Below are 288,358 nucleotides of genomic sequence, written 5' to 3'. Positions count from 1 at the left end.
CATCCACAATAACAGATGGTTCATTTATCCATATTCCAATTGTGGGAATTATGAGGTATCGTAGTTGGAATGTGGGTTCCCATTTGGATTAGGAAGTGGTAAATAGCTTTTGTAGTTTTTTTGGACTACTAACAATATTACATACTATATATTGAAGGATTTTGGCTCATAGTTTGTTTTAGAAGTCTCCATACGAGCTAGATCTGGCGACTTTGTCGCAGGGTGCCTAAAGATCATCAATAGAATAAAACCTCATTAGTCTAAAAGCAAATCTTCACTACTCTCAAACAACTTCAATAGCAGGTCTAAGTAATATTTATGACTAAGCACGGCATTTGAAGCCACAACATACGCCCACTCGAGTAAAGCGGATACGACTACTCCATCCAATCTTGTTAGACACTTGCTTGAAATTGTAAATAATGAATCTTCAAAATAAGAACGATCAATTCAGCGTTGCATTTAATGAGAGTGTGCTTGAGACAATAAAGGCTGCATTTGAAACTGAAAGGAAGAGTAAACTAACTGGTAAATAGTGCGGAGTTGAGATTTCTAAGCACAAGGAAATAAGAAAACAAAAACAAAACAACAAAAAATTATTTAAACTTCTGTAGGGGTTCACGCATCGCGAAAGAAATCGAACACCAGCAACAAAACAACGAGGAAACGCGTAAATTGCTTGATGGAGGCATCAAAATGCTAGTAGCTGGTAAATAGCTCGTAATGACGCAGATAAGCAGATACCCGCTTGATGGAGTAATAAATAGTTAGGTAGCAGTAGCAGCCGCGAAACTGCCGGCCATGATAGATCGCGCGAGTCGCAACGCCGGCGAGCAAGAACGGAAATCGGTTGTTTAAGCGAATGCAATAAAATTGTATTGCTACGCGTTGCGCACAGTAGCCCAGTGCAGGCGTACACTAATAGAAGGTATGCCAACAACACAAACAACAATAACAAATATAGCACAATCCAACAATTGGTCGCTGGTACCAGCTAGTTCCTCGCGTTCTTAATGCGTTAAAGCAAGATTAATGGCCGTTTGATATGCAAGTGTGTGTGGCAGTGTTTGTTTATGTTGTTGTTTATGCGCGCTGTCGGCATCTTTGGCAACGCTGAAGTGAGTTACGAGTTCACACCACACAAACTGACCGCTGGAGTAAGTAGCTTTAGGTATTGATATTGTTGCAGATTTGTGTTTTTTGATCTTGTTCGTCTTAGCACTACATGCATAATATATATATGCACATATATATACATCTATATATACATATGTAGGTTTACGTGTTTATGGGTTGAGCTCGCGGGTGTTGCGCTTAATTAACATGTCAAGTTTGGGGTTAGTGGGATTTGCTGCTGATGGGAATGGATATCATGGAACACACACACATACATATATTCGTACATATGTATCAGTATACAAAATAAGAAAATTAAAGACAAAATAATTTATTGCTGACATGATTTTACGTATAGAAATATTATATTATAAGTACACTTGTAAATATGTTTATGTGCATACCATCTGATCATATTTGATCCGGATTGACAATAAACAACATTTCCACCTACATATTTTTTTAAACATTTTTGTTATCGCCTTCAAAACAGGCTCTTGAGTCCACAAAAGCTTAATCCAATTTTCTCTACTCGACCTCGGTTAGAAATCCTTCAAAGCCTTCAGCATTTTTAGTTTGACTCATTTTTAGAAGGTCATTTCTAGATTCATACCCAAAACGTTAACCAAAACATTAATCAAAACATTACTCGACTTCGTTTGTAAAAGATTCAGCATTTTTAGTATGAGTCTAACACTGACACGCTTCATAGCCAAAACGTTAACCAAAACATTAACCAAAATATTACCAAAAATTAACCATTAACCAAAAAACATAAACATTAACCAAAATATTACCAAAACATTAACCAAAACACTAACATTAACATAAACCAAAGTGTGTTGAGTCGATTCATAAGAAATGTTTAAAGTTTTTGCTACCTCTCTGACGCCAAGACCACGATTTTTAATCACTGTTTCTTCAACTCTTTCGATGTTATTGTCATTAACAGAGGTAAATGCTTTGTGACATTGAAATACTTGGGATATTGATAAAGTGGACCACCCGAAACACTTGGGATCATTATAAGGTAAACCATCCAAAACATTTCTGCAACAGTTTTAACGATTCCATAGTCTTGATTTCATTGGAAACACAAAATTCAAGCAAACTCGTTGTTGATTTCGTGGTAAAAATCGCAAACAAACTGTTTGCGTCATAAACAAACACCGGCCAAATCACACTAAGTGATATATGGAGAACAAACCTGAGACGAACATAAAGAAGATTGTACAAACCCAAGAAACAAATTTTAATTGGTGGGGTTTATATGGACCAGTCCAAGTCATCAGATTGATCAGATGGAATTTCAAAAGTTGAAAACATCGAGGTGTCAATTGAATGTGTCTCTAACATACAGTCCGGAACAAATTTCATCAGTAGATCAGGTAGCTGAAAGCATGGAGGTCGCAAACGAATGTGTATTTTACATCATGTTTGATTGTGGTTTTAGGAGACAGTTATATTTACAGTGCTGTCGTGCTTGTCCAGAAAAACTATATAAGACTAATCAATCAAGCGAACCATTCTAACCCCACTTTTAACCAAAATCCGAGCAAATATTTGGTTAGTTTCATAATACAGATATAATATCGAATATGCGTTGGAACAAAGAAACCCAATAAATGCTTAGATGTATCTACTCTATAACAAGATCATTGAAACAATTCAAGGCGAGCGGTCAGAATATGGCCTCTGAGTAGATTTGTAAAGTTTTAAGGGGTTGTATCCACTTCTCATACCGCCTTTTTGTAAAAAATCTAAATTTTGATTAGTTCTTCGATTATTGCTTCTATTACAGAGGAAATAATGAGCAGAAAAATCTTCCTCTCGGCCAGACGCCTTTTTACGGTGGTCCTTCACGACATCACCGACATAATTTTCAAAATGAATCGTAGATTATTAATATAAAGTGAATTCTGCGAATGGACGTTACTTTTATTCACATATTTAAAAAAGAATGTCTCTTCAAAAAAAATAATAAATCCATTAAAAATCATGTTTTTTGGCTTGTAAGTGAAAGTAACCGCTTAAGAGTTGTTATCAAGAGTAATCAATGGGAGATGTACGATAATTATATCATTATATACATATATGTATATGTACTCCTGTTCGCGAAAATCTAACTGAAGTTGGTCTGTATCGCTGCTTCGTTTCATAGTTATATCCGCTCAAGGACTGCTCGAGACCAATATATTCCTAAACTATTTCAGGATTGTTTAATGCTGCTACTCTGCTCCATACGTTTAAGACATCTACAATAGAACTTCAATGAGAAACAAATCGATAAAACAAGACTAAAATTAAGATTGTTCGTAGGCCTGCGAAAAACATTGACACTCATGGGATTGATAGAACAGAATAGGACGGGATTTTATCAAGGCTAACAAAAGTACGCTTATTCGAAAACATTTTAACTAACGCTGACTTACATATGCAACAAGAGCTTCAGGGTCGATTAAACCAGCTCAATTGGGTGTCATATATAATCAAGTTTGAACATTTCCAGATATTTCGATATCGACATCGCATTCACGTCTGAAAAAAGAGAAACCCTTCTCAACATTTTGAGACCGTAAACATTTTGTCAGAACTCTACTTGTTATTAAAACCAAGTTCATCAGTGTCTACTCTTAGGATAACTTGAAAAGAATCAGTATATAGTTATTATAATCGCCAATCTATTGTTGAAATAATTAAACAATAATCTCTTCGATGGAGAACATTGGATCTTCCAGCATACAAGGCAGAAATTACTTAAAAACAATATGCCTGTTTTCATAGCTGTCATCTGGGGGGTTAAGATTTGTGGTCAGAAATAGGGAACATCAAGCAATCGTTGATTCGAGCAGCATTGCCATTAACTAGAGAAACTGTAACATGCAACAGAACTTATGGCTGGGAAATATCTAGAGCTCATCCTGGATAGGAAGTTTTCATGGAAGCCGAATATCGAAGAGAAAGCAAAAAATGCATCAATTGCCTTGTACTGCTGTAGAGGAGTCATTGGCAAAAGAAGGGGTCTCTCTCCGAAAGCGCTCCTCTGGCTCTACGACACCATAGTCAAACTCATTATGTTCTATGTGGTGGAGGGGTCTAGAAAAGACCATACTTGCAAAGAAACTCGAGAGCGTTCAATGGGCGACGTTCATTAGCATGTGTGGTGTACTCACTAAGGTATACTTCAACTATGACGGAAGATGTATAGCTGCGAAAGTTTCCACCATACACAGAAAGTCTGGGTTCCTAAAAGAACAAGTGTTTGAACTAACTTTGGCTTCATATCCATTTGGATCATACAACCGCCAAACCGAACTCTGGCGGCTGCTAACATACCACCGAGGGAGTTGTGGGTGGGAAGAAGCCATTGAAGGAGAGGGGCAGTGAGCTTCTTTAAGGATGGGTCAAAGCTTGGGGGCAAGGTTGGTGGAGGGCTTTCCTCTCAGAAGATCTCTATCAATTCCTGCTTGGCAGAAATCGGAGGAAATTGTAAAGCTGATAAGCTATCAAGGGAAGGCACCCTAGAACCGCGCACAGTAGAATGAGAGCAGGTCGGTGCTCCCGTATCCTCTTATGTTCTACTACTAACGGGCTAGTGATCTTTTTGCCCTAAATAAGGATAGCTTCTCCCTAGTTGTGGGGCTTTTAACAGCCGCTATTGGAGTCCATTCTGTAAGGCTGCGAATCCCTCTAGACGTTATCTGCAAAAGCTGTATGGAAACAACTCCACACTTCCTTCTTGACTGTCCCGCGTTTGGAAGGTCGAGGGTTAAAGACCTTTGAGCGCAGACCTTCAGACATCCCACTGAGCTGGCGGGAAAGGAAATTAAATGCCTTTGCAAATTTGTGGCTACTAAACGTTTTGCTAATTTATAAGTTCGAACACAGGAGTTCCTCTTTTCTGTGGTCTCACAAAGGACTACATAAGTAAAGCAGTCCACGTGCGATCTTCATCAAACGTAACTTAATCTAACCTAACCTTCGAATAATAAGAGGTATTAAATAGTAGGGAGTAAACAGCTGAGCGAAGAGTACTGAAGAGCTTTATTTGTAAAACTGATATTATAAGCCTCAAATCCTCTCCCAAGTACACTTCTCTGACTTCAAAAAGTCAAATGTCGTTAACAAATGAATAAATTATATTTTTAACGAAAAGTTACCACTCAGCCGCAATTCCATCTATCGGACCATACACCAATAGGTCGATATGTCACCAATTATTTTCCATTTTCACCTGTCAACCAAATCCGGTGCAGATGACCCCAAAAACTCTGCCGACAACAAATCATTGATTTAAAAATAAATTTTTAATTGACTAAAAGAGAGAAAAATTTTCAAATAACCGAATATATGACACATACACACATGCACATACACGTACGAAGACAGCAACTAAGCGCGACTAACTAACTAAACAACCTGCCGCAACTTCCTGTCAGACTCGGGGGGACTAAAAATTACCGCATGCACGGCGCATGACAACTTTTACCACTCAAGCATGCAGACCGCAACAACAACAAATACAACATTAACGGTGCACATTAGAATTAGTGTGACATGAAATGAAAAGTGGGGGAAAATGCGGCTTGCGAGCGAGTGCAGGCAGCATAAAAGCGAGTGGAGGCAAAAACAAAGGCAGCCGGAAGTTTATTATCAACTGGAGTTGGGGTAAACACACACACGCACACAACATGCATAGATATGTAACATAGTAGCTGCAGCATCATTAATGTGCTGCCGTGCACGGAGCCGAACAAAGGCAAATCAAACGTGAGTGCTGGCGCATCAATTGAATGGCAGCTGCGCATGCGCACGCACAAGCACACCCGCTGCCAGCGAGACATGGCCGCGACGGCAAAAGCAGCATAATTTTTAATGAGTTGAGTTGTTGGTGGCAACAAAAAGGGCTGCACCAGTGAAGCCCTTGCTGACGGTGTGCGACATGCATGTCGTTGATTCTTTTACAACAACCAATAGGTGTTGTTGTTGTTGTTATTATGCAGCTGTGTATGTGTGTGTGTAAATCCGGAAGCGGGTCATTTGGAAATCTGGTACAAATTAAAGTTAATATTCTGCAGTGCTGCCAGTGCGCGCTGACAGCCGAGAGCCGCTAGCTGGCATGTGGCACCGAAAGCTGTACAAAATGCAGCGGCAGTCACACACAGATTTACATTTTTATGCAAATCAACAACAAAATCATACAAATTATATATATATACATAATGTAGCACCTACGGAAGTGGCAACTCTGCACAGTGCCTTTTGGCGACTGCGTCGCTTGGTCAGCGCCTAACTATCGCTGGAGTGTGAAATTAAATATTCAAACATGTCGAAATATTTAGTTGCATATTTATTTATGAATAGCTAATAACTACAAAAACAAATGTAATATTTATTTGTCCGCACACACACACACTCAGGCACCCATACAGCATTGCATTTGTAATTGAAACCGAAATTCCCGCAGCGCGCTTTCATTGTTCTCACACAAAGTTTATTTATTTATTCGCTCATTTTCCGTTAGTTTTATTTTTTTGTGGTTACCCGCGCACAGCTTTGGGTTTCACATGCAATTTTAAGTCATTTTCACACAGCAAATCAACAAAAACAAAATATTTTTTCATTCAAATTCAGTTTGCGCGCTGGAAATAATAAAAACCATGCAATTATAAAAATAATTATGGGATGCTTTTTTTGAGAATTGTTAGTTGAGCAAAGGTGTGTGGAGCGACACGTGGAGACCGTTTGCATGCAGAGAATTAGAAAATTATTTTTAACAAGTCGGAAAAAATAACAATTTTCAATAAGGAAATGTTAAAATGAGGTTAGAAAAGAGAATTAAAATAATAAAACACTGAGTTCTCTCAAGAAAAATTATAAATTAGAGTGTTTTGGATAAAGCTTCTTTTACTTTAGAGGTTGCGTCCACTTTTGTTGCGTTATTAATAGTAGTAGTAGGACCTTGTAATTTAAATTCCTTCCGAATTCCTTCTGAGCACACAAGTATATTGGGGCCAGGGGAGATTACTTTGAGGTGGACGACGTAGATTTTGAATAATAAATTAAATATTTTAAAATTATGAACCTAGTCTTACTATTTTATTTTATTCGAAAATATTCTTCTGAAGTTAGGGGTTATGAACATATTTGTAAGAATATTTTTACTTAGTGAAATCTGCACCCAAAGCCTCAAACGCGTTTTCCTCGAAACGCTGTTACAAGAGTTGGCGACAGGCAAGTACTGGGGTCTAAATATTCGGTACCGAAGATCTTGAACAGTTTGACATATTTCGTGCAAAGTTGTATGCCGTTATATTAATTGCTTCTTGATTTGTGCCCTGGAAAGTGAAAGATTCAAATGAATTCAAGAAATTTAAAATTGTGTTTCCCATATAATACAGTCGTGGTTGTAGTCCGAAATAAAAATGCCACGCATTTCGGATTTGGTCGAGCGGGTAACGAGATATGTGATTTCACCTAAAAATGGCCGTTGTCACTCCTACTCTCCAACTTTGACCCCGACTTCTGCACAGCTGTCTCAAACTATCTCGGAGGTAAAAACTGATGACTTTACCGTATTTCGTTTTTGACATATCGCACTTTAGTAGTCTTTCACAGTACCATTATGGGGAGTGCGCGGGGTTATTATCCGTTTTCATTCATTTTCACGCTGCCAGTAAGGTTCTAAAAATTTATCTTGAGAGAACAGCGGGCGCGGCCTAGCCCACTTTTTTTAAATTTTTAGCCCATAGGTGCCCCTTGATTAGTTATAGCATTTTATAAGTTTTCGTTCAATGGCTCTCTTTGGGTTTGGCAGTGATCCGATTATGCCCATCTAAGAATGCGTCCTTACTTTTTTGCCAGGGAACCCGTATATCAAGTTTCGTTACGATGTCTCAATTTTTACTCAAGCTATCGCTTGCACAGGCGGAGAGGTGATCAAAGTAGAGATACTTTTCTCAATAGCCTTTTTTGTCAGATCACGCGAGAGTCGTGTTAAACTGTCATGTTATTTTTGTTCAGTTTTACCTGGCATTTCATCGTGGAAATATTTACGCCTACTGAGCGTACTATTATAACACAATCACCCATCTTGAGACCCAACATTCATTATTCAATAATATTCGACCGAATAGACCACGTCCAGCAGCAGTGATAGAAAGTATAGCAACCGTAACTGAGAGTGTACGCGAAAACCGTCCAGAGTCGGTTCAGCGCCGTTCGTAGCAAGCCGCTCGATCTTCCCAAACGACATTCCTCTATGGGTTCTTGAGAAGTTCAAAGAAGACCCGACGTTTTTTCAGCGATGAGGCCCATTTCTGGCTCAATGGGTATGTAAACAACCAAAATTGCCCTATTTAGGACGAAGAGCAACCTGAAGAGATTCAAGAGCTCCATTTCATCCAGAAAAAATGACAGTTTAATGTGATAACTACATCGGCCCACATTTCCTTAAAAATTATGTCGGTGAGAACGTAATCGTCAGTGGCGACCGTTATCGCGCTATGATAACTAACTATTTGATGTCTAAAATTGAAGCTCGTGATCTCGGCGGCATTTGGGTTCAACAAGAAGCCACTTCGGTGAGCAAATAATTTTACATTTTGGGTCGGTTGGTTGGTCCCCAAGATCGTTTGACTTTTTCCTATGGGATATGCAAAATCTAAAGCAAAACATCATGCTTGTCATTCGCCAGTTACTTGTCGAAATGCTTGAATGAGTCATCGAAAATTAGACTTAACGGATGGACCATCTGCGACGTAGCCGAGTCCAACATTTAAAAGAGATAGTCCGCAAAAAGTAAATGCCAGAGAATGTCGAATTTCGAATGACAATTTTTACCATGAAAGAAAATAACACGAATTTTGTGTTTCCAGAAGAAACCACGGTTCGAAGTCTTTTAAAATATGGTAAAAGTGTTTTAGGGAGTTTACTTTATCACTAAGACAAGTATTTGAGTGGTACAAAGCATGGAGGTCGAGAAGTCATCGAAAGCTTGTCTCATGCGAGTCCATCCACATCTGTTAATGATAATGTGTGGACATCAGAGAACCTCAAAAACTCTTATGAATCGACTCAATGCATTTTGGTTAATGTTTTGGGTATGAAGCATGTTAATGCCGAATTCGTACCAATCAACGCCGAGTAGAGGTCGCAAAGAGATGCTTGACAACGTATGTATATAGCTGAGGGCGCTACATTAATCAGAGGTATCATTACTTGTAGCCAGAGGTAGGTTTATGAATAAGACGTCGGAACTGTTTAAGAACCTAGCTGCTGGTATTCTAAAAATCAGCCGAAAACAAAAAAACTCAAAATGTGCTTGAAGACCGTCCCAGCGGAGGCTAATACTGGTAAGAAGTAAGTATAAGGAAAATTAGATTAAGTGTTGGCATGATTTTATGGGCCCAGAAGCTTACTTTGAATGCGATAATAAAGATTTATATTAAAATACGTGAAGAGTTGTTTTTTTTTTGTAAGTCCAGGCCAAACTTTGTCAGATGGTAGAAAATATTTACTCAACTTCAATGAAGGTACCTTCTGTCTTCTGTAAGAACCTCTATCTAAATTACTCAAACATTACATCATACTGAATGAAAAAATTTGACATCCGTTTATAAAAATCCAATTTGCATGCCTTCTACTTAGAAAATATGCGAATAATGAAATTTCCGCTTCAAATTAAGTCTTTAAAAAATGAACCGTGGAAAATTGCACTAAATCGTGTCACGGTTGCATATGCAATGCCAGCAACAACAATGGTAAAATCAGTCTTTTTACTACCCACCAACAAATAATCAACAATTCAAATAAGGCAGTGGCAACAATCGGAGACACATATAGGAGTCGGTCAATATCAATTGGTCACGAGCGGCTACCAAAAAACTGGCGACGGTGTGGGTGAATAAAATTCAGAAAAAAAATCAATAAAATTGCAGTGATAAAATGCTCAAAATTAATAAGCAATTTCTGACCACGCATGAAATATTTAAATTTTAAAATGAAAAACAAAACAAAAATAAAATTTCAATCAAAAAATCACTCGCTGGCTACAAACAGCCTCAGCAGAATGAGCTCAGAATTATTTTATCAGCGCCTGCGCGTGCGCGAACGCTAAAAAGGCGTTTTCGCAGGTGGACAGACAATGCGCCCGCCTCTTCACTTGGCTGCCAGTCGCACGCGTTCGCCTCAGTGACGGATTGTGTGGTCTGCGTGTCATTAGCGCGAAGGCGTTTCTTCGGCATACGCTTTAATTTCGAAAGACAACAGCAATAAAGGGGTAAATTATGCGCGGAATAAAACAATAATTATTATACTACCGTGTTGCATGCGCCACAGCGTGATGTAAGAATCGTATGAGAAGCGGGGGAAAAGATTTTGAATACCAGCGCTCAGCGTGTCTGCGTTTGCGCAAAGTTTCTTAAAAATCACGCATATGTGCGTGTGCAACGCTCAGCAGCTCAATTGAAACGACCTTCTTGTGGCGCGTCAAAGTTTATAGTTCTCACCTTTATGGCATTTTCTTTATTAAAGAGACCCTGTTGGAACAGAAAAGCCGGGTGCTAAAGTTTCTTAAGATATTAATACAAAAATTTCGGATTTAGATTTCAAAAAAATAGAAAGAACACATTTTTGTTTTTGTAATCATAAAAAAGCGCAGCTATACTAAACTAACTAACTCAAAAGTAACTAGTTGTGGTCTAGTTGTGGACTAGTTATGGCCTAGTTGGGAACTAGTTGTAGACTAGTTGAAAAGTAGTTGCGAACTTCTTGTGGGCTTGTTGGATAGTAGTTGTGGACTAGGTGGAGAGTAGTTAGGAACTGGTAGTGAACTAGTTGTGGACTAGTTGGGGACTAGTTGTGGTCTAGTTGTTAATAAGTAATTAGGAACTAGTAGTGAACTAGTTGGAAACTAGTAGTGAACTAGTTGAAAAGTGGTTATGAACTTGATGTTGGCTTATTGGAATGTAGTTGTGGACTACGTGGAAGTAGTTAGGCCTAGTAGTGAACTAGTTGGGGTCTAGTTGTTAAAAAGTAGTTAGGAACTAGTGAACTAGTTGGGAACAAGTTATGGATTAGTTTGGAACTAGTTGTTGACTAGTTGGGAACTAGTTGTGCGCCTAGTTGGGAACTAGTTGTGGCTTAGTTGGAAAATAATTGTGCGCTTGTTGGAAAGCAGGTACGAACTAGTTGTTAATTAGTAATGAACCAGTTGTAAACTAGTTAGGAACTAGTAGTGAACCAGTTGGGGACAAGTTGAGAACTCGTTGAGAAATATTAGGAAAGTAGTAGAAAAGTAGTAGGAGAGTAGTTAAAAAGTAGTAGGAAAGTAGTTGGACAGTAGTTGTTAAGTAGTTGGCAACTAGTTGGTAACTAGTTTCAAACCCGCTGTGGGTTAATGAATGAAGACAATACTAAATTAATAAATATTCAATTATTTAAAGAATTCGTTCAAAAATCCTCCACAAAATCCTTCAAGAATCGATCTATGCAAATTTCCTACAGGGGCATCTATCAAGATATCGCAATTCATACACATAACTACGCTTGTTGTTCTTGTACCGCGTTCAATTAAAGCTGCGATTTTACGTGTGATTTTGTTGTTGTTGTAACCTTTATTTCCACCTTACGCTCTTGCGAGACGCTTCTTTCAGCACGCTATCAACAATTACAATGGCATTTTTCATTAATTTCTTCAATAGGCGTGCATAATTTTGTTGAATTAAGAATTAATGTGTTTATTATTGTTATTATGAATTACCGTGTCGTTGTGTGTATACAAAAACTGAGATTGTGTACTCATTAAAGCGGCGAATAGCTGATATAAATGCGAAATGACCAAATTGTTTCGCATAATTGTTCGAAGCGGAATTTTTCTGTAGTAATAAAAAAGGTTTAATTGGTTTCTTCTAAAAATAGTTCGACCTTCGGGGGGTAGCGTCAAAACTAGACGCTTTAATTCAGTAGTCAAAAGGCAAGGAGAATCAAATTAGTCGGAATTGATTTGCCAAAAATCAACGGAGGCGATTTCGAAGCGATTTTATATAAGGCTTAGTTTGTCTTCATTAACTGCCTTGAAATATACTGGGCATGTTGGTGCTACCGCGGATGTTGATCCCGTATATGTTAGCTGAGTTTTATGATTTCAATTTTAGACACAGGACTAATTTGCATTTAAATCTTTGAACTAAAAGACATATTTATTGTTTATTGACCACTCTCTGCTCCATATATTTGTGGAAATGACAGAAAAGCGGTCTATCTTATCATAGACTGCCATAGGACTGGGAAGATATGGATATTATGGATAATCTACCGATGACACTTTTTCTTTTGAAAAACAGGTTCACAAATTCTCTGGGCAGCAAAAGCGAATGGGAGTCTTTCACACTCGAGGAATACCAAGGCAGGGGCACCATGCAATAGTAAACATCCGGTTCGAAACAGCACATGGAATTGAGGCTGTGATAGTGTGGACCACGAATAAAACTGTCAGTGACTATGGGCAAGATTTCAAACATTTTTCAAGCAGAGACCTACGCGAATAGTAGAGAACAACTATGACGTCGAACGTGCTATCCTTCTGAGGGAAGCAGCATTTCAGGCAATGCCGTCATCAAATGAACAATGATACTGGAATGTATTAAAATACTTAAAGGGATGCCACAAATAATATTATTTCATAAACATAGATCCAAAGGCAATGAGCTTGCCAATGTTCTGGCGAAAGAAATTGCGACAACCAAGCAAAAGACTAAGAGAAAGCGTTACTGGTAAGAAATACCCGGACTTCGTAAGACATAGCTGTTTCTCAGAGAGTTCACTGCAAAACGATTAATCTCTCCAGAGACGAATTAAGATAAGACCACGCTTGCAAGGAAGTTCGACATCTTTCAACGAGCTGTTCATCATGTGTCCTACACTTCATTCGACTCCAATCATAGCATTTAAAGCAATATTGTATATATCGCCTGAAGGTGTATGCTGCGAAAGTTGCAATAAGACTCATAGAATCTGTGTTTCTAAATGAACACATGTCCTAACATTCGGAAATCCTCATACGCTTTAAATTTATTCCTTATCTTTTCAATCATGGAGTCGTCAAAAACGTGTTCCCTGTCCACATACCTGCGATTGAGTAGTGGGTGGGTAGAAGCCGTTGAATGAGCTTCTTTGCGTATGGATCAAAGCTTGGGAGGAAGGTTGGTGGAGGGGCATATTGTCAGGAACTCTCTATCAGCGTTTCTCAATCCGAAGTTGCTGCCTTTAAGGTAGCGGTACATTTACTTGTCCGGAGTGAAGCCCACTTCAGAGAAATTACTATTTACTTTGATAGCAGTGTAGCTATATTAACCCTGAGCTGACTAACCGTGCGTTCAGTGCTGGTTAAGGAATGCTTAACACCGTTAATAATGGGAATGAGTCACTTTGTGATAAGACTAGTACGGATGCCATGCCACAGTGGAAGCGCAGGCAACTGTATAGCTGATGAGCTGGCAAGGAAGAGTACCCTAGCTATCATTAGAATGGGAACCGATCGGTGTTCTACTACAGGAGAGCTGGGGCTTTGTAGGAACTTGGCAGGTACTGCGCTATCATCGCCTCATGCGCTATCATGAGATTCTACAAAAGATCCTAGGTTAGGTTTTCCTAGTTTTGGCGTTTCTAACAGACCTAACAGTCCATTTCCTTATCTGCGTCCAGGCATCAAGGTTGAGAATCTTACCGGACGCCTGCTGCAGAAGCTGTATGTAAGAGGTGGAAACATCTCAGCATTTCCTTCCTGATTATACCGCGTTTGCGTGATTAAGGTTTTAATATTTACTACTTTTCATCACACCGAAACTGATGGTTATAGAAGTCAAAGGCTTAACCAAATTTTTATGGGCGCCAAGACGCTTTCCTGCCATATAAGTTCGAATGCAGGTGTTATATTTTTTATGGCTTCACAAAGGACTTCATATAGTAGTCCAAGTGCGATCTCTGGACCAGCCATCTAACCTAACCTAACATATTTAAAAAGAGTTTTATGTTTATAAGAAAGTTATAATGATTGCAACTTCTGCGCGTGACTAGGCAGTAACGGTAATGCAATCTCAACTGATTTATTTTGTGAATTTCTATTTCCAAATCACATCAAAAGTGGGTTAGTCTTGATTTATGCCGCAAGGCGTTCATTCACTCATTTGCTTTTTTATTGCCTTGGTTTATTTTCTTAATATTTTCTAAGTTATGCGCTTGTGAATTCCTCATTCCCATTTGATTTTCACATAATTATAAAATCCATATTTTCACTTTTCATTAAGCCGCTGCGCACTCACACACTCACCTCGGCGCGCGATTACTTCATTGTTCGCCGCACTTTCAATTTGCGTCGTGTGATTTTTCACAAATTTATCGCCAACTTTTGCTTGCCGCTGAAAAGTATCTAATTTTGCACACAAAGTAAATTGCAAAAGCGAACAGCAACAACAAAAAGGAAAGCGAAAATCATAATAAATCTTCTGACTTTAGTGCGCATGCCGTAATTGCGGCGAGATTTTCATATGATTACGAATCACATTTGTGTTTTATTTATCAGCTTTGTTGCAACAACGTTGACAATATCTTTTAATGAGTTTTCATAACTTCAACTTTATTGTTTTGATTGTTTTTGGTTGTTGCAAAATAAAAGTATTATTCGTAAGCGTCTTAAAACATAATAAACTATGCGAATTTAGTGCCAGAAAGCGCTGCATCTTCACGCAAATATTCACGCCTGACGAAAATTTCGTAAACTCCTGTGAGTGTGTGTGCATCTGTGTGTGTTTGAATTGATCAAAAGCTCAGTAGTTCCGTGAGATATTTTTGTCAGCGCGCATTATTTAGATTTATGTCGCTTTAATATGAATGAAATGTGTAAGAAATACAACAACAAGTTTGCATGTGTGTGTGTTCATGTTTACCAAATTTGTACTAAACACAAGCATATGCATTTAAAATGCCATAATATACCGCTATGCTATGTTATGTAAGCTAAAAGCATTATGCCTCACGTTGCTTATGAGAAAATACTTGAATTAGTGTTTAATTATTTCCTTTGTCTCAGCCGATTAAAAGTCGAAATTCTGTTCAACTCAACTTTGTTATTGCGCGACTGTTAAAGCATATCTATCTCAACCAAATTTATTGTGGGAACCTATTAGTTTCGTGCTCAGCCGGAAATACTGCATATATTTTTCTTGATTGTGTCACCTTTGCAGTTTATTTATGAATATATCTTTATATATAAAAAGTACGTGTCACGTTGTTTGTCCGCGATGGACTCCTAAACTACTGAACCGATTTTAGTAAAATTTAGCACACTGTGTCCAATTCGAACCAACTTAGAAGATAGGATAGTAAAAACAATTCATAATTAAAAAATACAGTGAACGCTCTATTAAATGGACACTCCACTTAGTAGTAGTCCGCTTAGTAACATCTCCATTAATTGAAAGGCTGCTAGCCAGACATTGAGAAAGCAGCCTTAAATTCGTTGATTTTTCCACTGAAATTTATTTCTATGAACATATGCAAAATTAAACCTCAAGTACAATCCCTTGGATTCTTATAATAAAATAATATAAAATTTTCACAATTCAGTATTGAATAGTTTTTTACATGAATAATAGTATAAAATGTATACCACAACAACGCGTGGTCGAGTACCCCTAGTTTATTATATATACTAAATACTAAATATATACCTAATAATGTAAATAATATTTATCAGTGAAAATAGTTTTTTTTTTTATTTTTTTGTCCTGTTTGTTTCTCGGGCTATCGATGATCCATGATTTGTCACCTGTGACGATCTTATAAACGTCTTTTGAACACCCGCGATCGTTAGTTCTGCTTTTGTCAAATTGTGCTGGACAAGAGAACAAACCTTTTTTAAATGGGTTCTACAATATCGAATGTAACGATGGGAAAATGCATAGGCATGCCTCTATCTGAAGGTATGTTCATCATGACAATTATCAGTTCACTAGCATCGATTTTTCTCACAACGGCTGTTTTTGGACGACCTTCACTTTCGTCTTTGAGCGAGCGTCTGGTCACGATTATTCGTTGCACCAGTTTTTCACCACCTATACAATGGTGTCATAGCCATGCAAAGATTTTAGTTCATCGATGCACTCTTGTCGTGATAATCCACGTCGAAAGTTGTGTATATAAAAATGATCGCAAAAAATGTTCAAATTATTTTCTCGCAAACAAAAACCAAATTTTAATTCACTCATAAACAATTCACGATTAAATGGGTGAAAAGTTCTGGAGATGTTATGCTAAAAAATGTCAAACTTTGTACAATCGACGTTGCAGTGAGAGTTTTCAAAAATTTTATTTCTAAGAGAAAAACAAATTATTTTTTTCTACTGCAAAAATTGAAAAGATTTATGGTCCTTTGCGAATGATCCCTGTATATACCTTACAAAAATTTTCGCAGTGAATATTTATGGAACGATATTTCTTATTCTCAATTGGATATACACCCTGTCAGAAAGTATCAGAAATTCTTCATTTAAATACGAAAGGTGCACCAAAGCCGCAAAAACCACGCCAAAGCCGATCGAAAGTGAAGGTTATGCTCACTGTTTTCTTCGATATTCGTGGTCTCGTCCAGTATGAATACATTCCAACTGGTCAAACCGGCAACAAAGAGTATTATCTTGGTGTTATGAGGCGCTTACGAGACACTATCCGTCGTAAACGTCCGAATTTGTGGGCCAACAATTCGTGGATTCTTCATCATGATAACGTGCCATCGCACAAAGCCATCTTTGGAAATAAATTCAACAAATATCTTTGAGCAAGCACTTTGTATTCATTCGTATTTTCTTATTCCTTATACTGAAATATCCACTTCGGGGAACACGCTTCGACTCAATTGAAGACATCAAAACAAAATCGACGCGAGAGCTGAAGGCCATACCGGAAAGTGCCTATAAAAAATATTTTGACGAGTGGAAGAAGTGTTGGCACATGTATGTACATCACTTCAAATGGATGTTACTTTGAAGGCGATAAAATAAATTTGGATGATGATTGAAAAATTTTCGTTTTTTTATAAATTTCCGATACTTTCTTGTCAAGGTGTATGTAAGAGTATGCATATAAGGCCTAGTAAAAAAATCAACAAACGAATTATATAATATTTTTTCATAAAATTTAAACTTTTATGTTTAGTGATGATTTTATTCGAATATGCTCCGTTTTGTAGCCATTTTGAAGTTAGTTTCATAATGCCGCTTTCACAGAAACCTTTCTCCCTACTAGCACAAAACTTTAAAATTTAAAGCAAATTTTTCCCAGTAAAATCATTTGACATAGAAAAGATGAGATAGTAATCACGTGGTGCCACGTCCGAACTACGATGTGGATGCATGAAAGCTTCTCAATCAATCAGAGCTTCTGGCAAGTCATTATCGATGTATGCGATCTGGCATTGTCCTGATGGAAGATATTATTTCTTCTATTTTCCGAAGCTGAGACATTGATTCTTTCATACGGTCCAATTGTTGACCGGACAGGTCCGATCCCACGAAACGCTTACCAAAGCCTTCCTAATCGTCTCTCCTGTCTTGGCTACCGTTTGCTAAGTCTTACCGCGATTATATTTCCGCTTGTCGTTGTCATAAATGACCCACATTTCATCACAAGTAACCATCCGCTTAAGAAATGGATCGATTTTGTTGCGATTCAGCAGCGATTCGCAGATGAAAATTCGGCCCATGAGTTAACGCAAATAACTCATTTGGCGCCCATACTTCTAGTTTCTTTTGGTATCCAGACTTATTCAAAGGATTCCAAATTTTTCTGTGCAATTTCTAGCACCTGGGCAGTCGAAACCGTCATGTCATGTGAGACAGTCGAGTTTGACGATTTCTATTATTTCATCGATATTTTCTAGAATTGGCCTTCTGGAGCGTGGAGCATCCTAATATGAAAAATATCAGAATGTGATCGACGAAACCAAAATTGCGCTTGAAATTGCGAGGGTCTTAAACAGGGTTCCTTAAATGCGCTATCGCCATTGGCGAAGAAAATCTGTAAAATATGGCGTATTTTATCTTTGCTAGTGTTCATCTTTGTCGCGTGCTCAAGCTAGACTGAGTCAAGCAATCCAAAAATGAGTGAAATTATTTATTAGTACGAAATCTTATCTTCCAAGCGCCATTTAGCATAACCCGAAGGCGAAGCACTTATAAAAGGTGAGGTAGAGATTACTAAAGTTATCTATTGAAAAAATTATCGATTTAGCATATGTACTTGACTTTAGCAAAGTTCATCTTGCAGAAATTCTTAGTGGTCATAGCCCAATAGTCTCGCATTTGGTAAAGTTATTAACCTTCTTGAATACAAATTGTCCAAATTGTTTGAGGGAAGGTGAGGATGAAACCCCCAGACACTTTCTCCTGCATTGTCCAGCTTTTGGGATGTTGTGTGCAGTGGCACCCAGGCGCTAAAGAGAAGTTCTCTCAACTGAACTTGTACGGCCAATTATTGGTGACGTGCTTGGAACGTACTTAAAGATCTGGCTCTTAACGGCACGGAGGCGATTTGGGTATTGGCTGCCAACAATTTCAACAGGGTTTCGCCCTCGCTTACTAAAGTAGGATAATACCGTACGCCCCAGCTCGAAAGCAAAATTCTTCACACAGTTTTTTTCCAATACACCTTAATCAGGTTCTTACCGGTCTAGACCCCGAGCTCGAGCAGAGCATAGTTTTTTCCATACACTTGTAAAAAGTTAGGATATTTGTATCCCGGTTTCTGCATCCACCGTTGCACTGTTTTCTCCTTCTCATGGGTAAGTATTCCCTCAAGGCAGCCCCTTGCGGACTGTGGATGCATATTCCGAGGCGGCAACTATTCACCTCAGAGAGGCGATAATATAATAAATAAATAAATTATTTAACTGATCATATGAGTATCAGTTCCCGAGAATCATTCTTAAACAGAGAAAGAATAGACAATTCATTAATGTATTCATATATTTTTAAGTATTGATAATAAAATAATTTACTTAATAAAATTTTACTCCCAATAAAAAGCGATCTATTTTCAAAAAAAAGAGCTTTCACTTGAAAATTTATGAATTGAGTTCATGTCTCTTAACGCCCGCAGCTAATTTTGCATTAATAAGGCTCTTTAATGTTGTCTGCTCTCGCTTATCAATGAATTTATTGATTAATAAAAGTGTGACTTTTAAGCAGAAAAGAGCAGGTGGCATTGAAACTAACTAGGCTTCGGCGTAAGCGCGTTCAACTCAAATGCACGACACCAACGCAGAGCACCCACGTGAAGCCCGGAGGCTGCCACGGCTCACATTTAAGCAATGCAAAGGAAGAGCGAGTCGAATTTAAAGTAAGACAAATGGAAAACTGAAATGAAACACCACGCAAATTATGCAAATCGATTTAGCGCGTGCCTACAGTATTTATATAAATATATATATATTTATATATATATATCTATAAGCTGTATATTATGGAAGGAAGATGCTAATAAAAGTATGGCGGTGTAGGTGTGTTTATCAGCGAGCGTGTGATGTGAGGCAGCTGCGACTTGTGGGTGTTGTGGGCGTTTTATTATTGTTTTTGCTTTTTGAAATTAATAAATTGACCACGGAAGCGTGGGCGTTGTCGGACAATAAATGCAATTTGCTGTATTTTAATCGAAAGTAAAAAACAAATTTTCTCATTTTTTCTTTGAGGTCGTCTCAATATGTTCTGATAAGATAATTTACATGAAGCTTAGCATACATTTTTATACCCTGAACAGGGTATATTAAGTTTGTCACGAAGTTTGTAACACCCAGAAGGAATCGTCGGAGACCCTATAAAGTATATATATAAATGATCAGTATGTCGAGCTGAGTCGATTTAGCCATGTCCGTCTGTCTGTCCGTCCGTCTGTCTGTATATATACGAACTAGTCCCTCAGTTTTTAAGATATCGTTTTAAAATTTTGCAAACGTCATTTTCTCTTCAAGAAGCTGCTCATATGTCGGAACTGCCGATATCGGACCACTATAACATATAGCTGCCATATAAACAGAACGATCGGAATCAAGGGCTTGTATGGAAAACTTTCACATTTGACGTGGTATCTTCACGAAATTTGACATGGATTACTGCTTAAGGTAATAATATTATCTCCGAAAAAATTGCTCAGATCGGATTACTATAGGATATAGCTTCCATATAAACTGAACACATAGTTACTAAAAGAAATGCACCTGTGAAGGGTATATTAGCTTCGGTGCAGCTGAAGTTAACGTTTTTTCTTGTTTTTTTTTTAATTTTGTGGTTATGTAGAATAACTTACCTCAGTGTATTACATGGGTGATCCATTTCGAAGTGCCCTACTTTAAAACAATAAAAAGACACATAAGCTTCAAATTTAAAGGGGAATGTTGATTATCATTCGAAAGAACATTCTCAGACATTTATTTTTTCGATTCGATTGTCTCTTTCAAATGTTGGCCGCGGCTGCGTCTCAGATGATCCAACCGTTGAGTCCAATTCTCGATGACTTTTTGATCATTTCGACTGATAACTGGCGACTGATACGCTTGATGCTTTGCTTCAAGGCCTGAATCGAAGCGGCATTGTCCGCATAAACTTAAGACTTTACATATCCTCACATGAAAATGTCTAACGATGTGATATCATATGATCGTGGAGGCCAATCAACCGACCCAAAACGTGAAAAAATCTGCTCCCCAAAGTGTTCTGCCAATAAATACATTGATTGATGAGATGTGTGGGAAGCGCTGTCTTGTTGAAACCAAATGTTGCCGAGATCACGAGCTTCAATTTCAGGCATGACCGATGATTCCACCGGCCCACAAGCAACACAAAATCGTTGTTGTTGCGATGTCGTTTGCGAAGGTCGAGCGGCTTCAGTTCTTTCACTGAACATAAGTAACATGAACGACTCACGCGTTATCTGTCAAAAAAAGGCTATTGAAAAAGTACCTGTACTTGGATCACCCGTTATTAGGTATAGATAAGCCTCTGGAGTTCTACTAAATAACTCTGGTGTTCTACTAAATATCTACTATGTATACAAATAGACAGACAGGCGGCATTGCTAGCGCAAAGATGAATTCCAGCGTAGTCAACTAAGCAAAGCTTTAAACTGAGATCAGGTGTTGGTCAAGTCAAGAGCCTCTCTAGACGAATCCTATTCAGAGATAATGCCGTGTCTATTAGGAACGATCAAAAGGCAGCTTAATACACAATTTGAATATATAGTTCGGAACGGATGGTAATCTATAAAAGATTGCAAGACAGCACAGCAGATATGGCCAAAATGAGACAACACAAAAGCGCAGCTGTAAACTCAAAGGAAGTAACAAAACGATACTAATGCTAATCCGACATCGAACCCTTCGAAGGGACCACACCTTAAATGTTTATCTACAAAAAGCGGAGGTAAGTAGTTTCATTGAGAGCACCAAAAGGTTTGAACACAACAATGGAAGTTAATATCAAAACTTAAAGGTCTTACTATAGCGTAAAAACTCGTGTTTATTACGCTTGAACATCTCCAAACACTACTCCGAATCATCAACTCATCGTTGTTTATTGTCAAAAGTGAGCTCGCGTGGCACTCACTTTGCACAGAGCTCTCTCACACCCAAATATTTATGACTGATACGATGTAAAAAGTCGAGCAACTTCAATTTAATTTTATTTTGTGAACTTGTTTGATGTTTTTTCGTCGGTAACAACATCTTGAGGGCGTCCGCTGCCTTCAACGTCTTCGGTGCTCATTTCACCACTTCTAAACTCAGCATAACAATCCTTGATGGTTAATTTTCGTGGGACCTTGCCCGGAAACTCGTCATCAAGCCAAGTTTTTTCATGAACTGTATTTTTCTGTTCCCCTCAAAAAGAAATAGTTTATCATGACGCAGAATTCTTTTTATCTTTTTTTTTTCACAATAACAAAAGTTGCTTCACTCAAAATGATATAATCCAAAAATTAATAAATGTCAGCTGTCAAATTTATAAACGCGCCTTTTGAAAGTTTGAGTTAAGTAAAAATCATGTGGATTTTAGTAGCGACATCTAGTGTCAGGCCGGGGACTTTTCAATTGACCTGTTACGTACATATTTATACATATGTATGCGCACATAAGTAGGCGTGATCTGTGATGGCGCTTACAAACCCAGATCCTCCACTACTGCAGTGATTTCGACCTCTTTCACGGATAAAATGAAGAAAAATGCCCTACTAGAATTTGGTATATTATCTCTTCCTTCGACCTTCGGTCGAAAAAAAAATCAAAGATTGACAAAATGGCGCTGGCCGAAACTATAGCGGTAACGATTTTGGTTACTGCTACCTTCAAATATCGAAATTTCGACTTCATTCTCAAAGTTTAGAGAACTGTTGCTTAAATTAGCTTACCACATTTTACTACCACCCAAATATACAAGTAAGTAGCACGTGCCACAAACAAGCCGCTCCCGATATTAGTCCATAAAAAATGTTGTACAACTGTAATAATTAGCATGGTGGCACTAAATGGTATGACACAACAAATACTGGAGCGAAGCAATGGTCAAAAGTACTTACAAGATGCAGAAAAGCAGCAAGAGACAATACAAAAAGAAACAGTGCTTGTTAGCGCATATTTGGGAAACGCTGCACAAATATTTACACAGCCATCGAAGTGCACGGGTCAACATACGGCACCCAAAAGCATATGACAAGTGCAACAATTATGAAAATAACAACAACAATAGATTGTAACAATAATGCAAGAAGCCTTTATGCGCAGCTGCGCCAACGCACGCGCCAAAAGACATTTAAGCAGATAAAATGAAATATATATAAGAGAAAAAAATGAATAAAAATAAAAATATGGTGCGTGGTTGGCAGCCAAGCTGTAATACCCTTCACAGGTGCATTTCTATTCGTTTAAAGGGGTATAAAAAATTCATTATTTAGTTTTTTAGCGGACAATTTATATGGCAGCTATATGCTATTGTGGTCCGATCCGAACAATTTCTTCGGAGATTGTACCGTTACTTTAAGTAATACTACGTGCCAAGTTTCGTGAATATCTCTCATCAAATAAAAAAATTTTCCATACAAGAACTTGTTTTCGATCGATCAGTTTGTATGGCAACTATATGTTATAGTAGTCCGATCTAAACAATTCTTTCGGTGATAGTAGAGATGTCTTGGATAGCAAGTTGTGTCTCATTTCGTGAAGATACCTTGATAACTAAAAAAGTTTTCCATACAACGACTTGACTTGGAGTGCTCAGTTTGTACGACAGCTATATGCTAAAGCGGTCCGATATCGGCAGTTTCGACAAATGAACACCTGCTTGAGGAGAACAAAACATGTGCAAAATTTCAGAACGATATCTCAAAAACTGACAGAATAGATCGTTTATACAGACAAAGAGACGAGCAGGGCTCTATCGATTCAGTTCATTTTTATAGGGCCTTCGAGCCTCGATTTCTTTTGAATTTAAAAAAACTTCTTCGCAAACTTAATCTACTCTGTTCAGGGTATAAAAACGAATAATAAATAAAAATATGGTGCGTGGTTGGCTGCCGAGCGAGTGCCAAGTGTATTAATAACAAAAGTTATGATGTCATAGGCACACACTAATAGTTGGCAGCAACGCCAACGTCTGCCGGCAACAATTTATTATCTATACTCAGACCATATGGCCGCTTTCGTGTTGTTGCAGCACCGTGATGCATGTGCTTTTGTATTAACATAATTTTTATGATTGCAACAGCGAAGCGTGCCAGCTTTCAGCGGCGACACAATGTATATCGGCTCATGAATGAATACGTATTAATAAAAGAGATATGTGGGCGCTTCCGACTTTTCGTCAGAAACGCAGCAAGAATTGGCTTTTCACCTCAAATTTGGATTCAAAATTTTATTTTCTGCAGCTTTTGTTTACCTTTTGCTTGGCACCACTGGGTGAGCCGCCGATTAAATCGAGTTATCGTAAATTCACAAATTTATGCCATCAATGTGCTAATCAAATGGGCCTACGCGGATGGCAATAATAATAAAACGCACCTTGTAAGTGTTGTCTTCTACAGCAGCCTGCACTTCAAATGTGACATTTATCTCAACATACATACAAACATGCATACATATATATAGTACATACTAATTTATTAATATATTTTGATAAAAAATGTTCGCGCTGCTTCAATATCCGCAGGATGTGCGCAATTAGCCAATAAAAGCAGGAAGCGTTGACATTTTAAAATTAATTCTAAGCGCGTGTGTATGTGATGCTCTCTGTTAACAATTATAATCATGTGTCTATTCGACGAGTGATGAGAACTGTTTGCTTTTATCGATGAGTATTTCTAGGTATTCACCAGAAGTGATGTAACAATACATCGGAAGCTGTTATGCATTTGGAAAAAAATTAAAATATTGCAAAAGATATATGTATATAAGTATGTATATAAACCAGAAAACAACAGTGACTTCGGTTACACTAAAACCATAACACCCTTTACAGATACAAAAAACTTACAAGAACTTGATTTTGATAGCTGAGTTTCTATAACAGCTATATGCTATAGTCGTCCAATATGAACAATTTCATCGGAGATTGCACCGTGTCATTAGATAATAACCCATGAAAAATTTTGTGAAGATACCTGGAAAAAAAACTTCCATACAAATACTTGAAAAGAAAAACTTTCCATACAAATACTTGATGCCGTTCATTGGTATGACAGAAAATTTGGCTTGATGACGAGTTTCCAGATCCTGCCCCAGGAGAAGCAACCATCAAGGATTGGTGTGATAAAAATATCAACTGAACGTGTACATCACATCATTCTCTAATATTGCGGTACATGGCAGCTCTATAAAAAGTAGCTGCCGTGGGGGCTCATTTTCGTCTAAACACAATGACAAGTTGATGATACCGAGTAGTGTTTGGAGTTCTTCAAGCGCAATAAACCCGAAATATAAGCGTCAGTATGCGACAATGGATGAAACATGGAACCATAATTCCACCCGATATCCAATTGACAGTCATCCGAGTTGACTGCACATGAAGAACCCGCGCCAAAGCGTGTCGGCAGGCAAGGTTATGGCGTCGTATTTTGGGATTGAACAACGACTATTACGAGTATGTAGCCTTATTAGACTAGACTGTTTGAAGTACGAAAACGCCGAAAAACTGCCGCATTTGAAGAAATACAAGTAGAAAGTGCGGCTTCAACACGTCAGTGCACCGTGTCAGACGAAAAGAGAAAACGCCATTAATTGAGTTTAGAATTGTTGGCACATCCTCCATATTCTTCAGAACTGGCCCCCAGCGACTATTTCTTGTTCTCAGACCTCAAAAAATATTCGCTGGGAAAAAATTTTTGCCGAATGAAGAGGTGATCCGCGAAACTAAGGCCTATATTGAAGCAAAGCATAAATCGTACTACAAAAATGGTATCGAAAATTTGGAGTTTCGCTATAATCACCTTTAAGGGGACTTTGTTGAATAAAAAAAAAGAATTTAGCCAAAAAATGTGTTTTACAAAGTATGGTTGGCCGGCGACTTTTCTAAACCTGTCTCGTTCCCTATCATCCCTTCTGTACTACCACAAAGTATTTCATAAGAAGGTGGCTTAATTAGATAGTAATAAGTTGACTCAGCAACACGTTATGTGAGTTTTCTCTCCTCCAGCTCGAGGTTAGGCTTCAACGGTGAATGTCGATTGATCGAATGGTCGATGTCATGTTCTTTGATAACAAAGTTTCGATTTCGTACTCAAAAAACATATAAGACAGTTTTCTAACGACTTGACTTGGTATTATTTGATCGCTCGTCAAAGATGGCAAGCAATAATGGCAAAATACGACTTACAGTTGAAACTCCCTAACTCGAATCACCATAATCCACAAAATCCCTTCGAGGTAAAGAGACTTCGAGTTAAAGAGACTTCGAGTTTAAGAGAGATTTTGAATAAAATGTGTCTCATATTGCCAATTCAAAAGTTCTAGTTATGGAGAACTTTGAGTTATGAAAGTTCAACCGTATTTTAGAATCACCGCAATGTTGGTTACGCTAATACCGTTTCGGCACTTTTCATATCAAGGAAGCACCACACTCTAGAAGGCAAATGTTTGAAAATATTGATAAAATTATTAAAATTGTAGAGCCAGATTGTCACTGATTGTAACCACTGTTTTGATTGTCAAGGGCTAAACATTACTTAAACCCACTTCGAACCATTTCGAATGTCGTTTACAAAAGAAAGCGCGATATTTGGGATTCAAGTTAACGCAACGAAACCTCATGAACCGGATTTTCATCGGCGGATCGCTGCATATTGCAAAAAATCGTACACTTGATGAAGAGGTGATGAAAAGTGAATCACTTGTGATAACATCGAGCAAAAACTGTAGTTGAACGAGTCGAAGTGAGCCGGTGCAAACGGTGGTTAAGCCAAGATTGATGGTCAGGAAGGTTTTTCTCTGGGTTTGGTGGGATTGACAGGGAATCATCTATTATGAACTGCTTTCAGACGGCTAAGATCTTATTTTGGACCAGTACTGTCAACAATTGCATCGTCTGAGGGAAGCAATTTTGCAGTAGCCGTCGGTTTTGGCCAAAAGGAGAAAAATTGTTTTCCATCAGGACAACTTCAGGACTCACATAGTAGATAGTTGCGAGCCAGAGGCTCCGAGAGCTCAGTTGGGAGGTTTCTAAGCATTCACTTATAGTCCGGACTTACCACTTACAAGAAAAGCTTGGGAAATTCGACTACCGCCAAAGGTTTTGTCAAGGAGCTTTCTATGAGGGTGGCATAATGAAATTACCCACAACATGGCAACAACTACGCTTGGTAAATTGAAGGCAACATAAATGGACACTGGGAACGGCCAATATGCAAGGTTAATGGAGATGTCCGCTTAATAGAGCGTCCGTTCAATAGAGCTTTCACTCTATATACTAACATATTAATAAGTAGTATTAATTTGAACTTCCGCTAGGTTATATATTTAGCTCAAAGCTCACCATGAAAAGAGATACGAATTTATTTCCATAACTGCTCATATTTCCCTAACAGCAACAACAAAAAATGATTGTGAAAGGTGTCAATTACGGTCGCAATAAAATTCACAATTCTCAAGTATGCCTAATGAGCGTGTATAAACAACTCAATAAAAAAGCAACAACAACAATAAAAACCAACAACAACAACAATAAAAAAGCAAAAACAACAATAAAGAAAGCGCTATAAATAACAATAAAGCTTAGTGATTGCAATAAAAGAGACATTCTAACAAACGCCTAAATGCAAATGAGGCATGCAACATGTAATAAAGCCGGACTAGCAGCTTATGAAAGCGCATATGAAATATGAATGAGCAAATGAAGCGTTGCATGAAAGATGTCATGCAAAATTATTTCAACACATACAAGCGGCAATCGCTGAGAATTAGTGTGAAAAGATGACACATTAAATAGCGGTAAATTTGCATACAATGAAGAGCTGCCTCTTCGTTTCATGCTTAAGCTTGCACGTACGTATGTATGTTAGACTGTGGCAACAATTGCTGTGTTGCATGTAATACTTTAATGACAATTTGTGTGTTGCTGTTGTTGTTGTAGCAGTTGATAAGTCACATCGAGTAGATAGTGAGACACTTTTCAATTGTCAACGAGTGATGGAGAAAATTCAAACGACAGCAATAGACAACAATAAGCACATGAATAAATGAAGACACACGCACACACACAAACACGCACACAATTGCAAAAATGCTTAAGCTTTACAGCAGCATTGTCTCACATGCAGACATACGAGTAGACAATGCTCAACAGATAGCATCGCATCTTATTGCCACACCATCAATTGCAGCTGCAGTGGGTGCTTATAGCTTGTTGCAACAACATTACAATAGCAAAGCGCGCGCACAGTGGCACGCAGTTGTCATGTGGTAGCAAAAAATAACAAAAACAAGAAAAAAGTTAACTTCGTCAAAACTATAATACCCTGCACAGGTGCTTTTCTTATAGCCTAAAAGGGTATAAAACCATTTCAACCTTGATTTTGAACGGTCAGTTTGTATGGCAGCTATTTGCTATAGCGGTCCGATCCGAACAATATGGTCAGTGTGTATAGCATTGCCTCAGTATATAATCTGTGCCAAATTTCGTGAAAATATCTCGGCAAATAAAAAAGTTTTCCATACAAGCATTTGGTTTTGAACAATCAGTTTGTATGGCAGCTATATGCTATAGTGGTCCGATCTGAACAATTTTGTGCGGAAAAGATTATACCGCTGAAAAATTATTCAGGAAAATATATAAAAGAAAAAAAGTTTTTGAATGTAATTTTGATTGCTCAGTTTGTATGGCAGTTATATGCTATAGTGGTCCGATCTAAACAAATTTCTTGAGGGAGATTATATCATTGTCCTAAAAAATATAGCATGCCAAATTTCATGAAAATATCTTGATAAATAAAAAAGTTTTCCATATAAGGCCTTGATTTGGATCGGCCATTTTGAATGACAGCTATACTATATAATAATCCGATAGCAGCGATTCCGACAAATGAGAAAAATTCCTGTAACGTGTGCGAAATTGCATACTGATATCTCCAAATCCAAGCTACTAGTTCAAGTGCCATATACATGTATACAGACAGACAAACGGACCTGCCTCTGGTAGACCGACTCAGCTCTTGACGCTTATCATTTGCCATATATCGTCTCCGAAATTTCCATGCAAATGTTCTAATTTTCGCGACAAACTTAACACCCTCCATGCAGGGTATATGTAACAACATTAGTGACATTGTTAAAGTAGCTCACAATTGCAACTCGCGCGCCTGTCAAGCAAATGATTGCGTGCAACAGCGCAGTGACTTGACTGGCGACATGATTTGACAATGTTGCTGCATGCCGAATGATGTGAACGCGTTGTTGGCTGCATTGTAAACAGAGGATGCACACGACTGTATCAGTTGTAATGTTGACTTAATAGCAACTACAACAAGACACTCAACGAAACTAGACATAGATATGTATATAGAAATATATAAAGTACATACTATATGTATATATGGTTTGCTACATGCTATATACTTGTATGTATGTATAGTACGTCGCCTTGTGCGTCCGCTTGTCGTAAGTTGCACGCACGAAATCTCATTCACCTCCAGCGGCAACATTAACTTCCATAGCACTAAAATGTTAAGCACGTGCAGCAGCTTGAATTCCAGCTGACATGTGAGTCGCTTAGCTTTGTGGATGTTGCAGCGTGTGTTTGTGTGTAGACATGAGATTGTGGGTGTTGCAAATTCACTTATAAATAAACACACTAGTAGCTTGTATTGGAAACTTTCGACAAACTTGATTCACTAGTCCATCTTAAAGGCGACTAAAGTTCGGCTTTCGAAGCTACCTAGTATAAGAATCTGTATTAAAGAAGCAAAGAAATTGCAGTAAGAGAAAGTAAATTAAATTAAAACTTTAGAAAATATATCTACAAAATAATACGAAGTTCAGTCGACACATTTTTAGAACACCAAAGTAAATATGTGCGAATTCGAAAAAAATTAAATAAAATAAATAACATTTTAACAAAAAATACTTTTAAGGTGGAACGTAACTCTCTCTAAATTTTTGCACTTTACTTTGCATTAACGCGCTTCGAACCCAAAACATTAACCTAAATATGTTGAGTCTATTCATACGAGATGTTGAGTTCCTTTTACAACTGATCTGTTCTGATGCCAGCAAGCCGATTAATAAGCCTTGTGTCTTGAACTTTATCGTTGTTATCGTCATTGACAAAGTCGTATCGACAACTTACATGAGGCAAGCTTTCGCTGAATCTTAGATTTTAACAAAATGCCTCAAGTCGCTCAAATATTTGTCAAAAACATCTCTGGCACGTTTCCGTCTTCATTTTTGAAACAGTTATTCACTTTTTTCTTGCTAAAAATCGCCAGACAAACTTCTCGCGCCGTAAACGAACCGCTGCCAAACGCATACTAATACGATCGATTTGGAAGTAAACACAATAGTGAAAAAAGCACGTTTTTGACTCGCCCTTAATGTGTGGGTATACGATAATTTTTAACGTAAAATGTATATACTTGAAGCTAAAATGCTCGGAGTAGAAGAGTTGACTCCAAATGAATACAGTAAAATTCCTCATAACCGAACATTCACCGTTGCAGTGTTTTTTTCGACTAAAGGAGCTGTATGGGGGCGTGGAAAAAACGAGTATTTAAAATGTATTTTTAGAGTCAGAAGCTGCAACTCAGAACTATATTTCCATTGAAAGACCAAACCCTGCAAGTCCCTATCTTTCCCGATCTGCTATATGGTGCGAAGACATGGACAATGACATTATATGAGGAGTCGCCCTTAGGATTGTTCGAGAGCAAGAATTTGGGGAAGATTTATGGTTCTTTGCGCTTTGCAACGGCGAGTACCGTAGTCGATAGAATAAGCAGCTGGACGAGTTATACGGCGACACAACAGTTCAGCGAATCAAGAGACAGCAGCTGCTCTGGTTAGGTAACGTTGTCCGGATGGAAGAGAACACTCCAGCTTTGAGGGTTTTTGATTCAGTACCCGCCGGTGGCAGCCGAGAAAGAGGAAGACCTCCACTCCTTCGGAAAGACTAGGTGGAGAAGGACCTGGCTACACTTGGAATCACCAATTGACGCCAAACAGCGAAAAGGAAGAACGACTGGCACGCTGTTGTAAACCCGGATATAACCTCATAAGCGATGTCTACACCAATAAAGAAGAAGAGTCAAAAGAGCAACTCAGAACAATATTCCTATTGAACTAATTAAGGCGAGACAATGCCAGCCAGAATTGTATGAATGACAATTATCGTGATCATTTTACGTATTGTTCTTTAAAATATTTTCGCACAACTCCACAATTTAAAAACTAAAAAGAACTACAAATTTTACACAATTTTCTTGGCAAGTTTTATGAAATCTTGTCCGCTTATCAGAGATAATTTCAGAGTCTACTTATGTACATAATCTACGACATCAACTTATTTGAAGTATTGTTTGTCAGAGCAAGTAAATATTTCTAACCCTATATAAATCTATTCTGCCATATAGTGGGCCACCGTTCTTTTAATACGCCTAACCTTACCATAAAGATCCTTATAAACACTGTCATAAAGCTTCGATGCAACCGTGGAAATGACTGCAGGATCGGAGTCTAGAATACACACCATTTTCAAGTATACATATATATATATATATATATAATGGTTTATGAATCCAAAAATATTCAAAGACTCGAAGTTAACTTCAGTATAATGCGAAACTCAGAATAAAAAATCATATTTATTAATTTAGTTGCCGCTTGGATTTGGATTAGTTAGTCTGGAAGAGTTTTTACGAAAGTGTACTTACTGAGATACACCGAAGCTCAGAGTCAAAAAAAAATGTATACTCTTTAACCTAATTGCAGCTCGGATTAACATGAAAAAGTTCATTGTAAAGTCTTCCCCATTTGTACGGAAACGATAAAAGAAAATGGTTTTAAAGCCACACACATATTTTCATATATTGTAGAATTTCCTAAAGGAAAGCTGCGAAAATTTTTGAGGCTAAACGAAAATTTTGAAAAGGTTGTATTGCCTCTTGCATCCAGGAACATATACTACTTTCAGTATGGGTTGGTATACCTCGGTTCAGTGGTCTATGCTACGATGTATGGCTACGACAGTTTGAAAAGCCAACGGTTGGTACTTATCACAAGATAACGAAAAAGTCATGCAAAATTGGATTAGCAAGACGATTCCCATAAGACAAAATCGCACCGAACGAAACCCAAAATTTAAAACTTCTCTTTAAATTGCATTATTAAAAGTAAGAAAGGGCTAGGTTCGGGTGTAATCGAACATTTCATACTTTGCTCTGTGTTTCATAAATTTCTTCACATACAATCACCAATAAAGTCAGCCAGATGTTCGAAAATTCTGATATTAGTTATATACGGGCTTGATCAAGTTTCCGCCTAATTTTATCTATTTTAGGCACAAAGATACTCTGTTATGAGTAAACCACTCCCACTCACTTTTAACTAACATATTGACCGATATATGTATGTAGTATAAAGTCACCTGGAAGTTCGAAAATTTTTGTATTAGGTATATGGGAGTTACCATTCTCAGGAAAAGATTATCCTTGAATATCAATTATATATCTCACACATTGTCCGATATTTTCTGTCAAAAGTCAGCTATGGACGCTGGAGTCCACATTTTCGGTATTTAAGGACTTGAACACTTTTGATTGGACTTGAACAATTTTTGTACATAAGATGACATACTTTAAAGGAATTATTAGTGCAGAGTTATATCCCGTTGTTAATTAATTGCTTCTTGATTTGTGTACTAGAAAGTGAAATAATCAAGTTGAATTAAGAATTGCGCTATATGAGAAGTAGGCGTGTTGCAAAAGCATTTCTTTGTCCTTTCCCATGTGCTTCCGGCTAGTGACTTGAGGATTGTGTTGCGACTCTGTACTTTGGCAATAATCGCGGTCGTGTGGGGAGTGAAGGAGCACAGACTGTCGAATGTCACACCTAAAAATCTTAGGGTTATTGACATTCGGAATTTTAACGTTATTGACTGTAATATTAAGGTCAAGTCTGTACTTCTTGTTCAGTTAGTGAAGATGGTCGCTGTGGATGTAGTGGGGGAGAGTGTTAAGTTCCCTGAAGCCAGAAAGCGAGAAAGGTCGGTAAGATTTTACCTAAAATTGGGCGGTGATACGCCCATCGCCCAATATTTCACACGGCTTCGATAAACCCTTCTTCTACCAGTCTAACTAGTACATGTGGATTTGTTTTATTATTATTATTACGGTCAGTTTAAATTATTAGCTGATTACTGCTACTAACTACTTATCAGTCTCAAGTGAAATTCAATCAGTTTTCGCAATATCTAATATATGTATATGTGTGTATGTGAGCCTCAAAAAATATAGACCATAACTCATTCTTATGACATGATGACCGCAATTACATATGGTATAAGCGTGTGATATCTAGCGTGTTGCATTACGCCAACACCGTCAAATCAAGGCGAATTAGAAATGTCATTCTCACCTTTTATTTATAGCGACAGTTTCACCGTGAAACCTCAATGAAGTGAAACTTGCAACACGCAACATAAAAATGAACTAACGAATATACAAGCGAAATACAAATAAAATATAACGAGATTGTGAAGCGTAATGCGACATGCATATATACATACATATAAATATATATACAAACACACATATATGTACATACATGCGCCTACATTTAATCCAAAAAAACGTGATGCTGTCACCGTCTTGCCTTGCTACTGACCCAGTTACATGCGCTTAGAACGCTTAGCCAGCCAAAAGAAAAATAAAGAATAACAAAATAAGAAGAAAAAACAAACAAAACAGCAAGCGCCTCTACGACAGCTCAAGTCGACTTTGTAGGCTGCCTCAAGCGCACTACAAAAACAAAAGGCAATCAGACTACCAGAGAACCAGACAAAATAATCAAGGCAATGCGAGTCTGCAGTTCAAGAACACAAGAAGCTTTGCAGCAAAAGCAACAAAAAATCGCAACTCCCAAACTGCTGTGGAAAAACGAGTTAGCAGCGCGCCGACGCGCATCCGTTGCGGATGCAGAAATGTGGGCGCGCGCATGCGCAAAACACAAATGCGCGAAAAATCACAAAAAAAGCGACTTTTAGTAAGAAAAAAAGTATATTTTAGTAAAAAAAAAAGTAAATTTTTGTAAGAAGACAAAGTAGTTGTGGCGCAAGCAAGTATTTACGTGCAACATTTGTGGAGTAGAATTATGATTATGTGGCATTAAATGACGCTAAATGCGCGTGGCGCGTCTGGCTGCCTGTTTATATTGCGAGTAAATGCGAGTTTGTTGTTGTGCGTCTGCGCGCAAGCGCGTCGTTTTATTTCTCTGGCTGGCACTTAATTAACTTTTAGATAACTCATATCTTTTCTGCTTACATATTTTCCGAGGAAAGCGAAAGAGTGTGGCAAGCAAGTTAATTTCGCTGACATAGTTCGGTTTATGCGCCAATTTTTTTTATTATTCTCATGAATTATTATGCTTCGCAATTTAGTTGACGTTCAAAAGAATTCTAAAATTAACGCATATTATTTTTCTCTACTTTTAATATTTTTAATGAACCCTTCCATACACGCATACAAACATTGAACGTGCCACACAGGCTGCCTAGCGCTTAAAGAAACTCATTTGTGGCTTCTCAGAATCGCGGATATGTCATTCAGTCGCAAACACGAATTCATTAAGATTTTCCATATGCCACCGTATGTGTTTGGCTGGCGCTTGAAGCGCTCATTTCAAGCTTCCCCTTGATTTATACATGTGTATTTGTCGATAGGAAGCACCTTTGTGGTGTTAACGCGCGGTAGAAATCAGCAAAAAACTATGCCGCCAACTGCTACGCAGCTTTCCGATTTGAAAAACACACAGCCACTCACAAATCCATATATCTAGGTGAGCATAAAACTTCACTGAAGTATTTTTGTATATGTGCGCACCCAAGCCAGCCTACGCTCCCTGCGTCGGTGCATAGAGTTCAGTTGTTTGAGCCAGTGAAGCGTTCAGTTCTTGCAACACTTCCATGTTTTACTCGTATCTGCTGTTGCATATATTTCAATGCAAAACAATCCCTTCCATTGAGTGCCTGACATCGAGTCGTAATAGCATATCGCACTTCCTACAACCCAGCGGACAACGCTCGAGCTCTATTTTGAACCCATATACTTGTATTCATCAAACATTACTCTTTATGCAGAGAGAAAGGAGGGTTTTTTGAAGCTTGTAACAATAAAAATTGAACTGTTCGACTATTAATAATCAAGAATTTCAAGACGGATGTTTCAACAATTTAACTTGGATGTCAGAGTTCATGATTACATTAGAATTAGCAGAGTTGCAAGACAAAGCTGATGAACTTGCTACTTCAGGTACTTCTCTCTCACTAATGGCAAGCTGAGAACGGGTGAAAAATTAAGAAGCTTGCTAGATTAGGTACTATTGTTTCAGGATGGGAATGGGTACCTGAAAGATTGATGAGCTAGCTAGATCAGGTACTTTTGTCTCATTAGTTCCAGAATACGAACGAGTAGAGCTCATCCAGTTCATACGGATCACTACTGAATAATTGAGCATCAGTTGAACTCGGCGAGTGCTGGCCAGATATTAGCAACTAAGAGACCGCAAGATCCTTCTTACCCAAATTAAATCAGCTGAGGGCTCCTCGTTCTCAACAAAGTTCACCTTTCAACAGTTATAAGAGTTCTAACTGGTCACTAGCGATCGGTACTCATACAGTAAGATTGAAAACTCTAACGCGAGCTTATGCAACCGGTGCATAGCAGAGGATGAGATAGCATCATCTTAAGACTTCCTTCTCCAATGTCCTGCCTCTTCCAGATCAAGACTAAAATACCTCAGATCTAAGGAATAAGGTACCTAAGCAGATTTGTAAAAGGTTCAAGGTTGCGAACTAATGTCCAAATACAAGTTCTTCTATTTGCCTTCTCTCAGAACTATATTTTGCAATGTAATCCCCCCGCCAACTTGAGGGATCATCCACCTAATCTGACTTAACCTAGATTCCATGATGAGACCCCTTAGATCAGCGAAATGTCAAGTTTGCTGGACTTGAATACCGGTTTGGAAAACCTTTTTATTATTTATTTATTATTTATTATAATTGAAATTACAATAAATGTGAAAAAACTCTAGCAACTAGGGCTATCGGTTACTTTTGGTTAAATAATATATACCTTATATTAATTTATGAATATTTAAAAGTTTTAAATAATTGAAAATATTTTTGACATTATCTTCGTTTGGGGTGTTTAGTATGGATATGGGATCTTGATGAAATACGGTGGATCGGTGGAGGTTCAAGGATTGGCATTCCTTAAGTATATGGGTGATTGTTAAAGGAGATGAGTTGCAGAAATGGCACGTTGGCTGTGACTCCTTCTTCATCAAGTGAAGATGTGTAAGACGGGTGTGACTAAGGCGTAGTCTTATAAAACATTTGTTCATTACAGTTGTGGTATTGGTTGAAAGTCTTATTGCGTATTTGTCTGGATTTAAGTTTTTGTAGTGACCAATTTCTTTGCTCCATTCATATTGAAATTTTTGGTGAAGGTCTTGTAATATCTCACTTTTGATTCGTTTTTTTTTGGAAATGGTATAAATAGCTGAAGGGGAGATGTTGAAGCCGCTTTGGCTGATTTATCTGCTAGCTCGTTTCCTGTAATATCGACATGACCTGGGATCCACATGAGCTTGATTCTTTTTTTTAAGTTTATTAAGGAAGTCCTAATAGTAGATATTTCTTCTGAGTGGTTGTTGAGGTTATGAACTCCATGCAGTATTGCTTTGCTGTCTGTGCAGATAACAAACTTATTGCTTTTTTTTGTGGCAAATTGCAACGCGCTTAGGACAGCTTGAATTTCAGCCTCGTAGGGTGACGCTTGATCTTGTAAAACTCCGTTTGCTATGAGATCACCATTTTCATGGACTACTGCAAAAGATGTTCCGTTATTTTTTTTTTTGACCCATCCGTAAACAGAAATTTCCAGTGGTTGTTTTTTAATAAAGCGGCTGCCTCTTGAAATGCTTGTTTATAGATAAGAGGGCTAGTTGAGTCTCTAGGATATACAGAAAGCGTGTTGATAAATGATTCGGAGCATAGCAACCAAAGGGGAGTTATATATTTCCCTGAGTTTTTGAGTAACCATTTCTGTGTTTGCTTTATCATATAGAACATCTCCACAAGACCTGATCTTATAGATATGGTATTTTTTCGGGTTTTAAGTAGCTTTATTTCCATATCCAAAATTGAGTTATTGTAAGAACATATAATGTTAACAGAACGTGCTCTCATATAAGCGATACGATCTACTAATGAAAGAAAACCACCTTCGGCTAGCAGATATTTGACAGGAGTTGTCCGAAAGGCCCTAAGGCTAAATTGGACAGCAGCGTGATATGCGCCCATTATTTTCGTAAGAGATGATTTCGAGGTCTTGCCATAAATTTGCAATCCATAGTCAATTTTTGCGAGGATGGTAAGTTTTGTAAAATTTATGAGTGTGTTAGTGTGGATATGGCTTTTGTTTGAGGAAAGGTATTTTATTATATTGAGTCTGGAGGCGAGATCTTGCTTAATGTATGTACAATGTTGGTTAAATGTGTTCCTTCTATCAAAATACAACCCTAAAATCTTAATATTATCGGTATTTTCTATTGTAATATTATTGAATTCAATACTTATTCTCCTGCAGTTATGTTTTCTGCAGGAGGAAAACTTACATTTTTGTAAAGAAAGTTTGGCGCCAGATCTTCTTGACCAGATGTGGATGCTATTTAATGTATGTTGGAAGATGGATTGGATATCATTTGGATCTTTTTTGTTGCACATAATGTAGAGGTCATCCGCGTACAGACAGAATTCTATGTTTTTTTGTTCTTTTAGGATTGTGACGATATCTTCAAAAGCAATCAAAAAGAGGACTACTGACAATGGGGAGCCTTGAGGGATTCCATTTGACAGAGGGAATAATGGAGAAAAGACGAAGTTTCCTGTTTGTTAAAAAGTTTTTTATATAGTTGTACATTTTTTCGCCCGTTTTCCATTCCACTAGTTTTTTTAGTACCACGTGATCTCCTATATTATCGAATGCGCTTAGGAAATCTATTGCCAATATAGACACATGGTTCCTTACTGATACATTTTTACTTATTAAGTGGCCAATATATAGCAGAGCATCTATTGTGCTGCATCCTTTTTAAAGCCAACTTGTTGTTGGGAAATTAATTTAGAGGAATTGAGGTACCACATTAGTCTATTTGCTATCATTTTTTCTTGTAATTTCCCTAAGCATGGCAATTCGCCAAATTTTTACTGAAATTTTCCTTTTTTTTTTGTAAAAATATCTACCAAAAATCCAATTTTCAGTTTTTTCCTTCGTACAAATTCTAAATAAAGGTTTCAACTAAAGCACGTATTTTTTTCACTTTAGACAAACTTATCCTGCCAACGCGAGAGCATCTTTTTTCCCAGAGGTCACCGGAAATGGCGTCGCAATGGCCGAGTTTAAAAAAATTTTGTCCAAAAATTTCAGAATTTCTTTGCTAATAGTATATGTTTGCAAAAATGAAAAATTCTAATAAAATATTTCATTTTTTGTATGAAGAAAACTTGTTGAAAAAATGCAGTTTTTTACGCGAGGAAACCCATGTAACCCCTTAAGAAGTGTGTGTCATTGTTGAATAATAAATAACGAATTACATTCCTGTGTTCTAATTACATTAAAAAAGAAATCCGGAAATTGTTCTATGAATGGATCAAGCAAATCTCCCTAATATATGCCTTAAAATTTTGTTCCATTGAACAAATCTTGATATGCACTATTAAAGCTGGGTGATTAATTTACTTTCCGCATTGAAAATTCTCGATAGAATTTAGTGTTTAATACACTAGGGTACCAAAATTATACATATAAGTACATACATATGTAGATTTCTTTCTGAATGTTCCTGTATGCCATTGTACGAATGTTGTGCTATACAAATTGTTCCGATCGATAAACCGCTCAAAGTTAATGATGCCGAACTCAATTAATGGCCACAAAAAGTCGAAGAAACTAAGAAGAGTTAAAAATAATAAAAATTGAAACAAAAACGGAAAACAACACGTCTCATTACACACTTATCTAGCGCATTTAAGCAAAATACACGTAAAATTTTCTTCGAGCTCCAAAAGTTCGGAGCGAAGTTGTGCAAAAACACGCCCAAAAATTTGCATTTCATGCAATAAACAACAACAATTTTGCAGCTTTTCCTGTTTCGAATGGCAAATGTGTATATTTATATAACGGTACATGTGTAAAACACTCCTAAAATGCATTCGGAAAATGCAGAAATCAGAAACAGACTCATTTTCAAATCAACTTAAAGTGAGAGTACCCCCACCCGCACCGCCGCCGCTGTGAAAGGAAAGCAATCACAAACGTTCAGCGCCGACCGGCGAAAGAAAGACGCTTTGAGACGACGACAAACGACCGACCAGTGAACGTCTAAATGATGGAGTAAATGACTGGAGTGACTGACTGGACGTGGTACATGGTGAATGACAGGCTTAGCGAGGCGTTACAACCAATAAACATGAATCAACGGCAACAAACGAATGCCAAATAGCGCCAACAACAACATTAACAACGTTATAACAACAACACATTAATGGACTTAAACTAGTCAGACACAACACAGGAAGACTCTTCGACTCCAACGCAGCAAACTGCGGAGTCCATGTAGGTAGACACCGCGTGCCACACCAACGCCAACACCCCGCACCCCAATGGTATGCTTATTTGGTGTACGCTTGAGTTTTCCGACAACCAACAATGGAAAATTGCACGTCTCACTGCACAACAACAATACAGACTACACGCTGGTGCAACAAAAACACAAAAAATTGGCAGCGTCGGTAAACAACATTAGCCGAAGCAGCTGCTTGACTGGCCGATTCATTTAAATTTAGTGCAGTTTCGTTGAGGTTATGGTGGGTGTGATTGTGTGTGCGTATGGTTGAATGCACCGACATCGCTTTGCCAAAGCCCCAGAGGTGAAATACGATGCTTGAGTGACGCTGGAGTTCATTTTCGATGGGTAATAGCTGGAGCAGCACTCTTTGCTGTGCCCTGACTGTTGCGCTGCTTGAATGCGTCTGCTTTAAAAGCGGACTCTGTGGTTGGTTAAGTTAAGTTGGTTGACTGGCTGGCTGATGGCACTTTCGTCAATTGTTGAGGTCATGCTTATTAATTTGGCAAATTTGCGACGTTTTGTGGGGTTCTGGAGATCGATTGGCGTGGTTTGACGATTTTTTTGAACAGTTAATTGTTTGTCGCTTGCTTGGCTATAAGTTGAATGCAGTTCATAAGTTGTTAGAGGTTTTGTTTGAAAAAAAAAAGACTTAATGCATTTTTACCATTGAGGTTATGTTTTCAAACATTTTTTAGTTGGAGACTCATATTTTCATGCGATAGGATCCATATCCACGCTTTGGAAGAGACAATTCTTGCGATATGCATTGAATTTTAACGAGCGCGGTCCCACCATATGTAGAAAACCGAAATGCGTGAGCAAGAAGAGCTTGAGAAGCTGGAGGATAATCGTTAAAATTCTATGAAAATACGCCGCGTCTAACGGAAGGTTTGAAGACCGGAGCATACGTTTGTAGGACGCAAAGAGATGATATAGTGGCTGAAGCACATAGCATACTGAATTTATGGACGGAACACTTATCCAGCCTGCTGAATGGCAATGAAAGTGTAACATCAGGATGTAGGTCCTCTAGGTTCCCCAATCAATGACAATAGAATAAATGTTCCATCGCCTGACTTTGAAGAAGTTCAAATAGCAATTACCCGTCTGAAGAACAACAACGCTTCAGAGGATGGATGGATTGCAAGTCGCACTTTACAAATGCGGTGGCGAAGAACTGATAAGGAACATGCTTCATTTTCTTTGTAGAATATGGTCGGACGAAAGCATGCCCAACGATTGGAATTTAAGTGTGCTTTGCCCAATCCACAAAAAGGTAATCCCCACAATCTGCGCCAACTACCGTGGGATAAGTCTCCTAAACATCGCGTATTGTTTTGTGTGAAAGACTAAAGCCCACAGTCAACAAACTTATTGGACCGTATCAGTGTGGCCTTATACCTGGAAAATCAACAACTGAGCAGATATTCACCATGCGCCAATTTTTGGAAAAGATCCGTGAAAAGAGAGTCGACACACACCACCTCATCTTCGATTTCAAAGCTACTTTTGACAGTATGAAAAGGAGATTCCCTTATGCCGCGATGTCTGAATTTGGTATCCCCGCAAAACTAATATGGCCGTGTAAACTGTCGTTGAGCAAAACCAAAAGCTCCGTTAGGATCTCAGGATCTGGATGTGCTGTATGAGAGATTCAGCAAATTAAACGACAGCGGCTACACTGGCTAGGACTTGTCGACGAATGGACGAGAGCACTCCAGCGGTGAAGCAGAGGAAGAGGAAGACCTCCTCCTGGAATCTCCAATTGGCTCCAAACAGCGAAAACGAGGAACGACTGGCGCACTGTTGTAAACTCGGCTATAACCGCGTAAGCGGTGCCAATAAAGAAGAAGAAGACAAAGTGGATGTAAACACTTACGACTTAAGTTGATTGCTTTTTCCTAGTATACTGTCATCAAAAAGGGTACTAAATGAATTTATAAAATGTAAATTCTTTATTTATTCTTTGAAACAAATTATATCCCCTTTAAAGTAATCGCCGTCCAATAAAACTTACTTTCGCCAACGGTTCTCGAAACAGTCGGAATAGTTTGTTTCTGATATAGGCTTCACCGCATTGGCCTTTTTGTTTTGCTGAATAGTCAGAAATCGCACGAAGCCAAATCAACCAAATACGGTGGCTGTGGAACAATATGATACTTATATCATGGCAAAAAGACCAGAAGTACCAATGACAGTATGATTCAGTACAGTAATGACGGAACCAAGAGTTGTTCACTTATAATTTCGGCCGTTTCAGACGAAAACCTTGACGCAAACGACGCATACTATATACATATGTACATAACGCTCAAATTATTCGTTGACAGTTTGGCCGGTCGGAAGGAATTCATAGTGAACCATACCACGTTAAGGGGTTATATACAGTTAAAAGGCCATAAAAAGCGAATTTTCCCGATATTTTTCTAAGAAAACTTTTAAATCTGTTGATCGAAATTTTTTTACACATATTGTGATATTTTTTAACTGTATCTTACTGTAACTTGAAACTTAGGATTAGTAAAAATATCTATTTGGAAATGAACTACAGCTGATCTCAGGGAGCTCCTCTAAAAAAAACGTTTTGCGGAGATCTCTACATCACTGAACTGGATCCTTTGAAATTAAAAAACCAAGCAGATTTCGTTAATGCAATGATTATTCTAGTAATTAATCGAGAGAATAAGCACACATTTCAGAAGAACGCGTTCAAAGTTTGAAATACACTTCCAAGCACTCTGAAAAGCTTTTCCAAATTTGCGTGTAACTTCGAAAATATTCACCTCAACGATTTGAAAGTTTCAGTGTGTATTTCTAAATTTACGTACATATGTGTATTAAGAAAATAAAATTAAAGAATCGATTTTTTGAATATTCTAACTGTATACAACCCTTTAAATCATCCCACCTTACTTTTTGTCCACAGTAGTATATGCGATGGCTCAAAAGAGAGAACCTTAAACAAATGTCAGACTTAACAAAAAATTATAAAAACCCACCAGCCGTTTTTTAAGAAATACGCCCACTTCAATGGCGCCTAAAGAGTTATATAAATTTAATTGAATTCGATTAGATATCATGTTTCCTAAAGTAGCTTTAAAACATTTAAAATGATTTTGTTGAAACTACTGATTTCAATTTTCATTTTATTTTCTGATTTCACAATCAAAACCAAACATATTTAGCAGATAATGTAACATACATACTTACATACATATATATTTATTCATATGCCTTCAGATCAAATTTGCATATAAATAAACTATTTATTACTAGTTTGCTTAATAAGTACCTAACTCAAACCTTATAGGGATTCAAGGGCATTCGAAAATGAATTATATTATGTGTGAAGTTCACACTTAATAGCGACAACCGACGTTGAAAGCCATCAGTCATGGCAGACGAGGAAAATTTCCGTAGAAAACTGCTTATTTGGGCATAAACTTATACAGTCTGTATAAATATTCAAATCAAAATTGTTTTTAGAAGTCAAAAATTCTTGAGCATCTTGCTTATTTAGGTATACATACATACGTATAAACATACATCATCTTTGTTGAGTAAATGTAAATAATGAACAATTTTTTTACATTAGGGTAGGCCGTTTTTTTATTAATATTGGGTAGTCGAAAAAGTTTTTTCGTATTCTGTCAATAAATCTCGTTGTAGTCGTGTAGTGCTACTAGTCACATTGTGTCATACTATATAGTGCTGGAAAGGTGAAATTTTAAGCTTAATTTAAACCAAAAATTAAAAATAAATTCGGGGAAGTTGAAAACAAGTTACAGCTGTTCAAAGATGAGTGAAAATAATGAGGAAATTCGCTATATTTTGAAATTTTGTATAAAAAGGGAAGAATGACACGCTAGCCATCAATGAAATTTGTGAAGTTTACGGAGACGATGCTGTATCAGTTCATGTAGCACAACAATGGTTCGCTCGCTTCCGTTCTGGAAGTTTCGATGTGAAAGATGCACCTTGCTCTGGTCGACCTATCGCTGAAAAAGTCGATGAAATTATGGAAAAGATTTACCAATACCGTCACATAAGCAGCCATGACATCGCTAAGTAACTTTACATTCATCATCAAACGGTTTTGAATCATTTAAAAAAGTCTGACTACAAAAAGAAGTTCGATGTTTGGGTACCACATGGATTGTCTGTGAAAAATTTAATGGACCGAATTAACATTTGCGATTCTTTGCTGAAACGAAATGAAATCGAACCATTTCTGAAGCGAATGGTAACAGGAGACGAAAAGTGGATCAAATACGACAATAATGTGCAAAAAAGATCATGGTTCAAGCGTGGTGAAGCTCAACAAATGGTCGCAAAGCCAGGATTGACGCCTCGAAAGGTTATGCTGGGTGTTTGGTGGGATTGGAAAGGAATCATCCACTATGAGCTGCTCCAACCTGGTCGAACGATTGATTCTACATTTTACTGTCAATAACTGATGAGATTGTTGCAAGTATCGAAAAAACGGCCAGAACTAATCAACAGATACGGCTTCGTCTTCCAGCAATACAACGCTAGACCACACACATCTTTGATGAATCGGCAAAAATTGGAAGTGTTTGGCTGGGTAGTTTTGATGCATCCACCATATAGCCCTGTTCTTGCGCCATCGAACTACCATTTGTTTCGGTGAATGCAGAACCCCTTTAATGGAGTAAAGTTGGCTTCGAGAGAAGTTTGTGAAAATTACTTGTCGCAGTTTTTCACCGAGAAACCAGAAAAGTTTTACACTGATAGAATAAAGTCTCTAGCGGAAAAATGGAAAAAAGTGGTTGAGCAAAATGATACATATTTAGTTCATTAAAGTTCATTATAAATATAAAAAAATAAGTTGAAGTTTGATTCGAAATACGAAAAGACTTTTTCGACGCAATATTATCCCTGAAACTGTAGAAAACTCGTAGGTTTAAAAAACATTTCCAAGAGTTGTTTATACTTATAAGGTGCTTAACTTAATTCCCGCTGTTTGTCAACAGATGACTTCATCAATTTGTGGGTACCGATTGGGATATATCGAAAACATGAAAGACATTTGAAAAAGGAAAAAACTAAAGCCGAAAATCTACGAAGACGGTGAATTGGAGGCGTTGCTCGATGAGGATCCGTGTCAAACTCAAGAAGAACTTACTTCAACATTGGGAGTCATTTGCCAAACCATTTCAAAGCGACTTCATACGCTGGGAATGATTCGGACCCCGGGTTTCCTATGACAACGCTCGGCCCCACCTTGCCAAACCCGCAAAAACCTATCTGGAAATGCTTAAATGGAAAGTCCAACCAACCATATTCCCCAGACATTGCGCCGACCGATTGTTAATTCTTCCGATCAGTGGCGCATGGTCTGGCTCAGAAGCAGTTCCACACACAGGACGACAAGAAGAATATTTTTACCGTAATGGTATTGGAATTTTGCCAGAAGGATGAGAAAAAGTTGTGACTAGCGATAGGAAATACTTCGAATAATTCATAACTGTTTTCTTACAATAGAATAGCATTTTCATGATTAAAGCAGCGAGAATTATTAATTTACTTTATTCAACTCAACTCACTTTTCTATCCAAAAATTGAAACATCGAACCACCCTAATACATTAAATACACCTTGAAACATACAAAAAGAACTCTGCTTCTAAAATAATATACAAATAAATAAACTTATGCATACATAAATCACGCATAAAAATACTTACCTGTACTGCGTCTCAATATGGACCTCTAAATTCACAGCTGTCTAGAAAAAACAACTTAAATGGAAATCAAATCAAAGTTCAGCAATTGAGTGCTGCCACTCAAGTTACCAACTGTGTAAGATAAACAAACAACACAAAATTACATTTTAATTATTTCCAAAACTACTGTAAATAAATACATAAAATTACTGTACTTGGAATTTTAGACTTAGACCAGACCAAATAGCGACTTCCACCTACAACAAAGTACAAGAGTGTGAGCCTGTTTACAGACAACTGCCGGCCTACTCAACTCAATTTACATGAAACTTCGCACAACCTTGAATTCGAAAACAAGCACTGCTCTTGAAGAAGTGTGTGTTGTTATTAACTACAACAAAGCGAGATTAATTAAATAAAATGTCAGAAATTTTACTGTCTGTTCTAAATTGTTATGAAACCGCCACGTGAGTGACTGTGATGAGCGCATCAAGCTGAGTTGTGGTAAGCAAATGGAATGAAGCGAAAACAACTGACGGTCAAGAGACCATGAGTACGCGAAGCAAATGACAAACTGGCTTCTGATGGACTTAGCTGCGTACTTGAGAAACCATATGACAATCTCGTGTAATTTTCTCAAGCGACACTGCGGCGCCAACATTACAAGGGCTGATGGCGAATTGTTTAAATTTTCAACACAATTATTTTCCTTAATCTAAGTATGGCATGTATGGAGGCAAAGTGGTGACAAAATAACCACCGTAGAACCGCAAATTGTGTCGCATAGAAAAATTATTACATTTACAAAAGAATTGGTGGAAGAAATAAAATAATTATTATCTTTTTGTTACAAAAATACAGGTAATTGCTGTTTCTTTTAATACCATTCAAAGTGAATTTATTTCAGATTGAGTTCAATTAGATGAGATTAACATAGGTTAGGTCTAGTTAATCGAATCAGTAAAGACTAAATGGGTTCATTAAGAAAGTTACGTTATGTGAATATATTTTATATTTCAGACCGCCGAATTTTCGTTCTATGTATGTGTATAAACATATATAAAGCTGCATCGAAATACTAAATTATTTATGCGAAGTCCAAGTACCACTGAGGAAGATGGAGTCAGGTATAGAAGTTCACGCAAGTGAGGAAAGTTCTCTGATTACCATTCACTTGAGAGAGGCCTGAATCGATTCTTTTACATGTGGCTCCAGCAGGTCACGACTTCTGGTCTTAGACCAAGTATCCTCCAATTTACCCCACATTGCGAAAAGAAGAAACGACTCGCGCGCTGTTGTTAACTCGCCAATAACCGCGTAGGCCGTGTTTAGGCCAGTTAAGAAGAAGAAGAAGACAACTACTATTCTTCGTAGTGGCAGTGAAGCTAATGTTAGGGCCGATTCTTGCACAAAAATGAATTTAGAGTGACCACCAGACCTTTATAGATTAACGTAGCGCTGTCAGCAAAGGTAACGCAGGACTCTACTTTTATAGCTGTGAACGTTGGTGTTTTTTGGTTCCCAAAAAATAGATCCACAGACTCTTATATAATAGATCGACGAAGCGCTTTGAACCTGCCGTAAATTTGCTAAAGCGATTAATATTAATCCCAGCAGCTTAGCCAAGTTCGCCGAAAGTATTTCTTCCAAGATGTTTCACACTAAATCTGGCAAAAGCTCGATAGTTGCGAAGAAAGTGTCTACATGATTTCATCTTCCCTTCTTCCATAGAACTTTGGCAATTTGCGTTCGACGAAATATGTAACCTCATTGCATGTGTGGCTATTGAACAGAGTTCAGTCAGAATACCTGCAATAACGGCGAGCAAGTAGTAAGGGTAAGGTACCCTCATTAGCAAATTCGTCGACTTTTTAGTTACCAACGATGTCGCTTCCTCTCGGCATCCCAAAAGTCGGATTTCAATGTAACTTTATGCTACGCCTTGACAAGTCTTGGGCACACTGTTAGCTAGCGCAAAGCCAGTATTGCAGCTCTGTTATCAGAATGAAAGCTTCTACCATTATTATGACAGCCACCTTCGCTTGAAAAGCACTGCAGTAGTCTGGAAGTCTGAAGCTAAAGGTAGAGCTAGAGTGTGCTCTCCACCTTTTCTTTAAGCTTCGATCCATCCGTGAAAAACCTCACTGAACCTCTTCTCCATCGTATCCCTTTCAGGTATGTGCACAAAGAATAAACCGCCCACAACGTCATGTTTTAAGTTGACGGAGAGATACTGACAAAAGACTTCCCTTCCCACCCTTCCAATAAGCTTTGATCGATCCGTGAAAGAACTCACTGTACGAGTACCTCTTCTCCAGTGACTTCGTCCCGTCCATATGTCCTTCACAGGTGACTGCGTCGAGAAGAAACTGAGTGACGAAGGTTCCGGCAGGCAGTAGATGCAAGTTATCAGAGAGCAATCGAAGTAGCGGAGGATTCCAGACTATCCTTTCTTGAAAATCCTTATATACCCAGCTTCCCTGAGCCTTATATGAAATTTCATGTAGGTCATATAAACCGTTCCCGCGACAGTCAGGTATTCGTAACCGGAACGAACCCGGATTTTTATCCGGCAACATTCCCCCAAATTACTTCAAAAATGTTTTCTACCACTAACACAACAACAACAGCTGTTATGTCAACAGAACTCTGAGTTCTGAAAAATCATAGGAATTTTAATCTCACCTAATCTGACCTTACCTAACCTAACTGAACCTAATCTCGATCTCAAGTTCAAATTGGACTACAATTGGATATGCTCAGAAAAGATCCTGGATGAGTTCCGAAGAACGTCATCAATTAGAGTGTAAAACGAGGATTTCTCAGGTGAGATATGCATTTTAGAAATATGTACATACATACATACATACTTATGTATATAGGTATGTACATACATACATATGTACATATGCATATTCGACTTATGAACACTAAGATTATAGACGTATAGGCCTTAGGGTTTAAAATGGTAAAAAACTATAAAAGTTCTACCTACTTATGTATGTACATATGTACATACTAATTTTACTCTTTTTTTATTAAAAGAATTTAGTCTCTCCCCACATGTGCAAAACTGTGCGTTGCAATTAATAATAATTTCCGCTTCGGCTTTGCACGCTCCAGCAGCCGAACAAACAAGCCAAACACACAGCCAGATGCCCTGAAGCCCAGAAGTCCAGAAGTCAGCGGTGTTCGCGTTATTGCAACAACAACAGCAGCAAATATGTGTGGCATGCTGTAGCGGATGTCGGAGTACTCATGTACCGTACTCGTGACCAGATGTGGAAGTGCTAGATGCAAATAAATAAATACAGTTATATGGTACGTAAACAGTTGTTCTCAGCGCCGAACCTCAGTCGCTTGGTTTACTGACCAGCCGCACATTTCACAAATCTACGTGTGTAGATGAGTAAACTAGTATATAACGGTGCACATGTTGTATAAAGTTATGTGAGAAAGATCAGTTCAGCGGATGTTGTTGCTTGTTGTTCTTTCAGCTAAAATATGCAATATTTTAATGAATTGGAACAGAAACGGTGTTGCTTAATAATGAAAGCGAGAACTACATACATACATAAGAGTGTATGTATGTATGCAAGTATATGTATGTATGTACACATGTTTGTATGTATTTTTTATGAATTTGGAGAGCACTGAGGAATAATACATATACATATGTACATAGTTATCCCCACAGAAAAAAGTCTAACGGTGTGATATCACTCGGTTTTGGTGGCCAACCGACTGGCCCAAAACCTGAAATTATCTGCTCACCGAAATGTTCTCTCAATAAATCCATTGACCGATGCGATGTGCGGAAAGTGGCTCCGTCTTGTTGAAACCAAATATCGCCGAGATCACGAGCTTCAATTTCAGGCATCAAATAGTCAGGAGCGATAATGGTCGCCATTGACGGTTATGTTATCATCATTTTTGAAGAAATAAGGTCCGATGATTCCACCGGACCACAAACACACCAAACCGTTGTTTTTTTGGATGAAATGGCAGCTCTTTAATTTCTTCAGTTTGCTCTTCGTCCCAAATGCGGCAATTTTTCTTGTTTACAAACCCATTGAGCCAGAAATGGGCCTAATCGCTGAACAAAAATGGCTCGAAAACGTCGAAGAAAATTGAACCCATTAGAACTCTAAACGCAAAAGATCATGTGAAACCTGATTGGTTAAATATATTACAAAGATGTACGAAATTTACTGAAATCAGACGGATGTGTCGTATAATGAACTTCTACAACCAGATGAAACCATTAATGAAGTACTCATCAAATTTAAACGAGCGATTGCCAAAAAACGTCCAGAACTTAGACTAGACACCAGTTAATAGTTTTCCATCGTGACAATGCTTGAGCTAAGTTTTTTTACATATCTCAGGAAACTACTATAGCTATGTCAACCAAACTCTACAGTTTTCTTCAGGTTCAGGCATTTCCATATACAGTTTCAAAAATGGAAAACACCGGCAAAGTTTTTGAAAATCACCATAAAAAACGTCAGAAACACTTATGCACCCTTTTTTTAAAAAGACGCCCCTGGACCAAGAACCATTTGACTCCCATTGGTTCCGATCGATGCAGAACGCTCTCACTGGAATACAGTTCACATCAGAAGAGGTATAAAAAATTGGCTTCATTCAGTTTATATTATATTAATTCAAGGTGTTGGTGTCACCCAAAATATCTACGAAAATAAATCGAAGATTGGATGTTTACTCGTCTCAAATTTTTGAGTTAACCAATAATAATCAGATCCTGTAAATTGTCGTTTCTGTTTATTGGCTGAATTAAACATTTGCCAAATATTTTTGTAAAACTCTCCTTTGGAGACATCCTTTAACTGGATCGGCCTTTTATCCATTTGCTCCGTTAACGTAGACTCGGATATTAGGAACTTGAAAATAATTTCTTATTGTAATTTGTAAGAGCTTCACACCTAACCACTGGACTTTTTCCTCGCTGAGGTCTAAGAAAAGGTACCAAATCTTATCGAACGATAAACTTTCAAACGTACTTAAGACTAATCAAAAGTTGATGAAATCGGTTCAATGGAATCTCTGCTACAGAATTGTTGAAAATTAAGACCGCGAAAAGCATTGTAAACTTGACTCATGTGAGTCGACATCCAACTTTTTTAACGGCGAACGAATAAGTTAAAGAAACAATGCTTGACAATCATCTCAGCACCTCGTATGGATCGTCTCAACGCATTTTGGCTAATGTTTTGGGTATGTCGCATGTCAATGAGAGACTGTTACTAAAATCTTTTGCAAAGCCATTGAGAAGAGGTCGCAAAATAAGTAGATGCTTGAAAAGGTAATTTTGGACCCTACATTCATCAAACGCATCATTACTAGCGACGAGATTAATGAATATGACGACGAAATTGTTCAACAATGTAGTGAATGTCGCTTCAAAAAAAGTCGAAACCGAAAAAACAATCGGTGTAGGCATTGAAGGCTAAAATTAATCGAAAACGGCTGAACTGATTAGTCTCAAATTTTAACACGAGCTTCACATATTTTTTAGATGAGATTTTTTCTCACTCATTGATAAATATTTTTTGTAAACAATTTAAGGCCGAAATTTTGGTAAAAATTCGAATTTCTTTGAAAATCCGCCATTATGTCAAAAACTTTAATTTTGCTTATTCGTTCGAATCAATACTGCATTAAACATTACTTTAACGAAATCGGTTTGGTTTTTTTAATTTCAGAGGAGCCAGTTCAGAGATATAGTAGTGACCGCAAAACGTCTTTTGAGGAGCCTCTGAGAGGAGCTCGCAGAGATCAGTTGTAGCTCCTTTCCCAATAAATATTTTTACTAATATTAAGTTTTAAAGTACAGTTAAAAGATACCATAAGACGTGAACAAGTTTTTGGATGAATAAATTTTAAAGTTTTCTAAAAAATATTCTGGAAAATTCGTTTTTTTTTCAGTCTTCTAACAGTACATACATATGTATGTACCCCTGAAGGCCATCGCAGCCGAAGCTTATAAAAAGTGGATTGGATTAAGCTTTGGCATGCTTAAGCGTGTTTTGAAGCCAGTAATAAAGATTTGTATAAAAATTCATGAAAATGTACTTAGGCTTTTGTCATTCCGGGTAATTTTTTGACCATATACCTAAACTAAAAAAGTCTGTAATTTCACTTATTTACAAAATTTACTTAGCGACGGTACAAGTTTTAGCCCTCAGAAACAATTTCTCATGTTTGAAAATTAATTTATGCCAAAATTCAAAGTTTCATAGACTAAAGTTACTTAACGCCCTCCAACTATTATTTTCACAACTCCTCCAGCACTTCGAGTGTTAATTAACCTCATTGCTTGCACAACAACCACCATGGATGAAAAAAGCATCTACTTTATTATGTAAATTTCAACGCACTTGAATTTCGGTTAGCAAAGAAAACACTCGAGTCATTAATCATCCATGATTTATTATGCCAAAGTAGACATCAAATAATATTTAACACATGCTGTGCATAAAAAATTATTTACGAATATACAGTTATTGCAACAAAAGCGCAAAGAAAATGTCAACGAATGCGGTGGCAAACAAAATGAACAAAGTGAAATGAAACGAACAGCAAAGGGCAAGCAAAAGTCGCATGTGCGCAGGCGCACAACACAAGCGCGTGTAAAAGTGTGCATTACAAGTGAGCCAAGTTGGCTGCATGTGGGATTGTTACAACAAATAATGAAAAATAACAATCAAATATAATAGCAATACATAACAGCATTATAAAGTGTGCTTTTTGACAATAAGCCATACTTAACCCACTGCCGCCAAGCGCTTTGCCGGCCCCAAACTCACTCACTTGGAAGTTGTTGAGAGCTGCCGCTGACTTTCAGCGAACTCAATTGGGTTCAATTGAACTGAATTGAATTGAAAATTGTTGAAATTTTGCTGGGACTGCCAGCTGTTAGGCGCTTATGGGATTATTTATTTTATTTGCTGGAAATAAATAAATGTTTGTGTGACACTTTTTGTTTGTTTTCATTTTATTGTTTTTCTTTTTTGAAGCCGGCCGGTTATTTCAAAGACACAAATGCCTACAATTATACACACATGGCGGTGGGAATGCAATTTATTGAAGTAAATAATTATTTGCCGCTAACATATCCGACATACTTACATACTTACATACATAAATTTTTATAATACTTTAATCATATAAATAATAAATATAAGTATGTATGTACACACATACATATGTATTTAACAATATTGCCTCAAATCATACCCTGAAGATCAAGTATAAGTATATGCGAACTAGTCCCCCAGGTTTTGGAGTTATTAATCTGAAATTTTGCTCACATTCTTTTCTTACCAAGGAACCGCTTATTTGTCGGAATCGCTGATATTGGATCACTACAGCATATACATACATAAGTATGTATGTACATAAGTAAGTATGTAGCTGTCATACAAACTGATCGATCAAAATCAAGTTCTTGTATGGAAAACTTTTTTATTCGACGAGATATATTCACGAAATTTGGCACGGACTATTTTCTAGTATAATACTATAATCTTCAAAGGTATTGTTCTGATCGGATCACTATAGCATATAGCTGCCATACAAACTGATAGATCAAAATCGGGTTCTTGTAGGGAAAACTTTTTTATTACACCAGATATCTTAACGAAATTCGGCCAAGATTATTACTCAAATAAAAGTTATAATTTCCGAAAATATTGTTCAGATCGGACCACTATAGCATATAGCTGCCATACAAACTGACCGATCACAAACATGAAAAAATATCTGTTTATACCCTTTTATGCTATAAGAAATATGGTTGTGAGGGGTATAGCTCTTTTTGCTTGTTTTCATTTTCGATTAAGCCGTACTTCATGCCTAGCTGGCCAAGCTCGTTTTAGAATTGTCGCGCATGCCTAGCGGCCTGTTACTGGTACTTATTTGGCACGTTTTGTGCGCCGATAATCCATGAATGATAAAATTTACTTAACATGCTTTTAAAGATTGTATATGTATGTAAGTATTATATGTATGTAGTGAAACTGGAATGTTTCTCGAGCCTATTTGAAATCTTTTTTTCAAGTGTCTAATAATTTTTTTTACTAGAAATATGAGAAGTCATCGAAATTAATCGGGAACTGTAGAAAACAAACTTTTGGATAAGTATGCCGGTATATTGCGTATGCTATATATATGTACATATACATACTTATATATATATGTATATATATACTATATAACGGGTGATTCAAGTAGACAGAAGAAAGAACTGGAGCCGCTAGACCTTCGCGAGCGATAAACGCTTCGTTCTATGGACTCTCGAAAAGTTCCATAAAGATCCGACATTTTTGAGCCAAATTTTTTTCAGCGATGCGGCCCATTTCTTGCTCAATGGGTATGTAAACAAACAAAGTTTCCTCGTTTAGAATGAAGAACAACTTAAAGAGATTCAAGAGCTGTCACTTCATCAAGAAAAACTAACAGTTTGATGTGGTTTCTGGACCGAACCATATTTCTTCAAAAATGATACCGGTGAGAACGTAAACGTCAATGGCGACCGTTATCACGTCATGATAACCGACTGTTTCATGCAATTTCAGGCATGCTCGTGATCTTGGCGACATTTGGTTACAAAAAGACGGCAAAACTTCCCACACATCGCATCAATCAATAGATTTATTGTGCTCTCAATCGAAGAGCAGAAAATTTCACGTTTTGGGCCGATCGGTTGGCCACCAAGATTGTGTGATATCACACGATTCGACTTTTTCCTGTGGGTGTATGTAAAGTCTAAAGTCTAATCGGACAATTCCGCTTAGATTCAGGTCTTGGAGCAAAACCTAGCACGTTCCATTCACCAATTAACAGTCGAAATGCTCGAACGAGCCATCAAAAAATGGACTCAACGGATGGACCATCTAAGATGTAGCCGCGGCCAACATTTGAAAGAGATAATCGTCAAAAAATAAATACCAAAGAATATTCTTTCGGATGATAATAAATATTCCCCATTTAATCTGAAGTTTCTGTGTTCTTTCTGTAAATAGGTAGGAAACCTCGAAATGGATCACTCTTTATATATGTATTTTAAAGTGACCAAAGTTAACCACAACTTGTATTCACAAATACATATAAGTACATACATACATATGTATGTGTGTTAAGCTCTTTTATCTGACTGATTTGGTCTATCTTGATTTATACTACTTCTCTTTTGGTTCTCTCTTGTTGTTTATCTCGGCGTTCTTTTATGGACAGGCATTATTCTTATTTAAATAGGAATCTGTACCAATTCTTGTGTCTACATTGCTTACTTTCAAGTTCGTGTAGCTATTTTTTCTTAAATCTACATGTGTGTGGTTATTTTCTACTTAAATTTTGGGTAAACAATTTCTTATCTTTATTTTGTGTGTAATGAAGGCATTTCCTCGGGTATTTACTTTCTGGGTTAATTAAATTTAATTATGTTTTTGCATTGCAAATATTTACATACGCAATTGTCTATATAAACCTGTATATGTATACATACATACATACATTATAATCCGAGAATATTCATTTTTTACCTGTCAAAGCGTGTAATTGAATTTTTTCGGTTGAAAGCAAACAATTATGGCGACAGTAATTGAATCAATTAGTGTATTTAAATTTGAGGTGAATACCCTTTATCAGGAGATGTAGAGCGTTAAATTAAACATATGTATAAACATAACCTATAAAGGTAAATACATATATAAAAATATGTATGTACTAAGAATTTCCAAATGATGTTCTTTAGCAAATTCTTTCTATAGTCTAAACTTTTCGCGACACCGGAACTAATTAACGTAATCCTTTCAAGATTTTATGTTCAAAAATAACTCTGTAAGCCCGAAAGACTCAGACACACACTGAAGCAATCTCTTAAGTAGCTTGTTAGGCCCAAAGAGTAAATAATTCTGGCATTTATCATGTTTTGGATATACAATAATTGATGAAAATCTAAGTATAATTCGGAAGTGCTGAATTTATGCATTATTACGATTACGAAATACTATCAGTTACCTGAATGGGTTACCAATTTTTATGATCTCTAAACCAAAACAGTATAAGCGTATCAGCAGCAGGGAAGTTATAGTGACTTCAAGTACAAAAACACGATTGACCTTCGAAAGTTAGGAAGTTAGGATCCAAAAAGGAAATTTCAAAATAGTTAAACGATTTATGAGGTCTTGTTATAAGCCTCGGCTGAGATGGCCTTCAGTGGATTTTTTTTTTTATGTGCGCATTTTTGGAGATCCATTTCCTAGATTGTTTGTCGACGTCTTATTCAAAAATTCACAGATCTTTACTATGAGTGATGGTGTTGAAAAATAGGGGGTCCTCAGCTAAGTTGTCAAGCATCTCTTGTACGACCTTTGTTCCACGTCTTTTCGCAAAAGTTTCAGGCCTTTTGGTACGAGTCTAGCATATAACACATTTTATACCCAAAACATTAACCAAAATATACTGAGTCAATCAATAACATAAGTATGTAGAGCTTCTTTGCTATTTCCCTGAAGCTAACTCGACGATTTTCAAATAAGTTTCTTTAAACTTTTTCAACGTTAAGTTGTTGTTTTTGTAGCGAGTACCTAGCCCTGTTTGTGGGAGAACGCAAAACTCAGCTGTCATCGATATTAGGTAGCAGTAGGTTCAGGAAACGAGCTGTTTCAACGAGTCGAATCAAAGAAAGAGGAGTGTTAGGCAAGTGGGTCTAGTTGGGCATGCAAAAAGGTGGTTAGCACCATACGAGGACTCTTTGCGCGCAAAGCATATATTTTGTATGTCGAGGTCTATAGTATGAGTTTAACTTGCCACAGTATCCACAAAGAAGTTGCGTTAGGGCCACTTTGAATTCACGCAGCAACTCGAGCTCACAGTCTGCGATGCCTGGCAGTTTGACTCCAATGATGCCATTCGCTCGGACAGAGTGGATTGAACTGTTAATAACTCCAATGTGAATGGCAGTACACGTCTGAAGTTGGTCGCGTCCAAAATTATGTCGTTATATTGTTGAAGCATATCGATGTATTGTAGGAATGTTTTTTTATGCTTCTACATTTACATCAATTATAATGGCGGTCGTAAGCAAAGTGAAGCAGACTATCAAATGTCCCAAATTTATTGGAGTGATTCACTGTCGGGAATGTCATGTTATTGACTGACGTATAGAAATAAAATATGTATGTATTCCTTCTCCAGTTGGCGAATATTGCCGTTGTGAATTTGACAGGGATAAGTTTTAGGCTGCTTGCACTGAAGAAGCGAGTAAGGTCTAGGTGTGATGTTGTCGTCATTAGCGGAGCTAGATGGACGGTTCGCATGAGGCGGACTTTCGATGATTCCACAATCTTCAATGCTTGCTTCACTCCACTTAAATACTCACGTTCATGATAATGTCGACTCCTGAAAAGACTTCTGCAACATTTTCAATTATTCTTAGCTGTGATTCCATTGGAAACACAAAATTTCAAGCAAAAATGTCTTTCTTATTCATCGCAAAAATCGAGAGACAAACTGTTCGCGTCCTAAAAAAAACGCTGCCAAACCATTAGGAATTTACATATAGAGTTCAAACTTCACATGAACAAAGAAAAAGGTTTTACTATGTTATTCTACAAAAAATTTTTATCAAGACCAGTCCGTTTCTTGATGTAACCTTGAGGTACATAAGTACATATATACTTACTTTGTGACATAAAAGCGCTAGGAAATTGTAACTAAATTGTATTAAAAACACAAGCCTACGAGTGGAATAAAACCTTCAAAGAAGATCGAGTGATCGTTGAAGACATGACTCATTGTGAACGATCTGCCACCCTTTCAACTAATGAAAACATTAAAAAAGTGAAGGATATGGTGTTTGAAAATCGGATGGCAAAAGAGCTCGACATCACATCATCGTGAGTCTGTTCGAACGATTTTGGTGGATATTTTGTACATATTTTTCGGTAAGAAACGCTTTCTTGCTTGTCCCCATATAGCTGAATTTTTGTCCAAAAGAGTACTGTCAACAGGTTTGGTTGGACATGCTCCGGAGGTCAATAATGAGTTCTATTTGACAATATTGCGGCGTTTGCGTGATAACATCCATCGAAAACGATCGGAATTATAGAAAAACAATTCATGGATTTTACTCGATGATAATACCCCTTGGCATCGAGCCACGATTGTAACCGAATTTAAAGCCAAAAACGCAATGAATACCAACGATCAACCACCGTATTCACTAGATTTGGTTTCATGTGACTTTTTCGTGGAACCCGTTTTCAGTCGATCGAAGAGATAAAACAAAATTCGCTGAAGGAGCGGAATCCCAAAAAGTGCTTTTGAAAAGTGTTTCTAGGACTGGAAAAATCGTTGGTATAAGTGCTTTACAACTGTTGGGGATTACTTTGAAGGCAACGCAATAAATATTTATGAATAATTAAATATGTGTATGTATGTACATATTATTTTTTTGTCACAATTTATATCGAACAGCCTATCTGTTTTGTTAAAAGTCGTCAATCAAAGGTCTTTAGATAATGGTTACCAATGTAAGCTTAGCAAAGATCCATATTGGACTACTTTCTTATTCAGACTTGGAACCCGAATATATTTATGAGCTCTCGAAACTGAAATATTGGATATAGAGAGTGTGATATGTGTCGATTGAAGTCATCAAAAGGGAGCAAGCTGAAAAAATAAAACCCGAACTCTTCTAATCTCGAATGAAAATGAGATTATTCCCAGAAACTTTGACATTATAAGTATATAGTATAATGTTATTTTTAGCACATATTTGTTGAAAATATATGTATATATGTATGTATTTTTGTTACAACTTCAACCGTAAAATAAAATATCTTTCCATTACACCACAACAACATGTACATATGTATGTATCGCAATATCAAGCCACATTAAATACAGTTATTGCACGACATAAAATGCACACAAACATCTATACACATATTTACATATGTATGTATGCATATGTATGTATATTCGAGGCACATACTTAGGCAAATGTCTAATTATATACGCAGCTACATATATGTATTTACTAAATTACAGCAAAAATAAACATTAATGTGAATCACGGTGTTATGTTTATAGGCAAATGTGAATAGAAGAATGTGTTCAGGGTCAAAATCATCAACTCGAGAAATGAGTGCACGGACGGGCGGCAGCTATTTTTGGAAGCTGCGCATGCAGGAAGATCTAAATATGAACATGAGTGGCATGTAAATGCGTGTGAACATATGTACATAGGTATCTGTTTGGATGCATGTACTAATGTATGTATGTAAGTGTGAGTAATAATGCAAGCATGGATATCTGTAAGTTACGACTGACAGACGGCGGCAAGTTGCAGACAAGTTACCACACACAAGTTGCAAAGGCACATACATACATATACTCACACATCTATACACACATGTAGCCATATACATATATATACATACATAACATATTACATACTCACAGTCACATTTCAATGGAAAAATGTCTGAATTTGCATGTCGAAGCAGCATTTTCGGGCAACGCATTTGAAAGAGATAAACAAAATGTATTAAAATACAACAATAAAAACAAAAACTAACTAAAAATATAAACTTCGTTTGGCAGCGAAGATAAAATACCCTTTACATGTGCATTTTTTATAGCATAAACATATATAAAGGATATTTAGCTTAATTTTGATCATTCAGTTTGTATGGCAGCTATATGCTATGGTGCTCCGATCTGAACAATTTCCTTGGAGATTGTAGCCTTGCTTTAGATAATAATTTGTGTCAAATTTCTTGAGGATATCTCGTCAAATAAAACAGCTCTCCATGCAATAACTTAATACCGATCGGTCAGTTTGTATGGCAGCTTTATGCTACAGCAGTCCGATCTCAAAAATTTGTTTGGAGATCGTAGCGCTGTATTGTACGATAAGCTCTCCCAAATTTTGTGAAAATATCTTGTAAACTGAAATAGTTTTCCATACAAGGACCTGTTTTTGATCGATCAGTTTATATGCCAGCTTTATGCTATAGTGATCCGATCCGAAAAAAATCTTCGGAGATTATAACCTTATCTTGAGCAATAATCCTTGCGAAATTTCGTGAAAATGTCTCGTCAACTAAAAAGTTTTTCATACAAAGACCTGGTTTTGATCGCACACTTTGTATGACAGCTATAATTTATAGTGAACCGATCTGAACAATATTTTCGGAGTTTATAATTTTGCCTCTAACAATAATCTATGCGAAATTTCGTGAGGATATCTCGTCAACTAAATAAATTTTCATACAAATACCTGATTCCGATCGGCCAGTCTGCATGGCAGCTATATGCTATAGTGATACGATATCAATAGTTCCTTCAAATCAGCTGCTGCTTGGAGAAAAAACGGCGTGTTCAAGATTTCAGATCGATATCTTGAAAACCGAGGGAACTACTTCACATGCATATGGGTTTCAGAAGTCTCATTTTGGCTGTAACAAACTTCATGCAAAACTCAATATACCCCATTTAGGGTATAACAATAATAACAACAAAAACAAAAATTACATAAAACTCTGCATCTCTTTTAACACCGCACTGCAATAATGCATCAACACACACATACACACTTGTATGCAATTTGTGCAACACAATTCTTTACGTCACTCGCATTTAACAACAGCCAGTGGCAACATTCAACAACAACAATGATGGTCACAAAAACAGCGTCAGTAGCGAGTGCTGCAAGCTGCTGGGTGTTCCACAACATTTAGCGGTTTCAAGTGGCTGCTGTTCGCGGTCGCCGGTAGCTCTTCTTTCTCCCACTGTGCAGTGCGGTAATGCTTGGGTGATTGAGTAAGTGGCATTTCCAGCCGTAGTGCCAAAAATAAACACTGACGCAGATTTCAATATAAACATGCATTTATGGTCAGCAGAGAAACGAACTTTGAAGAAAAATTTTGAAACTAGTTCCAAACTGGTTAGATTTGGTGTAGTACTACAACGTGGAGTAGCTTAATTAATCATTGATAAAACACAAAATATACCGTTTTAACTGGATTGCATTTTTAAAATTCAACTACTTTTATTGTAACTAGTTACGGACTAGTATTTAAAAATACTTGAAAATTTTGTAAACTTTTTTTAAGACTTTAACATATCTGCTGGATTTTATTTTTGTAAAATTCAACTAGTTTTATTGTAACTAGTTATGAACCAGCTATTAAAATACTTGACAATTTCGTCATTTTTTTTAAGACTTTCTTTTTTAAGTTTGATTTCTGCTGGATTGTATTTTTATAAAATCCAACTAGTTTGAATGTAACTAGTTACGGACTAGTTGTTAAAAATACTTGAAAATTTTGTAAAAAAAAGCTATGACCATATTCATTGTTATTTTTTGATTAGGAATTTGAAACTAGTTAGAGACTAGTTATTTTAGACGTAGTACCGATGAAACAAGATCAGCTAATCATCGCAGAACAACTTGTCATCAAATCGTTAGCTGAGAGTTGACACTTTACAAGCCTAAGAAGAAGATGAATTAAAAATGGTCTAAAAATCAATCGGCTTAAACGAAACTAGTTATGAACCAGTTAATAAAAATTTTGGTTAGTTTATAAACTTTATTCATGCTTTCACTTTCATTTAAGGTTAATAAAATTCGGCGTTCATGTCCAAATATGAATCGGTTAAAATGTAATTAGTTATAGACCAATACTTCCAAGTTCACCAGTAACTAGTATCGGACCAGTTAATATAATAATATATAACTATTTGAAAAGCAAATAATCGAAGTATAAAAAATTTTTGTTGGACTAGTCCAAAGTAACCAGTTGTAAACTAGTTCATAGAAATTAATTTAATGTTTCTCATTACACCTCAAAAATGATTTCAGCCAAGTGACTGCCCCGGCTGGATACATTCGAATACATTCCAGCCGAGATGATCAATTTTTTCCGTATATTCGCTTCAAGACGTTCATCGTCTCGGAGATATCACCGTAGACAAGCGACTTCACATAACCCCGCAAAAACTAGTCTAGTGGTGTTAAATCGCACGAAAATAGAGACTACACCAAAGGCCCACGACCCAAGATAATGCACTTACCAAAAGTTTCTCTCAATAAATTGATTGTTTCGTTGGCTGTATGGCATAGAGTGCCGTCTTGTAGGAACCAAAGTTCATCCACATCAACATCAGCCAATAATTAAAAGTGTTCCTAATTGACTATAACAATAACGCCGGCTTCATTTTTAAAGAAATATGGACCACGATTCACACTGCCCATGGAGCACACCAAACAGCGACTTTTTGAAGATGAAACGGCTTACCCTTTCAACCAAAAATTGGCTTCTTCGCTGAACAAAATTTTCTGGTGAACATCGGCAGAGGGGGGCATATCATTTTGAGTCCATTCACAGAACATGCGAAGCTCTTGATAGTTTTGCGGCTTCAGTTATTGCACGAATTCAATTTTATACGTCAGAAAAGCAAGATTCTACCGCAAAATCTTCCACAAGGTGGATGGACATAGCTTCAATTGTTAGAATATTCATTCGCGACTTCTTCGTTACTCAACTTCAGCAATAATTCTTCGGTGCGCACTGAAAGGCCTTTCTGAGGACAGACATTATCCTGTGGTTGTTCGATTTACCGACTCTATTGGGCTATTATGTCGATCGAATATTGGACGGAGCGCGGGATGTATCGCGCGAACCATTATTTTGATAATAGAATTGTAAGATTCGCAAACGTTGTTCCAAAGTAAATTTGTTGCTTAGGATTTGGCAAAACAACTCAGCTGTTGAAAAGACCAACTCCGAAAAGATATTGCCGCATTTAAATCTATACGTCAAAAAAAAATACATATGTACGTTATTAATTAATTTAAGTAGTAAACAGGTTGCGGAAAATAGGCCTTCTAACTAAATTCGATTGTCAGTAGTACAAATCCAACTAATCTAACATCTAACATCAAATTGAGCTGGTCCAATGCCGGCCTCTAAGTAAGTAAAGACAAAGTAATATTCTTATAAGACTTAAATTCTGCGTTTTACATTGAAAAATAGTCACAAGTGTTGAACTGGTCGGGAACTAGACCTTTAATAACTAGTCATCAAATAAATAGTTCTGATAATAGTCCCAACGGCTCTAACCTCAAGGCTATAACAATGCAAATTGCACTGGTCCAATACGAGGCACTCAGTAACTAATGACGTAGTAATTCTTATAAGGCGTTGTGATCTGCGTTTCGTATTGAGTTATAGTCTGAAGTGTTGAACTGGGTCGGCACTAGTCCTTAAATAACAAGCAAAATTATGTTTTTCGTACAATACTCTTATGTTTCTAATGTATTTCTACATTTAACAGATCAAACTATGCTGATAACACCAACGGCTCTAACATCAAAGCTATAACAAAACAAATTGAACTGGTCTAATACCGATCCCTAAGTAACTAATGACGAAGTAATCCGCATATAAGACTTTTTCTTTTTCGTTTCACATTGGAAAAAAGCCATAAATGTTGAACTGGTCCAAAACTAGTCCTTAAATAACTAGTCATGAAAATGTCCCAACGACATGAAGACCAAAGCTTTAAAAATACAAATTGAACTGTTCCCATACCAGGTGAACTGGACCGGCACCAGTCCGTAAATAACTAGTAGCACAGTATTTTTCGTACAATAACTTTATGTTTCGGCTATACGCTTCGAGAAATACCCACAAATGTGTTTCTATTTGTTTTCTCTGCATTTTATATTATTTTCTTCAATTTACTTGCATTTAAAATAATTTTCTTGGAGCCCATGCAAGCCGTGTCAAAGTAAATAAAAACATTCAACAATGAATGCGAATGTTGTTGAGAAATTGACAAAAACAAGAGCAAAAAGAAAGATGTGGAAGAAACAATAACAATTGAAAAGGATTGTGCGACAGGAAAGGCGAAAGTTACACGCAGCTGTACATACTTATATACATACATATGTATGTGTACATAAAATATATATATATGTATAAATAAAAATATTTAAAGGTAGAGGAGTATTTTTTTCATATCCGTATGCATATAAGTATGTACAAATATTCAATCTGTAATGTAGGTGGTAGAACAGCCTGCAATAGCTGTGACGACAGCGCACCAAGCTCTTGGGTATTGCTTGTTGCACGAATGTGTAAACAACAGCTGGGCGCGTTCCCCATATAAATTTACAAAACAAATGGTTGTGTATCCACACACCTACATATTTACATACATATACATATATACACATACATAGATCCATACACACATTTGGGCGTAAAAAAACATCGAGGCATGATTAGAAGCCTGCTAGTCAATAATACAATGAAGTTGATTTATTTTATTTTCAGCTTTTTGTGCCGCTGTTTAGTCTTCCAATTTGTGTGGTGCGTGCCTTTTTCGTGTTAATGTGAGATTGGGTGGCACAAAAGGGGGACACCGGCAGCGCACACATGCAAACACACATACATATGTATGTATGTTGCATATAGTTCATGCTACCGTGCCGCTTCTGGTGTTGCACGGCATGAGATTTCGAGAATTCATCAGCCCCAAAAGCATGTTTCATTTCATTTAAATGCGTTTATTAAGTCATTAGTTTGCTGTGCAGAAGCGGAAAAAATATTTGAAGTGGTTTATGAAGGGATTTAATCAAAATCCATTACACATGTATAGACAAGGAATGCGCATAACTCGAAAAAACTGATTAAAATGCATACATACATACATACATATAATAAATTGGGCTAAGTTGTAAGGTTATAGAGCGAATAAAAAACGAAAAGCAGAAAGAAAATAAAAAAAGAAAAAAGATTTACATATCGTCATAAAATGTAAAACAGGCTAAGTGTATGATAACCTATATATATATAACCGTCACATGAGTTTTTGAATGCAAATATAGTGTACTCAAATAGTGTTTCAATATGAGTGTGTGATAACCTATATATAAACATTTTATAACCAAAACATGAGTTTATGATAACCAATATATAACCATTTTATAACCAAAACTCAAATAGTGTTTCAATAAGAGTGTGTGATAACCCATATATAACCATTTTATAACCAAAACATGAGTTTTTGATAACCAATATATAACCATTTTATAACCAAAACATGAGTATATGATAACCAACATTTATAAGCATTTTATAAGCAATACTCAAATTTTGTTTCAGTATTAGTGGTTTCTATTATATCGTTTTTCAATCGAGTATAAACTTATGAATAGTGATGTTACGTTATTTTGCATTTTAGGTAACGATATACAAGTATACATATGTATGTACATAAGTATGTACATATGTAGATATATAGAGATATAGGGTCTTTATTAAAATAGCTTAGCACTCTCTACCATAAACTACTTTAGTTTTCAACACCGAAAAGGCTTTAGAATATAAGGATTACGCTCTCGGAGTGTTCGTCAAAAATTCTGAAGGATTCGATAACGTGTTTTTGCAATCTGTTCTGAATAGTATCATCTGAGTCAATACGTATTGATCCTGCTATACAACGCAGGATTAGAAGACTCTTGATCTCTAGAAGTATAAGAACAGAATAAAACGACGCTAAAATGACCAAGTAACTCTGCAGAGGCATTCCACAAGATAGAGTGCTATCTCCGCTCTTAGGAATAGTAGGGCTGAATAAACTGTAAACGATCTCAGAAGCCCCCACGATAGACGGCAGACGGCATTTCCATCGTAATAACAGAAGGGTGCCTACACAACATTAGTTGTGCTATGAGTACCACTTTGAAAACAGTCCAGAATCGCAAACAGTTTTGTAGTTGAATCCAGAAAAAACGGAAGACACACAAGAAAATACAAAATCCCTCCTTTGAGGCAACCTTCGATAAGTGGAACACAACTCCTTCCCAAGAACAATAGAAAATATCTTGGGGGGAGCCTTGGATACTAAACTGCTAGGGAGGCACAACCTGAATGAAAGCGTTAGAAAAGCCAGCAATATGGGGCGACTACTGGCTGCAGGAGAATTCACATACACATAGAACTTTCAGACATACTTAGCTCAGTGGCTAATGGCGGTTTGGTATGAAAGGAAAGGAAAGGAAAGGAAAGGAAAGGAAAGGAAAGGAAAGGAAAGGAAAGGAAAGGAAAGGAAAGGAAAGGAAAGGAAAGGAAAGGAAAGGAAAGGAAAGGAAAGGAAAGGAAAGGAAAGGAAAGGAAAGGAAAGGAAAGGAAAGGAAAGGAGAGTCAAAAGGCGATGTAACGATCTACCTGGGTGCAAAACTACAAAAGTCATGTGTAAAGTGATAGATTGGAAATATGCAAAGTTTCTACAGGCTGTCGATAGAAGGGACTGTAGGAACATGATCGGATTTCACACTGGTCACATATTGGTGGCGGCACACGCTTGCAGAATGGGGCTGACAGATCGAGAACGCTGCAGAAAATATCAAGGCACCAGAGAAACTGAAGCAGCTTTCATTTGTCCCGCAAAGGCAAGTCATTTACCGCTTTAACCATTTGAGGGCCTAGTGGTTTCAGTCATTGGAAGAGGTATCGCTTGTGAGGCCATAGAATCTATTGAAATTCATGCCAAGCGCAAACTTCATAAAGGATGATGTCCATGAGATGTAGGACTACGAAACTGAACGCCTTTTGCTCCAGCAGAGGACCAAAACTGGTCTATATGTGATTCATTAGCTTACCAGACTCACCTAACCCTAATATTTAAAAGAATATAACCGAAACTTCTATTTTCCTTGTCGAAATTTTTTATATTCTTAAAAAAAAATAAATATCGCTCGATATCGACTCAGTTTGAAATCAATTCTATAGACCAATAGGGTGCCAAAACGACATACCCGTAAAAATTTGCCCGATAGTGGGATCTACAAGTCATAAGTTAGTACAAAGCGAGGTATTTCCAATAATGTTCGAATTAAAATTTGTTTGTTCAGAGAAACTTCCATGGCCTAACTTCACAATAAAGAAAATCAAAACGACATATGAATACTTATGACTATAAAGGCCTTGAAGGATCAGTAAACAGTCGAAGCAGAATGATTTAGTATCGAAAATTAAAAGTAATGAACTATTTATTTAAAAGTCTTCTAAAATGAATGGTAACCGATTACATGGCATAAAACTATAAGTATAATATCTTAAGTTATCTCCTTGCACCAAAACTTAATAAAAAGTACATATGTATGTATTTATTTATAATTGTGTTGTAAAAATATAGAAACACAAGCTAACTACTGAGAAGTACCCTTCCACTTTCCCTCATATATCTATGAAGAGATCATCAGCGGCATTCAGTGCGCCCTCACGCCAACCCAACGCAACGAAGACCAACTTCTTCACTTCCTCCACTGGCAGTCCCACGTCAGCATGGGCTTTACGCAGATATACATAATCCGGATTCTTCTGCAAGATCTTGAAAACGGCTTCAAATTCATAGCTTTGCGCGCGTTGAACCGCACGCAGCAGATACCAATCGCGCAACATTAAAAGTTCGAATAAATCTCGCAATCGTTGACGCGGCAGAGCATCGCGTATATCCTCCAGAACACCACGTATACCCGGGCGGCCTTTCACAACCTTAGTGATAGTATCGTTCTTTTTTGACTCCGTCAACACAGTCAGCTGTAGCAAATTCTTTACGAAATCGGCGTATAACCTTATATCACAATTCATTTTGTAGCAGGTATAATCACGATAGCCTTTCCACTGGCGCGAACGTCTTAAGCTGGCCGTACGATTACGAAAATCCGGCGACTGAATCAATTTTATTAGCGCCACCATTTCGGGATCTTCGGCAGCGCCGCGTATAATGGCGCGTATGCGTTCGCGCGGTAGCAGCGCTTTGGCTTGTACCAAGAGATTTCGCATGCCCATGCCGTTGGGCGCATCGCAGGGTCCAAGGTGCACTGAGATGTTGGAGTTTTTTCAATAGAAAATTGATTTATAAATTCGCAAAAACTACTTACGCTGTGGTCTTATGGGAAAGAATGGTAGTAATGGGTTGAAAATCGGATTGCGTTCAAACTGTCGCGGATCGCCTGGTATTTGATCGCTATCCCAAACGGGCAGCCAATTGATACGATCCGGCTTCTGTGACGGAATTTCATTTGGTTTCGGAAATTCGAAGTCTTGCGCTAAGCTGCCACTGAATACCAGTAGCAATGCGCTATATACTAAAAGCTTCATATCGACACCTTTTGCTTTGCTGACTTCCCAAGCTTTGGCGGAGCTTTAGATCTCTCTGTGCTTAACTATATTTTTGCATTGCGTACTGCAAGTGCACTGACTTAATTCCATTTTAGGCCGCTTTTATATAACTTTTTTTGTAGGTCACCGTGGCCTTAACGGTATTTATTAAATTTAATGCAATATTTCTCTGATTGTGCAATATTTAAGCGAAACTTTCTGTGGTATCTTTGTTTCGTAGATAATGTTGAGTTCATTAATCGACATAATAAATAAATAAAGAAGAATTCAGTTGTCTTCTTTTGTTTATGGTGCTCTAGCAAAAACTTACAGTTCTGCTTCGAAACTTTTTATCTCAATGAGATAATCTCATATACATATGTATGTATGTATGATTTTGTGTGTATGTAATACATACTAAGAGAGTGAATCAGGAGTGTAATAAGTTTATATAATCTGATTTTATTAAATAAGATACGATGTTTAATTAAAAAATTGCAACAAACTTAAAAAGTTGAAAGGGAAGTTCAAAAACATTAAAAGCTCTAAAGCTCTCAAACCTTAAGAAATGTCATACAGAACCACAATTTGGTTTCGAATTCTGAAAATCCTAAAAATCTAAATAAGCTTCAAAATTCAAAATAAGAGCATTAAAAGCTTTAAAAACATAAAAAGCTAAAAAATAAAAAAAATCTCGAAAATATCGAAAAAGTTTGAGAAACTTATATCAAGTTTTGTAATTCCTGATATCTATTTTTTTGAATCTTATAGCAATACAATCCCCAAAGGTTGAAATGTTAAAAAAATTATTTTGATAACTTAAAAAGCTCAAATGCTGTAAATAGTGCACAGAACCAAAATCTGGATTTACTTAAGAATCAAATGATTATACAATCACCACAAAGCTTAAAAATGCCAAAAAACTTAAAAAGCTCCAAAGCTTGAAAGCTCGAAAGCATGAAAAACCCAAACACTCTTTCTCTAAATTGCAAAATTCAACAGAGAACGAAAGTCAAAAGTACATTTCTCTCTCAAGAACACCAAAGCTTTCTGATTTTAACCTGATGCATTCAATAGATGGGATTATCCCACAAAATAATAAAAAGCTGGATTTTACAATGCACTAAAACTATTTTTACTACACTCGATCCTCAGCTGTTTAGAGTGGTGGTGAACTTGTCAAGGCCCTTTAAAAAAAATGTATTAAAAAGTCAGAATGACTCAAGAAGTATACGATTGGTGCAAGCCCTTCATAAGAACCGTTTAAAAAAGTCAGAATGACTCAAGAACCAAATTTTAAAGGTCTCTCAAATGTGTTCTGTTGTCCAAGAGTGACTATACGATTGGTGGTGGTGTCTATTATTGGGAATCATCCGTCAATACTAACTTCAGATTTTCAGTCTATTGTGGCGTTTTTCAAACCAAGGTTGCTACCATCAAAATAGCAGTTAATTTAAGCCTGCCAGCTTCCTTTGAGGAAGTGTCTAACCACTCCGACAGTGGAGGGGCAATACTAGCCTTGAACTCCTTGACCGCGCACTCGAGGTTGGTTTAAGAAAATCTAATCTCACTATCAACGGCGAAGGGGTACTGCTTGATAAAACTTTTTTAGGTACATGGCCATAAAGGAATCACTGGCAACTGCAAAGTTTTGAATTGACAAAAAAGGGTATTTCAAGCTTGATGTCATTAGAGTTGCAACGAGTCAAAACTCCGCTGTCGTCTTACGGGTTACTTTTGAAATGCTGCGCCTGACGGGAGTTTGGTGGGCGCTGGGAAACTATCGGTACGGTCGCAAGATCCTTCACAAGCCCAAAGATCAATTGTAAAAGAACCAGCCAGCTCTTCGTCCTCAGCAAGGTTAAGCATTCCCTAATTTTCGAGGTCCTAACTGAGCACTGTCTTATTGTTGGTCACGCGGTAATGCTAAAAATCGAACCGGATGCCAGTTACAGAAGTGAGTTGGAGGAAGACGAGACTAAAACATCTCAACTTTTTTGTCCTGATTGCTACGCTTTTGCGAGATCAAGGCTAAAACATCTTGGATTTCACACCTCTAGACATTCAGCTGAGCTGGTGGAACTAGAAAATAAATGCCTTAGCAGATTTGTAATGGGTAGAAGTCGCTTTATCGACACTTAAAACAACTAGAGTTATTTGTCTTGATTCATAAAGGACTGATCATAATCAATCCAAGTCCAGTTAATTAAGAAATTTTGGTATCAGACATGAGATGTATAAGTACATACATATGTACATAAGTACATATTTCTATGTAGATTCAAATACGACTATCTGAAACCTAAGGCTTTAGACAGAGCGGTAGACTGGGTTTTCCTTGAAAAAGTTCATTTTTTCTTTAACATTTACAAATAATTCTTATGTTTCAACATTCATCACATTCTCTCGTTTCATTAGCGTCACATTGTGTCATGTGATGTAAATGGTCGCAATTTCTTTTTTATTGCACATTATATCTCCGAATAGAAAACATTTTATCTACGTTTGAGGCTGGTACAAAAAAAATAATAATACATAAGAAATGAAAACACATGAAGCCACTCAAACGTGTCGCCCTCTCTCCCTCTTTTACATCTTCCCGCATTTGTCTGACAACCTCTCGCTAGACGCTAATGCCGTTGACATTAAACTGAAGTCCTATCGATATTTTTTTTCTTTTTTATTGCTGGACAAAACAATTCTTGATAAACCTTAAGACATTAGTATGTACATATGTATGTATGTATATTTGTGCTATATTTTGCGATTGGTGAGTGTTCAGCGTTTGGTTACGCGTGGCGCCGACACAGCTGTGGCGCTATCAACGCCATAACGAATGATATCAAAACTGTCGTCGGCTGCTCCTTGATGGCGACAACAGCCGCTTGACTTTCGCTCATGGAAATTAATGTCACGTGCGCAATTTCGATAGGCACACTTTGTTCATACCGCCATTAGCGTGGTTACAAATGTTGCAACCTCGTGTGCGTACTCGAGTGTGTTCTTATATAATATTGAATTTCATCAACCATGTGTGGTTCGGTGAGCACATTAAATTTGTGGTCAACACGCGCAAAACTAGATTCAGATATACTTATTTGTACTTAGATGATGTTTCATAAGTATATAACATCTGATCACATTTGACCCGGAATATTCAGTTTAAACTTTTGCAGAAGGGTTTTGGGTAGTCTACTTAATCGCGAGCACAAGTATTTGAGTGGAAAAAAATACATGATTGTATGTAAGTCTCGAACTCATCGAAAACTTGCTTTATTGGAGTCCTCCTCTATCTGTTAATAACGCTACCTTGACCTAAACCTAAAAAGCCTAGACCTCTACATTCATATTCACCTACTGGATTAGGGAATAAGGACTAGGACTCTGCCAGTATTCCTTCAGTATAGACCCGAACATAAAAAATATGTACATATATGTCCTGTTTGCAAGGAGTCCCGCATGACAGTAAACACCTCTTTACATACTTTTCTAAACCCACTTAATTAGCACATCTCTCCCTTTGGTTCCATCCGTCGAAACAGCTCATTTCTTGGACCTGCCTCAAAGTAACTTTGTTAAAAGTTGAAGCTTAGAAGAAATAACAAACACTTATCATCGAAAAAGTCAAAGGAATATAAATTTAAAATCCTTGTTCTTGCATCAGAGAGAAGACAACATTTCTTATGGATCGACTCTACACATTTCGGTTAACGTTTTGGGTATGCAGCGTGTTAATAATAGACTCGTAGACCGTAGAAGATCTGAGCCTTTTGCAAAACAACGTCCAGTAGAGACTGCAAAAGAGATGCTTGACGACATAGCTGAGGACTCCACAATCGAACGGATCATTCCTGGTGACGGGGCGCTGAAACTTTTCTCAGTCGAAACCATAGATTTTTCAAATGCGCTGAAGGCCTTCCAGGCTCCGAGACTATAAAAATGGTAAGAAAGTTGAATCAAGCTTGTATTGACTCAGGAGCTTATTTTGAAGGCGATAATACAGAAAAGAAGAATAAAAACTTTTTCAGTCCGAGTCAAATTTGATCAGATGGTACCTACCTAAATTTTCGCAGAAGAATTTAATGACTATCTCTCAGCAGAAAAATGTTGAGTTCAAAAAAATATTTTGACTCTTATAGAAAAAATAGCTTCGGACTTGTACATTCTGAATTCCGTTTCAAGGATTTATTCAATAAAGAATTCGTAAATTTTCAGATTGTGGCCTCAGAAACTTGCCTTAACTTGTTCGCTCCAATTCATTGATTTCTATATTGTGGCCTCAGAAACTTGCCCTAGCTTGGAGAGAATAAGTTAAGACAAGTATCTGAGTTCAGAATTCAGAAATCAACGAAGCTCGAAGAAATATGGAAAGTATGGTTGGTAGCAAGAGCACCCATTGAGCAGTATTCATGCACCTAATCTCCTAAGCTTAGTAAAACCTAACATGTAGATATGTAGACCAAAACCTGTCTATCCACTCAACAATTCCCACTAAAACTTAATTAAGTGTGCAAATTCTCACAAAAATGGCAAACGGACTAGCTTCGACCTCCTCAGAAATATATATAAACTCACCCAATCTTTTTTAGCGATTCCAAAACAATTTTCTAATTTATGGCTTGTCCTTCCCAGTCCACCAAATTGAATATTTGTCAAAACAACAATTCTCCACGATAAGGCTGAAATATAGCCACCTTGTGTCAGTCAAAAGCAACCCTGATCCTTTGACTGCGCATTATCACAGCTGTTTGTTACTGCTGTTCAGTCAATAAATGCTTACCATATGAAAATTGACATCCCGTCTGGGCGACATTTAACTTCACGTTTGTCAATCAGTCATATTGAATTTCAATGCGCAGCCTTATATAGTTTAACGCCTATCAAGCGTACCACGGACGCCCATCATTCATGCAGCCATTCATCAATATTCAATGGCAATTTCCCTTAAAGCTTTTGTGACAAGAGAAAAAGTGACGAAAAAATCCTTAATAAATTGTAATAAACATATACAGGGTGGTGGGAGAAAAGAATTTTGGAAAACTGATATGACTTTATATAGGTTTAGGGTGGTTCTTAAGGCAGATATAATTTTTTTCAGTGTTAATCGGTGATGCTAAAAACAAAATCATCTTACAAAAACTTATTTTTGTTGTTTACAGTAACCTAAAGTATTCATCTCGGCCAAAAAGTTGAATTAGGTTAGGTTAGGTTAATCTGGTAGACCAGTAAGCCACGCATAGAGCAGTTTGGTCCTTTGCGTTATCAGATGTAGTTCAGTTCCTAGGTCCAAGAGAAGTAATCGTCCTTTAGGATACTTGCGCTTGACGCGAAATTTAACAGACTCTGCGGCCTCACTATCGATACCTCATCCAGTGTATTATACCGTGGTACCCAGTTTTGCCAATGCCGGACAAGTGTACAAGAGATGCTGCATTCTTTCCTTTGTGCCCTGCTCTAGACATTTGTTGCAGTCTCCTCGATCTGTCAGCCCCATGCTGCAGGCGTGTGTCGCCACCACTCAGTGACCAGTTAGTATACCCATCATGTTCCTACAGTCAATGGAATTAAAACACGAAGATTTTCGCGTGATTATTTTTTAAAACTACATCGAAGAACTTAATTCAGACATATGCCATTTGTATACCAATAATTTCCACCGAACCGAAAGATTATCTAAGTGATAGTTATTTTTGACTCAAACAAAAGGCATTACAACCAAACGTATGTCTTCGAAGAACAGATCCACCATACATACATAGATCCGGACTGTCTCTGTAGCAGTGGATTTGTATAACTGAAAGCAAAATTCCCCAAACTCAACGAGGCAATATTTCATACCGAATAATTGTAAGATCACAAAACTTCAACTTATAAAGAATAAGAGCTTTGAAGAAATACTGAATAATCAAGAAAAACTCGCTTAGAAATGTTTTGTGAACGTTGTCCAAATTTGAAGGTAACAATAAATCGGAAACTTACACAGACTTAGTTATGAACTTATAACGTCATGTAAGCCTTTGGAGTGTAAATAGTATGTCCTTAAAAATACCTATGCTGAACTTTCATCTGGATTTCTTTCCATCAAATTTGAGTGCTGTGACTGACGAACAAGGGAAGAAATATTATATTATGTTTTTGAGTGTGACGCAAACTCCAATGATGCTAAAAAAAAGATCCTCTTCTCTCTGCTCTCTATTGACGAAAAAATGTTAATTTTACCCAAAAAATTGGTCTCTCTGCTTTCTGTTGGTGAAGAATGGTGAATTTTACACAACATTTCGGTCGTTTTAGGCCTGCGATCTCTCATTAGATCAAAGAACTAGTGGGTCTATAATAGACTTCCGGAAAAATTTTAATAGTTATCGGATCAGAGTTTTGAGAAAAACTCGTTTGGAAAAACAAACTAATTACTAAGCGCTTACATTTTGTAAGCCTGTAACTCAGAAGCTATTTGAGATATTGATTTCATATTTATGCAATTTGAAAGGTAAAAGAAGAAAAAAGCAAATCGTTATTTAAAAAAATTCTTCCCAGGTGGACTTCCTAACATAGTACTCTTCAAAGCTTTTGTTGAAATTTAGTACTCTTACGTTTACGTCTTAATTTAGTACGCTTAAGCCAGCATTTCATCCAATCTCAAGCTAATTCTAATAAGCACTTTTGGGGATTGGCCTAGAGCTCTTGCAAAGATGAGATACTTATCTTCTCAGTTATAAATTGTATTCCTTTCTAGCAATCTTCTATTCACTCCTGCAATAAAAAAGGGAAGTCTCTTCGTTTGGTCAAACTTTGTTAAATGGCGAATCGAACTAGCAACTGGTATAAATATGTACTTAAACTGGTACAAATATGGTATTGAGTAAATGGTAATGGTAAGTAAAATATTCGTGTTTCTTATTTTACTGATTTCAATTGGAAAACTTTGTTGTGCATTTCAGCTGAAACTTTCCAGATCAAAAAGCAGAGCTTAAATAGCCGTAAGCAGAACAAATAAAAACATTAACTGGTTTCGACAAATTAGCAGCTTCTTGGGGAGAAAAGATCTGTAAAATGTTCAGCACAATATCTCAAACACAACACTCAAACAAGTCTCTAAGTTCGGTTATATACAGACGGACATGAAAAAATTTAAATGTCCGAAGCACAGCAAATATGAAAAGAATCATGCTAATGAGTTTCTACCGCAAAAAAATTATAAAAATTCTTTCAAAATTCGATTTTAAATACTACTTCTAGCACATGTAACTTTTCCTTAAGGTTCACCCTATATTAGCAACCCACTTTTAGGTGCTGCCAGCGAAATTGCCACAGCAAAAAATCTGCTGAATCGTATGCATTTATTTATGATTACAACAAGGCATACATAGGTAAGCATATACGAGCGTATACCTCAAATAACTGCTTCAACGGCGAAGAGACTTCTCGTTAAATGCAGCCACTTGTGGGCGAAAAATCTCGTCAAAAGGGAGTTTCGCGTATTGTCGTAACGCTTCAGCGCTTCGCTGACGTCAACATCAACATCAGCGAGAATTTTTCTACGAAATTTAAATTAAAAGGATCTGCATTTAACACGCCTTCGAGGCACACGCATAACCGCAGCGCTCGTCATTTATGATTTACGCCTATGGGTGTCCACAGCAAGGTGAGTGAAAGCTGAAGAATTGCACAATATTTGTGTGGGTAAATGTGTGCCCGTGCGTGCATGTGTGCGCCTCCCGCCTAGGCGTGGCAAGCGGCTGAGGTGAAAATGCGCGTAACGTCATGTATTTTTGACATGTGGCATGAGAAGGAGAGGCAAAATACGAGGCGACACACAAATTTCACATGGGTTTATATACCCATTGGCTTATCAGTTTCTTAACTCAGTGATTTCGGAAGTTACGAGAAGCGTCTTATTGTTTCGTATTTTAATACATTTCATTTCGCGTTGCTATTTATTGAGTGTAGTTTATTGTAAAATTATGAAAATACTGTTTACTCAAGCGCGAATGTGGATGAACATAATGGCCTATCTGCTTCATCGCCCAATAATAATTATATCTAGGAGGGTGTGTTATGTAAATGTTGGAGATAATAGCTAAAACCAACAAAAATACATTTTATGTTTGTCACTAAAGTTTTCTTTAGGAAGAGAGAGATATAAGGATAAGAACTATGAGACAAACTGATTTCCAAATGCCTGACAGAACTTCACTTTGATCCGTCAGTTTGTATAGTAGTTATATGCTATAGTAGTCCGATCTAAACAATTTCTTCTGAGATTACACGATTGCTTTAGGCAATAATCCATTCAAAATTTCTTGAAGATATCTTGTCAAATGGAAAAGTTTTCATACAAAGGCCTAATTCCGATCGTTCAATTTATATGGCAGCTATATGCTATAGTAATCCAATCCGAACAATTTCCTCACAGATTACACCACTGCTTTCAGCAACAGCTCACACCAAATGTCCGGAAGATATCTCGTCAAATGAAAAAGTTTTCCATACTAGCTCTTGATACCGATCGTGCAGTTTGTATGGCAGCTTATGAAGTAGTGGTCCGATATCGGCGGTTCCGACAAATGAGTAGCTTCTTTGGGAAAAAAGTACGTGCGCAAAATTTCATTTCGATATCTCAAAAACTGTTGGAATGAAGGACGAGTGCTAAGTCTCAAAACACCTAATATGAGAATCCTTGCGTCCGTGGCTAAATTTATACCAAAAAAATTGGTGAATTTGCAAAAAATCTGAGTCAAATTAGAAGAGCGACTTTTCCTGAGAACTATGTGGTATGGGCTAAAAATTTTTAAAATCTGTTGAGCCCTTCCTTTAGCCTACAATATTGAAATTAATGATGTTCGACCTTGCGGTTGTCTTTAAAGTCAATCGGTGGATAAATGAGCTTCAGCCTACAGTTGATACCCCAAATGTACGAACCAAGCCTCTGGTGCAGATTCAACATACTTACATATGTAAACTGATGTCGGTAAGAGATCGAGCTATCTAAAGTAATTGAAAAGGTTTAATGTTCAACGCTAGTCCAAACGCTAATACACTTGGAATACGGCTTCAAACTCGATATTATTAAAGTATTAGATCTGAAGTGGGTAAATGACTATAAAAATAGCTTTGTTGGACAACGGAAGGAGAGAAAATAATGTTAAAGTCTCCAGAATTTTTTGGCGATAATCAAGCTTTGGAAATTTTATTTTCATTTAAGCAGACGATGAGTATTACATATATACCCACATTTATGTAAACTTTATCGGGAAATAAGGAGCAAAGTTTTTCAATAGAAACGAAAGCGCTTTCCACCAAAATGCTTCACTTAGAAAAATAAAACAATTAGGGGATTGAAGGCTGCTTATGGTGATGATCAACTGAACATATAAATTCGTTTGTGTAGAGACATTAGGAAAATATGTTGCACGCCGTAATGCCTTGGTCAACAAATAAAATAAAAACAATGGGGGGAAACATACATAAACATATACGCATAAGGAAAGTTCGAGTCATTAACTTATGCTGCCGCGACTGGCCATAAAATTAAGGGAGTGGCAAGGAGAATTTAATCAACATTAATGTTGACGAAGAGGATGAAGTTGCAGAGACTCCCTTCATGGAAGTCCTGCAATTAAGGAAAGAAAGCCTTGGTTTAATAGTGTCGGGCAAATTAAAATATGTATTATGTACATAGATATACATAAGTATATACATACATATATATTATCCATGTGTACACATAAAAATATTTCCGCTTGTAAAAAGAGCGTTGCGTTGAAATGAGGCGTGCTCCCGTTTTATGAGACACTCACGCCTTCGTTATTTAATAAAGTGATAGAAATGGAGCCATAATTATATTTGCATTTTCTAGCAATAGGAAAACGCAGCAGGACCATACAATTACATAAAAATGTCATAAAAAGTTGATAGCTGGGTTATTCAGTTAGTTCTCAAGTTTCGCGTTTTTATGATTTAGGAGGACACTGCTTAAAATATCTTATAACATACTTGTATACCAGCTGGGGGTGATATGAAGGCGTGCACACTTTAATTAATAGAAAGCGTCTTAAGTAATTGAATAACTAAGTAATTATTTCTTTATATTTTTCATGAAATTTCTACCAAATTTAATACACGCTTATAACGGGTTTTTCAATAGTGACGCTACAAAAGTAGACCGATAGGGACAGCAAACGACGCCATATTTTTCAGAGCGCCACGTCCAATTTATGGTCGTCATAATCGTTCTCTCAGATCAACAATTGAGCGTCTAGTAGAAAAATTTGAATCCACAGGCGCAGTACAAAATGTTCCCGTGCCAGTGAGACAAAGAAGTGTCCATCGTTTCGAGAATATTGCTGCCGTTAGCGCATCAATTGAGGAACACCCAAATCAGTCTCTCACATGTCGTTGGGCATCTCTGTGACGTCGTTGTGGCGAATTTTGCAAAAAAAAATCTTGGCCCACATCCTTACAAGATCACATTGACGCAAGAACTGAAGCCGCTTGACCACCAAAATCGTCGTATGCACGTGAATTGAGGTGAGCAACAACTTGAAAATGATCCGGTTTTTCATCGAAAAATTATCTTCAGCGATGACGCTCAATTCTGGCTGAGTGGCTTCGTCAATAAGCAAAATATGCGTTATTGGTCAGACAGCAATCCACCAGCACTCCATGAGTTACCATTGCATAACGAAAAAATTACGGTTTGGCGCGATTTAAGTCCCGGCGTCGTCCTTGTGTCGTACTTCTTAAGTGATGATCAAGACCGACACGTTACTGTGAATGGAAATCGCTATCGTTCAATAATAACCGAATATTTTTGGCCCGAATTGAACGACAAGGACTTGGACAATATGTGGTTCCAACAGAACGGCGCCACAAGCCACACAGCGAATGTCACAATCGATTTATTGAAATGCAAGTTTAGTGATGGCCCAGTTACTTGGCCGCCTTGGTCGTGCGATTTGACGCCGTTAGACTATTTCCTGTGGGGTCTTTGGTCTATGCCAACCATCCAGCGACGATTGATGAACTTCTCAGGAAATTGTACCGTTAAATTGCAGCAGTTTCGGTCGACTTAACCTTTAAAACCGGCGCAGATTGGGTTCACCGTCTGGACCTCTGCAAGCGTGCCCGTGGTGGCCATGCGAAAGAAATCGAGTTCCATACATAATGGCATCGAATGCAATTTCAACTTTTGAAGAAAACCAGTTAGAATGCGTGTTTAAAGGGATATTCCCCTAAAAATTTAGAATAACTTTCGGGAACTATCGTATACATTTGAGGTTCGAGTTTAGTAAAGTTTGGACTTTCAATGAACGGGCCTTTTTTAACGCTTATCGCGCCCTTGCTTTACCAATTGCATAACCTCGCTTGACGCCACGTGACTCAAAACTTATTTGAACTTCCTCGATCCACAATCAGCCAGCCAGAAACAGAGATCTTCATATCAGTATCTGGGTGTCCTTCCGATTTTTTTATTTGATGTTCGATTTCTATAAGAGAGAATCGGGTTTAGTTGAAAATGATGCCATATATGAAGTACAAATATAAGGATAGTTAAGTTATATAACAAGTCATTTTAGTCACTTTAGTCAGTCCTAATCTTCCAAGGCGCGTGTCGAATTATTAGTTAAGTGAAAAAATTGGTATAAAAAGGTATTTCGTGTTTTAATAAAGCACTGCTTTTTGGGGGGAAAAATACTGTTAACGCCAAGGTTTGCTTATATCAATATTATTTGGACTCTGCACCATGGGAATCAACCATCAAGGATGGGAATGCTAAGTTTAGATGTGGTGAAATAAGCACCGAAAGAGGCGAAAGCAGTGGACACCCAAAAGAGATTGTTACCGACGCAAACATCAAAAAAAGTTCTGAAAGTAGTTTCGAATGCCAGTAAAGTGAACTTGTTCGAGAGAGCTGAGACTCTAAAGATATCAAAGAAACATACTGATTATATTTTGACTAAATATTTGGGTATGAGAAAGCTATGTGCAAGGTGGGTGCCACGCGAGTTCACTTTTGATCAAAAATAACGACAAGTGGATGATTCGGAGCCGTGTTTAGAGATGTTCAAACGTAATAAGCCCAAATTTATGCATCGATATGTGATAATGGATGAACCATAACTGCATCATTTCACTCCGTAATCCAATCGACAGCCATATGAGTGGATGAACCCGCTCCAAAACGTGGAAAAACACAAGAGTCGGTTGGCAAGGTTATGGCGTCTGTATTTTGGGATGCGTATGAAATAATTGTTAATCGACTACCTTAAAAAAGGAAGAATCATAAATAGTGATTATAAGATGGCGTTATTGGATCGTTTGAAGGACCAAATCGTGGAAAAACGGCCGCATTTGAAGAAAAAGAAAGCGCTGTTTCAACGAGACAATGCACTGAGTAACAAATCAGTGAAAACAATGGTAACATTACATATGCGAATACCGCAGTCGATGGACCGATGGGATGTATAAGATTTAAGGCGACTTTAACTATGTAATTCAGCGAATCAAGAGACAGTGGCTGCTCATGTTGTCTAGCTTTCAAGGTTTTCTATTCAGTAAGCGCCGGTGGAAGCAGAGGAAAAGAAAGACATCCACTACGTTGGAGAGATCAGGTGGAGAAAGAACACTCAAATAGTATTCCATGTTGACAGTTTGGACGGTCGGAAGGAATCGAAGAAAACTGTCAATAAACTTTGATTTTTGACCCGCTCTTACGTGTTTTTTTCGGCTTCGGCTTACCTTAGCCACGATATTCGGCCGATTGATCGTCTATATCCTGGTTGTAAGCATAGATCAAAGACTCATTGGCAATAATAATGTGTTTCATGATATCCTAGTAGCCGGAAAGCATTGTGTCATAGACGTTTCGCGATGTTGTTTTTCGAAAAAATTTAGTGATTTTGAAACCAATTGTGCATTCACTTTTCTTAGGACCACATGATCTTTCAAATTGGTTTCCACTGATCATCCTTCCGATATTCCAACGATGCCGGTAAGATCTCTGACTATAAATGGTCGATTCTCAAACACCAATAAAAAACACTTGCTTGCGACAAACATCAAGTTATCAAAGAAGCCATTTTCCAAAATTTACTTCCGGAAAAAATTTTTCGACGAATAGGTTTTTGCGCGATAATTTTTGCTAACAATCGATTTTAAATCAGGTTCAAGATGCCGCTATAGATCATAAAAGATAAATTTTTAATAGTAATGATTTATTGTATAGAAGCTTCTTGAACCTGACTTGTAAGACAAGTTAAAAAAGTTTTTAAAAAAATCTTAATAAATAAAAACAAAAAATAATTTTCCAATTAGCTTACATACAAACTTCTACTGACCGTTCTAAAATGAATTCTCAAGAAATAAAAAATTTAAATTTTTTTACTAAATAACAACTCCCAGAAAAAATCATCACTCTCCATGAACTTAATTAATTCGATATCCTCTGTCGTTCGGCAACACAACTTCCGCTTATGAATGAAAATCAAATGTCGATAGACACAAGAAAGCTTAATTAAATTGTAAAGCTAACGCAGCGCTGATAACTGTACGATAAGCGCGCAGTCTACCTGCGCTAATGGATATGTAAATGACGAGGTGTTAAGCAAAGAAACTATGCCTATCGGTTTTCAAACGCCACAGAAACTGAAATGTGAGAGAAGAAGAGGAATTGAATAATTATGAAAGTAAGCATACATAAAAAGAAGCTACACACTTCATTGAGCGAACAGTTATGTGGGTACATAACCTCACAACACTCCCTAAAAAACACTACATACACACATACATATGTAAAGTCAACGATAGACGCGCTTGCTCACTAATAACTTCCGTTCTAAAATGAAAAATTTCGTCGCTACTTCTAGACAGCTGCGCCTCCCGAGCCGACGCACCTCATGGCATTGCATGCTAAGCTTTAAATTATGCAAATTATGTTATGGAGCGGAGAGAAGACAATGATTTACTAACCGTCTGCTTGCATTTGCTATCAAATGGTGAACGGAAAGTCTCATTTATTATGCTCAAAATTTTATATTATTTATTTTTTGTGGCAAATCGGTGAGACCGACCTTCACCATGAACGCCAGACTTTCTCGCCAAGGTTCCCGCCACATTTGGTTAGTCTATACGTTAGCGTTAGTTAGGCTTCAAGCACTGCTTTTTTCTTCTTTTTTTTTTGGATGCATTTCCCATTGATTGCTTATTGATTGGCATTCACGACATATCAACAGGTTTTTCTTTGGGCAACAAGCACCGTAACAAAATGCCGCTGTTTAGGCGAACGCCCATTGCAACAAAAATACTAGAATAACGCAATTTATAGACAAGTGAGTAGGCAAATGAGCGGTGACTAGGCGTTAGAATGTCAACATAGCAGTCACTTAAGCAAATATTAGGTGTGCATTAAATATATACAGGGTGTAGCAAAACGTAATTTAATTTAGAAATTACCTTACGGCTGACAGGCGAGACAGCTGAGACAACAGGCATCTTAAAAGATCGGATAAGTCAGATACTGCCTCAAATATTAGACATGAGAACGCTGGAGTAGACCTCACTCGGCGAAGACGATCCTGAGAAAGTGAAAAAAGTTCTATCAGACGAAAAGGTAAAGTCCATCATTTGTTAGGTCCTACAATAATGTGTGACCTATACCGATTACCTGTAGAAATACAACTCCTTAAACCCGAAATATTAGATAAATTCGACGCCGTTGTAGCCATAGTGGGCCCGTTTGGTATAGATTATTATGTCAAAGTCCCATCGGTCAACTATTGCATATGGCCGTCATACAAATTGGCCGATCAAAATCGCGAAAAAGGTCTTTATAATCTCTTATGCTATAAAAAGTAGGTCTATGAAGCGTCTTAGGGCTTCGGTGCAGCTGGAGTTAACGATCTGTTTTTATACTCTTGCAACATTTTGTTACAGAGTATAAGAGTTTTGTCCACTTAACTGTTGTCCATATCACCTAAAACTAATCGAGATAGATATAGGTTAAGTTAGGTTTGTCTGCTAGGCCAATGAGCCACATAGAGCAATTATGATCCTTCGCAATACCAGATGGAGTTCAGTTACGTAGTGCATGAGGAATAGTCAGACTTTAGATTGCCTGCGCTTGACACGAATTTCAATAGATTCTAATGCCTCACTATCGATATCTCTTCCAGTGACTCATACTGTGGGGCCACCAAATGTTTAAAGCGAGACAAGTGCACAAGAGATGCTCCATTGTTTATCTGGTGCCCTGCTCTTGACATTTTCTTCAGTCTGCTCGATCTGTCAGCCCCATTCTTCGGGCGTGTGTCACCACCAGACAGTGACCAGTTAGTATTCGGATCACGTTCCTACAGTCTCTTTTATCGAACGCCAATATTAATTAACTGGTTGGAGTTTTGCAACCAAATAGCTCGTACCATCGGGTTTTGTTTTCCTTTACCATGCTTCTGTCCAGATCGTCATATAAACATGGATTTTCCAACGTGTTACTTGTTTCTGGCATCACTTTCCTCGCTCCTCTGCTTCCCAAGACACTTCTGGTGGATATGCGAAACGATGATGTTGACACTGAAATAGCCTGCAGAAGCATTAGAGGCCAGTTCCATGGTTTTCTCAATAGCAGAGACTTCAACTTGAAATATACTGCAGTGATCCGGAAACTTAAAAGACTGTCTTATGCCTTACTCTAGGCAGTATATCTCCGCACCAACTCCATCATCCATTTGCGAGCCAGCCGTTTAATGTTCAGAATGTTTCGCCAACCATATTTTTCTATGTTTATTTTGAACCTTCTTTCCTAGTTGAAAAGTGGGATCATGTAGTTGGTGTTTGCCAAACCGCCACTACCCACCGAGCTATGCCCGAAGGTTCTATATATAAGTCATGAAGCCAATTGTCCTCCCACTGGTTTTGCTGCGCAGTTTTCAACGAATAGGTCTATAGGTAGCAGGTTTAGTACCAGTTTAAGACACGGCGTTGGAGTTGTTCATAACGGGAGCGTTATGCACAGCACAGCGAGCCTCTCAACCTTTTATAATAGATATAGGGTTATACATATACATACATATATAAATATAAATGATCCGGATGACGAGACGAGTTGAAATCCGGATGACTGTCTGTCTCGCCTGTCCGTTCGTCAGCTGTAAATTGAGTAAAAATTGTGATATCTTGGTGAGACTTGGTGAAACTTGGTACCCACGTTCCCCTGCAAAGAAAATACTGAGTTCGTAGATGGACGTAATCGGACCACTGCCACGCCCACAAAACGCCTTTAACCGAAAACCTCTAAAGTGCCATAACATACATCGAATTATTTATACTTTCTGCTCCATCTCTAAAAAGCCACCCTGTATATGAGTGCATATAGTATGCAACAATATTAGTATAACTGTGCATAAGGGCATGTAACTGTAATGTTCTAAGTACATTTGTACACATGGAGGTGCGAAGAACTGCAGTAGCGTGCCACATAACCTCAATCGGTTGCCGCTAACAAAGTGACGCAGTCATAAAGTGATGGGAGGAGCAAAGCGGCAGCAGGTCATTACTCATACAAAATTTTGGGCAGTGAAACAGTGTCATAGCAGAATTTTTACAGTTTTCTTTATAACAACACATAATTATTTTTAATATTTTATTACACTTTATAATAAAGTTTATTAAAATGTCAACACATAAAACACAAATATATATTTGTTAACATTTGTATGCGTGATTTTCAAATATTGCCACTGTTCTCTCCAATTTGCATAAAATATACATTTGACTTTTGTTTGACTCTTTTTGACATAAAAAGCGCATTTGTTTTTTTTTTTTTTGTATTTGTTTATAAATATATAAACAAGTAGTTTATATAAACATGTATATACATATGTATGTACATAATCACTTGTGTATATTTACACACATTTAAGTCGTCGCATTTGTATTTGGCTAAATGCACCGCAAACGAGTCAATAAAAAGCCATAATTTTTTTCAATTTTTAGTTTTTGTGCGCTTTCATTGAAATTCGAATTCATTACAAATGTTTGCCGTTTGCTTATTTGCCGCGAATTCGAGCATTTCCTATTGAAATCAATGCTAGTCAAATATATTGTATTACTTATGCATTTATTTACGTATTTATTTATTTATTATGCAATTTGTTGCCGTTAAGGCATTGTTGTCCATAAATGAGTGTATTTGCTATTTTTGGTTAAACTGACTGTTGACAGTTTAATTTTACAAATTTCGGTTGTTGTTAAATAAAATAAAACAAATACAATTTTTTTGAATTTAAATGAAGAAATAAATAGATTTTAATTATCAGTTTGCTGGTGAAATTTGATTTCAATGACTCAATGACAGCAATGACGGACACTGAATGTTCTCATTTCGTAATTCATACGAAGTAAACTTTTTTAAGTTTGAAAATTCGTTATGTGATCTGATCAAATTTAAACCGGACTAACATAAAAAATACAATCGACCATAACACTTGCGGGAGAGGGGAGATACAGAGAGCTGAAGAGAGAAGTGAGACACATTTGCAGACAGAAACTAGAGAGAGGCCGTATTGTGTGAGTACGAAGAGCTTGACAAGCTGGCCGACAGAGGTACTGCTCGAAAATTCTATGATAAGAGGCGGCAACTAACAAAAGTTTTCAAGAGTGGTTCTTGTAGAACCCTCTGAGGCGATCTAGGGCATACTAAAATAATGGAGGGAACACTTCTCCAGCCTGCTGAATGGCAATGAAAGCATAACGCCAGGAGATGGCGGACCCGATTCCCCAATCGATGACGAGGGAGTAGAGGAGTTCATTATCTCCCAGCCGTTCGATACTAAGCGAGGTTTCAGACAAGGCGACTCCCTATCGTGCGACTTCTTCAATCTACTCCTGGAGAAAATAATTCAAGCTGCAGATCTGAATAGGGAAGGTACAATCTTCTACAAAAGCGTACAGCAGGCTAGCATTGGCCTCAACAACCGCGCTGTGAGTTCGGCTTTCTTTAGACTAGATAAGGAAGCGAAGCAAATGGGTCTGGTAGTGAACGAGGTAAGGCAAAACTATCTCCTGTCTTGACTTGGCCTCACGTCACTGTTGACAGTCATAACTTCGAAGTCGTAGATAATTTCGCCTATCTTGGAACCAGTATTAACAACAATGTCAACCTTGAACGTCCACTCTCGACGAACAAAAACCAAACTCTACAAGTCACTCATCATTCCCGTCCTTCTATGTATATGGTGCAGAGGCTTGAGAATGACAACATCTGATGAGTCAGCAGGTCGAGTTTTCGAGAGAAAGGTTCTGCGGAAGTTTTATAGTCTTTTGCACATTGGCAACGGCGAATACAGCAGTCAATGGAACGATGAGCTGTACGAGATATACTACGACACTGAAACAAGTAGTTCAGTGAATTAAGAGACAGCGGCTACACTGGCTAGGTCATGTCATCCGAATGGATAAAAACACCCCGGTTTTGTTGGTAAGACCTTTATTCCGTTGGAAAGACCAGGTATAGAAGGACCTGGCTACACTTGGAATCTCAAATTGGCGACAAAAAGGAAGAGCGGCTGACGCGCTGTTGAAAACTCGGCTATAACCGCGTAAGCAGTGCCTACTCCAATAAAGAAGAAGAAGAAATACTTCTCTTTGGTGTATCTGAAAACTATATAGAGCTAGCGGCTCAGATGTCCAATCCAAGCAAAGTCTCTTAGAAATGAAACTGTTACGTTGTCACCTGACAAACCGTCATCGTTTTGGTGCCTTCAAAAATGGTATTCTTGCTTCGGTTTTTATAATGACGAAGCTCACCCAAGATATAAATTGCTTTAGGCTCTCCAAAGCTCTATCCAAAATGATCAGTACATTAGTGATTAAATCCATATTTATTCAATTGAATAATAATCCGTGAACCGTATTGTATATTTTATAAAAGTCTTCAAAAGTGGTGGATGAAATTTAAGACTTCGAAATATAACTCAGTTTTCTTTTTGCAACAATTTTGATATACTATGGCCAGGTGTCATGCCGTGTGCCTTCACTTGAGGGCTCGACAACCCAAATTAAAGTAAACAATCCACACAATTTAGCACCATTGTAAGCAGCCTTCCGCACTCCGTCACTTTGAATGGGCTGTTGAAAGTTCTTTATGGCGACGCAACCACATTAAGTACTTGAATTATTAATACTCACACCACATTTCAATAATTTGTTTCTTGCTACGCTTTGTGGCGTTTCGCTGACACCGAAAATTAACCTCGGTAAATCGACTACACCTCGCCGTGGTCGACATTTAGACACAGGTGCGCGTCTTTTTTTCATTTTTGTGTACTTTTTTGCACCTTATCCTCAGCTTTCGGTAGCTTAGGCGCACGTTAATGATTTTGCACATTTTGTACCAGTGCTCGGCAGCCAGGATAACAGGTTGCCGGGTCAGGTAAAGAAAAATTGAAGCAAAAAACATTAAACATCCTTGTCGGCGCGTTTAACATATGCCACATCAAAGGCTGAAGCATAAAGCGAGCGTAAACACATTTGTGGCAGCCGGCTGCTTGTGTCGAAAGGATATTAATCGCACTGGAGCGTTGCAAGACCGGATGTGGAGCAGCGCGTGTTGTCTGCCGGCGATTTAACCCCTACATATTTACACACCTACAAGCTTTTTAGGCTTATTTGCTTTGCCGGCGCAAAAAAGCTGTTCGAACAGGTGGATAACAGACTCAGCTGTGGCTCTAAAACAGCTGACCAATATGTTTTATGTGTGTGGTTGCCACAAATCGCGTCACTTCCTTGAAGCTGTTGATCAGCAACATACAAAAGTGGCTTCATTGCCTGTGTAAACAACAAGATAATAAAATTGTATGATATCGAAAGCAGATAAAATTAAATGATTTTTAAATTGCCGGTAGCAGCTGAGTGGCCGACAAGAGCATGTGCGTTTACGTCAATTGGTGATTTGAATGGTTGCTGCATCAGGTTTTAAGTTGCCTCTAAACAGGTGATAAACTTATATTGAAGACTTTTGTGTGTGAAATTTGCCTCGTGGGACTTGAAATTGTTACGTTTTTATTGGAGAAAAAAAATATTTAAATATTTTCGATTTTTCGATCTAAAATTTTACACATTTTCTCTTTTCTTCAAGAAGCTTTTTGTCAGAACCGCCGATATCGCATCATTTTAGCATATAACTGCCACTCAAACTGATCGATCAGAATTAAGTTTTTGTATGGGAAATTTTTATTTGTAAAGGTTATTATAGTTTTGGTCCAAACGAAGTTAGTGCCTTTTTTTGATATTTTTTTTATAGTTTCATAACATTTCATACAATCGTTTTCATTTCATTGGTCTCAAGATAACCTCTTTACTGGCGTAGACATCGCTTACGCGGTTATAGCCGAGCGCGCCAGATGTTGTCATCGTCCATGTCTCTGCACCATATAGCAGGACGGGGATGATGAGTGGCTTGTAAAGTTTGGTTTTTGTTCATCGAGAGTTTCCTACTTAATCCGAAAGTAGCACCTGTTGGCAAGAGTTATTCTGCGTTGGATTCCACGGCTGACATTGTTGTTGCTGTTAATACTGGTTCCAAAATAGGATTATCTACGACTTCGAAGTTATGACTGTCAACAGTGACGTGAGGCCAAGTCATTAATGCGACGACTGTTTGTTTGATGGCAGGAGATATTTCGTCTTGTCCTTGTTCACTACTAGACCCATTTGCTTCGTTTCTTTGTCAAACTTGTACCTTTTCTATTCAGATCTGTAGCTCGAATTATTGTTCTCTAGAAATAAGGAGTCGCCTTGTCTGAAACCTCGTTGGTATCGAACGGCTTAAAGTTGTCCTTCGCGATCCTGACGAAATTTTTGGTATTGCTCAACGTCAATTTACAAAGCCTTATTAGTTTTGTAGTGATACCAAATTCAGACATAGCGGCATAGCGGAGCTGTTAAAAGCAGCTTTGAAACCGACAAAAAGGTGGTGTGTGTCGATCCAAGATTTGGCGCATGGTAAATATCTGGCCAGTTGTTGATTTCCTTTGTCTAAAGCCACACCAATCAATTTGTTGACGATGAGCTTTAATCTTTCACACCGTAAGGTCGAAAGAATATTATATGCGATGTTGAGGAGGCATATTCCTGTTTGTGGATTGGGCAGAGCCCACTTAAATTCCATTCGATGGACAGGCTTTCGTCGGACCATATTTTTCACAGAAGCTGATGCATGCTCCTTATCAGTTTTTTGCCGCCGTATTTGGAAGGCTCGGCCTGCAATCTTTCGCCCCCGCCGCTCTGTTGTTCTTAAGATGGGTAATTACTATTTGAACTTCTTCATGGTCGGCAATGTAACGTCTGCTCTGTGGTCATCGATTGGGGAATCGAGTTCACCATCTCCTGGCGCATGCTTTCACTGCTATTCAGCAGACCCCAGATGCTGATGAGTGCTCTCAAAAAGTACGAGTGCAAGTCAGCCAAAAATCTTTCGGCTCTCTGTTGTAATTGCAGTTTCTCGACGTCGAACTTTCCTTGTTTTATTTGACGTTGGTTTTTTGCTGCACAGAGGCCGGTGCATACATATATTCGCTGTAACAAGATAGTTACGAGTCAATGCTACGACCTCTAGGAGCGTAAGCGCGTCTAAAACACTGGAGACGTGTCTACCGTCTATCACAACATGATCGATCTGGTTAATAGCTTTTCGATCCAGAAACAGCCAGGTAGCTTTATGAATTTTCTTATGCTCGAAAATAGTACTACAGATAACTATATTTCGGCCCCCGGCAAAATCGATCAGTCTCAACCCATTTAGGGACTCAGGCTTTGATCATTATAAACTGCGATAGTTTATGAAAGGTTCCTGAACTTTCTTCCTTACTTGTTTTCAATTGATTTCCTTCGAAAATATGCATAAAAAATATTATTTTTGGAATAAATTCTTAATATAATAAGCACAAAAATGTATTTTCAGGGTTTATAATGCATCTGCCTAGTTCCTAAATCACCGATTCCTTATATCAAATCCGCTTACTAAATATGACTAAGCTGTTTCAAACGCTAATCTAAGCATGTTTGCAAATTTATCTTCATTACTCCGACAGTTATATATGTACATACAAAACATATACACATACATATGTATTTAACGACGACAAGTTTGTCCATATGTGTATAATTAGAATAATTGGTACACCAGCGAGTAAGGACTACCAATTGTTACATATCGTGCATACCTCTTTCCCCCTCCGACAGAAAAAAAAACCTCTTTGAGAATTTAGTGTATGTATATATAGAATTCGTATGTATGTACGTATGTAATTATCTTAATATAGAAATACGCACATGCAAACATTGGCTCGTATAATTTCATGCATATTTACATATATGTGTGAATACAAACATACATACGTATATACTATATAATAAGTCTAATTTTCATATTAGGTTGCAGTAGTTTCATCTTTCGTACTAATGAACTCATACCCGCATACATGCATACATGTGTAAATATACTTATATTCGTGTGTTCGTATATTAATTAATTCATGCTTGTTAGTCGCTCAATTATGCATGAGCTTCTTTCGGCCACATTACCGACCGCAAAATATTCATTCGAATTGTCACGCATTATCTCAACATTTGCAAGCCTACACAATTACACTGTTATTATTCACTTGGTGCAACAGCAACAACACAAGAACGCTTGGAAATATACTTAATTAAAGACCGGACCAAAACTGGCCGGATTCACAGAGCACAAATTGAAGGTGAGAAATTTAATTCGCGGCCAATGTGAATTGCAATATTTGCCATAATAATAATGAATTTATTGAGACATAATTAGAATGACAGAGGGAAAAATACATATATGTACATATATTTGTTTGTTTAGACGCATAGGGAATTCTAATGAAACTATTATAACTTGTAAGTAAGTCGAAACTCGAGCAGTGGGTAAGCACATAATAAGCTCACTGAATCGAACGTGAATAAAACATTCCCCGTCCCCTGTTCATACTTCTTCCGCCGAAGAGACATGTCTATTTGATTTCAGAGGGGCAAGAATTCTAACCGGAACGTTATCCTTCTCTACATATAACGGTTTTGTTTAAAGTTATTAAAAGGTAATAAGGAGGATGGAGCCATGTGTAGAAGTTCACGCAAGTGAGAAAGGTTCTATGAGCGGCATTCTCTTGGGAATGGCCAGAAACGATTCTTTTATATATGACTCACGCAGCTCATGACTTCCGGTCTTAGACCAAGTATCCTCTCTGGGTAGCCGAAAAACATCCGTTAGAGACCAGTCATTCTATGACGACCATTGCAAACATATTAGGCATTACGATTTAAGTGCATGCTCATACATGCACGGTCCATTAATTGGAAAGGTGCCGCTGCTTAGCTGGTTGATGTCCTCGTAGGTGTGAAGGCTGACATCACCGCCGTCCGAGAAATGCGATGGACGGGACAAGGACAGAGACGATTAAGTCTTTGTACCGCTTACTACAGTGGTCATATAAAGCGGCTCAAATACGGTGTGGGATTCGTGGTGGGAGAGAGACACCTTCGCCGAGTCCTGCTATTCACTCCAGTGGATGAACGTCCAGCTACAAACCGCGCTTAGAGCGCACCTAGGAGAGCTGCCCCGTCACTATATCAAAATCGGGCTTGGCGACTTTAATGCCAGGGTGGGCAAAGAAGGTATATTTGACTAGGGTCAACCTCCATGATGATACATTCCCAAATGGATTGAGGCTGATCAACTTCGCCAGGGCACGAAATATGGTTATCAGTAGTACTAGATTTCAGCATAGGAAAATTCATCTGCCTACCTGGCTATGCAGCCGATGTCTTTTGATTCGCTAACCCATGTTAAAGTCGTCGTGAGCTAAATGCTCATAGTCCCATCGACTGGGATATTCGCCATTGCCAATGCAATCACATACTAATCAAAGTGTTGTCAGTGCACATGCCTCTGCACCACATAGCGGGAATAATGAAGGACTTATAGAGTTTGGTCTTTGTTCGTCGAGCGATGAGTTTATTTTTGCAATTGTCAGTAGGACCAGTTGGCAATAGTGATTCCGTGTTTGATTTCAATGCTGATATTGTCGTTGGTGTTAATAGTTATGACTGTCAACAGTGAAGTATGAGCCTAGTCGCGAATGCGGTGAGTGTTTCTTTGATTACAAAAGGTATTTCGTCGTGCCCTCAAACACAACCAAACCCATACGCTTCACTTTCTTATCCGGTCTGGAGAAAGCAGAACTAACCGCGCGGTTGTTCAGGTCAATGATATCAATATCATCGCCGTACGCCAGCAGCTGTAGACGTGGCGTAATCATGATTCAGGCAGGCAGTTATAGTCATAGGACCATTCCTATTCTTGCTTTCTCGTCGCCCTGGAAACGTGAACAACCCTTTTGTAAGATGCGGTAGCCAACCCGTGTGGAGCCTGGGTTCACGGCTAAAAGAAAGGAAGCCTCAGTAAACCACTCCGACATATTCGGTTTAAGGGATCGCTGCAGTGTAATTGCAGCGTCCACACATTATCCCAACCGATATCCTACTATGTTTAATGATTGTTAGCCGACTTAATGCTGAATGTTTCGGTTAGTGTATGAGTTATATTCTTAAAACAGCGTGGAAACACGTTTTCGAGTACTGCCAAAAGCTTATGCAATGAGGCCAAACCTCGTTTACTCGGCGACCTATTTTATTTTTATTTTTTAAAAGTATCAGATTTCCAGGTAGCATAAGGAAAAGAAATATCGCTAAAAATGAAGCACAGTAATGTGCTTACAACTATACTCTTATTTATGTACATATGTATGTGTATCACACATGTAGTTTTTGCATTAAGCAAACTTATAACTATCCTTCATAAAACTATCTATTTATAATACATATACCCAATATACATATGTACATACCTATACCGATGTACTCCACTTGACACTAGTGCGCGATTACTTACCGCACACACACTATCACATGACTTTGATATCAAGGACACGGCCACAGACTCATAATATCACTTCTTAAGCACAATACGCCACATTGGAACTCATATTTTATTGTTGTTGTATTCACACTACCAACCAACTTGTATGAAAGCACGTTTATGCGTTGTCATTTGTCGCAGCAGGTTAATAGCTTCACATGGCGCTTCGAAGGCAAAAGTTACACACACATATACAAACATAGTTGGAAATATATATATATTTTTCTCACTGATTAACTGTAAATGTCAGCGCAAAATCATTTTTCTTGCTTTGAAATTGAACTTTTGCCCAGTCGTGTTGGTGCGGGTGCAGCCTCCCATGGTGATGACTTGCATTTTGGCTAAATTATCACATATTACTCACAACACTTTCACATAAACGCAAATTGATAATTTCCACTAATACTTTTCACTATTTACATTAGCACTTTTCACATATTTTCAATTTAACACTAAATTTAATGATAATTTACACATTTTTCATCAAGAACGCAAATTTTTTTCACTTTACAGCTACTTTGTGCACGAACCGGTACTGACAGTTTGTGTGGCACTGTAAACAAACGAGTGTAGTGGCGCTGTTGTAGCCACCTTCCTGCGTATAGCATAGACACAAACCTTTTGGTTTCAAATAAGTAGAAGATTTTCTGAGCTGTTTAAAATTTTGCGCTGATTATTAGGGCTGAAACATTAAAAATGAAACGAGTAATATTTATAAATAATATGTAATAAGTAATGTATGTATAACATTATTTTTTCATAGAATTTTTTTGTAATTAAGTCTGTAATCGCAATCATTTCAAATATTAGGTCAGTTTAGAGCTCTCAGAAAGGCCTAACTTTTGAAATTGTATATATTTGTATTTGTATAGCTCTTGATCTGATCTTCGGAGTCATTCTACTTGAGAGGGTCTCGACGAGCGGCAGAGATTCTAGGAACTCATATTTTCACCAATTACGATTCGACTGGCATTTCGAGTTTTAGTATAGCTTCGTACCAGATGTTCCACAAGTCTGGACCTAGAATGGATCTTTGTGCTGCTCCTGACGTGACCGCTATCTGTCGTGATTCCTCTCTAATTTTACAAAGCAATTTGCTGTTACTAAGGTAGCTCCGCACCACAGCTCTGTGGTAGTCGGAGATTTTAAAGCTTTTTTTGAGAGCATCCTCATATCCTCCCATCTAGCGCTGTTCGGACATCTAAAGTCACCAGCAACACTATTATTTTGTATTTATGTCATCTACGCTGTGCAGCTTTTACACTTTCAATGACGCATTTTATAGCTCCTACAGTTGAACTCTCGGGTCTAAAGCCTTGTTGTCTAGGGGAAAGTCCGCCAGCTTCGTTGATAGCCGTTTCTAGTTTGGATTTAAGTAGTCTTTCATAGAGCTTTCCCGATGTGTTAAGCATGCATAGTGGACGGAATGCTGACGGCAAGTTAGGATATTTTTTCCCTTACTGATTAGCACCAGCCGTTACTTTTTCAGCGAAACAAGGAATGTTCCGGCTTCAAAGCAGACGTAGTATATATTTAGTAGTAATGCCGGTCGTTTTGCAGCGATTTTTTCTGGATTTCTGCTCGGATCCCGTCTGGGACAGGTGACTTGTTGGTATTGAGCTTGCCAGTGGCTAGTTGCAGCTCTTCGAGGGTAAACTAGGGATTTGCAGAATAAAATTAAAATACACATACACATTCATAAGCATATAATAAATTTTTATTTTTGCTTATACCAACTACGATAAGTAATAATTCATAAAAATGGAAGCAGAGTGTAATATATATATATATATATATATATATATATTTTATTTTATTATTTATTAATTTGCTTCTTTTTTTCCTTTATTTTTTCGAAGTATTAATTTGGAGAAGTTTTGGAATACTATTTTGGCGCGCTTTAATCGCGTAAGCTTTGCCAATTATATAGCTCAATAATTATTCCATTCACAAAAAAACACATCAATAATTTCTAAAATCCAAAAATTTTTCACATCAGGCAGCACCAATTTCCTCCGACATTGCTATTATTTTGCTCGTAAATCGTAAACAAAGAAGAAAACAATGAAACGGATTTACACGCTAAAGCAGTGCCACAAAGGCTGAGCAAAGATAACAAAACAAAACAGCTGACAAACGTCATCAGCGCACTGACAGCGCCACCAACGAACGTCAAACGAAATGGAAGCGAGAAGAATTCATTATTCGCTTTTTCGTTGACGCATTCGGACGTTTGGTCTGCGTCGTCGCGCTAGTTTACACAAAAGGTGAAGAAAAAATGTGAAAAAAATTTGCAAAGAAGAAAAAATTCACAAAATGTTTTCAGAAAATATAATAAAAGTCTTTAAGCAAATATAATTTCCAGCTGCGCATTGCTACAGTGGTTACATTTGCAGTTGAAAGTGAGTAAAATTGCAGTGCGAAAAGGGGGCGTGTGTATGTGATATGTGGCGTTGTGCTGTGAAAATTTTCACCTCCTTTGTTTGGTTGACCGGATGGCAGCAAGCAAATTTTGTGTATTTCTTACAATATTGAGTGGCGATTTGCAGCGACCCGTGAAAATTAAGGTCTCAATTGCTGCTTAGAAGTGTGGCTTTAAGCTAGAGGCTTGAATTTTCGTTTAGTGGAAGTCAGTGTTTTACAGTTACGCGGATGGTGTCAAACGGAAGCAGTCGTGCTCACACCAATTTTGCTGGTGTCGCAAGAAAAATCGATAAGCGGCTCAGAAGTAAAGAAAAACAACAACAACAACACCAACAACTAAAAAACAAAACAAAGCAAAAACGCTCGTGAGAAATACGTATGCAAAAGAAAATACGATGATAATCGTGCGAACGTGCGTGCAATGACAAAACAACGCAGACGGGAAGGTGTTGAGTGCCTGTGTATGTGTGTATGTATTGAAAATACAAAGGAAATGAAAGCATGTACCTGCTGAAAAAGTTGTAAATCAAAATAAAAATGTGAATGAGTGCACAGAAAAGTATGCAAATATGCTGGAGGGTTGAGTGCTATCGTCGATTTGCTGATTTTATAGACGCTATATTATTATAGAGTATGTATATACACGTGTATGTGTGTATTAAAGCAATAAGAGCCATTTGGTTTGAATTTTGTTTTTTTTTTCTACCACAAAACCAACAAAGCGCGCCAGCAACGCTTGAGTTTCCTGCGTCAGGATATTAGAAATGTTGCAAATAAAGTGTTACAAGTGCAATATTGTCATTGTAAAAATAACAAAAACAACAAAAGTATTTGAAAATGTGTAACAAGTATGAAATGAAGTGAAAACGTCACAACACATATTGTCTGGTGGGTGGTAATGGTGGCACAGGGCCAATGATAAAGAAGCTGTGTATCTGTCTATATTATAGGCACACATACAAGAAGTGATAAGCTGCTTTTATATACACATATCTACATATGTATATGTATATTCCCATACATATGCATCTACATATATGTATATTTACGAATAAGTGCGACTTCTTGCCATAACTTCGCTTAGCTGGTTGTGCATACGTTAACACTTAAACCCCTTTTGCGTCGTAATTTCACACTTTATGATTTATTGTTTTCATTTGAGCTGCTGCTGAGTGCTGCTGCCGATAACAAGCTGCAAGTATATCAATTTCAGTGATTTTAGCTTAGATAAATGGCAACATTTTTCATGATAAGTCAGTGGGAGGAGATTAAATTATAGAAATAAATTTTAGTAAAAATAAGTGAAATATATTAATATTATACATACATATGTATGTATGTATGTACATATGTACATATGTATGTAAAAAAATATCAAAAACTAAAAAGGTATACATTAGTTAGATCTAGATCACGATAAGTGTCGTTGAAACCGTGTTCGCGTTTATAATAAGTGTGAAAAATATTGAATAATTATGCACTGACGTAAATATTGCAACAGATGGGGCTTGATTAAACATTCTCCAAAAGTATACGGCAAGCCTACCAACACATCCATGAATATACGTCATTTTATTAATACTTCAGATATACATATTTAAATTGTGACAAAACAGTATCCGGAAACTGTAAACACAAAATTTTTAATTTATCAACAATCTTTATTTTGTTGCCTTTTTAGTAATTCCCATCAGATGTAATACGCCTTTGCTAACGATTCTTTCAGTCCTCAAAACAGTTTTCATAAGCACTTTTTGGGTTGGCCTTCAGCTTCTTCAGCGAATTTTGTTTTATCTCTTCGATCGACTGAAAACGGGTTCCACGGAGCGGCAATTTCAGTTTGGGGAACAAGAAAAAATCACACGGAGCCAAATCTGGTGAATACGGTGGTTGATCTCGATGGCATTCATTGCGCTTTTGGCTTTAAATTCGGTCACAATTGTGGCTCGATGCAAAAAAAAATCAGCTTTATCGGGATAAGTCGAGCAAGAACGTGTTTTATTCCCAAATATCCACCAAAATAGTTCGAACGGACTCGCGAGAGATGTCGAGATCATTTGTCATCTCTCTAACAATTTCCTGACGATCTTCCAACCCCATATTCTTCACTTTTTTATACTCTCGCAACAAATTTGCTAAGGAGAGTATTATAATTTTGTTCACATAACGGTTGTTTGTAAGTCCTAAAACTAAAAGAGTCAGATATAGGGTTATATATACCAAAGTGATCAGGGTGACAAGCAAAGTTGAAATCCGGATGTCTGTCTGTCCGTCCGTCCGTCCGTGCAAGCTGCAACTTGAGTAAAAATTGAGATATCATGATGAAACTTGGTACACGTATTTCTTGGCTGCATAAGAAGGTTAAGTTCGAAGATGGGCAAAATCGACCCACTGCCACGCCCACAAAATGGCGAAAACCGAAAACCTATAAAGTGTCATAACTAAGCCATAAATAAAGATATTAAAGTGAAATTTGACACAAAGGATCGCATTACGGAGGGGCATATTTAGACGTAATTTTTTTTTGGAAAAGTGGGCGTGGCCCCGCCCCCTACTAAGTTTTTTGTACATATCTCGGAAACTACTATAGCTATGTCAACCAAACTCTACAGAGTCGTTTCCTTCAGGCATTTCCATATACAGTTCACAAATGGAAGAAATCGGATAATATGGATATTACAAAATATGGGTGAAATCAGTTCACAACCACGCCTTCTTCCAATATAACGCTATTTTGAATTCCATCTGATGCCTTCTCTGTATAATACGAGTATATACATTAGGAACCAATGATGATAGCGGAATAAAACTTTACAAAAATACGGTATTTGAAAAATATGTAAATGACGTATTATGAAATCTCGATTATCACTTTATCATGCGAGAGTATAAAATGTTCGGTGACACCCGAACTTAGCCCTTCCTTACTTGTTAATACTTTCATTAGTTGAAAAAGTCGAAGGTCGTCAATATCGAGACATGTCTTCAGCGATCTCTCGACCGTCTTTGAAGGCTTTGTACCACTCGTAGACTTGTGTTTTTGATGAAACTGAATCACAGTAGTCCGTTTTTCGATATTTGTATCCATTGTAAAAATTCGCAACCCACTATTAAGATGTACCGACTTAAGCAGCTGGTTTAATACCATTTTTCTACTCTCAAATATCCTGCTCTCCGTTTCCTCTGCTTTTACCGCCGTCCGAATTAATTTTCTTAATCAAATCATTGCCTACTAATCACTTATAAAGCCCAAAACACAATTAAGCCATTAAAAGTAATTTGTTGCCGACACTAATGGCCACAACTAATAACATTTGACCTTGGATTTGATTCGCTTTCAGTTTTGCATTGAGGAAATATGCAAAGGGGCTGAAGTGAATGTGTGAATATGCTATATACTATATCGGATTATGTATTTATGTGAGTACTATATATGTATGTATGTATGTATGTATATAGGAAGAGACATATTAATTTCAACTGCTATGTATATATACGTATGTAAGTAAATGACTATATGCATATAAAATACATATACATACACTTGTACGTACAATATATACATATGTACACACCTATACTTTACCTCATTGACATAGTACTTCATGTGAAAACCGAACAAAATGTATTTCATACTAAGAGACTAGCATGCTTATTAACTTTCGACAAATAAAAAAAAATTAAAGTGACTAAACCGTTAGCAGATTAGTTTCAGCTGGCACTACAAGAAACATGCATATCTATTGTACATATACATAAGTATGTACATATAGTAAACTAAGTCTTTCGGTAGGCATGTTCCCATTACACCTTTCATTCTTCACTTAAGAACCGCACGCAGACACACACACACACATCTAGACTCAGCCTTACTTCGTCTTCTACTTGCCGGTCATTAGTTTGACCCAAATTTGCTTAGCAGCCAGCCGAAAGCAAGCAAAAATGCGGCGTTGTTGGAAGTTATCAGCTTGATGGCATTGGAACAAGCTCGCCGCTGTTCAGCAATTCATTGAAGCGATGCTGCATGAAATGTTATACATGTGAATAAGCTTAACGGCACAAGTGTATAGTATATGCTAGTGATATACTTTATACCGTGAACAGGGTATATTAAGTTTACCACGAAGTTTAAACCCGGAAGTAAATATGGGAGACTAGTCACTCGGTGCTTGAGATATCGATCTGATATTTGGTTCCGATAATTTTCTCTCCAAGAAGATACTCACCTGTTGGAATCGCTCTTTTCGGACCGCTAACGCATATGGCTGTCATACAAGCTTACGGATCTAAATTATGCCTTGTATGGAAAACTTTTTTATTTGTCGAGGTATCTTCACAAAATTTGGGATGGATTATTAGTAAAAGCAAACTTACAATATCCGAGCAAATTGTTTTGATCGGACCATTATTGAATATAGCCATCATACAAACTGAACGATCAGAATCAAGTGCTTGTATGGAAAACTGTTTTATTTGATGAGGTATCTTTACGAAATTTGGCATAGATTTTTATCCAAAGCAGATATATAATTTCCGAGCAAATTGTTCAGATCGGGCCACTAATGCTTATAGCCGTCATACAAACTGGACTTTGGCAGTCAAGTGCTTGTATGGAAAACTCTTTTATTTACCGAAATATCTTCATGAAATTTAGCAAAGCATATTGGCCAAGGTAACGGTACAATATCCAAAGGTGTTGTTTACATCCGACCGCTGTATAATATAGTTGTCATACAAACTGAGCTATCGAAATCTTAACCTTGTATGGAAAATTTTTTTATTTCACAAGTTATCTTCACGAAATTTGGCATAAAATATTGTCCAAAGTTACAGTACAATCTCCGAAAAAATTGTTCAGATCGGACCACTATAGCATATAGCTGCCATACAAATTGACCGATAAAAATCAAGTTCTTGTTGGAAAAAATTTTCATTTGTAAAGGGTATTATTGTTTTTCTTGCTTTTTTAATTTTTATTTATATTTTGTTGTTGTAAACTACTTTTTTTCTAGCGCACTGGTGGCTGGTACAGCACACTTCAGACGACTGTTGTAAGTGGATTAATTTTTATTTCAACTAATCCACTTCTGTCGGTAGCAAATCAAGTCGGCAATTTGTGTCATCATTCAAGCGGACAGCTGGTGCCTTTATTCATTCATGAAATGCTGATTTGAAGAAGGAAACTCATTTTGTTTCATGCGATTTTTTTTTGTTATTTAAGTGACTTAGTGGCACACAGCGATACATTTATTATGTAGTATGTACATACATACATATGTATGTATGTATACACATAATTGTATTCCTGTGCTTAACCGCCTATTTTCCCCATCACATTTCAACAGCTGTATTTTTTCATTGTTGCTCGCTGTTTCGCCGCACAGCACAGTGACCTTTTTTGTTTAAAATTTTATTTTTTAGCTGTCTCGTTTGTTCGCGCTTGACGCGTTGCGGTGTCATTGCCGCCACATGGCTTTTTATCACTTGGGTTATGTTCGTTTTTTGCCCAATTTTCGCAATTTTTTGTTGTTGTGCTTGCAAAAAATACTTGTGAAACTTTCTGCGGGCATAAAAAGCGGAAATTGTGGTAAACAAAAATATATTATGTATGTATGTATGTATGTGTTAGGTGTGCAAGTCGAAATCATTGGAAAATTTTATGCAAGAATTCGCATTCGAAATGTATATGTACACGTTTTGCGTATATTTATGTATGTATGTGTGCATATGTGTTAATACTATATATTATTTGCATATTATGTTTATTTACTTTATTAAAGGCGGTGTTAGTGTAGCACCTTGAATGAAATTGAATTAAGTCTGATTAAAAAAAGTCAATGCTTTTGACGTAGAAAAATACTTGTCATATGTGAAAGAAACAAACAAAAAATTAAATTAAAATAAATGTATGTATTATGCTTCACTAATATAAAGTTTCTCCATACAAAGACTGAATTTCGATCGATCAATTTGTCTGACAGCTATATGCTATAGTAGGCCGATCTGAAAGTTTTTTTACCTAAATTGTACCGTTACCTTAGAAAATTATTTATGCCAAATTTCGTGAAAATATATCCTCAAATAAAAAAGTTTTCGTACAAATATTTCATTTTGATCGATCAATTGGTATATATATGCTATAGTAGGCCGATATGAACAATTTACTAGGAGATTGTATCTTTATCTTAGTAAATGATTTACGCAAAATTTCGTGAAAATATCTCCCCAAACAAAAATGTTTTCCATACAAGAGCTTAATTTTGATCGTTCAATTTGTATGATAGCTGTATGCCATAGTAGTCTGATCTGAACAATTTGCTCGGAGATTGCACAGTTGTCTTAGAAAATGATCTGTGCCAAATTTCGTGAAAATATCTCCTCAAATAAAAATTTCTCCATACAATGACTGCATTTTTGTCGATCAGTTTGTTTGACAGCTATATGCTATAGTAGGCCGATCTGAACAATTTGCTCGGAGATTGCACAGTTGCCTTAGGAAATAATCTGTGCCGAATTTGGTGAAATTATCTCCTCACATAGAAAAGTTGCCCATATAAGGACTTGATTTTACTCATTCAATTTGTATGGCACCTATGGTATTTCTATACCTTGAGATTGTTGCCTTGTCTTGGACAATATGTTAGCATAATTTCAGAGCAATGTTTCACCCATTACTTTATGGATGATTCCGGAGAATTTTGTGTATCTCAGTACTGAAAAAAATGTATTTATAAATTATCGAACGATAAATAAGAGTCAAAAAGTTCTTTATACAATTCCCAATAATATAAACTGTTACTCGATTATCCACTTTTATATTGGGAATCACTTTATACTTTCAAAAAATAGCATTTCACAAGAAAAATGCAAACAACGGTAAAAGATTGCTGTGGCTACGCTAATGACTAATAATAAAACAAAATGTAAACCGCAATGTGAAAATAAATGTTAATTGAAAGTAAAAACCAAACCACAACAACAATAAAGTTGAAAACAACAATGCAGACTATAAAGTTTTGTTTGAACACAAAGGAACAATAATAAAAGCCATATCGGAAATTGCTAACACACATCTCGATGTTAGGTACATACATATGTACATATATATATGTATACAAGTACTTACACACACATGTTGAGGCTATAAAACAACAATTGAACGATAGATAAATAATATTGTAAATAGCAAAGCGATGTGCTGTAGCTACAAATTTATTTTTGGCTTTCAGGTGCGGCGACAAAGTCGGGAATGTAGGTGCCTAGGTGCATGAATATGTATGTATGTATGTATGTATATGGGTGGGAGGTAGAACAAAGTAATTGTGCTAAATAAGGAGCTGAGTTGATGAATGCAAGTGAGTGAAATTTATGAAATAAATTATAAAATTAAACAAAATATTAATATAAAATAAAAATACGGATTAAAAGTATGGTTTAAAAAAATAATTAAAATATAAAAATAAATATAAAAAAATTATTAATGAAAAAAACTTAAAAAAATATTAATAAATAAAATAATAAAATAAAAATACTGAAAATATTACTAATAAAAATTATAAAGGAATTTATTTTAATAAAAAAAAATATTAAAAATTCAAAACTAATAAATAAAAAAATATTAAAAAATATAAACTTAAAATGCTAAAGAAAATAATTTTTTTTTTTAAATACTGATAAATAAACATATTTTTTAAATTTTATAGAAAAGATTTTTAAAAAATATTAATATAAATATATAAATAAAATATTTAAAAGTATGATGTAAAACATTTTAACAAAAATAAAAAAAATTGTTCTAACAAATAATTTTTTTTTTTAATTTTCAAATAATTGTTTAATTTATTAATTTTTATTTAAAAAGTAAAAGTAAGTAAGTAAAAAATTTTTTTAAATATTTTAATGAAAATGAAATTCTAAAAAAATATAATAGTAATAAATGAAAAAAAATATTAATGAATTCAAAATTTAAAAACATATTAATAAATAAAACATTAAAGTTTTAAATAATTGTTTTTTAATAATTTTAATTTTTATTTAAAAATAATAATTCCAATAAGTAAAAAAAAATTTTAAGTTTTTAAAAAAATATTAATAAAACATTAAATATAATAAAAGAAATTATTTTATAAATAAATAAAAATATTAAAAAGCAGTTACGGAAACGATTTTATTGAAAAAACTTTATTCTAAAAAATATAATACTAATAAATAAAAACAAAATTTAAAAATATAAAATAAAAATGTTTAAAGAAAATTAAAAAGTATTCTAAAAAAAATAATACCAATAATTTGCAAAAATTTATAAATCATAAAAGGAAAGTTTTTTAAAATATAAATATTTTGAAACAAATTTATAAATAAGTACAGAATTTTTGAAAATTTTAAAAGATTATGTTTCTAGAACTAATACTAAAACATATTTAAAGATAAATAAAATAAGAAAAACTATAAAAATATAAAAAGTATTGGTATAACTTTAATATAAATGAAAGTAGTTTAATAAAAATATAATTAAAAAGAATATAATACTAATAAATAAAAACAAAATTTAAAAATACAAAGTAAAAATGTTTGACGAAAATAAAAAATGTTCTAAAAGGAAGTTTACCAGTAAATAAGAAAAATTAAAAAAAATTATAAAAGAAAAGTGTTTTTAAAAAATATAAATCTTAAAAAAAAATGTATAATAATAATGAATTTTTTTTTAATTTTAAAATATTCTATAAAATATTTAAAAATATATATTATTTTATATTATATTATAATACTATATTATATATTATTAATTAATATATTAACTGTCTAAAAATATTAAGTCAAAAATTTGCAATTTTGGCTTTCTTTGACCTTAACTTGTCTTTTGACCTCAAGCTTGCCTTTATAAAAAAGGAGTTACCACAAGTCTTTTATTCAAAACTGATAACTCACATTAAAACCTTATTTCATTATCCAGTATGGGTATCCATAGAAAACTTTTTATAACATTTTGCCAAAAAAATATGTTTCTAGAGTTGCCACCCTAACAAATTTCCAAATAGATAAATGTCTGAAAATTGTACATACAATACTCTCTCATATATGTATATTAAATATAATTTTGTAGACCTTGTTACTAATAATAATAATAGGTTGTCAAAAAAGTCTTGCGGTATTTTCGCTAGTTGGCGCTGAAAGTGCGTGGTTCTAATTTTATTCGTCACATATACCGTTTTGGACAGCTCATTTCACGCGCTATTTTTTTTTTGTTTTTGAGTTTTGCCACCCTATCAAAATTCGTGATACATGATTTTTGAAAATTAAAGAAAATTTCAATATTTAATAAAAATCGTTCAATGTCTAATTACAACTATTATGAGTTTATGAGGTTATCTCCTTATTGCTTAGAAATTGAAGCAATAAATGATAATTTAAAATTTTGGAAAAAAATCTTGTTAAAAAACTATTTTAAGTGACTATCTAGGCCATAAAAGCTACAAAAAGATGTTCATGGGAAGCCCATATCCGACCACTTTTGGAATAATAATTGTCATTTATGGACCTATCAAAATCAACAGTTGGAAGAAATCCAAATAATCGTTAAAGTAATTTTGAGGAATGGTTGACAGTCCTTGGTCAGATAAAAATCCAAAAATCCGGATCCGTTCTGGTTACTTAGACCACACCGTCGTGTTAACGGAAATAATCGCATGATTCTAAGAGTTTGGTGAGGGATTTGATAGGCATTGAACAACTCTGCTTGACCCTTTGGATATGTATTGAGAAATGTAAGAATATAGAAGTGAACTAATAGTACACATGTTATTGACGAAATCAAGCCTTAGAAATTCTTGAGCTCAATTATAACACGCGTTTAGTCTCAAAAATCCTTTTAATTGCTAAATTTGAGACTTCCAAGAGCAATCTAGAGAGTTTGTCTTTAAAAGTACCTAGCAAAACTTTACTTTAAAGTGTTTCTTATTGTGAATTTGATGTCATATTATAATCGACTCGGTGAGGTAATGTTCTCTGATTATTTGAAAATCCCTTAATGCCGCTAGAAACAATCATAAGAAGACCCAGCGACCCCAAAATAAATAATTATCACTTTAAAGTATTATTAAATAAGAAACGTTGCCACCCGTCTATATTTCCAAGAACTTCATGCTTTCTTCTTATAAGTATTTTTTGCCATAGTATGATTATGGCATTATGGCTTGTGAAGATTGTGGGTCATAAGTTCAATGAATATACATATGTACATATAAAATAATATAATGAATAATTATAAAATACATATGTATATATTTTCAAGGCCATTAAGTGTTAGGTTGAGCCATCATTTTCGTTTGGAATGAATAATTAAATGAAGGTGGAAAGCAAAATACCGAAAAAGTTAATCTGGAGAACTCGCGTGACATCATTGATAGCAATTTATTGCTTCTCGTCTTTTTTGTTGTGTGTGTATAAGTCTGATTTACTCATAAACAAATAGATTTATATACATAATTATCATTTTTATTGCTTGAGCTGCAATCCAACACGTTTGTATTACGCAAACTAGATGAGTTCAGAAAGTGGGAATAGTTTACTCGAAAAATATTTTATTGCAATTTTGATATATACAAATAAAACCATACATACTTGTGTACATATGTCAACCCTACGCATTTTATCTCACTTCCCTAAAAAATAAAATAAACAAATTAACTTAATTCGCAGACATTATGCTGCCACTTTCAATCAAAATGATTGAGCACTACTTAATTGGGTCTGTGACCCAAAGCTGTAAAGATTCTATTTCAGCGCACACATTGCGATTATCAATATTATATACTTATGTATATAGTATAAATGTATTTGTATATATGTACCTATGAATATTCTTACTTGCATGCTGATTATTTAAACAAATAAATATGCGAATTTATTTTCATATTGTGAAATTAGTAAGATCACTCCAAATAGCTAGACTTGCCGTAGTAAGCTATTCTAGTTAGCTAAGCGCTATAAAGCGCATATCAAATGAGCGCTTGAGTTTTTAAGAGCGAACACATGAGCGTGAATTATCCGAATGTTTATGAAAGCACCGTCTAGGAAAAACGAATTTAATCCATATAAGAACTTGATTTTGATGGGTTAGTTTGTTTGGCAGTACTATGTTTTACTGGTCCGATCTAAACAATTTATTTGGAAATCTTAGTGTTGCTTTGAACAATAGACCAAGCCAAGTTTCGTGAAAATATCGTATCAAACAAAAACGTTTTCCATACAAGAACTTGGTTGTGCTCGTTCAGTTTGCATGGTAACAATAACCTACGGTGGTCCTATCTGAAAAAATTGTTCGCAAATTGTATCGTTGCCTTAGACAACAAACCAATTCAAAAATAAGTTCAATAAAAAAGTTTTCCATACATGAATTTGATATTGATAGTTCATTTTGTATGGTAGTCATATACTAAAGTGATCTGATAGCGTCGGTACCGACAATTAAGCAGCTTCTTTTCTTCTTTTTTTCTACTGAGGGACTTTCGAGTAAATATAGAGCAACAAACGAACATGGCTAAATCGACACAGCTCGTAATGGTAATCCTTAATAAAGTGTGATACATTTCGAGGTGCTGTACTTTTTTAAAGAAAAAACACATAAACTTTAAATTTAATGGGGAATGTTTATTGTTATCCGAAAGAACATACCTTGGCATTTATTTTTTGAAGATTATCTCATTCAAATGTTGGCCGCAGCTACGTCTCAGATGGTCCATCCGTTGAGTCCAATTTTCGATGACTCGTTAGGAAATTTCGACTGGTAACTGGCGTATGGCACGTGTGATGTTTTCCTCCAAGACTTGAAACAAGATCGTTCACATAGACTTTAGACTTTACATATCGCCACAGGAAAAAGTCTAACGATGTGATATCACACGAACTTGGTGGCCAATCGATTGGTCAAAAACGTGTAATTATCTGCTAACCGAAGTGTTCTCCCAATACTTGTAAATCCATTGATTGATGCAATGTCGCCGAGATCACGAGCTTCAATTTCAGGCTTCAAATAGTACTTTATCATGAGCGACAACGGTCGCCATTGACGGTTATATTCTCATTTTTGATGAAATGTAGACCGATGATTCCATCGGGCCACAAACCATACCGAAGCGCTGTTTTTTCGTGATAAAATGGCAGGTCTTGAACCTCTTCAGATAACTCTTCCTCCCAAATGCGTCAAATTTGCCTTGTTTACATACCTATTGAGGAAAAAATGGGCCCCATCGCTGAAAAAATTTGGCGGATATTCTTGGAACTTTTCAACAGCCCATAGAGCGAAGCAATGTCGCTTGGGAAAGGCAAGCGCCTTCAGTTTTTGCACAAGCTGTAATATACATGTAATATACATGCGCTGTTCAAAGTATAAAAATTTGACATAAGGGGAAATTTTAGATTATTTATGTCCTTTTTACGATAGTCCAGTTAAGTTTTTTTTGCTTTGAGATGATCTACATAACCGAAAGCATAGAACTTTCATAACTTCCATAGAAGTCGACCTTTTTTAGAGATTCCCGAGTTATTCAGCACGGTTTTCTATATACACCTTCACTGAAGTATCTCTTTACAACTTCCCGAAACGAAAATACTTAAATCACTTCGGCTTTTTTAATCGATGACAGAGGTCAACTCACGTAGAAATCATTCGAGCAGGATTTAACACTATATAAGATTAAAAAAAAGAAAAAAAATGTTGCGGAAGGCCTTTGGTGAGTAAATTATGTGACAAAAAATGTTTAGATCGAGAACGCTTTAAAGACGAATCGCGCTCTGGATGGTCATCTACCCTTTGAAGTCTAAAGCCAACGTATAAAAAATCAAAGATTTGATGCTTGAAAATAATCGATTGACAATTACAGAACTCACTGAGAGTGTTGGAATATCACTTGGCTCAGCGCAAACGCGTCAAGTCTCGATGCCAAAATTGTTCAAATTTAGGTATGCATTGGTTCTTCACGACTTTTTTTTTGTCAAAGGCTTCACTCATATCGTGCCGCATCCACCGTATTCGCCTTAAGGGACGCCGTTTGGTCACGATTGAGGAGATGAAAACTGAATCGAAAAAAAGTCTATTCCGTCTGTTTCGAGAACTGGAATGAGTATTGGTTGATTTGGAAGAATAAATAATGAATTTAGGTTTTATAAAAAAAGTTCACATTACTTTTTGATCATAGTAGTACATCATAGAATTATTGTAGGAACCGAGTATTATATATATTGACACTAGGTCTCCGGTGTGCTCGAAATTATTCGCCTCAACAGGAGTATAGAACGTTTTTGATGTCAAAAATATCCAAACTACAACTGCCTAAGTGCGATAGAGATCACGCAGATCAGTCCCAATTCCTAATCTAACTCAACCTCACTGTATTTATTGACAACGCAGCTTCGCTATGAGGTGCTAAAAGATATGAAGTGTTATACAATTTCAATGAAGATTTTTCAGGTGTGTATAGAATGCACTTTCAGAATCGACTGACCAAGAAATAATGGGGTTTACAATAAGAGTACAACAAAAGTTAAGTTAAGAAAACGGTTTGGGATATCAATGAAATTCTTCATGCCTTTGAAAGTATGTACATTCGATGCCATTATATTATAAATGGAACTCGATTTCTTTTGCATGACCCCCACGAGCACGCTTGCAAAAGTCCACACGCTGTACCCAATTCTCGACGGTTTTCAAGCATGAATCGGCCGATACTGCTGCAATTTCACGTTCGATATTCGTACCAAGTTCATCGCTCGTCGCTGGCTTGTTGGCATAGACCATAGACTTGACGTAGCCCCACAGGAAGTAGTCAAATGGCGTCAAATCGAACGACCGAGGCGGGCAATTGACTGAGTCATTTCGTGAGATAACACGTTCACCAAACTTGGTTGTCAATAAATCAATTGTGATATTCGCTGTGTGGCTTGTGGCGCCGTCCTGTTGCAACCACATATTGTCCAAGTCCATATTATCCAATTCGGACCACAAATATACGGCCATCATTGAGCAGTAGCCATGGACTCATGGAGTACATGTGGATTGCTGCCTGACAAATAACGCATATTTTGCTTATTGTCGAAGCCATTCAGCCAGAAATGAGCCTCATCGTTTAAGATGATTGTTGCTTGTTGCTGCGCCAACTCACGAACATATGACGATTCTGGTGATCAAGCGGCTTTAGTTCTTGCGTCAATTTGATCTTATAAGAATGTAGGCCAAAATCTTTTCGCAAAATTCGCCACAACGACGTCGGAGAGACCATAAATTGGACGTAGCGCTCATAAAGTTGGGGCCAGTGACTCCGAATTTCGGTGTTCGGCCCCTGTCGGCCTACTTTTGTAGCGTCCCTACTCGTGTCCGCCTAAACTTAGTTGGAATCTCACATGTAGCAGCTACTTTCCATTTCCTAGCGGGTATGCTCGTGATTCATACATACATTTTTTACGCGCTTTATTATTATTCTAGTCAGGCTGGTTTCCACCACGCCAACAACGATAAATAAGTGAGCGATACTTTTTCATGAACAAACACCGATTGTTTATTTCAATTATACTGCTTAGATTCGATTCAACAAGTGCGAGTAAAAATCGCTGTTATTGCTGTGGGTGTTTTGACGCATCCAATTGCGTAGGCGCTACAATTGATTACATACAGTTACGTAACATAGTATATACATATGTACTTATTTATTGGTATAGGTGTGAATACATAGAAGCTTCCTGATAAGCACTTGCGTATGTATGTAAATATGTCATGAACCCACGTTTTCAATTTATTTTAAATTGTTTTTTTTTTCTTAGTGTTTGTAAGCCTGTGCATATATTTACCGTAAATCACAATAGCAACACCTAAAGCTGACTCATCCGAATTTGTTAGCTTCGTTAGCTGTAAATTGGCTTGTGTTAATTTAAATGCTTGGGTACTCCTATTGTACTAAACCGGTTGGTTTTACCGGCAAAATTTAGTTGCATTTGCGTGACTTCGTGTTTTATGAAAAATAAATAAATTAGCTCAATTTTAGTTTTGAGTTCATGTCCGAGTCATAACAAAACCGCGGTGTTTATAAGTATAAGCAGTATTGGCTTTGCCCAGGTTAGATATAACTTTTTTTCACAATAAAAAGCTTCTATAAGTCCTTTGGAGGCGGATTAACACTATAAGACTCGTCCAAACTCCTTGGAAGCATACAAGATTTGGTTAAGGACCGTTTTCTCACTGTTTGGTTAGCAGCCATCTATCAGTTAAGACACTGAGAAAACGGCCATAAGACTCTTATTAAAAAGTGTTTAAACTTGAAAAGGAATCTGTTGTGTTGTTATAAAAGGTGATCCATTTCGACCTTTTTAACGAAAAAACACGGAAAAATTTAGTTTGGAATGTTCATTATCATTCGAATGAGCATTTTTTGAGTGACGCCCGTGATGTTTTGCTCCAAGGTCTGAATTGAAGTGGGATTGTCCGCATAGACTTTAGACTTTACATATCCCCAGCGAAAAAAGTCTAACGGTGTGATATCACACGATGGGCTATTCGACCGGCCCAAAACGTGAAATTATCTACTCACCGAAGTGTTCTCTCAATAAATCCATCGATTGATGAGATGTGTGGAAAGTGACGAGCTTCAAATTCAAGTATCAAATAGTCGGATATTATGTCGAGATAACGGTCACCATTGACGGTAACGTTCTCACCTTCATAATTTTTGAAGAAATATGGACCTATGATTCCACCGGCCCACAAACTGCACCAAACCGTTTTTTTTTCTGGATGGAATGGCAGCTCTTGAATCTTCTTTAAGTAGCTCTTCGTGCCAAATGTGGCATAAATACATACCCATAGAGCCAGAAATAAGCCTCAAAGCTGGACAAAATTTGGCTCGAAAACATCGAATCTTCTTGAAACTTTTCAAGAGCCCATAAAGCAAAGCGATATCGCTTGGGAAGGTCGAGAGGCTTCAGTTCTTGCCCAAGCTTTTGTATACTTTCAATTTAAGATCTCGACGTAAAATGCACCAAGTCGTTCCATGCGTCAGTCCGAGTTGCTACAGACGGCGTCGAATCGACTCTCCACGGTCTTCGTGTACACTTTCTGCTATGGCTACTATAATTTCTTCACTGCGTACTGGACGTGGTAACAAAACTTCCAACGCGTGTTTTAGCAACTCCCCTTTCCCTATGCTCTCTTCTTTCAATAATTGTTTGAATGATTTTCCAGTTAAAAATGTATTTGAAGCGCCCCTTTGAGACTTTCTACAAAGAATTCGAAGAAAAATGTATGTCCACAGTCCTAGAAAGATTTTCTACAATACCAAAAACAGAAATCAAGTTCCAGTTCTCATAGAAGGTCACTACTAATGAGGAATTGAAGCAAAAAAAAGGCACTATTATGTATTCGAAAAATTAGGTTAGTATAAGTCTACTAAAACTAAATCCATAATTTTTCTAATAGAAATCTTCAGGAATCTACTTATACCTCGAATTGCATACGTGCGATCAAATACACTATATGACGTTTGTACTGAAAAAACTACTCAGACGGTTTTGTGATTACTTGACTCGGTATTGTTTGAGCGTCAAAAGTAGACACTAGCAAGAAAACAGTCCATATTTTACAGTTTTCTTCGATAAAGTGGAAAACGATGAATAGTTCTTGATCCTGGTTCTGTAACAGCCAAGCATGTCCAATCTCGGTTTCATTGATTCCGTTCCGCTAATTTTTATGTCAAAAATCTGTTCTGGAAAGCCAAATGTCGAAAATATCGATAAAACAATGGAACTCTGAGATCCCTATCGTCATGTAAGCACTGTTTCGATCACCAACGACCTATGTAGATATGACACAAAAACCGTTTGAAATCATCTAAATGAGGCTGAATACAAAAAGTAGTTCAATATATGGGAACTATGTACATTCAAAAATACCTCATGTACTAAATTTCCATCTACGAGTAGCTATTGAATAGCAATAAAATTTATACATTTGGGTTGAGAATAGTTAATTTTGACGAAATGTGGCTCACTTATGATAAAGTCAAGTGAAAACGGTCGCGGTCTAGCGGTGAGGTGGCGCAAACAATGGACAAGCAAGGATTGATGGTCAGGAAGAAACAAACAACGTCAGATCTCACATTTCGATAGTGATTTGCTGAAAGCAACGGGAGCTTGGGTGGATATCAAAATCTGAAACCATTTCACGGCACCACAACGATTGTAACTCGCTCGACTAGCTGTCGAAACTTGGTTAGAAGGTCTTTAACCACCTATTTTACATTATAGGCTAAAAATTCGCCTCAAGCGAAACTTGTGAAAATCAACTATCTCAGTTTTTTGCCATTAGGCACGAGGGTTTCTATGAGAGTGCCATTATGAAATTACCTTTTAAATGGCAAAAAGTTATCGACAAAACAGTATACTTATATTCGACCCGAATAGTATAATTTTAACTATGCTAAGGCCTTATACCTTAAATTTAATGCACATTTTATATTTTTACCAGACCTTATAATAAAGTTGCTGTGAACCAAATTATATCGATCTACCATATATACTTTTGAAAGTGCAGTTATGAACACCGGAGTGCGAAAGTCCGACATAACTCTATCTATAACGCTCTCAACATAATGGATCCGCATTCGTGTAGAAAATGTCAAACAATAGAATTCACAAACTCATTTTCTTTGCTCTACCGTTAGATAAAAGTGCTTTCGTTTGCTATCATACAAAAATATCTGTGTACATAATCGTGAACACAAACACACAAACAGAGTTTCCCACTCCGCTTGGTTGCGCCACTTCCGCTGGCGAAGTAGGTACCTTATGTAACAGTAACTACTATGTCACCAACAATAACAAATATAGTCAGTGTTTGTGGATACACATAATATGTAAATATAATGAAGCACGTGAATTTTATAAATTCAATTTTCTTGACAGCAGAAAGAAGGCAACAAAAAAGAGTATTAAGGCGCTTGTTGGAGTGTCGGTTCTAATAATAACTAAATGCAATTTCTTGTCGTTGGGAATAATTTTAATCAGGCCATTATTTTATGACAATTTCAGTTATGACATGCACATGCAGTGACTTATGTATATGTACATATATGTATGTACTTAGGTACGGGTACTCGTGTGAACTTTGGGCGGCTTGAATTGCATAAAATGATTTTCAATGCGGAAATGCCATGAGAAAAGCCTTTATGGGTGGCTGAAGAAGATATGCTCGTGCATATCTGTCTGGCGGGTATTATCAGGCAAAACTTATGTAGTTCCCTTCACTTTTAAAGTATACAAAGAGAAAGAGTGTGATAGAGAGGGGGATATGGAAAGGCAGAAAGAAAGATTGGAGTGGAAAAGCGAGAGAAAGAGATAGTGAGAAAGGGGGAAAGAAAGAGAAAATATCGAAAAAATGGAGCTAGAGGGAGACAAAACGAGAATGAGACAGAACAGATGAGAAAATTGTATAGTAAATTTTCTCACCTGTTCTGACTTCAAACTAAATTTTCCTATAAATTGCAGTACAATGTTAAATGCTTTACTCGAATTTAGAATAATCCCTTAAGTAATAATTGTCTGATTTCTGATATGATCTGATCATTTTTATTACGCACGACAAAAGACCACAACAAAAACTTCGTTTGCACCAACACTGTACTACTCTTCCCAAATACGAAAGCTTCCATATAAGAATTTGATTTTAATCGGTTCCTTTGTATGACAGTTACATATATGCTATAGTGATCCAAACTGAACCATTCCTTCAGAGATTGTATCTTTGCCTCAGATAATAATTCATGCCGGATTTCTTGAAGATATCTCGTCAAATAAAAAAGTTTTCCATACAAGCACTTGATTTAGATCGATCAGTTTGTATGGGAACTATATGCTATAATAGTTCAATTTGCAAGATTTCTTCAAATAATGTACAATTGCCTTGTATAATCACTCATACCAATTTTCGTGAAGATATATCATAAAATAAAAAAGTTTTCCATACAAGCACTTGAGTCCGATTGGTCAGTTTCTATTGCAGCTATATGCTATAGTGAACCGATATCGATGATTCCAACAAATAAACAGCTTCTTTGGGAAGAAACGGACGTGTGCAAAATTTCAGTTCCATATCTCTAAAACTAAGGGGTTAGTTCGCGTATATACTGACGCACTGGCTAAATGGACTCAGGTCGTCACGCTGATCACTGATGTATATGAGTACGTATATACATTTGTAAGGTCTCCTACATTTCCTTCTAGGTACTTCAAACTTCGTGTCAAACTTCATAAGCCCTGTTGAGGGTATAAAAAAATCAAATCCCCTTAACTCCTCCATCGCAATTACAATCTTTTGTTTTCTCATCCAAAGTTGGCAGCGCATTATGAAGACTGACTCAGCGCCTATGCAATCCCGTCTTTGTGGCATAATTAACAAACAATTGTTTTCTTCGCACACAATCGTTTGCAATAGTCATACTGTTTCGTATACGCCAACGACACCCACTAAGCTCGTGTGCGCGTGCAGTGCAACAACAAGCGCTGTGGCTTGAGCAACAGCTGTCGATCAGTGGGGCAGTAGTAAAGTTAATTGCAGAAAAATAAAGAAGAAGAGGAAGCTTAAGCTGGCAGGTATGCCGTTATATTGAGTAATCGAAGCGGTGCGGAAAGGCAATTATTTCCCAGTTTGTGGAACGTATATGTGGAATTGGAGTTTTGGTTGGCTACAATTAAGAAGTGCTAGAATTTGCACTCTGTGGGCCAACTTTATGCTCTACTGCGTTTCTTCACGGTGGATTTAGCTTGGTAGTTACTTGTGAGTTTCAAAAAGTTGTTCTTTTTTTTGCTTTTTCATAGAATGTACATAAATATGTATAATATATTTCAAAGTATTCTATAAAAATTTGAAGTTGAACCGACGAGTAGTTTCGGGGAAATCTTATTTGTAAAATAGTTTTAATTTTATCTACAAGTAGCCCGAGGCATACATATTCCGTCTTCATCGGACTGGTCTAACTCTAGGGTAGTGTCTGTTCAGGCAGATGAATTACTTCTCATTTGCCAGGAATATCACTGGTCCTTGAAGCCTTTCCAAGTTTATCGTGGAGTTTGATGTTGGATACACTGAAAGATCAAAACATTATTTCTCTATATTCAATGAAACCTTACGACCCGGTATTGATTTCAAAGCCGCTGTATATAAAAGGTTTTTTCATAGGGATGCTACAAAAATAGACCGATAGGAACAGCAAACGACGCCATATTTTTCCCGCTCTTTTGATATTTCTCTTCAGTAAGACTTGCCATTGCATCATCGAAATATTTACTATTCAAAAACGAGTTGAAATTAATAAAAATTTGTACCGAAACTCGGAGTCAGTGGCCTCAACTTTAAGAGCGCTATTGAGTCTCCATTGCATCCCGAAAAAAATTATGATTTGGTGCGGCTAATGGGCCGGCGGCGTCATTAGATCGTACTTATTTCGTGATGATCAAGACCGGCACGTTACTGTGAATGAAAAGCGCTATCGCGCAATGTTAACGGAATATTTTTGGATGATATGGACTTAGACAATATTTGGTTCGAAGAAGACGTCGCCACAAGTCGCACAGCGAATGTCACAATCGATTTACTGAAAACCAAGTTTGGTAAACGTGTTATTTCACGTGTTAACGTCGATGGCCCAGTCAATTGGCCGCCTTGGTCGTGCGATTTGACTACGTCGAGTCTATGGTCTATGCCAACAAGCCAGCGACGATTGATGAACTTCGTACGAGTATCGAACAGCAGTGTCGGCAGATTTATGCTTGAAAACCGTCGAAAATTTGGTTTAACGTCTGGATTTCTGCAAGCGTTCCTGTGGCGCCCTTGCAAAAGAAATCGAGTTCTATCCATGATAGCATCGAATGTAGCGCTCTTATTGAAAACCCCGTTGTAAACACATTTTTTTGTTGTATGCACACTCTTTGTCCGAACAAGAAGGCTTTGTTTAATTGCAGAGATCTCCGTTTGAAAGACACTGCAGGGGTCTGGTAAAGCGACTTTTTGTATCTAAATTTGCTGAAAAAACATCACCTCACACTCGGTTAGCAAGTTTGATCCCATCCGTAAAGACAATACGTGGGTCCCTGTCAGTGATATTGTGTTGAAAGGTAGCTTGCTAAGTATTTTATATAGTCTCTTGTTTATAGGGATGATTTCCTCATTTGGTCGTAACTTCGCTGTCATTTCCTTACAGATAAAGTTTGATCTGTAGGCAATAAATTTTGGCATCTTTCTAAGGCTATTAGTCTATAGCAATAATTAATGTCTATGTTTTTGGATTTGATATCATTTTATGCAGAAAAACCTTCCTCAGCCGCAGAGAACTTTTTTCGAATGTTCTCCTGGAGATCGGATACAGGATCAAAGGAATTTTTTAACAGTTAAGTCTTGCTCATCGCCACGCACCTTTCTCGAAGGTCTTTCTGGAGGTCAGCTACAGTATCAAAGGAATTTTCAAAAAGAAAAGTCTTCCTTATAGCCATCGAAGATCTTCCTAGAGATCGGTTACAGGATGAAATGAATCCAAAATTTTTCAAATTAATCACACATTATTAAGAAATATAAAATTCTGTAAAATGTTTTTAGTACTTGTCTAAGTTTTTCTTCTTAAGTACTACATTGAGGCCAACAGTTATTCAAGTCTCAAACTTTTTTCTAACTTCAAGTAGATCTAACTTCTTTTTGTCCAAAAAGGTCAAGCTTATTTTTAAAACATATTCATATGGTGATCTTTGTACTTTGGTTATGAGAAATGTAACTCAATTTATTACGCAGCTTTTCTGCCAAGTCCAACAGCTTGCCATAACCACAATTACTGTGTAGAAAAACATACAATTTATTGGAACTTTGTGCAGCGAATGCAGTGCACACATTGAGAGTAATTAATTTAGACTTAATCAAGTTACACATGAGACCACTTTTCATACACACAGACACATATACATACATATTTATTTGAAATATGTTTAACTAGAGCTTATGTACACACATAAGTACTCAGTTGTGGGTATGAGAGCCGCCTTGGCTTAAATCAATTTACTCGCTCACGTCACAGGCACGCAAACAACGCAGACGTCATGTCACAGCGTAATTTAGTCGCCGTTTCAGGGGTAACGCATATGTTTGTCGTCTGGAAAATTAACATATTAAAGTCATTACATGCAGTCAGGCTTGTGATAAGATTACTCAGCACGACTGTAACTAGTAGTTGGTGGCTTTAGAGCCTGCGGGCTTGAAGTTGATTATGCTATTATATAAGCAAAGCGCTAGACTATCAAGCCAGTGGTATTATATAACGATATTCAAGAGTTCTGTTGACATGACACTTAGGTAGTACTAAGGACCGTTCCTGATACCTAGAAAACCTTCCGATTCCTCAAAGGGACTTAGATGGTCTTTGCTGTCTGATTTAGTATGCCAGAATTTGGAAATTGGCTGCAGTTAGCCTTCTATGCCGGACTAGAGACTTTAACTGCCATTGTTACGACTTCCAAGTTATGACTGTCAACAGTGACGTTGGAGCTAAGTCAACTATTTGTTTGATGATAGGAGATATTTTGTCTTGCCCTCGTTCACTACCAGACCCATTTGCTTCCCTGCCTTATCCAGTTTGGAGAAAGCAGAGCTAAAGTCCAGTTGTTGAGGTCAACAATATCAATCCAGCACTCTTATAAAAATAGTTTACCTCTCGATTCAGCGTTGCAGCTCGAATTATTTTCACCAGCGGTAGATTCAAGAAGTCGCTCGTTAGGTAGTCGCCTTGTCTGAAACCTCGTTTAGTATCGAACGGCTAGAAAAGGTCATTCCCAATCCTGACGGAGCTTTTGGTATTGCTCAACATCGGTTTACACAGCTGTATTAGTTTTGCGGGGATACCAAATGCAGACACAGCGGCATAAAGGCAGCTCCTTTTCGTGCTGTCAAAGGATGGAGTCATGTCTAGAAGTTCACGCAAGTGATTAAAATTCTTTGAACGCCCTTCACTTGGGAATGGCCAGCAACAATTCTTTTACATATAGCTGAAGCAGCTCACAACTTCCGGTCTTAGACCAAGTATCCTCCAGGCAGCCAAAAACATCCGTTTGAAGGCGAGCTAAAGTGAGAAGTTTGGGACCCGGTACCTAAAATACACTACGAAAGGAAGAAAAAAGTCTCGGATGAGAGCCCGCTTTTGATGACACTCCTTTAGTCGGTTATAAAGTCAGACTGTTTCTGAAATAACCTCGAAGCTGAAGTTTTACACTCAGATTACTCGGCTTTTTGGAATGTCTATAGAAGGCATAGTCACTTTAAACAGTTCCAGTAATGAAAATTTCCGGTATCCCGGTATTTTTAAGAAAATAAGAACTTAGACAGAGGAAGAAAATAATTTTGTAATCTGAAAACTTCGGTTTCAATTGAAGAGGCTAACGAAGCTGTGTATTCATCCGACATATAACGTTCAATACCTGTAAAACAGACACTTTGGACCAGATCGATTGAGCACGAGATTGCTGCTGGTGATAGCGGCGAAAAGTCTCAGTTATGAAGAAACGCACACAAGCATGCAAACTTGCAAATTGCCTTCAAACAAATAAGTATTTGTATTTTACAAAACATAACGAGTTATGCGCAGAGCTGGTTGCTGCAAGTTGCAAATTGTTATGGCAGCTGGCAATATTAGTAGATTTTTAGCCACAAAATGATGATGTTGATACGACAAATTTCAAATTTTTGTACTTTTAATAGAATTTTGTTAAAAACATTTGGAAAAAACACATGTGGAACTCTTGTGAATAAGTTCCACTTGATACAGTTATTAACATATTGTAAAATTTTTCAAAATTTTGTACAATGCTTATCAATGATATCGTACTATAACAAAAAAATAATATGTGGATCGGATTTGACTAAGTTCCACATTATACAGTTAATAATATTATGTAAAATTCCTTATGATTTCATACAACGGATGGGACTGATATCGTATTGAATTAAACAACTCACATGTGGAACGATTCTGAATAAGTTCCACATTATACAGTTATTTACGTAATGCAAACTTTTTCAAAACGTCCTATATTGACTATAACTGATATCGTATTAAAGTAGAAAAAAACATTTGGAACTATTTTGATTGAGTTCCACAATAAACAGTTACTAACATGATGAAAAATTCCTCATGATTTCATATAATGGATGTGACTGATATCGTATTGTAATAAAAAAACATTCCATACATGCTCTTAAATTATATTTTTTTGTGGGACAAAAATGCTTTCAGACCATTCTTATTTATCTCTTTTGTTTTCGCTTTCAGCATATTGCTTTATGAAAAAGACCAAATCTCATTTCATTATATTGAAATCAATATCATTCTCCATGAACTCGCTTGGCTTCTCGTGTTGGTGACTTTGCCACGAACGCGGTTCGCCACAAGAGTATTAACTTGGTATTTCGCCTGCTTTTTGATTTTATTCGCGATAGTAAATATTGACAGCGCTATGAGGGTAAAATACCATATGTACACAAGAGATGGTAGTATATAATTTACTTTTATTTTTATTGCTTTATTTTTGTATTTTCACACACATTTAACTTTAATCCGCTGGGAGTGAGTCCTGCAGTTTGTATGAAAAGCGCGAATGTAGAGTTTGTGGAGTGGAAACTTGTGCTTGCAGCTAAGTCCATGCAATTATTATTTGCTTAGGGGAAAATATGGGTGACTAAGTGCTTGAAAACTCCACGAAATATATTTTAAACTCGTAAACGCGCCTGTGATATATCCTTTTTACAACAACACATATGCCATTTCTTCTCTTTCTCAGATTACATTTGGTGTCCGCAAGCAAACTAAAACCAAACAATCAATAACCATTAATATCAACGAAAGGTTTCATTCCACAGCCGAAGGTGCTCCCGCATACACACGAATCCAGAAACTTCCACGCGCGGGAGCAAAATCGACCGCAAAGACGTTGTGGTGTGAGCGGTGGCTGCGGTTGCTCCGCATACGGAGTTGAAGCCACAGAAAAACACCACAAAAACCACACACACGCACACACGTGTCCGACGATCCGACCGTTAAGCGTCAACCATGAACGTGATGCGTAAATTACGTGGCAATAACAGTGCCGCGGGTGGCTTACCCACAGCCGGTGCGGCAGGTGCCACCGCTAATGGCAATATAACGGGCAGCAGCAACGCAGGCGGTGCACGTGTCGGCGATGAGATAACCGCCGCCACAGATGCACGCATACAAATCAGTTTACACACACTAAAGCAGCTCTTCAACGAGTACACACATCCGAAGGAGGCGCTCAGCGAGCACGAACGGGACATGAAGCTGTATCAGATGCTGCCGTTATTTTGCAAGGTATCGAGACGCGTGTCGAAAAGTTATTTTTAGCCAAACTAACTGAATACAATTTTCTTCTTTCATTTCTTTTCTTTTGTGCCATGCTGCGCCCACACACAGGTCTTCAGCACATGCCCGGCCGCGGATATGAGCGAAAAGTTCTGGGATGTGGTGGCCTTTTGTCAGCAAGTTTCACGTCTGATGGTCAGCGAGATACGGAAACGTGCCTCCAATCAGAGCACTGAGGCGGCGTCAATAGCGATTGTTAAGTTTTTGGAAATCGAAACGACGGAGGAGACGAGCAGCGGCTGGATGTTGCTGTCCACATTGAATTTGTTGGCCAACGGCGATGTGTCGTTGATACAGGTAATGCCCGCTGGTAGCGCGATTTTTTTTTTTTTAATCTATATCAATTCGGAATTCTGAGGACTTCTGCGGACGTGAAGATCTATTATATGCCTCTAAGATGGTTTATGACCCTGATAGCCTGGGGTTGATAGTTGTAAGTAAACCGGTATACTTTGTTCAAAAAAGATCGTTTATGTCTATGTGACCAGTTTGAAATTAATAGTATATCCGATCCAGTGCCGCACTGTTTCAGAGACCAGAGAGGATCAATACCGAGAAAAATTTAATTCCCAACAGAAAATAACCAAAAAAAGAAATATTTCTAAACTCATCATCAAAGATAGTATAAATGAAAATACTAAAGACACTCCGTCTGTCAATGTCAAAAGGAGTATTTTGGGGATTTTAAGCCTAACCCTCCAGAGACCAAACTTTCATGAACTATCGTCCTTTGAGTAAAGTCACTTTTCCTTCTTAGAAGACCGTTTCGAAGCGTTCCAGTTCATATAGAGCTATGATGAAGGGAAGTCTATATTCTTTCGAATATCTCTTTCCAAAAGTGTTACTATGAAGTAATCGCGGTAAAAACCCTCGCTATATTTATGACAAGCGCGTTCTTTTAGTAAATTAGGGAATGAAGTCGAGCCGATCTTGTAGCAAATTAATGGTAGAATTTACTAAGTGATTGGATCCTTTCCGGAAGAGGACTAAAGACTTGTCTCTTTGGAATCCTCTACGAAGCCACGTCAGTTTTACAGACAGTAGACAGATTGTTATGCACTTGGCTCTTTCACTGTCTTGCTTACATATTTCTCCTTTGGTACTACAACCGTAGATCAGTCTAAGGCCAGAACTCCAAACTTCGGCAGTTGCCTCTTTCCTAGAAGAGAACTAAGGACTAGTCCTTGTTACATACTACTTTGCACTACAACCGTGGGTCGGTTCGAGCCGAAAAGACAAAGTCTCCAGTTACCTCTATCTTCTACGAGCTCATACCAATTGTACATCCCAAGTGGAGACAGATTCTTATACACATGGTTCTTTCAATGAATGCCCTTTATGCCCACAAGTCTTCTTTTTGCTGGAGCATCATCTTTCATACATGGCTTAACCGGGGCATTCGTTGAGTTTTTATACGCTTAACTGTATCCATGTCGCCGCAGAGCTCATACAGTCCAGGGTTCCATTTTCTTCGATATTCATCACGCGGTAGGCTCCAAAGACCTGACGGAAAACAGTTCTCACGAATGCGTCAAGTGATTTCTCGTCTCAGTTGGGCATCGTGCATGATCTACGCCATAAAATAGAACGACATTTGCCTACCGATCCCAAAATAGCAGCTGTTTCGCATGAGTTATTCTGTGCTTGAACTCTAGGCTTAGATTGTTGGTGGAATTAAAGCTGGTTCCGAGAACGTCCTTTATTTTTTCAAATTTATAGCTCCCAAGAGTGATGTAGTTCCTAAGGCCCGAGGATTCTTATTGTGTGGCCTCCAGATACTTTGTCTTGTTCTCGATCTCCACAAGACCAACCACTTTCGCTTATTTTTCTAGGCTGGAAAAGGCTGCTCTCTTATATATAAGTTCACTTAAAAAACATAATTCTCACATTCGGCATTTATTGGTCTGTTGTGCGATTATACAAAAACAATAATATTGTTCTGAGATTAAAAGCTTTGAATTTTCCGACACTTTTTAAAGCTTTTCAAGTTCAAAAACTTCAATCATGGCTTCATGGCTAGTTTTTGGAACCACTTGAAGCGCAACAATTTCTTATGAACCCTCTTGCCAAACACAAACATCTCAATATGCGTTCGAAAACGTTGCACCGATTCCTCATCTTCGGTTTCCTGATCACTGGAGACCCCGCTACGCAACTCACGCTTCAAGCGTATGAAACTAGCATCGTAAGCGTATGTCGCATGCAACATATACATGCCGCCCGTGGCGAGCGCGGCAATACTTTGCGCCTTACAATAGAAAAAGTAGTGATGTCTCGGCTCCTCCGTATCGGTGAGAAACATTAAATGAAAGTCTTGCTCCGCATGATACATGGAAAGCAAAGAGGCAGCGAAATGCATTACAGCGCCCACTGTTGTGGTTATGGCTTCGATGGCGGCAGTGCGACCATGCCCACACAAGTTGTTGAGTATGCCGAAGGCAGCGTACACCGTGAAACTGGCAAATGTGCCGCAGTAGAAGAGATTGTGCGGTAGCGGTTCGGTGTGCAGAAAGCCGAGCACGTGAAATGTCAGGCACGCAATGCCCAGCAGCACTTCGAGCAGCTTGAAGAAACACCAGATCTCTTGCATTGCTTGTTATTGACTTCCAGCGACTTTTTTTTACTTTTTATGACAATAATTAAACTATTTTTTTGTTGTCTAATACACAGGTGATGACAGCAGCCGCCGTGCCGTCTACGCTCGTCAAATGTCTGTATTTGTTCTTCGATCTGCCCGTTGTGGAGGACGATCCGCCGCCGGGCATTGGCGAGTCGGCGAGCGACTTTAATGCCTTCGAGCGTCGCACGCTGCTGCAAAAGGTCTTTGTACAGCTGCTGGTTAAGCTCTGCTCGTATCCGTATCCGGCCGAGGAGTTGGCGCGCATGGACGATCTGACGCTGCTCTTCTCGGCCATCACGTCGCCGTGTCCGACGCATAATATTGTTTGGCGTAAAAACGCAGCGGAAATATTGACGACCATCTCGCGACATGGCCTAACCGATGCCGTTGTTAGTTATATACATTGTAAGTCCTCTTAGTTGCTGTTGTTGTATTTCATTATTTTATTTATTTTTTTCTTCCTTTTAGCCAAAGGCTGCATGGCGCTGTGTGTGGATAATATGCAACGTTTGAGCTTCGGCAATCCGCTGGAGATTGTCGAAATGTTTGTTACCGTTTTTTGCTTCCTAAAGGATTCTAGTCAAGTATCACAAATATTATTGGACGATTTCAAAGCATCACAGGGATATCTTTTTCTCAGCGATTTTTTGCTCAAGTGAGTTTAAAGCTATTTTTCTTTTAAGTTGACCCAGAAAGTATTCCTCCCTTAAAACCGTGATCCTAAGTCCATCGTTCGATGAGTTCTATTATCGATCCCTTCTTCCCTTCATCGTTACTGCTCTACCGGAATATATGCAGGCTTATAAATGTGATTCAAGAAGGCTTTCTCCCTTCAAACTATGATTTCCTAGGCCCATAGTTCGATGAGTTCTGTTGTCGATTCGTTCTTAAGACAGTTGTTTCTACGTAACCGAATTTTAAGTAGATCCAAGTTTATAAAGGAGTTTCAAGAAGCTTTTCTCCCTATAACCCCTGATTTCCTTGGTCGAAAGATACTAATATCGATCCATCTTCAAGACAGTCGCGTCTGCGTCACAGAAATTAAAGTAAGTCCAAGTTTGTAAAGAAGTTCCAAGAAGTTTTTCTCCCTACAAACCCTGATTTTCTTGGTCCATCATTCGATAGGCTTTATTATCGATTCATCTTCCCGACAGTCGTGTCTGTGTTACAGAAATTTAAGTAAGTTTAAACTTATAAATATGATCCAAGAAGCGTTTCTCTCTCAAAATCCTTGTTTTCTGTGTCTAACCAAGATTATAAAGGTGACCCAAGAAGCTTTTCTCCCTAAAAACCCCTACTTCCTATTATTTATCTGTCCTTAAGCTAGTCGTTTTTACGTATCCGTGGTACACGAAGTTTTCCTTCTTAGGTACACTGATTTCCTTTGTCCATCGCTCGATGTGATCTCATATCGGTCCGTCCTCTGGCAGTCATGTCTGCCGAAACAGATCCAGTCCCCAGATCCCGTTGTTTTTAGTTTTTATGTTCAGTTCCAGCGGCTAGTTATCACAACCCTCTAGAAATCTCTATATAGTACTATATATAAAATCCATAGCAAACGGACTTGAGATCTTACTTTAATCATTAATGTAATATTTTCTAACCACTCCTCCCTCTCATTTAGATTCGACACAACGCGTACCCATTCCATTGAAGTGCAGGCGGCCATACGCAATCTCGTTCTCATGATCTCCTCGCTTTGCATGTGCGGCTTCAATGAGTTACGTCCGCCACAGGTACAGAATACGCTCTTCAAAATGCAGAACTTTCAAATGCCACAGGCGAGCTCACGTGAGACTTGCGTACGCAACATCTACGCATTCCAAGTGCTGCAAACGGTCTTCCTGAAGTCCACCTCGCCAGCGCTTTGCTGCACCATACTCGACGCCATATCGCGTGTCTATCACTCGGAGAACGCCAATTATTTCATACTCGATTCGGAGAATACGCTCAGTCAGTTCACGGAGCGCATACACCTCAAGGGTCCACAGATACAGGAGAAATTCTTTGATTTACTCGAGTTCATTGTGTTCCAATTGAATTTTGTACCATGCAAGGAGTTGATAAGTCTCTCATTGCTGCTAAAGAACAATCATTCGACTAGCTGTAGCATACTGTGCTTGAAGACGCTACTGAATATACTGCGACACAATGCGGTCTTCAAGGAGGTCTATCTTGAGGTCGGCATACTTGAGGTGTTTGTCACGTGCTTGAATCGTTATGCCGATCACGTGCGTAAGATAACAAAATGCGATGAGAGCGTTGTTGTTGTACCGACGGCGGATGATCTAGAGGATCTCACCGATACGCTGGGCAAACATGTGCTCGAAGCGCTCACCATACTGCTGAGCGGTAATAATAATAACGCGAATGTGTTTCGTGAATGTGGCGGCGCTAAATGTACACACGATTTGGTGAAATTCAAACATTGTCGTCCGCAAGCGTTGGGCATCATACGAGAGCTGATACTGTCGGCGGGCGGTGATGATGACATGCTCTTCATACTCTCCGTCATGCATGCGGTGCCACCATATCAGGTGGAGTTCAAAATACAAATACTCAACATGCTGCTCGGTTGCTTGAAGGACTCGCACCGCACGCGTACTGTGTTCCGCAAGGTGGGCGGATTCGTATATCTTACCAGCGTTTTCGTCTCGCTTGACGGCAAATTGTGCGATGAGCCGTTGGCAAATGTAGAGCCAGACGCGCAGTTGATTACACAGGATGATTTGATATTATTGCTGCAAATCGTTTGTCAGACGCTGGCGACGGCGATGCGTTTCGAGCCGGCGAACGCGAAATTCTTTCATCAAGAGATTTGCACCGCCTCGCTGTGTGACACGCTGCGGCTTTTGGGCTGTTTCGGCAGCGCCACTGAGCTACATGACTTCAAGGGCGAGTTCAAGAATGACAACGCCATGCAGAAGTACTTTCACGAGGTCTTCGCGGGTGATATATTGAACTTTAGGTGAGTGCTTTCAAAACTAAGCTGCTTTGCTCGAAGTAAACCATACTTAACCTGTTTCTCTCTCTTTGTCTTACACACAGCTTCAACTCGGACCTACCGCGCTCCTTGTCCTACGTCTGCGTAGTTTACCGCCTACTATACAGCATCGCGCTGGACAATTTTGAAACACCAAATTTGGCCGGCGTCATAACGCTCTTCAGCGACACACATACGCGTTCGCCCAGCAAAGAGTTGCCGCCAGCTCATCCAAATCAATTGAATCTGACACAGCCCACACCAGAGCCGCGCATTGTGCATCCCGGCGTTGTGCTCTGCATGCTGCAGCTACTACCGAGCATCGAGCATGAGACAAGCGGCATATTAGCGCTGAATCTACAGGTTTACCTCAGCGAGATCATAAAGTCTTTGGTGCGCAATGAACGCAATCAACAAATCATGTGCGACTATGGGCTCGCCGAGCAGCTGTTGAAGATTGCGCGCAATGCTCTCTCCGAGGAAGCTAATCCGCTGCACGTGTCCATGCAGTATGTGTTGGAGCGCTTGGCTGCACAGGCTTTACAGCCCACAGAGCTGCGTGAGTTTCTGCGGCTTGGCGAACCGCTATCTTGCGCCGACATTGACTTACGCACACCCTATCGCATGGGCGGGCCCGTACCGTTGACACGTATTAAGACGCTGGTTTCAATGACAACACCGCGTGATTTTCGCGCGCACGGCTCGAGCACGCTGCCGCCCTTTGTGGAAATGGATATGTCTGCGGAGGGTTTCGGCTGTTTGTATTTGCCTTCGTTGGCGCCACAGGCTACCGCCACCACCGGTGGTACTATCGACGCCAACACCATTGGCGGTATTGGCGCTGGAGATCGCATATTTCCACCACAAACGGGACTCTCATACTCCACTTGGTTTTGTGTGGAGAAGTTTTCCGATCCCAAAACAGATCCACATTGCGTGCGTCTGCTGACGCTGGTGCGCACCATACACAATCCGCGCGAAGAGAACTTGGTCTGTCTGTCCATATTGCTGTCGGCGCGTGATAAAGCGATTGTGGTGTCCACGCAAGAAACGCTTGTGACGCCAAGCAAAAGTAAGTGTTGTCGAAGTGTGGTTAGGCATGTAGTTCTTTCCCACAAGGAAATTAAAAAGTAGCTTATTAGTTTTATATACTTATGCGCCAAAATTCATTAACTTCGAACCGCTTTCAGGTCTTGGCGACTGGGAACCCGAAGGTTCAGACGACGGCAGCGCACGCATTTGGTGTCCCGATTTGCTGCACGAGGGCCAATGGCATAATCTGGTGGTAGTACTCAATCGCGCTGTTTTGAAAAACTCTAGTCTCTCACTTTACTTGGACGGCACAGTGAGTGGTCCTTCACATATCTTCTAATACCCAAAAAAATTAAATTTGCTGTTTTCGTCTCTTTCCTCAGCCCATGCACACACAGAAGCTACATTACATTTCACAAAACCCCGGCGCTGGCTCCGTCAATCTCGCCGTGGCCAGTCAAGTCTACGGCTACATTGGCACACCACCGATTTGGCGCCGCTATTCACGTCTCTGCTGGAAGCAGGGCGTCTGCCACTTGCTGGAAGACGTGCTCACACAACAGACTGTGCACACCATCTACAATCTGGGACCACATTATATGGGTTCACTGCAAGCGCCACAACTGGGTAAGCAAAGCGAACCGCTGCAGCCCTTAGTACCGGAAGATCGTGTGCTCTTGGGTCTGAATGCGAAGGCGGTGTCACAACTCACTCTAGTAAAGATACGCAAGGTTTACAGTCGCGTGGATAACAAGTCCATCGCCAAAGTATTGGGCATGAATTCGCACGAGAATGCCACGCCGATCAGGTAAAGCGCTTAAGGTTTTACTTTTTAAGTTGGTATTTACATTTTTCTTACTATTCTCCTCTATAGAATTCTACACAATTCCGCCGGTCACTTGGCAGGCGCTGGACGCTCACTCGGCGGCGTAGTTGTCGGCTATTTGGGCGTGCGCGTCTTCAGTCCACACCCCGTCTCCGCCATGATCGACACTGTCGGCGGCTGCAATGTTTTGCTGGGCATCATCGCCATGGCGCAGGATGTGGAATCGCTCTACGCCGGCGTGAAGGCGCTCACCTGTGTGGTGCGTAGTAACCGCGCGGCGCAAAGCGAAATGGATCGCAAACGTTGCTATCAAACGTTGGGCATGTTCTTCAAAAAGAAGAAGAATCTACTCAACTCACACATACTACATTTGACATTTGGGCTCGTCGGCACTGTGAGTAGCGGTCAAGACATGTCGGCCATACCGAATGTTACCGCATTCCAGGATCTACTCTGCGACCTGGAAATTTGGCATAATGCGCCAAATGGTTTGCTGCGCTCCCTGCTGGAACATCTGCTCGAACTCGCTATTGAATCGAACGAGAAGAAACAGAATGTGAAGATTATGGGTAACTTGCAGCTGCTTAATAAGCTGCTGCACATCATTATCGACATACAGGATCACTCGACGCGCGAAATACTCTTCAATCTAATTGAGACTTTGCTCGGCGGTCAGCCGCGTCACAGCGATCTCTTGCTCTTCGGCCAGTACATCGCTGCCAAGCTACCGAAAGCGGAACAAGTCGAGAAAGCGCTCATATTGCCGAGCATGCGCGTCACAGCGGGCATTAACGGTAATGCTGCTGGTGGTGTGAGCGAGCACGAACTCATGGCGCAGAACATTTATCTGCGCAACCGCTGCCTCTCGCTGCTGCATGGTTTGCTCTTCACGCCACGCAACACGGTGAACTATATCATCTGCGATGACATCTCCAAGACGCTGGGCATGGATTGGCTGCTGCTCTTCATGCAGCCGCATGTACACTTCACTACCGTTATAATTGCGGTGCGCATACTGGTCGTCGTCTGTGCCAACGAGAATTTCATGGTACGTTTCCGCGACTCCACACACAATGGCGGCTACTTGCGCTTCACGGAAATGGTGTCGCAGAAGAAAATGTTGGCGCTGGGCGCGCCGCAGCTGAATACGGGCACGCAGAGCAGCGCTGGCTCGGTGATTGTGACCACCGCCAATGTTATACAGCATCTGCCGACGCAGATTGCCGGCGAAGTGCGTACTACGGCGCTGAGCATACCAGGTGGGTGACTTACATAATAATTTATCCAACTAGATTATAAAAAGTCTTTATTTTAAACTCTCTCTAGGCTATCAAATGCTCGAATGGCTGCTCACGCATCATCTCGACGTGCCCGAGCTATATTTCCTCATTACCGCTTTGATTATGGGTCAACCGGTGAAAATGATGGCCAGTGAGCATACAAAATTCGACTTGGATCGTGTACGTCACTTTCTGTGGGGCACACCGCCTTCCTCGAATGCGCCGCTACCAAAAATGAACGTTTGCCCCGAAGCGGTGTGCGTGCTGCTCGGCATGGTGCGCGCTATTGTGCACGCTACAGACTGCGCCAAATGGCTCAATAGCCATCCTGAGACAATAATTCAGCTGCTCTTCAACTTGTATCAGAATGTCACCGATTTTATGCCGGTCATGATGTCTGGCGACGTGATCACCTCATTGGTTGCGGTGCTATTCCCCAACTCGAAGGACGCTGGCAATGATTCCGAACCGAATAGCGGTAATTCAACACCCACCGACAACGGCACGGGCGCTTACTTGCTGCACGCGCATAGCATAACCAGCGCACCGGCGCATAAGCTGACGCAGCATCCGGTGCGTAAATGTATCATCGATTTTCTACGCGTAATTGTGGTCGATTCGCTGAGCTTGAATATGCATGGCAAGACAACGCCCGTCATCGACCTGGTGTTCGACGCTTCACCTGAGCCCGCGGAGATGACGTTGCAAGTTGAGTATCAGACAGAAATTATTACCGCTTTGATGGAGCATCTGCTAGCCGCGGATGTTTTGGTGGGCGAACAGGCCGCACTGTCCATTGTGCCGTTGCTGCAGAGTCATACCCAGCATATAGCGCCCAATGTATTCTACTTCACAGCGCGCGTGGTGGATAAAATGTGGCAGGGTTGCCTAACACGCAATCCACATGACATTTTCGACTTTGTGATCAAGTTGATAGCGCAAGCGAAACGTCGCTCTTCCTCCTTGACAATCGAGCAGCTGCATCACTCACTCAATCGCACCATACTTTACTTGCTGTCGCGTCCCACAGAATCCATAACGGAGCAGATGAGTGTGTTGGAGGCTTTACATAACATTATCACGCATCGCTTGCTCATTTTTGGCGCCGGCAATCACGAGTTGGAGTTCATCGGTTGTCTCACTTATTGCCTGCTGCAATTAACTTCGGATATGAAGATTATTTTGGAACCGGCAACCAGCCGTAATACCACGTGGCATGTAAATCCACAAACCGACACCGTCGAACCGAAAGATGAGGATCTCAATCAGCTGCAGGTAAGCTTACCATTCAAATTTTAAAAATATCTCTACATCTAAAACCTGCCATTCATTCGCACACAGGGTCGCAATTTGATTGTGGGCGCCGCTTTTCGCGTCTGGGAGGAACTGTATGTTTGCAAAAAGCCCGCCATTGAGGAGGTCTTCAAAGTTACGCTTACCCCACCGCCACCCAGTTCCAAAGCGCCTGATTTGCAGAGCACACGCGAGCAGGTTATGGAGCTAGCCTCTAAACTCTGGTTCAATTATGTCGATGCTGAGCGTAAAGCCACGTACCGCATACCCTGGGAGATACACAATCAGATACAGTCGAAAATACAGAAAGTTACAGGTGGCTTGACGCGCCTGGCGAGCCGTACGAAAGTCAAAAAGGACGAACTCGTGCGCACTAAATCGACAATGAGCAAAGAGAACGCCTTCGATTGCACAGGCATACATGTGCAATTGATAAAGTAAGTCCTTGGTATGGAGATGGTTGTAGCATACTAAAAAATATTTTCTTTCCTCTGGGTACCAGGGACCTTTGGGAGTTGCGCTGCAAGCAGTACATACAAATGCAACAGCATACACAACGTTACGTCTACCAAGACTGGACACAATCGGAGACGGAGTTGACACGCGAACGCGGTCTGTGGGGTCCGGAGGGTAGTTCCTCGCTGGATAAATGGATATTGGATACGACAGAAGGACCGCATCGCATGCGCAAGAAGACAATGCGCAACGAGCTCTTTTATTTGCATTATCCCTACAGACCAGAAATCGACTTGCCAGATAATGTAAGTGTAACGGAATTGACTGATCGCGCAATTCAATAATTAATTACATTTTTTTATTTATCTCTCCCGATCTCTCTCTCGCTCTCAACAGCGTCAATTAAAATACAAAGTTGCCACCAGTTTGGATAGTAAAATCTACTACACACATTGTCAGCAACCGCCTCGCATACTCTGTGAAACCGAATCACTACAACAACAACACTCAATACAACAACAATACTCAGTGGACGCAAACAATGCGAAGCATGCACATGCCGCGCAGCATCAAAATTCCGAAACGCAGGCGAGCGGTGGCACACCACCACCACCACACTCACCCACAGAGGTCGCCGCGAAAAGTTTACAAAATCCACAAGAATCCATAGACACGGGCGTACCCGAAGAAGATGAGGAAGAGGAGGACACCTCCATGATGTCCGACAATGAAACATTCCTGCGGCTGCTGGAGGAGCAGGAGAAAATCTCATTCATGTTTCGTTGTGCGCGCATACAGGGTTTGGACACCTTCGAGGGTTTGTTGTTGTTCGGCAAGGAGCACTGCTATATAGTCGATGGTTTCACATTGTTAAAGAATCGCGAAATACGTGACATTGATACATTGCCACCCGGCGCTTACGAGCCCATCATACCGAACTCTGGTGGCCCGACGCGCACGCAGAAGGCGCGTCAGTGTTCGAAATTTGCTTATGAGGAGATTCGAGAAGTGCATAAACGTCGCTATTTGTTGCAGCCAATTGCTTTGGAGGTCTTCTCGGAAGATGGGCGCAATTATTTGTTGAGCTTTCCACGTAAAGTGCGGAATAAGGTGCGTGGAAGGGGGTGTAGCGGCGGTTTTTGTAAATAGAATTAATTTTATTTTTCGGAACAGGTCTATCAACGCTTCATGGCGCAGGCCACAGCGATTAACGATAATGCACAGCTGTCGGTGGCGGGTCAAAAGCGCACCGCAAGCGTAGAGCAGACATCGGGCATTTTCAGTAGTCTCATTGGCGAGACGTCGGTCACGCAACGTTGGGTGGTAAGTGTAATGATGGCTTAGTCAAAAACAGTTCAGAAGTGAATTTAGAACTAAGAATTTAGTGCTAGGTGATATCGATATCGATAAGATAATCAAAATAATAAATAAGTTATCGATGTTAAGCGATAATATATACATACAGGGTGTGCTATAGTGATTTTTTGTATTGAATACGAAATAGTAATAAAGTTATCGATATTTTAATCGATAATATTCTCATAGAGAAGCTTAACCATTGAGATTTTCACTATCCTGGGTGTGATATTGTGAAATCGTTATCGATAATATTATATTTAATAAGTTATCGATATTTTAAGCGATAATATACATATAGAGGGTGTGCTATAGTGAATTTGTTATCGATTATATAAATAAAATATCGATTAAGTTATCGGTATTTTAATCGATAATATATGAATGTATATAAATATAATAATAAAATATCACCAATTATTAGCTACTCAAAATCTGTTACTTTTATAACTAGTTATCGATAAATTTTTATCGAATTAGATATACTAAAAGCAGAAATTAGTATCGTAATTTATTCACCAAAATATGGAGTATTACGATAAGTTGTCGATTTTTCTAAATGATTTTGAGAATTAGTTACTCTTTCTATAAACTGTTCATCGATTTTATAAATAGTCGATACATTTATCTGGAAAAAAGTGCTATTATTTTTATAAAAAATCGATAATTAATAATAACACTCTTTAGAAGTTTAAAAAAAAAATTATTGAAAAATACATTTTTTTATTATTAAAATAATCGATTATATTAATTTCAGAGTGATTTTGGTTTAAAAGTGAAATACTTTCCAGACATTTTTTGATAGCAGAAAAAAGTACTGTAGTTGTTCGCCCTTACGAAAAATCATCAGTTGCTACCGTTATTTATTCTAAAAATTGTTGATATTTTCGATAAATAATCAATTGTACCAATGGTCGATGCATTTAATTGAGAAAATTGGCACCTTTTGCGTTATTTGTTTATCGATAATTAATAAATTATTTCGACTAATTTTAATATAATTATTTCAATAATTTTTAATATCGATTAATTCAGAGGCACAAAAATTTATCGATAAACTATATTTTATCAATATGTGTGATGCTATTTGCTTACCGATAATTAATAATTTATTTCGATAATTAATCGATACATTTCAATATAATTCTTTCGATAATTTTTAATGTCGATTAATTCAGAGGCACAAAAAATTATCGATAAAATAGGTTTTAGCAACATGTGTGGTGTTATTTATTTATCGATAATTAATAAATTATTTCGATAATTAATCGATAAATTTCAATATACTTCTTGCTATAATTCTTATTATTTTTTAATTCAGAGGCACCAAAAATTATCGATGAAATATGTTATTTGCTGACCGATAATTAATAAATTATTTCGATAACTAATCGATAAATTTTTTTGTCATCAGAAAATTGTCGGTCTGAACTATACTTAGTAATCATTACGAAATTCAATAATATTTTTATCCTGGCAAATTATGTATAATCCCATATTGCGTGTAAATTTATGAGGACTTCAAGTTTATTAAAACCATTTAGGAAACTTAAATTTTTTTTTGTAATAAAATATACTTGTTTATTAATAAACTTCTAACCTCTTTTTAAACTTCTACTCTTTAGCGCGGCGAAATTTCCAACTTCCAATACTTAATGCATTTGAATACGCTGGCTGGCCGCTCCTACAATGATCTCATGCAATATCCAGTCTTCCCTTGGATAGTCGCTGACTATGAATCGGAAGAGTTGGATTTCTCCAATCCGAAGACATTCCGTGACTTCTCTAAGCCGATGGGTGCGCAGTCGGAAGAGCGCTTAGAGCAGTTCCAGAAGCGTTTTAAGGTATAGAGTGAATTATTTAATAAAATTTTTCTGCTCACTACTTTTTCTCATTTTCTTGCCGCCATAAGGAGTGGGACGATCCGCACGGTGAGACGCCACCCTATCATTATGGCACCCACTACAGTTCCGCTATGATTGTTTGCTCATATTTGGTGCGTTTGGAACCATTTACACAGCACTTTTTACGCTTGCAAGGCGGTCACTTCGATTTGGCCGATCGCATGTTTCATAGTATACGCGAGGCATGGCTCTCCGCTTCCAAATTCAATATGGCCGATGTGAAAGAGTTAATACCGGAATTTTTCTACCTACCGGAGTTTTTGAGTAATGGCAATAACTTTGATTTGGGTAAGTAGTGGACTCAGAAAATATGGTGGACAAATGTTTTGGGCTGCTCTAATTTGTTTTCTTTAAAAAAATAGGCACAAAGCAAAACGGTGAGACGTTGAATCATGTCATACTACCACCTTGGGCCAAACAGGATCCACGCGAGTTTATACGCGTGCATCGCAGAGCCTTAGAGTGCGATTATGTTAGTCAGAATCTGCATTTGGTGAGTGTCACGTGACGCAAATATGCTTAAAAGAGCGATATTTCTAATTTTTTCTCACCTCTTCCAGTGGATCGACCTGATATTTGGTTGTAAGCAACAGGGACCCGCCGCCGTGGAGGCAGTGAACGTTTTCCATCATCTATTCTACGAGGGCAATGTGGATATTTACAAGTACGTCCAATTTTTTGCCGAAAATATTTTCTTTTTCTACTGAAAACATCAAAAATTTTTGTTTTCTACCAAAAATATTTTTGTATCAAAAAATTTCTTACCTACCTAAAAGATTTTTTTCGGTAGATTTTTTTCTACCGAAAAAAATTTTTTGTACCGAAAACTTTTTTGTACTTAAGATATTTCTGCCGAAAAAAATTTTTTTGTACCGAAAACTTTTTTTGCAACAAAAAAAATATTTTTTTTACCAAAAATTATTTTCTTGCCGATAATATTTTTTCTACCAAAAACAATTTTTTTACCGAAAACTTTTTTGTATCGAAAATATTTTTTTCATGCAAAAATATTTTTATGTTAAAAAGTTTTTGTTTTCTACCTTTTTTCTCTCGAATTTTTTTTACCGAAACATTTTTTTCTACCGATAACATTTTTTTGTACCGAAATGATTTTTTTACCGAAACTTTTTTTTCTGCCGATAATATTTTTTTTCTACCGAATACATTTTTTTTACCGAAAACTTTTCTTTGTACCGAAAACATTTCTTTTCTACCAAAAATATGTCTTCTAGCAATTATGTTTTTCTACCATAAATATTTTTTTTACCAAAAAAAATCTTTTTCTATAAAAAAAAATTGTATAACCTCTACAGCATCGACGATCCGCTGAAGAAAAATGCCACAATCGGCTTTATCAATAATTTTGGTCAAATACCCAAGCAGCTATTCAAAAAGGCGCATCCAGCGAAGAAAATGTCCAACTCACGGCATTCCACACTAATCGATCCGGGCGCTTTAATACAGGGCAATACCACCGTTTTACAATCGGAACGTCTATTCTTCCATAATTTAAATAATCTCAAACCGAGCCTGCAGCCAATTAAGGAACTGAAAGGACCCGTTGGTCAGATATTACAACCAGATAAGACTGTGTTTGCCGTCGAACAGAACAAGGTGAGTGAAAGTTAAAGGAAAAAAATTCTACCCCAAATATAACCGATTTTTTATTGTACCGTAGGTAATGATGCCACCCTCTTACACGAAGTACATCGCCTGGGGCTTCGCTGATCACTCACTGCGCATTGGTCTATACGATTCCGATCGCGCTTCATTCGTCTCCGAGGCGGCCGCACAAAATTCGGGTGAAATACTTTGTTGCGCCTGTCCCAATGGCAAGATGATTGTCACCGCCGGCACCAGTTCGGTCGTAACGATTTGGAAATTCGATGCGAATCGCAAGAGTCTCACTGTGCGGAATTCGCTGCATGGCCACACCGATGCCGTGACTTGTTTGGCGGCAAGCGCCGCTTATAATGTCATCATTTCTGGCTCACGTGATGGCACTGCGATCGTTTGGGACATGACGCGCTTTACATTCGTGCGTCAGCTGCGCGGTCATGCGGGTGTTGTAGCTGCGGTCGCGATCAATGATCTCACCGGTGATATAGCGACCTGTTCGGCCACTTGGCTGCATGTTTGGTCCATCAACGGCGATCCGTTGGCGATGGTGAACACTTGTGTTGGCAGTGCGGATCGCATGCAGCAGATCTTGTGTGTTGCCTTTTCACAGATACGTGAGTGGGATCAAGAGAATGTGGTAATCACGGGTTCCACCGATGGCGTAGTGCGGGTGTGTAGTAATATTTTGATTGCGTTAAATTCTCTTGTTTATTAAATGATACTCTCTTTAACGCAGATGTGGTCCTTGGAGTACACACAAGTGCCCATCGAACGTAAGTTGAAGCGCGCCACCGAAGTGAGTTCGCAAGATCGTCCGGCCAGCACGGAGCGTGAGAATTCCTGCGATGGCAAGGATGATGGTAAACTGAACATACTCAAGCAAATGAAGAGCCTCTCGTTGCAGGACGAAAATGGTGAGTGTTCTTTAATTTTTAAGCACTAGTATGTCATCCATTAAATTTTATAATCCTTGACAAAACAAAGTTATCGCCAAATCTGGTTCGGAGAGTAGCATATCAGAAGCTTCGGCGCATTCACAACACTCCACACATTCCGACAAGGCTGAGGAGGAGCAGCCAGAGTCAGAGCACAAAGATAATAAGGATGCCGCTGGCCGACGGAAAAGCTCTTTGTCTGGCGCTAAGTCCTTGCACGAAATGAAAGCATCGACGGTGGAGGGTGAAAGCATAGCCAGCAAATGTGTTGAGGGTAGGAATTACATAATTTTGTTTATTAAAGCTGGATCACAGTATAATAATATGTAATTTATTTGCAGAGGAGGAGCGTACGATACGTCCTAGTAAATCAGACACAAGTCTGACGGATGGCTTCGTTATGGTGGACAATGACAAAGTCAAGAGTGAACAGTCGCTGAGAAAAGGTAAGAATTGAAGAGCATCATCAATAAACCGATCAAATACCATATATTGTGTTTTAGGTAATTTCGTCAATTGATAATTAATTTATACATCACATCACATCAAGATGATCATAAGCTATTAAATCACATGATCTGTATCCGAACCAATTGTTTCCCCGTTTTTAGCTACATTCTTCAATTTAATCAAATCCATCAAATATACTGTATTCTGTTGGTAAAGTTACACATCACATCATCAGGGTCATACGATATCAAAACACATGATCTATATCCAAAGCAAATATGACCCGCGTTTTTCTTATATTCCTCCAGTTAATATAATCCCATCAAACATAATGTATTCTTTTATTAAAAAGTACATCACTTCATAAGAATCATGATATCACATCACATGATATATGTATATCCAAACCAATTTTTGTCCCTTATTTTCTTATCTTCCTCAAATTAATAAATCACATCGTTCTTTTCAAATTCACGCATTACAGCACACTAGTGACATCACGTGATACCACATCACATGATAAAAATTTTATTTTCAGAAATGATAAAATTCGTTCAAAATATTAAACATTCGTAACATAATATTAGATCACTAGATATGAGATCACGTGATTTGTATCTAAACATAGCGATCTGACTTTGAGCAGCCGATTTGTTTATCGTGTATATTCCTCAAAATAACAAAATTATTTCACATCACATCATCAAATATCACGTGATTTCACATCACATGATTAAAATTTTATTTTCAGAAATTTAATCAAAATTCGTCCAATCAAATATTTAACATTTTTATGTAAATTTGCATCAATGAAATCACAAGATATGGGATCACGTGATTTGAATCTAAACCTTTGAGCATACGTTAAATTTGTTCATTGTATAATTAATCTCTATTTAATCTAATTATATTATATCATTGCTATCAAAACGCATCACATAACACCAGTGATATCACATGATATCGCATCATTAATCAATTGAAATTTTTAACATTCTTAAGTCCATCGCATCAAGAAAATCTCAAAATTTGAGATCACATGATTTGTATATAAACCTGGCAATCGAGCCAAATCAAACTTTTTACACAAAATATCATTTTACATCAGACCTCATCAGGAAATCACGTCCGATGACTCATCACATGTACATCACAATAGAAATTTTAAATTTCCATCACAATAAATAAATTCACATAATGTGATATCAGTAGACTAAAATAACAACTTACAAAAGCTCAAAGTGCTTTCTTCAATACTATTAACTACGCCCTTGATTTGATATCACATCACAACTTTGAGCCTCTTTTCTTTTAATTCTTTATCATATAATGTAAAAATATGAAATGATTTCCACTTCTCTCTTTCCCACACAGGCTTCAAATGGCAACGTCAATTAATGTTCCGTTCAAAACTCACCATGCACACAGCATACGATCGCAAAGACAATGCCGAACCGGCGAGCATAACAGCGCTCACCGTTTCGAAAGATCACAAGATCTTGTATGTGGGTAAGTACAAAACGAAAATTTATTTTAAATGGCATAAGTTTATTCAAAATAAATAAATTCACCACAGGTGATGCGCGCGGCCGCATATTCTCGTGGAGCGTAACCGAACAGCCGGGCCGAGGTGTAGCCGATCATTGGCTGAAGGACGAAGTCACCGATCAGTGTGTGAAATGTCACGTGAAGTAAGTGTGATTTGAAAATTTTTATATTAATATGGAAAATAATATTAAAAACAAAAAATTATTGTATTTTTTTTAGAAAAAAAATGTATTATATATTTTTGAGAAATGTGATATTTTCTGAAAAATCAGTAAATTAGTTAAAATTATTTATGTTAAAAAAGTATATTATTAGAATTGATTTCGTTTAATTTCATATTCTTAAAAAATTATTTTCGACAAATTAAAATTTTATAATTTTTTATTTAAAAAAATATATAGATAATTCTAACACATTTTATAACTTTTCTAAAACATTTTTTTTCTTTATCAAAAATAACAGTTTTAAAAATATATAATATAATAGATACAGTTTTTTTGTGGAAAAAATTTAGCATTTTTTATATTACAGTATTGAAAAAAAATGAATTTTAAAACATATAATATTTTGATAAATGATAATTTTTTGAAAAATTTTTCATTTTGAAAAATTATTATATTTTTGAACAATTTGTATAATGGGGGAAATTTTGACGTTTGTAGTTTTAAAATTTTTTATTTTAATATTCATTATGATATTTTTAAAATTTGTTTATTTATTGAAAAAAATAATATTCTATGTGTTTTGGAAAAAAAATGTATATTCATTAAAAATTATGCACGATATTTTGAAAGAACTTTAAAATTTTTTTTTTCTTTATACAACATTTACAATTCATCTTGGAAAATTTTGAAATTTATGGAAATCCAATATTTTTGAACAATTTATATAACATTGGGAAAATTTTATTTAAAATAAATGTTTTTTTTAGTTTATATATTTAAAAAAAAAAAAATAATTTTATAATATACGTATTTTTGAAAATTTTTTATATTAGAAAAAAATTTATTAAAAACAAGTTTTTAATTTTTGAAAAACGTTTCCATTTTAGAAAAATTTAGTCGTTTTTATTATTGGAATATATTATTATATTTATTTTATTTTAATGTTTTTGTTTAGTTTTTTTTTTTGATAATTTTTAACACAAAATAATAATTTTTGAAAAAGTAGAAATTTATAATTTTGGGAAAAAATGGTATTTCGGTAAAACATACACAATTTAATTAGCGAAATATTTACATATTTAGAAAATGTTAAATATTTTGAGAAACAATTTATACTTTTTGTAGTGTTTCAGTAAATGATTTAAATTTGTCATTTTAATTTATAGACAAGGTTACATATTTTTTAAAAATCTTTATATTCATGGAAACATTTTATATCTATATTTGCAAAAAAAAATTTTATTTTTCAAAAACAAAGTTATTTTCTAGAATTTTACATTTTTAGAAAAAAAAAATAATTTTTTTTAGAAATTTTTACTAGATTTAAAAATTTTTTTTTATCTTTTGAAATATTTTATATTTTCGGAATCATTCAGTAATTTGATAAATTGTATATATTTTTCTTTTGAAACATTTTATTGTTTGTATGTTTAAAAAAAAACTTTTCTGTATATTTTATTATGATTTTCAGAATTTTCTTTATATTTTTGAAAAATTCACATATTTGAAAAACTATAATTTTTGGAAACATTTCATATATTTGAAACATTGAAAAAGTTGATTTTTTGTGTTTTTGAGAAAAAAATTAAATTTTTAGAAATATTTTGTAGATATTAAGAATTTTTTAATATTTTGAAATTTTTTATATTTCCGGAATAATTCAGTATTTGTTAAATTGTATATATTTTTTGTAATTTTTTGTTATTTTTGAAACTATTTATTGTTTGTATTTTTTGAAAAAGAAATTATTCTGTAGAAATTATCGGTACATTTTAAAATATTTTTTATAATTTTCAGAATTTTATTATATATTTTTGATCATAGTTTTTTTCAATAATTGATTTTTAGAATTTTATTTATATTTTTAAAAATTTTGTATTCATATATTTCTCATATCTTCCAACAGATTCAATCTCTACGAGCGCAAGCACCACTGTCGCAACTGCGGTCAGGTCTTCTGCAACAAGTGCAGCCGCTTCGAGTCGGAAATCTCGCGCTTGCGCATACTCAAGCCAGTGCGTGTGTGTCAGGCCTGCTTTAGTCAATTACGCGCCAACTCAGTGGATAATTAAAAATTGTAAAACCAAATTGTTGTAAATTTAAGACAAACTGGCAAAAAATTAGCAGTAATTGTAACAACAATGGCTTTATAATTTATTTGGATTAATATTGTAATGGTATTATTGACAATATAATATTATTATTATTAACAATATAATAATATTATTATTAATATTAAAATTATGTAATATTATTATATATTATTATGCAATATTATACTCTTAGGCATATATTTCCAATTTTGCTCGATTTTTTTGTTAAAGATTTTTAAACTTAAATTTAAATTTGTATATATCTACTACTATATATAATTTTTGTAATTTTTATGCATGTATTTTTTAAGCTGTTTTCTATTTTGTATTTGTATTTGTATTTTAAAATCTCATACGACGATATTATTGTGTGTCACCATCAAACAACAAGGCTGTTTTATAATGCTATTTACAATAACATTTTATTTAGTTTAATTTCGCTAGCAAAGCAAACGCCAATGTCTAACACTTTAAGAGAAAAAACCAAAAAAAAAAATAATAATATTAAAAAAAAATCTCGAAAAAGTAGTAAAGAAACCTTTTACACACAACTCGTCCCGAAACTCTGCTATTTCTAATATTAAAGAAACTTTTTATACTTTTTATTTATTTATTACAACAACTACTGCTGAAATAGCATATTTTAAAAATGACTATAATTTATTATTTAAAGACAAAATGGCAAAATTGGTCAAACAACAAAAGATAAAATGAGAAAAAAATATTTAATAAAAACTTAATAAAAAAATTACTGAAAAAATAATTTCCAAGAAAAAAATTATAAGAAATTTTAATAAAAAAATAAATTTCCAAAAAAGAAATAATAAAAAGAAATTCTAAAAAAATTATTAAAAACAAATTACAAGAAAATTTTTTTCCAAAAAAAGAAATTATAAAAAATATTGTAAAAGCTTTATTGCCGCTTAAGCAAATAGCATACCAAATGTGTCTAGCAATAATAATAAAAACAGTAATAATATTTATAAGACAACAATGCGCTTGCTTGAAACCAAACAAAGAAACATATGCCACATGCCACTTAGCGAGAAGCATATTGAGTTGCAGCTAAAAAAGGGTAGAAAAAAATTAAAAATTAAAAATAAAAAATAAAATAAAATAAAAAAAATATAAATAAAATAAAAAATAAAAATAATTATAAATAAATTAAAAAAAAAAATAAAACTAAAATAAGAATAAAAAATTAATTCAAATAAAAACTAAAAACAAAAAAAATTAAAATAAATTAAAAAATAAATAAAAATAAAAACTTATATTGAAAAAAAATTAGATATGTATGTATATAAAAATATATATACATACATCAAAAAAGTATGAAAATATATATTGAAAAAATATATATATAGAAATATATTGAAAAAAAATTATATAAAATATGTATATTAAAAAAATATTAATATAAAATATATAAAAAATAAAAAATATCTAAAAAATAAAAATATCCAAAAATGTTAAAAAAAATACTGTAATTTATTGCATTGTACTTGTAAACTAATTGTAGTAGCAAATATTACGCGATCGCCTATCATTTCAGCCGCGCACTCTCACGTTCTCTATAAATATTTCCATAAATATATATACACACACACACTCACAAAAAAGGATAAATATGCGCCACTTCGCAATCAGAGCAAACACGCTAGCCACAAAGAGCGCATGTTATTGTTATTATTGTATTTATGCATATTACAAAGCAAACGCTAAATATTGTAATTGGAAATACTGTCAAAGCGCAAGCAAAAGACATAACCTCAAATTATTAAAAAAAGCAGCTAAAAATTTGTGTTAATGAATTGTCAACGCAAAGGACATAACCTCAATAAAATATTAAAAAAAAATTGTGTTGAAGCATTTTCAAAAAGAAAAAAATATGTACTGAAATAAATTGTGAAAATTATGCATGTATGTAATATTAATTGATGCGAGCACAATAATAAAAGCATAAAGTTATTAAAATAAAAATAAGAAAAAATAAAAAAAAATTTAAATAAAATGTAAATTTAAAAAAAATAAGAAATTAAATAAAATATTTAATAAATAAAAAAATTATTAAATAAAAAAAATTAAAAAAATAAAAAAGAGTTAAAAAAAATAAAAAAAATAAAAAATTAAATTAAAAAAAGAACATAAAAATAAAATTTAAAAAATAAAATAAAAAGCAAAAATAAAAAAATAATTGAAAAACCAAAATTACAAAACAAAATTATTAAGAACCACATATTGGCATGTATTCGTGCTTTAAAAAAAAATAATAACAAAAGTATTACGCAAAGAAAAGGCAACAAATTAAGACAAATTGTATTAGAAAATTTAGCGATAAAGGCAAAGACATGTTTATGCTTATAAAATTGCAAAATATATTAGAGAAATTAGTTGAAAAAAAACAAAAAAAATTTTAATTTTGTTGTTTTGCATTTGTGAGGAAAATTGCTATAAAAATTGTTGTTGGAATTTTCAGAAACCAAAAATATGAAATATGTATATTATGTCCGAGGGGGATTGCTTCGACGGAGGACATAGATTGAAGAATAAATTAAGAATTTTAAAATTATGAACAAAATATAACAATTTTTTTTTTTGCTCATGGTAGTATAGGACCGACTTTGGATAAATTTGTTTATGTTTATGAAACTAACAGTGGTTTTGTAACATTTGCTCTCGTTCCTTTTAAAATGTTTGTTGTCATTTTGCTTTACAAAAATCAGAAAACATGAGAAAAAAATGAAATAATTGTTTGTCAGTTTTGTTCTGAAAAAAAGAAGGATACACTGAAGTGAACAGACATACAAATATCGAAAACATACGTTATATTTGAATAAAACGCCTTAATGAGCTTTTCTTTTATAATTTTCCAGGCGAAAATCTTTTATTAAAGAATTAGCAGTAATCTGATCATTAGCAGTAGAGACGATCTCAACAACTTGATACCTTTTTTCCATCACTTTTAGATTATAGTTGAACCGCTGTCTCTGTTCCTATTTATAATTTCCAAAAATTTCAGAAAATGTTTCCAGATGCATACGGAGATTGTCTAAATTTATTCTACAAATTTGGTCTAAATTTTATTCTACAAATTTGGCTTCACTTTCCAGAACAGTCATAACCTTGATAAAATCTGTATCTATCATTAATTGCCGTATTTGAGGACCAACACTTCTCCACCTTTTAACTTTCTATACAAAGTTCGATTTTTTTTAGAACTGTATTCAATCACTGAGTTAATTTGGAGGAAGTAACTCAAATCAATCACTTCCATTGATAGATGGTACCAATTTCTGGGTATTGAGCGCCATCATTGCCAAAAATATTGATAAAATAATGGAAATCGTCAAGTTTGAGCGTCATATGAGCACTGCTTCGAGCTCAATATAGCAAAACAACCGTCTGAAACCATTTAAATAAGGTCGGATATAAAAAAGTTCAATGTAAGTCATACGAAATAACGTAAAAAAAAAACACATGAACCGAATTTCCATTCCATCTTGAAATCGGTGCTGAATCGAAATAAAATCGATTAATTTCTGAGGCGGATAGTTAGTTAAAAGTGGGTGTTTTACTACAACGGCAAGCGAAAAAAACGATGGTGGCCGAATCGTCGTGAGCCGGCGCAAACAGTGCCCGAGCTAGAATTAACAGTCAGGCAGGTTTTCCTATGTTTTTGGTGGGATTGATAGGTAATCATTTAGTGTAAGCTGCCATTATTGCCCATTTGTTATTTCGGAACTGTACTGTCAACAATTGAACCGCCTAAAGCTAGCAATCGCCGAGCAGTGGATAGCTTTGTCCAAAAGGGGAGGAATTGTCTTTCACTTACACAACGCCAGGTCACATACAACAATAGAGACTTACCCGTAGCTCCGGGAGTTTAGTTGAGAACTACTTATGTAACCAGTTTATAGTTCGGACCTTGAATCAAGTGATTACTATCTGCTTCTGACTGTGTTGAAGGATTTTCTTGCAAAAATATTCGCCACAAGAGAAGTTTGGAAAAATTAGTAACTGTTCTAGATTTTTGCCAATAAGAACGAGGGTTTTGAAGAGAATGACATTATGACATTATATTTCCACAGTTGTGAAATAAAATGTTGTATATTTGGCCTAAATCAAATCATACTAACTATGCTAAGTAAGCGCTTCAATTTATAGCAAAAATAATGGATTTCTTATTTATTAACCTTAACCTCACGTATTGTGACAAAAAAGTACGGGGAAATTGTAAATAAAATGCAACATATTTAATTATTCATCAACATTTATATTGTCACCTTCAAAGTAATCCCCACCATAAGCAATACATTTATGCCAACGAGTTTTCCAGTCCTCGAAACACTTTTCATAAGCTCTTTTTGGGTTGGCCTTCAGCTCCTTCAGCGAATTTTGTTTTATCTCTTCGATCGAACGAAAACGGGTGACATGGATCGTTAATTTCAGTTTGGGGAACAAGAAAAAATCACCGGGAGCCAAATCTGGTGAATACGTTGGTTGATCGATGGCATTCATTGCGTTTTTGGCTTTAAATTCGGTGTGGCTTTTGTGCCACAAATCCGCCCGCTTTCGACAGATGTTCTCACGCAAGCGACTCAATATGACCAAATAGAACTTCTTATTGACCGTCTGTCCCTACGGAACAAATTCATGATGCACCAAACCAGGAATTTTGAAAAAAGAAAAAATCAATGAGACGCATATTGATTTTAGAGCGGCTTTGGCGTGATTTTTTTGGTTTCATATTTTCCTATCCATTCCGATGATTGTTGACTTGCTTCCATGTAAAATTCATAAACCTATGTTCCTTCGGCAGTTGTGTTGCTCTCCATGAATGCTGGATCGGAATTCGCAAGATAAAGTATGCCCAAAGAGACCTGTTTACTGCACTCTTTTTGGAAAAAGTCAGTTTTATCGGGACGAATCGAGCAATATACCCAAAAAAAAACCTTTCGAACAAACTCACGAAAGATGTAAAGCTCTCTTGCCATCACTCTATCACTTTTCTGACGATTTTCAACTACTATATCTTTCACTTTTTTAATATTTTAATCAGTTGAAGAGGTCGAAGGTCGTCCAGTCTTATGAGATATGTCTTCAACGATCTCTCGACCGTCTTTGAAAACCTTCTACCACTTGTAGTCTTATGTTTTTGTTAAAACTGAATCACCGTAAGTCTTTTCCAACATTCGCTACGATTCCACACAGGAAATTTGGTTAGAAAAACAAATTTTTAGACAAATTCTTTGTTCGATATTTTTATCCATTGTAAAAATCGCAACGCACTATAGAGGTGGACCGACTTTGCTGTAAACAAATTGGTTGGCAGATCGCGCTCATATTTGGCATAATAGTTACGGGCAGTCTTACCAACTTAGCAAAATACATTTTATTAGCAAAATACATACAATTTAAAAAACATAATTTCAGAAACGTCCTAATATGAACTAAACTCAATACGTATATCTTTTCATTCCAAAGGAACGTTCCAATGAATTAAGTTTCTCACATGCTTATTCAGTTAGCAAGATTTTCTTAAAAAAAAAAAAACTTATATGCAAAAATATTATCAATGTAAGGAGCAGTAAATAAATTATTATCGAAAATTTGGAAGAAAAAAATAACTGTAGTACATTATATTGAAAATGTTGCGCCTGAAACGACAAATTATTTCAAAAACATAAGCAACTTTAGTTATTTCAGCAAAGGTAAACATTTGAGTTACGAGTGAGCCTCAGCTATTGCGGCCGAAATTTAGCAGCAAAATTACAAATGCGAAAAATGAAATAAAAAACTATAAAATGGCGTCTATTACAAAGCGGTTGGGTGCATAAACAAATATTATGGCAAATGCGAGGAAATTGTATGTAAATTTTGTGCAAGTTGACAAATAATAGTAAAAAATAATTAGAAATACCAAATATGCATTAGAAATATGGTTGGCAAAACAAAGTTAGAACAATAAGAAAAAAATTGAAAAATATATAAATTGTAAGAGCAAATATAAAAAATTTAAAAGAAATTAAAAGGAAAAATTTAAAAGAATTGAAAAAATATACATACATATATATAATAAAACAGAATATTAAATAAATAAGTGCAGTATGTTGATGAAATTTATTGAAAATTACAAAAGATGCAGCGTTCAAAGCTCAAGCACACGCTTACACACCGAACACGCAATGCACAAAGCTCACACATACAGGCAAATATTTGCATATGAGAAAACACATACACACATGCACTTATTTAAAATAAATTGTAGCAAAATTTATAAAATTCGCTAGTGGAACATTTTTGAAAATATATTTGGCTGATTGGGAAGTTGAGCAGTTAAAATAAAAATAAAAAATAATAAAACAAAAATAAAAATATTTAAACTTAAAAACTATTATAGTATGAACACTTGAGTTAAATAATAATTTAAAAAAAAATAAAACTCAGCATTTTTATGATATTTTTGAGAAAAATTGCATAAAAACAATTTTCAAACTTGGAACCAATGCAAAAATTTAAAACTAATTTCTGTTCAAAATCAGTGTTTTGAGCGAAACTGTACTTTCGACCACAACACTCACCTAATAGAATTACAAACTGAAGAACAAAAATAACAATCATTTTATTTGTTGCCTTTATTATTGCTGCAGTGCTGCAAACCAAACAAACGCATATAGAAGACCATTATCTTCTTCTTAAGGGATTACATGGGTTTACGGGTTTAAAAAAAAATCGATTTTTATTGTCTTATTAAATTCTAAAACACCTCTAGAATATTGTCACATATTTTCGAGTTGATCCGTGTAATAGTTTCGGAGATACAGCCTTGAGAACTTGTGCGCTCGAGGCTTAGCTAGGCTAAGTGCGCAGTCTTAAAACGCATTTTTCCAGAAACAGTGTTTTAGAAGTCGGTTGGATTCTCAAGAACTATTCAATCGATCTTTATGAAATTTTACAAAGGTCTTTGAGATAAAATTCTTATAGACTTAAACGAAGGATTTTTTCATTCGATTACAACTATTCGAAAAAAAATTCGCGGTATTTTCACTGAAATTTTCATATTTTTGTAAAAATATCTGTGAAAAAACAATTTTCAGTTTTTTTCACTTCGTCCAAGTTCTAAGGTTTCAACTGAAACACGTATTTTTTAATTTTAGATGATCCTGTAAGCTATCCTGCCAACGCGGGCGCATCTTTTTTGGGAAGGGGCATCGGAAATGGCGTCCCAAAGACGAGTTTAAAATATTTTTCCAAAATTTCAGAGCTTCATTGCTAATAATGTATATTTGTAACAATAAAAAATTCGAATAAAATATTTAATTTTTTATATGAAAAAAAAATTGCTGAAAAAGGCTGGTTTTTACTAGAGGAAACCCTATAACGCTTAACCCCACTTTTTCCAAGTAATCTTTAGTTGCAATGATATATTCAAAGCATTAAACAAGCAAGCTAGTTTAAAAAATATTTGCCAAGACATTCTGAAATCTGTTACAACTAAAAAAAACTAAAATAGTAGATAATAAAAACAGAAAAACTAAAAATAATAATAATAAAAATTAATAAAATATAACTCCTAACAATTATGACCATAAAGAGCACAGCCATTTGCCAGAATATATATCTAACTGTAAGCAAATAATAAAAAATATATGTAAAATAAAAATGAATTAATAAAATTAGTGCGTAAAGGAATATTGCAAATATACATACATATTATATGTTTATGTAACATAAGTCAATAAATAAAGAAACAATTGTTAAAACACTCATATTTTTCTTTATTTTCATAGACAAAGCTTACACAATTATAGTTTATAACACCGCGACAGTCGTTATTCCTTTCGCTGTTTGGCGCCAATTAGATATTCCAAGTACAGCCAGGTCCTTCTCCATTCTCCACCTCTCCCCAACGGAGTGGGAAAGTCTTCCTCTTCTTCTGCTTCCAACGGCGGGTACTGCGTCGAATATCCTCAGAGCTGGAGTGCTTTCATCCATTCGGATGACATGACCTAGACAGCTCATTTAATTTGCTGAACTATGTCAATGTCGTCGTATATCTCCTACAGCTCATCGTTCCATCGATCATAAGTCTTCCGCAGAACCTTTCTCTCTATAACTCGTAACGCCGACTCATCAGTTATAGTCATCGTCCATGCCTCTGCACCATTTAACAAGACGGGAATGATGAGTGACTTGTAGAATTCGGCCTTTGTTCGTCGAGAGAGGACTTTTTTGCTCAATTGCCTACACAGTCTGAATTATCATCTGTTGGCAAGAGTTATTCTGGTTTGGATTTCGAGGCTGACATTGTGTTTGGTGGAAGCGTTATTGACGTGGAAGCGACGACTTTTGCACAATGATGTCAATTTCATCAGCGTATGCCGGAAGTCGTGAACTGCTTGATCCATATGTAAAAGAATCGTTTCTATTCACTCCGAAGTGAATGACGCCCAGAGAACTGTCCTCATTTCGTGAACTTGCCCTCGTTCCATCCTCTGTTAAACCCATTTGTTTAAAATGCGAAAAAATATTTTGGCACAGCATGATAAGTGTGTGCCAAAATTTAATTTGTCTAGATTTTGTCAAATGTTTAATTCTCGTTCCCTCAACAGTCGGATTTAAGTATTTTAACAAAAACAACAACAACACAAAGCCTTCTCAGTGAACAAACTCTGATCAGCTTCCATTTGGTTCAAACTGTTAATAAGTAGTGAAGTCCCCTTGTTTAGATTGACTAACGTAATCCGGTAGATATCCTGGAGAGACTCATGTTATGTTGTGCAGTTTCCAACATTTCCACTGAGACCAGGCACCTAAACAGGTCTAATATAGATGTAACTTAAGGCTGATCCTACAAAGATCATACATTTCTACACTAACATTGCACGCATTGCCAGAAAGCTCATGGTCTGTATTGTGGCTTAACTATCATATGTAGTGAATGCGTACTTCCCTGAAAGCAGCTACACCTCGGAGCAGTACAACTGCTAATGACTTGGTGGATCGCTCTTCTGCTTGAAAAATACTCCATTGGTCTGACAGTCTAATGAAATATTTGATTGAGCGCTGTCTACAAAAGAATCCACCTCCTTTCTTCCACTTAAGCTTCGATCTATCCGTGAAAAAGCTAACTGCGCCTGTCTCTCCTACCCACATATCTCTTAGAGTATCTGCGGACAGAGAAAAAGTCACGTAGTAGGTTTCGCGGCGCAGTGGTTCAAGTTGTCAGGAATGGTGGGATCTTTAATGTGTCCAGTTTCTCGGAGTCTGATAGCAGCCTTCGCAGCAATGTATCTGCCGGCTATATCCACGGGTGCTATATGTAGAATAGCATTAAGTGCCATCGTTGGTGCTGTACGTAGTGCATCATTGATGCCAACGAGAACTGACCGTTGAATACGTATTAGCTGTTTAATGATTGCGGCTTTACCGACCGCCCTCCATACGAAAAATACACCATCGAACGGTATTGGCTTAACTACGGTTTTGCAAAGTCAAAACAACTTTTGGTGAGATAACCCACCGCTCTCCTCAGCATTCGCCTTCCATGATAGCTTTCTAATGGGTGATCTAAGTAAAGGTACCTTTTTCAATAGCCTTTTTTTGACCGATCACGCGTGAGTTCTGTCAAGCTGTCATGTTATTTTTGTTCAGTATTGTTTGCCATTTCATCATGGAAAGACTTTTCGAGCCAAATTTTATCCAGCCATGAGACCCATTTCTGGCTCAATGGGTATGTAAACAAGCAAAATTGCCGCATTTGGGACGAAGAGCAACCTGAAGAGATTCAAGAGCTGCCATTTCATTCAGAAAAAACAAAGGTTTGGTGTGGTTTGTGGGCCAACTATTTGATGCCTGAAATTGAAGCTGGTGATCTCGGCGAAATTTGGTTTGAAAAGACAGCGCTACTTGCAATATATCGCATCAATCAATGGATTTTTTGAGAGAACACTTCGGTGAGGAGATAATTTCACGTTTTGGGCCGGTCGATTGGCCATCAAGATCGTATGGGATATATAAAGTCTAAAGTCTATGCGGGCAATCCCGCTTTGAGGCTTTGGAACTAAACATTAGGCGTATCATTTGCCAGTTATTAGTCGAAATGCTCGAACGAGTTATCGAAAATTGGTATCAACGGATGAACCATCTGAAACGTAGCCCTGGCCAACATTTGACAGATATAATCTTTAAAAAATAAATGCCAAAGAATGTTCTTTCGAATGATAATAAACATTCCCCATTAAATTTGAAGTGTCTTGTTGTTCTAAATATTTTCTGTCCTATATTTATTGGCACATTCCTTCACATGTCTCTGGAAAAAAAACTATTTCAATGGCGATAAGAAAAAATAAAGCAAAAATATTAACAGTAAATTTAACAATGCGATAATCGGATAAAGTATGCCGTTCCGACACTCGCCCTCGCTATTTCCATTCTCTTAAATATGCTCGACTTAACACTTTTACTATTCATAAAGGCATAATATAGAAAAATAAAAGGATAATAAAGAAAAATAAAGAGATAATAAAGCAAAGAAATGTAACAATGAAAAATATACCCAACAATTTCGCTTCCAGTTTTTGTTTCTACTTTTTTCTGGACTTAAAGAGAATGGTTAGAAAAATATAAATCTAAAATATAAAAGAAAACAAGAAAAAACGTTATCTTCGGTTTCACCGCAGCTATAATATACCTTTCACAAATACAAAAAGTTCCATAGAAAAAGTTAGTTTTGATTGACCAGTTTGTGCGGTAGCTATATACCATAGTGATCCGATTTCGGCCGTTCCAACAAGGGACTAGTTCGCGTATGAACATGAATGAATCACTTATACTATAGGTTCGGTTAGGTTAGGTTAGATGGCTGATCGATGATCGCACGTGGTCTGGTATATGTAGTCCTTTATAAAGCCATGGAAAATAAGAATCTTGTGTACGGACTTGTAGTTTAGCAAAACGCTTAGTTGCTAATACAAATTTGCATTGGCGCTCAATTTCAACTCCCGCCAATTCGGTGGGATCTGATGGTATGTGCTCCCAAGTGTTTAACTCATGAGCTCCCAAATACGGCAAAGTCAAGAAGGAAGTGTTGAATTGTTTCCACCTCATTTTCTTCCAATCAACTTCTGCAAACGGCGTCTGGTAAGATACCCAACTTAATAGCATTACTGAGGGAAAAGAGATCACTAGATCTCCTGCGATTGCGTTTTGCGACAGCTCATGTACCAGTGGTGGCCCAGCGCTGACAAGCTTTCGCGAGGCACAGCTGTTCAGTAGTAGAACGCAAGAGGAAATGGGAGCACCGAACTGGTCTCATTCTACCGGTAGCGGTTCTAGGTTGCCATTTCTTGCTAGCTCAGCAGCTTTACAGTTGCCTGCGATTCCACTGTGGCCCGGCACTCATACCAGTCTTATCCCAAAGACACTCGATGCTATTGATGGCGAGGTTAGGCACTCCTCGACCAACCCTGTCCGCACTGTAAGTGAGTTCAAGGCCAGTATCGCCGCTCTCCTATTTGAGTGAATGGTCACTTCTCTAAAGGAGGCTGCACTCCGGAGCAGCGGATCTACTGCTACCTTACTGCTACCTTATACTCGTACTATATATACGTTTTCTTCTGGGTCTTATAAACTTCGTGACAAATCTAATATATCCTATTCAGGGTATAAATATATAGATATTTGTACGTGTAGGTCCATACTTGAATTACTTTGAGTGCGAATGACGAATAGCCAAAGGGTTTGGCAGCGCAAATCAGCTATAGAAAACGACATAAGATGTTGCATTACTCTTCTATGAATGTGTATATGTGTGCCTCCTCTGTGTATATGTTTGTATGTGCCTAACCCGTGTTTGTCTGCTTGTGTTCGTGTGGTTAAAGGATTAGCAAAGACAAGTATCCTTGGGCGCAATTGTACAGCTCGCTGACCGCACTCCGACCACCTTACTGCTGCTTTTGTTGCTATTGTTACTGCAGCATACATAGACATAAAGAAATTGTAGAATATGACATTGTGATGCCTGCGGAAGCCTTACGCCATGTCTGCCAAGACATTTTGATGTCGCAATGATGTGTGGGCTTATGTCTTCAACGAGATGTCTTGGACATTTAAATAAAATATTATTAATATATGACACATGTTATGTGATATCACACACATATACATACATACATACCCATCCATGAAAACTCGCTTGTGCTGCGGTCACATTGGCTGGCAGCCTTCGATTTTGCATGCCAGCGAGCTTTTGTTAAGGTCTTCAACATTATTTTTATAGACAATCGTTGATGTATGTATGTATGTGTGTGTATTTCCGTTGTCATGTGCGCAAAGCACCTTACGTTACATACATTATTGCTCTAAGTAGACATAAATATTTTTAGTATTACTTATCGCTCATGTTTGATGTGCAGCAATATCGTTTTCGTATTATTTATTTATACTTTTGCGAATTTTACTCCTTTTTTGCATTGGAAAAAGGACATGGCTAAGACGTTTGTGGTATTTACCGTTAGCCGTTGCGAAGGTTTTCTTACATTGCATAAGTTGTTCTTCAGCTGCTAATTTATGCAACACACATATTAAATATACATAAATACATATGTATAAGATGTTGCAAGGGAATTTTATTATTAGACGGACGACAACTGCTTGTCCCTAAGCGGTTCTCACACTTGAACTATTCTTGAGATGAAAGTAATAAAATATTTAAATTGTATCCATATAAAGGCATATACTCGTTTAATTGTGGGTATATACCACCTGATCAAATTTGATCCGGATTGACAAAAAATATATTTTCATGTAATTAAAAAGAAATCTTTATTCTTCTTCGTCTTAATTGTCGCAGACACCGTTTACGCAGTTATACAACAACGCGCCAGTCGTTCTTCTTTTCGTTGTTTGGCGACAATTAAAGATTCCAAGTCTAGCCAGGTCCTTCTCCACTTGTTCTCCCGTACAGCTCATCCTTTCATGACTGCGGGTATTCGCTGTTGCCAATGCGTAAAGAACCATAAATCTTTCGCAGAATCTTTTTCTCGAAAACTCACCCATGCCTCTGCACTATATAGCAAAACGACGGTGGTTAGTTACTTGAAGAATTTCCTCGAGAGAGTACTTTACTTCTCAATTGCCTACTTAATCCGAAGCAACACCTTGGATTTTGAGACTGACATTGTTGTTGGTGTTAACACTGGTTCGAAGACAGGCGAAATTATCCACGATTTCGAAGTTATGACTGTCAACAGTGACGTGGCTGCCAAGTCGCGAATGCGACGACTGTTTGTTTGATGAGCAAGTTTCTTTTTTTTTTACAAATCTACTATATATTTGTAACGCCATATACTTGGATTTAGCCAAGTTCAACTTGTTGCAATCGTAGGAATTCTTACTGGACATTGTGCAATAGTAAAAACCAAATATCAATTTGCTTTGCTTTCTTATCTATTAGCAGAACTAACAGCGCTATTGTTCAGGCCAATTATATCGATGTCATCGGCGTCCGCCAGCAGTTGTACACTCTTATAGAAGATTTTGGTACTTTCTCTATTTAGTTCTGCAGCTCGAATTATTTTCTCCAAAAGTAGGTTGAAGAAATCACACGAAAAGGGGTCGCCTTATATAAAACCTCATTTGGTATCGAACGGCTTAGACTGGTCCTTCTCGATCCTGATGGAGCTTTTGGTATTGCTCAATAGCCGTACACAGTCGCATTAGTTTTGCGAGGATATCAAATTCAGACATAGGGACATAAAGGCAGCTTCTTTCCGCGCTGTCAAAAGCAGCTTTAAAATCGACGAAGAGGTGATGTATGTCGATCCTCTTTTCACGGGTCTTTTGCAAGGTTTGGCGAATATTGAATATCTAGTCAGTTTGTTGATTTTCCTGGCCTGTAGCCACACTGATAAGGTCCAAACAGTTTGTTGACGATGGGTTTCAGTAGGTCATACTGTTTTTTCGATGGAACCTTATATGCGATGTTTAGGACACATATCTCACATTGGCGCAGATTGTGCAGTCTCCTTTTTTGTGGATTCGACAGAGCACACTTAAATTCCAATCGTCGGACATGCTTTCGTCCGACCATATTCTACAAAGAAGCTAATGAAAGCTGCTTATCAGTTCTTCGCCGCCATGTTTGAATAGCTCGGCCGGCAATCCATTGGCCTCTGAAGCGTTGTTGTTCTTCAGACGGGTAATTACTAGTCGAACATATTCATGGTCGGGTAATGGAACGCCCGCTTCATCGTCATCAATTGGGAAATCGGGCTCACCACCTCATGGTGTTCAGCGGCAGGGCATAAATTATGTTCCCTTCATAATTTACTCTGGGCATAAGTCGCTAGATCACCTCTGGAGCTCTACAAGAGTATGCTACCGTCTTGAAACCTTCTGGGATATATATTTAATGACTATTTAAATTTTCCCTATATGTTTGACCGAACTTCTCCTCTTATTTTTTATGTTATTTTGTTGTTGCCGACAAATGGAAGGCACTGAAAGTTTTAAGACTACTCCAAACGGCTAATAGATTTCAACAACATGTTCATATAATTTTTTTTTCTAGGAAAGGTTATGCCTAAAATAGCCCATTATCCGGTTATTATGTCTTTTTCAGTATATCCTTGAATAATTAAGTTTGTAACTACGTATTTCTTGTCAGTCCCGGTATGCACCCGGTGTCTAGTTGGTTTCTACTTTTAGCGATTTGAATCTAGTTTATATGATCGGCACGCCTACTGATAGTATTCGAATGACTACTTTGGAAACAGTATTTCTGCTCAGAGTTACTGGTTTCACCAAAATATTCGAATAGCTCGGAACATTGCTTGGTCTAAATGCTACAATTTTATAAACTAGATGTAATAAACTCTTCAATAGGGTGCCTATTCAGACGAGAATCTTCGTCCAATACTATATTTTTCGACGGCGGAGATGGGTATTTCTATATGTATTGTATTTTGTTTAGGAAAAAGACAATTACTAAGCTGATAGAAGGAGCATAGAATTAATTGAAACTACTGCATTGAGTTGGCTTTGAATTAACAGATATCCCGACACGTTTTTGCTGCTGCTCGGTTACAACGAACCATGAGAACAGATTGATAAAGTCATCGAAGTCTTGTTTCATCGCCCATCCGCCTTTGCTAACAATAATAACACAGAAGAAATTAAAGAAACAGTGGTTGAAAATGATCCAGTTGGCATCAGCGAAATACCAGAGTATCTCAACACATCTTATGAATCAACTGAACGCATTTTGCATAATGTTTTGGTTAATTTTTTGGGTATGAAGGATGTCGTACCAAAAGAGCTTAACCTTCTGCAAAAACGACTTCGAGTAGAGGCCGCAAAAGAGCTGTTTCACAACGTTGTTGAGGACTTCATATTCATTAAATGCATTATTACTGGTGAAGAAGAGTGGTTTTATGAATATGAAGTCGGAACTGACCAACAAAATAGTGAATGGTATGCACCCCTAAAATAAGCTACAACCGAAGGAAAGAGAGTTCGCTTAAAGCCTTGTAAGCCATCCTGGTCAAGGTTTATAACAAGTGAATGGAAAATTGGAGATTTTGAAGGCGTTAACAAAGATTGTATTAGATTCGTGAAATTGTAAGTTTTTGTCAGTCCGGTTCAAATTTGATAACTAGACGAATCCCGAAATTATATTTTAATTGGAGATTTTGAAGGCGTTAATAAAGATTGTATTAATTGAAATTTTAAGTTTTTGTATTTGATTTCCCGAAATTAATTGGAGATTTTGAAGGCGTTAATAAAGATTTGTATTAAATTCGTGAAATTGTAAGTTATTTTTCAGTCCGGTTCATATTTGATCACTAGACGAATCCCGAAATTATATTTTAATTTGAGATTATGAAGGCGTTAATTAAGATTTGTATTAAATTTGTGAAATTGTAAGTTTTTGTCAGTCCGGTTCAAATTTGATCACATGACAATTTCCGAAATCACACATTAACTGTAACTACACTACTCATAAACAGTATTACACACATAATATTAGTATATATATATATTTACACACATACACATACATTGAAGGTGTAGTACATGCAACGCACGATTAAGTGTGGCATCGCGACAGGACACGCCATGTCAATAAATCCTATTTTCAATTTACACCAAATGAAAGTATACCCCCATATACCAACTTAAACACCTTTACATGGATACACGCGCACTATACACACACACACATGGATATAAACGAATATGCCAAGAGCTTGCAACAGACAGACAGACAAACTCATCAAGCAACTGTGCAAATGCGCCGGCATAACGGTGAAAGCCGTGCACGGAGCGGCGATAAACTGAGACCATTTCAACAACCGACATGGTAGCAACAACAACAATAAGAGCAATAGCGAAGACAGAGGAAAAAAAAGTTACGTGCAACTTTCCAGCTTCCGTTGGCAATCAATTTTACGGGTCTAGTACGCTTTGGCGAGCAAACAAAGCGGTAAGCACATATTTACAACTACACACACACACACCGACTTAGAGACATATACAGGCCAGCGCTGAGTGGCGCTAAAGTAAACCACTTCCTTCGACGCGCGCTGAATTTGTTGCACTTTCCATGTTGCAAGTATGATATGTGTATATATGTATATGTGCAAGTAGTGTATGAGTGTTTGTGTGTAGCAGCAAGTACTTACTATATACAGGTCCGCGCGTCCGCCACTCAAGCAGCGAAGCACGAAGGTCTGGCGACGCTGAGGGTGGTTAAGTGTGATTGCATTGGCGGCGTCGTGGCGTTGCCGAAACACGTGGTCCAGCTCACATGAAGGTATTAACGCGTAACATCATCAATGCATGATTAACCTGACATGAAAAAAACAAACGAGCGCACAAGCCAAGCGGGCAACAGGGGCAAAGATGAGCATGTAGACATGCAAAGAGGCGGTTAACTGGAGGAAGACACAAAAAACCCCAAAAAAAAATCGAGTGGATGAATACGGCTTAGAAGGTTGGACATGAGCATAAATGCACGGGTTAGCTGTAAGGACTCTATATACTTATGCCTATATATACATGTGTGTGTGTCCAGCTTTCATGCCACACCGCCAACTCTTCAATGGCATCCTTCAGGTCATTTCGCGCACCTTTACAACACTTTCATTTATGCTCCCACATCTACACTTTTGCTGCTTGCCACACTAATTTCTTGCTCTTCGCACTCACGCTTTCCTCTTACCGCCGCTTCTGCGGTTCCTGCGTTCGCTTAGGTCAATCGTCTCACTTGACGCCACTTCGGTGTAAGTAGATTCTTACATGTGTGGCTTCGCGTTTTTCGGCCATCAAGCCAAATGTTATCCAAGCTTCTCCAGCAACTTTTTGCCCTTTGCATGCATACCGTCAACACCCACACACACACAAGTTCTTCTTTACCTTCGCTTTCGTCTCTAACAGTAACAATACTTCCACCGACTTCTTGCCCACGCTCAGCGCTGCGGCTTTTCGTTGGCCTCGAATTGCCTTGTACTTGACTAATCCATGCATATTCACCGTTACAGTATTACTCGAACTTTCGTTGGCGACAGCGTGGAGTTGCAGCTTCGATTTTCATGCCGCTCGTAGGTAGTTCGTCTTTAGTACATGGTCGTGTGGTAGTGAAAATGACCGTCTGTCGTCAGATACCTTGTGTGCGTGTGTCCATGGTATTGTCTTTGGTTTTGTAATTTCCTGACCGTAACGGATTTTTATTGCCTTTTGCCCAAGCTGTGTCTGCGGCATTCGACGAACTTTACAACGGAAAGTCACGAAATTTCAGTACATTTTTGTATACCAAGTGTAGAGAGGAGGCGACGGAGCATCTAAAGAAGTTGGCGCGAATAGTACACTAACAAGATGGTCTTAGAAGCGGCGTAAAACTAAGAGAGATGACGGTTTTTTTGTTGAGTTACGTTGGTCCTAATATCATTTAGATATGCTGACAAGGTCGGCCATTTTGAATGTTTAATTAATTTTTGACAGCTTTTTTGCTTGGACGTATTTTGGTTTTCGAGCCAAAATTGCTCACTTTTGACAAAAACGGCGTCGCATTGACATTGCTCAGGAGATGTTGGACTCAGTCCGCGACGATCTGGATCTGCTCTAATTGGTGATGAATCGTGGGTATATGATTATGATGTGGAAACCAAAGCTCAAGCATTCCAATGGAAGCATGCAAAGCATGAGCAAAGACCGACAATAGCGCGCCAAGTTAGGTCGAATGTGAAGGTTTTGCTAATCCTATCAATTAAAAATATTACCTGCTCAATTTGCACGAAGCGATCCGCCAGAAACGTCCGTATTGTGGAAGAACAAAACTCTATTAGTGCGGCAGCCACCGTAATTTAAGGACCAGGCTGCTTATGACTTCTTTTGTTCGCAAAATTGAAGAAGAACTGACCCTAAACAACCAAACGTAATATTGGACACTTCCTATTTTTTATTGGCGATACCGCTTACGTGATTATACCTGAGCTTACAACAACGCGCCAGTCGTTTTTCCTTTTTACTTTTTGGCGCAAATTGGAGATTTCAAGTGTAGCCAGGTCCTTCTCCAACTGGTCTTTCTATCAGAGTGGAGGTCTCAGCGCCAGAAAGTTTTCATCCATTCAGACGACATGACCTACTCAGCGTATCCGCTGTCCCTTAATTCGCTGAGATATGCCAATGTCATCGTATACCTCGTACAGCTCATCGTTCCATCGAATGCGATATTTGCCGTTGTCAGTACGCAAAGGACCATAAATCTTCTGCAGAACGATTCGACTCATCAGATGTTGTCATCGTTCATGCCTCTGCACCATATAGCAGGAGGGAGATGTTGAGTGACTTGTAGAGTTTGGTCTTTGTTTGTCGATAGAGGATTTTACTTCTCAATTTCCTACTCAATCCAAAGTAGCACTTGTTGGCAAGAGTTATTCTGCGTTGCATTGCGAGACTGACGTTGTTGTTGCTGTTAATGTTGGTTCCAAGATAGACGAAATTATCTACGACTTCAAAGTTTCGACTGTCAAGTTATGACGTGGAAGCCATGCCGCGACCCTGATTTGATGACAGTAAATATTTCGTCTTGCCCTCGCTTCTTTGTCCAAGCTGAAGGAAGCAGAACTAACGGCGCGGTTAATGAGGCCGATTACTTGTATATCTATATCATCGACGTACGCCAGCAGCTGTACACTCGTTTAGAAGATTATACCTTCATCATATCATACTTATTAGAAAATTATTATTATTAAATCTCCTCCTACTACAACCTAGGTACCAAAAAATTCACTTCTATATACCGATTTCCTAAGAATTGAAGTCATAGTATTTCAATATACGAAAAATGAAGCCTTAAACAACGAATTAATTGGAGTTATGAAATGTAATATCGGATATAGGCATGTCTGGGTTTTATAAATACATCAACGAATATTATGTTGATATTGGTAAACAGTATATGGTCAAAATTGGTACAAGTGTACCACTGTAACTAGTGAACAACAAAATATAGGGGACTTTTCGGAGTTGCTAAGACATAAATACAAGTAATGTGCGTATAAGTTGGTTGTAAAATAAGTTCTTGATGCTTGAAATTATTTTTAAATTTTTGGAAGAAAATACCTTGCAATTATATTTTCTGATTTCTCTTTTGTTGTACTTAGAATCGCTACGCGCATTGAGGGCTATACCGAAAATTGACTTTTAGAACTGTTTCGAGGATTGGAAAAAACGTTGGCATAAGTGTATTGGGGTCAAGAAGATTACTGTGACGAGAACGACATAGAATTTTGAAGAATAGATTAAGAATTTTCAAATTATAATCAAAGTCTTACTGTCTTTTGCTCATATATGAGATATGATTTATAGAGTCTTCTACGTTTCCTTCTAGTATACTTTGTATATGGTTCAGGGTTAGAAAACATAGTTGAAGGCGAAACTGGTTTAACTATGAGTTAATAGAAATAATTAGTCTGTACTTACCCCTTTTTCTCATGAATCTTTGTTTATTTCCTTTGAAAAATTTATAACTCTGCTGTTATTGGCAGAATTCGACCTCTAAACTGTATTCCATTAAAGCCAAATTAAAAACTAAAATGAAAAAAGGAAAGCAAAATATAATTTAACATATATAAAAACATAATAATAAAAAAAAAAATAATAATAATTTTATACCATGAAAAAATAGGTTAATAGATCAGAAAAATATTATTAAAAGAATTTAAGCCTTGAAAAGAATGAATGAATGAAAAATAAAATAAAAAAGTGTAACTGTGTTATAAAAATATATAAAATATAATAAAAGTGTAAAAATATATAATATATTTTTATAGAAGAGGTTGAGAGACAAAAATATAGTTGTAAATGTACATTGTAAAAAATTTAAATATTCATATAAAAGTAGGCCAAATAATTAATAACAGTATAAACAGAAACTTTTATAATATTAACAAAAAAATTATTTTTGTTAAATTTGATAATAACAATTTTTATATAATAATTATTTTATTTTAAATGATAATAAATAGGTTACATATCACGTCAAATTCTTTGTAAATAAAATTGTCTCACTTCATTTTGTTTAAGCATATCTTTTATTTTTATTTGAATTAAATTGACTGACGATTAAACAACTTTATTTTTTATATCGATTAAATGTGTATTATATAATTAGTTTCTAATAATTAATAATATTATGTCTAAATTTAGCTTAAAAATAATTGAGTTGCCCTAGCAAGTAGCTTCGGTAAATAATATATTTTTCGGAAATACATTTACTATGAGATAACTTTTTGATTATATATTTTTCTAAGGATACTTTCATTTTCACATTAACTTTTATTTTAATTATTGAATTTACAGCACAAAGTTTTTTTATATTATATATATATTTATTATTGCTAATATTATATTTAATATAATATTATTATATTATAATATATTATATACTCTACATATATACTATTTTCAAGCGATTGGGAAGTCGTCCCAAATTATTTATTTTATTTTACAATCTTAACCTGTAGTTCTGTTACTCATATCATAATGGATATGTTGTTGATCATAATCTTTTAACATTACTTTGCTTAGTTCAGACAAGGGATAATGGGACGCCCAACTTATTCCAAATTTCCGTTCAGTCATTCCAATTGCAAAACGTCAAAACCTACCCAATACAGTCAACTGTCAAAGTTCGGTAGGTGAGCGGCTCTCACATTTCCAGTGACAGGAGAGTTGGGGATCTCTTTATCTCTGATTCAGACCAATTGAATAAAGGTTAGACTATGAACACTGATGCTCGGAGCGAATTAAAGATTGAAAGAGAGGAGGAGAGACTAGCCTAAAGGTACATAGAGAAGAAGACCAAGAGGGAGAGAGAAAAAAAATAAATTGGTAGAGTTTTTATCCACTTTCCATAAATTTGAAGTACTGACTCTGAATTTCATATATTCTACTCGTACTAATAGTTTTTCAGAAATAAATTTGGCATAGTAAATATATTAGGGTGGGTTCAAAAATGCATATTTGTTTGCTTTGTATTCAGAAAAGTAGTAAAATTAATTATAATTTGTTTATTGAGACCCTATGTTCCACCTGTTGGAAGGACCAACTGGAGAAGGACCTGGCTTCGCTTGGAATATCCAACTGGCGCCACGTAGCGAAAAGAAGAAACGACTGGCGCGCGGTTGTTAACTCGGCTATAATCGCGTAAGCGGTGTCTACGCCAATTAAGAAAAAGAAGAGACCCTATGTTCCACCTAGGAACTACGGGCAAATATATATACATACATATATACTAATATTTGGTATTTATTTGGTAATGTCCAGCCTTAAGCTCACCCTCACCTTTTTTGAGAGGTCTTCCAGGAGATCGACTACAAAATCAAGGTAATTAAAAAGTTTTCAAAAAAAAAAAAAAAAAATATTTTGACCTTCAAGTGGATATAACCCCTTAAATCTGTTTATGAAAAAATTGGAAAATCCTCCACGTCTCAAACTAAAAAGTTGATTTAGTAAGAAATTGTTATGATGAAGAAAAATGCTTGCTGCTGGTAGTCTTTGCTTGTCGGCATTTCTTCAACCACAATTATGTGTCCTATAAGCTTCTTAAACTATAATCGTGTAAGCAGTGCCTACGCCAATAAAGAAGAAATCTTGTAAAATATTTTGATTGCTTCTAAACGTTCCTAACCTCAAATTCTTATCATAACATAACTACTCTTCGGTATTAACGCAGCTTTAAATTTGTAATTTTAATAGTAATAATACATATGTACAATGCTATAATAATATTGGATAAATGAGTATTTTATAATTAATATATTACAAGCATAGTTTGAATGCCACTGGGCGATTTCTTTTTTTGCTTAAGACTACGGTATTTAAGGTTTTTTTTTATTATCATATATTTTTGATTTTGCGTTTATTTTCACCTTTCGCGAATTCGTCATATTTTTGCACATTAAAATAACAACGCTGGTGTTAACATTAAATTTTATATTATATTGAAATATTTTTGAAAATTTTTATTTTCCTTTTTTTGGTGGCAAAATGCATTTTCAGGTGTTTGAAAAAATATGCGAATTTTTTGGTGGCTCAAAAATATATAAAAATCCCAAATAAAATACGAAATTAAATGAAATCAACTATTGTATAAATCGACAAGTTAATAAAATCGCACAGCTGTGCGAGGTGCAAGCGCGATTTTTCGCCATTTATCGACGATTTTCGGTAATTTATTTTCTCGTGCTACATTTGCTGACTAACTGTTTTGATATGCGCGCAACAACAGTGTGTGCGGAGTGTCCACACAATTGAATTGAATTTAGAAAGACCGGCGGCAAAGTTATTTTTTCATTATTTCTAAACTTGCAATGCAATGCGAAGCGCGAAACGGCACGGCGACGAAGTGAAAAGCAGGATTTGTTGGAGGGAGGCGGGCCAATAGGTAAGCAAAGGTAAAAGGGAGGCAGCAGGCGGAAGATGGAAAAAATCATAAATTTAAAATATCAAATGTAAAGTCCGTACATTTTTCCAAAGCGAGATTGAGCATAAATAGCCGACGGATATGGGCACGAATGCACACGAAGGGAAAAGGAATAAGAAAAAACGTCAAGCAAGCAATTGAGTGAGGGAGAATGGCAGGATAGTTGAGCTTGGCAGCGTTGGGTGGCGGTACAGGTGAGCTGTGAGACGCTGTGATGATAACAAAATAAGAGCGCAAAAAGAAATACAAAAAATAAATAAAAATATGAAAAGGAAAAAATTGTATATGATAAGCGCAAAGGGAACAGAAAAAAGATCAAAAGTAACAGCTAACGGTAAAAAACGCGGCGCTCGCGGTATAGGTCGCGGGCAAAATGTCGAATGGAAAGCAAATAAAGCAATTGCCAGCGGAATAAATCATTTGCTAGCACTCGAGCGCACACACACACACACACATAAACACCTATATACAAAGCTTATATTTTTATTTAACCGTTACTTCCTTATTTACACACACGCGCACACATGCGTACGGTGAGCGCTTGGCAATGCGACGTTGCAACATTAGAAAAATACAGTTACAGCATTCGTAGTTAGTATGGCAACAGCAACAACAACTAGTGTGTCATATCAACATAAAATATCAGCGTGGTTACAGCTGGAAGCGGAAGAAGAAGCAGAGCGCGGAAGCGATGTGAAATTCGACAGCTGGGCGCGGCCACTCGCATGCATACACATGTAAGGCCAATGGAAGCTGAATGCAACAATAATAATAAAAAGAGCTCAGTACCAGCAGTAACAACATCAGTGGGAAGAACAGCAGGAGCTCGAGTTACCTGCGATATCGAAGAAGAGCACCAGGAGTCATGACCGGCTTCAATGTCCACTTCGTGTCAAATCTTATTGGTTTTAGTGCTCACATTAGCACTACAGTTATGCTCGAGAAACCAACTTCAACACCTCTCTAATGCCTACCCACTTTATTTGTTGTCCACCTGCGCCGGCTCCATGGAATACATGTCCCTTAAGAGTCGCGCTATCGGCACATTGCCAATGGTCTCCTTGAAGAAGAGCGCCTCGATTGTGGCGGCACGTATGGTACGCAAGGATGGCAGCAGCAGCAGTAGACGTCCAAAACGTGTCGCTTGTCGTGGATAACGCAGGCGCACATGATCGGAGAGTATGCATTGCGCTTGATCTTGCAACATTTCGACGGGTTGCACATCGCAGAGTCCAGCTGTTTCCGGCGCAAAGAGTGCGATCGCTTTCATGCAGCCGACCTCACTACCGTCTGGCCCGATCTGACGAAAGCGACAGAGTATCTCTTGTATGGTCTTCATTTCCACTTGTGTGGCTTCGTCTTGGAGTACGCGTTCTTTGATGAGTGGTGATTCGAGTATGGGTGTGAGATCAAGTGGAATCGTCCATTGTGCAAGGTTGAGTAGGAATAACTCTTTCCACGATTCCTGTGGCAGCATGGTTGGGGAAGAGAAATATATTGACATATTTGTAAAATTACGATTTAAAGAAAGACTTAAATTTAGTAAATTTTTATATAAATTTTAAATAGATCCGACTAAATTCACTAAAATCTACTGAAGGAGTAATACATTATTTTCGTCTAAACATTTTCCACCGACAATCCTTCGTTTTAAACTGTACGTCTTGGAATTACCACAAACTGTCTTGTAGTAGAAACTTTTACAAGTCGATTTTCCTGTCATTAAAGTAGTGCAAGATTTACTGCTGGGGTGCGTAGCCTCCTTTAGAGAAGGACCATCCAATTTGACGACGATACTAGCCTTGAGCTCACTGACCGTGCGTTTAAGGCTGGTTAAGGAATGCGTAACCTAGATATCAATGGTATTAAGTTCCTTTGAGATAAAATTAGTATGGATCACAGCAGAATCACAGACAGGTGTAAAGATGTTGAGCTGACAAGAAAAGTTACTCTAGCCCCGCTATCAGAAGAATGGGAACGGGTCGGTGCTCCCCTCTCCTCGTGTGTTCTACTAATGGATAACTCGGCTAACGCTGGGCTACCATCGTTTCATGCGCTGTCGCAAGATCCTTTTGGTTCAAGATCGATCGTAAGCGATCCAGTGAGTTCTTTGCCCCCAGTTCAGTTTGCCTGCTTATAGTTATAGGGGTTCTAACAGGCTATTGTCCTATCGGCGTCCAGCTGTAAGGTTGAGAATTTTATCCGACACCAGCTTCAAAAGCTGTACGGAAGAAGACGAGGTGCAAGCATATCAGCACTTACTTTTTGAGTATCACGCATTTGCGTGGACAAGGGTTAAAAGCTTGGGGGCTCACGCTTTCTGTTGTTCCACCGAGTTGGTGGGAATAGAAGTTAAGCGCCTATGCAAATTTTTATTGGATTTATGACGCTTTATAGTGCTTTGCTGACTTATAAGTTTGAAGCACCGAGTGTTATCTTTATGCTATCACAAGGGACTACTTTTAACAGTCCAAATGCGATCCTTCGATCAGTCATTATTATTTACAAAGTCTTTAGAATTTTCAGAACGAAGTCTAGAGAAAGATTACTAAATCGTTCTTCCAGCGGAGTGATCACTCTCAAGAGTCTTAACGCCGTTCTTTAATTAAGCCCTCAAGTCCCACTTTTTATCCAACCCCGAAACTGAAAAATTTAAACTGGAATAAGGACGAAAGATTTCTAACATCTAGTACACAAATCTATCTATCTTAAAAGTTCCCATCTGACCTGAGTCAACCTGAGCTTTTGTTAACATCGGAGTTTCAAATTATTCCTTCATGTAGCTTTCTCCATTATCTATAGGGTTAAAGTACAATAAAACCTACTAGCAAATAGACTCACCTGCAGCAATAATTGTTGATCATTCTTAGTAAGCGTTTGGAAAGGCATCAAGCACTTAACCCAACGCACAGCCATGAAGAGTAGACGTGCAGTAGTTTCCTGCAGCATTTCCCACGACAACAGACGCGAGTCCACGCCAATCAATTGTTGTGGCAGCGCCGGAAATAGTATTGAATTGTGCACTTGATATTGTATGATCTCTTGACACTTATCGGGGCTGAGTAAGAGTTCGAGGAAACCATTTTGACGCGCTGCATAGAGCGCCGCAGCCTGACTCGCCGCAGCAGCGGCTGACGAGCTGGAGCTATTAGAAATGCCAGCAACGCTGTGATGAGCTGGTGGCGAATGGCTGGAGAGCGGCGTCGAACGTGATGGCGTGCCACTGCTGGCAGTCAAACTGCCGCTGCCACCGCTACTCGGCTTACAATTCTGATTGTTTATGCTGTTATCATTGTTGTTGTCCAGGGACTCACTATTATTGTTGTTATTACTATTGCAGTTGATATTGATAATCGGCGAGGCCGGTCCACCAGTGACATTAGTGTTCGTCAGCGAGGGCGCCGGTGAGGCGCTAGTCGACAAAGGCGGTGTTGCTGATGGTGTTTCGGTCTCCACATTCACACGCGGACTCTCGCTGCCCAACGAGCTGCGACCGCCAATACTCGATATGGACTGTATGGAAGGCGTTGGCGACGGCGACGAATAGTTGTGTGTCGTGACGGTTGACTTTGCATAGAACTCCAAGCTCGTGGTGCTGGCAGCGCCACCGCTAGCCGCACCGGAGGAACCGCCACTATTTGTCAGGTCATAAGTGGGCATGCCGGTGGTAAGTGACAGCGGCAAATGCTTCGTTGCTTGTGGCTGTCCGGCTGCCGCCGCAGCATTCACCGCACCCACAAGCGTGGCGGCTGTTGTGGCTGTCGCAGCGGCCGAAATGTTGGGCAATTTGCTGGTGGCCTCCGCAATGAGATTGTGATGCATATGCGGCAAAAGATGCGGTGGAAATGGCAATGGGGGATGTGGTGGCACGGCAACGGCGCCATTTTGTAAAGCGCTATGCTGCGCCAGCGCATGTCCGGGATGATGGAAGGCGGTCGGATGTGCTGGTGGTTGGAAACCCTGCACAGGGTGGGTGGAAATGTGTGAAGTGTAATTGAAGGAAGCCGACACATTGGTGACCAGTGAGACGGGCAGATGATGGCCGGGATGATGATGCGGCATGCCGTTGTGATGGTGATGATGATGATGATGGTGCGGATGATGGGGGTGATGGTGGTGCAGTTGTGGATGCAGTTTGGGCTTACGCGGTCCGCGCTCATGCTGTACGGCTGTAAGCAGTAAGCGTAAAAAGAAGTGAGTTAGAGATTAGTTAAATAAATAGCGAAAGTACGAACAAGAAGTGTACAAAATATTAAAAGAGTGGGTTATAATTATATGTGCAATTCAAAATATGATAGTACTGTTATAAAGCTCTAAATATAATTCTTAAAGAATTCGTATAAGAAAGTTACTTATGTTTAGGGTTTCTTGAAGCTTTTTGGCTTCATGGAGAACCATTCAAACTTTTCAGCGTTCTATTTGTGTTACGATTGTCCAGAAAGTTTATAGTATCCAGAAGAAAACGTCGAAGACCCTATAAAATATATATATGTATATATGTATAGGTAGATAATCATCTTTACATTCTATGTCGATTTAGACATATTAGTCTGTCTATCCATCCGTCTGTATATACACGAAGTCGCCGTACATCTCATACAGGTCATCGTTCCATCGACTGCGGTACTCGCCGTTGCCAATGCCCAAAGGACCCTAAATCTTTCGCAAAAAAACTCCTAAGGCCAACTCTTCAGATAATGTCGTTGCCTTCGCACCATGTAACAGGACGAAAATGATGAGGGATTTGTTGAGTTTGTTCTTTGTTCGTTGAGAGAGGACTTCACTTTTTTCGACTTTCAAGTCTAAAGCCACATTGATAACGTCCAATCAGTTTGTTGACGAGCTTCAGTCTTTCACACACTACGCTCTATAAGACCTTATATATTAGATATTAAGGAGGCTTACCACACGGTAATTGCAGATTGTGGGGTCTTCTTTTTGTGGATTGGGAAAATCACACAACCATATATTGCAAAAAAGCTTTCTTGTCCTTCAGACGGATAATTGGAACGTCTATGCCTTGGTCATCGATCGGGGAATCAGTTTCGCCATCTTCAGGTGTTTACTTTCACTGCCGTTCAGCAGGTGACTCTTCAAATCTCGGTATCTATCCCTCCCCGTTCGTGTGTAAAAATTAATAGAAGAATTGTGGTCGATCACACAATTGTGAGAGAGGCTGTCTGTTTTCTCTCCACCGCGACACGACAGTCCTCATCATACCAGCCGTTCTTTCGAACTTTACGAAAACCATTGATTTTGATTGTGGCTTTGAAATTTGAAATTCCGTCCCACAGTTCACTTATACCGCGGTGGTGATGAGTACTCTCAGAGAGCAGGAGTGCAATTCAAGCCAAATCGTATTATTGTTAGAAAGCTTGAATCTACGCATCTGGCAACTTCTTCTACCCATCCCTTAATTCCACTCTCACTAGCGTTCTCCAACCTATCTAGACATAAATGCGTGGCATAAGTTCAACTGAAATCATCTTCTTCAAATTAACTTTATTTATTTAACTACTTAAAAGCAGATTATCGCAATTATACCCTTGAATTGATTTTGTGCGAGTATTTTTGCGGCATTTGCATCTCTTTGCGCCTCTAGCCGGCGCGCGCCCTCATGCCAGCAGCTTGATTGACTTGATAAGTTTGCCGCTGCTCTGTGCGCTTGTGTGTCTCAGCGCTTGCCGAATCAGCAAAAAGGCAACAAATCCCAAATACTCATACAAAAACAAAAAAACACTCGCTCTATGGTAGACTCATAAGAGGCATGCAAATCAAAAGTTGGTAAAAAGTTGCGTAAAACTCAAACAAACCCGCTTGTGAGCGCGTGACTGAAGCGCCTGAGCTGATGGGATAATGTGCCACACATTGGTGTGCCGGGAGAGGGCGTCAAATGTTGTTAGTGTTGTTTTTGATTTTCGATTAGCTAAAGCTGCTGGAATTCTTGGTTCGATTCTATGCTAATGTATGCGTATAAATATGTGTGTTTGTAGTAGTGTATGTGTGCCGTTTTTCCTTTGATGTTTGCAGCCTTTAATATGCTTGCTTGCACTCGGTGGAGTTATTTCAAACAGAAAGTTGTATTGAGAACATAAAGATATTGTTCTTTGATATCTATGATTTATTGCTATTAATTGTAAATATTCATTGAATACTTTTCCTGAGCTTTGCGGGCATTTTTTCACAACTAGAACATTCTGAGCTAGTGCAGAACACAGGCGATCTACTAAACTACTTGCTGTCAGTCAGGTACATCTCGCCGCAATCGTAGGTCTTCTTACTGAGCACTGTACAATAGGCACTCATGCGGCAAGACTGAAAATATTGACAAACGCTAACTGTGAACGTTGAATGGAGAAAGGTGGTACAGAAACATTCAGGCGCTTACTCCTCCATTGCCCAGCAAGACTGAGTTTAATCATATCAACAGTCATATTTTCGGCGAACTTGGCGAAATATCCGGAATAGTTATCAGCCTCGTCAACAAATTTGTGGCAGGCTCAAAGTGCTTTGACGACTTTTGAGAGTATTTTTGATTAATACATGCGAGTATTTTGGTATCACAAAGGACCAGCAATCTGAGCTCTCCAGGTGGGATCCATATTCCTTTTTTGATCGACCTTCTGACCCAACCTAAGCAGATTTCATTGACAAACCGGTGCTCTTTTAGCACTAACAGAATTTCTATATATGAGAGAAAGCATACCATTTCACCAAACTCTTATCAACTCATCATTAAAATAACCTACGCTTCAAGTTCGGTGTTAGCACTAGGAGGCTGCTATATATATTTCTGGCCTAAGCAACACTAAGTGTTGCCAGGTGCAATCTGACATTTCCATTGGAAAGTTTGACATTTTTTAGCATAACATCACTCAGAACGTTTTGTCATTTAATCGTGAATTGTTTTATTTACAGGGAATTAAAAAATTCATCTCGGCCAAAAAATGGAATTAACTCGTGAACATTTTCGTGCGATCATTTTTCACAACTTTCGACGTGGATTATCACGACAAGAGTGCATCGATGAACTAAAATCTTTGTATGGCTATGAAGCACCATCCTATAGCACTGTGAAAAACTGGTACAACGAATTCAATCGTGGCCGACGCTCGCTCAAAGACGAATTCCATGAAGGTCGTCCAAAAACAGGCGTTGTGCCAGAAAACATCGATGCCGTACGTGAACTGATAATGCAAGACCGTCATGTAACATATCTTCAGATAGAGGCATGCCTATGCATTTCTCCCATCAGCATACATTCGATATTGCATGAACACCTGGCCGTAAAAAAGGTTTGTTCTCGTTGGATCCCGCACAATTTGACAATCGCTCAAAAAAAGGCTCGTGTAGATTGGTGTAAAGAAATGCTGAAAAAATACGATCGCGGTGCTTCAAAAGACGTTTATAAGATCGTCACAGGTGACGAATCATGGATCTATGCGTATGAGCCCGAAACAAAACAGTAATCGACCGTGTGGGTCTTCCAAGACGAGCCAAATCCAACGAAAGTTGTTCGTGGAAGAAGCACTTCGAAGCAAAATCGCCTGTTTCTTCGGCAAAACTGGTCATGTGGCGACTGTTCCGCTTGAGCAAAGTAGGACGGTCAATTCTGAGTGGTACACCACCATTTGTTTGCCTGAAGTCTTCGGAGAAATTCGAAAAACGAACAAGAGAAGACGAATCATTGTGCACCATGACAATGCGAGCTCTCACACATCGGCTCAAACCAGCGCCTTTTTGACTGGCCAAAACGTCGAATTGATGGGTCATCCGCCATACAGCCGTGACTTGGCACCCAATGACTTCTTTTTATTCCCACGCATCAAGAAAATAATGCGTGGTCAACGATTTTCGTCGCCAGAAGATGCTGTTGAAGCATTCAAAAACCATGTTTTGGAGGTGTCTCAATCGGAGTGGAAAAAGTGCTTCGAAAATTGGTTTGAGCGCATACAAAAGTGTATAAATCTTGATGGAGAATATTTTGAAAAACAATAAAACCATTTTCGTTGATAAATATTCCTATTTTCATTATTAGGCCAGAAATATATATATCAGCCTTAAATTATAATTATGGCTTATGTGACATTCAAAACCCTAATCCCTCAGTTACAGTAAATAAAACGTTTAATCTCCTTTATCGATTCGCCATAATGAACATTAGAAAAGCAACTAGTTTTTTGGTTAACTTTGTATACCGAGAAGTCGTCTTTCATTTATATAGATTTCTAATGGCATCAGTATGTTATTATATAAAAATATATGGCTCTCAGAGATTACTGAATGTTATAAAATACAATAAACGCAATATCCTTCGCCACCTTTTCTTTCCAAAGGAGTAGAAATCTTCCTCTTCCTCTGTTTCCCCCGGCAGTTACTGCGCCGAATACTTTCAGAGCTGGAATGTTTTCATCCATTCGGACGACATGACCTAGCCAGCGTAGCTGCTGTCTCTTAATTCACTGAACTATGTTAATGACGTCAAATTTTTCTTACAGCTCATCGTTCCATCGATTGCGCTATTCGCAGAACCTTTCTTTCGAAAAGTCATAACGTCGACTCATCAGATGTTTTCATCGTCCATGCCTCTGCACCATATAGCAGGACAAGAATAATAAGTGACTTGTAGAAAATTGGTCTTTGTTCATCGAGAGAGGACTTTACTTCTCAATTGCCTACTCGGTCCGAAGTAGCACCAAGTAGTTTGCGGTTATTCTGCGTTGAATTTCGAGGCTGACATTCGGGTCAAGTCGCAAAAGCGACGACTGTTTTTTTTAATGACAGGAGATATTTTTTCATTGCCTCGTTCACTACCAGACCCATTTGCTTCGCTTCTTTGCTCAACCTGGAGAAAGCAGAACTAATGGCGCGATGGTTAAGGCCAATGATATCAATATCATCGGCGTACGTACCAGCAGTTGTACACTCTTATAGAAGATTGTACCTCTTCTATTCAGATCTGAAGGTCGAGTTATTTTCTCAAGCAGCAGATTGAAGAAGTCGCACGATAGGGAGTTGCCTTGTCTAGAACCTCATTTGGTATCGATCGGCTTGAAGAGGTCCTTCCCGATTCTGATGGAGCTTTTGGTGTTACTCAACGTCAGCTTACACAGCCGTATTAGCTTTGCGGGAATGTCAAGTTCAGACTTTGTGGCATAGAGACAGTTCCTTTTCGTGCTCACGATACAACATTCGCGGATATTAAAATTAAATTAAATAAATCGCAAATTCTCAAAAATGGAAACTAAAAAAGAGAAATTATTTGTGGCAACTTTTTCTTCCAACTCTCATCTGCCTCCCCCTCAATCTTCCTAACAATTAGGACACTGGCACACAAACGTTTCCCAACAAGGCAACAAAAGCTATGCCAATAACTTTTCGAAAAGCCTCAAAGCCTTTTGGAAGATCAAATTTTTCAATTACGCTTAAGTGGCGAACTCATAAAATTTTCATGCGGTTCTCATCAGCGCTGATGATACGCCTATGCAACATATGCCGCGTTGGTTGGAAAGAGAGCGAGACAGGAGAAGGCGCGCAGCGCGGCGCTGATTGTTGCGAAAGACTTTAGGCAATTTGATGACAAACCGAAGAAAACTGATGAAGGCGAAAAGAAAAAAAAAAACGAAAATGAAATAATATGCCGGATATTATTAAAAAAAAAAACGAAAATTAAAAGGAAAAGAAAAAGTGTAAAAAATTACGAAAAGAAAATTAAAGACAAGGCGCTTGCTTGAAAAGAGTTTCCCCAATGGCTGAGTTTATCTTAATTCTTTTACGTTAATTTTTGTGTGGCAATGCAACTTTTAAACCCTTTCGAGCGGCGTGCTGTGGCATTTGCCACTTGGAAGTGTTTCCAACTTAATTTTGAAGTCTTTACGTTGCCTTTTTCTTCGGTTTTCGATGTGGTTTATGACGGTGGGAGGGAAGGAAACTTAAGTTACTTCTTTGGCAGCTGGGCGGCAAGAAAATTTGCTTGATTGCGCAGTTTGTTGTTGCTTTATAGTATGTGTATACTTTTTTTGTTTCCGTCAGCAAAGCGACGGCATCTTTTGACGTTGGTGCACATTACGTAAAGTTGGCTGTGTGCTGAAGGCCGCAAAGAGCTTCGAGACTTTGTTGGTGTTGGCGAATAATTCTTGATTTTATAATTTCTTCACGAAACAAAATATATTCCTACTCACTTATGTATTTGTATATGTGGGTAAGCAGAAGTTGGGCAATGCAAAAGTCGTGTTGCGGCAAATTTCAAACTTGAAGCGTTTCTTTTTCTGGTTGAGGGAAAAGTGAGAGGTAAGTATGTACTGTACATAAGATTTGTTTGAAAAAATTAATGAAAGAGAATTTAAATATATACTTTCTGAATATATGTGTAGTAAATATATATGTACAAGTACATAATCTCAGTTCTTCTTCAATTATAGTCGAAATCCCGAAAACTCAAAATCGATTTTAATTATTTTAAAATTTCGGGATTTCAAAATTTAGAAACTAAAATAAGAGTACATCGAAATTTGAAAGCAGAACATAATTTTCTTTTACGAAACGTGGAAATGTTTTCGGGATTAAAAATTTCTTAACGGAATACTGAATTATTTTTCGGGATTTTGTTTTAACCAGTATATTTTTCAAACAGATAACAAATGGGTTGGTGCAATTTTGTGATAATATGATTTCTTAACTGGATCCCGAAACTTTTTGTCGGGATTTTTTTGTACGAATATGATTTCAAGTACAATTTTCTGGTAAAATGATTTCGGCAATTAAAATTACTCGACGGGATCCCGAAAATTTTTGCGGTTTTTTTTGTACGCATACATAATGTGATTTTTTGACGGGATCCCGAAATTTTTACGAATATGATCTGCAATCGGATAACAAATTTTCTAGTACAACTTTCTGATAAAATGATTTCGGGAATTTAAATTACTTACCGTGATCCCGAACTTTTTTTCGGGATTTCTAACGAATATGTTTTTCCAACAGTAATAAACGGGTTGGTGCAATTTTGTGATCTCGAACTTTATCTCGGGATTTTTAAAGAATATGTTTTCCAAACAGATAACAAATGGATTAGTGGAATTTTGTGATAAGATGATGTCTTGACGGAATCCCGGGATTTTTTTGTACGAACAAAGATTAAGAATTTTTTTTATAAAGTTTTCATATAATTTTAAGCCATATACTATATTAAAAATATTTTATGAATATTTGTGAGGTAAGGAATGAATGAACTGACTGAATCCCGAATGGTAAGTGCCGATAATTTTCGGGATCCCGAACACAGTTAAAAGTTGATTGTATGATTTTTGTTGACAAACGAGTGAACTGACTGCATCTCGAATGATAAGTCCCGATAATTTTCGGGATACCGAACACAATTAAAAGTTGATTGTCTGGTTATTGACAAATATTCCTGTCACTAAGTTGCAATTGTGCCGACTGAGGGTAAATAGACCAAGACATGTGACCATATCCAGTTCTCTAATACTTTGTTAAAAGAAGCATCCCTGATTTTGTGTTTTTTTTTTTTGGTTTTCATAAAAGTTAAGTTAAGTTAGGATATCAAATCAAACATATTTTTGATACAAAATTAGAAATTCTGGGGAAATTTCTGTTACCATATTTTCTTGGAACTGAACTTCAAGACCTTGGGCTCAAAAGTCACCTTAATTGCTCACGCTCATTACTTTAACAACATTAATATTATGGATATTTATATCTTCCATTAGATTAGTTGAATTAACAAATGACTAACGGGAGTCAACTGACAATTATCTTTTAAAACACTTCTTAGAAGCCACCAAATCTATCAATAGAATTTCTATTGTAAAACCTACCAGTTATATACCGGTTATATTACACCAGGTGAGCAAAAAATATCAGTTAGGAGCCTAAAAGGCGACAATGCTTGATAGCAGCTGCAAAAAAGTACTGCTTTCGATTTTCAAAACATCTCATAACAAGAAATCTTGCACAAGTAGCCACAAAAGCCGTCGTGAAGCCACAAAACATGTCAGCAACAAAGTAAACAACAACACCACAGCGAACTCGCCACTTACTAATTTCAATACACAGAAGAGAACTCTCTAACACACGCCAAGACAAATTGTTGTTGGCAGCAAAGTAAGGAGCATGTCATGGCGACAAGATACAGCTTGTACTAGCTGTGCGCTGTCCTGTAGCGCGTCCAAAGGCTTAAGCGCCTACAAGTATGCACTGTGTAATAGCATTTTGGCAATTATTTACATTTTCTATAGTAGGCTTTGAGGCGCAGTTGGGTAGAAAATTACATGTATACACACACACATACACTCAAGGTGAGCTTTGACGGTACAAGCGAAGAGTTGTGTAAACAAGCAAAACTTAACGTTAAGCAAAGGACATTATGGCATTTTAACATTTGAGACAAAAACAAAGCAAGCAAATAAGCAGCCAGCTTAACCATACAAACAACAATAACTACATGTTCAACACAACCGAACGTCTTGTAGTCTCGCGCCTAGCAAGCACAATATGATTCTTGTTAATAATATCTTCTTCTTCTTCTTTTCTTCTTGCCAACAAATCATCGTCTTTTCGTTGTCGCTTTCTCTCTCGCCCGTAGCTTCTGCAAATTCACGCTTAACTGCATTTCTAGGCAAAGTCCGTCAGCTACTTAGACAGAGTCAGTCATTTGCCATATTTGCTTGGGCAATTTGCCTTCTTTTTAGTTCATTTAGTTAACTGATTTGTTGTTGGCGTCTTGTTTACTTAATAGCTTTTAAGCAGAGCATATTTACATATCAGTTTGAGCTTTTATTTTTGTTATTGTCACTTTCATTTAACAAATGTGCGTATATCATATATAATAAGTGAATGTGTATGTAGATCAATTCTTAGAAAATCAATTCCAAATAGTTTGAGTTTTCGATATTGTCTGCATAGAAACTTTTTTAAGGAAGATTCAGTGGAAATTTTCTTTTGTGTTTCCTTCACTGCTTCGTTTTGTTTCCCTCTTGTTGTTTTTCTTTCTTTCTCAGTGTTTTAAGCTCACTCTCTCTCAATCTCTTTCTTCCTGTATGCATCTGGTTGTTGTATTTAGTAGAAGAAAGCATCCCGGAAATAACTGGAAAGAATGTTACAGAGTTGACAATCCAGTGAGCGATGAAACCTGTGTCCCTTCCGGTTACGCAGACCCGACTGTCGTGAGGGTCAGCTCTTTCTCTCTCTTTACAGTAAGTGGTTTGCGTCTCAACTAAAAGTCACAATGACAGTTCTACGACTTTAAGTTATGGTTCCAGACAGGGATATCCTTATTTGTACCATCTAATGAATCTCATGGGTTTTCTTTATTAATAGAAACGCTAGCCTCTCTAGTACCATAATCCATGTTCAGAAGGTAGCTTCAAACTAAATGATTATTCAGACTTTCAGTCCGAAATTTTTTGCATAACAAAAAAGATGTCAAGTGGAATTCTGCTCTAATCAGCCAGTTCATTAATCTTCTAGTGGACAGCCAAGCAGAAACTAAGATTAACGGTAACGCCTGTACTAAGTCTTACTGCGTTAGGTTATTAGAGGAGGCAATAACTAGACTCTCAGTCGGAAACTCGATAAAAATTATCCGCCAACCCAAGAATAGAAGGAAATAAAATGGCGGACGAGTTAGCTTGCCCGGGGGCAGCCAGGAACACAATTTCTTTAAACTTCTCTATACTATTCAGCTCCCTCAAGTGTTGCTTGAATTCAAAGCATTAACCCTAGAGGAACAGCTCAGGTGCAGGAACACTAGCAAGACGGGACATACCACTCTAGTATTTTGAGGAAGTGTTGATGAGGACAACACCAAAAATTTTTAATTTTTGACAAGTGGAAACTTAGTAACATTCTATGTACATAAGTAGGGGTCATCACAGGGCACATACAAAACAAAGGTAAAGTAGTTGCGGCAGTATGTAGAGCATCGCCAGAGAATGATGCGACTCTGAAACATTACTTAGCAAATGCTCAGCTTTCAGTCGGTTGAGACGGGATATCTTCCACGGCTTCCAATGTTGCAACTTCAGAAACATTGCTCTGCTAGGATGGAAAAAAGGTATTTTATAAGATCCTTTGAGTTTCTGGATAAGGCTTAATTTGGTTAACGGGAGCACAATGGGGCTAATGATGGCCTGAATGCGGTCGCAAGCGGTCTGGCGCTCTTGCGCCTCCCTCTTCAACCACTTAACCAACCGAGTACATATTTTGATAAAGTTGATAGAGCATATAAAGACAAGAGCAGAATTACTTTCAGGATTCACAATGAGAACAGTGATAAGGGTAAGGATTAGGATAAGGATAAAGATAAGGATAAGGATGGGGATAAAGATAAGGATATAAATAAGGATAAGGATAAAGATAAGGGTAAAGATAAGGATAAAGATAAGGATAAGGATAAGGATAACGATACGAATAAGGACAAAGATAAAGATAAGGATAACGATAACGATAACGATACGGATAAGGATAGCGATACAGATAAAGATAAGGATAAGGGTAAGGAGAAGAATAAAGAAAAGGAGAAGGAAAATGATAAGGATAAGGAGAAGAAGAAGGAGATGGAAAAGGAGAAGGAGAAGAATAAAGAAAAGGAGAAGGAAAAGGATAAGGATAAGGAGAAGAAGAAGGAGATGGAAAAGGAGAAGGAGATGGAAAAGGAGAAGGAGAAGGAGAAGGAGAAGGAGAAGGAGAAGGAGAAGGAGAAGGAGAAGGAGAAGGAGAAGGAGAAGGAGAAGGAGAAGGAGAAGGAGAAGGAGAAGGAGAAGGAGAAAGAGAAGGAGAAGGAAAAGAATAAGAATAACGATAAGAATAAGGATAAAGATAAGCATAAAGATAAAGATAAAGATAAAGATAAAGATAAAAATAAAGATAAAGAAAAAGATAAAGATAAAGATAAGGATAAGGATAAGGATAAGGATTTGCATAAGAGCAAGGATAAGCATACACGTATTAAGAATGGTGGGAAATAAACTTGCGTAATAGATAGACTTGGAGACCTAGAGTGAAAGAATAACAACTAACAACGGTACTGAAAGTGATATACCATTGAAAAATAATTCAGATATAAAAAATGATGAGAGACTTGTCACGAAGGATATTTTTGTGTAGACCTTGCAAGGTATTTGCTCTATTTAAGCATCCCATCTCCTTCATTATTTATATTCACTATCTTTGCACAAATTATTCTCTTTACTTCACAGCTTCGCAGGTAATGCTGTCTTCTTCCAAGTCCAGCACTTTCCATATCAGCTTAAGAAGACAAATTGTCGTGTTGCTGATTATTTTCCTTTTCGTTGAATTTCGTTTTCATCAGCGCTACATGTGTTGTTGCTGTATCCCCTCCACAACTAGCTGCAGAGCCAACCATTAACAATCGCATCAGCGTCGACAAACGCAGCTCATCAATTCACGAATGCGCACATGATAAATGTAGCAAGACCATCAAGAGTGAAGTGCTGTCTTAGCTGCGTTGGCTACTTCCACTGTTGGCTGGCTAAATCTCAAGATTGCTTTCTATAGTATATTGCCATGCTTTCCGCTCCGCACAAACAACAGCAGCTTGCGAATAAATAAACGATTAATGTCACAAAGGTGAGAATAATGTCAAGTGTTTGCCATTCATGTGTATTATTTACTTCTTTATACTCACACACACATGTGCACATATTTGTATGGATAAATGTCACATATCCTCCCGAAGTGCTGCGCAGCCAAGTAACCCTTTATTTAACTCGCATGTGTTTTATATCGCACTTTGTCATGTGAGTCATGTGAGTCCTTCACTTGTGCATATATGCGATTAGTATTGGATTAAAATGTCATCCCTCATATTTTGCCAACTCATGTTTGTGTTAGTGTGTGTGTGAGTTGCCGTGTAGTTACACGCATACACACTTAATTAGCGCCAACAAATAAAAGTCACCAGGGCGACCGTGTACATTGTCAACACCCACTACAGTGTGCACTGTTTGAATTCACAAGCGTGATATTTTCGAAAACATATTACAGTTATGCAATAGTGAAATTCCTATGAATTTGTAAACACTTGTTTGCAAGAGAGTTTAACAAGGGACCACGGCGGAATTTTTAAAACGTTTTTGTAGGCTGTTGTGAGACAGTAAATAAAATTTTATATAAAACATAAAAAATATAAATAAAATCGAAATTAAAAAACAAAAAATATTTATTTCAAAACGTATCTTTCATTTCGGCTGTTAAAAGTTTCATTCATTATAATTCGCAAACTGGAATTCTCAGCAGGCTAAGCAAATGATTTCATTTAATTTGTGTGGCAGCTATACGCTATAGTTATTCGATCTCAACAATATTTTCGGAGATTAAAACCGTGCCTTGAACAATAATTTGTGCGAAATTTCGTAAGATATCTCGGCATATCAAAAAGTTTTCCATACAAGACTTTGATTCCCATCGTTCTGTTTGTAAGGCAGCTATATGCTATAGTGATTCGATCTGAACAATATATTCAGAATACGACTTTCTCTTCTAAACTATAATATCTACCAAATTTCGTGAACATATCTTGTCAACTAAAAAAGTTTTCTTTATATGGAGCTGTTCTTGATCAATAAGTTTGTATAACAGCCATATGCTATAGTGATTCGATCTGAACAATATTTTCGGTGATCGTAACTTTGCCTTAAGCAATAATCTGCGCGAAATTTCGTGACGATATCTCGTCAAATGAAAAAGTTTTTCATACAAGCGGTTGATTCCCAACGATCAGTTTGTACGGCGGCTATATGCTATAGCTATCCGATCTGCACAATTTCTTCGGAGATTGAACCATTTTCTTTGGCAACAATCCTTGCTAAATTTTGTGAAGATAGCTCGTCAAATAGAAAATTGTACATATGTACATGAACTTGGTTTTGATAATTTGGTTTAAAACCGCTATGTCCGCGCGTTGCAACAGTTGCCCTATATGAACCCCGTGGTTATCTGTTCAAGCAGGGAGCCCACGCGAGTGTTGACATAAGTCCTTAAGGAACCTTATGTTTAGAGAAAATATGGCTTCCAGAGTTTTATCGAGACGAAGATGAGAATAGCATTATCCTGCCAGCCATTCCGGTGAGATGTCACTCTTACCTACTGAGGTGATTCAAAGCTGCTCTCACCAGCCCTTTGTCATGACTGATCCGTTCACGGTTTCCAGTACATCATAATCAGAATCTCACTGACCGCGCTGCTGATGGGCCCTTGCCCTGTGTATTCGTCGACATCTGTGCACGTTAGGTGCCGGTCACTGCGTGATCCCACGTCGTTTTGGAGCCTCCCTCTCATGGGTAGGTTCTGCCTCGCTGCAAGCTCGGTTGGGGTTGTGGACGCTTATTTAAAGGCGGCATAAGTTCGTGAGACATTTTGAGTCAAGTCCTTCTCTCTCGCAGCTCTTGGTCAGGGGCTGCGTAGTACTATTCGCAGCCTGAGTTCAGCCTTACTTCTAACTCAGTCTTACCATGAGAAGATTCTTGCGGAGAAAAAAGCTTTTTCAAAATTTCAAATCAGCATCTAAAAAACTGAGGAATATTTCCCGTATATACAGATGGACGGATGAACAAAGGGCGCGACGGTCACGTTGATAATTTAGATATATATTTTGTGGGGTCTCTGCCGCTTCCTTCTAGGTTTTACAAACTTCAAGGCAAACTTAATATACACAGTTTAGAGTATGAAAATAGACGTATATAGTTTTTACCACACGAATAAAACTTTCTGTTAACAATTTTAGATTTCCAATGGAACGATTGTATTCTACATAAATGATGCCAAATCTCATGAGGAGTCCACCAAGGGAACCAATTTTTCGAAAGATAATGCTTGAATGCTTTAAGGAGAGCAGATACCTTTAACGTTACGAATTGCCATATCAGAATCATTTTAGGCTGTTAATTTAGACTTAAAGGATGTGATCTTCGGACTCTTACCTGAGTACTACACTTTGGTTTTGCAAAAAATAAAGTCAATAATGCATTCGCCTTAATCTACCCGATTCACTTGTTCCCACAACAGCCGGCTCTACGTAACTGGAACGCACAGGAATTTTTATCCGGTCAAGGACTGTCAACTCGGCTCAGAAGATAAGCCGTTATAGGAAGCTTGAGTCGATATAAGGAATGCCAACGGGAGGAACTAAAGGATATTCTACCAAGCTTAGTCTTTAACATAGGAAGGGTAAATGAAACAGTCAATGGAGTGTTTGTTTTGTTTCCATAGAGCTTACATTGCAGTCTGTCTTAGGTCTATATCTAAAATATGGATCATGGACCCTTCACAGCTATATTGCTGTTTATCTTAGGTCGATAAACCAAATCATTGAACTGGTTTCGACTTTGCAACATACCCAAATTTTTCCTACAAGGTCAGTTTCCGTATCATATATGTATATATGTGAGCACATATGTACATATATGAGCTAATTTCTTGTCGTGCGTTACGCAAATTGAAAAAGTTATGTTTTGCATGAACTATACAATATATGTACATATGTATGTATGTATTTAATAAACTGACACACATATGGATAGGCGTAAAGCCAACAAATGTGCATATTCTCACGCTTTTAACCTTTTTGTCTTTTAAGTTAGTCAATAAAATCGGCTTAATTTATGTTCTTAAGAAGGCAAGTTTACTAAAAGCAATTTGCCGAAAACTCATTTATGAGTTGACGATTTGACGAATAAACAAAGGTAGTTGCGAAAACATTGAAATTATGTGTTGATAGTATATGTGAAATATTATAAGCATACAACTACACATGAAGTAAGCGTAGTGTAGAAGTAGGAGGAAGATAAATGGTGAATAGAACGAAGAGTTCGATTTAAATTAAGCTCCATTCTTACAACTGTTTAAGTTTCATTTGACTACTTCCAAAGGTTTATTATGAAACAAAAAAAACGTGGTTATACTCCTCAGGGCCTACGACCTGCGACCTTTGAATGAAAAAAATTTTTTTTGAATTATTAGAATGGTCAAAGATTCCGCGTTTTGTCACATATTTTCAGTTTTTTTTTTTTGAAAAATTGAATACGGTTCGACAAAAGATTTGTTAAATATTATTCTTTAAAAAAAGATCAAGAAAAGATATCTATAATGTTGTACAAACATTTTTCTTTGACTTAACAAAATTTCATCGATTTATCTCCAGGAGTTTATGCGAAAATAATTTTACAATTTTATCGTGCTCTAAATTTCAATATGATTAATAATTTAGTCAAAAAAAAAGAGATGAAATTTTATATCACGGGACATGTGTATCCTAATAAACGTTCCTTTTTTCAAAATCGGAATTTTTCGAAATTTTCAGGGACCACTTGACATGGTTTGACCCTGCTGTCATTTGGAGCGGTGTGTGTTTTTCGACTTGACCGATGACTAGAGGAAGCGGTGTGAGTTCATGCAAGACTTAAAGAGCCGCCGTCGGACATATGCGCATGGCACCCGACATGTAGATGGAGGCGAGTCGTTGCAGCATCGATAGATGAAGTCCTATCAAAGTCTACGATGTTTTCGAAGCCCAAGCCACCGCTCCATTTGTGATAATCGGTCACACAATCATGGTGTACAACCACTTCACAATCCTGATCGAGACTTATTAAGCAATTATGAAACTCCTTAATTTTAATGAGCTCATATTTTTAGGTTCTTATGAAGACCCTGGATCTGCTGATATGATCAATCTAACCATATAGAATCGATTTAATCGGTTCACAGCAATCAAAGCATCTATAAATTCACCGGCTTTATTATACCGCTAGAATCTGAATGGAATATTTAGTGGTCATGAAATCTTTCAGCTCGGCATGGTATGTTGATCCTCATTAATATATATCTAGATCCGGAATCTAGTTTATTCTTTTTTCTAATAATATATTAATACAAGAGCGTTTAAACAGAAAAAAAGTTGCGATATTTAGTTTACGTTAGGTTAGGTAAATAAGAATAGAATAATCCCAATTAGACAGCTCGAGAAGTTTGTTCACTGTGATGCCCAGAACTCCTAGGTATGGATCAAAAAGACCGTCGCATATCGTCGACAAAGATATATCAAGCGCTGCTACAAATTCAACGCCGGGTTCTAAAACGTTCCGAGATGGCGAAAGCTGCGACAGGAGGAGAAAGAATATGAAACTTTAACAAGTTGCGTCCTCCCAAATCTTTGGCCTCATCGCGTGACTACCAGGGATGTTCAGCTAGGACACCTATCGTTGCGGCGGTGTGAGCCTTGCTATGAGCTAACAGTTCAGTGAACCCTTTACGTTCCATTACGAGCCAGAGGGCTTCGCGCAAGCGTTGGTCAGGTCAAAATAAATGAAGACGAATGCACGCTTGTTCCCAAGAAATTTAGGTATCGGCGGTCTTTTTTTCCATCTCAACAGCTTTACAATTTCCCACGGTTCCGCAATGATCAGACACTCACCCAGACAAGTTTAATATGGACGTAGCTTTTTGTTACTGTTAGTGAGGTGATGTGTTCCTTGAATAACTTTGAGTTCACTATTAGCCAGCTCAAGCCCTGCAAAGCAGCTCTGCTATCAGCGTGAATGTCCACCTTTCTAAAAGAACCCGCACTTCGAAGAAACACATCTGTTATTACCTCGATTGCAGCTACCGCTACTTGAAATATCAGAATCCTTCTTCAGAAAGTAAGAAGTGTAGTAAAATTCAAACTGTTGCACTACATTATGATACCTAAGCTTTGTCATATCGAACCTGACTGATCTTAAGCTCGGATTTAAAGCTGAACATAACTGATCTTGAGCTCAGATTTAAAGCTATGCCTGAAAGAGAGTTATCTACGGGTTATAATTACGTTGCCACGGTCGCTACTCGACACCTACACTTAAATAACCGCATTGTTTATGCAACAACCAAAACAAGGACACGTGCCACATTTCGCAGACGAGTGCCTAGCACCAGATGATAAACATTGGATGAAAAAGCAACATTTCGTAAATCTAATTAGTTGCTCATTACTAAGCAACAAACCGCAACAAACATATTGTAGTAAAGGTGAAAATAGAAATGGAAAAGCCACTGCTATACATGGAGAAAAAGAAGAAAAAGAAGCAGGAAAGCGTGTTGAAAAAGCAAAGACAAGCCAGACCATAAAACATATTGACCGATTTAGCGAAGCTAATCAATTAATTAGTCATGGACAGTGGAGAGAAATGCGATGGTGATGAAGTAGGCGGCTGGGTTGTAACCCACGCACAGGCTACTACCAGGGCAGGGGGAGGAACCACCGGAAAACGCACAAGAAACGTCAAAACACAGCCCGGCTGAAAGAGGGTGAGCTGTGACTGCTTTGTCGGCGATACGAAAACAAAAACGCAAATTGTCAGTTTGCCACAAAGTGTGGCTGTCAAACCCTTGATGGCCGAGGATGCGTATAACCGCACACACCAAAAAAAAAGGGCAAAGGCACAAGAACAAAAACGCAAAAATTAATGATAAGAGCAGAAAGATGGAGAGTGAGACAAAAAGAATTTGTGGCAGGCGAAATGAAGTGAAGTACATTAAGAGCCCGACAATGTTGAGCTGCGCCGAGCTGAACAGCTGTTCGGTTCACAGGCAAGCCAAGCCAAGCCAAGTGGTGTCTGCTTGAAGAAGAAGCGAACACGACAAGAAGCTGAGATGAAGGTACGTAGGAAGCGTGTTAAAAGAGGGGTGAACCGAACGCACTGAAGGGTGTGAAGGCCGTTGAGCGCTACTGAAGTAGTTAATACGCGGAGGGTGATGAGTGTGCTGCTAATTACTAAGCATTACAATGAACCAAAAAATCAATTTAAGCAAAATAATCCCCTTCAAATGAGTATAAATAAATAAAATTGCAATAAATAAATAAATACGAAGCGCACACACGCAAAAGATGAAGGAACATGCGGAAGAGCCGAGGGCACGAGCCACTCGCATTGTTATGATTGCTGCATTACAATGCAAAATAGAAAGAAGAAATCATTTTAACACCAGGTTGGTTTGAGCTGCAGTGTCCAGCAATGACCTAATTACTCCGTTCTTATTTAATTAAATTTTTACTTTCTTTTTTGTAATGCAGAGTTAGAAATTAAGGCATTCTTTAGAAATACAACCCACATTTCATAATACAAGGAGAAGCGTGAAATTACAAAAACATTTGAAGCGTTTCGCTGCGGTCTGGGCAAGTATAAATTGTGGCTCGCGCCCATTGCATTGAAGATTACGTGGATTTTACGAGATTTTGTTGGACATACATATGTGGTTGTAGGCATTGAAAGTTAGCGAAGATGATCATTATGCTGTCACTTTGATTTGTACCAGGTGGTTTTGAGTACAAAAATGTGAAGTGGTGTTGAAATAGTAAGGTCAGTGAAATTATAGGAATCCATTGAGTTCTATATCAGGGTTTTGAGATATAAGTTGCGAATGATCTTACACCAAGACGCAGTTGAGGTTTGATAGAAAATAACTAGAGCCTTTCACTGGGGTGAAATAATATGCCTTCTTCTTCTTTATTGGCGTATACACCGCTTGCGATGTTATAGTCGAGTTCGAGTTCGAGTCATCCCCCACCTGGTCTTTCCAAAGGAATGGAGGTCTTCCTCTTCCTCTGCTTCCACCGGCGGGAAGTGCGTCGTATATTCTTAGAGCTAGAATTTTACATCCATTTGGACGACGTGACCTAGTCAGCATTGCCAAAGTCTCTTAATTCGTTGAACTATATCGATGTAGTCGTATGTCTCATACAGCACATGATTTCATCCACTGCGGTATTCGCCATTGTCCATGGGCAAAGGACCATAAATCTTCTGCACAACTTTTCTCTCGAAAACTCGTATCGCCGACTTATCAGATAGTGTCATCGTCCATGTCTCTGCGCAGTATAGCAGGACGGGAATAATGAGAGTTTTTGTTCGTTCAAAGAGGACTTTACTTCTCAATTGCCTCAATACTAATTCAGGTCTGAAGTAGCACCTGTTGGCAAGAGTTTTTCTTCGTCTGATTTCGAGACTGATCTTGTTATCGGCGTTAATGCTGCATCCAATGTAGACAAAATTATCTACGACTTCGAAGTTATGACTATCAATAGTGACGTGGAAGACAAGTCGCAAGCCCGAAGACTGTTTTTTTGATGACAGGAGATATTTCGTCTTGCCCTCGTTCACTACCAGACCCATTTGCTTCGCTTCTTTGTCCAACTTGGAGAAAGCAGAACTAAGGAGCGATTACTATGGCGAATAATATCGATGTCATCGGCGTACGCCAGAAGTTGTACACTCTTGTATAGATTGTACCATCGCTATTCAGCTCTGCAGCTCCAATTATTTTCTCCAGTAGTAGTTTAAAGAAGTCGCATGATAGGAATGTACTATACATCTTCGATTAGATAGTTTTTGTCTTTGTACGAGTATTCGGAGTTTAGGCACGCACTTGCAGTTGCGATCGCGATTGAAATTGATAAGAAATATGGTGGCTACTTCCAAAAATATGAATGAGCCAAACCGGCCAAGATATCAAAAGAAGAAAAAATGTATAGATATTCAAGTTATTTTCTTGGAGAAAGAATAGGTCAGGCTCGACAAACAGATTGACGGAGAGAGCCAACTACTCAATAACTGTTGGCTAAATGAATAATAGGTTGGCACTAGAACCGAGAGTCGGCATTGGTCGATAAGTCTTCGCTAGTCTTTTCAAATCTTTCGAATGGCTTCGGGGTTAGCAAAGATGAAATAAGTCGAAAGGCGTTTATAGGCAAAGTGATACTTGGGCAGATCGGTTTATTAGAAAAAAAATGGTCAGCCTAAAATGAACATGAAAGAGCTTCTACTTGTATAGTCGCAACAAACTTCAAAGTATTACAGAGACTTTTTAACTCAAGTTGGTTCATGTCTCCGGTAATATCAGCAGTGTCTGAGCTGAAGACTTTTAACGTGAAGAAAACTGACTTCAACTACCTGTAATGCCGGGTTTTGCCTTGAAAAGCGTGGTGTGCTTAAGACAGTTACTAAACATCGATATATTCTTTAAGAGAAATAGGAACTGTAGGACTATGATAGTGTGGTATGCCAGTAAATGACATTGACCAAAATTTTTCTTGGTCAAAGACTCCTTCAAACCTTTCGTTTAAACATTTCACGCTATTAAAACAACAACAGCTATATTAAAAAATAATAAATTTAGCATAGATATGACAAACATCAACTCAAAAAACTCAAAGATTGGTCCTTTCAGACAAGTCGAGATCCAGGTCACGAAATATCGAAAATTCATAGCAACTTTTTAAATTCGTTTGCGTTATTGTTATACCCTTAACAAGATATACCGACAATTAAGTTTGCAACAACACTCAGTAGGAATCGTAAAAACCCTACAAAGTGCGAGTTGAAACAATTTAGCCATGTCAGTCTGTTTTATACACACGAACTAGTCCTTCAGTTATTTAGATATCGGTCTAGAATTTTGACCATGTCCATTTCTCTTGAAAAACCTGCTTATTTGTCGGAACCGCTGATATCGGACTTCCAAAGAATATAGTTTCCATACAAACTGATTGATTAAAAGCAAGTACTTTTATGAGAACCTTTTTTATTTGATAAATTATTTTCACCAAATTTGGTATAGATTATTACCCAAAGAAAAATATTTTAGATCCAACCATATACATACATATATCCGTCCAAACTGATCGCTCAAACTCAATAACTTTCCTTATTAAGTTACTTAATCGCATTATTAGATTGACTTGAATGCCTGACTATAGCCGAGTTCCAAGTTTAATGAGCTTACTATTTCAGGTACTGCTTTCTTTCAAGATGCATAATGAGAGCGAGGTAGGAGCTCAACTGGGTTCTTGCGATTCACTACTGCACCCACGACTTCTGGCTTATCTGATACTTGCAACTGTGCGATCGCAAGGTCTTTCTGTACCAAGTTCAATCGTAAGAAATCAAGTGAGCGCACTCGCCCGGAAAAAAATTCATTTTCCAAAAGTTATAGGAGTTCTAACTGAACACTGCCCGATCGGGATCATATGTTAAGATGAAAAATTTCAACGGATGGCAGTTGTATAAGCTGCTTGGAAGAGGATGAAATAGGAGTATCTCAACACTACCATTTTAAATTTCGCGAATTTTCCAGATCAGGTGTAAAAGAAAGTGGAGTGCATACTTTTAGACAAACAGAAGTATAAATGAAGTACATAAGCAAATTTGTGATAGATTCCGTAACTTTTAATAACTAAATACAATTTATCGGGATTCCAAAAGAATTGCACGTACTGCTCTAAGTGAAGAAATTATACATCTTGTGCAAAAACTAAAGCCGCTCATCCTTCCCAAGGGATATCGTTTCGCTCTATGGTCTTTTGAAAAGTTCAAAGAAGATCCGACATTTTCGAGCCAAATTGTGTTCAGCGACGAGGCCCATTTCTGGCTCAATGGTTATGTAAACAAGCAAAATTGACGAATTTGGGACAAAGAACAAGCTGAAGAGATTCAAATGCTGTCATTTCATTCCGAAAAAACTGCGGTTTGGTGTGGCTTGTAAGCCTTTGAAATTATCCGTCCATATTTCTGCATATATGATGCCGGTGAGAACGTAACCGTCAATGGTGACCGTTATTGCGCTATGGTAACCGACTATTTGATACCTGAAATTGAAGCTCGTGATCTCGGCGACATTTGGTTTCAACAAAACGACGCCACTTCCCACAGAAAACAATTAATTTATTGAGAGAACACTTCGGTGAGCAAATAATTTCACATTTTGGGCCGGTCGATTGGTCACCAGAGGAGAGAATCTTCAATAAATAAATGCCGAAGAATATTCTTTTGAATGATAATTAACATTCCCCATTAAATTAGAAGTTGCTGTGTTTTTTCTTTAAAAAAGTAGGGAACCTCGAAATGGATCACCCCTTATTACTCAAAACTTATACAAAAACCGTTCTTTCGGTTGAATTTTTTTTTTAATATTTTTTCTTTACAACAAAAACTATGTTTCACTTATCTTAATATCTCACTCAGTCTGCTAATCCGCTCATCGAGTGAATGCGCTGTCCTCAACTTCACCTTCTTAAATGACCCTAATCCCTGTGCGCTTCACAAAGCTCATTCACGCTAATGTTGTTGATAATTTGACGCATCATTTGACATCACTTTTCAACTCAATTCCAACAACAAAGCAAAAAAACGAAACATGCAACGGCAAATGAAGAGCTCAGTGGCATACACACTCATATACACTCACAGACAAATGGTGCAAGGACCTTTGTAGAGCATGAGAAATGGAATGTGTTTATTTGAACACACAACAAATCGCTCAAATAAAAATTTTGTAAAATACCAAATCCGCTTAAAATGCCGCGTGAGCACAACAAAAAGTTGCTGAATGTCTTTTTCTTCCACCAAACGTACACACACACATACAAACAGACACACACGCATGCAGTTTTATGTCAAAAGAAGCATCTTTCAGTGAGCTTTTGAGCAAATAACATTAATAGCAGCAACATAATTTGTATGCAAACATGAAATCGACAATCAGAAAGGAAATGTGACGAAGGAAAGTAGCGGGGAAGTAGAGAGATAAAGTGGGCACACAACGAAGAGCAATCATTACAGCCACTTTGTATGACTCTGTACGCCTTGACGATATTTTTTTCTAGTATTTTTATACCCTCAACAGTGTATATTAAGTTTGCCACAAAGTTTAGTAACACCAAGAAGGAAACTTGAGGGTCCCCAACGTGACGAGCTGAGTTGACGTCCGTGTCCCTCTGTATATATGTCAACTACTCCCTCAGTTTTAGAGATATGGACCTGAAATTACTTACACGTCCTGTTTTCTCGAAGGTGCTACTTATTTGTCGAATTTGTTGATATCGGATCACTATAGGTTATAGCTACCATACAAACTGAACGATCAGAATACAGTGTTTGTATGGAAAACTTTTTCAATTTACAAGATATCTTCAAGAAATTTGGGATTGATAATTATCTAAGATAATGGCGTAACTTCTGAAGAAATTGTTCAGATCGGCTCACTATAGCATGCAGCTGCCATACAAACTGACCGATCGGAATCAAGTGCTTGTATGGAAAACTTTTTCATTTTACGAGATATCTTCAAATTTACAAACTGAACGTTCAAAATCAAATGCTTATATGGAAAACTTTCACATTTGACGTGGTATCTTCACGAAATTCGACATGAATTACTGTTTAAGGTAATAACATAATTTCCGAAGAAATTGTTCAGATCGGTTAACTATATCATATAGCTACCATACAAACTGAGCGATCGGAATCTTCTGCTTGTATGGAAAACTTTTTTATTTTACAAGATATCTTCAAGAAATTTGGGATGGATAATTACCCAAGATAATGGTGTAACTTCGGAAGGAATTGTTCAGATCGGCTCACTATAGCATGCAGCTGCCATACAAACTGACCGATCGGAATCAAGTGCTTGTATGGAAAACTTTTTCATTTTACGAGATATCTTCAAGAAATTCAGGACAGATAATTACCTAAGATAATGGTGTAACCTCTGAAGAAACTGTTCAAATCGGATCACTTTTGCGTATAGCTACCATACAAACTGAACGTTCAAAATCAAATGCTTATATGGAAAACTTTCACATTTGACGTGGTATCTTCACGAAATTCGACATGAATTACTGTTTAAGGTAATAACATAATTTCCGAAGAAATTGTTCAGATCGGTTAACTATAACATGTAGCTGCCATACAAACTGAGCGATCGGAATCATCTGCTTGTATGGAAAACTTTTTTATTTTACAAGATATCTTCAAGAAATTTGGGATGGATAATTACCCAAGATAATGGCGTAACTTCTGAAGAAATTGTTCAGATCGGCTCACTATAGCATATAGCTGCCATACTAACCGAATGATCGGAATCTAGAGCATGTATAGAAAACTTTTGAATTTGACGTGGTATCTTCAAGAAATTTGGCATAAATTATTGTCTAAAGCAGCGGTGTAATATCCGATGAAATTGTTCAGATCAGATCACTTTTGCATATAGCTGCCATACAAACTGAACTATCAAAATGAAATGATTGTTGGCAAACGACTTTTTTTGTGAAGGGTATTAAAGCTGCGGTGTAGCCGGAGGTATCATTTATTTTATTTTTAATGTCTTCCAACGGCTTGTGGAGGCCATTAGCATAAACCACTTGAATACCAGCGTTTAACATTTATTATGCGCATAAAGGGCAAACGCGCAAGTCGGGCGGCGGCGACGGCAGGCTGTTGAAGATGGGCGCCGCATTGGTAAGCCGCATTGCGGAAAAAAAACCGTTGTGTGCATGCCTTGTCATATTTTCATATAATAACTTATTTGCTTTCATGTCAAGAGCTGACGACGGCGCTGCTGCTGATGATGATGATGACAGAGATGAGGGACTACACAGTGCAAAGCGCCATCTTTATCGCACACACACACACACACACATACATAAAGAAAAAAGGAAAATGCCTGCGCGACCTATCGACCTTAGCGCAATGAGCGCGCCGACAAGTGTGACGCTGAAGCTCCTCCTGCCTGCTGCTCACTTGCATTCGCTGTCATTATTCACTTGAGTGCCCGCCTCTACTTGCTTTTCGGCTGCTTACCCTCAGCGCTTGAAGCAAAGCCATCAACCGTCGACAAACATATAATTTTTTATCTTTCCCCTTACGAACCCCCCAACCTACACTGTTGGCTCTACAACGTTTTAGCTATTGTAAGCGCCATTTTTCTGCGGCACAATTCGGCCTATCGGCTTATTGTTCGGGATTTAATTTTATTCCTTTCTTCGCTTTGTATTTATGCCGCACAATTCCCTTTTCTTCATTTATACTATTCTGATCCCTTATGCTCTTTATCACGCTTATGCTTTTTGCTGTTATTATCCATCTTTTTTTGGCGTACTTTTGTATGGACTCATTTGTTACTTTGTTTGCCTTTTGTTGGCGCATCAATTTTGGTTATTGACCGACCGATTTGTCGAGGTAATTTATATAACCTTACTTTTATGAAGTGTATTAAACTGCTTTGGTTGTGTTTACTACTTAGTTGCGTATGTATATAACGCTACAGTGAAGCTAAAGATTTGGTGAGAGTAGTGGGTGTAGTTAAAAATACGCGGGACTCCTAAAAGAACGATTGAATTATGAGAAAAGTAAAATTTGCACTTACAATGGAATTTCGTTTAATTTACACCTCAAATGATATAGCATTACAAAAACTGTAATTATAATGAAATTGACCAAAAAAGTACCCGGAAATTGAAATTAAATGACCCGGTTAAATGATTTAAAAAAAATGTATTTTGCTAAATTGGTAGGGCTGTCCTTAATTACTATGCCAAATATGAACGTGATCTGTCAGCGAGTTTGTTTTCATCATCTGCTTAAGTCGGTAACCCTCAGTAGTGCATTGCGATTTTTACAATGGATAAAAATATCGAAGAAAGAATTTGTCACAAATTTGTATTTTCAACCAAATTTCGTGTGTGGAATCATTGCGAATTTTGGAAAAGGCTTACGTTGACTGAGTTTTATTAAAAACACAAGCCAACGAATGGCACAAAGCCTTCAAAGACGGTGGAAAGATCGTTGAAGATATGCCTTGTTCCGGACGACCTTCGGTCTTTTGAACTGATGCTAAGATTATAAAAGTTAAGGATATGGTGCTTGAAAATCATCAGGCTTTGTAAATGTCAGTATTTGTAAATGTAAGAAAGATGGTAAGAGACCTCAACATCTCTTGCAAATCCCTTCGAATGATTTTGGTGGATATTTTTGGTATGAAACGCATTCTTTCGACATTCTTGGTTTGGTGCATCAGGAATTTCTTCCAGAGGGAAAGACGGTCTATAAGAAGTTCCATGTGTCCATATTCAGACATTTAAGTGAGAACATCCGTCGAAAACGGCCGGAATTGTGGAAGAACATTTCATTAATTTCACGAGCCACGGTTGTGACCGAATTTAGAGCCGAAGGAGCTGAGAGCTATCCCAAAAAGTGCTTATTAAAAATGTTTTGAGAACTGGAAAAATCGCTGGCATAAGTGTATTATATCTGGTGGGGATTACTTTGGAGGCAATAAAATAAGATAACTGAAGTATTGATGAATGTTTAAATATTTTGCGTTTTATTTACATTTTCCGTGTATTTTTTTGTCACAATGTATGATTACAATTACTATAGGAGAATTTTTTTGATTACAACTTCTGTCATCTTAACTGGTATAAGTATCATAATGATATCAGTCACAGTAATCAGATATTACACCGATAGTTAAACAATTTAAGATTTCTGAAATCCTAACCGTTCTTTTAAGTATTACAATCACCATAATCATAATTGTTTAAAAATAATCTTAATAATTTCACGGCTATGACTATTTTAATGGTTAACATATTTCTGTTTATTGAAATTACTGTAATTGTTAAGAAAAAATAATAAATTACAAATACTGCAAACTTAATCACAATAGCTATTTTTACAATAACTGTAAATGTAATGCAATGTATTGGTAATTGAATTTTTTAAAGATTACAATTACTTTACAATACCAATAATTCAACGAGTACCGTCAGTGGTTATTGCAACACTTAGAGCTAAATTTTATTTAATTACAATGACTGTAATCTTAATCAAAATATGTAGTAATTTTAACAATTAATAAAATAAAGTTATTTATTGGTAATTTTAAATTTGTAGAGATAACAATTACAGAAATTGTAATCGTAAGGTAGTCCTAATCATAACATTAGCGATTACATTATTATAAATGAAGTAGACTTCTATGTATAGTATTTGTGCATAAGAATTACAGTAATTTCTGTAAATTAAATGATATTATTTTATTGGTAATTAAAAAATTTAAAAGCAAAAATTACTGAAATTCATGATTACATGATAACAATCAAAGTAATGCCACAATTACCATCACTGTAAATATAATGATATTGTATTGGTATTTAAAAAACTTACAGTTAACAATTACTGAAAACATAATAATATCGTAATAAATAATTGAAAAATATATGATTACACTATAAATATATGATTAAATAAATGATTACACTACTAAAGTAAACGCAAATGCATTTAGTTTGTTGATAATAATTACCGTAAATGTAATTTTTGTATCGCGTTGCTAATTGAAAATTTAAGTAAAAAAAATTACTGAACCAGTAATTATCATTTATGATTAGATGATTACATGCTTAAAGTTAAAGTACTCGTAAATGTACATAATTTCCTGACAATAATTGTAGTACTTAGTGTAAATGTAATCATAGTCTTTTATTGATAATCTTAAAATGAGAGATAACAATTATTAAAATTCGTGATTACATCATTACCAAAACCCAGCTCAGCTTAAATTTTAACGAACTTGTGAAACATAGTTTGGAAGCTTAAAAATTTAAAAATGTATTGAATTATCAAAGAAAGTTTTTGACTTTTTGGTATTATTTGTAATTTAAAAAAAAATTGCATGCAACTGCTCCGAAAAGTACTAGTTGGTAACTAGTTCAACTTTTGTTCGTTAGTTTTTATATTTTTTCTTTACAGATAAACTTTCGTGCAACTGTTCCGAAAAGTACTAGTTGGTAACTAGTTCAACTTTTGTCCGTTAGTTTTATATTTTTTCTTTATAGATAAACTTTCATGCAACTGGTCCGAAAAATACTAGTTGGTAACTGGTTAAACTTTTGTCTATATATTTTTTCTTTATATAAAATTTTTTGCATTTAAAGATAGTTTTGAACAGAAAAATGTATTTATTACGAAAAGAGCAATCGTAAACCTGTGTATATATCGGTTGATAAGAATTATGGTAACATTAATTGAAATTTAATTATAATAATAATTCAACTTAAATTAAGCTAGTCAAGTAGTTCCACACAAATACCAACGCTTGTTAGCATTTTGTATAGCTAGATATTGGTACTCAAATGTCAAAAATGTTTTACCATTAACATTTACAAAAATGTGATCTAAGAAGCAGAGAGGTTGTTATAACAAAAAGGGACGAGGAACTTTAAGAAGTTGGGGAGTATGCTAAAGCTATCAAGCGTTTTGGTGGGAATATAAAATATTTTTTTAATTCATACATACATATATATAGGAATTTGTAAGTATGACATACTGGAAATAGCTTGATATTTTCAGTCCTTGGTAGAAAACGGCGCATCCAAAGTAAGACATTTTTTAAGTAATTATCTGTTTAAAACTCAAATGCGCACATATGCACAACTTTTGCACTAACAAACTTTAATAATTTATTTAATATATAAAGTCAATTGGTCAAGCAATATGAGAAAATAACTTAAATTCTCCATATATGGTAATACAACAAAAAATCCGTTGTTGTTGCTTTGATGCGGAGACATGCAGGCTTTTTCGAGGGATTAAAAAAGCAAACGAAAATAAAACAAATAAATAAGTAAAAAAAAATTTTGCATGTCAAAAGCAAATGGCGAGCAGCGAGACGTGGCAGGTGTTGCCAGACTAAAATAAAAGAAAATTTGTTGGAGCAATGAAAGCAATGAAAATAATAGGGAACTTAACAGCAACAACAGTGAAGGAAAAAGCAAACAAAAAAAAACGTAATAAATAATATATATATAGTAAAAAATAAGTGTAAACAATAGTATACATACATATACATATACAAATATGCGTGTGTATACGCAATCGAGTAAATATATGTACATATTTGCCTGTGTATGGAAAAAAATTCAACACTTTCAGAGTTTTTCCCGGCAACTCTTGCAGCCTTTGTTTTCGCATATTTATTGTTATAGCCATTGTTGTTGTTATTTTTGTTGTTGTGCGTGCATCAGAAAGCCGAAACTGCAATGTCATGTTAAGAGTTGATTTTAAAATTTTTTAATCCGCTTGTATGTCAATTTACCCACACGCCAGCAACATGCAAACGCGCAGCTAGTCAGACAGTCAGTCAGTCACTGAGTCAAAGCTGCAGCTTTTATATGCTATATTTGTATGTATTGGGTATTTGTGCGTATTTATTTACTAGTATAAATATGCACGTACGAACATTGAATATACATACATATATACTATATATATATGTATGTACAAGTATACAAACATATTTATTTACACCTATGAAGGCTTCACTTTGGAAATATTCAAATGGTTGCAAGAGCTGACTTCGACACAACTTGAGCCTACAGCAGTGAAATTGTATACAACTACACATATGAATATTTATATATATGGAATATATCTACATAAATACTCACACACATACATATATTACACCTTTGTGTACTTTTGGCGCTTGCGACCCATTGTCTTCTGCTTTCCCTCTTCAAATTTTGTTTAATTTGCACTACTGCAGTCTGTTTGCAATACCAATAACAACAAATCCTTTTTGTAGTATACCGTTACTTGTCAGGGTCCCAGTCAACGTACAATTCCATTTATACATGCCTTTAGTTACCTGCAGCCGAAAAGTGACAAATGTGTTGGTGTCAATATTAAAAGCGGATTTAAAATCACTCATACGCCAGGGTGTGTCTACGAAGATGTGTGGGCTGGTAGAGTGCAAGGTCAATAAAGTGAAATTGCTTACAAATAAGAGTGGACTGCATTTTATGTATATAAGGTGCATCTTTAATTTTTTTTTATAAGACAAGTGGAAAACTTAAGTTATCTTAAATGTACTTTCGAGATTCTTACAAAAAAAAGTTTTTCGAACTTGTGAAACACATTTGGGAAGTCCATAAAATTGTAAATATGGCGGATAAGTACAGAAATTTTTAATTTTTTGGTATTATTTTGAAATTAAAACAATTTGCTACGACTGCTCCGAAAAGTACTAGTTGGTAACTAGTTACATTTTTTTTGTTTGTATATTTTTACTTTATATAAACAATTTTGCATATAAGGATATTTTATAACAGGGTAATTTATTTTTTATTTTAAAAAATTCTTTCAGCAGCCTCGAAAAATACTAGTTGAACCCTGGTTATAGTTTAACCCGTTATTTGTATATATCTGTTTTAAATAAATATTTTATAAATACAGGAATACTTCGCACAAGAAAATTAAATTCTTATTTCTAAAAAATTTTTGCAACTGGTCCGTAAAGTATTAGTTGGTAACTAGTTACAATTCTATTCAGTATTTCATATTTTCTGAATCGATTAAATATTTTTGCATAAAAGGATAATTTTTAAAAAGAAACTTAAGTTTCTATACAAGCAGATTTCTTGCAACTGCACTGAAAAGTACAGGTTGGCAACTACTTGTACTTTTACCGTAATTTTTTATATTCTTGTTTTAAGTAAAAAATTTAAATTTATTTAATGTTGATCACAAAATTTTAATTTTTTATTTAAAAAAAATGTTGTGCAACTGCTTCGCGAAGTACTAGTTAGTAACTAGTTACGTTTATATCAGTAATTTTTTATTTATTTTGTTTAAAATAAAATACAATACAATACAAGGATAATTTTGCACAGGAAAATTATTTTTATCCAAACAAATATCATTCAAGTGCTCCGAAAAGTACTAGTTGGCAACTAATTGTACTTTCACTTTCACTTTCAATTTTTATATTTTTGTTTTAAGAAGAAATTTATGTGCACGCATTTAAAAAAAAATCTGGTAACTGCTCCCAAAAGTACTAGTTCGTAACTAGTTATACACAATCACCTTACTTTTAAGTTTTCTGAGAATTCATAGTTACAACTGGTATTCTAATTTTATTAAGCAGTGGTAGTGGTCTAAATTGTTGAAGAAAATGTCAACCGAACTCTTGTCTAGGATACGAATAGAAGACTGATACAAATTTTGGTGGATAAAAACGACTAAGCTTATCCCCAAATTATAGTACTTACCCAAATTGTTTGCGGATTATGCCTTATTGACCTAATAGGTTAGGGTGCCTGCAGAGTGCACGCTTAAAGCCGAACCGAATACATTTTCTTATTTTCGTAACACGAAAATTTATATTGGCTCAGCTTTGAGCGTCCACTCCGCGGGCACCCTTAAAAGGGTCACTTGAAAAAAACATTGTCTCTCAAATTCCTGACATTTCCTTAAATTTTTTTTTGTCTCGGAACCAAAATTTTCAAACGAGAACTACTATCCCGCGATTCGATGAAGCTGCCGTTCTCTGGCTTTGGCAACTCGGATGCTTTTGTACGGTCTAAAAAATAGGCTTACTGTAGGCTCAAGGAAGTTTGGGATTTAATATGTGTATTGACTTAGATATAGGGTATATTTACAGTTAGCAAAAATTCAACTGGCTGGTAACCCTCAACACTCACTTCCGATCCCATATCAAATTAATGCGCTCTCACATATTTAAAATTAATTTAAGTTCACATGTTGGCTCCGAGGACACACTCACACACACCCATGAGAATATATCCACACACACACATTCTCATACAATCAAGTGCATTGTACAACCAGCTCACTTTAAAGTATCGCCGTCGGGCGTATTGTATCGCTAAGTGACGGAGCGTGGCAAACAAGCGGGCTGTTCATGTACGTGTGTGTGTATGTATGAGTGTGAGAGGTGTGGCTGTCAACATTTACGCCTCATCGCATGCGGCTTTTTGTTAAATGCCCTCAATGCCTGCATTCACAGTTGTTGCATTTGACTTGTTGTTGTCGGTGTTTTTGCTGTCGCCGGTGTTACGCATCAACGCCTACGCACTGCAGTGTTGGTAAATAACAACAAAGCGAAATGCTGGCTGCAATGAATGCAATTTGTCAGCAGCTTAATGTGGTTCAGCATGCAGGTGCATGTACTAACATATATAAATATACACGCATGTACATACATATATATGTACATACATATTTACATATCGTATGCAAATGGAAATTAGTATATGTTTGTAAGTTTTTAAGAGCGTTTGTGAATACCTATAACTGTACACCTTACCTTGCAGGAAATCACTTGCTGCCGTTTAAAAATTATTTTTGACAGTGCAAACTGGTCTAAAAGGAACAAGTTGACAACTAGTATTGGCACAAAATTTTGTTTTTCTTAATTTATGATTTTTGTTTAAAAACACTATTTAAGTATTTGTATTTTGTTTGGTCCAAAAAACACTAGTTGGTAACTAGTTATACTTTTACGTGTTATTTTTTATATTTTTGTTTTCAATAAAAAATGAAACCGGTTTCATTTTTAATAAAAATTTATGCACAGAAAAATTGTAATTGATAAATTTTCATAAATTTTCCTTTTCCCTAAAAGGCTAAGAGAATTTTTTATTTGCGGTGGGTATGCCACGCAACTAACTTCGAGTAAGCAAATTGAAAATTTATACTTTTATAGATATTTGTTTTAAAAGACTATTAAAAATCTTTGTTTTTCGACTGACCCGAAAAGTACTAGTTGGTAACTAACAATTGTCTTTTATGTTATAAATTTTGGTTTCATTAAAAATGTATGTATGTGTGCAGAAATAATTTTGAATAGGAAAATTAAGAGATTTTCAGTTTTCCTAATAGTCTAAAAGAAATATCGAAATATTCGTTTTTCCTAACAGCCTTAAATAATTTTTGTTTTGCTTTATGTATCTATGCCTAATTGCTAACTTAATTCAAAAAGTAGATTTTAATTTTCTAAAAATCAATAATTTCTCTTTTTTCCAAGTTTATCTTTCGACTCTTAAGAAAAGTACTAGTTGGCAACTAGTGACAGTAGTGATTTTATTTTTAGATTTCTCTTTCAAATTCAATTTAATTGATGAATAAAAGGAAAATTTTGATCAGGAAAATTTTCGGTTTTCCTAAAAGCCTAAATAATGCTTGAAAGTTCTGGTTTTCCTAAAACTTAAAAGAAGATTTATTTGCGCTGTGTTTTTATATGCGAACTAGTTATAACAAGAAAATTGAAATGTTCTTAGTTTATTGGTTCCTCTTTTAGAACACTATAAAAAAACTGTACTGGTCCGAAAAATACTAGTTGGTAACTAGTTATAATTTTAATATTTTTCTTTTATATTTCTCTTTCAAATTCACTTCAATTTATAAATAAAAAGATAAGTTTCAACGTGCATATTTTAGAGATTCCTAAAAGTCTAAGAATTTCCGAAAAATCCGGTTTTCCTAAAGAATAAAGGATTGTTTATTTGCGCGGTGTTGGCATATGCAAACTAGTTCGAACATTTAAATGAAATTTTCTAAATTTTTTTTTTTAAACACCATAACATCTTTGTTTTTGCGCTTGGTCAAAAGGCCAGTTGGTAACTACTTCGAACAATTAAATTAAATGTTTCTTAATTAATTGGTTTTTCTGTTAAAACGTCAGAATATCTTTATTTTTCTGTCTTGGTCTGTTCTGAAAAGTACTAGTTGGTAACTAGTTACAAAATTACCGCCCATTTTTTATAATTTTCTTTAAAACGCAAATTTAGACATATAACCATAATTTTGAAAAGAATAATTCAAAATTTTTTTTTAATTTTAAATGTATTTTAATATTTTTTAAAGTCGATTTTTGCATTACCAATTTTTCTGATAGGCTAAACAAAAGTGCGTAGCTGTAGCCTCATCTAAATACGGTTATATACACTTACAGAAGCTTGCATTTGTAGGCGTTTTATCAGTGTTGCAAAACCACATAACGGCCCAATTTTCGACTGTTGGACGAGCCCAACATTTCAAGCTCTTATAATATACATATATGTATGTATGTATGTACAAATATCAATGGACTCATTTATAGATATGTGCACATACTTACATATGTATATGTTATACATTTAAGTGCCTATTGCACATGTCGAAATAATTCTCAGTTTCCCTAAAGGGCATTTGTGGCAACACTTCTTTCCGCCACCAAACACATACAAGCAACTGAATTGACATTGTTGTTTCATTTCGCTTATGACTGCATATATGTATATGTGTATTCATGCTTGTATGTGTTAATGTACACATGCGGATGTTGCGGTAATTTCTGCCGTTCTGCAGTCTATATGTCAGGCATATTATGTTGACATGAAAATGGCTTCCAGCTGCATTAATAAATCATTCAGCATGCACTTTGGGACTTTGTCGCTCATTTGCAAATGCATTTTCGCCATGCACAAGTCGACACACACATGTATTTGCATACAAAAAACACCGTAAATGGTATAGTTTTTATAGATAAATGCTGGCATAAACAAATAGTAGTATATTTAACAGACCTTCATATATAATTTTAGCCTAATTTGCATAAAACTTGGCAAAAAACTTGCAATTTAAACTATGCGCCATCAGCGAAGCGTTTTGTATGCCTAACGCCGCTCAAATAATGTGTCAAATAAAGCATTTGTCGACTAATTTCTACATGCTTTTGTAGGCTTAACATATTTGTGCAAGCAAGATTATGTAAATTTTAATTTACATTGCAAATTTTATATTGACAAATTGCAGAAAGTGTTTTTGTTTTGTAGGCTAATTTGTGGGTGAAAAAAACCGGTGAATATGTCGTTTGAAATTAGAGAGAAATAAATATATTTGAAAATAGGTATGAATTTACTGTATTTATATGTATGTGTATACTTGTAGAACCGGCTACACTTTGCTCTGGCTAAGCTATACATACATTAAATACTATTACATATATAAGTAGTAAACTATTTAATATTTATAGTGAAAATACTATTTACGAATAAAGGTGAAAGCACTATAAGAATCCTAGAAATTTTACTTCACTGAAAAATATAATTATTATTATTTTCCTTCATCGAAATTTTGTATGCTTATACGTACATATGTATGTATGTATATACTATATCTAATTGCAAAACAACGTACCATCAAAAAAATCGAAATTGAAATTTTTTTGTGCTTACGACTCACTACATCATTATTATTTCAAAACCTCAAACACGTTTTTCTCGAAAGTGCGCTTTTAAAGCCGTTGAGGGAAATTTCGCCGAAACGGCTTCATCGAGCGATTTGAAATTTTCACTTGACCTTCTTAGATATAGATTTTTAGGTAATGATCGAAGAAATACGATTTTTGATAGTAAGCTCGATGTTTTAAGCCTCGCTAAAACGAAGCTGTCATTTTGTAAAAAATTAAACTTTTGACTAGTCCTTCGATCGGTACCTGTATTCCTCTATAGGATTAATATTTTTTTTGGTTTGGGAATCAAATATAATCAATAATAATATATATTCTATAACCTGAAAGCCGATTATTCGAATAGCCGGTTTGTAACCGTTCGCATGAATATTAATCGATTATTCGAATATTCGTTCCATTCACATAGTTGTTCTGCTGTGAGTATTTGAATAAATGAAAATTTGTCGAAGATCTCGAGAAGTGTTAATGATAGCGATTTTGACAAATCAAATTTCCTACAAGTTTGGCTTGTACATTTTTTCTATAGCTCTCGCCATTTACGAGATATATACAAAAAAAAAATGCGAATTTCATAGAAAAAACCGGCTTAGAGCCCCGTACTACCTCTTCGGTGTGAGCTACGACTTTGTTGCACTGGGCACTTTTGTAGAGTGAACAATTCTGAGAAATATGCGTCTTAAGTCAAAGCGATGCCATAAAATACCTCCTTTAAAGATAGAAATCAAAAAATTTTTACATGCCTTGGTCCAGTTCTTAATGTTAATATTAAGGGCTAAAATTTTCAGGGAATTTTTTTTAGGGTATTTCCAAGGAAATTTCGTGACGGGACTGAAAAAAATTAATAGTTCAAAAAAAAAACACACCCTGATGTATATATACAATATATGAGTGACATATTCAGCATTAAACTTGCTGGAATAATGAAAATCATTATAAGTAGTATGTGGGAGTTGGTGGTAGTATCGACCAGATTTTATTTATTTTTGCCAATACTACATACCATGTATATGCCATATACTAATAGAATGTTCCCTGAGATTCATTAAGGTACCTCATATATCACTACCAATCAAATGGAGTAAGGTCACCTGGTTGTTATATTTATAGGGCTATACTAAATTACTATGCCAAGTATGAGCGCCATGATTAAGTCGGTACACCTCAGTAGTACATTGCGATTTTTATATTTTTTTGATTCAGGTTTATCAAAATCACAAGTCTACGAGCGGTACAAAGCCTTCAAAGACGGTCGAGAGATCGTTGAAAACATGCTTCGTTCTTAACGGCTAGAACGACTACGTGCGTTTAAATGATTTTGGTTATGAAACGGGATAAAGACGATTTTTTTTTTTAAAGAAGTACCGTAAACAGGTCTCTTTAGACATGCATGATCGTGTGAATTTCGTTCACACATTAATGGAGAGTATTCTAACTGCCGATGAGACATGGGTTTATGAGTTCGATATGCAAACAAGTCAACAGTCATCGGAATGTAGGAAAAAAACTAGCCGAAACCAAAAAAAACCACCAAAAATCAAGAACTAGCTCATTGGTTTGGTCCATCATAAATTTGTTCCGGAGGGACGGATGGTTAATAGGGAGTTCTATATAGCCATATTGAGGCGTTGGCGTGAGAACATTCGTAGGAATTGTGGAAGAATAATTCAGTGTTTTTTCCCGATGATAATGCACCGTCTCATCAAGCCACGATTGTGACTGAATTTAAAGCCGCAACATAATGAAAGATTTTTAAAAAATCAAATTATTTTTAGGTCATCATTCTTCATCGTATGAGCCAACAAAAACCGAAATTTCCTTATTTATAATGCGATCTATATTTTTGAAGTTTTGCCGTTTATTTTCTGTGTTGTTGGTTCATACGATAATGGCATTCGAATCACGCAACCGGACTATATGTAAAGTGCATATAACTTTACGAAACTTTACTTATTTTTTGGTTTTCTTTTTGTGTATTCCTGAAATATTGGTGTAAAAATGGATGGTGAAAATACCAAGTACTTTTTTATCAAATGCTAAAAACCGCTAGAAATTGATGCCTATATACTAGAAAAATATCTTACAGTGTAGAAAAATGTGCCCAATGACTTATGGGAACTTATGGGTGTTGGAACTTAAAATTCATCAGATAATCTGATTTTCACTTATGGATCATTAAGAGCCTAAATAAGTTTCTAGGCTCATATAGACGCCAGGGATTGATATAAACTATTTCTGTTTCTAAAAGTGAAAGCACATATAAATTTTTAAGTCACACTTAGCAGGTAGAGTTTTGCAATGAGAATACACATTGTGATCTTCCCAAACTTTCAGGTGTTGCTATAAAGACCGTATGCTTCCCGGAACATTTGCATACCAATACTTCAATTATTAGCCATAAATTTTCACGAAATACCTTAGACTAAACTCATAATACAACATAAAACGAAGCAGCCACTGAAGCATATAAGACTCAAGATTTATGAAAAAAAAAATATTTTTTGCAAAAAACAATCACTTCGAATGAAGAACTGCACCTCCCCCCACAAACTTCGTGGCTAACAAAAAACACTTTTTTTGGCTTTTGCCTTTTTGCTCTGCCACGAAAAATAGCCCAAGGTGCGGATCTCCTTAGAACTAGCCGCAAACAAAAATAAATAAATACATTTTGAGCTATAAACAAGTCGCCAACAACAACAGTAACTATTGTAGAATTGCAGTGTGTGAGTATGTGTTTATTTATGTCGCAGCAACCAGCAAGCAACAACAGCAACACCAACGCTGTGAACAATAGTGTGGCAGTGCCAAAAATAACAAAACACAGAGGCAAAAACACCAAAAAAAAATAAAAATTGCTGCACAAAACGGTGGCAAAAAGACAAGCTGCTAAAAGGCGGCGAATTCTAACACACATGAACACATGAACACATACACATATACTCACGCATGTGTGTTTTCGTCTAAGGAGTACGTGTTCGCCGCTGTTTTCTTTTGGGCTTTTGCCAGTTGCCGCCGCTATTGTTGTAAGCGATACAAGTTGGTGTCAGCGACAAGTTGTTGCTTGTCTTTTGTTATTGTTTCTCTACGGTATTAGTGGAGATGGTGTTTGTTCTGCCTTGTATACCAACAAACAGTTATATTTTTTTCTGTGGGCGGACTTTCAAAGCTTTGTAATACTTCTAAAAGAGCATGCGTATGTGTGGGTTTTGGAGCAAAACAAATTTGGCGCAAATGGCGAGTCAAGTTAATAGGGGTGCATATGTGTCTACTGGTCCATTGTTGGCTATTCGCCTGGCTTCTCAATCGTGAAAAAGAAGTTTTATTGGGCACCCTGTTGTGAGATGTCTTTTTTATCGGATAGTATCTGAGACTTCTAGTCTCTTTTTTGGTGACGATGTCTTCAATACAATACGTCTATATTAGATGGCTTCTGAGAATCCCAGTCTCTTTTTATAGCATTGTCTCCAAAACTTCCAGCTTCTATTCCCATCTAGACTGTTTATTTTTCTGATAGTCTCTGAATGTTTTCATAATTTTTTGATCAGCGAGTCTCCCAGACAGTCAGTCTTCTTTTTATCCGATTGTCTCCTTAAGTCCTCATTTTGGTCAGGTTATCTCCAAGACTTCCAGTCTCAATATTTATCCATTTTTTATATACTAAATTGTTTCTAGGACTTCCAGTTTTTGGTTTATTTGACATTCTTTACATATTTGCTTTGACTATTATTTTTATCAGACTGTGTCTAACCCTTCTGACCTTTGAAAGTTTCAGTATATTTTTTATCAATCTAACGCTTAAGGTTCCACTAAGATTTCTAGTAGTCTCAAAACTTCCAGCCTGTTTATGATTACTCTGTCTCTACTCCCTTCATCCTCCTTGTTTATCGCATTGTTTATAACACTTCGAGTATATTTTCTTATCAAAATGCCGCTATTATAGTATACTGTCTCTAAAACATCCAGCTTTTGAAATTTCGAGTATTCCGTTTATCAGACTGTCTCTGAAAACTCCGATATCTAAGATTTCGAAGACTATCCCCGAGACTTTCGATCCTTGTTTTACCAGTCTCTCCATAGGACTTTCAATTCTGTTTTGGCAGACTATCGAAGAAATTTCCAGCCTTGTTTAAGACTGCATCTAAATGTTCTACTCTGAAGCTTAATCAACATCAATTCCTGGACAAAAGAAAAAAAACCATTACGCCATGAAACCCAAGCCCTTCTTCGCTGTAGAAGCACACAAAAAGGTTCAAGCAACTCTTTGGTCTTTGCATGCTATTGTCATACCTGCATTTCGGAAAGAACTGCGAGAAAGGTATGCAGGAATCGTTACTGGCAACGGCCTGGCTAATCTAAGCTGTTTCAAGAAAAGTACAACTGTAAACAGTCAGCTGGTACGATGTAAACGAGTCTCGCACGCAAAGGTGGCATCTGCACAAACTGGAGTTCTGTTCCATAGAACAATCTCTGTTCTGTTCTGTTGAGACATCAGTGCACATACTTGATTGCAAAGCATTTGCAAGAAGAAGCAGTCAAGATTTTGGAGCAATCAATCCGTTGGTTTAGTAAAATCTGTTTTTAAGAATTCTTGATATAACTGGGTTAAGTAAAGTAGTGTGATGATAAGGAGGTTCACAGTTTACATTCCTCAACTTTAATATAATATTATCTAATCGTAAGACTGGAAGCTTTCTTTCTATGTTGGACCTACTAGCTCATAGCACGATTCACATCGACGCAAAAATAAGTTTCCTCACAGGTCACTGACCCATTGGCACTCAAAAGATAAGGTGAAAACATCTAGATACTTACTCTTTCACTGTTGGCTTTCCCCAAATTAAGGTTGATGCATCTTAGACCTTTTGATTCGAACTGAGGAGTTTTAAGCACAAGCGTCTCTAGAAGTCCAAGTGCGATTATTCGTGGCTTCGAGAGTACCGCGACTATTTACCTAAGCTAACCTTACCTAAGAGCTAAGTGTAAATAAAAGTTTTGAGTAAGTAAAAGACAGCTCCACTCGGTCATGGGTAGAACTGCTTCCGAGCCAGACCATGTGACATCAAACGGCACAATTATTAAACGGACCGTTCAAAATCTGGAGAATATGGCGGATGGGGCAGGACTTCCCATTTATGCGTTTCGAGGTAGGTTTTAACGGGTTAGGAAACGTGGGGACGAGCGTTGTGTTGCAGCAGAATCATTTTTTCGTGTCTCTCTTGGTACTGAGGCCGTTTTTTGCGCAGTGTTCATCAATCCCAGCGCATGTAGTCGCTTTGAAATGGCTGGGCGGGTGACTTACAATGCTGAAGCGATATCTCCTTGCCTTTTGTTTTGTTTTAAATGTCTTCTGAATTACTTTGTCTTGCCTTTAGCGATCTCTGACCGCATTCTACAAATCAACGAAACGGCCGATTAGCAGTTCTCACCTTGTACTAGTAAATAAGTCTACATTCCTTCAGCAGAGCCTCTCAAATGCCTTAAAGAAACCACTTAATAACCAAAAGACGTCCGTAACTCAACACAAAAACCCCTCAGGCACGTTAGCCCATACACTTATGCGCACATAGGTCGACAAAGTTCGATGGCTACCGAGCAGCATTGGCCACCCAACCATTCAGGCGTTTTGACACTGACAGGATAATCATTTCTGATTGCCAATACACATTTAGTGCGATTTAGTGCCAGGAGTTGCTAGGATAATGCATGTAATCCGCTATTATGCGACGCACAAGCACTTGACAGACGTCTCCAATGCACACAATCGGCTGTCGCCCCCACCACCACACTGCCTCGTTGTATAACTGTTTTGGGCAGCGCATTGCCATTCCAACGCCAAGTGGCGGCAATCAAGCGGAAGTTGTTACTATTTATTATTGCTTTGTATGGTACCCGAATGTTGTTGCTGTCGTTATTGCCATCGCATTGTTACAATTTGTTGTCAGCAGTGACTATTGTTGTTGCTGTTGTTGTGTGTTGCCATTGTTGCATGTTAAAAATCCGAAAATGTGTTCGATTTCACACGGTGCTCTCAGCGCCGCACACATAAAGATCATATTTGAATTTGTTGTGCGCTTTGTTGTTGTTACTATTTGTTCTTGTACTTTTTTTGTTGCTGTGTGTTACAAGGGAGTGGCGTTCATTTTGAAGTGGCTACCCGCTCGATTGCCCGCCTGGCTTTTGCCCATTTTTTCATGCATCAAATGTAACTTACATATTTATTTATGCTTGTGTGCGTGTAGTTGTAATGCGATTGCGTGTGAGTGTATGTGTATGTGTGCTGTGGTTGAATTGTTGAACTTGAAACTCTAATCGCTTTTGTATTTTTATGCTACATTTAATATTGGCTTAAGAGCTTTGACGCTAGCGATTTACGAATGAAGAGAGTGCGTTTGTATAATACATATATAAGTACACATATTTGTATGTGTGAGTGTCAGAAATCGGAAATTAATAGAAGTTTTTTAATAATTTTTTCAAAGGGTTGATTTTTTAATAGGATTAGATCTGAAAATGGTTCAGCTTAACAACTTTTAGGAGTCATATTCACTTGTGAGTTTCAAAAATCGATTTTTGCATATACAATTATGCTGTTGAAAATATTCTCCAAAAATTTCGATTTCGAAAAACTCTAATATTTTTGTAATACGTATGTATATTTGAAACTATTCTCCGAAAACATTGATTTAAAAAAATTTTCTCCGAACATTTCGATTTTGAAATATATTTTCCGAAAATTTCGATTTGGAAAAATTCGTTTTTTTTGCAACACATATGTATATTTGAAAATATTCTTCGAAGATATCGATTTTTAAATACATACATACAAATGTATGTACATATATACATACATACATATGTATTTTCGCCAAATATTTCGATTTCGAAAAATTCGATTTTTGCAAATCATATGTATGTATGTATGTATATTTGAAAATATTCTTTGAGAATATCGACTTCGAAATAAATTCACCAAAAATTTCTATTTCGAAAAATTCGATTATTTTTACAATACGTATGTATGTATATTTGAAAATATTCTCCGAAAACATATGTATATTTAAAAAAATTTTGGAATAATTCGATTTTTTTTTTGCAACGCATATGTATGTATGTATTTATATTTAAAAATATTCTTCAAAAATGTCGATTTTAAAATACATATACATAATTGTATGTACATACATATGTACATATATTCACCAAATATTTCGATTTCGAAAAATTCGATTTTTGCAAATCATATGTGTGTATGTATATTTGAAAATATCGACTTCGAAATAAATTCACGAAAAATTTCGAATTCGAAAAATTCGATTATTTTTACAATTCGTATGTATGTATATTTGAAAATATTCTCCGAAAATATCAATCTCAAAAAATGTTCTCCGAAAAATATTTTCCGAAATTACCGATACCGAAAAATTCGATGTTTGCAACTCATATGTACATACATATGTACATATGTTTGAAAATATTATCCAAAAAAACATACTTAATGGAACCAATGAGCTACTCATTCAGCAAAGTGTACGTAAGGTCCCCTAGTTTAGCATAGGCCATGGATATCATGAGAACCCGTTAAGCCCAACATCTCATCTATGAGATTTTAATTTGAAACCCCTCAAGAGCTCAAATTTGCATTGCAAAGAGAAAGTGCGGGAAATCTCAATCTAGAACTATCCGATTGTTACGAAAGCACTGTGTCGATTGCTCAGTACCTAAACATTGCACAATAAATCGTTTCGAACTAATTAAATAAGGTTGGATACAAAAAGAACTAAAATGTATGAGTGCCCCATGAACGGAATTTCCATCTCATCTTCAAGTCAGTTTTGGTGGTCAGAAAGGTTTTGCTAATCGCTGCTGAATCTCAACCAAATAGATCCATTTCCGGAGCCGGTGGTTACTGTTGATGAAAAATAGGTCACTTACGATAACGCCATACTTGAAAATATATGAAAATTTCTAGATAAAAAGGTAGAGAAAAAAAGTTAAAAGCATGTAAATATGAGAACTAAATGATGAGAGAATCTTTCGATCTTCTTTGAAATTTTGAGGCTGAAGATAAATCGCTTTCAGACAGTTTCTTAAAGGAACGGTAACGATTGTGGTCGAATTGCGGTGAGCTGGTGCAAACCGTGCCCAAGTCAGGATTGATGATCTGAAAGGTTTTGCAATAATTTGGTGGGATTGGCAGTAAATGATCTACAATGAGCTGATTTTCAACGGCGAAACTCTCAAGTCGGACCTCTAGTGTCAACAATTGTACCGTCTGAATTAAGTAATTGCTCAAAAGCAACCAGCTTTGCCTAATAAGGCAGGAACTATGTACCATCACGACATCGGAAGCTTGGTTGGAATGTGCTTATTTATCCATTTCATAGAACGGAGTCGGCACAAAGTGATTAGTACATGGACAGGGTCCATGACAAAGGATTTTGTTGGTGATACATTTGGCTCTAGAGTTTATTTCAATTGTCTTAGTTCTTTCGCCTTCAAGATGGCATTATCGATTAAAATGGAGCATAAAACTCTGAAAATTGGCCAAAATTCAGTTATTGAAGTCTGAAACCGTAAGTGCTATATTTAAGCAGTATTTAACTTCGTTGGAAGTGCCCACAAATTGAAGGTTCAAGCTGAACTCAGAGACTTTCAAACTGCTGTGTTGGAGATAATTCTACAGAAGAAGGTTTAGACTTTAAATAAAGCATTAAATATATCTAGATTTGGAACAATATTCTTAATGTATTTTGTTTTGTTTTTAAGAAAATAATTTATCTCACAGAGTGACGCCCCGCAGCATTGTGATAATTTAAATCACTTCAAATAAATAAACGTTACAAAAACCGAAACTCCTTTCACGAATACTTCAGCCTATCAAAATACTAATGGTTAAGGCTTTCATTGCATGCTAATTTACGAATAATTGTGGCAAATTAGCAAACAAAATAAATAATGAAATGCGTTAAGCGCAAAGTGACGCCAACAGGGTTTTCAACTTCCTTGTTGTCTTTGCCATTCTTTTGTCTTTTTGTTGTTTCACTGCTCAATTTTATATTAATTTTATTATTGTTTCCGCTTTGGTACTCACCATCTTTATTCATTGCCGATTGAAAGCATTTCGCCAGACGGCAGGCACGACACTGATTGCGATGAGTTTTGTCGACGGGGCAGCGACCCTTTAGATCGCCCGTGGCTTTGCAGGTGTAGATGCGATTTCGATGAATGCTGCGCTTAAAGAAGCCCGAGCAACCTGAAAAGTGATAAAAAAAATTAAAATTTTGAAGTTGTGGTAATGGATTTCCGTTAAGTATAGTTAAAAGGTCGAATCTGTGGCAAAAACCTTTAAGGATCTCACTAGAGCAACTTAACAGGCCTGTTCAATGGGATACTTGTAACAAAAGCCAATAAGGATCGTTCTTCAGCAGCTGAGAACATAGATCCAATATGATACTTAAATACTGCTAAGTATTGATGGTAAAGAACTTCGTAAATTGATCAAATGCGTTTGAGACTGTCACACATTTTTAGAGACGACTATTTAGTCAAGTTTACCGAAGATATGACTGCCTCGATGCTCTATCTTCAGTTTTTCAGCAGCTGGAAAACGGCATTCCATAAGATTTTTGGGATACCGCATCTTGGTCTGTTGGACAATGCCTATTAAGAACTAACATGATTGAAAGACGGAAAGATGAACCTTACTAAGAGCAAGTTGTGCAGTTTATTTCTGTACTTTATATTCTCCGTCAGAAGGCTTCCGCAGTATGATAATGAGAAATGGATACTTAAACAAATAATCCAGAAAGCCCGGAAGCTGAAATAATATAAGAATATGCCACCGAGTTGACAATTCTTGTCTGGATATACATTTTTGGCAGTCTCGGTGAGCAATGTTTGACCAGAGCAGCAAGGGGCAGGCATGTGATAAAACCCGTTAGCTCCTTTGGGAGTGCTCTATAGTGTATTTGTACAAATAATCTATTTTTAGATACTAAGGAAGGTGTAAGCAGGCGAGGGATATATCAAGTCTTACGATATTTTTGAAGCCTATTACCACAAAAAGTTTGTCTTAAACTTTGCTAAAACTATTAAGTAGAATCCGTGCCAGGATTATTACAGTACTCTAATGATTTCCGGTTACAGACTGAAGATGATAGCTTAAACCTACCTAATACATATAATACATCGAGCTATATGAAAGTCTCTAGATACAAAGTATAAGAGTAAAGTTGAAAGAATGCATATTTTCAGGGCCTTTATTTGAGAAATAAATACGAGATCACGCAACTGAAGGACGGAATCTTTCGATTTTTTTTTGAATTTTTCTTTCGAAACTTTGTTAAAACCATCGATGATGAACGCTTTCAGACATGTTCTTAAAGGATCTGCAGCAGTAACAGCTTTCGGCAAACCATTAGGTGAACTCTGTGTGAAGAGTATTACGCTGCTGCAATCTTCGCCGGTTAGGGACTGCAGAAGATAGTTTCTACCAACCCAAGACAATACATGGAACTATACGGTCGCTAGATCGAAAGCTCGAAAAGAAAATCCAGTTCCAGTGCTTTCATATTATAAATATTTCATATCTTTAATACATTAAATAAGAAAGTAAGAAAAACTTTAAGCCGACAATAAGAAAAGACGCAATACGAATCTGGGAGCATGTGCATGGCTACTGATATTTCAAGCAAACGACTAGTAACAAAGCTAGACTAAATAAAAGGAAGCTTGTTTTCGCTTGTCATATGTGAATGAGATTTTGATGGGAGCAAATGAGTTGATGACAAAATAGAGATCTCAAACTATGAAAAATTGGAATCTTTTAGACTTTAGCAGTATCGAACGACACTAAAATGACCAAGGATGCCTGCAGATGTACTTCGCAAGGTGAAATGCTATCTCCCCTTCTATGGATATTAGTGACATTGCCATCTTATTAACGGGTAGGTATCTATAGACCATTAGCAGTATTATTACCACCACTCTCAATACAATCCAGAACTGGGCATCGCTCGGTGAGTAATGGTTAGGCAAACACCGACTAGATAATCCCACTTTTCAAATAGAAAAGAAGCTTTAAAGTAAATGTAGAAAAAGATGGCTGACTTAAAGGATGGCTTGAAAATGGACGATGGAGTTGGTGCGGGGATATACTGTCCAGAGTTAGGCATAAGGCAGCCTTTCAAGTTGTCGGACTACTGCAATATATTTCAACTTGAAGTCTTTGCTATTGCGAAAGCTGTGGAACTTGTCTCTAACGAACCAAAGTCAACATCAACGTAGACAGGCAAGCAACAATTAAGGCAGTAACCGCGTGTTGAATAACGGCCAGAAGTGTCTTGGGAAGCAGAGTGGCAGTGGAAAGTGTTGCCAGAAGCAAGTAACTTCTACTGGATGCCCGGACACAAAGGCGTCGAAGGAAATGAAATAGAGATGGCCAAAAATGGTCAACATGGTCGATGATCTCGACAGAAGCATAGCAAAGAAAATCAAAGCCCGATGGAACGAGCTACCTGGATGCAAAACTGCAAAAAACATATACAAAAGGGTAGATCGGAAGTTCAAAAAATTCCTATTGGCACTCGATAGAAGAGACTGTAGGAACATAGGAATACGTTGGGAATACTTACTGGGCACTGTCTGTTGGCGACACACGGCCGAAGAAGGGGTTTGACAGACTGAGAAGACTGCAGGAAATGTCTAGTGCCGGGCACCAGGGCAACAATGGAGCATCTCTTGTGCACTTGTTCCGCATTGTCAAGACTACGCTGTAAGAATCCGGTATGATACAGTGGAGGAAGTATCGATAGTAAGGCCGCAGAGTCTGTTAAAATTCGCGTCAAGAGCATCTTAAAGGATGACTACTTATCTTGGGCCTAACAACTAAATACCAACTAGTATTGAAAGGAGCAAAACTGGTTTATACTAGACTTACGGGCTTACCAGATTAAAGGATTGAAGGACTGAAGGTAGAACCTGCTGGAACCGGAAGTAGAGTAAATAAGGCACTGTCTCCTGCTTAGAATATTTCCATGGGATGAGGACATAGTTCCCCTAAGTATTTTGAATAAGAAACTCGCGCAGATCATATTATGTATATCAGTAAACAAGCAAATAGTCTATACAGGACTTCTCCTTAGTGCTTCTTCACAAACAATTAAATGAAAATAATTTGTCGAAAATTTCATTTTAAAGAGCACTCCTGCACCTTTCTAAAATGTTTCAAATATTTTTTTTTTTCTCAGAAAATCATCGCTTTACTCACCATCACAGCTGTAGATGCCGTAATGTTTGCCCGAACTTCGATCGCCACACACTTTGCACGGTATGTCCAGCAGGCGATCACCTGAAAATAAATAAAATGCGTTAAAAATAACACTCAGAACACGTACGAAAATAGACAAGCAAAACAAGTAAATAAGATAGTAAGTAAGCTAGATAGTCTGGATAAATAAACGTTTTAGACTAGGCTTAAACGGTATTACCGACCCTAAACCAGCAGACTGAAGTTTACTTAAATGAAAACGAGGGTTTCAGCAACAAAACATATGAGCTGTGGGTCGCCAGTTGTAAGCAGGTAGGGTGTTAAACCTCCAAACAATAATCTATTGTGCTTTAAAGCACACACAAACACACACACGAGCTCTGTAGCACAAGTAACAGAGGCCGACTTAAGTTAAATAAACAAATGCACGACGACTTTTCCAGAGTTGTTGATACAGAATTTTTCGACGTGACTCTTCGACCGAGACACATACATACTACATACTTGTATATAGTAAGTGAAGTGAAATGAGTCTGGTAAAGGGGTTTAACTGGCATTGCTGCAGAAGGACCCAAAAGTCCACACACACACACACACACCTCGGCTTGCCACAAAAGACAAATGCAAAGTAAACCCTTTTTCGCACTTAATTTTTTGCACCTCATTTCCTCACAAACACACACATCCCTTACGCGCTCACTCCTCTACCTCAGTGTACCGCAATTTTACAGTTAATCTCAGTCAACGGACAAGGCACGTAGCGGCACACTTTATATTTAATAGAGAAATGCTTCGATAAACAAGCGGCACTTGTCAAAACACTAACAAAAACTTAGGTTATGCAATACAAAAACAACAATAACAACTGAGGGCTAGGAAATGAAGACACCGGTCCTCAGTAAGGGAAGTGCTTGGCATGAAATTGCAGGGTGTTGCAAGTAGCTGTGTGAGATATGGATGCTATAGAGAATGGTAGAGAAGTGTGGGTATGTATATATAAGTTTGTATGTATGTAACTACGTCTGTATATTGTCATGTAATGAATTCCGGTGTAATGATTACAAAGCCGAACGCCCAGACATTTGACATATTGCCATTGTTTATGCATTTTTTCAGCTCATGCGTTATATTATATACACGCATACATACACACACATACACATGTGCCCTTAGAATACACTACCGTCCCTTTGTCGTTTGTCGCTTGACGCGTGCCGCCACTTTTCACACCCTTTATCCACCAGTTGGCGTGCAATTGCAGCGCCGCCGGCTTCCTTGAGGGTTGTTCGCCGGCAAGAATGCTCGTTTATTGACACTTTTTTGTTGTAATTGCTTGTTGCATTTCATTTTTCGCATTGTACTGTGTATGTATGTGTTGTTGTTGTTGTCTGTTGCATGCCTCAATTATTATTTTAATATTTTAAAGTTTATTTTAAAATATGTTTTTGTTATTCTTTTGAGATTTTCATGCCGCATTGCGTATTCTAGTCAACTGTGCGTGATTGTGTGCGTGCGTTGTTGTTTTTTTTTTTTTTTTGATTTTTTGGTAAAATGCATTATTGGCGTATACTATGGGTATTATGAAATTAACATATTCTCAGGCAATATGTGAAAAAGCCAGTTTAGTTGAATAGTGATTGTTTATTTTATTTAGAGCGTGTTCTGGGAATAAAGGATTTCTCACAGATTTGAAATTAAAAAGTTATAAGGTAAATCTAGATAATAGAATTAATAAATTTGGAAATGTACATAGTCCCATTTCGTTTATAAAGGCTTTCTTAGATATTAGGCTTAAGTGGTTTATATAGAATACGCCACCGGTTACAATACGCCGACCAGACTTCGGACGCAACTCACTTCCGACAAGCACTGACCGCTATTCACAGTAGAGCCATCAACACCTTCATCGACTCTCTTTCAGTGAATCGCGTACTTGGAGGCAAACCACCACCCAGAAAAAGAAAGCTCGAGTTGCCACGAGAAATGAGAGTTAGCCTTGCGCAGCTTCCTTTTGGACACTGTAACAGGTTAAACTCCTAACTATCCGGCGGCTTAGCCATTAGCCCAAGTAAAACTGAAATGGATTTATTTATTAGGAAGTCTAAGACTCACCGAAGCACTTACAAGCGCTCAACGTGCGCTTAGTCAATAAGTGTCTGTCTACACTAGAAATTGTAAACCCAAACGAGTGTGACTGGTCACAACCGATTCGCTGACAACTGCAAAGCCAAAGAGCTAGCAAGACGGAGCATACTTGCCTTGCTCATATCGTAATGGGACCGAAATGGATCTCCATTAGCATGGCACCAGCTCGCATGCGACTGCGAGATTCTTCTGGGCTAAAGTAGAACACTGGCCTACCATAGAGTAGAATACAAGAGACTACTGAACTACTTGCCCTGTGATCTCTATTTTGAAACATGGATCCAAGTGCCTTAATCCAGCGCCTACAGACTACTGTACAGTTCAGAACAAGCAATTTGTACAAGAAGCTAGGCCAATGTTAAATAAGTGCTTCTTAAGCTTACAATGGCCAGTGTAGAAGGCGCCAAATAGCCTAAGTTTTTCCCTTGAGAGATTGATTACATATCTAAATCTTTTGAGGTTGTAACCACCCATTAGAAACTTAGTATGGGGCATGCCTGGGAGTTGTTGCCAATGCCTCACCCTACCCACTGCTTTTTATATAAACAATAATTTGGTATATACTATCAAAGTATAGATGGGCATCTGCGATTTAAAACTTTTTAATAAAGTGGGTGTGGCCTAGCCCCATAGTTGATACAAAACATACATCTCACAAACCACTCAAGCTAAGTCGTTCAAATTTGCTGAGAACAAGTATTTCTACTATCTTCTCTTACTCTGTGAAAATGGAAGAAATCGGATGTTAACAATACGGACTCTCCATATAATAGGTTTGTAGAAAACTACTCAAAGTGCGATAACTTACTTACTAAGTAAATACGCCTTAAACATTAACTCTCACGTTTGAAATGGCACGAAAGGTTCACACACGATTTAGTGTAATAATTGAACAATGAGCGCGTCACGCAAACTTTTAATGAACTTTAGAAACTCGGGAACTACTCGATCAATATCGACCAAATTTAGTTCATAACAATAACCCGACATTTTTAGGTTATATTTTGAAAATGGACGATATATAACAACATTCCACATATGTTAACATAATTTTATATTCTATCGAATTCTTTCACTTTGTAGCATATAAGTAAGAATCAATGCAAACATCGAAACAAAGCCTTGTTTAAATAGTACCTTTAAGGCATTTGGTATTTCACCCAAAAATTAAATCGAAATCAAAGTCTAAATATTCAAGACTCCGGATACCGAATATATGCATCTCACTACCTACATATGTATGACTTTATACCAAAAATATCGGTCAACCAGTGGAGTTTTTTGGATTAGAGAATATTTTCCTGTAAGCACATTATTAATATCCAGAAAGCACATTATAATCTCTTGTGTCAAAAAATAGTAGTAGGGGATAAAATGTTCCCCTAGTTCTCACATAGTTTATACATTTATCGGTTGATTTCATATCGCATTGCGATTTCCAAGATTATCTTCTGTCTTTATGCCGAAAAGGGACAATACTTCACCGAGCCCCCAGATACCAAATATATTTTCATCAACATCTAGTTGACTTTATATACTCTTACTGAATTTCAGAAAAATTCTTGTCTGGTAACAGATACAAAAATGTAGAAAATCGGCTCAATACTACTCTGAGCAACTATATGCCCAATATAGTAATTTAATTTTTCTCTTGAACAGGTAATATGATAAGTGATATTTTAACGAAACGAAGTAGTTTCTTAACCACTAGCCAAATATATTTTAGTAGCGGCAGAATTCTGCTGAGTTGACAGCCTTTGACCGGATAATAAAATTCGGGTCCATTCCGGCTACGCAAACTGTCGTGCGAACGGATTAGTTGGAGGCAGATAGGCTCGGTCCAAGCCATAACCCCTAATATAACGATCATTTGATTTAATATGCTTGCTTTTAATATAAATCTCTTTAAAATCCAAAATATAAATTAATATTATTCTAAATTCGATTGTGATCCATTTGTAACTTCGTTGAAAAACGAATATTTCATTCTTTCGCATATATTTTAGTATAAAGTTTTACCAAAAGCTGAAAAATTGCTACCATTTTTGATTTTTTTCAAATTGCGAAGTTATAAAATATACTGTTACATTATTTCTTTTTTCCCTTCCTTACTTGTTTGCTAAAATTTTTATTTTATTGGTAATCATTGCGAACTTATTAAATTATTTTTACTGAACATTAGCCTTTCAATTGGAAGTAGTTTCTATTATGGCTAATGAAAACATTGTTTATCAGATAATAGGTGGGCGACTTTGCTAAATTTTCCTAAATGTAGGCAACATTTTGCTACTTTCAGTTAGATTGGAAGTGATATTTAATTATTAAGCGAAAAACAACAGTTTTTTTCGATTTTATAACCTACTGCAATAAGTATTCTCTCTAGCCAGTTGAAACATTAAGCGATGGGAAGTCAGAATAGCAGAACAGCCACAGTTATTATCAATTTTATAACCGATAGCATTAAGTATATCCTACAGCCAGTTAATTATAAGGACTAATTAATTTTTTAAACAGGCTATGAGAGAAGATTCAGTGCAGAAATTGATATTTGAAAGTTTAAGTGTCCCTTCATTCAGAGAAGTGGTGCTATTTGATCCTAACCTAAGTTAGTATTTTCAAAAACAGTTTGCACTGTTTTTTAATATGTGTTGTAACAGCTTTCAGCAGAAACTTGGCATCTGAAATGATAATTTAGTTCATTAAACTTGTCGCCAATACGCGGTTATCATATACCCTGTGAGTTTTGGTAGGTTATGAATTAAAAAACAGTTCAATGTGGAATTTTCAATTAAATTGTTTAATACTTTTATTTATCAGCAGCCAAATTCAAAATTTTGAACTATTTCTTTATTATAACAAACCCATATAAAACAGATGTTCCAATCGATTTTACCTAATAGTTAAAAATTAGTAGTTATGTAGTTTATATTATGCCTAAACAAAACACTAAAAATTATTTAATAGGTGTGTTGCCTTACTAAATTTGCCTAAATGTAGGCAACGTTTTGCTACTTTACGTTAGATTGAGAGTGATATTGAGGGATTAGGTGATAGGAAGTTTGAGTAGTAGAAAAGCAATATTTCTTTTTGATTTGTAATATAAAAAATGGTATACTATACGAGTATATAAGTTAACTGTTACTAGCAAATAATAATCGAATGAGCTGCGGGGGAAAAATCAGTTCTTATCTTGATATTTGCATATTATAACTAAACAGATATTATTGCCTTTGGACGACACGTACGGAAAGCATTCGATTTAATCTATTAATAGGAAATAGTTTAAATTATGCCCAACCAAAACATTAAAAATTAAAGAAGAGGTGTGTGACTTCGCTAAATTTGCCTAAATGTAGGCAACGATTTACTACACTAAGTTAAATAAAGGGTTATATTGACGCAAAAAGTGATAGGAAGTTTAAGTAGTAGAAAAACAATTTTTTTTCGATTATATGACTTAAAATAGGGTATACTTTGCGAGTGTATATAGTCAATTAGTAGCAAATAATGATTCTAACAAGCTGGAGCGAAAATTCAGTTCATATCTAGGTATCTGCATTTTAAAACTAAACGGATATTATTGCCTTTGGACGACACTTACGGAAAACATACAAGAAGTAAGCTAAATTAAAAAAAAAATCATAAATTTTTTTTCCAAAAAAGTTCGGTTTATTTGAACACTATTAGACCAACTTTCAGTTTGAAAATATATAAAATTTTCTAGAATTTTTATTCATTTTTCATTTTTGACGTATTTAGTAATATATTATAAAGTCATTGAGAATATGTAAAATTTCCAGAAAATTTTTTGTTCATATTTTTTGTGTCTTTTTCTATATTTAAAGCATAAACAAAGAACCGTCGGCGATGTTAAGCACTAATTTTTTTGCTAGCGCAACCGTGGCTGAGTTACCTGTGCCCATTTTCCGCTGATGGAAGTATTTAAACCCCAACGTATCCAGCGTGCTGAGATTGTGTGCAAAAATTCTGACGAATTAAAGTTTCCAGCAAATTTGGTAGTCAATTACGGCAATTACACACACTGTTCGTTAGCACAGTTAATTGCGTTAGAATTTTAAAATATTTTCACGCATGACATTTCTCAATTTCTAACTCACTGTTATTACTTAATTTCTATTTTTTCTATATTTTTTTTCATTAAAAAACATTTTTTCACTAAATTCAAAATATACTTGCACAATATTTTACCGTAAACTGTTTGTTAAGTTTAATGTCGTCGCGTGTCGCGCGCGTTTGACGTTGTGAACGTTTCGAATTGCGAATTGCAATAGAGTGCCAGTTGCCGCCAATTATAAAAGTGAAGCTTCAAGCATCCTTATCGCAGTCAATTTGACTCTGACTGGCTGGCTGCAGAGCCGATTGCAGTAGTAGTAGCGACGACGATGGCGGCGAGCTGGTGGACAGCATAGGCTGGTCGACTTTGCGCAACACAAAGTTTGCTGGCAAGAGCCAACTAATGGAGAGCAAAGCGTTTCGGGGGTGGCATATAAAAGCCAAACCGCTCACACCCCTCCATTGCCGTACACACAAGCGCCACCATTTGCCTACCAAGCCATCACGCTGACTTTTGATGCTGCCACTGTAACTGCTGCTGCTGCGACGGCCAACAACCAATGCTGGCTGCAGCCACCAGTCACACACATATACACTCAAGCATATGCAGCATCAGCAGCGCCAGCAAGGATATCAAGAAGTTGCGCGGCTTGCTGCTTGCTTTTCGACCTTTATTCGCCGCTTATTGCTTTGCCTCTTGAATTTATGTGGTAACTGCGGCGACGAGCGGTGAGTAAATGCAAAAAAAAAGAATTCTTAAACTGCAAAAAGTTATAATATTTTGTGCCACTTCATCCCTGCGTCGCGTTGTGGCATTCAGCAACCCCACTCACATACAGACCGACACACACGCGCACTCTTGCTAGTGGCTGCTCGCGTCAGCCTCGCTTGTCCAACCGGAAAACGCCCTTTTTACTCTAAAGACCAGCGCTGATGCGCTTACAATGCACGAAAGAGACTTCCTGCAGCCGCACAGTGGGCCAAGGCATACCTTCATTGCACCAATACATTCACACATTTGCTCTAACACACACTTATGTTATATGCAAGTGCGTATATATGCATATGTCATTCACCATCTTTGGTTGACTGCTTGGCTGCATAGCTTCTAACTCATCCAATCCGCCGTCGCCTCAGCTCAGCCGGTTGGCCTTAATATCTGTCTTGTGGCTTTCGTGGATTCACCACAAAATGTCAAGTAGGATAAAAGCTGTTACAGGATAGATACATACATACAGACTAGCACTGTAGCTTTCAGTAGAGCGTTATTGGTTCCACGGTTGGTCTTACATATTGACACACTCTCTTTCTCTCATAAAGCTTTTTACAGTTGACAAAGGACTCTCTTTTGTATATTGATCTGTTGGCATCCGTTTCATAATAAATCAGTGTTTCAGTCTTTCTTATAGGATTCTACTTTGGAAGAATGCTTTTTTTATTTGTAACTAAGAAAAATCTAAAATATGAATTTCTTAATTTCCAATCGTTGCCTACATTTAGGAACATTTTAGCAAAGTCTCACACCTAATTTAAGAATATAAACTATAATAATTTTCTGAAAAAATTTATTTCACTAGCAACAAATAGTCCCTTACGTATGGATAAATTCTATTAATATTACTTATTTATTGATTGATGCTAATCTTCTCTGTATCGTTCCAATTTTAGTATATGTTCTGTCGGTTCTGACAATGAACAAACTCACAAGCATTCTTGGCTAAGTGACAAGGATTTTAAAATACTGAGAATGGCTAAAGTGGACCCTAACATGACCATTTGCTCTGAGGCAGAAGTTGACTATGCTGCGGAAGTCCAAACCAGAGAGGAAATATACAATGTTACCCACATGAACATGTCTGTTGCTAGCTCCACAAAAAACAACCAAAAACTTTGCAAGCAGCTCTAGTTCAATAAAGTAATGAGAAAGCTGAGAGAGAAGAAACGTCTTTGGCATGCACAGCAAGTCCGAAACGCTTTATCCTCCATCCGTAAACCAGAACGTGACTGAATCGTGCTACAAAAAAGCTGCAGGAGATTCTCCGGAAACTGCGCAAAAAGTACCTAGAGGCATATCTGGTTGCTGCCAAACCAGAAGATACAGAAAACCATCTTTGGAAGTACAAGAGAAAGAGACTGTTTCCAGATAACAACTTATTAGAAACAGTAGAGATTTCTTTTGCCGACATAATACAGAAAAACCGATGAGTTTGGCACATATCTCCAAAAGGAATCTTCTGCAATGCTAGAAGTCAGCACATTTTTAGACGTTGCTTGTCAGTTAGAGCTACCAATCGCTGAAATAGTTGCTGTAGAAATACAGGAGGAGATCTAACAAAAAATCGCCAGGTTATGGCAAAAATAATAAATTAGCCTTTCAATGCCATTAGGAAATCTAATCAACATGAACGTCTAGCCTTTTACTTCGAAAGTATTTAATAAAATATTTTTCCGCAGACGTTTGTCTTTGCTGGAGGAGCAACAATTTATTCCGCATCACAAATTTGGCCTCAGAAATTTTCAGAGCAGAATTGAGCACTGCTCCAAGTAGAAAACTTTCTAACCAAAGCCGTGAAATTTCCAAATACTGTTCGACAGTTTTCCTTCCCTCAAGTATTTGACAGGGTTTGGCACCTGAGCCTATTATGTAAGTTAGAGGAAAAACAACACATGCCTTACTATCCGCTGCTAAAGTCATATTTCAATAATCGGACATTATATGTCGTAATGCTGAGTGGGAGATGAGACCCTTACACGCTGGTATGCTGTACATTCTGTACACAGCTTACCTCCCAGTGATTAACTCTGACTGAGTAGTAATTCTACTTCCGCCCACAGGAAACTGCAAACGTAATTGACCGCTCTAGAACAGTGGCTCTCCAAATGGAACATTTCCACTAATACTGAAAAGTCCAAACAAGTAGTGGACACCCTCAGGCACAAAATATATCAACAAGTGGCCTTATATGGTCGGTATCTACAATCCCAAGCGCAAGATATCTGAGAGTTCCAATTGATGAGGCTACGTGAAAATCAAGAGTACACAGCTCAGATTAAGGTTTGCGTAGCTGTACTGAGTCCTAAAGTCAAAATCTCGCATCAGTTGTCGTTTAACTCATATATACGAGGTGTGCTCAAAAAGTATCGCGACAGTTTGCTGACAGTTTTCTTCGATTGCAGGGGCGTGGTGCATCATGAGTTCTTGCCACAAGGAAGAACGGTCAATAAGGAATATTACCTGCAAGTTATGCGCAATTTGCGCGAAGCAATCCGCCAGAAACGCCTGGATTTGTGGAAGAACAAAAATTGGCTTTTGCACCACGATAACGCCCCTGCTCACACTTTCTTGCTTGTGCGCGACTTTTTGGCCAAAAAAAACACACTAATGATGCCGCAGCCACCGTATTCTCCAGATCTGGCCTCCTGGGACTTTTTCTTGTTCCCTAAACTGAAGAGGCCCATGAAAGGACGACGTTACGCTTCTCTTGACGAGATAAAGACGGCATCGAAGGAGGAGCTGAAGAAGATAAAAAAAAATGATTTTTTGAAGTGCTTCGAAGATTGGAAAAACCGTTGGCACAAGTGTAAAATATCTCATGGGGATTACTTTGAAGGGGACAAAATAGATATTCATGAATAAATAAATAATTTTTGAAAAAACACAAAACTCGCGATACTTTTTGAACACACCTCGTAAGACACTACTTAGACCGACATTCTTCTTCTTTATTGGTATAGACATCACCTATGCGGTTATAGCCGAGTTTACAACAGCAAAATGTTGATGATGTTCTTTACGTGGCGTATCCCAAACCCACACAACCCTAAAGAGGGATGGTTCGCCTTCTCATTTTAGCTCGCCTTTAAACATGTGTTCTTTGGCTACCCAGAGAATACTTGATCTAAGACCAGAAGTCTTGAACTGCTTGAGCTATATGTAAAAGAATCATTTCTGGCCACTCCAAAGTGAATGGCGCTCAGAGAACTTTCCTCACTTGTGTGAACTTCTACACATGACTCCATCCTCTGCACGTGACTCCTGCTTCCATCTCAGACCGATCTCGTCGTATGAAATTTAAACTGGGTGAGCTCAGCTGGTTCAGATTTTAAAGCTATTCAAGCCGCTCAAAAGAAGGCTCTTCGCACTTTAGGACATCCACCACAGAAAACCCACGCGAATGAGCCGGGTTGTAACCTACGCTTGACTATAACATTTTCTTAGTGCACACTAAATTTCAAATTAGCTTAAAAATATTTGCTGAGATCAAAAATTCGCCACCTCTAACGTAATCAAAATTTTTTATCAACATAAGTACTCTACTTGCTCCACTGTAACCTTGCGAAACAGTCTCTCGCAGCGCAAGTAGTAAAAGTACTACTCACTTATACTCACACCTATACACGCGTTCACACAAACTGCCAACGCTTGGTATGTGGCATGTTGATAGGGGTTGATTTACTGACTCGTAACTAAATTGAAATGACTTTTGTGATATTTTGGTGTATTGGTTTGCCCGATACCTAACAACCACATAGACAAAAGTTGCACCAGTTTAAAATTAACTACAGACGGTTGGTTGTGTCCGGCAGCTTGGGGAGGAGTCTTAAAGCGCAAACTTTGCATGAGTATTATATATGAGTATATACATATATATGAGTTATATAAGTATATGTAAGCGCAAGGTTTTATACTAATACCGACACACTTATTATCGTGTTGATCCCTATTTACTACAGAAATTATATGTTAACGTGATGTTTAGATATAAATACATATAATCACCTAAAATTCAAAACAGCGTATAATCAAAAATAAAAAATTTAAAATCACTGTCAGGTATAATAACCTATATATAACCATTTTATAACCAAAACATGAGTGTATGATAACCAATATATAACGATTTTATACCAAAAACTCATTTTTTTTATTTTCAATTTGAGTGGTTTCTTTTAGAATAATGTTTTTCCTTTGCCTGTTAACTTATGAAAAGTGATGTTATGGATAATATAATGCTTATTTCGCTTCATAGAGTAGTGATTTGATTGATATACAAAGAGTACAAAGAGTAAATTCCATGTGACCTCATTAAAGTTCTATTAATTTCTTGAGGCTCTCGTGTATTTTAGATTCTAAAATAACATAAAAATCGTTTCTTGGGTATATTTGCCAATGATAATATTTTAAGGATGTTTTCAGAAGGCAATCAAAGTCATAGCCAAGGTTATTGTTAAAACGTATCAGTTCAACCAGGAAAATGCTAATATAAGAGATTCTATTAGATTAGATAGATAAACGACGAATGCACCGCGACCTTAAGTCTATTGTGACCTCTCCTCAATCACAAAGACTCACCCAGTCCCACCATATTGATAAAGTCCAATATACTGCTGCTAAGTGCTAGCGAAGCGATGTGATCCCTATTTGGAAACATTGACACAAAGGCCTTCAAAACGGAACCTATATGCAACCGTCAAAATTTTTTCACACGGATCGTTGTGCCGATAGTTCCACATAAAAAGAACGCTTGTTATATGAAAGAACTGTTAACAATTTCGAAAATACTTTCATTTACATGAACCTTTGCACTTTGGGTAAAAAATAGTAAAACTTTTTAATTTAAGATTCGAGCGAAAACACATTGGTCGTAATATTTTTTTTCTATGTCGCTTTGACTGTCAGTGACATATGTATGTGGTATATGTCATATAAAAATAATCATTATTGTTTGGTATAAGGTTAACTTTCTGAATTACATAAAGTGCATTCGTCGATTTTTATGATGAGTGAAATTATTTAACAAAAAAGTTCCTTTAAATTTTATGTGCGGGATCAGTTTCTGCTGGCGAAACATTCAGAAAGTTAGGGAAAGCCTTCGGTGATAATAATTTGTCGGGAGCAAGTCTTTTTGATTGGTATAAATTATTCAAGAACACGTTGACGACGACCCACGTCCAAGACGGCCATCGACATCAACTGATGATCAACACGTCAATAAAATAATGGAAATTAAGCTTGAGAATTGACGATTAACAGTCAGAGGTTACAAAATTATCAAATTTTTACGAAAAACGGCGTCGCGTTAACGTCTGTGAAACATTGCTTCCCGATCACCAGGATGTCATGAAAGATATTATTACTGGCGATGAGTCTAGGCTCTATGCTTACCATCCGAAAACAGACGATCAATCGGCCGAATATTGTGACAAAGGCGAGCCGAAGTCGAAAAAAAGCACGTCAAAGCAGGTCAAAAATCAAGGTAATGTTGACAGTTTTCTTCGATTACCGAGGAGTGGTGCACTCTGAATTCCTTCAGTCCGGCCAAACTGACAACAAGGAATACTATTTATAAAAGAGACCGGAAATATGGGCCAACACCTCTTGGTTTTTGCACCACGATAATGCACCGATGCATACTGCATTCATGATTCGTGATCTTTTCGCCAAGTTTTCAACCAATGTCGTGCCGCAGCCAGCGTATTTGCCTGAATTAGCTCCGTGTAACTTCTGGCTATTCGGCAAACTCAAAACGACCGCTTCGAGGAAACCGTTTTGAGTCAATTGAAGACATTAAACTAATTTGATTCTTTTCAGCGGAACTGTAAAGTTGTAATCGAAACTACAATGTTTTTTGAGGAGAGAGACTCTTAAAAAAGCCTTCTACTTTCTTTAACTGTTATCTTATGTTTGCCTAATGGTTTCAGAAGCTCATTGCTGTTCAATAGTCATTTGATGTAGTCAATGGTTTTCCTTCATGTTCTTGGTTGTAATAAATTTCTCGAATTATTGTCTTGGGCTGACTGTATGCTCAAGGTAAGTCAAGTAGTGTCTAACCTCATTAACCGCGTGGTCATAGCGGAATCGCTTGAAACTGTCTTATCCCGCTCACATAGGGCAAAAGCAAAGGATCGACTGAACTACTTGTTCTGTAAAGTTCATCTTGCTGCAATCGTAGGATGTAAATGCGGTAAGGAAAAATTAAGGCACTGAACTTACAACACTGAAGTTGAACTTTTTCGGCAGTCATACTTTCCCAGTACTTTCGGTGAATCAGGGGACATAGCAGAATCTGACGTCAACAAATTTTTGATAGGCGAAAATGATGACGATATTTAAGATAAATTTTATGAGAGTGCCAAAATCCACAACAACAGATTATAAGTTGTTCAAGTGAGATCACTGTTTGGATAGACCTTTTCATTTAATATAACCTGATTTGTCCATTAAATTGTAATGAACAGCGGTACTTGTACTTGTTTAGCCCCGATTTTGAAGCACAAGTTAAAAATAGTGCTTTATTTAAGCTTTAAAACACTTAGTGAATACATTATTGAGGCGAAGACGGCCGCGAAAGCTCTTTCGGCATATAAACCTCTGATATTATAGCTGCAAAGAGGTTGTTTAATATTAGAATGAATCTCTCTTTATATGTTTCTTTAACAGAGTTGATGAAAAAAAAATTTAGTCTTTGAAAATTCGATCCACAAAGTTTTTTCTGACTATATACTTCATGTATGTACATACATATATATTTATAAGCTCAGAACATGGTGTTTTAAGGCCACCATGAAGTTTGTAACAATCAGAAGGCAATATCTGTCATACACCACTGATCTGTCCGTATATGTGCAAACTTATCAATCAGTTTTTGAGAGATCGCTCTGAAATTTTGCACATGTCCTTTTCTCCTAAAGAAGATACACTGATATCGGGCGACTATAGCATATAGCTGATACCTTTTTTTTAGATCGAATGACGTTAGCATATAGCTGCCATACAAACTGAGCGTTTAAAATCAAATTTTTGTAAGGAAAACTTGCTTACTTGTGAAGGGTATTATATCTTGGGTGTAGCCGAAGTCAATTTTTTTCTTGGTATATATAAATTTGCCTACTGGGATCAAAGTTTTCAATATGTTCTGTAACTCGGGTGAGATCGCAATGAACAGTGGACACAAATGTGCAAATTAAATGTCAAAAACTCTTGCCTAGTACGAAACTAACCCGGTACTGCGCGGATTTTTTATAAAAACACTCGCGATAAACCGCGATACTTGTATTGAAAGAGGGCGCAGCTAGAAGTAGATATGTATTTTTGTGTATATGCACATAGATAAAAATGTCTTCTCTTCTAAGTATAACAAGCTTCCGGGTCACACTACTAAATAAGCAGCTAATTATGTATAGTATATACATATGTACATACATATGTAAGTATATGCATACATACATTTCTCACATACATACTCATATCACATACTTGAACAACAACAATAACTACCGTACACCCATTCAGTTATCAAGTGCCGCGCCATAAGCAGTGGGAGCAATGGTGTCCGTGTAAGTGGCTACATGACGGCGTAATACAATCCTGCGGTTATATTAACCAGTCAGAGTGCAAAGTCACACATGGCCGCCAAGGCAGCAGGCAGGCGCAGCAACAAAGCCACACACACATACACAAACACACGAGGATGCTGTAGACACTCGTGTAGGTAAGGACACATTGTGTGCCAGGATAATAGCAGTAAAGCAACAATGCCAACATGCCAGCATAAGCACACACACACACAAACGCAAAAACACACAGAATTACATATACATATACATATATATACATGCATATGTACACCCATACCTACATAAGTGCATGTGTGTGCCTGTGTGTGTTAGCGCGCACTTGAAGGCACACACCAAATTACTGATACAACAGAAAGCCAATACCTCATGCCATTTGGACGCACAGCTACAGCGCGCTAGCTTTGCTATTGTTTTTGTTTTTGTTTGCCCTGCATTATACGCGCTGCGCGTCGACGTTGCCTCTTCGTGCTGCTGCTGCTGCGGCTGCTGTTGATATGGCGACTTTTGTGGGTGTTGATTTCATGTGTCCTCGTGACTTTATCAGGGTATGCGCCGCCGCGTTGTTGTTGTTGCGGCTGCTGCTGCTGCTGTTGCTGCCATTTGTGGTGCGCGCTCGTCTCAGCTACTCATCCCGCTACTTTGTCGCATTTGTATTGTCAAAAAGTCGTTTTTTTCTACTCAGCGCTGGATTTTAATGCCAGACCAGCCACCCTTCTGCGACTAACGGCGGCGAGCGCACAACCACACACACGCACACACATGCGCGCTGGCCGCAACATATATGGCGCTCTCATACTCTCACTCAGGTGCGCTGCCAGCTAAGCTCCGCCTCTTTTCTGTCGATTGGCCTGCTGGCTGGAAGAGCGTCACCATTTTTCGACCAGTTTTTGCCGCGCAGACGCAGGCTATTGGCCGAATTCGACGCCGCAAGAGCTTTTGAGAGCGAACTGTGCTGTGCTCGTGGTCTCTGCTTTATAAAGCTGTAAACTTTGATGTTATTTTTATATTTGTTTATAATGCCAGTTGTTTTATGTTATCAGCTGTGCCATCGATTATTGTATTTACGGTCACGTGTTATTGATTTTGATTAGCTCTTCGAGTATTTACGCTTATTTACTTGTTTGTAGGTGGTAGTCAGCTTTGATAGCTTGGTTACAAAACGCTTTTAATCCGTGGAAGGATTTTATTGACTATGCATGTTAGTATTTTTAAACAATACAAAATGTTTGCGCCCTCTAGAGACGGCAAATATTTGCAACAAATTGACAAAACAAGAAAAAACGTTAACTTCGGTTGCACCGAAGCTAAATACCCTTCACAGGTGCATTTCTGTTAGTAATTATGTGTTCAATTTGTATGGAAGCTATATGCTATAGTCAACCGATCTGATCAATTTCTTCGGAGATTACATTGTTGCTTTAGGAAATAATATATACCAAATTTCGTGAATATATCTTGTCAAATGTGAAAGTTGTCCATACAAGCATTTGATTCCGATCGTTCAGTTTGTATGGCAGCTATATGTTATAGTGGTCCGATATCGGCCGTTCCGACAAATGAGCAGCTTCTTGAAAAGAAAATGACGTTTGCAAAATTTCAAAACGATATCTTAAAAACTGAGGGACTAGTTTGTATATATACAGACAGACAGACGGACGGACAGACAGACGGGCATGGCTAAATCGACTCAGCTCGACATACTGATCATTTATATATATACTTTATAGGGTCTCCGACGATTCCTTCTGCGTGTTACAAACTTCGTGACAAACTTAATATACCCTGTTTTCGAAATAACAATTGGACATACCATACTAATTCTCTTGTAATTTTCGATGAGACTAGTATAGGGTGATTCATTTTGAGGTCCCTACTTTTTTAAAGAAAAAACACAGAAACATCAAATTTAATGGGGAACGATGTAATACTTAATGGCTCCATGGTAGAGTCTGGAGTTGGAAGTATGTTAGGTTTAGCGGATTGAAGTTTCATATGGAATTTCAGCTGTACTTCGCTGCTTTCTTCCGCACTAGCTTTGGATCTATGGATCCTCCGTGAACTTTGTAAGGGCTGGTCAACAACCAAAACTTGTGCGGCTGCGACAACCTTCTGTACTAAAGTGGAATGCAAGTAATGCTCTGATCTGCTTGCTCTTAGCAAGATGTTCTCGCCGCTATAAAGGACGCTCTGACAGAACACTATCCAATAAGCACACATGCAGACTTCTTGTGTGACGCCAATTACCAAATCTGTAAAGTAGAAGGCGTAGTAGAATCATCTAGACACTACGTTTTTAACAGTTCAGCTTTTGACAGACTGAGGTTGAAACACTTACGGCCAATCTGATGAAGTTGCTGGGATTAATATTACCTATCTTAATAAGTTTGTGGTAGGCTTAAAGCGCTTCGTCAATATATAAGAGTCTGGTGATCCTTGTCTAAATCTATCTAAGAGTTTTGGTTATCCCAAAGGACTTTCATACAGAGATTATTCAGTGGAATCATGCGTAAATATGCGCTTAACCTAACCGAATCTTTGGTTTTAAGCTTCATTACAGATATTGTGGTACGGCGATCTACTCGAAGTCTCAATTGTAACACCACTTATACCTTTTCATTATATACATACATTTAACACTAAGAAACATTCTCTCTTCGAAATAGCCTAGGCTATCCCTATCGCCTCAGCCTTTCCGATTCCCTCAGATATCCTTAGATGTCATAGTTCTAATTACCATGGCATTAATGACTTCTCTGTTTTTACAGAGAAATTTTTAAACAAGGCAAATATCCACTATGAGCAAAAAATAGTAAGACTTTGCTTATAATTTTAAATTTCTTTATTTAGTCTTCAAAATTTATTTCATCCACCTCAAAGTAATCTCCCTTGACCCAATTACACTTGTGAGAACTTTTTTCCAATCCTCGAAACAGTTGTTAAAATCAATTTCCGGAATAGCCCTTAAAGAGCGTAGAGATTCACGTTTAATGTCCTCAATTGACTCAAAACAGTTTCCTCGAAGCGATCTTTGAGTTTGCTGAATAGCCAGGAGTCACACCTAGCTAAATCAGGCGAATACAGTGGTTGCGGCACGATGTTTATTAAAAATTTTGCGAAAAACTCATGAAGAATCAATGAAGTAAGCGACGGTGTAATATCGTGGTACAAACAACAAAAGTTGCCGGCTCATAATTCCGTCCTCGTTACGAACAGCTTCGCGCGAACGACGCATAACACTCAAATATTATTCCTTGTTCACAGTTTGGTTGGTCGGAAGAAATTCGAAGTGCACCACACCTTGATATGCGAAGAAAACTGTCAACAAAAATTTTGATTTTTGACCTGCTTTGATGTGGTTTCGAATCGCCTTTGTCACAATATTCGGCCGAGTGATCGTCTGTTTCCGGATCGTAATCATAGATCCCAGACTCTTCGCCAGTAATAATACGTTTCATGGCATCCTGTTAGTCGGCAAGCATTGTTTCACAGACGTTAATGCGACGCAGTTCTCCGAAAAAAAACTTAGTGATTTTGGAACCAAACGTGCTTTAATTTTTCTCAGGCCTAAATGATCTTTCTAAATAGTTTTCACTGATCCTTCCAATATTTCAACGTTGCCAGTAAGATCTCTTACTATTAATCGTCAATTCTCAAACACCAATTCCTTTATTTTATTGACGTGTTGATCATCAGTTGAGGTTGCTGGCCAACCAGGATGTGGTTCGTCGGCAACGCGTTCTCGTCCCTCTTTGAATAATGTATACTAATCAGAAACACTTGCTCGCAGCTATCACCGAATTTCACAAACTTCGTGGCAAACATTATTTACACTCGTGGCCACGCAAACCTTACCACTCAAAATTTTCAAGTATAGTGTATAGGGTTGTCAACCTTTATAGCGGTACTTTTTGCGGTATAGAATTTTTTTATTTAGCAATAAGTTAATGTCATGTTAATTATCAAAAATTTTTTAAGCGATTATAGCCGAGTTAACAATCAGCGCGCCAGTCGTTTCTTCTTCTCGCTAAATGGCGCCAATTGGAGATGACAAGCGATGCCAGGTCCTTCTCCATTTTATATTTTTTTAACGGAGTGGAGGTCTTCTCTTCCTCTGCTTCCCCCGGCGGGTACTGTCGAATTAATTTTCAGAGCTTAATTTTTTCCATTGAAACACGACCTAGCCAGTTTAGTCGCCGTATTACTTTAAAAACGCTGAAAAATGTCGATGTTCGTATATCTCGTACAGCTCATCGTTCCATCGAATGCGGTATTCGCCTTGGCTAACGCGCAAAGGACATAAATCTTTCGCAGAACTTTTCTCTCGAAAACTCGCAACGTCGACTCATCCGTTGTTGACATCGTCCAAGACTCTGCACCATACAGCAAGACGGGAATTATGAGTGACTTATAGAGTTTGGTTTTTGTTTGTCGAGAGAGGACTTTGCTTCTCAATTGCCTACTCAGTCCGAAGTAGCACCTGTTGGCATAAGTTAATGTCATGTTATTTATCAAAAATTTTTTAAATTAAAAACAAAACACGTTCAGCTATAGATAAATCAATCGAAAGTTAGTGAGCTTTGACAACCGATGAAAAAATTATATTTTATATTTTTTAAATTTTATTTCATTTACACTATAATTGAAATTAATGTTTTATTTAATTTTTTTTTTATTGAAACACGAAGTTTAGTCGCTGTATTACTTTAATACTTCAATAAAAATCGGCCGCTTTTGTATAAGCACAGAAAAGCTTTACTCATTGAACGTAAAAAATTAAAAACTATAATTATAATTAGATAATATAATTTAGTTTACTTATGCTTACTTGAAGCGTAAAAAAAAGAACAAAATTGATGAAAATCCCGTACGAACGAAAAAGTCCGAAAAATAAATTAAGAAGAAGATTATAGTGGTAAGGTTTGCGTGGCCACGAGTGTTCTATGTTCTGGGTTTAAATTCAAAAATAGAAAAGAAATCAAAAAAATATAAAATAATACTAATGCTCAAACAACTGTAATATAACTCAATTTTCAATTGCAAATCTAGTAATTTATGATTACCTAGCTACTTATAGTCGCATTAATATCTGAAACACGTGTGTGCGTAGTCAATTTGAGTGAATATTATTTTTAATGAGGTTAGAAAGAGCTAACGTGTAAATGTCTAATTTAGTATTAAATCTGCGACAAGGCATTGAAAATGTGTAATATTTCAAAAATGTTGGTTTATGTTTGCATAGTAACAATTTGGATGATAGCCAATGTAAGGACGCTTGACTAGAATATGTACTTACCACAGTTTCTTAAAAAAATTAAATAAAATTATTTTGTTTAGTGCTCTTCGGCCAGCGTTAGAATGACTTATCTTCGCTGCAAAGCTATCGATAAGAAACTACTCAGCATACCGTTATGTATAACAAAACCGATTTCGAGGAACACTACGGAGACGTCGTTACATGTGATCCTGACACGACCCATATCGGATGTGAATGTGAGTGATAGCTTTACGGAGCTGCAGAGGGGTGGTGTCTGTTATGTAATATTTGTGGTACTCACAACGTGCCATAAAACATCGTAAAATCATTTTTATACTAGTTTAAAAAATTTGTTGTTGGCTTGCATACTAAAATAAGTTTACGCAATTACAACTCTGAACGCTTTGTTTTCGGATCCTTATTAACCTTATGAGACTATGTGAAACCCCTAATTATATTTTATATCTTGTTCGCCGCGATCATCTAGATGCGCATCAGCTTTATGAAGAAGTCTACCGATTATTCCTTGTATTTTGGAGAGCGGACTTATGATGCTTGCAAATTCATTGCCAAACGAAAAAACTTTCCAGTTCCAGATTATTTGTTTGGAATCATAGAAGACTTTACAAACCTGAATCACTCGTGCCCATATGAGGTAATTTGAAAGAACAAGGTAATAAGTAAAAAATATTTTAACTAAAAACGTTAAAAAATACAAAAAAAAAAACGTTAACGTTTCAAGCTGATCAAACGTATATAGTATATAAAGGGTTATACATTTCGAAGTTCTCTACTTGTTTAAAGAAAAAGCACAGAAACGTAAAATTTAATGTGGAATGTTTATTATCATTCGAAGAAACATTCTTTGGCAAATATAATAATTCGGGCATTTCGACTGGTAACTGGCGACTGACACCCATGATGTTTTTCACCAAGGCCTGATTCGGACTTTATACTTTACATATTCCCACAGGAAAAAGTCTAACGAGCTTCAATATCAGACATCAAATAGTTGGCTATCACGGCGTGATAATGGTCGCCATTGACAGTTACATTCTCACCGGCATCATGTTTGAAGAAATATCGACGGATGGTTCCACTGGCTCACAAACCACACTAAACCGTTAATATTTCTGAATTAAAATGCAGCAGAAACCATTTCAGGTTGCTTTTTTTCCCAAATGCGGCAATTTTTCTTGTTTGCATATCCATTGAGGCAGAAATGGGCCTCATAGTGAAGAAAATTTAGTTCGAAAACATTGGATCTCTTTAAAACTTTTCAAGAGCCCATAGAGCGAAACGATGTCGCTTGAGAAGGTCGAGAGGCTTCAGTTCTTGCACAAACTGTATTTTCTACGTCACTCCGAGTTACTGCGATCGGCGCTAAATCGACTCTCCGTAGTCTTCGTGTACACTCTCACTGTCTTCTTCATTGTGTGCTGGTCGTGGTCTATTAGGTTGAATATTATCCAATAATGAATGATATGATGGGTCTAAAGATGTGTGATAGTGTTGCGAATAGTATGCTCAGGATATTGAAAAAAGTACCTCTACTTGGATCACCCGTTATTTGTTTTGGGCATCCGACCTTTCTTTCTAAGTGTAACAAATTTCGTAGCAAACTTTATTTACCCTTTTGAGTTTGGGAAAAATAATAACATATTGAACAATTAGTTGCTGTACTATATAATAAATTTTGAAGCCAAAATTTATAAAGAAAATAAGAAAAAAAGAAAATAACCGATTCACTTTTGAAAGTATTATTTTATATCAAATTATTAGTTTATATTTAATTATCAATCCATTTTTAATACTTTTTTTTATTTCTCAAAGGGAGACATAATAGTTGACCGCTTTCGCGTAAGAACCTATAAATTGACGTGGCTACCGATGCCCGAAGGTGAATATGCAATTTACACACATTGGACTGTCGAAGGGAAGCCAGTTGCGGAATTTAATGTCTTTTTTAGTTACAATTAATATTAATATTTGTGGTATATACCATATCTACACCATATATACTTATATCGTTCATTTCAAAATACATATGGTACATAATATTCGATATATAATAAAAGGTAAGATCATGAGAGGCTTTGGAAAAAAATCATTTTAAGATGTCAAGAGATTATTCTGCCAAAAGAAGTATAATTTAGTTACCTACCTCGAATAATCCCAATTGAGCTAGAGACGTTTGTGCGTTGTGATGTCCAGAACTTCTAAGTATGAATCGAAAAGACCGTCATACATAATCGACAAACCACCTTGAGCCTACCACAAGTTTTATCAGGCGGAATATCATACATAATGTCAAAATACATAATCAAAAGTATTGCACGGTGCTGTTTGTGGTGACATTGTGACATTACACGTAGTCCCCAGTTTCAAATTTCAAGGATTTTGTGTGACTTCACATGGTGTTATTCGTGTGAAGTGAACGCAGTAAATATTGAAGAACTCCAGAAATGAAATGAACTTCAGCTAAAAAGCTTTTTACAGTTTTCATCATGGTCACAGGTCTTATGGCCACCTTTCATCATCACCTTCTCAGTGCACGTGTTATGAATTCCATGATATCTGATATTGGCTAGAAGGCAAGAAGACTATGGAAAAAGCATTTACCACGAGTTTGTGTTCAATTTTGTATTTCCAATGGAATCACGGCTGTATAATCGTTAAAAATATTGCAGAAATGTTTTGGGGAGACTACGTTATCAAAAACACAAGTTTTTGAGTGACACAAAGCATTAAATGAAGGTCGTGAAGCCATCGAAAACTTACCCCGAGTTGTCCATCCACCTCTGTTAACGGCGATGACATCGAATTAAAGAAACAGTGCCTCAAAAATCGTCATGTTAGCATCAGAAAAATAGCAGATGATCTCAGCATCTATAATAAATTTACTCAACACATTTTGGTTAATAGTTTGGGTATAAAGCGTGTCAATGATAAACTCATATCAAAAGCCCTTCATGTATTGAAAATGCTATGTCGATTAAAAGCTCCTTTTGTTTGACGACGATTCACATCCCTGATGGCCTTCAACATCAACTGATGATCAACACGTCAATAAAATAAAGAATTTTGTGCTTGAGAATCGACAACTAACAGTTAGAGATCTCACTGGTATCGTTGAAATATCGGAAGGATTAGGTCGAACCAGTTTGAAAGATCTTTTGGGACTAAGAGAAGTGAAAGCGCGATTGCAAAAATACTCGTATAGAGGAATATTCAGATAATATCCAGAAATATCAGTATCATACGACTGCTTCAAATCCAAAGTGATGTGTTTTAGTTAAATTATTAATTAAATGAAATAAAAATAATGAGGCAATGTCTACTTGAAGTTGCCAGTGAGAAACCAGTTTGGCACCCTGAAATTTAACACTAAATATCGGTTACCAAAAACTCATGAAAATTTCCAAAGTACTTTCCATCCAAAATTCAAAGTATTTTGCTACAATAGAATAAAAAAAATATGTAAATATACATATATACATGTACCTCGCGACAGTACGCGCTTCCAGCGTTGGTTATTGACGTTCTTCATAAATGTGCTACTTTGCAGATTACTAGCACTTTTTGAGCATTTTTTCTAGTATTTGTTTAGGCGCTGGAATTACAATCCTTTTAATGTGATTTCATATTTCTTTCAGGCAGTTTTTAATTTTTTTTTCACTTGAAACCAAATGAAATGAAGTGATGTCCCGTTGGTGAATGTGTTGGGTGGGAAAGAGGCGCATACAAATGAGGCTGAAAGATGGATGGATGGAATGCATGATGAAAAAAATTAGGAAAATTAAGGAAAAGTTGAAAAAATGTTAACTTCGACAGCAACAGAGCTATAATACCCTACACAGGTGCATTTTTTATAATATAAAAGATTTTATTTTTGTTTTGTTCGATTAGGTTGTTTGGCTGTTATAAGCTATAGTGGTCCGATCTGAGGATATATTCGAAGATTGTAGCGATACCTTGGATAATAATCCATGCAAAATTTCGTGAAAATATATTTTCAAATAAAAAAGTTTGCCATACAAAAACTTAATGTTGAAGGGTCAGTTTGTATGGCAACTACTTATATGCTATGGTAGTCCGATTTGATAAATATTATTGGGAGATCGTGGCGTTACCTAAGGCAAAAATCTGTACCAAATTTCGTAAATATATCTAGTCAAATGAAAAAGTTTTCCATACAAGCACATGCTACCGATCGTTCAGTTTGTACGGCAGCTATATGCTATAGTGGTCTGATCTAAACGAATTATTTGGAGCTTGCAGCAATACTTTAGACTATAATCCTTGTCAAATTTCGTGAAGATATCTTGTCAAATAAAAAAGTTTTCCATACAAAGACTTGCTTTGGAGCGATCAGTTTGTATGGCAGCTATATGCTATAGTTGTCCGATATTGGCGATTTCGACAAATGTGCAATTTCTTGGAGAGAAAAGAACCTGTGCCAAATTTCAAATCGATATCTCAAAAACTGTTCAGGGTATAAAAATTAACTTAAAAGAAAAGCGGTTAATGAACGAATATGAGTGAGACTATTTGTGGCTGTGTGTGTGGGCGGGTGCATTTTTTATGATTTATGTAAAAATATGAATTTTTCGGGTAAACCGTTACTAATGCCCTAAAGTAGAAATGCATTAGCGAAACATTGACTATGGACACGAGGCACACGAGGCACACAAGACCAGCGTGCTGAATGAAGAACCGTAAACTAAGCAGAAGAACAAAAACAAAAAAGAAAAATAGCGAAAAAGACGAAAAAAAGGAAGCGAGAAAAACACAGTTATTAAAGTAAAACCCAAACATTTGTTCTGCCTAGTTATCACTGCGTTATTCAGCTAAAGTGTTTAGGACTTACAAACAACCGTTATGTGAACAAAACTATAATACTCTTCTTAGCAACTTTGTTGCGAGAGTATAAAAATACGAAAAAAGACGAAAAAAAGGACAGAAAAACACATCATTTGTTCTGCCTAGTTATCACTGCGTTATTCAGCTAAAGTGTTTATGCATAGAGTGTTGCACTAATCCTTTTGCCTTGCAACGCTAAACGACAAGCACACAGCCGAGCATGTATGACGAGCAGATGACGAGTGGTGAGCGGGCGCATTAAAAACAAAAGCTCTGCGAATGATTGTAGGAATTGCTGGAAAAATGAATAAGTGAGAAATGTGATGCGAAAAATGTGTCTTAAAAAAGAGAGAAAATAATGTATAAAAAAACAATGAAAATGGTCAAAGGTAGATCGGATTTTTTTTTGCTTAAAAACCAAAGAATTTCAGAAGTTTACGTGCCAAAGCAAAAATTAGTGCAAATAAAAGTGATTATTAGTCATACATACACTTAACGAAAGAGATAGGCCCTTTGAGAACAAATTAATGGCTTTGAACTCTCTTAAAGTTCGTGCTGGCGAGAGTGGAGACTGTAACGACCACATACGACCAAAAAGTAGCAACATGATTAGGTAAGAGTTTGGGATAGACTATATTGGCTGGCCACCAGTCCAGAGCCGTATGGAAGCTCAACTGGTAGTAGTTTCGGCTACGAGGTCTGACCGGAGACTTAATTCTGGTACCACGGGGAGCAGGAGCCCTTGGAGGTAACTCCAACCTGCTCATGCGGACTGGCCCCTCGGGGAGTATCGTGGTGGTTGTGGCTGAAACCCAAATGCGGGAAGAACTGACTTGTCAGTTGAATGTGGAGTTGCATTGCAATCGGGTGCCGGACCCAAAACAGAGGTTTAAGATCGGCCACGAACTTTACCAAAGTGATTTGTGTGTCTATTCCCCACTGTCAATTGATTTTAAAAAATTTCTAGCATTTTCAGGGTACTGATCAACGCATTGATTTGATCCGACACTTCAGCCGGACTCAAAGTACTGAAGTACTCAATACTGAAGTTTTTGACCCTTTTATTGGAGTTTAATAGAGACTTGATATCAAATTCTGGCAATTTACCTAGTCCCATGAAATGCTCATATATGTATGTCTAAGCCTAGTTCTAGGTAAAGCCGGACAGAAGCCGAGTAGACATGCTAGCGTCTCTCTCATATCTACTTCCCCGCATTTTCTTTATGTATCATCGTTAACAACGTCCATATGGCTCGCTTGTGATGCCAGTAAGTTGTGAACTCTGACTAAGCCAACAACCGTACTGCGGTCTTTTCTAGATCGTTTGAGTAAAAAGCATGCGTGTTTTCCTTCCGTACTCTTAGACATGATCTTGACGATCCTGCATGTCCTTGGAGTACTCCATATCACCCTGATCCGTTTGTCAATTTCATTATGTATCGTTCCTAATGACTTGCGTATTTCCTAAACTGGTTCGGTAGCCAAGCCGATGGCACTTTTGCTATCTCATAAACAATTTCGTTTCCTGGAATGTTCCTGTGTCCCAAAATCCTGTATATGTGCAGCCGCTTTCCGGCAGCCATCTTATCTACTGTCTCCCTGCGTCTAAGGACGGTCTCTGGCGCAATGCAATATGAAATTAATATTTTAATTGCCACCTGGCTAGGTAGATATTGATGTTCTTAATGTCATTTCCTGTGTTATTAGTTATCTCTGCCGCTTTCCTGGCCTTCTGCCTGAAATTGCGGTATTCAGACAGCTTGAAGTGTCCCCTGAAATCTTGCTCTATGCAGCAGATTCCGGCGCCCATATCATTAACCATTTTTGATTCGTGTACATGCTGAAATTTCGCTCGTGGGTCGCATGCTTCTGCGCCTCTTTCAACGTGATTTTTCTCTCCGATCATGCGTGAGTTTATGAGGTTATGCGGTCTGCTTATCGGGTTGTATTCGAAAATGTTTACGGAAAACTCAACTAACGCCGCCAGACTTGTAGTTAGTTTCGCTGCAGAGCTTTCCACTGCAATGCAGTGGTTAGAGCGGTTCTGAGTTCACTCATTAAGCAGAGTAAGGCGACCCACTCTATTCGCTTCAACGTTTTTCTGTATGAAATTTTTCTGGACCGCTGTCCATCACACTAAAGCACAGTAAAGCAAAATTGGTTGACTGTCGCTCTGCAACACGAATACATTAGGCCAAGTGATAGGCTCCGTGTAGATCTAGCATTTTCTCTAATGGTAATAGAACATCACCGGCTTCTTTCAATCTCCCAGGTACTTGGTTTCCGGTATAAAATTTGGAGGTAACTGTCCACCACACTAATGGCTGAGGCTAAGTTATAGGCTCCATGTAGATCTAGCATCTTCTTATATGCTAAAAGTGCACCACTGGCCTCTTTCACTTTGTCCTCCATATTCAGTGTCCACATCAGTTCGCAAACCAAAATTACTCCCAGTTATTTGTCCCCATATTGACCACAACTTTTTCTTACACGTCTAGAGAGCACCACTGGCCTTTTTTATCTTCTCTACCAACTTTAGTTTCCACTTCAGTCTGACGTTCTAAATTACTCCCAAGTACTTGGTTTAATTGTTAGCTCTACCAAACAGAGCCTCAGAAGTTTACATAATGCCATTTCGTACCTCCTTGTAAAGAGTACCATATATGATTTACTGGCATTTATCTCTAGGTTAGCCGATATCGCCCATCAATGAATGACCCTTAGAGCGTTTTCCATGACGTTACTAGAACTTCCCCGTCCCCGTTTATTAACTATGACTACAGTAATGTTAACAGTACACTTCCTGAGGAGTTTAAACAGGAAACAATCTGGCTTCCTTGTACTACACCGCCCAGTAAAACGATCCCTTAAGCTAACCTAACCTCAACTTCTGCAAATACTTGATTTTATTGTTATTATTTTTTATTTCACTTAATTTTTACAGTTATGTTTGTATTGAATTCTTGTAAAAAAAACTTAAGTAGCAACAAAAGACTCTCTCAGCTTAAAATAGTGTTGATATAAACAAATTAGAAACTTTAAAACTAAATAAACTTACAACAATTCGAATGCTTATAGATTTCTTAAACAATTATGGCAGTCGATTAAGTTCAAACTTCTATGCTTATGATGTAATTAACTCTATGTGTTGTTGGTATATTTTTACTAGATAAATATTTTTAAAATTCTCAGCTCGCTCGTTCAGTGTCTCTCTCGCTCTCTTTATAACGTTATATGTGTTATTTGTTGTTATTTGATGGCTCATTTGAAGCATGCTGGCCCCACCTTGAAGCCAAATGCTTGATCCGTACGCGCAAAGTCCTGCGGATAGAAGTCCACCAGTGGCAGATAATTGAGCCGTTTGGTGCGTACCAACAGCACCGTCTCGCCATGCTGGTTCGGTTGCTAGAGAAATCAGAAAGACGGGATTTAAAAACTCCACAAAGAAATCAATTCTCTATTACCTGACACTCATCGCGCAGCACTTCCGGTTTAAGATCTGTACCCTCGTGTGCGATTTCCATGTCGTTTTCGCCAAGCAGTCGCAGCGCCTGCGCATAACCCTGCTCCGCTGCACTGTACCATGCCACCGAATTGCTGCAGATGTAGGTGAAGTTCTGATGCGCCTCCTCAGTTAGCAGGCGCAAGAAGGTCAGCTGCACAGAGCCCACACCGTCGTAGGTGATTTTTTCGCCACCATTTAGGCGGGAATACCAATCCAGTTGGCCGGCTTGACGTCGCGGCACCAACGGCGCTTCTGCTGTATGTGCATCCGGTTGTATGCAGGTCTCGCCGCCGGCGCTCATGTTGCAGTAGACATAGATCGCATCATCGGGCATGCCGGCGTTCGGATCGACCCAGTACCAGCCATTCTCGAAATGTGGATGTGCATAGTGTAGGTCGCGGCAGGTGCGCACGGGGTTGTCTTGCGTGCCGGTCGGTTTGCGCATGCGGTCCATTTCTAAACGCATGCTGTAGATGGCGCTGTACATGTCCACCAGTTTACCGCCCGCACCCGTTTCGCCGTGTAGTGTTGGCTTCTTCTTACGTTTTCGTTTTGATTTCTTGTGATGATCTTGTGTGGCGCTTGTTGGTTCTGGCGCTAAAGGCACACCCATAATTTCATTGAAGTCATCATCCTCTTCAAATGGCACTAAATCCTCGTGCATATCTATATCGCGACGTCGACGTGTTTCCGCTTTTGTACCCGAGTATTGTTGCATTTGGAAAAGCAGTTCTGGTGGTATGAGTGGAGCTTCGGCTGGTGCACCTGGTGGTCCAGCCGGTCCGGGTGGGCCTGTGTCACCTTTATTGCCAGCTGCTCCTTCAGTTCCTTTGGGTCCGGATGGACCAATTAGTCCAGGTTGGCCTTGGGGTCCATCATTGCCTTTAGGTCCGATTGCTCCTACAGGGCCTGGTTCGCCTTTGCGTCCCTCTGGTCCATGTGGGCCACGTAAGCCGCGATCACCTTTATCACCTTGATCACCTTTCAATCCCACCATTCCTAACTCACCACGATGCCCTTTCGGCCCACGTCTACCACGATCACCTTTGGGTCCTGCTGGTCCTTGCTCCCCAATACTGCCTTCTTTTCCGGGTACACCTTCTGGTCCCGGCAATCCTGTTTCACCTACTTCACCCGGTAAACCTCTTGTACCCGGCTGACCCTGCAATCCGGGCAAACCCTGTGGGCCTAAAATACCTTGCGGTCCTTGCGGCCCCAAATCTCCTTTATCACCTTTTTCTCCAATTGGTCCTGGGCTTCCTTGTAAGCCAGCTGGTCCTTCAGGACCTTGTTTCCTGTTGGGCCAGGCTCACCTATTCTGCCTTCTGGTCCCATATCTCCGATTGGTCCCTGCTCGCCTGGTTTTCCATCCTCACCGTCAGGTCCCACGTCACCTTTTGGTCCCATCAAACCGGGCTCACCTCTCGCGCCTGGATAGCCACGTGGGCCAACAGCACCTTTTGGTCCCTCTTGACCTTGTATACCTTGCCGGCCAGGTGGGCCGATTGGTCCAGATTTACCTTGTTCTCCTTTAGGGCCTGTTGATCCAGGTTCCCCTGCTTTACCAATTGGACCCACAGGACCCGGAGGCCCTTGTGGTCCATCTGAACCCGTTGCACCTTGAGGACCGCGGGGTCCAGGTTTTCCCTGTTGTCCATGTACTCCTACGGGAAAAATATAAATAGTATTTCTTAACTAAAAATTTATTTGAAGTACAAACCTTTCAATCCCCTTCTGCCTTGTTCTCCTGGTAAACCTGGTGGTCCTACTGGACCAATTAGTCCATCATCCCCACGCTCACCTTTAAGGCCTGCTGGCCCTGGTAGGCCTTGGACACCTGGTTTACCAACAGGTCCTGGTAGGCCGGGTTTTCCATCTTCACCTTTAATACCTCTTCGACCAGTCTCTCCTGGCGGTCCCTTGTCACCCGGCGATCCAGGTGGACCAGATTCACCACGTGGTCCTTGTGCTCCGGTCGAACCTACTGGACCCTAAAATATTTCATTATTGAAACATTTAGAGAGAATAAATACTCAATTCTACTTACTGGTTCGCCTCTACTTCCTTTCAGACCTTTCTCACCAGGTGGTCCAGTTTCGCCTTTATCACCATCTTCACCAGGCGTACCTTGAGGACCCGGCGGGCCCGGTAAGCCACGTAATCCAGTCAAGCCATCTCTACCAGCTGGTCCAATCGGTCCTTTTTCACCAGGTTCACCTTTCGCTCCAGGTGAACCAGCACTACCTGGAGGACCAGGGTTTCCTGGAGGACCTTGGGGACCGGTATTTCCAGGCTCCCCCGACTGACCTTTATCACCAGGATACCCAGGAGAACCTAGTAAACCTTGTTCTCCTTTCAGACCAGGTAATCCAGGCTGACCTTGATGACCACGTTCACCTGGGAAACCCGGAAGGCCTGTTGCTCCTTGGGGTCCAGGGATTCCTATAGGACCAATCGGACCAGGGGGGCCTTCTTTGCCAGATTCACCTGGTAAGCCTGCTTCTCCTGGTAACCCTGGCAAACCTGGTGCTCCAGACTCTCCAATAGGGCCTAGTTCGCCGGGTGCTCCACGCGGTCCAATAACTCCTGGTTCCCCTGGTGGTCCAGGTTTTCCCGCTTCGCCCTTTAATAAAAACTTGTTATTGCACTAATCTTATCTAAAATCTGTATACAGTATACATACAGGCTGTCCTCGTTCTCCCGGTGGACCCATAACACCGTTCTTTCCATCTGCGCCAGGTGCACCTGGTAATCCAATGAAACCACGCGGGCCTTCTGTCCCTTGTGGTCCACTTTCACCTTGAGGACCTGGTGCTCCAGGTTGACCTGTGTCACCTTTCGGCCCGGGATTACCGTCGTTACCCCGTCTTCCTCTTGAACCTCGGAAACCTCTAGGGCCCATTTCACCACGTTCACCCGACTGCCCTTGTAAACCACGTTCGCCTTTTATACCCGCCGGCCCGGAAGTTCCCGTTGCCCCTTTGTCTCCCTTATCACCAGATGGACCAGGATAACCTTGAAATCCTTGTGGTCCTTGTTTGCCCTTTTCGCCTGGTAACCCCTGTGAACCAGTTTCACCTCTTGGACCCTCAAAACCTTTTGGTCCCTCTGGACCTTCTGGGCCTGGGCTACCAGGTGAACCTGGTGAGCCACGTTCACCAGGCAAACCAGCATCACCTTTTTCACCATCTAACCCTCTATCGCCGTTATCGCCTTTATCACCAGGAGAACCACGTTGTCCATCGTCACCTTTAAGTCCGCGTGGTCCGGGAAATCCAACAGGACCTTGTACTCCTTGCATTCCTTGATCGCCTTTTGGTCCAATGGCGCCGGGTGTGCCCGCATGACCAGGTGCACCATCTGCCCCAGGTAAACCTGGAAGTCCAGGCTTACCAGGTGGCCCAGCAATTCCGGGCGGTCCAAGATTTCCTTGAGGGCCAGGTGCTCCTGGAGGACCATTTGGACCTATTTGGCCTGGAGGTCCTGCTGGTCCTGTTAAACCAGTAGCACCTTTGGCTCCCTGTTGGCCTTCTGCTCCTTGTAATCCTGGATTGCCTGCAGGTCCTGGAAAACCACGTGGTCCTGGGAAACCGCGAGGGCCCTGCAGAAATTTATTCATAAGTAAATTTAGAACCATGTAATATTTATCAAATAACTCACCAACTCTCCAGGTAAACCAGGCAGGCCAGGTGGTCCTTCTTCGCCAGGATGTCCTTCTACACCTTGCTGGCCTTTCTCACCCGTTAGGCCTGGTAAACCGCGATGACCCTTTTCACCCGGCAAACCAATAGTACCCATTGGACCGATTTCACCTTTTGGTCCCTGAGGTCCAACTGCCCCTCGTTCTCCATCTCTTCCAGAACGACCACGTCGTCCATCACGTCCCGGTGGGCCACTAGGTCCTCGCAATCCTCGTAACCCCTGCCGAAGGTATATATTCTAAACGTTAGGTCAATATGTAAAGCAGGAAATTAGCAAAAAAATTAATTACCGGTTCCCCAACATCACCAGGTTCGCCCTTATCACCACGTTGACCAGGCACACCTGGTGGACCAGGTACTCCTGTGAGACCCATCGGACCTTCTGGTCCACGCAAAGCCATCTGAAATAAAAGTTTGTCAATATGAGCAATCAACCGCAGAGTTTTCGACTACTTGCCATGTGTTGAGATATCATTTGTCGCAGAGCCTCCGCCTGTGTATCCGGTCCCTTCTCATTGCCACCTTGTGTCGTCTGTCATAAATAAAAAGTGTAAATCATTTAGTTTCATTTTCGTAGTATGAATCAAAATCTCATACAGGAACTACAAACACATGTCCTGGCGGTCCTTGTATGCCCTGAGTGCCCGCCAAACCATCTCGACCAGCTTCACCTTTTGGTCCTGGTTCGCCCGGTGGTCCAGGGGTGCCAGTATAACCTCTGGGACCGGGATAACAGATGGTGTTACTACCACCCACAACATAGCTTGGATCTGACGAATTCTGCTTGGGGCCACCATTTCTTCGTCCATCAAAATTTCGATTTACCGCGGGGATGTGAGGCTCTGTAGAATTTACGTTGGATTCATTGCCATCAGAGTCCAAACCTTTTCTGGCTTCCTCGTTGTCATTAGTTTCTTGGTTAGAGGGTGTGGTAAGATCAACATAATTGTCAAAGTTCAGATCTAAATTTGGGTCGATGGCATAATCATCTGAATCGACGCTATCAAATTCTGCTGGGAAATTTGGTAGAGCAGCACTTGCTTTACCACCCTCACCAACCCCAACAGCATTTCCGCTAAACCCATTTACGCCTTGTTCCTGTCTTCGTCCACCTCCGTTCACTTGAAAGTTTCCAATTAAATCGCCACTATCTACCAGAGGTCCCGAGCTATAACTACGTGAATTGCTGTATTGAAAGTTAGGACCACTTGCATGGGCTCCACCAGCAGCGTTACTACCGGCACCACTAACAGCTCCATTTATTGCTCCGCCATAGAGTTGTCTCCTACCTTCGAGAAGACCGAGCGTGGCTCCACCCAAACCGCCACCATCGCCGACCCCATCACCTGTTCGCCCATTGCCGCTGCTGCTCGATGATGATGACCACGACCAACTGGCACCTCCACCACCACCACCATCACCTCCACCAACGCTTGTATACCTCTCTACAGTAACAACGCCTTGTTGCACACAAGGTGTGGCATAACGTGTACAAACTTCATAACCCGCTTCCGGACTATTCACAATGGCCATCAATTGCACATCACCGGCGAAAAATCCCTGATCATTTGTCATTTGTGCGCCAGTAAGTATTAGGCCATTTGTCGAAATGGTGCTGCCACGAGAACGCTCCACTCTACGCGTCACCTGCTTGGTACAATCCACCACCAAAGTTGCAGCCGTGCCTTTCACACTCACACCAATGCGATGCCAATTCGTATCACTTATACCAATCCCGAAATTAATGGTGTTACGTTGGTTGAAAGTCGCATCTGATTGCTCATAGCTAAGACTAATCTCTTTGCCAAGACTAAGCGAGAGTACCTCCTCACTCTCGTCCGAATAGATGGTAAAAATGGGCGCCTTCGTTGGATTCGTTTGATTGCTGCGCAAAGCCAAAATAATTGAAAAGTCCGTGGGAAAGCCATCGGGGAATGCTTGCGCAGTTTGTATGGTAAGCATAGCATCTTTGGAGATTCGAAAAGCTGGCGAGCTGTATACTTGATAAGGATTACGTTCGGCGCTACACATGCCCGGTACTCCAATGATACCAGGTGGCAGTTCGGGTAAACCGAACTCGCGTATTAAATCCACAAAGCCATCTGGAAAATGAAAAATATATGGTAAGTATTGTTAAGAAATTGTATGTTTATTCGACGGTAAAAGGTTTGAGAAGCTGTCTTAGAATTAGAGGAAGTTTTGCTACTTTTAATTTTATTTGGAGGTGCTTCTCATAAAATCTATGATCTGTGGACTTCCAGAAGTGAGAACTACTCCACTTTTTACCTTCGGAGATTATATTAACTATTAGCTTAATATTTCATTGAAGTTTGACGATTAAATGGAACCCGTAATCTAGATTTGTCTAGAAAAAAGCGGCCGGGATTTTGGGATTTTAGTTCCCCCGAAAGTACCTAATTTAGAGATTTTCAAAATTTATTATTGCAATTTAGACGGAAACAACTACTCATGTAAAAAAATACATCCTGGAGTACTTATTTATTGTTATAAACTCGTAAAACTACGGAAATTTGTATTTTGAAATATATATTACAAGTACCTATACAAATGTACATATATCATAAACAAGGACTTTCAATAAATCTTATCTAGAATTGAATAACATTGAACAGTTTGCCACGAAGATGGCAAGAATAAAACTACGGAGTTCCCATAAAGAAGATACTGTGGTACATAAATGATCAGCGTGTCGAGCTGAGCGGATTTAGTCATGTCTGCCGGTCTGTCATTAATCAGTTTTTTTTAGATATCGATCTAAAATTTTGTACAAATCTTTTTCTCACCAAGGTGCTGCCACACAAACTGATCGATCAAAATGAAGTCCTTGTATCAATAACTTTTATACTTGCTAACATATCTTCGCACAATTTTGGCTACGAAAAGCAGCTGCCTTTATTATGATTTGTCGGAATGTGATATCTCCGCAAAACTAATACGGCTGTGTAAACTAACGTAGAGCAATACCAAAAGCTCCGTCAGCATAGAGAAGGACCTCTCCGAGGCGTTCGATACCAAACAAGGTTTCAGAAAAGGCGAATCCTTTCGTGCGACTTCTTCAATCTACTCTTGGAGAAAATAATTCGAGCTGCAAACCTAAATAGAAAAGGTACCATCTTCTATAAGAGTATACAGCTGCTGGCGTAAGCCGATGATATTGATATCGTTAACCTCAACAACCGCGCCGTTAGTTCTGCTTTCTCCAGAATAGATAAGGAAGCGAAGCAAATGAGTTTTGGTAGAAAACGAGGGCAAGACGAAATATCTCCTGTCATGAAACAAACAGTCGTCGCACTCGCGATTGCTCCCACGGTCATAACTTCGAAGTTGTAGATAATTTCTGTCTATCTTGGAACCAGCATTTACATCAACAACAACATCAGCTTCGAAATCCAACGCAGAATAACTCTTGCCAATAGGTGCTACTTCGGACTGAGTAAGCAATTGAAAAGTAAAGTCCATTCTAGACAAACAAAGGCCAAACTCTGTAAGTCACCCATTATTCCCGACCTGCAACATCTGATGAGTCGGCCTTAGGAGTTTTCGAGAGAAAAATTCTACGGATGATTTATCCATTGGCAACGGTCGATGGAACTATGGGCTGTACGAGATATACGACGACATTGACATTGAATCAGCGAATTAAGAGACAGTGGCTACGTTGGTTAGGTCATGCCGTCCGAATGGATAAAAAGGCTCCAGCTCTGAAAGTATTCGAAACAGTACCCGCCAGGGGAAGCAGAGGGAGATCAGATGGCGAAGGACCTGGCTGCATCGTATCTTGAATTGGCGCCAAATTGCAAAGAGGAGAAACGACTGGCGCGCAGTTGTAAACTTGGCTAAAACCGCGTGAGCGGTGTCTACGCCAGTAAATAAGAAGATATACAGATATTAGGCGCCCAACTAAGTTCTCGCTGTTTTTTTATGAGAATACAATAATTTTATTGTAAGAAAATGATTATAAATGAATTATTCGAAGTAACGCTTATCGCTAGTCACGACCTTTTGCTATAGGAAAAATTTGGTACTTTGCAGTAAAAATGATCTCAAGATTCAAGAATAAACCTCTTTTTGCTTACTCCTTCTGAGCCCGACAATCTGCAATCGAAGGGGTGGGGTTGGAATTTTAAGCACTTACGGGTAGTTGTTAACGGGTTTGGCAACGTGAGACCGAGTATTGCCATGCAGCAAAATCACATTTTCGTGCCCCTCCTAGTATTGAGGTCAAAAGGAAATCAAGTTCTTTGTTTCTGAATCATTTCCAGCTCATGAAGTCGCCTTTAAATGGCTTAAATGGAGACTCCAAGTGCTGTAGCAAGCTCCTCTTGCATTTGACACGGACTCTCAACGAGCAACATATCCATTCAATTTTCCGTCTTCGAAAGTTTTTAGCCTTTCTTCTCGGGGACGGGGACTAAACACGACATGTTGTTTCACTTGGGGAAGCAGATCCGCAAACTTTTTGGAGTTCCCGATGTGCTTCTACCACCGATTTCTATGACTGAAAACAGAAAGTCAACACTTTCCGCAATGAATGATTATTTGGAAAAAAATCGAACATACTCACACAACTGAAAGTGTATGACACATAAACAAGGTAAGGCTTATCACGTTTTTGATGTACATACATACAAAATCGTAACTGCTAGCGGGAGCTTAGCTGCGTACTTAATATTAGTCAATAGCTCGAAGTAGAACGCTCGCCTTAGCATTTTCAAATTTAAAGAACTCAGAGTGGTCGCCTGCCTGTCTAAAGATCTCAAGGTATTAGTCAACTAAACAACAAGCAAGAGCAATCAATTAAATCAGTTAGGCCTTTGATAAATCCATGTCAGTTCAGAACAAATATGGATCACTGCTAACGACCTTCAGCGCCTCTTGCGCCGATCGGTCAGTGACGTCAATGCCACGACAATTGGTCATTGACACACAAAAATCAGTGCACTTACGAGTAACCACGAACACTGACAGCTGTGATTAGCAAATACGAACAAACGTCAAGAAATGACAAATCAATTCGGATCGATAAAACAACAATCAGAATGCGGAGTATGCGTCTTTGCTTTTGTTTTTGCAAATTTACAAATTGCAAAGAAATTTTGCGCCTAATAGAATTGAGGGGAGTAGGAGAGAGCGCAGAGTGCTGCTAATGGTTTCTGCAATTCATTTTTATGTAGAAGGAGAAGAAGAAGCGAAGAAGTATGCTGTGTGACAGAAGCCACTTTATACTATGTACACATGCAATGGAACATAACGGCAGTCAACGACAACGTCATGCTCAAAAGTGATGGGCGACATTTCTAGTTGACATACTTGGTCGCATGTCCGGCGTCACATATGATTAAACTTTATGACTGATATGCAGTTTTATGGAAAAAAAAGAGGAAGACTAAAAATCATATCGCTTCATTGCGCACAATTTTAACACTTTGACGATGCCTTTTCCGATATTTTCCAATAATATTCTATATATGTGAATAAGTGAATAAGTGTGGCGCTGTCTGTTTGGATAATTAAGCACAAATGATTTGACTGTATGCGAATGATAAAAGTCTGCCGCTTTTTAATGGCTTGGAAGCCGACGCATAGGCAACTCTGTATATGAATATGTATAAACTAGTGTAGTGTACAATGATTTGGATATTATAATATTATAAGCATTACTAGAAATGATTAGACGGTAATTGCTTATTTTTGGTTCGAAAAAATTGGGTCGATTGAACACTGTGAATTTCGATAACACGATTTTGGTAACTTTTTATAATGAAGGTCGTAAACCATATTAAAGGGTGACACATTTCGAGGTTCTCTACTTTTATCATTCGAAGGAACATTCTTTGACATTTATTTTTTGAAGATTACGTCTTTCAAATGTTGGCCGCAGCTACGTCTCAGATGGTCCATTCCTTGAGTCCATTTTTCGATGACTCGTTCGAGCATTTCGACTGTTAACCGGCAAATGACACGCATGATGTTTTACTCCATGGCCTTAATCAAAGCGGGATTGTCCGCATAGACCTTAGACTTTATATATCCCCACAGGGAAAAGTCTAGCGGTGCGATATCATACGATCTAGCTAGTCAACCGACCGTCCCAAGACGTGAAGTTTTTTGTTCACGGAAGTGTTCTCTCAATAAATCCATTGATTGATGAGATGTGTGGGAACTGGCGCCGTCATGTTGAAACCATAACCTTGTCGCCGAGATCACGAGCTTCAATTTCAGGCATCAAATAGGGGTGAGGGTTACGTTCTCACTGGCATAGTTTTTAAGAAATATGAACCTATGATTACACACACACAAACCAGACCAAACTGTTGTTTTTTTCTGGATGAAATGGCAACTTTCGAATCTCTTCAGATTGTTCTGAACTCTCAATCAAAGTACCTCGACGTAAAAAATGCTGATACTGTAAACCGTTTGAAGCTTCACTTGGTATCGAACGGCTCGGAGAGGTCCGTCCCGACCCTGACGGAGCTTTTGGTGTTGCTCAACGTCAATTTACACAGCCGTATTACTTTTGCGGGGATACCAAATTCAGACATAGCGTCACAAAGGCAGCTTTTTTCGTGCTTGGAAATCGACGAAGGAGGTGATGCGTGTCGATTCACTTTTCACGGATCTTTTCCAAAATTTGGTGCATGGTTAATATCTGGTCAGTTGTTGATTGTCCAGGTCTAAAGCCACATTTAGAAGGTCCAATCAGTTTGTTGACGTTGGGCTTTAGTCGTTCACATAGCACGCTCGATAAAACATTATAATATATTATATTGAAGAGGCTTATCCCGCAGTAGCTGGCGCAGATTGTGGGGTTTCCCTTTTTGTGGATTCGTCTGACCATATTCTACAAAGAAGTTCATGCATGCTTATCACTTCTTCAAAACGGTTAACCGATCGCCTTGAAAATTTTATACGATCTCCTTATATTTGTAATTATATTATATAATTGTCAAATAATGATCGACGGAAAAATAATTTTGATATTAATTTTGATTTTTAAGGCACTCTGCAGTGCAATTTGTTTCAGAAAAAATGGTTTTCATTTTGCATTCAAAGAAATATCAAAACCTAAGTTTGGGTATGGAAAAGATCTATGGGATGTACCGATTTAAAGCACATAAGAGATCATATCCCAACTCTTATGTAGAAAAGTGTTTCTGGTTAAGCTCTACAGTACACCATAATTGCTTCTTTGATAGGTTTTTAGCAACACAGGAATCACATAAAAAGCTACGAATATCAATTTCGAAAACGTAAATCTACCGAAGGACTCTACGTAATGAGAAATGTTGATTGCTACTCGGATACGTATACAACCCAAAGGTTAGTATGGCACTCGAAGTTGTACCAATCTAAAGGTTTTAATTAGTTTAACGGACATAATATCACTGTTTTCGAGTTATTATTTTGGTCTACATTATTCCAAAATATATCTCTAACTTGTAAAGCAATACTCACCATCACTTGGTTCCGCTGCTCTTGCAGTTGTTAAATGAGTAGCCAGTAGAGTCAAAGCAAAACCAATGCAGAAGCCAATTTCCGTGAGTCCAGTTAAATGATGATTTCGCAACATAACATTCCATGGGAATTTCATGTTTTGAAGTACCTCTGATGCCGGACTGATTCACCTAAATGTATGGTGAATTCAGCGCATCAAAACACAAATTTTATTTTAAAAGTTAGCACAATTTCACAATTTAGTTAAAAAATAGTCGCACTTCATTGTTGGGATTGACACTTTAATTGTATCAAATTTTGTTTATGTGGATGGAAATTATAAAAAAGAAAATAAAAATATATAAAACAAAATATAGAAATATATAATAGAAAATATTGCAGTATTAATAAAATGTGTCAAATAACAGATACAGTTTTTTGTATTTAACGTGTTAAATAGCATTTTTTTTCACTTTATGTACCAATAAATATTGTATGAATATTTTTATTTTTTAATATCGATATTTATTTGTTTTTTTTTTGTTTAGTTTTTAATCAGTTTATGAGTCACTTCAGTAATATTTGCTTTAATAATGTTCAATTATTTCTTATAATTAGTTTTTATTTATTTATTTATTTTTTTTTTTGGCTTTGTTAATTTTTTATAAACACATATAGTTATTTTTGTTTTAAGATTATTTGGTTTTTTGCTATAAGATCTAGATATATAATATGCACATACATATTTATTAATTTGTATTTATTTAAATTTCTTTTATTTTCTTTATTGGTTTCCGATTTTAAAATCTCAAAACTCAAAAAGGGCACCTCTTTCATACATATGGTATATGTGTGGCACTATATATTGTATTAATAGTAGAGACAAAAAATATATTGCTTCGCGTCGAATCCTTTCTGCACTGGCGGCATTCGGCTGCGCTTCTAAAAGAAAAACTTAGTTCTTTCGATGTGCTTAAGGGGGTATTCTCATGTTATCACTTAGAAAAATCGATTTTGTTTTTTTTTCAAAATTCAAAAAAAAAATTCAGACCGAAATTCATAGTATTTGATAAGTTACAGCTCATAGTCGCCGACGTGTCGTAAGTGACTGTCTACCAGGCGCCATGACAAGTCTGCATTTTTCTCGAATCATCATTTTCTAAAACTGTCAGGGTCCTAAAAAAAAAGTATCCAACCGATTGCTTTAAAATTTACATACATATGTTCTTCTACTCATTTATAGTTATCGTCGCTACCAGAATTGTTTATTTTCGAAATTATTTTCATGTTTTTTAAACGATTTTTAACGAAAAAAAACTAGATTTTCGTAACTTCTTTTTGAAGTACGAGATTTTTTTTAATGAAATTGATTATATTTAGTAGGGACGATAGCCGCAGAACTACTGAATAATAATCCATTAGATTTTTTTATTTCAGACAACATGAACAGCCGCTATCACCATGACCAGTGAACTACTTTTTTTTTGTTGGGGACTACTTTGATTTAAAAAAATATATATATTAAAAATGTAAAAAACGAAAAAAATATTTTTTTGTACATTTCAAAATACAAATAAAAATATGTTAAAAAATTAAAATGATTGAATTTTGTTGTCGCATAAAAAAAATTGTCCTAAAAAGTGGTAAAATGTATGCGTTCACATGAGAGTACCCCCTTAATCGGGTCACTACTACGCTCACAAAACGCTTTCAATCGAAAACCCAAATTTGCCTTAACTAAGCAACAAATTAAGATACAAAGCTGTTAATTGGTTCTACATATCACATTCACTTGTGGTTTGAGAAATTGATCAAATGTGGGCCCTTTGAAAATGGATGAAATCGGATTCTAACTCCGCCCAACTCCCATATAACGGGTTTGTTACTTTGTTAAACTAGTAAAAGAGTTAAAGCAATAAGTAAATGTGTCAGAGACATTAAACTTTTATATGCGGGATGATAATTGGGGGTGTAATAGGCGTGAATGTCAAATTTGGACGATTTGCGTGGCACCGCCCACTTTTCGGTGAAATCCCATATCTCCGGAACTACTCAACCGATTCTAAAAAAATTTGGTAAATATTCCTATGTTTCAGGGCGAAAATGGGTGAAATCGAACCACAACCACGCCTTCTTGCCATACAGCACAATTATGTATGTTTTCTATATGATTCTCACCAATTAATATATTGGGACAAAACTCAGCACTATTTTTATACCCTGAATATATGTATATATAATGTATTGTCACGAAGTTTGTAACAACCAGAAGGAATCATCGGAGACCCTATAAAGTATATATATAAATGATCAGTATGTTGAGCTGAGTCGATTTAGCCATTCCGTCTGTCTGTCTGTCCGTCTGTATATATACGAACTAGTCCCTCAGTTTTTAAGATATCGTTTTGAAATTATGCAAACGTCATTTTCTCTTCACGAAGCTGCTCATTTGTTGGAACTGCCGATATCGGACAACTATAACATATAGCTGCCATACAAACTGAACGATCGGAATCAAGTTCTTGCATGGAAACTTTCACATTTGACAAGATATATTCACGAAACTTGGTATATGTTATTTCCTAAGGCAACAATGTAATCTCCGAAGAAATTGTTTAGATCGGTTAACTATAGCATATAGCTGCCATACAACTGAACGATCGGAAAAAAGTTCTTGTATGGAAAACTTTTGCATTTGACAAGATATATTCACGAAATTTGGTACAGATTATTTCCTAAGGCAACAATGTAATCTCCGAAGAAATTGTTTAGATCGGTTAACTATAGCATATAGCTGCCATACAAACTGAACGATCGGAATCAAGTTCTTGCATGGAAACTTTCACATTTGACAAGATATATTCACGAAACTTGGTATATGTTATTTCCTAAGGCAACTACGTAATTTCCGAAAAAATTGTTTAGATCGGTTAACTATAGCATATAGCTGCCATACAAACAAACGATCGGAATCAAGTGCTTGTATGGAAAACTTTTGCATTTGACGTGGTATATTCACGAAATTTGACATGGATAACTGCTTAAAGTGATAATATAATCTCCGAAAAAATTGTTCAGATCGGATTACTATAGCGTATAGCCTCCATATAAACTGAACACATAGTTACTAAAAGAAATGCACCTATGAAGGGTATATGTATTAGCTTCGGTGCAATCGAAGTTAACGTTTTTTCTTGTTGTGCTTTAAATTCATGCTATCAAGGTGTAAAAACTCCCAAAATCGGACTTTAACAGTTCAAGCCCCCAGTTACCAAATTATGGAGACCCTTGTGCTAAGTTTTTACCGGAGATATTTTTAAATATTCATTTCATACTTTTACTTTATTTGATATATATTGGCGATGGTATGTGAGTTACGTTAGTGAAACTCAGGAATAATTATATTCTGTTTGGAGTATGTTGGATTGTCAAAAATATATAAAATCGGGTCAATACTAGCCTTATCTCTCATATACCTAATATAAGATTTTCAAACATCCCGTTAGTCTTATACCATATAAACGTGTATCAATTAATACATATGTAAGATATCTTGGCAAAAGTAACTGAAGCAATAATATTGGATATACTAAAGTTTAATGTCGAAAATATGAGGAATAGTCTACAATGGTCAACACGATTACCCAATCGTTGACGATGGAGCAGACGTTCCATTGCCCGACCATAAAGAATTTCGTCTGAAGAACAACAAAGCGGCAGGGGCCGATGGATTGCCTGGACTGGCCGAGCTATTCAGACACGGCGGCGAAGAACTGATAAGGAGCATGCATCAGCTTCTTTGTAAAATATGGTCGGACGAAAGCATGCCCAACGATTGGAATTTAAGTGTACTCTGCCCAATCCACGAAAAGGGAAACACCACAATCTGCGTCAACTACCGTGGGATAACCCTCCTCAACAAAACCGTCAACAAATTGATCGAACCTTATCTGTGTGGCTTCAGGCCATGAAAATAAAAAAAAAACCTCACCAGATATTCATAATACGCCGAATCTTGGTGAAAAGAAGATCGACAAAAAGAGGATACCAAATGAGGTTTCAGACAAGGCGACTCGTTATGGTGCGACTTCTTGAATCTACTGCTGGAGAAAGTAATTCGAGCTGCAGAGCTGAATTTTTGCCATTACAACCGCGCCGTTAGTTCGGTTTTCTACAGGTTGATTTTAAAATTATTACGTTTTATTATTTTATTTTCCATTCTTTGTAATCTTATTTGTAATCTTTATCTTTATTTTTTTTTTGAGTTCACTTAAATTACATTATAGCTTTTTTTTTCATATTTTTTTCAAAACATTTTTCATTTCGCGCGATAAGCGTGGGAATTATATGTATGTATATAAACATAGATGACGACATAAATCTAATTGTCACACTCAATGTGCACGCCACTGACACAGTTTTTCCACCTTCTTTGATAAGCCAATCGAGCTTATCAGTGCCAAACACTGACCTAGGCTAAGGTGCCGAAGGAACTCAAAAGACACAAAAAAATATTTCACCACTTTGGCACGCGACCCAAAGCGACAAAACTACAAAGAGGCTTACAGCAATTCCGGTAATTAAAAATAAATAAAATTTTTTCAGAATAAATGAGACTAAAAAGCTATTTGATTGATAAAGCGCGCCGCTTATCTGGCCCGGCGGCCGGCTGGCGCATTCACACTGTGTTTGTATGTATGTAAATAAATGCTATAAATATGTGTGTCATCAGCTGTTCATAGTAACTGTGAATATGTACATATGTATAGCGGTGAACAGCAGCTGATAAGAATGCCGAAAATATTTCAAGACACTTTAAGTCCGAGTTCCGAGTTCTAACACAGCCAGCGACGCAATCAAGCGGATGCGACTAGAAGAGGACAGCGCCGAATTTTAATTTTAGTTTCTCGGCTTTCGTTTAGTTTGTGCGCTTGATAACATTATGAACTTTTTATTAGCAAACTAGATGGCTTTATCACAAAAAACTCGCTCGCTGCGCCAGCGAATGCAAAGAAAACCAAAGTTTTTGAAGCACAATTGAGGAAACGATGGAATATATTTTTTAAAAATTAGTAAAATAAATATTTTTGACAACGTTGCTGGGAAAAACTTTCCATAATTTTATAAAATTAATGTTAAAACACAATAATCAATTCGAAGTCACACAATAAACCGTCAAAAGCACAAGAAATATTTTTTATTAACTTTTATGATTTCAAAAAATATTTTTTATTCCTTTCAAAACTTTTTCAAAAATCACTTTTTGTTTTCAAAAAGTATTAAAAACCTTCTTAAATACTTTCAAAAATACCGAAACTAAGAATTGAGTGCCTTGCACTTATATACGAAGACTCGTGATGTCACTTCCGGTTGACCCCGTTAACTTTCGATCGCTTCAATTGCACAGTTTCCACAATTCTTTGTCATAAAATATTACTTTTCCACGTTTATTTTATTATTATTTATCCACAATTATCTTTTTATTCGCACTTCTGCATAAAAAAGTGAATTTTTTCTTATATTTTCAGCTTATCACCTAACCTCAATCAAGCTCTTCTCCAGCCATTCACTTCACTTGCACAAGAATCTGTATTTTATTTTCCGAATCCACAAACTGTAACCAACGGCCGCCGAACACGAACTGAGCCAACGGTATTTGAAGTTGCATTTAAGAAGCTGGAATTGATGTTGCGATCTCAATGACGATCACTTTGGTGGAGCGCATTGTGGCTGGAGGCTTGCTGGTGTGGTGAATAAGCTCAAGAGCGTAAAGACAATGGCTTTAGTTTTTATTTTTGGAGCAATGGAGAGAAAGCTGTAATTTCGACTTATGTGTTTTTCTTGTTAATGAGATTTGTGAGTGCAGATACATGAAAATCGAAATTATTATTTTTCAGTTTTTCAGTACTTAATGCATTTTTATTCCCATGAAAGGCTCGCTACAGTACCGCATGGGATAATGTTTTGTCAAAACAAGGACTAGAGACTCGCCAGAAAGCGGGTAAACCTTCAATGCAAATCTTATATGGCTTAGTACCTCGATCTTGCCTTTGACATCCTCGAAACCTCGACGTTTAGAAAAAATATAAATTCGAAGCTTAGCACCACGCGCCAAGCATTGTAAAAGTCGAGTGTTTTCACATAAACAAAGCGGCTCAGAAAAGCAGTCAGATCTTCAACAAAAGTATAACCTTATAAATATACATATGTATCAGGCAACAGTCCGTTTGCTTTGAAAAGCCTGAGATTCTAAGAAGCACTAACACCATATTTTACATAATCGGACTTCTTATACATGCTTTTCCAAGAAAGTCTATTAGGAACGTGTAAAGCATCAACGAAGATTTATCTACCAAACTAAACCCAAACACTACATAAAATATCTATATTGAGAGTTCCAATTACTTATCCTATCTTGGCTATTACTGCCAGAATAGTAACAGAATAGTGGGGACCAGATTAGTAGTGGAAGTAATAGCCAAGAAAAGATACGTATTCGATTTTCCTTATAACAGATAAAAGAAACTTTAACTCCACAAATTCTGTCAAAAAAATAACGGACTTAAGCCTGTAACTTTCCACTAGTCGAGAGAAAGAAACAGATTCCTTCCCTAAGACATTATTCAATGTTCTGAATAGAAAGAAATTAGAAATTGTCTGGTAATGACGTTTTTGTTTCAGTATTCTTAATAAATTGACCTCACTCTGCTCCATATGGTTGTAGGGATGACAGTAAAGAGGTCTATTGTAGGCCTGCAGTCAAAAGGACATGGTAAGAACATGCTAATAAACGCTTAGGAACAAAATATAATTAAAATGAGACTACCGTTGGCACTATTTCCTGGAGACGCCATTGCCTAGAGAATTTAAGGGATTAAATGCCTCCCTGGACTATAAAGGTGAATGGCTCCAACTCTAACCTTAAGGCGTAACTTCGTAGAAGCGCAATGCAATGGTATACAGGCGACTCGAAAACGGCAGATGGAATTCGAACTAGTATAGTTAAACTATTTACCAAACTGTCAGTGCTCATGGCTAGATTTCCAGGAATTTTCAAAAATTTAGATCTATGCTATAAGCGGTTTGGTAGTGAATATTCTAGAGATAAACTACCAAGGGAAATGAATTGTCATTCTCAGTGATAGTCAAGGGGCACTTGAGGCAATCTCGACCCTGAAAAATAAATCAACAATGGTACAGAAGTGCATAGGAATGCTAAATTGGGTTGTCATTGAAAATAATATCTCACTAGCATGAATCTGTGGACCTAGAGGCAACAATGGAAATGAGCTAGCAGATCCCCTCGCGAAAGAAACTTTGAAAAACATTTAAGGATGCTAAATCGTATACCTTTAAAGATATTAACTCCAGCAACATCGAAACTTTAGTAACCGGTCCGTTTGTATGACGCTACATATTTGCTATGGTTGTAGAACATCGGATGTTCCAACAAATGAGCAGCTTCTTGGGGAGAAAAGAATAAGTGCAAAATTTTAAATCATTAACTCAAAAACGGAGTGACCAGTTCGCGTATGAGGTATACAGATTGGAGGACGAACCTGGCTAACTCGCCTCAGCTCGTAATGCTGATCATTTATATAGGTATATACTTTATAGGGTCTCCAACATGAAATATCGTTTACCAGCGGAATTCAATTACAATTTCTGTGGGCTTTTCTTCTCCGACATTTCCTTCTGGATATTGCAAACATCGCTGCAAACTTAATATACCCCGTTCAGGATATAAATAATAAGCCAATACAATACTGAAGAGTCTAAAACGCTAATTATGAACAAATCTTAAGAGCTCTTTGTGCCTAAAGATAAGACATTCAGCAGACATTTTCTGCAGTTTTTAAGACATTAAATCAATGCTACGTATCCGCTGGACGGCTGCACACGAGTCCATCTGTCAAAAGTGTCACTGTACATATGTATTTCTGCGATCAGCGCACCCTTGCTCCACCAACACAAAATTTTATCGACCAAATTTGAGTGAATCCAATATCCCTTAGAACTCCTCACCACCACCACCACCTCGTGCTGAAAACACTCTGTACATTTAGTACACGTAGACATGGCAAAATAAATTAAATTTCAAAAAGTTCTATCAAAAATTTTTCATTCATTTCTAAATTTTCAGCCCTTTTAGCTGTATCTAAATTTCAAGTGAACTTATTTTCTTTAAAAAGTTAAAAAGTAAGTATTTTATTGGCAATAACCATGGTTTAGAGTCCAAACCTCAACGACTATGCGCTTTCGTTTGCAGAAATTTAAAAAACACGTCTCAAAATGTGCGACCCTTGCTGCTCTCCCTGCGGACCGTGTCCATCGCCTTGCGGCCCATGTGGGCCGTGCGGGCCCTGTAGCCCCTGCGATCCATGCTGTGCACCGTTTGAGGTAAGTCAACGGCGTTGACAACAACACGTCGTCAACACGCCTTTGCAAATTTCCTTTGCCTCGAAATTGTGTAGCAAACAGAAATTTCACATTTTTTGCTCTTCCACTCCAACCAACAACCAACCACAACCACAAAAAATTGCGAACCAACAATTGCTAATAAAAACCTAAATTAAATTGGAACAACAACTCAACACGGGCGATCAACAACAAAATCATGTTTCGAAAAACTTCGTTTGGATTAACGCTGGCACGGATTTAACCTCAAAATGGATATAGTGCTCGCCAAAATGCTATACAGGCGCCCATTTGGATGCGCTACCGCAGTGCGCGCCACGCGTACCGCCGCCATGCCCGAAATGCATAACAGTACAACAACCGCCACGACTGATCTGTCGCAAGCGTGTCGTCTTCAATGAGAAAATAGTACCAGAACCGATGGTTGTTAATCGTTGTCGCCAAATAACCATACCCAAAGTTGTGGATACAACACGTGTCATAAAAGTACCGAAATTAACGTGGGTCTCACAGATGGTCCGCGAGCCAAGGGTGATCTACTATCCATCGATGGTGCCCGATCCCTATGTGGTTTGCTATCCGAAACGTATATGCGAACCGCGCGAAGTATGCCAAGCGATATTATGCCAGCCGAAGCCGCAAACAATTGATATACCGCCGCCACGTGAATATTGTTGCTATCCCACCGGACCGATTAATTACAAGCCGAGCGTAGCATGTCCACCATGTCCAATGGGACCGTGCTCACCGTGCGGACCCTGCGGTGCATTGCCATGCTTTTCGACCAATCAATATCCGATTTGTGAACCGAACGGATGCTTCCCGTGCAAGCCGTCTGGACCTTGCGGTCCTTGTGGACCTTGCTCGCCGTGCCGCGGACCTTGCGGCCCTTGTGGACCTTGTGGCCCTTGCGGACCATGCAGCCCTTGCGGACCCTGTGGACCATGTGGACCATGCGGACCATGTGGTCCGTGCGGACCTTGTGGACCTTGCGGTACATCTTGCTTCGTACCAAATTGTGCACCATGTGGACCCTGTGGTATGCCTCCCGGCTGCTTTGGTCCTGGCGGTGGTGGAGGCGCTTGTGGTCCATTCGAGGCGGCCGAAGATGAAACGGCATTCGCATGTCCGACAATGCCAGCGAACGGCTCTTGCGGATCATAAGCGCTTTGCGCACGCCATTTAAGTTTTGTGGTCCATTTCAAGACCAAAAAGAAAGCAATTTATGCAAACCCAACAAACTTTAATAGTATTAAGACGAATGTTTTAGAAATAATTAATTTTGATACAAGCAACTTTTGAGATTCGTTCACATACCAACATTTTATACAAGCTTCAAACATTGAGATTATATATTTTGGATCAAAATTTCGTTTAATTAGCCACTATCAAGGTGAGTTTCATGTCGAATTTACCTTGATGCGCGCAAACCTATCAAGGTGGATTCTATTATCGTGAAACCCACCTTGATATGGTTTGCGCCGTACGAGGTTACGATAACAGTATGCTCACCACCACCAGTCTAATGAGTGTCATTTGTTTCCTTCTCTTCCCCGCACACACACATGCACACTTTTCCTTTTTGTTTCTTTTCTTCTCTCATTACTCTCTCACACTTCACACATTTTAGCCTAGAGCGTGTCGTAGTCGCGAATTGCGTTGTGGAATTATGTACACTACCTGCGACTGTATCAAAAGAAATGGCTTGCAAGACCGATGTCCGCGATCGCTTTGCCAGGGGCGTGCTGCATGTATGTGCTTCCCCGTTCCGAATTGCTGTCCAGCCTCGTTTCCACTGCGCTATGCCAATATGACAATGGGTGTGAATAATAGACGAATGCGTTGCAAGGAAACCGCCGCATTATGTGCGCGAGCCTGTGGTGGTTGTGCACCGTGTGGCCCATCATGTGGACCCTGTGGTCCTTGTGGTCCCTGTGGGCCGTCATGTTCTCCGTGTTGTGATACTGCTTGTTGTGGTGCATCGAATCCACCATGTGGTGCACCAGCTCCGATACCATGTCCACCGGCACCAGGCTGTTGTCCACCAATTGTGGAAGCTGGTGTCCCAAATCCGTGTGTGTGGAATTGTAATAATACGCCTCCAACATATCCATGTAAGTATTCCAAATTAGTTACGTTACTAGTTTTAGTTCCGAATCAGTTTTTTTGAGGATCGTCAAACAAAAGGGGGGTTACCTTTCGAAAAGTTCTAACATTTCGAACTGCAAATCCATTTATTTGAATTGTTCAATAGGAGATTTATGTACGAGGTGATTTCCAGTTTCTTCTTTGTGTTAAAGTAGCCAGCAATGTGGGGTTCCAGATATACTAAAAGTCCGAACGTTCTTTGAATTTCATTACTCAGCAATGTGGCATGCCGGAGCTCTGAAGTTCTACCCAGCTGTTTATAAATTTTGTTTTCAGGGCTCGACTCTTCATTCCAATTTGAAATTGAAAGTTTCTTTGAATTTCGGTTGTCAGCAATGTGGGATTCTGGAGCTCTGAAGCTCTGCTTGTTTTAAGCGCTCGACTTTTCATACTAATTTCAAAAGTCAGTGACCTCTACTGTAGTCATCCCAGCATTTTCGTTCTCTTCACTACAGCTAAGTGAAAAGCAATCTTAATCCCACGCAAAGTTTCTTAATAAATCTCGTCAGTTTTTCTGCTTTTAAATCCAACTTTTTCCGCATTTCTTTTTTAAGGGAATTTACCGTCAGGTTTACGCATAATTGGATTTAGCTATGGCCCTAAGCCAGAAAATCAGTATACAATGGGACAACACACCGATATGTCTTATTCCAAACTTGGCAGGCGCAATCTTCGCGTAGTCGCTAAAGTGTGAAAGCTCGAAGTAACTGTACACGTTGTGAGAAGATCTTGTTCGCTACAGCGATTCTTATTGAGAATGTCTCTTGATGAAGCTACGTGTAACCGACACTTCTGTGTTCTCCGTTTTAAATTTGATTTAACTTTTTAATGAAAATCGCAAAGTTCCACATTCAGCAGAGTTGTATCGTACCACTACCTATTGTTGCTCTTCTCTCTCGTTTTTATTGTCGCTCTCTCTCTCTCTCTGAGTTTCTTAGCGTTTTGTAAGTAGTTGTTTATATCAGCATATTAACGGATTCTCTCTATTCTCTTTCTCTTCTCCGACACAGGTGGTTTTTAAATATTATTCTAAGGAAGGAAGCTAAGGCAGATTACTTTTACGACTGATAAAGGATAATGACAACAATACATTATTGTCGTTGTGTAACGAATCCAATACTCGCGCGAAGGCATCGAAATGGTAACGATTTGGACGCTGCAGTCCCATTATAAATGTATATATATCAAAATTCCACAAATACGAGAGATTCCAATGGGAACACGTTAACTAAAAATGCGTACGCAAAGAGAAAAGTACGATGTAAAACGAAGAAAAGACCGAAAGAGAGCAAGAAAAAAAGGAAGTGAGGAGTTTCATTAAATTCAGTGCGAGACATCCTTTTCACGTTTAAGTACTTTGACAAACTTTCGAAAATTTTTGTTTTTCTTTTTTTAATAAAAGCTTGGTAGTGGCTATTTTTATTAAAACTCTATAACAATGCAATTTTCTTGTCGACTTGACTCGAAATGCTTGATATTTGGTGGTAAGTGTTGCACTTTATGATATTGGAATTTCAAAAAACTATCCTGAAGAATATTACTACCTCGAACTACTTTCGTGTGGTGGTTAAGTGTTGAAGTACCTTCTTCGTATTAAACTGATGATGGAAGATGAGTTTTGGAACGTTTTACTGAAACTCTCTGAATTAAAAGACTAGAAAGAAACCTGGAACAATAAACCAACCTTGACTAATCTTTAGAATATCTTCTTTTGTAAAAGTTCCTTAATTGTTTCAGCTTATTCAAGATAAAACCTGTATGCTTATCAGATTTCTATTGAACTTAAAATAGCGTTTTAAATCGATATTCATCAGGCAACTCTTCCGGAATCTTTATTCTAATGATTGTACGGTGTGCTAGGTTTATGTATGGTCTCCTCTCACTGGAGGTTCTATCCTTCCATCGGAGGACAGGTTGAAGTATTTGGATTTTGTCCATAGTATGAAGCTCTCATAGAAGCCAAATGTCGAGGAGAGTAAGGAAAACATCTGTCGCCTTATACAATTATAGAGGAAGAGGTGGGGCCTTTCAACAAAAGTGGTGCTCTGGCTCTATGAAACCGTAGTTAAGCCAATAATGTTTTATGGCGTCGTTATCTGGAATGGTACAATGGTACTAAGGGCCACCAAAACAAAAGTACTCAATGCCATTATTCACGTTGCACCTACGGACTTACGTCGGTAGGTGCTTGGCGTCTAAGGCTGCCATTAACTTGAGGAAGATGGGTATATGAGAAGCCCCGGGCAAGGAACAGAGAAATTATCCAACTAATATCACTGCACTGCAGAATCCTGTCCTGTTGTCTCCTTCTCAGCTCACACACTTTGTCAACCATTGAAGAAGGGGTGCAGGGATCGAGGCGAAAAGAGCGAGTAGGTAGGAACTCTAGTTTCAGACAACCAGATCACTGGAGTGTCTTTTCAGTAGAGGTGGTTGTCATAAGGCAGCGGTAGATGTCCGAAGAGCACCTTCTTTCAGAGAGATACGCATTCACTCCGACAGCCGAGCGGCTATACTGGCTTTGATCTCGCTGAATGTGCGCTCCAAATTAGCCAAGGAGCTGGCTAGGGTCGGCACTCATACCCCAATTACATTTGATTGAAAGCAAGTCGGTTTTCCGATGTCCTCTTGCGTTCTAGCGCTGGTATTGATCGAAAGTGAGCTCAGCACGGGCTGGTCAGCGACCAAAAATTATTTGACTGCGAAATCCTTCTGGCTCGAAGTGAGCCGTAAGAGGTCATCCAAATTATTGGCAAAGGCAATATCGCCACAATTAAAATATTCTAATATAAATATACACTTCCGAATAGGTTTACACGTTGGGCTGCTAAATACTGTCAGTTGTTCTTTGCCAAAGCTATATGGAGGAAGACGAGGTGGAATAATCCAGTAATTTCCTTATCTATTTCCCAGCTTTTGTCATACCTAGGTAGACACACACCTGTGGCAATCCTAGCGAAGTTGCTGGCATTGATTGATGAGGATCCACCTTTTGTGTTAGGAGTTTATGGGTAATACAAAGGCCTAAAATCTGTCCAAGTGAGATGCATCGATTTTGTATCAACCCTAAAACCTAACTTAACGCATATTATCAATACTTGTACCCAGAGACCTGGTATAATCAGAATAATTGGTATCCACCAGGATATATGAACTTTGTCTTTCGACTTTAATTTTAAATTACTAATCAATGGCACCTAGCTGCTCAAGTCATAATACGAAATAAATCCGTTTTTGTGTATACGAAAATTCAATCTTTTAATCAACACTTCATCCGGCAAACCGACTAATGACTAAACTCTAAATTATTCGTCTAAAAAGCGCACCGAGACCAAGTCTTCGTTTCAATTTAAAAAGTTCAGATAGTACCAGCTCAGCATGTGCAATCCAGGCTTTAGTACGTGGCCTTCATGTATCGGTTGTGGTCTGGGACCATGCCTACTAAATGTGCAATGCTCATCATGCGAAGACTCTGGTTGTAAGACATGCTCTTGTGGCTGTGGAAAACCATATGCGTTGACTTACTCACCAACATTTAGCTGCAGTGGAAAACTTATAAGAAGTCGTGTACTCTTTCCACAAATGTGGAATTGCCTCAATACACCCAGATCGTACTCATGTAAGTTAAGTGGAAAGTATACATTTCGGAACCTAATTCTATAACTTTTATCTTGTAAAATAGGTTGTTTATAATCGCTGCACTATAAGGACCTCAGATCTGTGGTCAGCATCAACTCCGGTACAAATATGAACCTTAACAATAACATTCAAACATCCAATTTTCATATAAACTCATCCAGTTGCTCAAATTTTTACAAATAAACTTACAAGTTCCATTGATAAATCATATTTTTTACTATCCCTGGAGAGTAAGCGTACTATTACCGTAGAGTAAAGAATCTTTAAGCTAGATGGTATTCGAGTTTTTTATGAAACGACAATATCTAAGACAACATACTTCATACCGTATATTGCTCTTCGCTCGAAAGTTAGAGGGACTGCACAAAATGGAACCGAGTAGGTCTGAAATTTCACAATATCTGAAAATACGAGGATACCAATCAACGAAAGACATTTAGTACTAAATATATTCTGTCGTACTATAGATTAGACTATATACTTTGTGGTGTTTTCTTTTGATATTCATCGTGTTGCTCGAAGCTTCCCGGCCTGCTTTTTGCTGTTTCATTTGAAAATAGCATCAAGTCGCAACAACGAACAGCGGACCCAAAATATCCGTTACTCCTGCCAGAGATCGTGAAATATTGCGCCAAGAGCCTTCATGACCTGCCAGTGGCAATACGATAGGGCTCGTTCGAGCGCTTAATCGTATTTTTTTATACAACTTCGGAAGGTCAACCGTACTGTAAAGTTGTAGGTCTTTAAGCTTGACTTCCGAATACCGATTTTCACTCGAAAATTAGAGGGACTACACTAAATTGAACCGAGTAGCTCTGACACTTGGCAATATCTGGAATTAGGAGTGCGAGTATACCAACTAAAAGAAACACATCTAGTACTAAATATGTTTTGTAGTGCTATAGATCAGGCAATATATGTATGTATATCTTCGTCGTTTCGTCATGAATCGATTGATTGTTAGCGTGAGGCTCGAAGCTGGCCAGGAAAATCTTTGGGTAGATTTTAATCTTCTTGCCCTTTCCTTTCAAATAAGCATAAAGCCACTGCATCGATCGGAGGAGCAACAAAATTCGTAACTACTGCCAGAGAGGGTGAAATATTGCGTCAAGACCCTTCACGATCTGTCAGTGGTACTGCAATTGGGCACGCTTGAATCTACATTTTCATTTCTTTGATAAATAGTCAATCGAATCAGCTTACTTCGATTTTAGATAACCATGCTTCTATTAAGAAAGCAAGCACCACCAGATATTGTCCGTTCACAAAGGGGCGCAGGATCTTCTGTAGTAAATAAAAAAGACAGTTGCTTTATAGAGCTTCACAAAAATGAGAATTAAGAAGAATATGAACAGTAGAAGCTGTATAGAAGAAGACGAGACAGTAAAACTTGAACACTTGTGAGGTCAAGGCCTAAACACTTTGGAGCTCACATTCTCAGATAGCTCACGAAGCTTGTGGGAATGATATCGGATGCAGAAGAGCATAAAATCGGATACAAGAGTTCTATTTTTATGGTTTCACAATGAGACTGTATATAAAAGTCCAAGTGCGATCTCTGAATCATTCGCACGTATTTACGAGATCACACTCTTTAACATCCCATGAAGCTTATGGGCATAAGATCAGATACAGGAGTTCTCTTAGTTACCTCACGAAGCTTGTGGGAATAAAATAGGATGCAAAAGTTCAATTTTTATGGTTTCACAAGGGATTGTATGTAGGAAACCAAGCGCGACCTCTGGATCAGCCAACGAACTTAACCTAGCCCAACTTAACTGCTGGCTAATACTTCTGAAAGAAGTTGTGTAAACTCACGTAAAGTCTACAGCAAACCGTTCCTCTTTTAGTTGTCACTGGGCACGATCCTTTAACAACTTGCTGAGACCCAAGATGGACCGAAAACCATATATTAACTTTCTTGTACTTGTTGCATTAAATTATCACTTTCTGGAATAACATACAAATTTTAATCAAAGTTTTCCAAATATCATATTTTTTCATTCAGATCAAAATTTTTAAACTAAACACTTCCAAATTTTCTGTGCATTTTTCTCTTAAGGCAGCTTTTTGAAGTAAGTCACATGGTTTACCACAGCTTCCAACAAGATAATAATTACAAATACTCTTTTATAGAATTCGAAAAAAAAAACAAAACAACAACATATCAGAATGTGCGATCCATGCTATTCTTGTTGCGGACCTTGCGGACCATGTGGCCCCTGCGGCCCTTGCGGCCCCTGTGGACCCTGTGGCAGCCCTTGCTCGCCATGCGGACCGTGTAATCCATGCGGACCCTGCGGACCATGCTGTATACCCAATTGTGGACCATGTGGTTTGACAATGCCTTCGGGTCCGTATGTACCACCGCCGTGCGATCCATGTTGTCTAGGTTGTGGACCTTGTGGGCCACGCGGCCGACGTAGTCGCCCATGTGGACCCTGCGGACCTTGCGGTGCCTGCAGTCCCTGCATGCCAGGATGTCCATACGAAGCGCCCGAGTGCGGCACATGCTATCCATGTGCGCCGACACCGTGGAATACACAATGTGGCCCATGCGGGCCATGCGGCCCACAAGTACCGTGTGCACCATGTGGACCGTGCCCACCGTGCAATCCTTGTGGCCCGTCGTGTTAAATACATACATATATACATGCCTATGTATATGATAGTCTTGTTTGCGAATAATTCGATTTTGATTTCATATTTATTTTTGGAGAAGAATGGACCTTTTCTAAATTAATTGAACGTATGCGAAACCAAATAATCTAAAAAGCCTAAAGTGACTTAACTAGCTATTGTCAAGGTGAGTTTCATCATGGCGAATTTACCTTGATGCGCGCAAAACTGTCAAGGTGGATTTCGGCTGCGTGAAACCCACCTTGCTAACGGCTTTGCGCGCAACATGGCACTCAAAACGGTGGTGGTCACATATAGAGCGACCGTCTCTTTCGACTGTGTGTTTAAATTTTCTGATATTTTGGTTCTCTATCTGATTTTAGGACCCACGCGCGATCGTCCACGCGGTATACTCTGTGGTATACATTGCACTTGCATGTGCGTTAAACGCAATGGATTACAAGATTTATGCCATCACTCCTTGTGCCGAAGACTATGTTAGCAGGCACTGCTGAACTCTTACGTAAGTAGGAAACGCGGAATTATCGTAACCGAGCATGTCTTTCACGATCCTTTCCTTTCAGATTTAAACGGGCAATAATTGCAGGGCGGCATGTCCTATGGACAGCCCTCCTTGGACGTACGCCGGTGTTTTCAATTTCTTCTGATCGGGTCGTTTACGGCACTTCACATCATTTTACACACCACACTAACTTTACATACAAAATAGTGGTTTCAATGATGTAAAGGCAAACAGCATATAGCACTGTGATAAAGGAAGCGAGAGCGATTCCTGCGGAACTCAAGCGTGGTTAATGTCACAACTTCTGGCGCCGACGAAAATTGTGTATTTGCTTTTCCTTAGTGTTCGCATTTAAACAGCGATGCATCTACATATGTATGTATATATGTGATTTAACAAGATGCATCCGAAACTCCTTGAAAAAGCAAATGTTAATAAAGTACTAGATGGTGGTTTCCTTCTTCATTGAATAAAAAAAAATATTTCTTTCACTCGTTCTATAAACATAAAGGTGCTCGTAAATGAATGAGCTTCTTTGGCTGACTTCGTTGTTTTCAACAGCAGTCCAAGCGTTGATCCCGACAGACTTATTCGAACCAATCAGATAACAACCTAGTTTAAGTGTGACGCTTATAATCCACACGACTGCAATAGAATACCTCGGACATACCCATTCCCATTCTAAGGTTAGTGAGACGGCTCACATTCCTAAGCGTTGAATACATTATCATCAGTTGAAAATGTGTCGTTTGTTGACCGTTTTATAGTTCACAAAACGAGTCTCCTAACATCAAAATTTAACTGACGGAGCCTCTCCGCTCATCATCTCAGGTTTTATCATTCCAATACATATTATACCTGTTTGAAGTCGAATCAACCTCCCATTTTAAATTCATATCCAATAGAACCAGTAGCTCTCGAAACAAAGAGTTCATAGAGAATGCTATTTATTTTATTCCAATTTCTTTTTTGTGATATCTTCCACCTCGATCGACTCAGGAAAGTACTTAAAATTTCATATCAAGATTCAAAATCCCATCCTCGATTATCTAATAGACTAAGCTCCATCGTGAGAGATTGAGAAAGGCATCGATCGATTACCCTGTTGTAGAAGAGCAACTGGAAAGAAGTAGAGCCTATCAACAAAGGTGGTGTTCTGATTCTATGAAATCTTAGTTAAGACAATAACGCTTTATGGATCATTGCTTTATCAATGGCACTCAGTGCCTTTCCATACGCTTGCCACGACTTATAGACTTAGTTAGGAGGTGTTTTGAAAACGGGTTACATCGCTGTTACACTTATGGAACCTGAGAGATTTGGGTCATTGCTTAAAGCAGAGACACATTGTTTTTTATCCACTATTTGATCATAAACTATATGACTCCAGAATTGCATGGCGGTTCCATTCTGCGGGTCGGATAAAGCCGCTGGAGAAGATCTGTATTGAGCTTTTTCATTTTGGTTCAAAGCAAGGAGGGAAAGCTGGTGGATCTCCTAAGCACGGCAAGGTAGTGAATAACCTGACAGGAGCGACTGCTACGAAGTACATCCTCTTGTAAGATGTGAACCGTAAGAGTTTCCAAACGAGTGGCTACACTTTCTAGCTCGCTAACTGTCGCAAAATTTATCCAATTGCAGTGTGTCCAATTAGACTTGTATGTGTGCTCGTTTACAACGGAATACCAGAAACTGCTGAAAACCGGTTGAGATTGCTAGGGACGCAATTCTTACCTCAATTACATTCAATTGAAAGCGAATCGGTTATCCAATGCCCTTTTGCGTTCTAGCGCTGGACCAATCGATCTCCACTGGGCTTGGCAAGCGCTGGTCAACAGCCACAACTGGTACGACTGCGAAATCCTTCAGGCCCAAGGGAACTGTAAACTTGTAAACTACTCGCACATAGCAAAGTCAATCTCAATTGACTTGTAAGTGTTCCGATTGGACACAGTTCAATAGGCTCATATGCGATGAGGGCACTTATCTTCTTCTCGGACACAAATTGCAAAAACTGTACGGAAGAAGGCGAGGTGGAATAATCTAAACACATTCTTCTCAACTGTCTCACTTTTACCAGACTGCAATTGAAACAACGCAGTAGTCACACTTTCCACGAACTGGCTGGAATTGATATTACTTTCTTCTTTTTGCAATTAGGCGCAAATTCGAGATACGAAAATTCGTGATACTTCTTTACCTGATCTCTCCAACGGAGGACGTTGAGGCCTACCTTTCCTTACTTTCATGTGGCGGTTCAGAGCAGGAGTGTTCGCCGTTGCCAATGCGCAAAATAAGTCTTACGGAGAACCTTTCTCTCGAAAACTCGTAAGTCAACTCATCAGTTGTTGTCATCGTCCAGCCTCTGCACCATATAGCAGGACGGGAATAATGAGTGACTTATAGAGTTTGGTTTTTGTTCGTCGAGAGAGGATTTTACTTCTCAATTGCCTAATCAATCCGAAGTAGCACCTGTTGACAAGAGTTATTCTACGTTGGACTTCGAGGCTGACATTGTTAGTGGTGTTAATACTGGTTTCAGGATAGACGAAATTTTCTACGACTTTAAAATTTGACTATCAAGACGACTGTTTGTTTCATATTTCGTCTTGCCCTCGTTCCCTACCACAGCAAGCATAATTAACGACGCGGTTGTTGAAGCCAATGACATCAATATCATCGGCGTTCGCCAGATCTTATAAATGATTGTGCCTTCTCGATTCAGCTCTGCAGCTCGAACTCTTCGTACGGTTAGACATTTTGGAAAATATTTATTATATGAGAATTTAATGCTTGTTCATTAAAATACTTGTCTTGTATTTATATTTAAAATCCAAGCAAATCATGGAAAAATTTTTCAAGCTAGAAAATATTTTGTAAAATTAATTTGGAAAAATTCTCATTCCAAAACAATATTTCGGCTAAAAACCAGCTACCAAATTTCCGTTGCAACCAAAAGTAAGTAACTTCTCCGTATTCTTTTACATGCCTCTAAGAACTTCAAAGGATATTTATTTTATTTCAATGGTGATAATTCTTCGCATACCGTTAAAAATTAATTTGTATTTCTTTCAGAAATTAACCTAACATCGAAATGTGCTGCGGTCCCTGTTATGGCTCTTGCTGTAGTCCCTGTTATAGCTCGTGCTGTAGCCCCTGTGGGTCGTGCTGTGGTCCTTGTGGACCCTGCTGTGGCCCCTGTGGACCTTGTGGCGGCTGCGGCCCGTGTGGATCCTGCTGTGGCCGTTGCTAGACGTCTCTACGCCGCTTTTGTAAGTACAACCACTCTAAAAGCTGGAGTGAAATTAATTTTCTATATCCCTTCAGTCCCAATTCAGCTTCTGGGATTTAGAGCACCACTAATTCAAAGCGGCTAAATGACAAATGAACGGCGAACGGCAAAAATATCGGTATTTATGTAATTCGTGCATTTAGTCATAAATTATTTCAAAATTAATTAATTTCTTTTACTTTTAGTTAAATTGACTGTGATCCCAACGAAAATCTCTGTTATTGAACAACGTGAGCAACAGCGGACCAGAAAAGTTCTAGGCAGCCATATAAAATAGCTACATATCACATTTTTTTGGTTACATTTTTCTTTTTTCTTTTTAATAAAAGTGAAACTGCTTTTATTAAAGTGTGACTTTTACATTTTATTTGTGCTGTGGAAAGGTGATACGAAAGATTAGTCTCACAAGCCGTTTGTGACTGATAAAACGATTAAGACTATTGTTTAAGCTTGTAAAGTTATTGAGCTGGCAAGTGTTAGAATCGAGTAACAGGAGATATATCCTTCAAAGATTTCCAAGAATATGACATGGAGGATCATTTTAGTTGCATTGCCACGTATATTACACTCTAAGCAGTAGTCGAAGTGTCTGATGATATTACTGCGGAATCCAAGAAATTGTATCTAGGTTCGGCTTGAGATATCCGATCTTAAAATTCAAAGTTAGCAAAATAAAAATCACCAACGCTGTTTGGTTCATTGACGCCTTCTGACCTGACCAATTCAAGACCGCGAATCATCAGGGGGCCTATTCTGTAACTCGATTCGAAAATGTATTCTAATTGTTCTTTTGCTTAGAGCTCTTTTTTGAGTTTGGGGAGTTTTCTTACATTAGGGATTTTGTGTTTGGACATTGAATTTTCGTTGATTTTAATTTTAGGATTTTTTTTAATTGCGGAAACTATCCTTTTTCTATTTCTTTGGAGGGTAGGGATGATAGCTAACATAATAAGAAACTTCGAACTGTTCTTCGATAAGTTGAATATACATATTCCCTTATAGTCTTTCAGTTTAGTGCATGGAAGATGCTTTCTGGAGCCAAACTTATCGTCAGAACTTCCACTTTTAGTATTTCTGGTGCTTCTTTAAGAGTCCTGCGACAGTATCTACGGTATAGCAATCTATACTTCATCTTCTTTACAACAACATGCCATTCGTTCTTCCTTTTCACTGTTTGGCGCTAATTGGAGATTTGAAGCCAGTTCCTTCTCCACCTGATATTTCTAGTGGAGTGGACGTCTTCCACTTCCTCTGCTTCCCCCGGCGGGTACTGCGTCGAACACTCTCAGAGTTGGAGTGTTTTTATCCATTCGCACAACATGATCTAGCCAGCGAAGCCGTTATAATCAGGTCCAAAGTGAATGTTCAGCAAAAGAAGAAAATATATCTACGTTTTTTGGTAAGGAACAAATCTGCAAAGGAAAAAAACGAAAACCGAATTTTAGTGGGAGCGATAATGATGTCGAAGTGAAAATGGAGACAAAATGACAAAGTTGAGATTATGACTATGTTCAGAACATTGGAACCTTTTGTGGAATCTATTGTCAAAACCAATATCAATAAAATAAGTGGTAAAGTTGGCCCCATGATATAGGTATACGCACGAGCGGAACCTGAGTGCGAAAGACAAGATGATGCACTGATACAGAACTACTTGCAACAAACATGGACTCACTGCAATATCTGTCTACAATTTTTCAGCTTTTCATCTTTCAAAAAGAAAAAATTCAAAATCATTACAAAAAGTTTTGGCTCAACAAACGAACCTAAATTTCCAGTCTATACTTTTTTCAAAGGCTAAAAAAGTAAGTAAGGGTTTTTAATAAGCACCCAAAGCCTCTCTAATTCACATTTCAGGGTACGCTCTAGGCAAACGCATACAAAATGTGTTCTGGTTGTAGCCCTTGCTGTAGTCCTTGCTGCTGCTCGCCATGCGTCTGCCCCTGCAGGTACCTGAAGTGTACGGATTTCTGCTGCCGCTGGCCATGTCCATGCAAGGCTCATTGCTATAATACGCCACCCAAGTGTTGCTGCTAAGCAGTAACATACGAAATGCTGCAATGGAGCTTGTCGTCAGAACTAATTTTAGTCAAATATTTAGTATACTATGCTTTTGGATTAAGAAGTTTTAAGTGAAAATAAAGTAAAATTTTGGAATAAACATTGAAACCTCAGTACTTGCAATAAATCTGCTCAAAGAATCCGATTTGAAGTGGAACATTTTTTTATATTCTCAAGAACATTTGGTTTTGTTGTTGTTTGTACTGCTCTTGCAATCTTACCGCTGTTGTTGTTGTTGTAACGGGTACCTTATCTCGGTTAGGATGGTAAGAATTAGATTAGTCATCGACGTGATCCAACGGTAGATCCAGGAAACGTCCTATTTCGACGGGATCGGACCAAAGGGAGAAGGGTGTCAGATGAGTAGAATGAGCAGGGCATGCAAAGGGGCTTCTAGTGTCAAGCGGGGACTCTTTGCACGCTGGACAAATGTTTGATATGTCAGGGTCTATTCTGGATAAGTAGGAGTTGCTACAGTAACCAGAACGAAGATTCAACTCGAACTTTTCGTAATGGGTGGTGGTTTGACTCCAAGTACACAAACAGGAAGTCAGCGGAGGTGTTAATGGCTCTACCTTGATTGGCGGTTAGTGATTGTCGGAAGTTATTTGCGTCGAAATCTGGTTGTCGTATTGTTTTATGTTTCGACGTAGTTGAGGAATGACCTCTTAATGCTCCCAGAAGACGGTCCCGCTCCAAGCAGGTGATGTACTTGGGCGACAATCGCTGTTGTATGAGAAGTGCAAAAGCAGAGACTTTCGAAAGTCACACCTAAAATTTTAGGGTTATTGACAGTCGGAATCTTAACGTAATCGACTGCAATATTAAGTTCCAGTCTGTTCTTCTTCGTTCAGTTTGTGAATATGGTCGCTAAGGATTTAGTGGAGGAGAATATTAAGTTCCGTGCAGCGAGGAAGCGAGAATAGTCGGAAGACCTTTGCCCGACGTCATAATCGTGCAATTATCAGCGTACGAGGTGATGGAAACTCCCTCTGCTGGTTGTGGGAGTTTCGAGATATAGAAGTTAAACAATAACGGGTAGAGGACTTCCCACTGCGGAACCCCTGGTTTAATTCTTCTCAGTTTTCAGTTTTTACCTCGAATTACGGATGATTGACGACGCCTCAAGTAGTTCATAGTCCACCTCTTCAGTCCTGAAAGGAGCGTAGATGTCCTCAAGTAGCGTTAGGTGATTAACTGTGTCAAAGGCTTTTGACAAGTCCAATAAACTATCTGGGCGTTTATGGCGCTAAGTGCTGTAGTGGCACTCTGCACTTTTCGAAAGCCATGGTGGTGGTTTGCTAGGCTCAGGTGGAGTGTAAAGTTCGGGGGAAGCAAGGCCTCAAGTGTCTTCACTACTGGGGAGAGGAAAGTTATCGGACAATAGGACTTCCCTATGTTGGCGGGTTTTCCAGGTTTCAGTAGTGGGACCACTCCTCCGATTTTCCACGCATAGGGTATATGAAGAGTGGTCAACGACTGGTTGAGGACCTTTACACACAGCTTCGATGACCCGTAATTGCAGTCCTACTAAACTCTTGAAGGGCATAACATAATCTAAATCAGTACAAATATGGTATAGGTTTTAAAGCGAAATCTTCCTCAATCGGTTGACGATATACTGAAACCTGAAACCACTTTATATGCAAGAGACAAAACATGAAAAAGCAATGCAATATTTTAATTGTCAAATAAAAATGTAATAAAATTTTCATTACAAAACTTTTTGTTCTAACTAAAAATAAATCCAAAAAAATTTGTCCGTTACAATTTTTTTTGAAAAAGGTAATTATGTTTGGCAAAAACTTAATAAATATTTTCTTGACTAACCCACTCAACTTCGCCAGCAGCAGCCCCAAGCCAATTGAAGATGTGCGAACCTTGCGGCTTTTCCGTTGCTCCGTGTGGCCCTTACGGACCCATAGGACCATATGGACCGATTACCGCTTGCGGAGCGCATGGCATTTACGGACCGCCTTGCATACCAGATTCGTCACCGAACCCGCCCTGCTGTCCCTCACCTTGTCCAGTAGGCTGTTGTCCACCACCATGCGATCCCTGCTCCAACTGTTGTCCAAATCCATGTTGCCTCTGAAATTGGACTGAATTTGGAAAATTGATGTCAGCTTAATATCCGCTCTAAAGGAGTTTTTCATGCATGTTTTGAATTGTATTGGGGCGAAAAAAATTTGTTGCAACAAGCGCATATGTACATCCATAGACTGTTGTATCAATCAGTTGTACATTCGTTCGTGAGGGATTAACTTTGTATATACTGAATACATAAGTATTTGTTAGCGCTCCTTGTGATTTATATAAAGCATTTAAAACTGATCCATGTCCTATTAGAAATGGTAATCCAATGTTTCGTTTTGGTAATAAAATTCTTGCAATAGTCGTACACAAAGCCTAAAGTGGATTTTGTATTGGAAAAACTTATTGAGGCCGCAGTTGGAAATTTGTTATTAAAACTAATTTATTTCAACCCAACTGCCCAAAGTTTTTAGTTGGAAGATTGGGAGACAGAAGATGTCTCGTCCCAATTTTTATTTTAGATGTGGATGCTTCGCAATGACCCGTGGGTAGAAAGATCGTAAAATTGAGGTTTTGCACGCGGTCCTATATTTTGTGTCCTCCACTATATCACATAGGTCCAGCATCATGAATAATTCCAGGAGACGGAGGTGATGTGATCCCTGACGATGACTCCTACAAAGTAAATAATTAGATTTGGTTAGTTTAGGCAGGGTGGATTAAAAAAATGTATGGATTTCGCTTGGACAAATATTTGGCCATTGTGTTACCTAAAAACTCTTTAAAGTGCATCACGAAGCGTTTTGAGCCACAAATTTATTGAAGCGGTTAATGTCAATCCGAACCACTTCGCTAGATTCTCCAAAGGTTTGTCTACTGAGATATTTCGAACTCATTCAGGGAAATATCGGGCAGTAGCAAAGTAAGTGACAAAATGATTCCACCCCACCTTTCTTCCGCGTGTGTTCCTATTAGACAGTCTCAGAACACCTATGTACAATAGCTGCTAACTTGACTTTGCTAAGTGCACGTAGTCCGAACGACCTCTTACTGCTCACTTTGGGCCAGAAGGAACTCGCAATTGCACAACCTCTGGTTGTTGATCAGCGCCTGCCAAGCTCACTGGAAGCCCATGGGGGCGGCTTTAGAGCGCTAAGGGAAGACATCAAACAACCGACACGGTGCCAATCGGATGAAATTAGGATAAGGATGTGCTACCTTGGAACTCATTGGCTTTGAAGTATCCGTCAATTCCGCTGTGACCGAGTTCTCAGACAAATCTAATAAAGAAAAAACTTGAAACTAATGAGGTTATGCACTTCTTGACATGTTTTGAGCGCAAAATATTGTTGGTCGGCTATCAGAGGGAATGCACACCCCTCTGAAGGAAGCTGGACTTCGGAGCCGTAGATCTACCTCCGCTGAAAGATCTGGTAGTCTGAAACTTGAGCTGACACCACCGGCCCACAAATTTCTTGCACTTGTATGAGCAGAGAAGGAGCCACCAGATGCAGATTCCACGAAACAGGTATGGTCTGGTCTAGATTGTAAGGTATGTAATTGGATAGAAATAAATGCACTATCTTCCAACAATATGCTCTTACAAGTTCCAATTCTCGACAATCTTGTCAAAAATAGAGCAAAAGTCCTGTCGAAACACTGCTGCTCCAAAGTATTTTCGAAGTTAGAACATTGTTCATACCAGACAACCTTGCATTATCTGTCAGAAAAAAATTTTCTCAACCATTCATTCATATTTCGGCTAAGCAAGAACATTAAAAATTTAAAAGTTTACATCAAAAAAATCGTAGGTTACAAAATTAGTTTTTAAAATTTGAATTTCCTTTAATTCTTGCTTTTAATCTTCCTCTGCGACCTCACAGCTCTTCCATTTGAAGAACGCCCAACCCAGGATGTGCGATCGCTGCTACAACAATAAAAATGGCTCGTCTACTTCCGCTTGCCAGAATGGCTATTGTAATACATGTTGTCCTAATGGTTATTGCAGCCGTACATGCACACCACAAGGTCCAAAACCAGATCCAACGGCCTGGACTGGGCCTAACCAGTCGTTTAGCCGTGAATCGCAGTCAAATTGGGTACAACACCAACGTTGGGCGTGACTAACATCCCGGCTGAGGCAATCGCAAAAATTATACGAGATCGAAAAGCAGAAGCCAACGAAACTATTAGTCTTGCAGTCGGAATGTAGTCTCCCGCAAATGTAGGTGACGCTCGAACTAAACACTGAGTTGGACGTGCTCACATGCTCGTATTTGCTCTTTTTCTTTTGTAATATAGTTCAGCGAAGATCATAATTGCGCCAGAAAGTGATCCACCACCGCGGGTGATGCTTATGCCAAACGATTCGAAGGAGTCCTTGGTGTACGTAAGCTTCTGAAACAAAAAAAAAAAAAACAAATAAACACTACTGAGTTATTGCTTTCCTCACAGCTTCAGACAGGATTCCAGCGAGGATTTGAAGAAACCTACAAAGCTTATGATCATACCATCTAGAGTTTTGGAGACGAGTAAAACCCTTAAGTATGATGTAATTAAAATGACAGTTTACTAATGAACCCCCAAACAACGGGCTCGCACTTGTAATTGTAGGCATCTAGATGAGGGTACAAAACTGGCGCTGGACTTTACACGATCTATAGCGTGTAGATTTCCAACACTCATGAACAAGTGGAAAGTCCATTTCTTATTATCTAGCGAGCTAGCCGATGCGGTGCGTATGGATCCTGGCAAATTTCATCGGCCACATTACACTTCCGCTGTTAGTCACGAAAGTCGGTACAGCGCGAAAAAGAAGTCTCCATCACATTCGCAAAGAAATTCAATGCTGATGCCGAACAGTCTGCCCTGCAGCCAGCTTCGAAAGGGTCTACAAAAAATTGTTAATGACTTTAAGATAGTTCACAAGAATGCTTGAACAAATAAAACTCACACCTCAGCCATAGAGGAAGAAAATTTGGAGTTTTTATGGTGGTACTAAGTAGATCAGAGATCTAAGGGAACAGGAATTTAGTTTATCGCAGTTGTGTTCTTCACTTCCGTCTTCTTTTGGCTTGTAGGGTCATAACGTTGAGACCTCTGACTGGTCAGTGAAATGTCCACTTTTTTTAGTATGAGTCTTCTTTGTGCAAAAAGAGAGATCAATGTTATGTTTAGAATCACATATAAAATATCGTATAAACTTGATCTTTGAGAATATTACTTTTCGAAAGCAACGGTTTTGGAGAAAACTATTAGAATAATTCGAAAACGGCAAATCCACGTCAATCGATTCGTTTTTTATCTAGTTCCGCTTGCGCTCTAACACCTGCACGTAGTTTGGATGACTCTATGAAAGATAACTGTTTAGTCAGACGTACAAATATGATTGCGAGTGTAGAGCTTGAGTCTCCAAGGTGTCAAAAGTTATACCAAGTATAACTTATTAATAGTATAAGGCGAGCTCGTGAAGATATTCGTTAGTCCGTGTAGTAAACTCGTTTTCTTACAGCTAGAAAGGCATCATTTTTGGGAGCAGCGCGTTCACGGACTCCAAATATGTCATTAAAGGAATATAGCGTTACATGCCCGAAGGTTGCTTCACCCAGCCTTAGCAAGGTTTCACTTTACCCTTAATCCACCAATTCACCGTTACCCTAAAGGTTGGATAAGAAATGACCACTTGTTCTAAATTTAATCCCAAGTGCTCAATGAGAAATATTTTATTTGTACTAATTGTTTTTCAGGAAAAAATCACTCAAATCATTCAAAAAATTTTCGGCTTTTCATAAACAACAAAATTACACGAGCTTTTCGATTATCATCTTCTAACTAACAGGTATGAAAACAACTGTAAATATGCTTACAACTAAATACCAATCAACATTTTACTCCAATAGTTTACTTGGACAAAACAGCTCAAAATGTCTTTTCCCTGTTGCGGTTGCTGCGGCTCTTATGGTTGCCCGACTGGCCCTTGTGGCCCCTGCGGTCCGTGTGGACCATGCCGACCAGGCGGACCGTGCCAACCTTGCGGACCATGTGGCCCATGTAGCCCCTGCGGACCGTGTGGCCCATGCAGCCCCTGCGGCCCATGTGGAACATGTGGACCTTGCTGCGGACCGTCGTCATGCAGTCCGTGCTCACCTTGCGGTCCGTGCGGACCTTGTGGTCCCTGCTGTAGCCCGTGCGGTCCGTGTATAACGCGCGGTCCATGCGGCCCTTGTGGTACGTGCGGACCCTGCTGCAATCCATACCCGGGCTGCTGTGCGTTCGGTTGCCCGTGCTCCAAATGCCCGAACCCATGCCGCTATCTGAAACCAAAATACTAAATAGTAAGGTAACGCTTGCTGGGCAACTGTGGAGTACAAACCTTGGGACTGTGTGTACAGAGGCGGGATTGTTGCCGAACGAGTTAGTAGAAATATGGAGACACTTGGGTTGGAAATAGAATTTCAAATGCAACAAGCGCTGACAAGTAATGGCGATCATTGGACAGCGAGTCGATCAAGCGGTTACATAATAGATTTCAAAGAATGCGTCTGCAATTGCCATGTGTCGTTTTGTTCATTTGATATTTTGTATGAAGATATAAGAGAATAAAAAGAGTACACCTTGCAAAGGTAGATTGAAAATTAAAAATCACCGAGTAACTGCATTAATTGTCAAAGACGATCATTTTTAATTCATAAAATTTCAAAAATTCCGAAGGTAAACAACACCTCATTGGCACGGAGAATTTTTTTGTTAGAAATTTCTGCGCTAACTAAAAACGTGAGTAATTCGTGACATACGGCAAATAGTTTTTAATTATTCCAAATTGTTTTTTTTTTTCGTAGACTTCAGCCCTCACCTAATGCAGTGCCCTTGCTGGTGCTATCGACCGACTCCTTGTGGTCCTTATGGCCCCTTCGGTCCATGGGGTTGTATAGGACCATGCGGTGCCATAGGTCCATGCACGCCTTGTGGTGCGCCGTGGGGTTCGTGTCAGCCGTGTGGCAGTTCGTGTTACGGCTCTTCGTGTTATGGGCGTAGATGTTGTTAAAGCAAGTTACCAATGCAAACGAGCGCACGCAGCAAAGCAAGCAGATGAAGATTAATGAAGAAACGCAGCGTCGATTTGGGCAATGAATTGGGTGAATTCCAATGGCAAGTGTATTTCGTTATAAACATGTGAACTGCAAGGTGAAAGGCACAAAAATCATATAAAAATATTTAAATATAAAATATCATTTTTTAATTTTTGAGATTTTGTAAATAAAAGTGTGCAAAATACTCAAAAACATAAACGTACTGAGTTTTGTTTTGAGGAGGAAAATCTTTTCTGAAGACTTTGCAGAGTTGCTTTTTGCGTAGCCAGTGACAAGAGAACAATGTTAAACGTCTTTGGCTCTCTTGGGCTTAAGATTTTTGGGAAATGTTTTTATATAATACCAACTCTTTCATTGCTTTATCACACCAAGTTAGGTAGATCCGAATTTAAAATAGAATACATACATTTTCGAATCGAGATACGGAATGGGGCCCTAGAATATTCGATTTAATTTGTCTAGTTGTAGATTCTGCCGTCCTTGTTACGAGCTAATCGTCCAATTAACAATAAGGTTAGGTTAAAAGATCGCTCCCTCTCTTATACAGCTGAATCCGTTGTTGTACCCAAAAAAACTCCTATATTTAATAGATCATGAGATCCTTACAAATCAATAGAGCGCTTTTAGCCGATCACAAATTGAGTGAGACAGCTAATGTCAGTTTCGGGTTTGACTTTCAGTTCGCCGAAGATAAAACTGCCACCTTCATGGACGATAATCAAAAAGGCAGAAACCAAACTACAAGCCTTCGAATGAAAGATCCTAAGAAAAACCTTTGGAGCAGTAAAAGATAATGACAAGTGGCGTGTAAAGAACAAGAATGAACTAGATCAGCTTATACAAGGTGAAAATGTCATAACTTTATCAAATCGCAGCGGCTAAGATGGCTCGGCCATGTAATGACAAGGGACAACAAAAGAGCGTAGGCGAAACTTGTAAAGGTCACATTCATCGCTAAAGCAAGAGGAAGACAGCGATCAAAACGGATTGACGAACTCAAAGAAACTTGGCATATAACGGGTTTTTTTAATAGACACGCTACAAAAGTAGACCGAAGGGACTGCAAACCGCGTCACATTTTTCCCGTTCTTTCTACCGACATTTCTCTTTAGTGAAGTTTGCCATTTTATAATAGAGAGATACATATACGTTCCAACAACGAAAAACGTATTTTATTTTTTTGAATTTACTATCGAAACTCGGTACTCCAAAAGTACTCCATGAGTCAACATTGCATCCCGAACAAATTACGGTTTGGTACGGTTTATTGTCCGGCGGCATTATTGGGCCGTACTTCTTCCATTACCTACGTTACCGCTCAATGATAACCGAACACTTTTGGACCGAATTGGATGATATGGACTTGGACAATATAAGGTTTCAACAGGAAGACGCCACAAGCCATACAGCGAATTTCACAATCGATTTATTGAAAACCAAGTTTGGTGAACGTGTTATCTCATGAAATGGCCCAGTCAATTGGCCGCCTCGGTCGTGCGATATGACGGCGTTAGACTATTTCCGGTGGCGCTACGTCAAGTCTATGGTCTATGCCAACAAGCCAGTAACGATTGATATCTATGTTAAAGCATCGCAACTCTTCTAACCATATTTCGTCATATATCAAGTCAGTCTACCAATTTTATACAATCTCATTTCGCATCAACTTATCTTACGCCCTCCTTGTAAACCTCATCTTTTTCCATCTTATCTTTATTATTATTACTTCAACTTATTCAACTCTTCTCTCAGTTTCGCTTGTCTAGCAGTTCATCTCATTATAATTCATTTTGTCATGTCTCATCTTATAGCCTAGTCGTTCACATTATCTCATATCATATCATCACATCGAAGTACATCTGATTTCGACTGATTCCCTCATGGTCAGCTTTAATATATCATCTATCTTATCTGTCCTTTTCTCAAACTCACTAAACCCTTTATCTACCCGCATTTTTTCTTCGTTTTATGGATTTCGCTTAGGTTATTGAGAAAGGCTCATGAACGACGCATAGACCTGTTTTGATCCTTAGCGATGCCAGTGGGATCGGAGTTCATGAGATGTAGTCATCCTTCAGGATGCCAGCGCTTGACGAGTTTAAACAGGTTCTGCGGCCTCACTACCGATACATCTTCCAGTTTCTTAAATCGTGTGACCACAAGAGCTGCTACATCGGTCGCCTGGTGCCCTGCTCTTGGCATTTCTGCAGTCATCTTCATCACCATGCCTGCTGACGTGTGCCGCCACCAGACTGTGATGTCAATGAGCATTAGAATCATGTTCCCACAGTCTTTTCTATTTAGAATGAGTAGGAAATTTGTGTATTTTGATCTTTCGCTTTGCACATGACTTTTTCAGTATTGAATCCTGATAGATCATTCCATTGAAATTTAATTTTCTTGCCATGCTCTTGTCCAGATTGTCGTAAAGATATGGGCTTAGCAATGCCGGTTACATTACTGGATGACAGGTGTACATCACTATTAGCAGTTTCGCCCACTATGTCATTGCCGGCGATGCCTTTGTGACATAGGGCCCGGTAGAAGTGAAGTCGCTTGCTTGCTTCTGGCCGATATGCGAACCGAGATTACTGCCTTGATTGCTGCTTGTCTGTCAACGTAGTTATGAATTGAGAAGTTATCTACTGAAGCATTATAGCATAGAGCTCCTCTGCCTTTCCCAATAGCAAAGATCTCTGCTTCAAATATACTGCAGTGGTCCGGCAGCTTAACAGGCTGTCATATGTCTGACTGTGGACAAAATATTCCCGCACCTACACCATCCCCCATTTTCGAGCCATCCGTTAAGATATTTAATGGGTTGTGCGCAGCAAGGTTGCCCTTACGAAATCGCATGACGGTATTCTAAAGTTTTCCCGGCCTTTCTCGTAAATGTGATAATTATAACATCTGAATACGAATAGATACGCTTCAAATAGTATTCGATCACAATCGGTCCGAGGAGGACTTGATATTAAACTTTTACTTAATAGTTCTTAAGCAAACTGTAGCTTGTTTTACTAAGGATCTAAGAAACAAAGATCCTTTAAGTAAAGGCTAAAACTTGTTTTTGCAATTCACTATAACAATAATAAATAAAATATGTACATTGAAATAAATTTCACTTGAAATTTTAAGTTTTCAGTCATACCAAAATTTTCGTCAGGAAGAAAGGCCACAAAAGAGTTTTCGTTTGTAACTTTTTTGTTTCGCAGGAATTTCTAAACTAAGTTGTAAGTAAAACCTCCATTTATAATGTTGAACAGATTCTTTAAATTAATTTCTACAGCTTTAAGAAATCGTGCGACGATGTGTTATTCCTGCTGTAGCTCATATTCCTGCTGCTCACCCCGCTGTGGGCCATGCAGACCCTGCGGACCATGTGGCCCTTGCGGACCATGTGGTCCCTGCGGACCTTGCCGGCCATGCTGTGCACCGTGTGGACCGAGCGGATCATATGGCTCATGTCTTGATTGTCGTAAGCCCTGTGGTGAGTCAAATATTTGTCGACCCACAGGATGTTTCTATTTCGGCTGAGATACCATCGTCGCGAACACGAGTCATAGGAAGTGTGTTTGCGAGCCATCTGCGTCTAGTGCGTCCATTGTTGGCGGCAGCACCGAACGTTTTGAAATTTTTGCAAGAATAAATGTTACAGGAAAAACGAATACACGACAAACACACATTGTGCTGAGTGAAGTTGATGTGTTGTAAACACGAAAATTGGCCAATAAACATACACACGTTTTGACATCAATAAAATGAGATGGCTTTCGTGTTTTTTTTTTTAGTGGTAATGTGAGGGGATTTGGTTAATTCCTAAGTCGCAAGGACCAGCGATTGGTTTCTTTCTTAGCTTACAAATTTTCTCCACAAAATAGCGTCAAGATTTCGTGACGGTAAAATTAGTTGTCCTACGACCTCGCTTAAACATAGATTTACATACGTTTGGACGAAGATAATCTACAAACAAGGGTAAATTACCACTTTTTCATTACTGTTGAAGAACTTCATGATTATTACGAACCGAAAAGATATTCAAAACGTAAAAGAAACCCATTTTATCCGATGATCCACAAGGGCTATACTGTATAATAATATAATGTAAGTACGTTTTATGAAGAACCCTAAAATTGGCTTCATTTGTAGTAAATCTTATCTCCACTGAGAGTTC

General features: G+C 37.7%; 6 protein-coding genes and 4 long non-coding RNA genes across 13 annotated transcripts; 6 read left to right on the top strand and 4 right to left on the bottom strand.

Annotated features, from left to right (window-relative positions):
• Positions 1–66,511: 66,511 nt before the first annotated feature.
• Positions 66,512–67,438, bottom strand: LOC126753032 (uncharacterized). The gene is made up of 2 exons (XM_050464137.1): positions 67,219–67,438; positions 66,512–67,158 (listed from the first exon to the last, which is right to left on the bottom strand). The coding sequence occupies exons 1-2, from the start codon at positions 67,436–67,438 to the stop codon at positions 66,512–66,514; spliced, it is 867 nt and encodes a 288-aa protein (XP_050320094.1).
• Positions 67,439–94,652: 27,214 nt separating this feature from the next.
• LOC126753019 (WD repeat and FYVE domain-containing protein 3) lies at positions 94,653–147,510 on the top strand. Of its 2 annotated transcripts, none has more exons than XM_050464110.1 (27): positions 94,653–94,828; positions 119,703–120,250; positions 120,353–120,598; positions 122,972–123,326; positions 123,390–123,576; positions 124,546–125,889; positions 125,970–126,976; positions 127,095–127,249; positions 127,320–127,744; positions 127,811–129,021; positions 129,089–130,317; positions 130,384–130,772; positions 130,838–131,096; positions 131,188–131,901; positions 131,965–132,114; positions 133,773–133,991; positions 134,060–134,339; positions 134,414–134,544; positions 134,612–134,715; positions 135,365–135,665; positions 135,730–136,341; positions 136,408–136,585; positions 136,656–136,880; positions 136,948–137,052; positions 138,431–138,565; positions 138,633–138,747; positions 140,675–147,510. In XM_050464110.1, exons 2-27 carry the CDS (start codon positions 119,972–119,974, stop codon positions 140,838–140,840), a joined length of 10,521 nt encoding a protein of 3,506 aa, XP_050320067.1. In that variant the 5' UTR covers positions 94,653–94,828; positions 119,703–119,971; the 3' UTR covers positions 140,841–147,510. The 2 variants fall into 2 exon arrangements, with proteins under 2 accessions (XP_050320067.1, XP_050320068.1); XM_050464111.1 differs by lacking the exon at positions 94,653–94,828 and adding an exon at positions 119,581–119,639.
• Positions 122,304–122,891, bottom strand: LOC126753033 (uncharacterized). Its single transcript, XM_050464138.1, has one exon. It carries the CDS (start codon positions 122,889–122,891, stop codon positions 122,304–122,306), a length of 588 nt encoding a protein of 195 aa, XP_050320095.1.
• Positions 147,511–164,151: 16,641 nt separating the features above from the next.
• On the bottom strand, positions 164,152–233,037 carry LOC126753748 (protein dissatisfaction). The gene is made up of 6 exons (XM_050465417.1): positions 232,925–233,037; positions 221,064–221,137; positions 215,006–215,086; positions 211,829–211,990; positions 166,693–168,020; positions 164,152–165,316 (listed from the first exon to the last, which is right to left on the bottom strand). Exons 1-6 carry the CDS (start codon positions 233,035–233,037, stop codon positions 164,831–164,833), a joined length of 2,244 nt encoding a protein of 747 aa, XP_050321374.1. The 3' UTR covers positions 164,152–164,830.
• Positions 233,038–242,672: 9,635 nt separating this feature from the next.
• Positions 242,673–259,979, bottom strand: LOC126753020 (collagen alpha-2(XI) chain-like). The gene is given in 12 exon segments (XM_050464112.1): positions 242,673–243,104; positions 243,164–244,494; positions 244,497–244,868; positions 244,925–245,195; positions 245,252–245,827; positions 245,888–246,805; positions 246,865–247,125; positions 247,196–247,306; positions 247,363–247,437; positions 247,503–249,007; positions 254,382–254,660; positions 259,902–259,979. Coding segments are annotated over 11 exon segments (5,700 nt in total). The 5' UTR covers positions 254,518–254,660; positions 259,902–259,979; the 3' UTR covers positions 242,673–242,960.
• Positions 259,980–262,470: 2,491 nt separating this feature from the next.
• Positions 262,471–266,359, top strand: LOC126753030 (keratin-associated protein 5-5-like). Of its 3 annotated transcripts, none has more exons than XM_050464136.1 (4): positions 262,471–262,559; positions 262,630–262,760; positions 264,409–264,892; positions 265,937–266,359. In XM_050464136.1, exons 2-4 carry the CDS (start codon positions 262,653–262,655, stop codon positions 265,945–265,947), a joined length of 603 nt encoding a protein of 200 aa, XP_050320093.1. In that variant the 5' UTR covers positions 262,471–262,559; positions 262,630–262,652; the 3' UTR covers positions 265,948–266,359. The 3 variants fall into 3 exon arrangements, with proteins under 3 accessions (XP_050320093.1, XP_050320092.1, XP_050320091.1); XM_050464135.1 differs by lacking the exon at positions 265,937–266,359 and adding an exon at positions 263,040–263,772 and having other exon boundaries at positions 264,409–264,503; XM_050464134.1 differs by lacking the exon at positions 265,937–266,359 and adding an exon at positions 263,040–263,817 and having other exon boundaries at positions 264,409–264,503.
• An 8,227-nt stretch (positions 266,360–274,586) lies between these two features.
• LOC126753036 (uncharacterized) lies at positions 274,587–275,353 on the top strand. Its single transcript, XR_007666078.1, has 4 exons — positions 274,587–274,665; positions 274,783–274,979; positions 275,035–275,125; positions 275,185–275,353. It is a non-coding gene; the product is annotated as an uncharacterized LOC126753036 (long non-coding RNA).
• A 1,324-nt stretch (positions 275,354–276,677) lies between these two features.
• Positions 276,678–277,205, top strand: LOC126753035 (uncharacterized). Its single transcript, XR_007666077.1, has 2 exons — positions 276,678–276,804; positions 276,857–277,205. It is a non-coding gene; the product is annotated as an uncharacterized LOC126753035 (long non-coding RNA).
• A 5,658-nt stretch (positions 277,206–282,863) lies between these two features.
• Positions 282,864–284,382, top strand: LOC126753038 (uncharacterized). Its single transcript, XR_007666080.1, has 4 exons — positions 282,864–282,932; positions 282,994–283,716; positions 283,805–283,867; positions 283,933–284,382. It is a non-coding gene; the product is annotated as an uncharacterized LOC126753038 (long non-coding RNA).
• Positions 284,383–287,301: 2,919 nt separating this feature from the next.
• On the top strand, positions 287,302–287,949 carry LOC126753037 (uncharacterized). Its single transcript, XR_007666079.1, has 2 exons — positions 287,302–287,417; positions 287,474–287,949. It is a non-coding gene; the product is annotated as an uncharacterized LOC126753037 (long non-coding RNA).
• The last annotated feature ends 409 nt before the right edge of the window (positions 287,950–288,358 follow it).

Source organism: Bactrocera neohumeralis, chromosome 3 (genome assembly GCF_024586455.1).
Source record: "Bactrocera neohumeralis isolate Rockhampton chromosome 3, APGP_CSIRO_Bneo_wtdbg2-racon-allhic-juicebox.fasta_v2, whole genome shotgun sequence".
Taxonomy (NCBI): Eukaryota; Metazoa; Arthropoda; class Insecta; order Diptera; family Tephritidae; genus Bactrocera; species Bactrocera neohumeralis.
This window is presented reverse-complemented; position numbering and strand designations above follow the sequence as displayed.

Excerpts from the sequence above, each read along its gene's own strand:
- LOC126753019 (XM_050464110.1), top strand. The coding sequence starts at position 119,972 with ATGAACGTGATGCGTAAATTACGTGGCAATAACAGTGCCGCGGGTGGC. Across the intron at positions 131,902-131,964 it reads CACGTAAAGTGCGGAATAAG|GTCTATCAACGCTTCATGGC; the intron begins GTGCGTGGAAGG and ends TTTTCGGAACAG. Across the intron at positions 137,053-138,430 it reads TGAACAGTCGCTGAGAAAAG|GCTTCAAATGGCAACGTCAA; the intron begins GTAAGAATTGAA and ends TTTCCCACACAG.
- LOC126753032 (XM_050464137.1), bottom strand. The coding sequence starts at position 67,438 with ATGAAGCTTTTAGTATATAGCGCATTGCTACTGGTATTCAGTGGCAGC. Across the intron at positions 67,159-67,218 it reads CTTTCCCATAAGACCACAGC|TGCACCTTGGACCCTGCGAT; the intron begins GTAAGTAGTTTT and ends CCAACATCTCAG.
- LOC126753030 (XM_050464134.1), top strand. The coding sequence starts at position 262,653 with ATGTGCGACCCTTGCTGCTCTCCCTGCGGACCGTGTCCATCGCCTTGC. Across the intron at positions 262,761-263,039 it reads CATGCTGTGCACCGTTTGAG|TGCTCGCCAAAATGCTATAC; the intron begins GTAAGTCAACGG and ends AAATGGATATAG.
- LOC126753033 (XM_050464138.1), bottom strand. The coding sequence starts at position 122,891 with ATGCAAGAGATCTGGTGTTTCTTCAAGCTGCTCGAAGTGCTGCTGGGC.
- LOC126753748 (XM_050465417.1), bottom strand. The coding sequence starts at position 233,037 with ATGAAACGTATTATTACTGGCGAAGAGTCTGGGATCTATGATTACGAT. Across the intron at positions 221,138-232,924 it reads TCGAAACCACATCAAAGCAG|AATTTTTGCACACAATCTCA; the intron begins GTCAAAAATCAA and ends TTAATTCGTCAG. Across the intron at positions 168,021-211,828 it reads ATCGGCAATGAATAAAGATG|CCGTACAGCATGAGCGCGGA; the intron begins GTGAGTACCAAA and ends TACTGCTTACAG.